Source organism: Oncorhynchus mykiss, chromosome 11 (assembly GCF_013265735.2).
Source record: "Oncorhynchus mykiss isolate Arlee chromosome 11, USDA_OmykA_1.1, whole genome shotgun sequence".
Classification (NCBI taxonomy): domain Eukaryota; kingdom Metazoa; phylum Chordata; class Actinopteri; order Salmoniformes; family Salmonidae; genus Oncorhynchus; species Oncorhynchus mykiss.
In genome coordinates, this window is record NC_048575.1 from 7,311,583 (window position 1) to 7,599,940 (window position 288,358).

The 288,358-nt window shown below is 44.5% G+C and overlaps 2 protein-coding genes across 3 annotated transcripts; both read left to right on the forward strand.

Annotated features, from left to right (window-relative positions):
• The first annotated feature begins 59,260 nt into the window (after positions 1 to 59,260).
• Positions 59,261 to 115,681, forward strand: LOC110535202 (serine/threonine-protein kinase 17A). Of its 2 annotated transcripts, XM_036934748.1 has the most exons (7): positions 59,267 to 59,883; positions 78,168 to 78,380; positions 101,129 to 101,273; positions 108,532 to 108,658; positions 108,776 to 108,824; positions 111,707 to 111,886; positions 113,881 to 115,681. In XM_036934748.1, the coding sequence occupies exons 1-7, from the start codon at positions 59,708 to 59,710 to the stop codon at positions 114,212 to 114,214; spliced, it is 1,224 nt and encodes a 407-aa protein (XP_036790643.1). In that variant the 5' UTR covers positions 59,267 to 59,707; the 3' UTR covers positions 114,215 to 115,681. The 2 variants fall into 2 exon arrangements, with proteins under 2 accessions (XP_036790644.1, XP_036790643.1); XM_036934749.1 differs by lacking the exon at positions 78,168 to 78,380 and having other exon boundaries at positions 59,261 to 59,883.
• Positions 115,682 to 135,831: 20,150 nt separating this feature from the next.
• LOC110535203 (vesicular, overexpressed in cancer, prosurvival protein 1) lies at positions 135,832 to 190,874 on the forward strand. The gene is made up of 5 exons (XM_036934750.1): positions 135,832 to 136,253; positions 146,807 to 146,865; positions 182,451 to 182,528; positions 186,300 to 186,433; positions 189,163 to 190,874. Exons 1-5 carry the CDS (start codon positions 136,203 to 136,205, stop codon positions 189,348 to 189,350), a joined length of 510 nt encoding a protein of 169 aa, XP_036790645.1. The 5' UTR covers positions 135,832 to 136,202; the 3' UTR covers positions 189,351 to 190,874.
• The last annotated feature ends 97,484 nt before the right edge of the window (positions 190,875 to 288,358 follow it).

A 288,358-nucleotide genomic window follows, 5' to 3' on the forward strand; every position in this document is an offset into this window, starting at 1 on the left:
TTTTAACCTGTCTCCTCCCCTTCATTTACACCAGGGGTTCCCAAACTGTTTTAGCCCACAACCTCATTTTGATATCTGAAAATTCTTGCGCACCCAACCATGTGAAAATATGTAATTAACAGCCAATGTTAACTTTTTTATTTCGGGATATGGCAGGCAATTGAAAAACAGTCTAACAGCATTTTTGATTCTCTTCTCAACTCACCATCACATACTTTTAATGTGGGGCTATGACAGTCAATTACAAATTAATCTGACATAATTTATCTTATCTCCCCACCACTAATGAGATGGGTGTGCTTGATGCATGTCGTGTGCACCTCACCTCTGCTGTCACATCCAATCTGGATCAATATTAGGTTTTAATGCAGACAAGAGCACTGAATCCAGCTTCAGATATGAGCTGGCGAAGAAGTACCATGAGTTATAATGCTCAGAGGGAGACGTAGTGAACCGTGAATGCGTTGTCCGCACCATTCGATCACATGACAGCGGTTCGATTTCACTTAAGGAGTTGGGAAGTAGGTCCCCAAAGTGCTCTTCCAAGCATTGGAGGTGAGCGGTCATCACTCATGTAGGACACTTACTGATGCTGTTATCTGTTAGAAACATGCACAGCCAAGGGAAGGTGGGCAAAGTTTGCTTTTGAAAGTGTCTCTCGAATAAGACATCTTTCCTCTGAATCCCCTGATTCGCTCATCTGTAGAATGTTTTTGCATTTCCCCTGCATGCTTGCGTTCAGTTCATTCAATTTCCCAAATATGTATGTTACATAGGCAAGCAGAGAGTATGTTTTCATTACACAGAAAGTCAACAGTCTTTTTTACATCCATTGCGAATGACAACAGTTCCTCTCTCACTGTGAAAAATCTTTCCAACACTCCCCCTCGATAACCGTCAAGCCTCCGGTGTGAATTAGAACATAGTCGTGCTCTGATCCCACATCTCCACATAGTTTTGCGAACAGGGCAGAGGATGTGGTTTGATGTATTTTACAATCTAAGTCATCTGCTGCAGTATATCTCTGAGTTCTGCGCTCAGCTCTTTTGCCACCAGTTGCTCTCTGTGTATCCATTCTAGCTCAGTGGGTGTATCAAACAATAGGTCTGTATGGCAGAGGGAGACACATTCATAACTAGAGTGTAGAGGCCTGCGCGCCGTCCTGCAATAGATGGATGGAGCCCTATCTATGCCAAAGCCCACCTTTTGATACCATGGAATCTGTTTTTCGTCAATATAGCCACGCAGCACACTGAACATCCCCTGTGCCGTTTCATGCTCGGGAATCGTGAGACAGAACAACATGTCCTCTTGAATAGCATACCACAACATGTAGCGAACCAAAGTCAATGCATCTCGGCCCTCGCAGCTAACGTCCATTTGGTGAGCATTCGGTGGGGAGTTTGAGTCGTTCAGTCAGTTTCCTCTTGATTGCTAGCTATAGCATCAATTCTTTGTTTATTAACAGGGTTATCTGACAAAGGTATTGTTGTGAGTTTCTGAGCCTCTGCCTCCCCACTGTTGTCACGCCTTGGTCGAGGTATTTTGTGTTTATCTTCATTTATTTGGTCAGGCCAGGGTGTGGCATGGGTTTCTGTATGTGGTGTGTTTTGTCCTGGGGTTTTGTTAGGTATTGGGTTTGTGGCTTAGTAGGGTTATCTAGCTTAGTCTATGGATGTCTAGAGTGGTTCTCAATCAGAGGCAGGTGTTTATCGTTGTCTCTGATTGGGAACCATATTTAGGCAGCCACACTCTTTGAGTGTTTCGTGGGTGATTGTCCTTAGTGTTCTGATGTCTGTGTTTATGTGCACGAGTAGTAGGCTGTTTCGGTTTTCGTTACGTTTATTGTTTTGTAGTGTTTGTATTGGATTCGTGTTGCTTCAGTTTAATAAACATGGATCGCAATCTACACGCCGCATTTTGGTCCGACTCTCCTTCTACCGAAGAAAGCCGTAACAACTGTTTTCCCCATATCAATTGCAGCCGGTAATATCAAAGTCTCTGCAATCGTTTTCATAGTGCAGCGGGCTTAGACATCCACCGTGGTAATGATTCAAATGCAACCTTTTCCCTTGATCTAAGGACGCTCTCTTGTTGAATTTTATCATTTAGATTTGAATACATTTCATTTAGATTTAAGGTTAACCACATTGCAATGATTTTGATATACAATGACGATATTATAATATATACAGTACCAGTCAAAAGTTTAGACACACCTATTCATTGCAGGGTTTTTCTTTATTTTTTACTATTTTCTACATTATAAAATAATAGTAAAGACATCAAAACGATGAAATAACACATATGGAATCATATGGTAACCTAAAAAGAGTTTAACAAATCAAAATATATTTTATAATTGAGATTCTTCAAAGTAACCACCCTTTGCCTTGATGACAGCTTTAGACACTCTTGGCATTCTCTCAACCAGCTTCCTGAGATATTCACCTGGAATGCATTTCAATTAACAGGTGTGCCTTGTAAAAAGTTAATATGTGGAATTTATTTTCTTCTTAATACGTTTGAGCCAATCAGTTGTGTTGTGACAAGGTAGGGGTGGTATACAGAAGATCGTCCTATTTGGAAAAAGATCAAGTCCATATTATGGCAAGAACAGCTCAAATTAGCAAAGAGAAACAACAGTCCATCATTACTGTAAGACATGAAGGTCGGTCAATGCGGAAGGCCCCAAAAATTGCCAAGGACTCCAGCCACTCTAGCCATAGACTTTTATCTCTGCTACAGCACGGCAAGCGGTACCCGAGCGCCAAGTCTAAGTCCAAAAGGCTTCTTAACAGCTTCTACCCCCCAAGTCATAAGACTCCTGAACGGTTAATTAAATGGTTTCCTGGACTATTTGCATTGTCCCCACCCCACCTCCCATTTTACACTTCTGCTACTCTCTGTTTATTATCCATGCGTATTCATTTTACCTCTACCTACATGTACATATTACCTCAATTACCTAGACTAACCAGTGCCCCCGCACATTGGCTCCGTAATTTATCTATGTATTTATTTTATATTTTTTTTCTTCTTAAAAACTGCATTGTTGATTAAGGGCTTGTAAGTAAGCATTTCACTGTAAGGTCTACAGCTGTTGAATTCAGAGCATGTGACAAATAACATTTTATGTGATTTTGAGGAGAGGGTAGGGCGCTGAGAGACAGAGGAGTAGAGGAGAGGAGGGAACTGGGAGACAGAGGAGGAGAGGAGAGGAGGGAGCTGGGAGACAGAGGGGAGGGGAGAAGAGGAGGGAGCTGGTATTCACCAGTGCATGCTGGACATTCTAGCCTGAAGTCCAGCATGCTATGGACTGTGCCCAAATGTACTAATTGAGGTTGTGGCCGATTGTAGCTAAAAACACTTTATAAATTGGAATCTTTAACGTGGAAAAGGTGTTATTATTCGTTTTTCACAAGCGTAGCAGGATGGGCATTTAGCAACAATAGACTATTCAACCTTTACTACAGAATTGTCTTATAGCCAGCTTAGCTAGGTGTGAACCCTCTTCCCCTCCCTAACTTGCAACAAATCATTTTCTGGACTGTCTAGAAAAAGCAGCAGCGATGCGCAATAGGTTTCTAAGAAGAGGCTGTTCTCCACAATGTGTGGATGAAGCTCTTCATTTGGCATTGTGGAAAACATGAGATGAACTGCTACAAAAAAAAAAGACCTGCTAAAGCTAAAGAACCCTCTGTAATGTTCACAACTACATATACTAAAGAACCCTCTGTAATGTTCACAACTACATATACTAAAGAACCCTCTGTAATGTTCACAACTACATATACTAAAGAACCCTCTGTAATGTTCACAACTACATATACTAAAGAACCCTCTGTAATGTTCACAACTACATATACTAAAGAACCCTCTGTAATGTTCACAACTACATATACTAAAGAACCCTCTGTCATGTTCACAACTACATATACTAAAGAACCCTCTGTAATGTTCACAACTACATATACTAAAGAACCCTCTGTAATGTTCACAACTACATATACTAAAGAACCCTCTGTAATGTTCACAACTACATATACTAAAGAACCCTCTGTCATGTTCACAACTACATATACTAAAGCTAAAGAACCCTCTGTAATGTTCACAACCACATATACTAAAGCTAAAGAACCCTCTGTAATGTTCACAACTACATATACTAAAGCTAAATAACCCTCTGTAATGTCCACAACTACATATACTAAAGCTAAAGAACCCTCTGTAATGTTCACAACCACATATACTAAAGCTAAAGAACCCTCTGTAATGTTCACAACTACATATACTAAAGCTAAAGAACCCTCTGTAATGTTCACAACTACATATACTAAAGCTAAAGAACCCTCTGTAATGTTCACAACTACATATACTAAAGCTAAAGAACCCTCTGTAATGTTCACAACTACATATACTAAAGCTAAAGAACCCTCTGTAATGTTCACAACTACATATACTAAAGCTAAAGAACCCTCTGTAATGTTCACAACCACATATACTTTGAACTCGCGAAAAGTGGGAGATGTGGTCAAGAAACACTGGCATGTGTTATTTACTTGATTAATTGGTGCATGCCAACTGCCAGCCACAAAAGACAATCAGCCAGGCCCTTTTACGCCCTCTACCAAATGGTAGCTATAAATGCAGAGGATGCGCACAGTGCAACAATATGATGAGGTGTGAATATTTCTGCCACCCACACACAAAAAAAAACGGTTCCAAATAAATGACATTATTACGTGTTGCACCACCCATGTTATCTACATTATTAAATGTCCACGCGAGCTCTGCTATGTCGGTGAAACCTGTCGTTCTCTCAAACATAAAATCTGTGAACATAAAAGTTCAATCAGGAGAAACGACAGGGATTATCCAGTCGCAGTACATTTTAATGCCCTGAAACATGACATTTCTACCTTTAGATTTTGTGGCATAGAGAAAGATAAGATATCAGACAGGGGGAGGTGATATCAATAATACTCTGAGTAAAAGATAGTGTTTTTTTCACACTCCAGACATTATTTCCTCAAGGTCTTAATGATGAAATGCCTATGTATGTTATGTTGTAAATGTGAATTATGCCCTTATTTCAGATTACTCTGACGTTTTTCTTGCACTGTACCCAATGATTTATGAAAACTTGCTTGGTAGGTCGATGTCCTCATTGTGATCTTACAGACGTGTTTAATAAGTTATATGTACACACTTCATTAGAATATTTATGAAATGCATAAATAGTTATTTGTTTTTCCTTCGCCTCCATCCCCTTTCGATGCGTGGAACGGATGTGCTAATTGTGCTAATCTACATAAGGGTGCTAATTAAAAAAATAAAAACCTCTCTGACGAAGGCCGTGAGGCCAATAAGTAAAGCTTATTAAAGATCAGTGATACGATCAAGAGCAGTGTGCGGGTTCCTTCTTCTTCATCTTATCCGGCTGTTGCCAATGACCTGCAAAAAAGATAGCTCAGTAGTGCAAGTGCCTTTTGCTTTTTGAATTTGACTTTACAAACAACAAGAGGGCTTAATTGGAGTCTATTTCTTCAGAGCCTAGACCTATATAAAATAACTTAACTGGTTGAGGTAGGCTGTGAGGCTTAACAGACTAATAGAAGTTTGTTTTTATTTACAATTCCAACTGGTCAAAAAGATAGCATCCTACATAAAACAATCATTTGAAGAAAATAAGTCTGCAATTTCGAACTAACTAAAACGAAAGTGCACATTTGTAATTCCCAAACTGTAAAAGTAATTGGAAAGGTACATACAAATTATGTGTTACATTGTGGTTACAATAAAGAATGTAGCCCATCATGCAAATGATTCCTATTAACAGGACAATAGACTTTTTATAGTCCGGCTACTGCTGTGAAAATCTCTCAACTTGCAATGTATTCGATGTTTAATTACTCTAAAGTGTTACTTTTCTAAAACAAAACAACATTTCTTCATCAACGTCTTTATGCTTCCATTAATCTTCTTGATCTTCTTCCTTTTTTCTGTAGCAATTTTGAAGCAAATTGCTCAAGGGCCACGGTTGATTAGTCTGTGAAGATGACATTATTGAATGTCTCGGCAGCATTGATCAATGCCTGGGTCTGCGGGACTCGAAGTTATTTGTTTGTCAGACGAATCATTGGGTAGAAACTACAGAACAGTACAAAACAAGCGAACACACATGGTTAATGTTCTGAGAGTAAAAAAATTAAAATAAATATTTACAAGGACAGCCTACTCCTTCCTCCCCAACGGATTTTTGAACCCCGGTCTCCCGCGTGCCGCACATTCTGTAGTACAGACATGGCCTGCTCTCCCTTATGTAAGGAATAAGGCACTTTCTCATGTTTACTACAGTATGTATTGTAGACTGCACAGTTGCCTAATACAGTGCCTTGCGAAAGTATTCGGCCCCCTTGAACTTTGCGACCTTTTGCCACATTTCAGGCTTCAAACATAAAGATATAAAACTGTATTTTTTTGTGAAGAATCAACAACAAGTGGGACACAATCATGAAGTGGAACGACATTTATTGGATATTTCAAACTTTTTTAACAAATCAAAAACTGAAAAATTGGGCGTGCAAAATTATTCAGCCTCTTTTACTTTCAGTGCAGCAAACTCTCTCCAGAAGTTCAGTGAGGATCTCTGAATGATCCAATGTTGACCTAAATGACTAATGATGATAAATACAATCCAACTGTGTGTAATCAAGTCTCCGTATAAATGCACCTGCACTGTGATAGTCTCAGAGGTCCGTTTAAAGCGCAGAGAGCATCATGAAGAACAAGGAACACACCAGGCAGGTCCGAGATACTGTTGTGAAGAAGTTTAAAGCCGGATTTGGATACAAAAAGATTTCCCAAGCTTTAAACATCCCAAGGAGCACTGTGCAAGCGATAATATTGAAATGGAAGGAGTATCAGACCACTGCAAATCTACCAAGACCTGGCCGTCCCTCTAAACTTTCAGCTCATACAAGGAGAAGACTGATCAGAGATGCAGCCAAGAAGCCCATGATCACTCTGGATGAACTGCAGAGATCTACAGCTGAGGTGGGAGACTCTGTCCATAGGACAACAATCAGTCGTATATTGCACAAATCTGGCCTTTATGGAAGAGTGGCAAGAAGAAAGCCATTTCTTAAAGATATCCATAAAAAGTGTTGTTTAAAGTTTGCCACAAGCCACGTGGGAGACACACCAAACATGTGGAAGAAGGTGCTCTGGTCAGATGAAACCAAAATTGAACTTTTTGGCAACAATGCAAAACGTTATGTTTGGCGTAAAAGCAACACAGCTGAACACACCATCCCCACTGTCAAACATGGTGGTGGCAGCATCATGGTTTGGGCCTGCTTTTCTTCAGCAGGGACAGGGAAGATGGTTAAGATTGATGGGAAGATGGATGGAGCCAAATACAGGACCATTCTGGAAGAAAACCTGATGGAGTCTGCAAAAGACCTGAGACTGGGACGGAGATTTGTCTTCCAACAAGACAATGATCCAAAACATAAAGCAAAATCTACAATGGAATGGTTCAAAAATAAACATATCCAGGTGTTAGAATGGCCAAGTCAAAGTCCAGACCTGAATCCAATCGAGAATCTGTGGAAAGAACTGAAAACTGCTGTTCACAAATGCTCTCCATCCAACCTCACTGAGCTCGAGCTGTTTTGCAAGGAGGAATGGGAAAAAATTCCAGTCTCTCGATGTGCAAAACTGATAGAGACATACCCCAAGCGACTTACAGCTGTAATCACAGTAAAAGGTGGCGCTACAAAGTATTAACTTAAGGGGGCTGAATAATTTTGCACGCCCAATTTTTCAGTTTTTGATTTGTTAAAAAAGTTTGAAATATCCAATAAATGTCGTTCCACTTCATGATTGTGTCCCACTTGTTGTTGATTCTTCACAAAAAAATACAGTTTTATATCTTTATGTTTGAAGCCTGAAATGTGGCAAAAGGTCGCAAAGTTCAAGGGGGCCGAATACTTTCGCAAGGCACTGTAATTAAACACATTTTGTTAATGAAATAACAGTAAAAAAGTATCTTTCCAAATGCAGATGTTGATTTAGTTATGGATCCATAATGAATTACTATGGGAATAAATATCACCAATTTATAGAAATATTGGAACAAAGTTGTCTAATGAAGGCAAACATTTTAGAATCCTCCAATCCTGTAACCTTGCTAACCGACCGTTACGTTGTACAGCATCATATTTTCCATTCCATGCTAACGGAAACACCTGAGGGTTTTGTTTTTCGTTATTCTATGAACAGAAACACCATAATATTAATCAAGTTAATTAAGCCAAATTTCTTAAAATCAATCCCATATTACAAAAGGTTTTAAGTTATGTTGTAATGCCAATATGGAATACTATCAAATGTTTCTCAAGGATGCCCTCTGGTGGTCAAACTAGCAACAACTTGCAGTAACAGAAAAAATGGCTGAGAATTGAATGACGTGCCACAGAATGCTGGGGAAGCACACAAGGTGTGCCGCAGTGTGAAGCAACTTTTAAAGGAGGAACCACTGTAACACAAACAATGCAGTCAAACTCATAGTAGCACAACACAAAAGCATGTGTTTAGGTTCCTGGCTGCCTGCCTGCCCAGACATATGGTACCTGGCTTCCTGCCTGCCCAGATATATGGTACCTGGCTGCTTGCCTGCCCAGATATATGGTACCTGGTTGCCTGCCTGCCCAGATATATGGTACCTGGCTGCCTGTCTGCCCAGATATATGGTACCTGGCTGCTTGCCCAGACATGCTGTACCTGGCTTCCTGCCCAGACATGCGGTACCTGGCTGCCTGCCCAGACATATGGTACCTGGCTGCCTGCCCAGACATATGGTACCTGGCTTCCTGCCCAGACATGCGGTACCTGGCTGCCTGCCCAGACATACAGTACCTCCCAGACATAAAGGTACCTCTTTATGGACAGAGTTACTGCACCGTTGAAGATACATTCTTTGTCATTTGTGCAGACACAGGCACACGCACACGCACACACACACACACACAGTACACTCACCACAACCCGTGCTAAATACTGAGAGAGGGAGTGGATGGGAGGCGTGCTGGTCCGTGCAGCTACAACGTACTCAGTACAAACCCAGGCTGGCAAAGCAGAACCAAGTCGGCCCCTACTGATCCACTACGCTCAGGCACTACTGCCGTTAGTGCTCAACACTGGGAGCTTCCACTGCCGTTTACCTGACATTCTAATTAGCAGAACCCACAATAACACACTCACATACACATACTCACGCACACACTCACATACTCACACACACATACTCACGCACACACTCACATACTCACACACACATACACATACTCACACACACTCACGCACACACTCACACACACATGCACACACACACACACATGTTCACACACACACACACACACACACACACACACACACACACGCACATTCACACACACACACACACACACACACACACACACACACACACACACACACACACACACACACACACACACACACACACACACACACACACATTCACACACACACACACACACACACAGTACACTCACCACAACCCGTGCTGAATACTGAGAGAGGGAGTGGATGGGAGGCGTGCGGGTCCCTGCAGCTACAACGTACTCAGTACAAACCCAGGCTGGCAAAGCAGAACCAAGTCGGCCCCTACTGATCCACTACGCTCAGGCACTACTGCCGTTAGTGCTCAACACTGGGAGCTTCCACTGCCGTTTACCTGACATTCTAATTAGCAGAACCCACAATAACACAATAACACACTCACATACACATACTCACGCACACACTCACATACTCACACACACATACTCACGCACACACTCACATACTCACACACACATACTCACGCACACACTCACATACTCACACACACATACTCACGCACACACTCACACATTCACACACACACACACACACACACACACACATTCACACACACATTCACACACACACACACACATTTACACACACATTCACACTCACACATTCACACACACACACACACACACACACACACACACACACACACACACACACACACACACACACACACACACACACACACACACACACACACACACACACACACACACACACACTCAATCACTCACTAAATTTTTCGCTGAGGAGATGGTAGGGGGGCCAGAACATAATTTCAATTCATTTGTAGACTGCAAATTGACTGCAAGAACAGATACAATTTTTGACTAAAAGATAATCATTTCAAACCTTGCTTACATTTGTGTACGATTACGTTCTCTATTATGCGTGGGAATACTTGGGAACAAATTCCTTAAATTAAAATCACTTTGAGCTGATTTCCTGGTGTTTTTACAGTCTTTTAGGACCAAAAATTAAACATTATATATATATTTATATACAATACATGTATTTTTTGGCTCTGAAAACTTGAGGAGCCAAATTAAACCACCCACTGGCCAAATTCAGCTCGCAGACCGCCAGTTGGGAAACCCTGATCAGTACAGGTTGATCTGTGGAGACGACAGTTAACACACAGCCGAGGAAGGAGAAAACGATAAAGGGAAAAGGAAGGAAAGAGAGTCAACCACCCCAACAATGTCTCTCTCTCTTTCTTTCACTCTCTCACTCTCTCCCTCGCTCTCTTGCTCTAAATATCTTATAATCTCTCTCTCTCTCTAGCTCTCTCTTTCTCTCTCCCTCGCTCTCTGGCTTTAAATATCTTATAATCTCTCTCTCTCTCTAGCTCTCTCTTTCTCTCTCCCTCGCTCTCTTGCTCTAAATATCTTATAATCTCTCTCTCTCTCTCTAGCTCTCTCTTTCTCTCTCCCTCGCTCTCTCGCTCTATATATCTTCTTTCTCTCGCTCTCTCTCAGGAAAAAAACAGCTAGCTGGAGCCGTCTGAGCGATTAGCTTCTGAGCCGTCACGCTACTGACTGAATGCTGATATACAGTTGAAGTCGGAAGTTTACAAACACTTAGGTTGGAGTTATTAAAACTCATTTTTCAACCACTCCACAAATGTCTTGTTAAACAAACTATAGTTTTGGCAAGTCGGTTAGGACATCTACTTTGTGCATGGCACAAGTAATTTTTCCAACAATAGTTTACAGACAGAATATTTAACTTAAAATTCACTGTATCATAATTCCAGTGGGTCAGAAGTTTACACTAAGTTGACTGTGCCTTTAAATAGCTTGGAAAAATCCAGAAAATGATGTCACGGCTTTAGAAGCTTCTGATAAAAGCTGAAATAAATCATTCTCTCTACTTGAATTCTGACATTTCACATTCTTAAAATAAAGTGGCGAGCCTAACTGATAGGGAATTTTTACTCTGATTAAATGTCAGGAATTGTGAAAAACTGAATTTAAATGTATGTTGGCTAAGTTGTATGTTAACTTCTGACTTCAACTGTATATGTGGTAGTGGTAGGGTAGGGGCCCTGAGGGCACACTGTCTGAATGTATTGTAATGTTTTTAAACACTGCCTTAATGTTGCTGGACCCCTTCCTCGGCAGCAGCTAATGGCGATCCATAATAAATACAAATACAAAAATCCCCTCCACCTTACCTGTCACCCTAGACACACAATTTGCTTACTTCCCCAATGGGTCCACAGACGATCCAATCGCCATCACACAACACACTGCCCTATCCCATCTGGACAAGAGGAATGCCTATGAAAGAATGTTGTTCATTGACTATAGCTCAGCATTCAACGCCATAGTACCCTCCAAGCTCATCATTAAGCTTGAGGTCCCTTGGTCTCAACCACGCCCTGTTCAGTTGTGTCCTGGACTTCCTGACGGGCCGCCCCCCCAGGTGGTGAAGGTAGGAAACATCTCCACTTCGCTGATCCTCAACACTGGGTGCATGACTGCGTGGCCGTGCACGCCTCCTACTCAATCATCAAGTTTGCAGACGACACAACAGTAGTAGGCTTGATCTCCAACAACGACGAGACAGTCTACAGGGAGGAGGTGAGGGCTGTCGGAGTGTGGTGTCAGGAAAATATCCTCTCACTCAATGACAACAAAACTTAGGAGATGATCTTGGACTTCAGAAAACAGCGGAGAACCCTCCTTTCGACATAGAAGGGACAGCAGTGGAGAAGGTGGAAAGTTTTATGTTCCTCGGCGTACATATCACTGACAAACTGAATTGGTCCACCCACACAGACAGTGTGTTGAAGAAGGCGCAACAGCACCTCTTCAACCTCAGGAGGCTGAAGAAATTTGGCTTGTCACCTAAAACCCTCACTAACCTTTACAGATGCACAATTGTGAGCATGCTGTCGGGCTGTATCCCCGTCTGGTACGGAAACTGCACCGCCCACAATCGCAGGGCTCTCCAGAGGGTTGTGCAGTCTGCACAACGCATCACCGGGGCAAACTACCTGCCATCCAGGACACCTACATCACCCGATGTCACAGGAAGGCCAAAAATATCATCAACGGACAACACCCACCCGAGCCACTGCCTGTTCACCCCGATATCATCCAGAAGGCAAGGTCAGTACAGGTGCATCAAAGCAGGGACCGAGAGACTGAAAAACAGCTTCTATCTCAAGACCATCAGACTGTTAAACAGCCGTCACTAACACAGAGAGGCTGCTGCCAACATACAGACTTGAACAAAATTGGCCACTTTAATAAATGTAACACTTGTCACTTTACTAAAGCCACTTTAATAATGTTTACATATCTTGCATTACTCATCTCACGTGTATATAGTGTGTTCTATACTATCTATTTATTGCATCTTAGCCTATGCAGCTCTGACATTGCTCATACACATATTTATAGATTCTTATTCCTTACTTAGATTTGTGTGTATCAGGTATTTGTTGTGGAATTGTTAGATATTACATGTTAGATATTGCCTGACTTTCAGAACTAGAAGCACAAGCATTTCGCTACACTCGCAATAACATCTGCTAACATTGTGTATGTGACCAATAACATCTGCTAACAATGTGTATGTGACCAATAACATCTGCTAACATTGTGTATGTGACCAATAACATCTGCTAACATTGTGTATGTGACCAATAACATCTGCTAACCATGTGTATGTGACCAATAACATCTGCTAACATTGTGTATGTGACCAATAACATCTGCTAACCATGTGTATGTGACCAATAACATCTGCTAACATTGTGTATGTGACCAATAACATCTGCTAACATTGTGTATGTGACCAATAACATCTGCTAACATTGTGTATGTGACCAATAACATCTGCTAACATTGTGTATGTGACCAATAACATCTGCTAACATTGTGTATGTGACCAATAACATCTGCTAACATTGTGTATGTGACCAATAACATCTGCTAACATTGTGTATGTGACCAATAACATCTGCTAACATTGTGTATGTGACCAATAACATCTGCTAACATTGTGTATGTGACCAATAACATCTGCTAACCATGTGTATGTGACCAATAACATCTGCTAACATTGTGTATGTGACCAATAACATCTGCTAACATTGTGTATGTGACCAATAACATCTGCTAACATTGTGTATGTGACCAATAACATCTGCTAACATTGTGTATGTGACCAATAACATCTGCTAACATTGTGTATGTGACCAATAACATCTGCTAACATTGTGTATGTGACCAATAACATCTGCTAACATTGTGTATGTGACCAATAACATCTGCTAACATTGTGTATGTGACCAATAACATCTGCTAACATTGTGTATGTGACCAATAACATCTGCTAACATTGTGTATGTGACCAATAACATCTGCTAACATTGTGTATGTGACCAATAACATCTGCTAACATTGTGTATGTGACCAATAACATCTGCTAACATTGTGTATGTGACCAATAACATCTGCTAACATTGTGTATGTGACCAATAACATCTGCTAACATTGTGTATGTGACCAATAACATCTGCTAACATTGTGTATGTGACCAATAACATTAGATTTGATTAGATACGCACACTATAGTATTCACACACACCCTCTATAGTATTCACACACACCCTCTATAGTATTCACACACACCCTCTATAGTATTCACACACACCCTCTATAGTATTCACACACACCCTCTATAGTATTCACACACACCCTCTATAGTATTCACCCACACACATTATAATATTCACACACACCCTCTATAGTATTCACACACACACACTATAATATTCACACACACCCTCTATAGTATTCACCCACACACACTATAATATTCACACACACCCTCTATAGTATTCACCCACACACACTATAATATTCACACACACCCTCTATAGTATTCACCCACACACACTATAATATTCACACACACCCTCTATAGTATTCACCCACACACACTATAATATTCACACACACCGTCTATTGTATTCACACACACCCTCTATAGTATTCACACACACCCTCTATAGTATTCACACACACCCTCTATAGTATTCACACACACCCTCTATAGTATTCACACACACACACTATAATATTCACACACACCCTCTATAGTATTCACCCACACACACTATAGTATTCACACACACCCTCTATAGTATTCACACACACCCTCTATAGTATTCACACACACACACTATAATATTCACACACACCCTCTATAGTACACACACACAAACGCTACAGTATTCACATACACTATAGTATTCACGCACACACTGTAGCATTCACACACACTATAGTATTCACACACACACACTATAATATTCACACACACCCTCTATAGTATTCACCCACACACACTATAATATTCACACACACCCTCTATAGTATTCACCCACACACACTATAATATTCACACACACCCTCTATAGTATTCACACACACACACTATAATATTCACACACACCCTCTATAGTATTCACCCACACACACTATAATATTCACACACACCCTCTATAGTATTCACCCACACACACTATAGTATTCACACACACCCTCTATAGTATTCACACACCCTCTATAGTATTCACCCACACACTATAGTATTCACACACACCCTCTATAGTATTCACCCACACACACTATAGTATTCACACACACCCTCTATAGTATTCACCCACACACACTATAATATTCACACACACCCTCTATAGTATTCACCCACACACTATAGTATTCACACACACCCTCTATAGTATTCACCCACACACACTATAGTATTCACACACACCCTCTATAGTATTCACCCACACACACTATAATATTCACACACACCCTCTATAGTATTCACCCACACACACTATAATATTCACACACACCCTCTATAGTATTCACCCACACACACTATAGTATTCACACACACCCTCTATAGTATTCACACACCCTCTATAGTATTCACCCACACACTATAGTATTCACACACACCCTCTATAGTATTCACACACACCCTCTATAGTATTCACACACACCCTCTATAGTATTCACACACACTATAGTATTCACGCACACACACTATAGTATACACACACACTATACTATTTTAAAAATCCACCTTTCCAGAAACAAGTCTCTCACCGTTGTCGCCTGCTATAGACCACCCTCTGCCCCCACCTGTGCCCTGGACACCACATGTGAACTGATTGCCCCCCATCTATCTTCAGAGCTCATGCTGCTAGGTGACCTAAACTGCGACATGCTTAACACCACGGCCATCCTACAATCTAAGCTTGATGCCCTCAATCTCACACAAATGATCAATGAACCCACCAGGTACAACCCCAGACAGTTAAGCCTATCTTTTTTTGCCTGCAGCATACCACCCTGCATACCACTGCTGGCTTGCTTCTGGAGCTAAGCAGGGTTGGTCCTGGTCAGTTCCTGGATGGGAGACCAGATGCTGCTGGAAGTGGTGTTGGAGGGCCAGTAGGAGGCACTCTTCCCTCTGGTCTAAAAAAAAATATCCCAATGCCCTGTGTAGGGTGCCGTCTTTCGGATGGGACGTTAAACGGGTGTCCTGACTCTCTGAGGTCTTTAAAGATCCCATGGCACTTATCGTAAGAGTAGGGGTGTTAACCCCAGTGTCCTGGCTAAATTTCCAATCTGGCCCTCGTACCATCACGGTCACCTAATAATCCCCAGTTTACAATTGGATCATTCATCCCCCTCCTCTCCCCTGTAACTATTCCCCAGGTCGTTGCTTCAAATGAGAACGTGTTCTCAGTCAACTTACCTGGTAAAATAACGGATAAATAAAAATAACATTTTCAAGCAGAAATTTGCATCCAGTTTCACAAACTCAAAAAAGTTCTGGGACGTAACGTCCATGGGGAATAATAGCACCTCCATAGCACCTCCTCCCAGCTGTATGTGACACTGTAACGTCCATGGGGAATAATAGCACCTCCTCCCAGCTGCACACTGCACTGAGGCTAGGAAACACTGTCACCACCAATAAATCCACTATAATTGAGAATTTCAATAAGCATTTTGCTACGGCTGGCCATGCTTTCCACCTGGCTACCCCTATCCTGGTCAACAGCCCAGCACTCCCCACAGCAACCTGCCCAAGCCTCCTCATTTCTCTTTCACCCAAATCCAGATAGCTGATGTTCTGAAAGATTTGTAAAATCTTGACCATTACAAATCAGCCGGGCTAGACAATCTGGACCCTCCCTTTCTAAAATGATCTGCCAAAATTGTTGCAACCCCTATCACTAGCCTGTTCAACGTCTCTTTCCTATTGCCTGAGATTCCCAAAGATTGGAAAGCTGCCGCGGTCATCCCCCTCTTCAAAGGGGGAGACACTCTAGACCCAAACTGCTATAGACCTATATCTATCCTACCCTGACTTTCTAAGGTCTTCGAAAACGAAGTTATCAAACAGATTACCAACCATTTAGAATCCCACGTACCTTCTCCGCTATGCAGTCTGGTTTCAGAGCTGGTCATGGGTGCACATCAGCCACGCTCAAGGTCCTAAATGAAATCATAACTGCCATTAATAAGAGACATTACTGTGATGCCGTGTTCATCGACCTGGCCAAGGCTTTCGACTCTGTCAATCACCACATTCTTATTGGCAAACTCAACAGTTTTAGTTTCTGAAATGATTGCCTCGCCTGGTTCACCAACTACTTCTCTGATAGAGTTCAGTGTGTCAAATCGGAGGGCCTGTTGTCCGGAACTCTGGCAGTTTCTATGGGGGTGCCACAGGGTTCAATTCTCGGGCTGACTCTCTTCTCTGTAAACACCAATGATGTCGCTCTTGCTGTTGGTGATTCTCTGATCCACCTCTACGCAGATGACAACATTCTGTATCCTTCTGGCCCTTCTTTGGACACTGTGTTGACTAACCTCCAGACGAGTTTCAATGTCATACAACTCTCCTTCCGTGGCCTCCAACTGCTCATAAATGCAAATAAAACTAAATGCATGCTCTTCAACCGATCACTGCCCGCACCTGCCCGCCCATCCAGCATCACTACTGCGGACGGTTCTGACTTCACCAATCCTAAATTAAATCTAGACTCGGCTTCCTATTTCTCAACAAAGTATCCTTCACTCATGCTGCAAATCATACCCTTGTAAAACTGTCCATCCTACCGATCCTCGACTTCGGCGATGTTATTTATAAAATAGCCTCCAATACTCAACAAATTGGATGCAGTCTATCACAGTGCCATCCGTTTTTTCACCAAAGCCCCATATACTACCCACCACTGTGACCTGTATGCTCTTGTTGGCTGGCCCTCGCTTCATACTTGTCGCCAAACCCACTGGCTCCAGGTCATCTACAAGTCTCTGCTAGGTAAAGCCCTGCCTTATCTCAGCTTACTGGTCACCATAGCAGCACCCACTCGTAGCACGCGCTCCAGCAGGTATATCTCACTGGTCATCCCCCAAAGCCAATTCCTCCTTTGGCCGCCTTTCCTTACAGTTCTCTGTTGCCAATGACTGGAACTAAATGCAAAATCACTGAAGCTGGAGACTCATATCTCCCTCACTAGCTTTAAGCGCCAGCAGTCAGAGCAGCTCACAGATCACTGCACCTGTACATAGCCCATCTGTAAACAGCCCATCTATCTACCTACCGCATCCCCATACTGTATTTATTTATTTATCTTGCTCCTTTGCACCCCAGTATCTCTACTTGCACATTCATCTTCTGCACATCTACTATTCCAGTGTTTAGTTGCTCTATTGTAATTTACTTCACCACCATGGCCTATTTATAGCCTTACCTCCCTTATCTTACCTCATTTGCACTCACTGTATATTGATTTTTGTTTTCTTTTGTGCAACTGTATTATTGACTGTATCTTTTGTTTATTCCATGTGTAACTCTGTGTTGTTGTCTGTGTCGAACTGCTTTGCTTTATCTTGGCCAGGTCACACTTGTAAATGAGAACTTGTTCTCAACTAGTCTACCTGGTTAAATAAAAAATAAATTAACACACACATATCTTCAGTTTACATGCACACAAACACACACTATATTATTCACACACACACACACACACACACACACACACACACACACACACACACACACACACACACACACACACACACACACACACACCAGTGGTGTGTGCCCAAGAGCTTGGAAGCTGTTTACCAGGTTTGCCATGTTCAGTGAACTGGTGTGGTAGAAAGTGTAGAGCTCACCGAGGAGGTCTTCTACTTTCTGAAACATCACGTTGAACCGGACGGCATCAGAAAAAGGTCAGTTCAAGGCGGTGTGCCATACAGGGGATGTCGATGATGTTGGGCCCTGTTCCCCTTCAGCCGGGTGACCACACCATTCTTGGCTTCGGTCGTCACAGCAGCTCCATCTGTTCCCAGAGCGACCAACTTGCTCCCCCACTCATCACACACTCCCTCCATGATGGCACTGATGGCGTTGCTTGTGTGTGCCGCGTCTGCCTTCTCCATCGACTTGATGCCAACAAACTTCAACTCGATCTTGCCCTTGTGACAGAATCTGACAAACTATCTCCTCCTCTTTCACTGAACTGTCTGTGGAGCCATCTGACACGATGGAGAGAAATTTGGTGTTTTTCAGATTTTCTCTGATGTTGCTTCTCTCCACCTCTGCAATATGGTGCATAAACTCTTCGGCCTGCTTCTCAATTCTATATGTTGAGCCCACAGCGAACTACAAAAATAATACATCAAATTAATTCAATAATAATTAAATATACAATCATGTTATCCAATATAGCTGGCAGTTGATTGTGATAAATTAGCCTTCTACCCTTTGATTACTTAAGGATCAACAATATAAGGCTGGTAAAGTCAATTGTGTCACAATGCTTTAAAATGTAAACAGCATCTGGAGACAAACATTGAAATAGAATGTTACAGAGCCATAGGAAAGCATGGAGATCCATGTCAGCATCAGTAGGCCTATAATGTTATGGTATTTTTACACTGTTTTGAGGTGAACCAAAGCTTATCAAGAGATGAGAAATAACCTCCAATACTGGACCACGTCTGTTAAGTAGACTTGAAAAGACTAGCTACAAAAGTACTAGTCTAGCTACAAGACTAACAACATTTAAATTTACTCACACATCCACTCCAAGTCAGAAAGTTGTCTCGCCTTCTTGCCAATGGCATGTACAGTCCTAAACAGTATGTTCCTCTTTGTGCTGGTCTGCTCTGACGTTGCCATTAGTGCCATCACAGAGGGTGTCAAGCGGAGAGGGTCCGATTGAGCCCGGAACACAGACACGCAAGCAATGTGACCCTTGCTCTGTTCATGGTCACAAATGTTCTCCAGCTTCGTTGTTTTATTTTTGATGACAAATGAGTTGTTTTTGCTTTTATCTTTAGCATACTGGCGACACACAGAACAACTCATCACCACAGCCTCAGCATCATACTGTATGTGATTCGTCCTCCTTTTCGTCAGTGGGTTTTCGTTTCAAAGTCTGGCTTACTCCAGGTGAATGTCACCACTTAACAGCTATTTAATGAACGGTAGCTAGCAGAAGACCTGTGGCAAGTGAGCTGTGTCGAGTAGCTGATATCCTGTGCAGTTAACAGTGCTGCGAAAAAAAGGAGCATGAGAGATGGTCTGTGGTAGGCTGGCAAACATGAGTAATTTCCTCGAGAATCTGGCCATCATGCCAGATTTCTATTTTACTATTTTGGTACAAACATTTACCCAGTCCTACCCATCCATTTGTCCGACTATCATTCCTACCAATCCATCTGTCCATCTCCCAGTCCTACCCATCCATCTGTCCGTCTCCCAGTCCTACCCATCCATCTGTCCGTCTATCATTCCTACCAATGCATCCGTCCATCTCCCAGTCCTACCAATTCATCTGTCCATCTCCCAGTCCTACCAATCCATCTGTCCGTCTCCCAGTCCTACCCATCCATCTGTCTGTCTATCATTCCTACCAATTCATTTGTCCATCTCCCAGTCCTACCCATCCATCTGTCCGTCTCCCAGTGCTACCCATCCATCTCTCCGTCTCTCACTCCTACCCATCCATCTGTCCGTCTCCCAGTCCTACCAATCCATGTCTGTCTCCCAGGCCTACCAATCCATCTGTCCATCTCCCAGTCCTACCCATCCATCTGTCCGTCTCCCAGTCCTACCAATCCATGTCTGTCTCCCAGTCCTACCCATCCATCTCTCCGTCTCCCAGTGCTACCCATTCATCTGTCCGTCTCCCAGTCCTACCAATCTATCTGTCCATCTCCCTGTCCTACCAATCCATCTGTCCATCTCCCAGTCCTACCAATCCATCTGTCCATCTCCCAGTCCTACCAATCCATCTCTCCGTCTCCCAGTGCTACCCATCCATCTCTCCGTCTCTCACTCCTACCCATCCATCTGTCTGTCTATCATTACATTGATTCATCCATGGCGTTTTCTGTTCGACCATTCACACCATAGTGGTTTGACCTTGTAGAAGTATTATTTCTTGTTCCACTGGTGTCACGATTGAGATGTGGCGTGTTTCATGTCCGACAAGGTTTTTTTTCCTCTACATGGGTTTTCAGGTAGGGTTTCTATGAACTACTATATGCTACGATGTGGCACCCTGGGTTACTGTTCATCTAACCATCTCACACATCAGGCACCACAGCCCTCACCACCGCCGTTTTCATAGTGACAGCACGTAAAGAGGCACAGAGGCAAAGGCAGCCTGTATTTATGTCAGCAGGGTGTCTGATACCTGTGGAGCGTAAAGGCTGAGGAGGGTCTGCAGGACTACAAGTTCCACGAAACCCTTGAGAAGAGATGAATGTGACGGCAACTGGAAAATGTAGTTTTCTCGCTAACATGGACGAGAGAGAGAGAGAGAGAGAGAGAGAGAGAGAGGGAGAGGCACACAGAGAGGCAGAGCGAGTGAGAGGCAGAGCGAGAGAGAGAAAGGTTGCAGAGCGAGAGAGGAAGAGAGAGTGAGAGGTTGCAGAGCGAGAGAGGAAGAGAGAGCGTGAGAAAGAGTGAGAGAGAGAGGGGTGGCAGGAGAGCGAGAGAGAGAGACAGAGGGGCAGAGCGAGAGAGAGGCAGTGAGAGAGAGAGGCAGAGAGAGAGAGAGGCAGAGAGAGAGAGAGGCAACGAGAGAGAGGCTGAGAGAGAGTGACAGAGAGAGAGAGAGTGGGAGAGAGAGAGAGGCAGAGAGAGAGAGAGGGGCAGAGCGAGAGAGAGAGAGAGAGCGAGAGAGATCGATCGATCGAAAGAACGAGAGAGAGAGAGATCGAAAGAACAAGAGAGAGGGTTGGTGGGAGAGAGCGAGAGGGAAGGAGAGAGAGAGTAGGGAGGGGGAGGGAGAAGGGTGGAGAGAGAGAGAGAGATAGTGAGAGAGGGAGAGCGAGGGGTGGAACGAGATTAAGAAGAAGAGAGAGGGAGAGAGAGAGAGAGAGACTGAGTGAGGGGTGGCAGGAAAGAGAGGAGGAAGAGAGAGCAACAGAGAGAGGGACAGAGAGTAGGGGTTGAGGGTGGGAGATGAAGAGAGAGAGGGAGAAGAAAGGAGGATGAAGAGGAGAGAGATTGAAAGATTTAAAGGGATGTGTTTGGAAGGTTTGGGGGTATAGGGTATTGGCACCCTCTGAAGATGACGAGAGGGAGGAAGGGGAGGGTTGATGAAAAAGAGAGTTTGGAGTTTGGCGGGGGTGAGGCACAGCTTCTGAACCCCCTGAGGGTTTAAAGAAGCGATAGCGGAAAGTCAGGGAAAATGAAATATGTGGAGAGAAAATATTTGGATTTTATTTAGGATCCCTTTTAACCGACGCCAACGGCAATAGCTAGTCTTACTGGGGTCTGACACATTACGAAAAATAGATAGACAATAATAATAATATTTACCTTCATCTTAAAACATTAACATGTGTGTGTGTGTGTGTGTGTGTGTGTGTGTGTGTGTCGATCAGTTCCACATACATGTCAGTACATAGACAACAGGTAGGTCACATGGGGAAGAGGCGTTGTGCTTTATTTGTTTTCTGAAACCAGGTTTACTGTTCACTTGCGTTAACAAGATAAACCATAAGAAAGTTTTGTTGGTGCTGAGAACGGAATGTATGTTTTTAAATAACATTCTTGGAACGTTCTCTGAACGTAACTAAAGTTTTCATGTTTTCATTAACGTTCTCGGGAACAATTTGAGAAAATTACTTTATAAAGAACCATTAGGAAACTTGTAGGAAACATTATGCTTGAAGGCCTGAAATTGCCACAGAGGAACGTTATTTCTTAATGTTCTCTAAACTATTTGAAAACATTCCCAGTGTCAAACCAGTTGGAGAACGTTTCTAGAACATTACCTAAATTGAAATGAAATGTAACCATGTTTGAACTTTTAGTAAACGTTGTGTTAAAGTAATGAAATATCAAGAAAATAATGTGTTTTTGTCCTTAAATGTGCTGAGAATGTTCCAAAACCAAGCAACTATCCTGCACCGTTCCCAGAACGTTGTGGGAAGGTTGTATGCAAAATAACCATGACAACCATGCTTTCACCAAGCTCCAGGAAACATATGGTTCTCAGAACGTTATGCGCTAGCTGGGATGTACAGTAGACTATGTGGTGAGAAGGAAGCTTAGTAAGGGAGGCACTTGTTCAGGATTTTCAATCTCAGTCTGGTTTGGGGAGTCCACTTGACATGCTGGCTCTTGACTACAACTCTTACCCTCCAATCAGTCGTTGATGTATTCATCATAGCTAGTCATCAGACCTGAACTCTCACATCACAACAGATGCAATTTGGTAGAATTTTCAACGTTTAAACACAATTGTATTATATATATATATATATATATTTAAAAAAAAATCTGTAACGACTCCTTATATTTTCACTTCCAGTTTGCAATTATCAACAGTATGTGTCAACATCAGGAACACTGGTGAAGTGTCACTTTAGCCAATGGCTCTTGATGACCTTCACTAATGTGTGAGAGTCTGTGGGCGAGGGTCCTCTGTTGCTATGGAGGTGTGTATGTATAAGTGATTTCTATAGGGACCACCAAAGCTTGACAAGGGTTACATTCCAAATGGCACCCTATTCCCTATTTAGTGCACTACTTTTGACCAGGGGCGCATGAGGTTCTGGTAAAAGTAGTGCACTATATAGGGAATAGGGTGCCATTTGGGGACGTAACAAAGACTATATAGGGTCATGTGATGGTCACCATTTACTGAGTCAGCACCGTAAATACTGTGGCGGGCGGGGGATGCCTCACTTGTGTGAGCAGAGAGGGGGTCCACTTCAGTGCATCAGATGGCCAGAATTGGTTGATTGAGCATCTCTTAGGATGCCTTGCCTTAGTCATACGATACGCTGGCCAGTTGGATTTCCAGTGATGAACTCTGTAACGAGTGTACGTGTGACTTCACCTCTGTGGTCAGCATCCTCTATGTGTGTTGTGCCGCCATCTAGTGGACATGCTAGGAAATGCAGCACCAACCTAACTGATATCACTGTGATGTGATTCTTCCTTCAAAAGTTGTCTCTCTCTCACAGTGGTGGATTTAGGTGTATGGGCAGCCACACAAATTTTTGGGGGGAATGGTTACATTGGCGCAACCGGTTTTCTATCGCTCATTTGCACACCACGTCAATGATATCATGTCACCTTTTTTAATTGTACCTTTATTTTACTAGGCAAGTCAGTTAAGAACAAATTCTTATTTTCAATGACGGCCTAGGAACAGTGGGTTAACTGGTCTAGGAACAGTGGGTTAACTGCCTGTTCAGGGGCAGAACGACAGATTTGTACCTTGTCAGCTCGGGGATTCGAACTTGCACTTTGCAGGTTACTAGTCCAACGCTCTAACCACTAGGCTACCCTGCCGCCCCACTCCTTATCGGAGTGGGCGCTCTGATTCAAGTTTGTGAGCTAGGCAGGCTACTGCCTGGGAAGGTCTCTCACTCAGAAGTATGTGATGGCGAGGGGGGTGGGGGTAGGTTGACCTCAGGTCTCCCCTCTGGAAGCCCGAGGTAGGGGGGGGCGGGGGTAGGTTGACCTCAGGTCTCCCCTCTGGAAGCCCGAGGTAGGGGGGCGGGGGTAGGTTGATCTCAGGTCTCCCCTCTGGAAGCCCGAGGTAGGGGGGGCGGGGTTAGGTTGACCTCAGGTCTCCCCTCTGGAAGCCCGAGGTAGGGGGGCGGGGGTAGGTTGACCTCAGGTCTCCCCACTGAAGCCCGAGGTAGGGGGGCGGGGGTAGGTTGACCTCAGGTCTCCCCACTGGAAGCCCGAGGTAGGGGGGCGGGGGTAGGTTGACCTCAGGTCTCCCCTCTGGAAGCCCGAGGTAGGGGGGCGGGGGTAGGTTGACCTCAGGTCTCCCCTCTGGAAGCCCGAGGTAGGGGGGCGGGGGTAGGTTGACCTCAGGTCTCCCCACTGGAAGCCCGAGGTAGGGGGGCGGGGGTAGGTTGACCTCAGGTCTCCCCACTGGAAGCCCGAGGTAGGGGGGCGGGGGTAGGTTGACCTCAGGTCTCCCCTCTGGAAGCCCGAGGTAGGGGGGCGGGGGTAGGTTGACCTCAGGTCTCCCCACTGGAAGCCCGAGGTAGGGGGGCGGGGGTAGGTTGACCTCAGGTCTCCCCTCTGGAAGCCCGAGGTAGGGGGGCGGGGGTAGGTTGACCTCAGGTCTCCCCACTGGAAGCCCGAGGTAGGGGGGGCGGGGGAATCTATCAAATAACACACCTCTAACTTTGTACAATACTAATGCAATTAGTAAAATCAGTCACACTAGGAAAGCTACCAAATCAACCACAATTCATTCATAATACTGTGAATATATAGTTTCACAGACATACTGTTGCATTTTATTCTGGTTTGTTTAAAGTCGTTAAGAATAGTAGAAAACCAGTCTGCACAGCACCGAGGAGAATTGGTTTAGTCTTTACTCTTGGTTGACAGTGTTGGGGGACCGGTAATGTATTGATGTCCGAGTGCCAAATCAACACAAATTTGGGTCCCTGGGAGCCATACAAGCTAGAACCGCCACTTCACACACACACACACACACACACACACACACAAGCACACGCACACACACACACACACACACACGCACACACACACACACACACACATTTAAATATGCGAATATGTGGTGAAGCATATTATGCATACTATGTCTCTCTGTCTCTATGTCTCTCTGTCTCTATGTCTCTTTGTCTCTTTGTCTCTATGTCTCTATGTCTCTATGTCTCTATGTCTCTTTGTCTCTTTGTCTCTTTGTCTCTATGTCTCTATGTCTCTATGTCTCTATGTCTCTTTGTCTCTATGTCTCTATGTCTCTATGTCTCTATGTCTCTTTGTCTCTATGTCTCTATGTCTCTATGTCTCTATGTCTCTATGTCTCTATGTCTCTTTGTCTCTATGTCTCTATGTCTCTATGTCTCTATGTCTCTTTGTCTCTATGTCTCTATGTCTCTTTGTCTCTATGTCTCTATGTCTCTATGTCTCTATGTCTCTTTGTCTCTTTGTCTCTATGTCTCTATGTCTCTTTGTCTCTTTGTCTCTATGTCTCTTTGTCTCTATGTCTCTATGTCTCTTTGTCTCTATGTCTCTTTGTCTCTATGTCTCTTTGTCTCTATGTCTCTATGTCTCTTTGTCTCTATGTCTCTATGTCTCTATGTCTCTTTGTCTCTTTGTCTCTATGTCTCTATGTCTCTTTGTCTCTTTGTCTCTATGTCTCTATGTCTCTTTGTCTCTATGTCTCTATGTCTCTATGTCTCTATGTCTCTATGTCTCTTTGTCTCTTTGTCTCTATGTCTCTATGTCTCTATGTCTCTTTGTCTCTATGTCTCTTTGTCTCTATGTCTCTATGTCTCTATGTCTCTATGTCTCTATGTCTCTTTGTCTCTATGTCTCTATGTCTCTATGTCTCTATGTCTCTTTGTCTCTTTGTCTCTTTGTCTCTATGTCTCTATGTCTCTATGTCTCTATGTCTCTATGTCTCTTTGTCTCTATGTCTCTATGTCTCTATGTCTCTTTGTCTCTATGTCTCTATGTCTCTATGTCTCTATGTCTCTATGTCTCTTTGTCTCTATGTCTCTATGTCTCTATGTCTCTTTGTCTCTATGTCTCTATGTCTCTTTGTCTCTATGTCTCTTTGTCTCTATGTCTCTATGTCTCTATGTCTCTATGTCTCTTTGTCTCTTTGTCTCTATGTCTCTATGTCTCTTTGTCTCTTTGTCTCTATGTCTCTTTGTCTCTATGTCTCTATGTCTCTTTGTCTCTATGTCTCTTTGTCTCTATGTCTCTTTGTCTCTATGTCTCTATGTCTCTTTGTCTCTATGTCTCTATGTCTCTATGTCTCTTTGTCTCTTTGTCTCTATGTCTCTATGTCTCTATGTCTCTTTGTCTCTGTGTCTCTGTGTCTCTATGTCTCTATGTCTCTTTGTCTCTGTGTCTCTGTGTCTCTATGTCTCTATGTCTCTATGTCTCTTTGTCTCTTTGTCTCTATGTCTCTATGTCTCTATGTCTCTTTGTCTCTATGTCTCTTTGTCTCTATGTCTCTATGTCTCTATGTCTCTATGTCTCTATGTCTCTTTGTCTCTTTGTCTCTATGTCTCTATGTCTCTTTGTCTCTATGTCTCTTTGTCTCTTTGTCTCTATGTCTCTATGTCTCTTTGTCTCTTTGTCTCTATGTCTCTATGTCTCTTTGTCTCTATGTCTCTATGTCTCTATGTCTCTATGTCTCTATGTCTCTTTGTCTCTTTGTCTCTATGTCTCTATGTCTCTATGTCTCTTTGTCTCTATGTCTCTTTGTCTCTATGTCTCTATGTCTCTATGTCTCTTTGTCTCTGTGTCTCTGTGTCTCTATGTCTCTATGTCTCTTTGTCTCTTTGTCTCTATGTCTCTATGTCTCTATGTCTCTTTGTCTCTGTGTCTCTGTGTCTCTATGTCTCTATGTCTCTATGTCTCTATGTCTCTTTGTCTCTGTGTCTCTATGTCTCTATGTCTCTTTGTCTCTTTGTCTCTGTGTCTCTATGTCTCTATGTCTCTTTGTCTCTTTGTCTCTGTGTCTCTGTGTCTCTGTGTCTCTGTGTCTCTATGTCTCTATGTCTCTATGTCTCTATGTCTCTTTGTCTCTATGTCTCTATGTCTCTATGTCTCTTTGTCTCTTTGTCTCTATGTCTCTATGTCTCTATGTCTCTTTGTCTCTTTGTCTCTATGTCTCTATGTCTCTATGTCTCTATGTCTCTTTGTCTCTATGTCTCTATGTCTCTTTGTCTCTTTGTCTCTATGTCTCTATGTCTCTATGTCTCTATGTCTCTTTGTCTCTATGTCTCTATGTCTCTATGTCTCTATGTCTCTTTGTCTCTATGTCTCTATGTCTCTTTGTCTCTATGTCTCTTTGTCTCTATGTCTCTATGTCTCTATGTCTCTATGTCTCTTTGTCTCTTTGTCTCTATGTCTCTATGTCTCTTTGTCTCTTTGTCTCTATGTCTCTTTGTCTCTATGTCTCTATGTCTCTTTGTCTCTATGTCTCTATGTCTCTTTGTCTCTTTGTCTCTATGTCTCTTTGTCTCTATGTCTCTATGTCTCTATGTCTCTATGTCTCTATGTCTCTTTGTCTCTGTGTCTCTGTGTCTCTATGTCTCTATGTCTCTATGTCTCTTTGTCTCTTTGTCTCTATGTCTCTATGTCTCTATGTCTCTTTGTCTCTATGTCTCTTTGTCTCTTTGTCTCTATGTCTCTATGTCTCTTTGTCTCTATGTCTCTATGTCTCTATGTCTCTTTGTCTCTTTGTCTCTATGTCTCTATGTCTCTATGTCTCTTTGTCTCTATGTCTCTTTGTCTCTTTGTCTCTATGTCTCTATGTCTCTTTGTCTCTTTGTCTCTATGTCTCTATGTCTCTTTGTCTCTATGTCTCTATGTCTCTATGTCTCTATGTCTCTTTGTCTCTATGTCTCTATGTCTCTATGTCTCTTTGTCTCTATGTCTCTTTGTCTCTATGTCTCTATGTCTCTATGTCTCTATGTCTCTTTGTCTCTGTGTCTCTGTGTCTCTATGTCTCTATGTCTCTTTGTCTCTATGTCTCTATGTCTCTATGTCTCTATGTCTCTTTGTCTCTGTGTCGCTGTGTCTCTATGTCTCTATGTCTCTATGTCTCTTTGTCTCTGTGTCTCTGTGTCTCTATGTCTCTATGTCTCTTTGTCTCTTTGTCTCTATGTCTCTATGTCTCTTTGTCTCTTTGTCTCTGTGTCTCTGTGTCTCTGTGTCTCTGTGTCTCTGTGTCTCTATGTCTCTATGTCTCTATGTCTCTATGTCTCTTTGTCTCTATGTCTCTATGTCTCTTTGTCTCTGTGTCTCTATGTCTCTTTGTCTCTATGTCTCTATGTCTCTATGTCTCTTTGTCTCTGTGTCTCTGTGTCTCTTTGTCTCTATGTCTCTTTGTCTCTTTGTCTCTTTGTCTCTATGTCTCTATGTCTCTATGTCTCTATGTCTCTTTGTCTCTATGTCTCTATGTCTCTATGTCTCTATGTCTCTTTGTCTCTGTGTCTCTATGTCTCTATGTCTCTTTGTCTCTGTGTCTCTATGTCTCTTTGTCTCTATGTCTCTATGTCTCTATGTCTCTTTGTCTCTGTGTCTCTGTGTCTCTATGTCTCTATGTCTCTATGTCTCTTTGTCTCTATGTCTCTATGTCTCTATGTCTCTATGTCTCTATGTCTCTTTGTCTCTGTGTCTCTGTGTCTCTGTGTCTCTTTGTCTCTTTGTCTCTTTGTCTCTATGTCTCTATGTCTCTATGTCTCTTTGTCTCTATGTCTCTATGTCTCTATGTCTCTATGTCTCTTTGTCTCTGTGTCTCTGTGTCTCTATGTCTCTATGTCTCTTTGTCTCTGTGTCTCTGTGTCTCTATGTCTCTATGTCTCTATGTATCTTTGTCTCTATGTCTCTATGTCTCTATGTCTCTGTGTCTCTATGTCTCTGTGTCTCTATGTCTCTGTATCTATGTCTCTATGTCTCTTTGTCTCTATGTCTCTATGAGCCCTCCTTGTATTTTAATGTTATAGAATACACACAATCAGATTCAGGACACACCTTCAGACATAAACTAATGTCTCCTTCCACACACAGACCTAATTCGACACTAAAAAGCGTGGATTTTCCTTGCCGTGGGTTACATCATCAAAGTATATTCTATTGTTTATTCATTTTTACTGCAGATTGAGTGTGAGCAGATCAAGTCAACAGTGTCAATGGTAGCAGATCAAGTCAACAGTGTGAACAGTAGCAGATCAAGTCAACAGTGTGAACAGTAGCAGATCAAGTCAACAGTGTCAATAGTAGCAGATCAAGTCAACAGTGTGAACAGTAGCAGATCAAATCAACATTGTGAACAGTAGCAGATCAAGTCAACAGTGTGAACAGTAGCAGATCAAGTCAACAGATCAAATCAACATGGTGAACAGTAGCAGATCAAGTCAACAGATCAAGTCAACAGTGTGAACAGTAGCAGATCAAGTCAACAGTGTGAACAGTAGCAGATCAAATCAACATTGTGAACAGTAGCAGATCAAGTCAACAGTGTGAACAGTAGCAGATCAAGTCAACAGTGTGAACAGTAGCAGATCAAGTCAACAGTGTGAACAGTAGCAGATCAAGTCAACATGGTGAACAGTAGCAGATCAAGTCAACAGTGTGAACAGTAGCAGATCAAGTCAACAGTGTGAACAGTAGCAGATCAAGTCAACATGGTGAACAGTAGCAGATCAAATCAACAGTGTGAACAGTAGCAGATCAAATCAACAGTGTGAACAGTTGCAGATCAAGTCAACAGTGTGAACAGTAGCAGATCAAGTCAACAGTGTCAATAGTAGCAGATCAAATCAACAGTGTGAACAGTAGCAGATCAAGTCAACAGATCAAATCAAGTGTGAACAGTAGCAGATCAAGTCAACAGTGTGAACAGTAGCAGATCAAGTCAACAGTGTGAACAGTAGCAGATCAAGTCAACAGTGTCAATAGTAGCAGATCAAATCAACAGTGTGAACAGTAGCAGATCAAGTCAACAGATCAAATCAAGTGTGAACAGTAGCAGATCAAGTCAACAGTGTGAACAGTAGCAGATCAAGTCAACAGTGTGAACAGTAGCAGATCAAGTCAACAGTGTGAACAGTAGCAGATCAAATCAACAGTGTGAACAGTAGCAGATCAAGTCAGCAGATCAAATCAAGTGTGAACAGTAGCAGATCAAGTCAGCAGATCAAATCAAGTGTGAACAGTAGCAGATCAAGTCAACAGTGTGAACAGTAGCAGATCAAATCAACATTGTGAACAGTAGCAGATCAAATCAACAGTGTGAACAGTAGCAGATCAAATCAACATTGTGAACAGTAGCAGATCAAGTCAACATTGTGAACAGTAGCAGATCAAATCAACAGTGTGAACAGTAGCAGATCAAGTCAACAGTGTCAACAGTAGCAGATCAAGTCAACAGTGTGAACAGTAGCAGATCAAGTCAACAGATCAAGTCAACAGTGTGAACAGTAGCAGATCAAGTCAACAGATCAAGTCAACAGTGTGAACAGTAGCAGATCAAGTCAACAGATCAAGTCAACAGTGTGAACAGTAGCAGATCAAGTCAACAGTGTGAACAGTAGCAGATCAAATCAACAGTGTGAACAGTAGCAGATCAAGTCAACAGTGTGAACAGTAGCAGATCAAATCAACAGTGTGAACAGTAGCAGATCAAGTCAACAGTGTGAACAGTAGCAGATCAAATCAACATTGTGAACAGTAGCAGATCAAGTCAACAGATCAAATCAACAGTGTGAACAGTAGCAGATCAAGTCAACAGTGTGAACAGTAGCAGATCAAATCAACATTGTGAACAGTAGCAGATCAAGTCAACAGATCAAGTCAACATTGTGAACAGTAGCAGATCAAATCAACATTGTGAACAGTAGCAGATCAAGTCAACAGATCAAGTCAACAGTGTGAACAGTAGCAGATCAAGTCAACAGTGTGAACAGTAGCAGATCAAGTCAACAGTGTGAACAGTAGCAGATCAAATCAACATTGTGAACAGTAGCAGATCAAGTCAACAGATCAAGTCAACAGTGTGAACAGTAGCAGATCAAGTCAACAGTGTGAACAGTAGCAGATCAAATCAACAGTGTGAACAGTAGCAGATCAAGTCAACAGTGTGAACAGTAGCAGATCAAGTCAACAGTGTGAACAGTAGCAGATCAAATCAACAGTGTGAACAGTAGCAGATCAAGTCAACAGTGTGAACAGTAGCAGATCAAGTCAACAGTGTGAACAGTAGCAGATCAAGTCAACAGTGTGAACAGTAGCAGATCAAGTCAACAGTGTGAACAGTAGCAGATCAAGTCAACAGTGTGAACAGTAGCAGATCAAGTCAACAGTGTGAACAGTAGCAGATCAAGTCAACAGTGTGAACAGTAGCAGATCAAGTCAACAGTGTGAACAGTAGCAGATCAAGTCAACAGTGTGAACAGTAGCAGATCAAGTCAACAGTGTGAACAGTAGCAGATCAAATCAACAGAGTTGACAATAAAGTGCCTCGAGGCAATAAGGGGTCTCATTGGTCCACTGACATACGGCGATGTCACGTCCTGTTCCTGTCCAGGTACCAGAACATCTATAGAACCATGGCGACGGAGGATGAGTGTTGCGGGCAGAGGTTGTGCCGAAGTGGCAGCACAGAAACAGACTCTTCACCACAGGCCAGTGGTGTGCATCTAACTCACCCTTGTATCACATCATCTAATCAATACCATGATTTTGACATAATCGTATCGTATTGTCAATGTACCGCAATACTGCATACGCTATTGTGTTTTATACAACATATGTGACCCAAATCAGGAAACTAGGCGCATGTCGCAGGTCACGACTTCACAGGAGAGACGTTTTGAACTTGAAACAAAATATGTTTTTATTGAAATGTTTTTTTTTTTACAGAAACGCCTTCTTGAACATGTGGACTTTCATGTGCCTTAATAACAACCTTGTAACCCTTCTGTAAATACAAATAAAATAGTTAATATTACGAGCCTTGTTGGTTAAGCCACAGAAAATATAAAAAGATAGCAACCTTTTATACGATACATATGTTGCTGTATATTTAACAAGGACTTTCTCTGTGTGCAGAGATGAGAAGAGACGGTCCCTCGTCCCCAGTCAGCCATCGGAAGGTCACCCTGCTCTTCCAGTGCCCCTCATGTTCATCACCCACCTCGAGTTCTTCACGGTCCTATACGCTAATTACGTAAGTGCTGTTCAGACGGGAATAGTCCTTTGCTAGCTTCGCTCTTTGGATGTAATGTTATGACTGTCAGATCAACCATTGTTTACCATCTCGTTCTACCTACTGGGGATTCCTTCCCCCTCTGAGTGAGTAAAAAACTGCCCCTTGATTCCTACAGTATGTTGGTCTCTGTTGAACTACACAGTTCACCTCTGTCTCACCCTCGATCCTACCAGTGTACCCGATGACACAGCATATGTTAATGCTGACCTTGTTGCCGTAGTAACATGGCCCTAGTGTTTCCCGTTCCCCTTCCTCCCTCAGAGCACAGCACAAGACAGGTCAATTTTCAGATGACGCTACACTGCTGTTGCCTTGGTAAACTATGTGTATTACTGACGACGGTCCTGGGACTTCACGCGACTCTCACGGGTCGTGACCTCATCAAGCTGAGCCCAGCTGTTACGGTCAGGTCGACAGGGCGGTCTTACATACCGATGGGCAGCAGTGAGAGAGAGAGAGAGAGAGAGAGAGAGAGAGAGAGAGAGAGAGAGAGAGAGAGAGAGAGAGCGAGAGAGAGAGAAAGAGAAAGAGAAAGAGAGAAAGAGAGAGAGAGAGAGAGAGAGAGAGAGAGAGAGAGAGAGAGAGACTTCCCCTGGGCTAAAAATGTGTTTATAGACAGTTGATCTGATGGAAAAGGTCAAATCGTGTTTAATACTTACAAGGTCACCCAGTCAGATAACTGGTTGTTTGTGTCTCTCGTTTTTCACATTCCGTGACATTTTATTTCAGGTTGTGTCTGACAGCATACTGTAAACCTAACCTTTCTGTGTAGACTGATATCGCTTTTCTAATGATGTCTAGAATGTTTGTGTGGAGAGGGCCTACTGTGTGCATTTCACATTGAATCCAATAGCATTCAGTAGCACTACAGGCCAATGGGACTTTTATCACACTATAGACACACCATGTTATGTCGCGTGTGCTTACCGGATATTCACCAACAGTACCTGTCTGAAACACATGATCCTGAAGGTCCGGGCAGAACGCACATAACTTTGAGAGCAACCAGCACAACAGGGGACCTGGTGACTTTCCTCAACACGTTTTCTGACACCCAGCTGAAGCTGCCCCGAGGATGGGAGATCAAGACAGACCCACAGGGCAAGGTAAAGAACCGGGCCTGTTTTCATAAAGCCTCTCAGAGTACTGGAGATGATCTAGGATCAGGTCCCACCCGGTCCATGTAATTTTATTCATTTTGATCTTTAAAGGCTAAACTAATTCTCGACCAGCTGTTTCCTTCTAGAAATGTTTTACGAATACAGGCCCAGCTCAAACATCTAGTCCGTAAAAATCTCCTAGTTCTGTTACATTGGACAGGTGGTGCTATATCTGAACTGGCCAATGATGGAGATTCAGTACATTCGACTTTCATTCCACAATTCCGCAGTTGAAGTCTAATAGAAGCTTGAGTTATCTGAAGATAGGATTCCACCTACACCACCGTGGAAGCTTGAGTTATCTGAAGATAAGCTTCCACTGCTTTGTAGGTGGAAGGTGAGGGTTGGTGAAAACTGATCCTGAAACTGACCATGAAAACTGATCCTGAATCAGCCAGGCCACAGACACAGCCCTAGCCAACACAGATGGCGCAGCGCTCAAAGACATGCTGGCATTCCACAACAATTCTCTTCACCCTCGTTCCCCTCGTATACAGTACCAGTCAAAAGTTTGGGCCCACCACTCATTCAAGGGTTTTTCTTTATTTTTTACTATTTTCTACATCATAGAATAATAGTGAAGACATCAAAACTATGAAATAACAACCGTGGAATCATGTAGTAACCAAAATTGTGATATATAAAATAGATTTTATATTTGAGATTCTTCAAAGTAGCCACCCTTTACCTGGATGACAGCATTGCACACTCCTGGCAGTTTCTCAACCTGCTTCATGAGGTAGTCACCTGGAATGCCTTTCAATTAACAGGTGTGCCTTGTTAAAAGTTCATTTGTGGTATTTCTTTCCTTCTTATTGCATTTGAGCCAATCAGTTGTGTTGTGACAAGGTAGGGGTGGTATACAGAAGATAGCCCTATTTGGTAAAAGACCAAGTCTATATTATGGCAAGAACAGCTCAAATAAGCAAAGAGAAATGACAGTCCATCAATACTAGACATGAAGGTTAGTCAATCCGGAAAATGTCAAGAACTTTGAAAGTTTCTTCAAGTGCAGTCACAAAAACCATCAAATGCTATGATGAAACGGTCTCTCATGAGGACCGCCACAGGAAAGGAAGACCCGGAGTTACCTCTGCTGCAGAGGATAAGTTCATTAGAGTTAACTGCACCTCAGATTGCCGCCCAAATAAATGCTTCACAGAGTTCAAGTAACAGACACATCTCAACATCAACTGTTCAGAGGAGTCAATCAGGCTTTCATGGTCGAATTTCTGTAAAGAAACCACTACTTACTAAAGGATGCCAATGAGAAGAAGAAGAGACTTGCTTAGGCCAAGAAACAAGAGCAATGGACATTAGACCGGTGGAAATATGTCCTTTGGTCTGATGAGTCAAAATTTGAGATTTTTGGTTCCAACCGCCGTGTCTTTGTGAGACGCAGAGTAGGTGAACGGATGATCTCCGCATGTGTGGTTCCCATCGTGAAGCTTGGAGGAGGAGGTGTTATGGTATGGGGCAGCTTTGCTGGTGACACTGTCAGTGATTTATTTAGAATTCAAGGCACACTTAACCAGCATGGCTACCACAGCATTCTGCAGCTATATGTCATCCCATCTGGTTTGCACTTCATTTGCATAATTTGTTTTTCAGCAGGACAACACACCTCCAGGCTGTGTAAGGGCTAAATGGGCAAGAAGGACAGTGATGGATTGCTGCATCAGATGACCTGTCCTCCACAAATCACCCAACCTCAGCCCAATTAAGATGGTTTGGGATGAGTCGGACTGCAGAGTGAAGGAAAATCAGCCAACAAGTGCTCAGCATATGTGGGAACTCTTTCAAGACTATTTGAAAAGCATTCCAGGTGAAGCTGGTTGAGAGAATGCCAACAGTGTCCAACGCTGTCATCAAGGCAATGGGTGGCTACTTTGAAGAATCTCAAATCTAAAATATATGTTGATTAGTTTAACACTTTCTTGGTTATTACGTGATTCCATATGTGTTATTTTATAGTTTTGATGTCTTCACTAATATTCTACAATGTAGAAAATAGTCAAAATATAGAAAAACCCTTGAATGAGTAGGATGTGTACAAACTTTTGACTGGTACTGTAAGTCTATGGTTCACTCACATCCTCCTGCCTCTGTAGCGAGCTGTGCGGCGCTGTCTGCAATTACAAAGCCCAGAGTGCCACAGAATGCCTCTCCTCTCCACAGTCAAGACAGGACTAGGACAGAGTGATGGGAAGTTTTATGATGACAACCATCTTCTGTCGGTAGTTGTGTTCACACAGACATAAATTATTCAGATTAATGTTTTGAGTGAAGACTGGGCGCCATTTTCTCTGAACATTTTCCTCATACGGAGGACAATATGTGCGACCTGTCACTTGCCCCAACTCTGTCAAACAGTGAAGACGTAGAATTCACGGCAGTAACATACAGATGACCAATGAATGTGGCATCTGTTTGGTTTTGAATAATTGGACGCAATATGTGGAATGAGTATCCTCTTTTGAAGTTCCCTGGACCATCTGGAGTTGCTAACACAACATCTATTTCTTACGTTTGTATCTACCGCATATGTTCTTTTTTTTATTTATTATTAATTAAGAGTATTCAGAAGAAAAAAAAGATTTTTAATGTTATTTTAATGGACAAAAAAGTGCTTTTCTTTCAAAACCAAGGACATTTCTAAGTGACTCCAAACTTTTGAACGTTAGTGTGTGTGTATATATATATATAAAATGGTGTGTGTATAGTGTCCATATACTGCCCATATACTGTCAATATATATATATATTATAATGGTGTGTACTGTATGTAGACATTCTGTTCAAACAGGTGCCATTAATACAGGTAACGAGTGGAGGACAGAGGAGCCTCTTAAAGAAGAAGTTGCAGGTCTGTGAGAACCAGAAATCTTGCTTGTTTGTAGGTGACCAAATACTTATTTTCCACCATAATTTGCAAATAAATTCATAAAAAATCCTACAATGTGATTTTCTGGAGAAAAAAAATCTAATTTTGTCTGTCATAGTTGAAGTGTACCTATGATGAAATGATGATGATTACAGGCCTCTCTCATCTTTTTAAGTGGGAGAACTTGCACAATTGGTGGCTGACTAAATACTTTTTTGCCCCACTGTATATAGGATGAGCCTTGACAAGAATACAGTATGTACACATGAAGTGGGTAAAACAGTATGTAAACATTATTAAAGTGACCAGTGTTCAATGACTATGTACATGTGGTAGTAGACTCTAAGGTGCAAGGTAGAGTACCGGGTGGTAGCCGGCTAGTAACAGTGACTAACTTCAGAGCAGGGCACTGTGTGGAAGCCGGCTAGTGGTGACTATTTAACAGTCTATAAAGGCCTGGAGATAGAAGCTGTTTTTCAGTCCCTCGGTCCCAGCTGTGATTCCAGCTGTGATTGTTAACAGTCCACAAACCAGCCAACAGCCGTAATTTGATGGGTTAAAAGTCCACCGACCCAGCCAGCAACTCTAACTTGATGGGTTTAAAGTCCACCGACCCAGCCAGCAACTCTAATTTGATGGGTTTAAAGTCCACCGACCCAGCCAGCAACTCTAATTTGATGGGTTTAAAGTCCACCGACCCAGCCAGCAACTCTAATTTGATGGGTTTAAAGTCCACCGACCCAGCCAGCAACTCTAATTTGATGGGTTTAAAGTCCACCGACCCAGCCAGCAACTCTAATTTGATGGGTTTAAAGTCCTCAGACCCAGCCAGCAACTCTAATTTGATGGGTTAAAAGTCCACCGACCCAGCCAGCAACTCTAATTTGATGGGTTTAAAGTCCACCGACCCAGCCAGCAACTCTAATTGATGGGTTTAAAGTCCACCGACCCAGCCAGCAACTCTAATTTGATGGGTTAAAAGTCCACCGACCCAGCCAGCAACTCTAATTTGATGGGTTTAAAGTCCACCGACCGAGCCAGCAACTCTAATTTGATGGGTTTAAAGTCCACCGACCCAGCCAGCAACTCTAATTTGATGGGTTTAAAGTCCTCAGACCCAGCCAGCAACTCTAATTTGATGGGTTTAAAGTCCTCAGACCCAGCCAGCAACTCTAATTTGATGGGTTTAAAGTCCTCAGACCCAGCCAGCAACTCTAATTTGATGGGTTTAAAGTCCTCAGACCCAGCCAGCAACTCTAATTTGATGGGTTAAAAGTCCACCGACCCAGCCAGCAACTCTAATTTGATGGGTTTAAAGTCCACCGACCCAGCCAGCAACTCTAATTTGATGGGTTTAAAGTCCACCGACCCAGCCAGCAACTCTAATTTGATGGGTTTAAAGTCCTCAGACCCAGCCGGACATTATTGGTGTTGATTACAGTCTGTCTACCATGTTTGTGAGGAGAGCAAACCCTGTAATCTGCATGACCCAAACTAACTACATTTGGTTGGGATAAAGTTGAAACACTTTGATAGCTATCTGTGGGTATTTCTGTATAGATTGTTCCATGAAATACAACGGAATAAAAACGTGATACCTAGATTAAGGCAGCCCTTTGCACCTCCCTGATTCAGAGGGGTTGTGTTAAATGCGGAAGACACATTTCAGTTGAATGCATTCAGTTGTTCGAATACCCATACTAACATAATGTATACTACAAACTGACTAGAGCTGTGTTCGAATACCAATACTAACATAATGTATACTACAAACTGACTAGAGCTGTATTTGAATACCCATACTAACATAATGTATACTACAAACTGACTAGGTATCCCACTTCCCCTTTTCCTTCCCTTACTTTCTAGGTATCCCCCTTTCCCTTTCCTTACATTCAAGTTATCCATAATATTTTGACTATTTGTGAACTACCCCTTTTAACCCTCTCTCTCCCTCTCTCTCTCCCCTCCCTCGCTCTCCAACCGCTCTCCAACCTCTCTCCAACCTCTCTCCAACCTCTCTCCAACCTCCCGCTCTCTTTCACTCTCTCTCTCTCTCTCTCTCCATCTCTCACCGCTATCCATCTCCCTCTCTCTCTCCATCTCTCACTGCTGTCCCTTTCTCTTGCTCTCTCTCTCTCTCTCTCTCACTCCAAATCTCACCGCTGTCCGTCTCTCACTCTCTCCCCATCTCTCACCACTGTCCCTCTCACTCTCTCCCCATCTCTCACCACTGTCCCTCTCTCTCTCCATCTCTCACTGCTGTCCATTTCTCTCTCTCACCCCATCTCTCACCACTGTTCTTTTCTCTCTCTCCATCTCTCACTGCTGTCCCTTTTTCTTGCTCTCTCTCTCTCCTTCTCCACCTTCTCTCTCTCTCTCTCTCTCTCTCTCTCTCTCTCTCCTTCTCCACCTTCTCTCTCTCGGAAACTGTCTCTTTCTCTCCCTCTCTTTTTCTCTCTCTCTCCATCTCGCACCGCTATCCATCTCCCTCTCCATCTCTCACTACTGTCCCTTTCTCTCGCTCTCTCTCTCTCACTCTCACTCTCTCCCCATCTCTCACCGCTGTCCCTCTCACTCTCACTCTCTCCCCATCTCTCACCGCTGTCCCTTTAACTCTCACTCTCTCCCCATCTCTCACCGCTGTCCCTCTCACTCTCTCCATCTCTCTCTCTCTCTCTCTTCTCTGCTGTCCCTTTTTCTCTCACTCTCTTTACATACACTCAATTAGTATTTGGTTGCATTGCTTTAAAATTGTTTAACTTTGGTCAAATGTTTTGGGTAGCCTTCCACAAGCTTCCCACAATAAGTTGGGTGAATTTTGGCCAATTCCTCCTGACAGAGCTGGTGTAACTGCCCACACATTTTCTATAGGATTGAGGTCAGGGCTTTGTGATGGCCACTCCAATACCTTGACTTTGTTGTCCTTAAGCTATTTTGCCACAACTTTGGAAGTATGCTTGGCCATTGTCCATATGGAAGACCCATTTGCGACCAAGCTTTAACTTCCTGACTGAAGTCTTGAGATGTTGCTTCAATATATCCACATAATTTCCCTCCCTCATGATGCCATCTATTTTGTGAAGTGCACCAGTCCCTCCTGCAGCAAAGCACCCCCACAACATGATGCTGCCACCCCCGTGCTTCATGGTTGGGAATGTTGTTCTTCTGTTTGCAAGCCTCCCCCTTTTTCCTCCAAAAATAACGATGGTCATTATGGCCAAACAGTTCTATTTTTGTTTCATCAGACCAGAGGACATTTCTCAAAAAAAGTACGATCTTTGTCCCCATGTGCAGTTGCAAACTGTAGTCTGGCTATTTTTATGGCGGTTTATAGCAGTGGCTTCGGAGCAGTGGCTTCTTCCTTGCTGAGCGGCCTTTCAGGTTATGTCGATATAGGACTTGTTTTTACTGTGGATATAGATACTTTTGTACCTGTTTCCTCCAACATCTTTACAAGGTCCTTTGCTTTTGTTCTGGGATTGATTTGCACTTTTTGCACCAAAATACGTTCATCTCTAAGAGAGAGAACGCGTCTCCTTCCTGAGCGGTATGACGGCTGCGTGGTCCTATGGTGTTTATACTTGCATACTATTTTTTGTACAGATGAACGTGATACCTTCAGGTGTTTGGAAATTGCTCCCAAGGATGTACCAGACTTGTGGAGGTCTACGATTTCTTTTGATTTTCCCATGATGTCAAGCAAAGAGGCACTGAGTATGAAGGTAGGCCTTGAAATACATCCACAGGTACACATCCAATTCACTCAAATTATTTCAATTAGCCTATCAGAAGCTTCTAAAGCCATAACATAATTTTCATGACTTTTCCAAGCTGTTTTTAGGCACAGTCAACTTAGTGTTTGTAAACTTCTGACCCACTGGAATTGTGATACAGTGAATTATAAGTGTATTAACTTGTCTGTAAACAATTGTTGGAAAAATGACTTGTGTTATGCACAAAGTAGATGTCCTAACCGACTTGCTAAAACTATACTTTGTTAACAAGAAATGTGTGGAGCGGTTGAAAAACGAGTTTTAATGACTCCAACGTAGGTGTATGTAAACTTCCGACTTCAACTTTATCTACAACAAAATCCATGTGTACGCATGTGTATAGTGCGTATGTTATTGTGTGTGTGTATGCATGTGTCTATGCCTGTTTGTTTTGCTTCACAGTCCCCGGTGTTCCATGAGGTGTATTTTTTGTTGTTGTTGTAATTTTTAATCTGATTCTACTGCTTACATCAGTTACCTGATGTGGAATAGAGTTCCATGTAGTCATGGATCTATGTAGTACTGTGTGCCTTCCATAGTCTGTTCTGGACTTGGGAACTGTGAAGAGACCTTCTGGTGACATGTCTTGTGGTGTATGCATGGGTGTCTGAGCTGTGTGCCAGTAGTTTAAACAGACAGCTCGGTGCTTTCCACATGTCAGTAACTCTCATAAATACAAGTAGTGATGAAGTCAACCTCTCCTCCACTTTGAGCCAGGAGAGATTGACGTGCATAATATTCATGTTATCTCTCTGTGTTCATCCAAGGGCCAGCCGTGCTGTCCTGTTCTGAGCCAATTGCAATTGCAATGTCCCTTTATGTGGCACCTGACCACATGACTGAACAGTAGTCCAGCTGTGACAAAACTAGAGCCTGTAGGACCTGCCTTGATGATAGTGCTGTTAAGAAGGTAGAGCAGCGCTATATTATGGACAGACTTCTTCCCATCTTAGCTACTGTTGTATCAATATGTTTTGACCATGACAGTTTACAGTCCAGGGTAACTCCAAGCAGTTGCTCAATTTCCACATTATTTATTACAATATTTAGTTGAGGTTAGTGATCAGTGAATGTTTTGTCCCAAATACAATGCATTAAGTTTTTTAAATATTTAGGACTAACTTATTCCTTGCCACCCATTTCTGAAACTAACTGCAGCTCTTTGTTAAGTGTTGCAGTCACTTCAGTCGCTGTAGTAGCTGATGTCTGTAGTGTTGATTCTTCCGCATACATAGACATTCTGGCTTTCCTCAAAGCCAGTGGCAATTCATTAGTAAAGATTGAAAAAAGTAATGGGCCTAGACAGCTTCCTTGGGGAATTCCTGATTCTACTTGGATTATGTTGGAGAGGCTTCTATATTAAAGAACACCCGGTGTTCTGTTAGACAGGTAACTCTTAATCCACAATAGAGCAGGAGATGTAAAGCCATAACACATGTTTTTACAGTAGAAAATCATGATTGATAATGTCAAAGGCCTCACTGAAGTCTAACAAAACAGCCCCTACAAAGAAACCAAATTCCATTTCCTCATTGAAGAGAATTCAAATTTTAATGACCTTACTGAATTAACTGGAATTGAAATGGAATAGACCCAAACCCTGGTGAGGACTGATAGCCTGGGATAGAATACCCAGGGTATCAGGGTTTTATATTTATTCTTGTAATTATTCCTTTTTTTATACAAAATGTAACCAGGGGAGTCTCATTGAGATATGAATCTCTTCTTCAAGTGAGCCCCGGCCAAGAGACTATTAATTCATAAAAAGAAGAAATTGAACCAGATGTTTTACATTTGGCCTCTGTAGATCTTTAACCACTTAGACCAAGTATTTTAAGAGCACCATGCAGCTGATGAAGGCCATAAAATTGCATATGGTTATTATCTCTCATTAGCATTTTATTTTGGGTCTAGGGGGGTCTAGGGTCTAGGGGGGGATCATGTAAAAACCGAGCATGGTTTAACCTCAATGTTTAACTTTCCCCAAGACATAATGATAATACTAAATATAATGAGGACATAATGATAATACTAAACATAATGAGGACATGATGATAATTCTAAATAATACTAAACATGGTATGCTGTATTCACTGTCTGTGTAAACCTTGAAGCAGTGGGGAATATCTAGTCCCCGTTTTACTGCTTGTGGAAATACAGCCTTGTCAGCTCAGTTCATTTGGCACCAGTATTGACAGCCTAGAGCAATTAAAGTTATTATCAGACATGAAATGGTTGCCATAGCATCCCTATTAGCCTGTCGCTTGAGGCTGGACTTGAAACAATGAGGGCAAGTTTTGTAGCTTGGCACCCTGCCGAGTCATTAATTACCAGACACACGTTGAAAGTAAATGAGTGTCTATTATACTGTTGCCTAACTGCATCCATTATATGCCCTGACAATAGACCCTTTCCTCAAATAGATGATTGCACTTTTATCTGTTTTCGCCGTTTGGAAGACTTTATTAAAAAAACTAATATTTAACCTGTTTATCCAGGCGAGTCAATTAAGAACGCATTTTTATTTACAATGAAGGCCTGAAAGACAAAGACAGGTTTATTTATGGCACTTGTCCTGTCCAAGTCCATGCCTGTCAATAGTCTTTCCTTTCTAGGTTCCCCTTCAGTGGGCGTATTCTAAGAGCCCTGATCCACTAGTATCTACTACAGATGCCTTCTTCACACTCTCCTTCCACAAGGAGGTCCTTCTTGGGGCGGCAGGGTAGCCTAGTGGTTAGAGCATTGGACTAGTAACCGGAAGGTTGCAAGTTCAAACCCCCGAGCTGACAAGGTGGAAAGGTGGAATCTGGTGGAATCTGGTGGAATCTGTCGTTCTGCCCTTGAACAGGCTGTTAACCCACTGTTCCTAGGCCGTCATTGAAAATAAGAATTTGTTCTTAACTGACTTGCCTAGTTAAATAAAGGTAAAATAAAAATAAACAAGGCCCTCCTCAGACCATGGTTGCATTTAGCTTTTATCTAGACTTCACACACAGGCACACACATAGACACACACACACATACACACACACATAGGTACACACACACATATGCACACAGGAACACACACACACTCACATGCGCACACACAGGCACATACACACACCTAAACCATAATCTGTCCTACACACTCTTACCTCTATACCACAGAAGCCCGCCTTGTGCCACAATCTACCCTACAGTCCCTATACCAGCGTTTCCCAAAGTAGGAGGTCGTGACCCCATGTGGAGTCGTCTGATTTCTGATTGGCTGATGATCTTCTGAATACCTTTCTGATGCATTTCAGTCACTTCAAACCAGTCACTTCTTCAGATTGAAATACTGTCAAAAATACTGTCGGACTGATTTGTAATAGACTATCAGCCCCAATTAATAAAGTAAACATTGGCCGTTGATTACATCACCTTTTTTTTATATATGTTGGGATCACTGAAGAAATGTTGATATCAAAATGGGGTCGCAGGCCCCCAAAAAGTTTGGTAACCCCTGCCCTACACACACGTCTTGTGTCACAATCTACCGCCCACGCCCCACACACCCCTCCCCCTGTACTATGTGTACTTACATGGCCGTGCTAAACGTCAACTAAAGTCCTACTGTTCCAGCATACCAATTAACCAATCAATCAATGTGTGTCAATCAATCAATGTTCCCACAGAGCCATAGACCTGAGTGATTCTGGAGTACCTGGATGAGGAGTCTCCAGTGGACGAAGGACATTGACATCACTGACATCCTGGACCTCACCTTCACCGTCAATGAGGTCTTTGGCCAGGTAGGTCAGTCTAAATTAGGGCAACGGTTCCCAACCTTTTCTGTTCCGGGGTTAGGGTTAGGGTTAGGGTTAGGGTTAGGGTTAGGGTTAGGGTTAGGGTCAGTGACCAAATCACTGTCAAAAAGCTCTTGAGGACCACCAAATCACTGTCAAAAAGCTCTTGAGGACCACTTAAATATCTTGCCGGTCAAATTTAGAGTCAATGTTATCAGTGAATGTGATTAAAATGCCAACAATTAATATTATAAAATACTGTATTGGGAAAATAACGTTAAATTGCATATAATGCCATTGAGAAATCGCAACCTTATCCTTTTTTGGAAGAAAATCAATCTATTAAAAAATAAATATAAAATTAAAAATTCTAAAATCATTTGCAGGCCACCTACTGGGATCAGTCTCATACACCCTTCTGATATCATTAAATGTCGAACAAAAATGTTCAATGCCGAAAAGTAAGTCTATTGTTTGTTTATCCCATCAATAAATCTATCAGATTTTGGCAGCAACAGAGTGCTTCTTTTTCGTTACTCTCCCCCAGTCACCAGTTGAAGTATCCTGGGGTAAGGAATGTTAATTTTCCGTGATAGGATGCAACCTTTCCAACAAGTCAGTTAGTCAACTTTCTGCCCTGGTTGAGCTGCTCCGGTCAACTGTAAGTGCTATTATTTTGAAATGGAAAGGTCTAGGAGCAACAGCGGCTCAGCCACGAATTGATAGGCCACACAAGCTCACAGAACGGGACCAACGAGTGCTGAAGCGCATGGCGTGTAAAAATTGTTTATCTTTGGTTGCAACACTCACTACTGAGTTCTAAACTGACTCTGGAAGCAACGTCATCACAATAACTGTTCGACTGGAGCTTCATGAAATGGGTTTCCATGGCCGAGCAGCTGCACACAAACCTAAGATCACCATGCACAATGCCAAGCGTCGGCTGGAGTGGTGTAAAGCTTGTGGCCATTGGACGTTGGATCAGTGGAAACTGACAAATCTGGGTTTGACAGATGCCAGGAGAACGCTACCTGCCCCAATGCATAGTGCCAACTGCAAAGTTTGGTGGAGGAGGAATAATGGTCTGGGGCTGTTTTTTATGGTTCGGGCTATGTCCCTTAGTTCCAGTGAAGGGAAATCTTAAGGCTAGAGCATAGAATGACATTCAGACAATTCTGTGCTTCCAACGTTCTGGCAACAGTTTGGGGAAGGCCCTTTCCTGTTTCAGCATGACAAAGCGAGGTCCATAAAGAAATGGTTTGTTGAGATAAGTGTGGAAGAACTTGACTAGCCTGCACAGAACCCTGACCTCAACCCCATTGAACACCTTTAGGATGAATTCGAACACCAGCTTTGAGCCAGGCCTAATTGCCCAACATCAGTGCCCGACCTCACTAATGCTCTTGTGTCTGAATGGAAGCAAGTCCCCACAGCAATGTTCCAACATCTAGTGGAAAGCCTTCCGAGAAGAGTGGAGCCTGTTATAGCAGCAAAGGGGAGGACCAACTCCATACAACTCCACAACTACTTAATGCCCATGATTTTGGAATGAGATGTTTGACTAGCAGGTGTCCACATACTTTTGGTCATGCAGTGTATAAGCAAGAAGCAACCCTCTCATTACCATGTTGCTTACACCTATCTAGTCTCTTCAGATTTGTCAACGCCAAAGTTAGGGTCTCTAGAGGGTTGGTGTCAGAGACATTACTCTATCCCACCATTAATAACAGATGAATTCCATTAGTTTGTGGAACAATCATCCATTGGCTTCCATAACTCCTACTCCAACCCTCCTCTTCCCACAGGTGGTAGACTCTTGCCTGGTCTCGCTGTTTGATGCCAGAGAGATGGAGCTGGTCATCGTAGGGACGGTTGAGATCGATCTCAACAACTGGAGGACCAACACAGAGTACAGAGGAGGTGAGACAGTACAGCTCTTTCTGTTCTGGGATAGCCATCTTGTGAAGTGTCCTAGGGAAATATGTATAAAAAGCACTATAGGCCTCATGTTCAAACTGAAAGTGACATGCCTTCAGAATAGAGGAGCGAGGAAAGCACAATATTAAAACACTAACAAAGACCAGGTAATGGACCAGGTAATGGACCAGATAAATGGCCAGGTAATGATCCAGGTCATGATCCAGGTAATGGACCGGGTAATGGACCGGGTAATGATCCAGGTCATGATCCAGGTAATGGACCAGGTAATGATGCAGGTAATTGACCAGGTAATGGACCAGGTAATGGACCAGATAAATGGCCAGGTAATGGACCAGGTAATGATCCAGGTAATGGACCGGGTAATGGACCGGGTAATGATCCAGGTCATGGACCGGGTAATGGACCGGGTAATGATCCAGGTCATGATCCAGGTAATGGACCGGGTAATGATCCAGGTAATGGACCGGGTAATGGACCGGGTAATGATCCAGGTCATGATCCAGGTAATGGACCAGGTAATGATCCAGGTAATGGACCAGATAATGGGCCGGGTAATGATCCAGGTAATTGACCGGGTAATGATCCAGGTCATGATCCAGGTAATGGGCCAGGTAATGATCCAGGTAATGGACCAGGTAATGGACCGGGTAATGATACAGGTCATGATCCAGGTAATGGACCAGGTAAGGGACCAGGTAATGGACCAGGTAATGATCCAGGTAATGGAACAGGTAATGATCCAAGTAATGATCCAGGTAATGGACCGGGTAATTTACCAGGTAATTGACCAGGTAATGATCCAGGTAATGGACCAGGTAATGATCCAGGTCATGGACCAGGTAATGATCCAGGTCATGGACCAGGTAATTGACCAGGTAATGATCCAGATAATGTTCCAAGAATCGGATCCAGGTAATGATCCAGGTAATGATCCAGGTCATGGACCAGGTAATGATCCAGGTAATGGGCCAGGTATTGACCAGGTCATGATCCAGGTAATGATCCAGGTCATGATCCAGGTAATGATCCAGGTCATGATCCAGGTAATGATCCAAGTAATGGACCAGGTAATGATCCAGGTAATGGACCAGGTCATGATCCAGGTCATGATCCAGGTAATGATCCAAGTAATGGACCAGGTAATGATCCAGGTAATGATCCAGGTCATGATCCAGGTCATGATCCAGGTAATGATCCAGGTCATGATCCAGGTAATGATCCAGGTAATGGACCAGGTCATGATCCAGGTAATGATCCAGGTCATGGTGGAAACGCTGTCAGTGTTGGTCATGCTCTGTTTAATGTAAAGTGTCACTTTCTGAAGGCATAAATCATCCTTTCTGCATTACAATGTACTACAGTCCATTTGTTCCAACTGACAGGGCTGCTACAGTACACTAATGACAGAGCATTCAACGGTAAGTAAAACACAACACAGCATCGATCTCACAGCCTCGTTAGCACACATGCCCCATGTCACCTGACCTAAGACTAAGAGAGAGTGTCTGCGACTGACTACGGATACGTCGTGTCTGTGACTGACTATGGCTACGTCGTGACTGTGACTGACTACGGCGTGACTGACTAAAGCTACATCGTTACTATGACTGACTATGACTACGTTGTGACTGTGACTGAATACTCCGTGACTGTGACTGACTATGGTTACAGCTTGAATGTGACTGACTACGGCTACGTCGTGACTGTGACTGACTTCGGCTAAGTCATGACTGTGACTGGCTCCGTCTTGACTGTCACTGACTATGGGGTGACTAAGGCTACATCGTGACTGTGACTGACTACGGCTACGTCTTGATTGTGACTGACTACGGCTACGTCGTGACTGACTGACTACGGCTACGTCGTGACTGTGACTGACTACGGCTACGTCGTGACTGACTATGGCTACGTTGTGACTGACTATGACTACGTTGTGACTGGCTACGTTGTGACTGACTATGGCTACGTCGTGACTGTGACTGACTATGGCTACATCGTGACTGTGACTGACTATGGCTACGTTGTGACTGACTGACTATGGCTACGTTGTGATTGTGACTGACTGCAGCTACGTCGTGACTGACTATGGCTACGTTGTGACTGACTATGACTACGTTGTGACTGGCTACGTTGTGACTGACTATGGCTACATCGTGACTGTGACTGACTATGGCTACATCGTGACTGTGACTGACTATGGCTACGTTGTGACTGACTGACTATGGCTACGTTGTGACTGTGACTGACTTCGGCTAAGTCATGACTGTGACTGGCTCCGTCTTGACTGTCACTGACTATGGGGTGACTAAAGCTACATTGTGACTGTGACTGACTACGGCTACGTCTTGATTGTGACTGACTACGGCTACGTCATGACTGACTGACTACGGCTACGTCGTGACTGTGACTGACTACGGCTACGTCGTGACTGACTGACTATGGCTACGTTGCGACTGACTATGGCTACGTTGTGACTGACTATGACTACGTTGTGACTGGCTACGTTGTGACTGACTATGGCTACGTCGTGACTGTGACTGACTATGGCTACATCGTGACTGTGACTGACTATGGCTACGTTGTGACTGACTGACTATGGCTACGTTGTGATTGTGACTGACTGCAGCTACGTCGTGACTGACTATGGCTACGTTGTGACTGACTATGACTACGTTGTGACTGGCTACGTTGTGACTGACTATGGCTACGTCGTGACTGTGACTGACTATGGCTACATCGTGACTGTGACTGACTATGGCTACGTTGTGACTGACTGACTATGGCTACGTTGTGATTGTGACTGACTGCAGCTACGTCGTGACTGACTATGGCTACGTTGTGACTGACTATGACTACGTTGTGACTGGCTACGTTGTGACTGACTATGGCTACGTCGTGACTGTGACTGACTATGGCTACATCGTGACTGTGACTGACTATGGCTACGTTGTGACTGACTGACTATGGCTACGTTGTGATTGTGACTGACTGCAGCTACGTCGTGACTGACTATGGCTACGTTGTGACTGACTATGACTACGTTGTGACTGGCTACGTTGTGACTGACTATGGCTACGTCGTGACTGTGACTGACTATGGCTACGTTGTGACTGACTGACTATGGCTACGTTGTGATTGTGACTGACTATGGCTACGTTGTGATTGTGACTGACTGCAGCTACGTCGTGACTGACTATGGCTACGTTGTGACTGACTATGGCTACGTCGTGACTGACTATGGCTACGTTGTGACTGACTGCAGCTACGTCGTGACTGACTGCAGCTACGTCGTGAGCACCATTGCAATATCTCTCAGCCTCTTTTGAACAGACAGATGTGGCGGAGAGGCCGGCGAAGCCTGAAATTCTCATGTCTGTAAATCATGAATCACCCAGAAGGGCGTGCTCCAGCTGCCAGGCCGCTCATCTGGTTCTCGTTACAGCTAAGTTCTTAATTGGACAAACTCATCATCTGTTCAATTGAATCCGTTTGACCCAGTTGTTTGGCCAAAACCTCAATCTGCTGTGGATGGATGGATTGGATCACGAGCAGGACTGGAAAGAGCCTCCAGTCGGCCACCTCCTTTTCACCACAGCCTCCAAAGCAAACAGCGCCCTGTTTACACTGCAGTTTGTCTTATAAAGTGGAAGCTTTACAAAGACAGAAGAAAGGGACGAGCATTACATTTGCCCTGAGAATGTAAGCTAGCGTTTCAGTCTTTCAGAATTAGTTTTTTTTTTTTATTGCTTAAGCATGATTTTCAAAACAAGGCCCGTGTTTTCATAACACTACACCCAATTAGCACAACCACACACCCAATTAGCAAAACACTACAGATCCTTTGCAAAATTAAACACTCTTGTAAAAACTATACACTTCTTTTTAAAAACCACACTTTGTTACCATATGAAACACACACGTTTCACATTACTATACTCTGTTCGCACGAGTTACACTCTGCTGTGATAAACCTAAAACACTTTTAGCACTTCTACTTCCCTATGACTAGAGTAGGCTACTATCAACAAAGTACAAATATAATGTGAATTCACCAAACACTACACAAGACCAATGTTGCAGACTGAAGAAACTCATTTATTTCTCAACACGCCCAAAAGGTTGACATGGAGATTCATAATACTGTAACCAAACGTCACTTTACATATTGTAAGTTCAAAAAAATAAAATAACTAGACATTGTCTCGTCGCCGAGCTGGATCTGGCCAGAGAATTTCATCAACATCGCAGGCAATGTTGTCATTAGCAAGACACCTTGGAAAGAAACGTCTTGAATGACAAATCCATCCTTGCATTGCTGCTACCTCCATCTGGTCACAGGTCTCGTCCATGGCTTGGATGAGGGGTACCTCAGCCTGGAGACCATATACCTTCTACAGCCATGCCGAGAAAAACTCTTCTATAGGGTTGAGGAATGGAGAGTATGGTGGAAGATATAAGACGGTGAAATGTGGATGTTGCTGAAACCAGTTCTGAATCAGAGCAGAGCGGTGGAAAGACACATTGTCCCAGACAACAATGTATTGCATATGATCAATTTGATTTGCTGCTGTTATGTTGTGCAATTGGTCCAAGAATGTAAGTATGAGTGTTGTGTTGTAAGGGCCCATATGGGCATGGCGGTGGAGGACACCATTCTGTGTAATGGCTGCACAGAGTGTTATATTACCCCCACGTTGCCCTGGGACATTGACTATAGCCCTGTGGCCAATGATGTTTCTTCCCCTCCTTCGTGTTCTCGTCAGGTTGAACCCAGCCTCATCTATGCAAATGAACTCATGCTGGATCTCCTCTCCATCCATTCGTAAAACTCTGAAAAACAGTGTCAGGCAAAATTGTGTCGTTCAGTGTAGATCTAGTATACATACAGTACAGTAAAAGATTGAGACAGTATGCAAGATCACACTGCTAAAGTGAATACATACCTCTGCATAATCATGCCGCAGTCGTTTCAACCTTTCGTAATTGCGCTCGAAAGGCACTCGATACATTTGCTTCATTTGAATATGTTTTTTTTTAGGATGCGTGGCAGTGTTGATGTTGAGACCTGATGGATATCGTGGAAAATGGTGTGGTTATTGACAATGTTAGCTTGGAGCTGCTTGAGTGTTATAGCATTGTTGGCCAAAACCATGTTTACTATCTCCCTCTCTTGCTGTTCTGTGAACATAGGAGGCCTTCCCCCCTGTCGTCCCTGACCCTCAATCCGAAAAAAAACAGTATACAATAGTACAGTAATTTCACAGGAAAAGGTAACAGAAGTGCTGATAGTCCATAGAATACAGTACTGTAAGCAGTAGATTTGGCTGTACTCGCAGTCCAGCCTCCCTCAGCGTCATGCCGTGGTTGAAAACGTGGTCAACCAGTGTTGCGCGGATCTCATTTGTCAGATTCGGTCCTCTTTGAGCACTTTCTTGTCTTCCTCCTTGTCTTCCTCCTCTTCCTCGTCGTCATCGTCTTACTCTTTCTCTGACTCTTTCCATTGTGCTTGAAGACCAATGAACTCACCTGCTGCTTTTTATAGTGCTTATACACCTTATTGGTGTGTCTACAATTAAGCAAACGGGTGTTTGCACACCTGATGACTGTGTTGAACCAATTGGCTGGACGGTGTGGTAATTTGACAGTCAGTGCTTTGGTATTGCAAGGACGTGACTTCGTGATAGATTTTTGTGTGTAATGTGTGTTTAGTGTTTTGCAAATCACTGTGTGTAGAGTTTTGCAAAAAGTGTGAGGTTGACAATGTGCTTATAGTTGTGCAAATATGGGCTGATGTTTTGCTTCTTGAGTGTAAGGTTTTGCTAATAGTGTACTACTGTTAATTTTAGTGTGTAAGCAATCCAAAAAAACTGTAATCATGACAATGACTTGCAGTTATGTACTGGAACACATTTCTCAAACACTAAGGCTGTGTTGAGAGGAAGCCCAATTCTGATCTTTTGGATAATTATTGGCCTTTTGTCCAATCAGGGGCTACTTTTTCTTTGTGTTCTGGAACGTAGCCCTGTTTCTTTGTGTTCTGGAACGTAGCCCTGTTTCTTTGTGTTCTGGAACGTAGCCCTGTTTCTTTGTGTTCTGGAACGTAGCCCTGTTTCTTTGTGTTCTGGAACGTAGCCCTGTTTCTTTGTGTTCTGGAACGTAGCCCTGTTTCTTTGTGTTCTGGAACGTAGCCCTGTTTCTTTGTGTTCTGGAACGTAGCCCTGTTTCTTTGTGTTCTGGAACGTAGCCCTGTTTCTTTGTGTTCTGGAACGTAGCCCTGTTTCTTTGTGTTCTGGAACTGTCTTTGTTTCTTTCATTTTTGTTCATTGATTTCACCTGTGTTGGTTTCTCACCTGGTCTCATCAGCTCCTTATTTAGTTCAGTTCTTTCTGTTTGTATGGTTGTGAGGTATTGTTTGTTTTTGACTGCCTGCCTGCCTTTGACCATTGCCTGCCTGCCTTTGACCATTGCCTGCCTGTGTTTGACCATTGCCTGCCTGTGTTTGACCATTGCCTGCCTGTGTTTGACCATTGCCTGCCTGTGTTTGACCATTGCCTGCCTGTGTTTGACCATTGCCTGCCTGTGTTTGACCATTGCCTGCCTGTGTTTGACCATTGCCTGCCTGTGTTTGACCATTGCCTGCCTGTGTCTGACCATTGCCTGCCTGTGTTTGACCATTGCCTGCCTGTGTTTGACCATTGCGTGCCTGTGTCTGACCATTGCCTGCCTGTGTTTGACCATTGCCTGCCTGTGACCACGATTCCTGACTTCTGCTAAGGCCTAATAAACATCTACCGTGCTCTGTGGGTGAATCTACACCTTTTTCTCCCAAAGTATTCATTACAAAACTGAAAAGTAGAAGGTATTATATATTTTTAATGTCATATTCAAATCACTTCCTGAATTGACTACCTTAAAAATGTGCCAGTCTATTGTCTATTTTTACTGGCTTTTAGAATAATTTTATCCATAGAATATCCTGGTCATCCCTTAGTAAAAGCATCTACTATGTTATTTAAGTACGATGCTATTGATTTTAAGTATTCAAATATTTAAGATCATAGCTTGATCAGAGCTTTCAAAATAAATGAGGCAGCGATAATTACGTATAGAGAGTCATGTAGCTGTACTGTAAGTTTGTTTATGAGGACCTTATTTGTGTGATTTTCTAAATAAAACTATTTGCATATATTCTTTTTAAATGTTACATCCCCTTGGAAACAAAGTAAAACAGTACTCTTTAATTCATTAGTTGAAAAGGTGTGATATACTGTATTTAGATTAGATGTGCATTCAAATTGCTAATTTACATTTATGAAATTACTTATATATTGCAAAAAGAGGGAGCCTATTGAGAAACTATTGGTCCTTTGTTCTCTCTTTCAACTACCCTTGTCCTGTATGACTTTGTCTTGCAGAATTTAGAAATTGTAAAATACATGTTTATGATGAAACCCAATATGCATTGGTTAGATACTTCAACTACTACTGCTACTACTACCACTACTACTGCTACTACTACTACTACTACTACTAATGCCAGTACTGCTATTGCTGCTGCTACAGCTACTACTACTACTGATACTACTACGACTGCTGCTGCTACTGCTACTACAACTGCCACAGCTACTACTACTACTACTACTGCTACTACTGCTACTGCTACTACTACTACTGCTACTACTACTAATGCCAGTACTGGTATTGCTTATGCTACTGCTACTACGACTACTGCTGCTACTGATACTTCTACTGCTATTACTACAAATACTAATACTACTACTACTAATGCTACTATTACTACAAATACTACCACTACTACTATTACTACCACTACTACTATTACTACCGCTACTGCTAAATCTTCTAATATTACTACTAATACTACTGCTACTACTACTACTGCTAATACCACTGCTACTACTACTACTACTGCTACTGATACTTCTACTGCTATTACTACAAATACTAATACTACTACTACTAATGCTACTATTACTACAAATACTACCACTACTACTATTACTACCACTACTACTATTACTACCGCTACTGCTAAATCTTCTAATATTACTACTAATACTACTGCTACCACTACTACTAGTACTTACATTACTACTATTACTACCTGTACTACCACTACTACTACCACTACTACTACTACTACTTCTACAACAACTACTACTTCTAATACTACTACAACTACTACTACTACTACTACTACTACCGCAACTACCACTACCACCACCTCTACCACTAACACTACTACTACTACTACTACTACTACTACCACCGTTACTACCACCACTTCTACTACCACTACCACTACAACTACCATTACTACTACTACTACTACTACTACTACTAGCAAAACCACTACTACCACTACTACGACTACCACCACATCTACGCCTCCTACTACTGCCACTACCACTACTAACACTAATACTACCACCACTACTACCACTACTACCACTTCTACCACTGCTACTACTGCTACTGCTACTACTACCACCGCTACTACCACGACTACTAGTACTTCTACTACCACTAACACTACCTCTACTACTACTACCGCTACTTCTACCACTACCGCCACTACCACTACTACCACTACCACTAACACTACTAAAACTACAATTACTAATACTACAACTACTAGCAATACTACTCCTGCTACTACAACTACTACCACCACCACTACCACTACCAATACTGCCACTACCACTACTACCACTACCACTAACACTACTAAAACTACAATTACTAATACTACAACTACTAGCAACACTACTACTACAACTACTACCACCACCACTACCAATACTACCACTACCACTACCAATACTACCGCTACCGCTACCACTACTACCACTACACCTACCATTACTACTACTACTACAAGTTATACTACTCCTACTACTACTACCACTAACAATACTACTACTACCACTACTACCACTACTACTGCTACGCCTGCTACTGCTGCTACTACTACTACTACCACCACTACTACCACTACTGCTACTACTTCTGCTACCACTATCACTACCACTATTACCACTACAACTACCATTACTTATCCTACTACTACTACCACCACCATTATTCTACTACTACTACTACCACTACCACTACCACCACTTATACTACTACCACTACCACTACTACTACTACTGCCACTACCAGTACCACCACTACCGCCACTACCACTTCCACTACTACCACCACTACCACTACCGCTACCACTACTACCACTACACCTACCATTACTACTTTTACTACTACTAATACCACCACCACTACTACTTACACTACCTCTACTACTGCTACTACTGCTTCTGCTACTACTACTATTACTACTGCTACTGCTACAATACTATTACTACTATTACTACCATTACCACTACTGCTGCTGACACTATTACTATTACTACTGCTATTACTACCACTACTTCCACTTCTACCAATACTACTACTTCTACAACCCCAACCACTAGTAGTAGTAGTAGCAGTACTACCACTACTACTACTACTACTACTACCACTATCATTACTACTAACACTACTACTACTACTACTATCATTACTGCTATCACTACTACTACTACTACTAACACTACTACCACTACTACTACTAACACTACTACCGCTACTACTACTAACACTACTACCACTACTACTACTACTACTACTACTACTACTACTAACACTACTACCACTACTACAACCAACACTAATTCTGCTACTATTTGTATTACTACCACTACTACTACTACTAATAATAATAATAATTATACGAATACTACTACTACTACTACTACTACCACTACTACTACTAACACTACTACCACTACTACAACCAACACTAATTCTGCTACTATTTGTATTAATACCACTCTTTACTACTAATAATAATAATAATAATACTACGAATACTCCTACTACTACTACTAGATCAACAGTAAAGAATGATATTGTATTCTACTCTTCTCTCTTCTATTTTGATGACTCTCGCTGGTTAACGTGTTCAGGTTTGTGCACATTGCCCAGATTTTACTATGCCAAAATACTATAAAAATGGATACAGGTTAGACAAGTGGAATGTATTGACAATCGATGGATTACATCTTCCTGGGAATTCTCCCAGTGACCTAATGGTTGTGCTGTGTCCGATTACCAGTTAGGATATTTAAAGCAAATTGAAGTTAATTGAATAAGACTGTTGGCACTGCACCCACTGTAAGCAGATCTAACTGGTATGGAGCAACGATTTATATATATATATACAATAGATGACTCATAGAGGGCGCTGTTTTGAAGCTTCCAGGCCTCAATCTTGTTACTCCCCCTCCATTGTAAAAAAATATGTTGGAAGCTATGGAAATGCATTTATTAATGTGTACATTTATTTTTGACACATTTATTCTACTACCTTAATACACATGTTTTTCTCATTTTTATTTCACCTTTATTGAACCAGATAGGCTAGTTGAGAACAAGTTCTCATTTACAACTGCGACCTGGCCAATATAAAGCAAAGCAGTGCAACACAAACAACAACACAGAGTTACACATGGGATAAACACACATACAGTCAATAATACAATAGAAAAAGTCTATATACAGCGTGTGCAAATAAGGTAGGATAAGGGCAATAAATAGGCCATAGTGGCGAAATAATTACGATATAGCAATTAAACACTGGAGTGATAGATGTACAGAAGGTGAGTGTGCAAGTAGAGATACTGGGGTGCAAGGAAGTCAAGGATCGGTAGGATAGTCCATTTTACGAGGGTATGTTTGGCAGCATGAGTGAAGGATGCCCTGTTGCGAAATAGGAAGCCGATTCTAGGTTTCGTTTTAGATTGGAGATGCTTAATGTGAGTCTGGAAGCAGAGTTTACAGTCTAGCCAGACACCTAGGTATTTGTAGTTGTCCACATACTCCAAGTCAGAACCGTCCAAGGTAGTGATGCTGGACGGGCGGGCAGATGTGGGCAGCGATCAGTTGAAAAACATGCATTTAGTTTTACTTGCATTTAAGAGCAGTTGGAGGCCTCGGAAGGAGAGTTGTGTGGCTTTGAAGCTCGTCTGGAGGTTAGTTAACACAGTGTCCAAAGAAGGGCCAGAAGAATACAGAATGGTGTCGTCTGCATAGAGGTGGATCAGAGAATCACCCGCAGCAAGAGCGACATCATTGATATACAGTGCCTTGCGAAAGTATTCGGCCCCCTTGAACTTTGCGACCTTTTGCCACATTTCAGGCTTCAAACATAAAGATATAAAACTGTATTTTTTTGTGAAGAATCAACAACAAGTGGGACACAATCATGAAGTGGCCATTCAAACACCTGGATATGTTTATTTTTGAACCATTCTATTGTAGATTTTGCTTTATGTTTTGGATCATAATCTCCGTCCCAGTCTCAGGTCTTTTGCAGACTCCATCAGGTTTTCTTCCAGAATGGTCCTGTATTTGGCTCCATCCATCTTCCCATCAATTTTAACCATCTTCCCTGTCCCTGCTGAAGAAAAGCAGGCCCAAACCATGATGCTGCCACCACCATGTTTGACAGTGGGGATGGTGTGTTCAGCTGTGTTGCTTTTACGCCAAACATAACGTTTTGCATTGTTGCCAAAAAGTTCAATTTTGGTTTCATCTGACCAGAGCACCTTCTTCCACATGTTTGGTGTGTCTCCCAGGTGGCTTGTGGCAAACTTTAAACGACACTTTTTATGGATATCTTTAAGAAATGGCTTTCTTCTTGCCACTCTTCCATAAAGGCCAGATTTGTGCAATATACGACTGATTGTTGTCCTATGGACAGAGTCCCCCACCTCAGCTGTAGATCTCTGCAGTTCATCCAGAGTGATCATGGGCCTCTTGGCTGCATCTCTGATCAGTCTTCTCCTTGTATGAGCTGAAAGTTTAGAGGGACGGCCAGGTCTTGGTAGATTTGCAGTGGTCTGATACTCCTTCCATTTCAATATTATCGCTTGCACAGTGCTCCTTGGGATGTTTAAAGCTTGGGAAATATTTTTGTATCCAAATCCGGCTTTAAACTTCTTCACAACAGTATCTCGGACCTGCCTGGTGTGTTCCTTGTTCTTCATGATGCTCTCTGCGCTTTTAACGGACCTCTGAGACTATCACTGTGCAGTTGCATTTTTACGGAGACTTGATTACACACAGGTGGATTGTATTTATCATCATTAGTCATTTAGGTCAACATTGGATCATTCAGAGATCCTCACTGAACTTCTGGAGAGAGTTTGCTGCACTGAAAGTAAAGGGGCTGAATAATTTTGCACGCCCAATTTTTCAGTTTTGAATTGTTAAAAAAGTTTGAAATATCCAATAAATGTCGTTCCACTTCATGATTGTGTCCCACTTGTTGTTGATTCTTCACAAAAAAATACAGTTTTATATCTTTATGTTTGAAGCCTGAAATGTGGCAAAAGGTCGCAAAGTTCAAGGGGGCCGAATACTTTCGCAAGGCACTGTATACAGAGAAAAGAGTCGGCCCGAGAATTGAACCCTGTGGCACCCCAATAGAGACTGCCAGAAATCCGGACAGCAGGCCCTCCGATTTGACACAATGAACTCTGTCTGAGAAGTAGTTGGTGAACCAGGCGAGGCAGTCATTTGAGAAACCAAGGCTGTTGAGTCTGCTGGTAAAAATATGGTGATTGACAGAGTCGAAAGCCTTGGCCAGATCGATGAATACAGCCCATATTATGTGAGCTAAACATAAACAATAAAAATGAAGTACCAATGTTAACAAAAAACACTTAAATACATGAATTTTGTCCTTGAAACATTTAAATTAAATGCTGTAGAATTCCATTCATTCTTATGGAGGACTGCGTTTCTGAGGAGGGACAATATGGCCGTCAAAATCCACTCATTGGCCAATGCATAACATACAGTCCAGGGTTTTTATACATTGTTGATGTGGAGAGCCCTCCCCCTGCCTGATGTGAAGAAGCATGCGCTGCCCTATTTGGTCAAATTGCTTGTCAATCAAGAGTGCTACCACGGTGACAGAGACAAAGTATCTGACTGTAAATGTGTAATATATTATTTCATCCGTTGTTCAGACAGATGAGAGAGCGAAATCAGATTAGACAGCCCGGTTACAAACAGTCAGTTGAGTTTAAAATATTGAAGCATTGTTGCACGCTTCGACATCATTTAATTACACATGAAAGTAACAGTTTTCTCCTCTGAAATATCCATGAGGGATGCGGTCTTATTTTATCACTCCTAAAGCTGTGAAGTACTGCTACTTTTGTGATCATATTGTAGCCAACGTCTACTACTAGTCTTCCAGCCTACTAGGGAAGTTGGGGTTGCTGTCGTTGTCTGTTTTGTTTTAAAGTGACAGGAAAGACAGCACGCTGTAAAACATTCAGCCCTGATCGAATCGACGCGATGATTCCTGAATGTCCCCGGAGCCGAGAGACAAGGAGCCGAACGCGGTGCCACTATGGCCAGGTAGCCGAACCAAACCAGAACTGTTTTGGGCTACTTTCCGAGATCAAAACTCTTATCAAGAATGAACCATTCACTGACCACTACACCATCATTCCGGGCAAAGAACTTGGCAGGTAACCAACGTTAATACGTTCTTAGTAAATAACGTTACTGTAGATCTGATGCTGAGCATCTATCCAGCTTGTCTCTCTGGGAATTGTCTGAAGAACTTCTGAGCTACTGTGTCTGTCTGTTTCCATACTTCTGATAATACTGAAGATGTAGTGCAAAAAAAATGTTGCCATTTCTTGAATAGTTGATATTCAAATATCCCCGTTTCTGGCTGTGGTAGTTAGATGTGGTAGCTACTAGCTATCTCTAGTTAGATGAGGTCTCCTTTCCTGCTGTCATTGTGTAGGTATTTGTCTGCACCGCAAGTTATTTGACATTATTTTATTTAACATTACGCCATGATATTCTGTCCAGCAGTTAATTAAGGGTTTTGCAACATAGATTTTTGATTGTAGACATCCGTGTAAATTGGGAATCCGTTGAAGGGACTTGCGTCAATGTCACCGCGCACTTGGAGACAAGCCATTCGTGCATTTAATGTTCACCCTTGAGTATAGGGTGCCAGCTGAAAAATCACGCCTCTTGTTTGAGAATGCTGGAGAAGGCTATGTATGGCAGGCTATAGCGGTGGGCTTGCGTTTTCTCCACAGCAAGGTCACTCGAGGCGTCATATCTTTGCTGAGTGTTTGAACTGCAATGTGAGCTGATGTGTCTGATAAATTGTAAAAACAAATATATAAAAAATAAGCATCACTGAAGCACATGAGTTATTTTCTGTAAGGAAAAATGCAATTCCCCTCAGTTTTCAGCCAGTCTTCACTAGGCCTTGTCTTGGGACAGATTCCTTTCCTTCCTAAATGCAGTTTACAAACACTTTGGCAATGGGCTGTATGTTATAATTTGCAGCAATGGGCTGTATGTTTCAAATTGCCTTTAGTTGCACCAGTGACTTAGCCTAAATGCAGCTCTCTCCATGTTATAAAGTATGATGAAGCACCTGGTAAATACTGCATAGCCGGCTGTATTGACTCTCAATTCAATGATGCCAAGGGAAATACTTCAAGACTATCTTGTCATTGGCACTTTCAAACTCCAAACTTCACCACTGAATAATGGCTTTAGTCCACTTCTTGGGAGCCAACTCTGTGGTTCTTTCTCTGCTTCACTGACAGAGAACGAATGGGGGATTCCAGTGTGGGTTTTTTTTAACGAGTGGAAATGTCTCAGCCTCCTCTTTCCACACAGCTCTCTTAACATGCTAGTTAAAGTCAGGGCATTGTGTCTTTTGCCCTGTGAGCATTGTAAAGAGCGCCACTTAGACTAGGCAATGCAAACACCACACTCAACCCTGTGAATGGCACCATGTTGACCCCAAGCAAAACCTACAGCAGGGTAATATATATATATATCTATATATATATATATATACTTTGGAACAGATTTCCAATATTTATATATATATATATATATATATATTTATTGTTTTACATAAAAGACTGTAAAATCTAATCAGCTCCATGTGATTTACATTTTGGAAATGTGTTCCAAAGTAATCCCACGCATAATAGAGAGTGATCTTGTGATCTTGGTAAGCAAAGTTTGAAATTATTATGTTTTAGTCATATGTTATATCTGTTTGGGTTTCTTGTGGTCAATTTGCAGTCTACAAATGATTTGTAATTATGTTCCGGCCCCCTGACCATCTACTCAATAAAATGAAAAAAAAAATCATCCCCATCGACTAGTTGATGATTCCTGACCTACGGTATATCTCCTCTGAATAGATTAAGCCGATAAGAAGTGCGTGAGTCCTGTTGGATGTCAAAGGCATTGTCCTTTTATAGAAGGCATTTGAGCTATGCATGTCTGTCTGACGTTTTAAGCCATTTATTTCATAAGAGGGACATTCAGAATGTGACTTTGCATCACATGACCTGCCGTTGGGTCTGAGATTAGCCAAAGGCACTCACTTCAAAGTGTTTGACTAAGCCACATCCGAATCAGATCATCGTTCCCTCTGCCCAGTGACCAGCTGCTAGGGAAGTACCCATCTGGTGACTGGTCACAAGCATCCTCTGGCCAAAGCCCCACAATCTCTAGCTGATGTTTGTTGCTATGTACGTACTCACTGTTAATTAATTTATCATGGAGCATCAAACTGTAGAAAAATATTTAAAAAAATGTGAACTCTGTCTGTAGGATCATTTCTTCATGGTATCTGATTGGCTGCCTCTGCTATGTGTGTGTTTGTTTGGCAGAATAGCATGGAAACGGCTATCTAGCCTGAGACTGAAGCTTAGTGCCTGCAAATGGGAACAGGAGTTACATTTTGCCATAGGAGAACTTCATGGAACATTGGCTAGAGTATTTTTTTAGAAAAGGCCCACAAGGAATCACTGTTCCCAGGTCTCAGATGAGTCCTGAAACCACCTCTGTTACTGTGACACTCAACATTTCACATTCAATTGAATTCGGCCGAGCCTACACACGTCTAATGTGTTTGTATGGATTGATTACAAATAGATTTTTCCTCCATAAGGCATGGATGTCATGAAGTTAGCTGGAGATGCATGATGGCTAACAATCTACAGTGGTCATACTGTACCAACTGATATTATGACCATTAGTCCTTTACCACCTCGATGAGAAACATTCAATTACGATGTCTGGACGCCTGAATTGAGGCAGTAGTGCGAGCCGTGTGTAAATATCATGTGTTTTGTTTTGGTTGGCTTTGTATGCTTATTTCTGTAAATCATTGTGATTAATGAAGGTATCTGTCTGTAAAGCTGAAGTAAGCACTTGACTAATAAATTACACTACTAAGCTGTTTCATTTGGTTGAGTTGTTTGTAAGTACGCCAGCTGCCAGGAGATTATGAACCTCGTTATTTAGCCTGGAACTCAATTTGAGCTGTGTGTTCTACTGTGCTCGTGTCACCTGTGTGTTCTACTGTGCTCGTGTCACCTGTGTGTTCTACTGTGCTCGTGTCACCTGTGTGTTCTACTGTGCTCGTGTCACCTGTGTGTTCTACTGTGCTCGTGTCACCTGTGTGTTCTACTGTGCTCGTGTCACCTGTGTGTTCGACTGTGTACGTGTCCCCTGTGTGTTCTACTGTGCTTGTGTCCCCTGTGTGTTCTACTGTGCTCGTGTCCCCTGTGTGTTCTACTGTGCTCGTGTCACCTGTGTGTTTTACTGTGCTCGTGTCCCCTGTGTGTTCTACTGTGCTCGTGTCACCTGTGTGTTCTACTGTGCTCGTGTCACCTGTGTGTTCTACTGTGCTCGTGTCACCTGTGTGTTCTACTGTGCTCGTGTCACCTGTGTGTTCGACTGTGCTCGTGTCACCTGTGTGTTCGACTGTGCTCGTGTCACCTGTGTGTTCTACTGTGCTCGTGTCACCTGTGTGTTCTACTGTGCTCGTGTCACCTGTGTGTTCTACTGTGCTCGTGTCACCTGTGTGTTCTACTGTGCTCGTGTCACCTGTGTGTTCGACTGTGCTCGTGTCACCTGTGTGTTCGACTGTGCTCGTGTCACCTGTGTGTTCTACTGTGCTCGTGTCACCTGTGTGTTCTACTGTGCTCGTGTCACCTGTGTGTTCGACTGTGCTCGTGTCACCTGTGTGTTCGACTGTGCTCGTGTCACCTGTGTGTTCTACTGTGCTCGTGTCACCTGTGTGTTCTACTGTGCTCGTGTCACCTGTGTGTTCGACTGTGCTTGTGTCCCCTGTGTGTTCTACTGTGCTCGTGTCCCCTGTGTGTTCTACTGTGCTCGTGTCCCCTGTGTGTTCGACTGTGCTCGTGTCACCTGTGTGTTCTACTGTGCTCGTGTCACCTGTGTGTTCTACTGTGCTCGTGTCACCTGTGTGTTCGACTGTGCTCGTGTCACCTGTGTTAGTCTTTTTTGTGTATTTTAAATAAAATGCGATTTTATTTGTCACATGCGCCGACTACAACGATGTAAAATTTATTGTGAAATTATTGCTTACAAGCCCTTCAATGATGCAGAATAAAAATAAAATAATGAAAATAGTAGAACGAGGAACAAAATACAAAATAATTGAGCTCTATACAGGAAGTACCAGTACCAGATCAATGTGGAGCTATATACAGGAAGTACCAGTACCATATCAATGTGGAGCTATATACAGGAAGTACCAGTACCATATCAATGTGGAGCTATATACAGGGAGTACCAGTACCAGATCAATGTGGAGCTCTATACAGGAAGTACCAGTACCAGATCAATGTGGAGCTATATACAGGAAGTACCAGTACCAGATCAATGTGGAGCTATATACAGGGAGTACCAGTACCAGATCAATGTGGAGCTATATACAGGGAGTACCAGATCAATGTGGAGCTATATACTGGGAGTACCAGATCAATGTGGAGCTCTATACAGGGAGTACCAGATCAATGTGGAGCTATATACAGGGAGTACCAGATCAATGTGGAGCAATATACTGGGAGTACCAGATCAATGTGGAGCTATATACAGGGAGTACCAGTACCAGATCAATGTGGAGCTATATACAGGGAGTACCAGATCAATGTGGAGCTCTATACAGGGAGTACCAGTACCAGATCAATGTGGAGCTATATACAGGGAATACCAGATCAATGTGGAGCTATATACACGGAGTACCAGATCAATGTGGAGCTCTATACAGGAAGTACCAGTACCAGATCAATGTGGAGCTATATACAGGGAGTACCAGATCAATGTGGAGCTATATACAGGGAGTACCAGATCAATGTGGAGCTATATACAGGGAGTACCAGTACCAGATCAATGTGGAGCTATATACAGGGAGTACCAGATCAATGTTGTGCTATATACAGGGAGTACCAGTACCAGATCAATGTGGAGGTATATACAGGAAGTACCAGTACCAGATCAATGTGGAGCTATATACAGGGAGTACCAGTACCAGATCAATGTGGAGCTATATACAGGGAGCACCAGATCAATGTGGAGCTCTATACAGGGAGTACCAGATCAATGTGGAGCTATATACAGGGAGTACCAGTACCAGATCAATGTGGAGCTATATACAGGGAGTACCAGATCAATGTGGAGCTATATACAGGGAGTACCAGATCACTATGGAGCTATATACAGGGTGTACAAGTACCAGATCAATGTGGAGTGCATTCCGAAAGTATTCAGACCACCTTGAAGTCGAAGGAATTGTCTGTAGGGCTCAGAGACAAGATTGTGTCGAGGCACAGATCTGGGATAGGGTACAAAAAAATTCTGCAGCATTGAAGGTCCCCAAGAACACAGTGGCCTCCATCATTCTTAAATGAAAGAAGTGTGGAACCACCAAGACTCTTCCTAACTGAGTGATCGGGGGAGAAGGGCCTTGGTCAGGGAGGTGACCAATAACCTGTTGGTCACTCTGACAGAGCTCCAGAGTTCCTCTGTGGAGATGCGAGAACCTTCTTGAAGGACAACCATCTCTGCAACACTCCACCAATCAGGCAAAAGGCATTTTCTCAAGCAATAATTTTGCTACGACTGTCTGTAAGTGTTTTGAACAAGGAGCCTAATGGGAAGGATATGTAACCTGCAAACTGTCTGTTATTGGCAGAGAGATTTGATTATTTGTTATTCGTCTATTAATTAACCTATACCGCCAGGTGACATTGTCAGGCAGGCCAATACTCCACCGTGCAAAACGAGCTGAAATTTTAGGCGGTCTTTTCAAACAGCTCTTACACTAAAATGGTATTGTCATTTTCACAATTTCACACAGTATTATTCCAACCTCATGGTGTGGAAATATCCATAAAACACAGGAAAATCACGTTTTTGACTGCACTGCCCCTTTAAGACTCTTCAGGCCTAAATTCCAAAGAATTCACTAGATAAATGAGTAGTTTAAAGGCTATACTCGTAGTTTAGTTCGTCAACCACTCGTAGTTTAGTTCGTCACCAAATGTCAAGGAATTAGGTTGGTAACAGGGCTAAAAGCGTCAGTCTTGCTGTAGTCTAAATATTTTGAGCTTTTTAAGTATTATTATTATTGTTTCAGTTAAAAACAACTCTATCACATGCCTCAGGCAGCATACAGATGAAACCAAGATAACCCAGGATTACATAGAGAGAGATTAGAGCACGTTAACCCAGGATTAAGTAGAGAGAGGCTAGAGCACGTTAACCCAGGATTAAGTAGAGAGAGGCTAGAGCACGTTAACCCAGGATTAAGTAGAGAGAGGCTAGAGCACATTAACCCAGGATTAAGTAGAGAGAGGCTAGAGCACGTTAACCCAGGATTAAGTAGAGAGAGGCTAGAGCACGTTAACCCAGGATTAAGTAGAGAGAGGCTAGAGCACATTAACCCAGGATTAAGTAGAGAGAGGCTAGAGCACGTTAACCCAGGATTAAGTAGAGAGAGGCTAGAGCACGTTAACCCAGGATTAAGTAGAGAGAGGCTAGAGCACGTTAACCCAGGATTACGTAGAGAGAGGCTAGAGCACGTTAACCCAGGATTACGTAGAGAGAGGCTAGAGCACGTTAACCCAGGATTACGTAGAGAGAGGCTAGAGCACGTTAACCCAGGATTACGTAGAGAGAGGCTAGAGCAGGTTAACCCAGGATTACGTAGAGAGAGGCTAGAGCACGTTAACCCAGGATTAAATAGAGCGAGGCTAGAGCACGTTCTACTGCTCTCTGGTGAAATCCATCACATTTATTTCCACTTTGCTTCATCTCTTTTGGATCTTGCCAGACTTGCTCTAATAAATTAAACTAGGTTTACGTCTTCAAACAATAGCCTTATGGGATATTCAGTTCTTCAAGTAGTTTCGTCTCTATGCCAAAATTAAAGCCTGTTCATATTGCTAAGGGCTGTATGACTGAAAGTAGTGCTAAAACTCTTCAAATAATCCTGTCATATCACCATTGAATGTTTTGAAGAAAAGTTGTGATGTTTTCCCCATAACATTCCAGTGGTCAGTGGATCTTTCAGTGTCTCGTCAGGGGAGGAAAAAAAAGCTCTGTCATCATGGATTAATAAGAGAGTGTGACGTTTTAGAATTGCTCTTTCCCCGAAGGGTTAGACTGCAGTTACAGCAGGCTGTGGGCAGGTGGTACGCGCCCTCCCATACTCCCCCAGCATCTAAAACATCAAGTCATCTGCACACACACACACACTCCTTGGGATAGCTCACGTCGTCGTGTGTGTGTGTGTGTGTGCGCGCCTGCCTGTCAGTGTGGTCCCGGTCCCAAACCCCCTTTACTAACCCCTATCATGTTTTGACCAAAACCTCCCCCTCTGTTTCTCACAGAAGGAACCTATGTGTCTTGACAGTCAGGCAGGATACCATGACATCATCGCCCAAGCTTTTCATGTTGTTTGAGTCTCGCGGCAGGGCCGGAGGCAACATTTGCTGAGCGCCGTGGAAACAGCCAACCGCGGAGAAATGAGGGGGGAGGACATGTGAAAGCCAAGTTGGTTATTGAACCCCATCCACGAGATCCCTCTGTACTCTCTTGTCTCAAGAGATGATGGGCAGGGCAGGGAGGGGTGTATGTCACTCTCTATTCTTCCTCCCTTCAAAGCAATTTAATGACGTTGATTTAACTTTCTGTCCTTCTACAGCTGTTACACGCCTCAGCAAGAAATCTCTCATTTCTGTCATCAACTGGGCCTAATCCGTTTTCTGTTGATTATTAACGCATGCCGTTGAGACCCTGTAGGATTAAAACGGTGCTACATGCTATGGTGTTACCTTTCTCCCTCAGCAAATTCAATTTGTCATGCCCTTTCACATGTACTGAGCCTGTGCCGAGAGAGAGAAATCCAGGCGAGGAAGTCTAACACGAGTATGGAAATTGTTCATCTCCACATAGGCGTGGCGAGTGAACCGCGTCTTTTATTGTGGCCGATTAACCACCATGTAACGGATCCTGAGCCGCACTGAAAAGACACGGTGGGATTTAGAAACGGACATCCCCAGGGGAGGGCGTCGAGGCAGCCCAGGGGAGGGCGTCGAGGAAGCCCAGGGGAGGGCGTCGAGGCAGCCCAGGGGAGGGCGTCGAGGCAGCCCAGGGGAGGGCGTCGAGGCAGCCCAGGGGAGGGCGTCGAGGCAGCCCAGGGGAGGGCGTCGAGGCAGCCCAGGGGAGGGCGACGAGGCAGCCCAGGGGAGGGCGTCGAGGCAGCCCAGGGGAGGGCGTCGAGGCAGCCCAGGGGAGGGCGTCGAGGCAGCCCAGGGGAGGGCGTCGAGGCAGCCCAGGGGAGGGCGTCGAGGCAGCCCAGGGGAGGGCGTCGAGGCAGCCCAGGGGAGGGCGACGAGGCAGCCCAGGGGAGGGCGACGAGGCAGCCCAGGGGAGGGCGACGAGGCAGCCCAGGGGAGGGCGACGAGGCAGCCCAGGGGAGGGCATCGAGGCAGCCCAGGGGAGGCCGACAAGGCAGCCCAGGGGAGGCCGACGAGGCAGCCCAGGGGAGGGCGATGAGGTAATGACCTTTCCCAAGGTATTCAGAAAATGTCCCTCTCTGTGCCCAAAGAACAAATGAATAGGCAACCCCTGTCTTCCTCTCTCTCTGTCCCACTCCTCTACACACAAGGGGTCACATAATGTCAGAGTTCATTAGACACGGAGTAAACAGGCCTCTGGTTTCAGTCCTGGCGTTGGTACAGAGCTCAAAGGCCCTTTTCTTAGTGAGGAAAATGAGCAGTCAGTAGGAGCTCTTTGCCCTGCCTTGCTGTTTGTTCTAAAGGTGATGAGGCCATTGCAGCCATTGCCTCATTTACTCCCAGGTTCACTCTCCGTGTGCCCGTTGATGATTAACGGAGCTCTTTGAGAAGATGGCCGCACCTACTCAGGACACTCGGGTGACACTGCAAACCTGTGAAAACAACACTAGAAGAAAAGTAGTTGATGACCGGGCTGCAAAAACAGTGACAGACGCAGGGAGCAGGCCGACAAACGCGGTAACCTCCCTTCTATGTGACTCTCCCCTCATACTGGCAGTGTGAAAGATTAGGATTTCAGCAACAGCCCCCCCCCCCCCCCATGTAAAGTGGTTGTGTTTGTAGTGAGTCTAGTGACCTATTGCCAAAACATACTTAAAACGCATTAAAAACATGGGCATTTGCTCCTATGGGCAACTGCTGGGGAAAGCAATTCTGCTGCCAGGACAGATCCCCAGGCTGAAAGCCCCCTCTCTCTCTCTCTCTGACATCTGAGGACACTGCTATAAGTGGCAGGTAGCCTAGCGGTTAAGAACGTTGGGCTGTTAACCTGAAAGGTAGCTGGCTCGAATACCCGAACTGACTTGGTAGAAAAATCCCAGTTGTAAATGAGAACTTGTTCTGAACTGGCCTAAAGGTGAATAAAGGTGACATAAAAATAGACAAATAAAAAAAACTCTAGTCTGCTCTTGTAAGTCAGTCTGGATAAAAGCATCTGCTGAATGACTATAATGTAGTCTGGCTTTTGGTATCCTGTCAACTCTCCTGTCAGCTGGAGACCTTGTCTGCATTCTATAGAACCTGCACTGTGATGCCAGCGTTTTTCATGCTATAGACTGACCACGAGATAGCCGAACACAAGCTTTTTACCGTATGCTCAGTAACTTGAGAGTTTGACACCTACCGGTTAGATGATCGGGCCGCTCCATCAGTCTATGGCTAACATAGAAACAACTTTAATGCCATGATGATACAGGTGGTAAGAGTCCTAAGAGTACTGGCCCCACTTTCTTAAGCATCGGTCTGTCAGAGCCAGATTTACAGACACCTGATGACCTCATCACTCTACCCATACCCACTGTGTGCAACTCTTCAATATTGGACCAATCATCTATGTAGAGGACATTTCTAAGGGGCCGATCCTGCCGATCCTCTAATTCAATAAAGTTAAGCTCTGTCAAAGACTTTGTCTCAAGTTCCCCCCCACCCCCCCCCCCACCCCCACCATAGTTTGGTGGAGAGATGTTATATTCCTAGAATTGCCACTCTTTTAACCTGGACGTTAACCTACATACTTACATTGAGGTGACTTTCCCCACTCAAGGGCTACCGTGTGGAATATTTTCAAAATAAAACGAGGGCAGCCATTCAGCTCTTGGCAAAACCTTATTATATTCATCTTGTTTTCTGCTTGGACGCCTGGCACTGCAAAAAAATATGTATGGATATGTATGGATGTCCATTTAATTTAAATAAAAGGTGTGATGAATTATTCTTTTTTTTAAATGGATCTTTAGCCCAAATGGTCCAAACGTGCAGTTTTACAGTTTTGGTCAAAAATAACATAACCTTACTTCCTCTTGATGTAGTCCACTGGTTTAGGGCCACAGCCATCTGTTCTGAATCGACCGTTCCTGGGGTCACAGTCAATGTGACTGTGATCCAGCAGTCACCCGCTCTCTGTGTACACATGACAGCCATCTCTTTCAGGGTGTTGTCCGTGTGAGGCCAGCGGCTTTTGGAAATGTGCTGACATGGCTACAGAAAAGGCTGTGGTCTGTTTTTTAAAAGTTTCTCCATGTACACAAGCCTTAAATCAAAAGGATTATGTGTGCCTGCTGAACTTGGAACATTTTGGTATAGTGTGCACTACTTGCATTGAGGGTACAGTCTGAGTTTTCTCCTCAGTAGCGTGCAGATAGTGGCCCAGCTATACGCAATATAAATAGGCTAGTTGTCTCTCCCCTGGAGCGAGCCTTAGAGCACCCCGTGTCCAGCACCCCGTGTCCAGTACTGTAAACATAGCACAGATTCATGGCCGACTTGATGAATGTCACACAGCATTGGATCGGAATCATCTGAAACGTTTTGGTATCAAAGCCTCATGACCTCCCAGTGGGTGAGAGTCCGGGCGGGACGAGGATGCAGTGGTGGGTGGGGCGTTGGATAGGCTAGGGCTGGGCGTTGGTTAGGCAGGGCGGGGTGTTGGTTAGGCTAGGGCTGGGCCGCTGGTTAGGCTAGGGCTGGGCGTTGGATAGGCAGGGCGGGGCGTTGGATAGGCTAGGGCTGGGCCGCTGGTTAGGCTAGGGCTGGGCCGCACCACTGCCACCACGCAAACCTCATCTAGGGCAGGGTTTATTTCTTTACATAAGACAATTAGGTGATACCTGCCTCTATACTAGGACTGGGAATTACCAGGGATCTCACCATACCATAGTATCACCATACCATATTATCACCATACCATATTATCACAATACTGAGAGACCTCACCATACCATATTATCACCATACTGAGAGACCTCACCATACCATATTATCACCATATTGAGGGACCTCACCATTCCATATCATCACCATACTGAGAGACCTCACATACCATATTATCACCATACCATATTATCACCATACTGAAACACCTCACCATACCATATTATCACCATACCATATCACCACCATACTGAGGGACCATACCATATCACCACCATACTGAGAGACCTCAACATACCATATTATCACCATACTGAGGGACCTCACCATACCATATTATCACCATACTGAGGACCATCAACACACCATATTATCACCATACTGAGGGACCTCACCATACCATATTATCACCATACTGAGGGACCTCACCATACTGAGGGACCTCACCATACCATATTATCACCATACTGAGAGACCTCACCATACCATATTATCACCATACCATATTATCACCATACCATATTATCACCATACTGAGAGACCTCACCATACCATATTATCACCATACCATATTATCACCATACCATATTATCACCATACTGAGAGACCTCACCATACCATATTATCACCATACCATATTATCACCATACTGAGACACCTCACCATACCATATTATCACCATACCATATTATCACCATACTGAGGGACCTCACCATACCATATTATCACCATACTGAGGGACCTCACCATACCATATTATCACCATACTGAGGGACCATACCATATTATCACCATACCATATTATCACCATACTGAGAGACCTCACCATACCATATTATCACCATACCATATTATCACCATACTGAGGGACCTCATCATACAATATTATCACCATACTGAGGGACCATACCATATTATCACCATACTGAGAGACCTCACCATACCATATTATCACCATATTGAGGGACCTCACCATACCATATTATCACCATACCATATTATTACCATACTGAGGAGCCTCACCATACCATACTGAGAGACCTCACCATACCATATTATCACCATATTGAGGGACCTCACGATACCATATTATCACCATACCATATGGCGGGATCTCACCATACCATATTATCACCATACTGAGGGACCATACCATATTATCACCATACTGAGAGACCTCACCATACCATATTATCACCATACTGAGGGACCTCATCATACCATATTATCACCATACCATATGGCGGGATCTCACCATACCATATTATCACCATACTGAGGGACCATACCATATTATCACCATACTGAGAGACCTCACCATACCATATTATCACCATATTGAGGGACCTCACCATACCATATTATCACCATACCATATTATCACCATACTGAGGGACCTCACCATACCATATTATCACCATACTGAGGGACCTCACCATACCATATTATCACCATACTGAGGGACCATACCATATTATCACCATACCATATTATCACCATACTGAGAGACCTCACCATACCATATTATCACCATACCATATTATCACCATACTGAGGGACCTCATCATACAATATTATCACCATACTGAGGGACCATACCATATTATCACCATACTGAGAGACCTCACCATACCATATTATCACCATATTGAGGGACCTCACCATACCATATTATCACCATACCATATTATTACCATACTGAGGAGCCTCACCATACCATACTGAGAGACCTCACCATACCATATTATCACCATATTGAGGGACCTCACGATACCATATTATCACCATACCATATGGCGGGATCTCACCATACCATATTATCACCATACTGAGGGACCATACCATATTATCACCATACTGAGAGACCTCACCATACCATATTATCACCATACTGAGGGACCTCATCATACCATATTATCACCATACCATATGGCGGGATCTCACCATACCATATTATCACCATACTGAGGGACCATACCATATTATCACCATACTGAGAGACCTCACCATACCATATTATCACCATATTGAGGGACCTCACCATACCATATTATCACCATACCATATTATCACCATACCATATGGCGGGATCTCACAATACCATATTATTACCATACTGAGGGACTTTACTATATTTAGGTGCGGATAAGTATTGCGATTCGATGCTGAGATGTTATTGTGATTTGATGTTCCAAGCATAATGCTCACAATATGTCTGCTACAGAGGGACAAGAGAGAGCCATGATAACTAGTTTTGATCATTCATAGAAAAGTGCTGAAAACCAATTGCAATATTGTCAAAACGATGCGATTACGATATGTCACTGTGTTATTCAGGTTTTAAGAAGCCTTGCGGCAGCAGGGACTTGGTTAGTGTATCAGTCGTGGAGGTACGAAGGATTGGCTCAGCCATGCCATCAGGTGAAAGCCTGTAAGACTCAGCCATGCAGTCGTCAGGTGAAAGTCTGTAAGACTCAGCCATGCCGTCAGGTGAATGCCTGTAAGACTCAGCCATGCCGTCAGGTGAAAGCCTGTAAGACTCAGCCATGCAGTCATCAGGTGAAAGCCTGTAAGACTCAGCCATGCAGTCATCAGGTGAAAGCCTGTAAAACTCAGCCATGCAGTCATCAGGTGAAAGCCTGTAAAACTCAGCCATGCAGTCATCAGGTGAAAGCCTGTAAAACTCAGCCATGCAGTCATCAGGTGAAAGCCTGTAAAACTCAGCCATGCAGTCGTCAGGTGAAAGCCTGTAAGACTCAGCCATGCAGTCATCAGGTGAAAGCCTGTAAGACTCAGCCATGCAGTCATCAGGTGAAAGCCTGTAAAACTCAGCCATGCAGTCATCAGGTGAAAGCCTGTAAGACTCAGCCATGCAGGCATCAGGTGAAAGCCTGTAAAACTCAGCCATGCAGTCATCAGGTGAAAGCCTGTAAGACTCAGCCATGCAGTCATCAGGTGAAAGCCTGTAAAACTCAGCCATGCAGTCATCAGGTGAAAGCCTGTAAAACTCAGCCATGCAGTCGTCAGGTGAAAGCCTGTAAGACTCAGCCATGCAGTCGTCAGGTGAAAGCCTGTAAGACTCAGCCATGCAGTCGTCAGGTGAAAGCCTGTAAGACTCAGCCATGCAGTCGTCAGGTGAAAGCCTGTAAGACTCAGCCATGCAGTCGTCAGGTGAAAGCCTGTAAAACTCAGCCATGCAGTCGTCATCAGAAAGCCTGTAAGAATCAGCCATGCCATCATGTGAAAGCCTGTAAAACTCAGCCATGCAGTCGTCAGGTGAAAGCCTGTAAAACTCAGCCATGCAGTCGTCAGGTGAAAGCCTGTAAGACTCAGCCATGCAGTCGTCAGGTGAAAGCCTGTAAAACTCAGCCATGCAGTCGTCAGGTGAAAGCCTGTAAGACTCAGCCATGCAGTCGTCAGGTGAAAGTCTATAAGACTCAGCCATGCCATCAGGTGAAAGCCTGTAAGACTCAGCCATGCAGTCGTCAGGTGAAAGCCTGTAAGACTCAGCCATGCAGTCGTCAGGTGAAAGTCTATAAGACTCAGCCATGCCAACAGGTGAAAGCCTGTAAAACTCAGCCATGCCGTCAGGTGAAAGCCTGTAAGACTCAGCCAGGCAGTCGTCAGGTGAAAGCCTGTAAAACTCAGCCATGCCGTCAGGTGAAAGCCTGTAAAACTCAGCCATGCCAACAGGTGAAAGCCTGTAAAACTCAGCCATGCAGTCAGGTGAAAGCCTGTAAGAATCAGCCATGCAGTCGTCAGGTGAAAGCCTGTAAGAATCAGCCATGCAGTCGTCAGGTGAAAGCCTGTAAGACTCAGCCATGCCATCAGGTGAAAGCCTGTAGACTCAGCCATGCAGTCGTCAGGTGAAAGCCTGTAAGACTCAGCCATGCAGTCATCAGGTGAAAGCCTGTAAGACTCAGCCATGCAGTCATCAGGTGAAAGCCTGTAAAACTCAGCCATGCAGTCGTCAGGTGAAAGCCTGTAAGACTCAGCCATGCAGTCGTCAGGTGAAAGCCTGTAAGACTCAGCCATGCAGTCGTCAGGTGGAAGCCTGTAAGACTCAGCCATGCAGTCGTCAGGTGAAAGCCTGTAAGACTCAGCCATGCAGTCGTCAGGTGAAAGCCTGTAAGACTCAGCCATGCAGTCGTCAGGTGAAAGCCTGTAAGACTCAGCCATGCAGTCGTCAGGTGAAAGCCTGTAAGACTCAGCCATGCAGTCGTCAGGTGAAAGCCTGTAAGACTCAGCCATGCAGTCGTCAGGTGAAAGCCTGTAAGACTCAGCCATGCAGTCGTCAGGTGAAAGCCTGTAAGACTCAGCCATGCAGTCGTCAGGTGAAAGCCTGTAAGACTCAGCCATGCAGTCGTCAGGTGAAAGCCTGTAAGACTCAGCCATGCAGTCGTCAGGTGAAAGCCTGTAAGACTCAGCCATGCAGTCGTCAGGTGAAAGCCTGTAAGACTCAGCCATGCAGTCGTCAGGTGAAAGCCTGTAAGACTCAGCCATGCAGTCGTCAGGTGAAAGCCTGTAAGACTCAGCCATGCAGTCGTCAGGTGAAAGCCTGTAAAACTCAGCCATGCAGTCGTCATCAGAAAGCCTGTAAAACTCAGCCATGCAGTCGTCATCAGAAAGCCTGTAAAACTCAGCCATGCAGTCGTCAGGTGAAAGCCTGTAAAACTCAGCCATGCAGTCGTCATCAGAAAAGCCTGTAAGAATCAGCCATGCCATCAGGTGAAAGCCTGTAAGACTCAGCCATGCAGTCATCATCAGAAAGCCTGTAAGACTCAGCCATGCCATCAGGTGAAAGCCTGTAAAACTCAGCCATGCAGTCGTCAGGTGAAAGCCTGTAACAATCTGCTAAACGTTTGGACAGACAAGCTGTCTTCATCAGGGTATAATGACAAACACTGCGGGATGACTCATTTACAGTGAGGGGGGAAAAAGTATTTGATCCCATGCTGATTTTGTACGTTTGCCACTGACAAAGAAATGATTGGTCTATAATTTTAATGGTAGGTTTATTTGAACAGTGAGAGACAGGATAACAACAAAAAAATCCAGAAAAACGCATGTACATTTTTTTTTTTAAAGAAACGGCTCTTTTTCAGGACCCTGTCTTTCAAAGATAATTTGTAAAGATCCAAATAACTTCACAGATCTTCATTGTAAAGGGTTTAAACACTCTTTGCAATGCTTGTTCAATTAACCATAAACAATTAATGAACATGCACCTGTGGATGTTCGGCTTACAGAAGGTTAGGAAATTAAGGTCACAGTTAGGCCAATTTAGGACACTAAAGAGGGCTTTCTACTGACTCTGAAAACACCAAAAGAAAGATGCCCAGGGTCCCTGCTCATCTGCGTGAACGTTCTTTAGGCATGTCGCAAGGAGGCATGAGGACTGCAGATGTGGCCAGGGCAATAAATTGCTATGTCTGTACTGTGAGACGCCTAAGACAGCGCTACAGGGAGAAAGGACAGACAGCTGATCGTCCTCGCAGTGGCAGACCACTTGTAACAACACCTGCACAGGATCGGTACATTCGAACATCACACCTGCGGGACAGGTACAGGATGGCAACAACAACTGCCCGAGTTACACCAGGAATGCACCATCCCTCCATCAGTGCTCAGACCTCATGTGGTACCCTTCCTGCGGGCTCATCCTGACATGACCCTACAGCATGACAATGCCACCAGCCATTCTGCTCGTTCTGTGTGTGATTTCCAGCAAGACAGGAATGTCAGTGTTGTGCCATGGCTAGCGAAGAGCCCGGATCTCAATCCCATTGAGCACGTCTGGGACCTGTTGGATCGGAGGGTGAGGGCTAGAGCCATTCCCCCCAGAAATGTCTGGGAACTTGCAGGTTCCTTGGTGGAAGAGTGGGGTAACATCTCACAGCAAGAACTGGCAAACCTGGTGCAGTCCATGAGGAGGTGATGCACTGCAGTACTTAATGCAGCTGGTGGCCACACCAGATACTGACTGTTACTTTTGATTTTGACCTCCCCCTCTGTTCAGGGACACGTTATTACATTTCTGTTAGTCACATGTCTGTGGAACTTGTTCAGTTTATGTCTCAGTTGTTGAATCTTGTCATGTTCATACAAATATTTACACATGTTAAATTTGCTGAAAACACACTTCTTGGACCTTGACTTGCTACTCTGCTACCGCTTGCCGTTTGGTAGCAGAGAGAACAGTCTATGACTAGGGTGGCTGGAGTCTGACAGTTGACAGCAGCCAAGGGGGGAGGGCTGATGTGGGCGTGTCATCTTGATGTGGGCGTGTCATCTTGATGTGGGCGTGTCATATTGATGTGGGCGTGTCATCTTGATGTGGGCGTGTCATCTTCATGCATTCCTTTCTCTCAGAGAGGACCCTCTATTCCCTATGGGTCCTGGTCAAAAGTAGTGCACTACATAGGGAATGGGTCACCATTTGGGACACAGCACACTCGCTGTGTGTTCTTCACACCAGACCAGGCCCCTGCACCTGCATCCTCCCAGTCCACATTCAAAGTGGGTCAGAGCCACAAAGCAGGCGGTTGTAACGGTGAGAAAGGGGCCAGCTCGGGTTCTGGGGACGAGGGGATGACTTCATCCTGTAGAAATGCCAAGGAGACAAAGGGATGTTCAGCTCCCAACGATAACAAGTGTGCCGGTTTCAGAATCACTAGAACACCCCTCTCTTTCTCTCTCTCATCCACGCCATCAGACACACACACACACACACACACACACACACACACACACAGCTCAAGTCTCTTCTCTCACTGAGATGAAAGGGTTTGACGGGGGGGGTGTAAATACGCTGCTTGTACGTTGGTCCCTTTTGATTTGTGACAGCATTCATCTCTAATGAGATGCACTGGGATCACTTCATTTAGTTTCACAAGATTTGAAATTCAACTGTTTGTTGCGACTTTGTGTCGTTCTTGTGAGTTGGTAGAAAGACAAGTATCGGCCTATTGGGTCAGCGAAACTAGGTCGTATAGTCAACTTGGCATTAACAAATGAAAGACTGCCTTCGGTTACCGTAGTCACAGTTACCATGGTTACAGTTATCACAGTTAAAAAGGCTTTATAATAACTTTGACGGTGAATAAATAAACCTACTCTACTGTGAATAGCATGAGGCTTTTCCAGGCTACCGTATTCTCTGAACCAGAATCTCTCAGTGAAACATTACTGTTAACGCAACATCCTCTTCTCCTCAGGGGGAAGTTCGCCGTGGTGAGGAAGTGTGTGGAGAAGTGCACGGGGCAGGAGTACGCCGCCAAGTTCATGAGGAAGAGGAGGAAGGGCCAGGACTGCAGGCTGGAGATCATCCACGAGGTGGCCGTTCTGGAGCTCGCCACGGCCAGCCAGCGGGTGGTCAACCTGCACCAGGTCTACGAGATGGCCTCCGAGATGGTGCTCGTCCTCCAGTTGTGAGTATAACACTATGCCAATATGTCGTGGGAACAATGCCACGTCCTCAGCGTTACGGTGCAGAGATGATGCAGACACGTGAAGAGGTCTGCCCCTCTTTCAGACATGGACAGCATCTGGTTATGTACGTACTGTACATTCACACAGCCTTGAGTGTCTCAATATGACTCCATCTCCTTCATCTACACTGATCTGAAGAAGCAGGATAGGGGATGGGAACTCATACCAAGTGTTATTCAGGTCATGGAAAAGGAAGCTCAACTCCTACGTATCACTTTTGACCGACAGAATGTATGAGACAGGCTCGCGGGCACAGCAGACTGATCTCCCAGCACAGCAGACTGATCTCCTAGCACAGCAGACTGATCTCCCAGCACAGCAGACTGATCTCCCAGCACAGCAGACTGATCTCCCAGCACAGCAGACTGATCTCCCAGCACAGCAGACTGATCTCCCAGCACAGCAGACTGATCTCCCAGCACAGCAGACTGATCTCCCAGCACAGCAGACTGATCTCCTAGCACAGCAGACTGATCTCCCAGCACAGCAGACTGATCTCCTAGCACAGCAGACTGATCTCCTAGCACAGCAGACTGATATCCTAGCACAGCAAACTGATCTCCCAGCACAGCAGACTGATCTCCCAGCACAGCAGACTGATCTCCCAGCACAGCAGACTGATCTCCCAGCACAGCAGACTGATCTCCCAGCACAGCAGACTGATCTCCCAGACTGATCTCCTAGCACAGCAGACTGATCTCCTAGCACAGCAGACTGATCTCCCAGCACAGCAGACTGATCTCCCAGCACAGCAGACTGATCTCCCAGCACAGCAGACTGATCTCCCAGCACAGCAGACTGATCTCCCAGCACAGCAGACTGATCTCCCAGCACAGCAGACTGATCTCCCAGCACAGCAGACTGATCTCCCAGCACAGCAGACTGATCTCCTAGCACAGCAGACTGATCTCCTAGCACAGCAGACTGATCTCCCAGCACAGCAGACTGATCTCCCAGCACAGCAGACTGATCTCCTAGCACAGCAGACTGATCTCCCAGCACAGCAGACTGATCTCCCAGCACAGCAGACTGATCTCCTAGCACAGCAGACTGATATCCTAGCACAGCAGACTGATCTCCCAGCACAGCAGACTGATCTCCCAGCACAGCAGACTGATCTCCCAGACTGATCTCCTAGCACAGCAGACTGATCTCCTAGCACAGCAGACTGATCTCCCAGCACAGCAGACTGATCTCCCAGCACAGCAGACTGATCTCCCAGCACAGCAGACTGATCTCCCAGCACAGCAGACTGATCTCCTAGCACAGCAGACTGAACTCCCAGCACAGCAGACTGATCTCCCAGCACAGCAGACTGATCTCCCAGACTGATCTCCTAGCACAGCAGACTGATCTCCTAGCACAGCAGACTGATCTCCTAGCACAGCAGACTGATCTCCCAGCACAGCAGACTGATCTCCCAGCACAGCAGACTGATCTCCCAGCACAGCAGACTGATCTCCCAGCACAGCAGACTGATCTCCCAGCACAGCAGACTGATCTCCTAGCACAGCAGACTGATCTCCCAGCACAGCAGACTGATCTCCCAGACTGATCTCCTAGCACAGCAGACTGATCTCCTAGCACAGCAGACTGATCTCCTAGCACAGCAGACTGATCTTCCAGCACAGCAGACTGATCTCCCAGACTGATCTCCTAGCACAGCAGACTGATCTCCCAGCACAGCAGACTGATCTCCCAGCACAGCAGACTGATCTCCCAGACTGATCTCCTAGAACAGCAGACTGATCTCCTAGCACAGCAGACTGATCTCCCAGCACAGCAGACTGATCTCCCAGACTGATCTCCTAGCACAGCAGACTGATCTCCCAGCACAGCAGACTGATCTCCCAGCACAGCAGACTGATCTCCTAGCACAGCAGACTGATCTCCCAGCACAGCAGACTGATCTCCCAGCACAGCAGACTGATCTCCCAGCACAGCAGACTGATCTCCCAGCACAGCAGACTGATCTCCCAGCACAGCAGACTGATCTCCCAGCACAGCAGACTGATCTCCCAGCACAGCAGACTGATCTCCCAGACTGATCTCCTAGCACAGCAGACTGATCTCCTAGCACAGCAGACTGATCTCCCAGCACAGCAGACTGATCTCCCAGCACAGCAGACTGATCTCCCAGCACAGCAGACTGATCTCCCAGCACAGCAGACTGATCTCCTAGCACAGCAGACTGATCTCCTAGCACAGCAGACTGATCTCCCAGCACAGCAGACTGATCTCCCAGCACAGCAGACTGATCTCCCAGACTGATCTCCTAGCACAGCAGACTGATCTCCTAGCACAGCAGACTGATCTCCTAGCACAGCAGACTGATCTCCCAGCATAGCAGACTGATCTCCCAGACTGATCTCCTAGCACAGCAGACTGATCTCCTAGCACAGCAGACTGATATCCTAGCACAGCAGACTGATCTCCTAGCACAGCAGACTGATCTCCCAGCACAGCAGACTGATCTCCCAGACTGATCTCCTAGCACAGCAGACTGATCTCCCAGCACAGCAGACTGATCTCCCAGCACAGCAGACTGATCTCCCATACTGATCTCCTAGAACAGCAGACTGATCTCCTAGCACAGCAGACTGATCTCCCAGCACAGCAGACTGATCTCCCAGACTGATCTCCTAGCACAGCAGACTGATCTCCCAGCACAGCAGACTGATCTCCCAGCACAGCAGACTGATCTCCTAGCACAGCAGACTGATCTCCCAGCACAGCAGACTGATCTCCCAGCACAGCAGACTGATCTCCCAGCACAGCAGACTGATCTCCCAGACTGATCTCCCAGCACAGCAGACTGATCTCCCAGCACAGCAGACTGATCTCCCAGACTGATCTCCCAGCACAGCAGACTGATCTCCCAGCACAGCAGACTGATCTCCTAGCACAGCAGACTGATCTCCCAGCACAGCAGACTGATCTCCCAGCACAGCAGACTGATCTCCCAGCACAGCAGACTGATCTCCCAGCACAGCAGACTGATCTCCCAGCACAGCAGACTGATCTCCCAGCACAGCAGACTGATCTCCCAGACTGATCTCCTAGCACAGCAGACTGATCTCCTAGCACAGCAGACTGATCTCCCAGCACAGCAGACTGATCTCCCAGCACAGCAGACTGATCTCCCAGCACAGCAGACTGATCTCCCAGCACAGCAGACTGATCTCCCAGCACAGCAGACCGATCTCCTAGCACAGCAGACTGATCTCCCAGCACAGCAGACTGATCTCCCAGACTGATCTCCTAGAACAGCAGACTGATCTCCTAGCACAGCAGACTGATCTCCCAGCACAGCAGACTGATCTCCCAGACTGATCTCCCAGCACAGCAGACTGATCTCCCAGCACAGCAGACTGATCTCCCAGCACAGCAGACTGATCTCCTAGCACAGCAGACTGATCTCCCAGCACAGCAGACTGATCTCCCAGCACAGCAGACTGATCTCCCAGCACAGCAGACTGATCTCCCAGACTGATCTCCCAGCACAGCAGACTGATCTCCCAGCACAGCAGACTGATCTCCCAGCACAGCAGACTGATCTCCCAGCACAGCAGACTGATCTCCCAGCACAGCAGACTGATCTCCCAGCACAGCAGACTGATCTCCCAGCACAGCAGACTGATCTCCCAGACTGATCTCCTAGCACAGCAGACTGATCTCCTAGCACAGCAGACTGATCTCCCAGCACAGCAGACTGATCTCCCAGCACAGCAGACTGATCTCCCAGCACAGCAGACTGATCTCCCAGCACAGCAGACTGATCTCCCAGCACAGAAGACTAATCTCCCAGCACAGCAGACTGATCTCCCAGACTGATCTCCTAGCACAGCAGACTGATCTCCTAGCACAGCAGACTGATCTCCCAGCACAGCAGACTGATCTCCCAGCACAGCAGACTGATCTCCCAGCACAGCAGACTGATCTCCCAGCACAGCAGACTGATCTCCCAGCACAGCAGACTGATCTCCCAGCACAGCAGACTGATCTCCCAGCACAGCAGACTGATCTCCCAGCACAGCAGACTGATCTCCCAGACTGATCTCCTAGCACAGCAGACTGATCTCCTAGCACAGCAGACTGATCTCCTAGCACAGCAGACTGATCTCCCAGCACAGCAGACTGATCTCCCAGCACAGCAGACTGATCTCCCAGCACAGCAGACTGATCTCCCAGCACAGCAGACTGATCTCCCAGCACAGCAGACTGATCTCCTAGCACAGCAGACTGATCTCCCAGCACAGCAGACTGATCTCCCAGACTGATCTCCTAGCACAGCAGACTGATCTCCTAGCACAGCAGACTGATCTCCCAGCACAGCAGACTGATCTCCCAGACTGATCTCCTAGCACAGCAGACTGATCTCCCAGCACAGCAGACTGATCTCCCAGCACAGCAGACTGATCTCCCAGACTGATCTCCTAGAACAGCAGACTGATCTCCTAGCACAGCAGACTGATCTCCCAGCACAGCAGACTGATCTCCCAGACTGATCTCCTAGCACAGCAGACTGATCTCCCAGCACAGCAGACTGATCTCCCAGCACAGCAGACTGATCTCCTAGCACAGCAGACTGATCTCCCAGCACAGCAGACTGATCTCCCAGCACAGCAGACTGATCTCCCAGACTGATCTCCCAGCACAGCAGACTGATCTCCCAGCACAGCAGACTGATCTCCCAGACTGATCTCCCAGCACAGCAGACTGATCTCCCAGCACAGCAGACTGATCTCCCAGACTGATCTCCCAGCACAGCAGACTGATCTCCCAGCACAGCAGACTGATCTCCCAGCACAGCAGACTGATCTCCCAGCACAGCAGACTGATCTCCCAGCACAGCAGACTGATCTCCCAGCACAGCAGACTGATCTCCCAGCACAGCAGACTGATCTCCCAGCACAGCAGACTGATCTCCCAGCACAGCAGACTGATCTCCCAGACTGATCTCCTAGCACAGCAGACTGATCTCCCAGCACAGCAGACTGATCTCCCAGCACAGCAGACTGATCTCCCAGCACAGCAGACTGATCTCCTAGCACAGCAGACTGATCTCCTAGCACAGCAGACTGATCTCCTAGCACAGCAGACTGATCTCCCAGCACAGCAGACTGATCTCCTAGCACAGCAGACTGATCTCCTAGCACAGCAGACTGATCTCCTAGCACAGCAGACTGATATCCCAGCACAGCAGACTGATCTCCTAGCACAGCAGACTGATCTCCTAGCACAGCAGACTGATCTCCCAGCACAGCAGACTGATCTCCTAGCACAGCAGACTGATCTTCCAGCACAGCAGACTGATCTCCTAGCTTCCTGCCTCCTCACCTGGCTGGTGAATAATAAAAAGCTCATGACCCAGATGGCTCATTGAAAGGCAGCAGGTCCACGGCAAGTCATTAAATATTGAGCATGCAGTGAAACCCTGTCCTCCATGACTATCCCTCTGTCCTGTACACAGAGACACAGAGAGAGAAGAGGACTGAGAGAAGGAGAATGACAGTACAGGAGAGGGGGGTTACTGTACATAGGCAAGGATAAATAATTGCAGGACTAGGATAAACACAAATAAAACATTAACGATTGTGTCAGTGACTTATGTGAGGTAGAGACATAGAACTAGAATTAAACCAGGGGGGGGGGGGGGGGAGGCCTCTCTGGATAGAGGGAGGGAGGGACAGAGAGGCCTCCCTGGATAGAGGGAGGGAGGGACAGAGAGGCCTCTCTGGATAGAGGGAGGGAGAGACAGAGGCCTCTCTGGATAGAGGGAGGGAGAGACAGAGGCCTCTCTGGATAGAGGGAGGGAGTGAGGGAGAGGCCTCCCTGGATAGAGGGAGGGAGGGACAGAGAGGCCTCCCTGGATAGAGAGAGGGAGGGACAGAGAGGCCTCCCTGGATAGAGAGAGGGAGGGACAGAGAGGCCTCCCTGGATAGAGGGAGGGAGAGAGAGGCCTCTCTGGATAGGGGGAGGCCTTCCTGGATAGAGAGAGGGACAGAGAGGCCTCCCTGGATAGAGAGAGGGAGTGAGGGAGAGGCCTCCCTGGATAGAGGGAGGGAGAGACAGAGGCCTCTCTGGATAGAGGGAGGGAGTGAGGGAGAGGCCTCCCTGGATAGAGGGAGGGAGAGACATAGGCCTTTCTGGATAGAAGGAGGGAGTGAGGGAGAGGCCTCCCTGGATAGAGGGAGGGGCAGAGAGGCCTCCCTGGATAGAGGGAGGGAGGGGCAGAGAGGCCTCCCTGGATAGAGGGAGGGAGGGGCAGAGAGGCCTCCCTGGATAGAGGGAGGGAGAGACAGAGGCCTCTCTGGATAGAGGGAGGGAGTGAGGGAGAGGCCTCCCTGGATAGAGGGAAGGAGAGACATAGGCCTCTCTGGATAGAGAGTTGGAGGGAGGGACAGAGAGGCCTCCCTGGATAGAGAGAGGGAGGGAGGGACAGAGAGGCCTCCCTGGATAGAGAGAGGGAGGGAGGGACAGAGAGGCCTCCCTGGATAGAGAGAGGGAGGGAGGGACAGAGAGGCCTCCCTGGATAGAGAGTTGGAGGGAGGGACAGAGGCCTCCCTGGATAGAGAGAGGGAGGGAGGGGCAGAGAGGCCTCCCTGGATAGAGGGAGGGAGGGGCAGAGAGGCCTCCCTGGATAGAGGGAGGGAGGGACAGAGGCCTCCCTGGATAGAGAGAGGGAGGGAGGGACAGAGAGGCCTCCCTGGATAGAGAGAGGGAGGGAGGGACCGAGAGGCCTCCCTGGATAGAGAGAGGGAGGGAGGGACAGAGAGGCCTCCCTGGATAGAGAGTGGGAGGGAGGGACAGAGAGGCCTCCCTGGATAGAGAGAGGGAGGGAGAGACAGAGAGGCCTCCCTGGATAGAGAGAGGGAGGGAGGGACAGAGAGGCCTCCCTGGATAGAGAGTGGGAGGGAGGGACAGAGGCCTCCCTGGATAGAGAGAGGGAGGGAGAGACAGAGAGGCCTCCCTGGATAGAGGGAGGGAGGGGCAGAGAGGCCTCCCTGGATAGAGAGAGGGAGGGAGGGACAGAGAGGCCTCCCTGGATAGAGAGAGGGAGGGAGGGACAGAGAGGCCTCCCTGGATAGAGAGAGGGAGGGAGGGACAGAGAGGCCTCCCTGGATAGAGAGTGGGAGGGAGGGACAGAGGCCTCCCTGGATAGAGAGAGGGAGGGAGAGACAGAGAGGCCTCCCTGGATAGAGGGAGGGAGGGGCAGAGAGGCCTCCCTGGATAGAGGGAGGGAGGGACAGAGGCCTCCCTGGATAGAGAGAGGGAGGGAGGGACAGAGAGGCCTCCCTGGATAGAGAGAGGGAGGGAGGGACCGAGAGGCCTCCCTGGATAGAGAGAGGGAGGGAGGGACAGAGAGGCCTCCCTGGATAGAGAGTGGGAGGGAGGGACAGAGGCCCCCCTATATAGAGAGAGGGAGGGAGAGACAGAGAGGCCTCCCTGGATAGAGAGAGGGAGGGAGGGACATAGAGGCCTCCCTGGATAGAGGGCGGGACAGAGGCCTCCCTGGATAGAGGGAGGGAGGGACAGAGAGGCCTCCCTGGATAGAGGGAGGGAGGGACAGAGAGGCCTCCCTGGATAGAGGGAGGGAGGGAGGGACAGAGGCCTCCCTGGATAGAGGGAGGGAGGGAGGGACAGAGGCCTCCCTGGATAGAGGGAGGGAGGGACAGAGGCCTACCTGGATAGAGGGAGGGAGGGACAGAGAGGCCTCCCTGGATAGAGAGAGGGAGGGACGGACAGAGGCCTCCCTGGATGGAGGGAGGGAGGGAGGGACAGAGGCCTCCCTGGATAGAGGGAGGGAGGGACAGAGAGGCCTCCCTGGATAGAGGGAGGGAGGAACAGAGGCCTCCCTGGATAGAGAGAGGGAGGAACAGAGGCCTCCCTGGATAGAGGGAGGGAGGGACATAGAGACCTCCCTGGATAGAGAGAGGGAGGGAGGGACAGAGAGGCCTCCCTGGATAGAGAGAGGGAGGGACAGAGAGGCCTCCCTGGATAGAGGGAGGGACAGAGAGGCCTCCCTGGATAGAGAGAGGGAGGGACAGAGTGGCCTCCCTGGATAGAGAGAGGGAGGGACAGAGTGGCCTCCCTGGATAGAGAGAGGGAGGAACAGAGGCCTCCCTGGATAGAGGGAGGGAGGGAGGGAGAGAGGCCTCCCTGGATAGAGGGAGGGAGGGAGGGACAGAGGCCTCCCTGGATAGAGGGAGGGAGGGAGAGAGAGTGAGGCCTCCTTGGATAGAGAGAGGGAGGGAGAGAGAGGCCTCCCTGGATAGAGGGAGGGAGGGAGAGAGAGTGAGGCCTCCTTGGATAGGGAGAGGGAGGACTCCCTGGATAGAGAGAGGGAGGGAGGGACAGAGAGGCCTCCCTGGATAGAGGGAGGGGAGGGACAGAGAGGCCTCCCTGGATAGAGGGAGGGAGGGACAGAGTGGCCTCCCTGGATAGAGAGAGGGAGGGACAGAGTGGCCTCCTTGGATAGAGAGAGGGAGACCTCCCTGGATAGAGCGAGGGAGGGAAAGCGGGAGAGACAGAGCGAGTAAAAAATCGTAGGCCATAGAGAGCAGTAATCCAGTCCCAAAGACCAGGGCAATACTCCCCATGCCTCAGTGAGCACTGGCTATTTCAACAACGTGCAATCCTCCCTCCTCTCGTTCCTCTCTGCTCATCTCTGCTCCACTGGATGGGGCACGCAGACACACAGACACAGACACACACAGGCATTGTGTTGGGGACTGGGTTTCTCCTGTGTCACATGCTGACATTGAACTTTGGGTTTGTTAGGGTGAGAGATTTGTCAGGGATCCATCACACTGATTGGCTGATTGGTTTCCCAGACAGGATCCATACTGGTCACCAGGCTCTTTGGGTTCAAACTCACTGTAGAAGAAAAACGATTAGCCCTCTGCACCTAACCAATAATAACATCTGAGTCATCAAGTCAAACTACTTGGCTTTTTTATAATACAATATTGGAATATTAAAATATGAACACACTTTAATTAAGAGCTTATCATTCTAAACAGTCCTTTCAATATATCAAAAACATGAGTTTATGAGTGGTAGAGAGATACCAGTGTTGTTGACCAATGAGACCTGACCTGGTTCTCATGTGACCCCTGTGTGTGTGTGAAAGACTTTCCTGTGGTGTGGAGAGATAGAGGGAGAGGACAGAACTTCCCTCTCTTCTCCCTGCCTGCCTGCCCGTGGAAACTACCCCTCCACTGCTGTTTCTACATGTGCATACACTCTTGAGTGTGTCCCTCCTTCCCTTGAGTCTATTCCCTTCTCCCACAGGGCAGTTTGAATGACTGCAGCAGCTCTCGCTTTTTCTCTTTCTCTCTCTTATATATATATATATATATATATATATACCATGGGAATGCCCTAACTCTGCCCTAAAGGATGCCCTAACTCTGCCCTAAAGGATGCCCTAACACTGCCCTAAAGGATGCCCTAAAGGATGCCCTAACTCTGCCCTAAAGAATGCCCTAAAGGATGCCCTAAAGGATGCCCTAAAGAATGCCCTAACTCTGCCCTAAAGAATGCCCTAAAGGATGCCCTAAAGGATGCCCTAAAGAATGCCCTAACTGCCCTAAAGGATGCCCTAAATCTGCCCTAAAGGATGCCCTAACTCTGCCCTAAAGGATGCCCTAACTCTGCCCTAAAGAATGCCCTAAAGAATGCCCTAAAGGATGCCCTAAAGGATGCCCTAAAGGATGCCCTAAAGGATGCCCTAACTCTGCCCTAAAGGATGCCCTAACTCTGCCCTAAAGGATGCCCTAACTCTGCCCTAAAGGATGCCCTAACTCTGCCCTAAAGGATGCCCTAACTCTGCCCTAAAGGATGCCCTAACTCTGCCCTAACGAATGCCCTAACTCTGCCCTAACGAATGCCCTAACTCTGCCCTAAAGAATGCCCTAACTCTGCCCTAAAGAATGCCCTAACTCTGCCCTAAAGAATGCCCTAACTCTGCCCTAAAGGATGCCCTAACTCTGCCCTAAAGAATGCCCTAACTCTGCCCTAAAGAATGCCCTAACTCTGCCCTAAAGAATGCCCTAACTCTGCCCTAAAGAATGCCCTAACTCTGCCCTAAAGAATGCCCTAACTCTGCCCTAAAGAATGCCCTAACTCTGCCCTAAAGAATGCCCTAACTCTGCCCTAAAGAATTCCCTAACTCTGCCCTAAAGGATGCCCTAACTCTGCCCTAAAGAATGCCTTAACTCTGCCCTAAAGACTGCCCTAACTCTGCCCTAAAGAATGCCCTAACTCTGCCCTAAAGAATGCCCTAACTCTGCCCTAAAGACTGCCCTAACTCTGCCCTAAAGAATGCCCTAACTCTGCCCTAAAGGATGGCCTAACGAATGCCCTAACTCTGCCCTAAAGAATGCCCTAACTCTGCCCTAAAGAATGCCCTAACTCTGCCCTAAAGAATGCCCTAACTCTGCCCTAAAGGATGCCCTAACTCTGCCCTAAAGAATGCCCTAACTCTGCCCTAAAGAATGCCCTAACTCTGCCCTAAAGCATGCCCTAACTCTGCCCTAAAGAATGCCCTAACTCTGCCCTAAAGAATGCCCTAACTCTGCCCTAAAGAATGCCCTAACTCTGCCCTAAAGGATGCCCTAACTCTGCCCTAAAGGATGCCCTAACTCTGCCCTAAAGAATGCCCTAACTCTGCCCTAAAGAATGCCCTAACTCTGCCCTAAAGAATGCCCTAACTCTGCCCTAAAGAATGCCCTAACTCTGCCCTAAAGAATGCCCTAACTCTGCCCTAAAGAATGCCCTAACTCTGCCCTAAAGAATTCCCTAACTCTGCCCTAAAGGATGCCCTAACTCTGCCCTAAAGAATGCCTTAACTCTGCCCTAAAGAATGCCCTAACTCTGCCCTAAAGAATGCCCTAACTCTGCCCTAAAGAATGCCCTAACTCTGCCCTAAAGACTGCCCTAACTCTGCCCTAAAGAATGCCCTAACTCTGCCCTAAAGGATGCCCTAACGAATGCCCTAACTCTGCCCTAAAGAATACCCTAACTCTGCCCTAAAGCATGCCCTAACCCTGCCCTAGAGTATGCCCTAAAGGATGCCCTAACTCTGCCCTAAAGGATGCCCTAACTCTGCCCTAACGAATGCCCTAACTCTGCCCTAAAGAATACCCTAACTCTGCCCTAAAGCATGCCCTAACTCTGCCCTAGAGTATGCCCTAAAGGATGCCCTAACTCTGCCCTAAAGGATGCCCTAACTCTGCCCTAACGAATGCCCTAACTCTGCCCTAAAGAATACCCTAACTCTGCCCTAAAGCATGCCCTAACTCTGCCCTAGAGTATGCCCTAAAGGATGCCCTAACTCTGCCCTAAAGGATGCCTTAACTCTGCCCTAACGAATGCCCTAACTCTGCCCTAAAGAATACCCTAACTCTGCCCTAAAGGATGCCCTAACTCTGCCCTAAAGGATGCCCTAACTCTGCCCTAAAGGATGCCCTAACTCTGCCCTAAAGGATGCCCTAACTCTGCCCTAAATGATGCCCTAACTCTGCCCTAAAGAATGCCCTAACTCTGCCCTAAAGGATGCCCCAATTGTGCCCTAAAGGATGCCCTAACTCTGCCCTAAAGGATGCCCTAAAGGATGCCCTAACTCTGCCCTAAAGAATGCCCTAACTCTGCCCTAAAGGATGCCCTAACTCTGCCCTAAAGGATGCCCTAACTCTGCCCTAAATGATGCCCTAACTCTGCCCTAAAGAATGCCCTAACTCTGCCCTAAAGGATGCCCCAATTGTGCCCTAAAGGATGCCCTAACTCTGCCCTAAAGGATGCCCTAAAGGATGCCCTAACTCTGCCCTAAATAATGCCCTAACTCTGCCCTAACTCTGCCCTAAAGATGCCCCAACTCTGCCTTAAAGAATTCCCTAAAGGATGCCCTAACTCTGCCCTAACTCTGCCCTAAAGAATGCCCTAAAGAATGCCCTAACTCTGCCTTAAAGAATGCCCCAATTGTGCCCTAAAGGATGCCCTAACTCTGCCCTAAAGGATGCCCTAAAGGATGCCCTAACTCTGCCCTAAAGAATGCCCTAACTCTGCCCTAACTCTGCCCTAAAGATGCCCCAACTCTGCCCTAAAGAATTCCCTAAAGGATGCCCTAACTCTGCCCTAACTCTGCCCTAAAGAATGCCCTAAAGAATGCCCTAACTCTGCCCTAAAGGATGCCCTAAAGGATGCCCTAACTCTGCCCTAAAGAATGCCCTAACTCTGCCCTAAAGGATGCCCTAACTCTGCCCTAAAGGATGCCCTAACTCTGCCCTAAAGGATGCCCTAACTCTGCCCTAAAGGATGCCCTAACTCTGCCCTAAATGATGCCCTAACTCTGCCCTAAAGAATGCCCTAACTCTGCCCTAAAGGATGCCCCAATTGTGCCCTAAAGGATGCCCTAACTCTGCCCTAAAGGATGCCCTAAAGGATGCCCTAACTCTGCCCTAAAGAATGCCCTAACTCTGCCCTAACTCTGCCCTAAAGATGCCCCAACTCTGCCTTAAAGAATTCCCTAAAGGATGCCCTAACTCTGCCCTAACTCTGCCCTAAAGAATGCCCTAAAGAATGCCCTAACTCTGCCTTAAAGAATGCCCCAATTGTGCCCTAAAGGATGCCCTAACTCTGCCCTAAAGGATGCCCTAAAGGATGCCCTAACTCTGCCCTAAAGAATGCCCTAACTCTGCCCTAACTCCGCCCTAAAGATGCCCCAACTCTGCCCTAAAGAATTCCCTAAAGGATGCCCTAACTCTGCCCTAACTCTGCCCTAAAGAATGCCCTAAAGAATGCCCTAACTCTGCCTTAAAGAATGCCCTAACTCTGCCCTAAAGAGCACATCATAGAATCGATGGGTTTTAATGGCCACAGAGACGATGCATCTTCCTTTCTCCACCACACCAAGCCCCTCCTTCAATACAACAACTAGTGTTGGCAAACCAAATGCATAGCCGGAGCCCTGAGCTAGAGACAATCATTGACTTTATCATTTTTGTGGGACAGTATCATCCCGTTAAAATAACCCGGTATACAGTATTTACAGTATTACACCTAAGCCTAATATATAGTACATCTTACACACAATGTGAAATGGCTTCTTGATTTCCCAACAAAGGTCCCAAACTCCCTGTACAGTGTAGTAGCCTACTGCGTTGGATGGTATCTGTGGCTGGCTTGGCGTCCCCAATGAATCAGACTAAAAAGGCTTTAAGGGAACCCCTGTGGTGTCCAAGCCTGCCCTGAACTAGCCTAGAGGGTAGGAGAGGGGTTAGCGTTAGCCGGGAGATCATTGGTTGGCCTGCTAGATTAGCATCCTAAACTAATGCCAAGGACACCACACTGCATGACCTCTGCATGACCTCTGCTAACAGTCACTCCAGTCCATATGGATCCCCTCTGTGACTCGACCGCTCACCTGAACAAGGCTAGAACATTCCGTGTGTGGGGGATGCTACTCCCTCAATGGGCCGCTACTGGAATGACCCCTATTTAGGACATTAGATTACTCTAGTTAACATTTGTTAATATTTCTCCATGTTTCTTTTTCTTTTACCTTTTATTTAACTAGGCAAGTCCGTTAAGAACAAATTCTTATTTTCACTGACGGCCTAGGAGACTCATACTTCAGCCTTACAGTGTTGTCACCATACCAGAATGTTGACTTCAATCCTGATACAAAGGTTCAATATTACGATAGTCGATACTCGATACCAAAATTATACCATGGTAAAATAAAAGGTGTATTAGCTAAAGTCCCAGAATGCAACTTGATCCAGACAAAAATCAACTCCGCTACTGCTCTGTTCAGAAGTTGGCTCTCTTTGGGTTCAATATGATTTATTTTTAAGTTGATAAGACAGTCATGCAAATTTAATGAAGCAATTATACAATCATACAATTAATTTGACTTTTGGTAAAAACAATCTAACTACATAAGGGTAATAATTTATTTGAATGGTAATTATCTATTGATAAACTGGGTAAATCAAGATTATAGCCTAAGCTTATCCACAATACAGCTGAATGCATATCCAATAGCAGTGTATGCATGCATTGAGTTATTGAGGTTGTTTTTCTAATCAAGTTTGTGGTAACAATAAGCTCTGATTTTGTTTTATGGTTTGCATATTATCACAAATAAAGAGTAGTGAATTGATGATAGCTTTAGCTGAAATGTTAGCCTGCAAAGCTGGAAGCTACCAGTATCTTCTTCCATTGTAAAGTGTTGTAACCTATATGGACATTGTTTTGCGAACAGTAATGAACAGTTTCATGCCGTGTTGCATTATTCAAGTGTTTTAACTTCTGTGCATCAGAGATCTAACATGATACAGTCCAGACTCCCTGTTCATCATGAGTAGAGATCTAACATGATACAGGCCAGACTCCCAGTTCATCATGAGTAGAGATCTAACACGATACAGTCCAGACTCCCTGTTCATCATGAGTAGAGATCTAACACGATACAGTCCAGACTCCCTGTTCATCATGAGTAGAGATCTAACACGATACAGTCCAGACTCCCTGTTCATCATGAGTAGAGATCTAACATGATACAGGCCAGACTCCCAGTTCATCATGAGTAGAGATCTAACACGATACAGTCCAGACTCCCTGTTCATCATGAGTAGAGATCTAACATGATACAGTGCAGACTCCCAGTTCATCATGAGTAGAGAGGTAACATGATACAGTCCAGACTCCCAGTTCATCATGAGTAGAGATCTAACATGATACAGTCCAGACTCCCAGTTCATCATGAGTAGAGATCTAACATGATACAGTCCAGACTCCCAGTTCATCATGAGTAGAGAGGTAACATGATACAGTCCAGATTCCCCGTTCATCCTGAGTAGAGATCTAACATGATACAGTCCAGACTCCCAGTTCATCATGAGTAGAGAACTAACATGATACAGTCCAGACTCCCTGTTCATCATGAGTAGAGATCTAACATGATACAGTCCAGACTCCCAGTTCATCATGAGTAGAGAGGTAACATGATACAGTCCAGATTCCCAGTTCATCATGAGTAGAGAGGTAACATGATACAGTCCGGACTCCCTGTTCATCATGAGTAGAGATCTAACATGATACAGTCCAGACTCCCAGTTCATCATGAGTAGAGAGGTAACATGATACAGTCCAGACTCCCAGTTCATCGTGAATAGAGAGGTAACATGATACAGTCCAGACTCCCTGTTCATCATGAGTAGAGAGGTAACATGATACAGTCCAGACTCTCAGTTCATCATGAGTAGAGATCTAACATGATACAGCCCAGACTCCCTGTTCATCATGAGTAGAGAGGGAACATGAAACAGTCCAGACTCCCAGTTCATCATGAGTAGAGAACTAACATGATACAGTCCAGACTCCCTGTTCATCATGAGTAGAGATCTAACATGATACAGTCCAGACTCCCAGTTCATCATGAGTAGAGATCTAACATGATACAGTCCAGACTCCCAGTTCATCATGAGTAGAGAGGTAACATGATACAGTCCAGACTCCCTGTTCATCATGAGTAGAGAGGTAACATGATACAGTCCAGACTCTCAGTTCATCATGAGTAGAGATCTAACATGATACAGTCCAGACTCCCTGTTCATCATGAGTAGAGAGGTAACATGATACAGTCCAGACTCCCAGTTCATCATGAGTAGAGGTAACATGATACAGTCCAGACTCCCTGTTCATCATGAGTAGAGATCTAACATGATACAGTCCAGACTCCCAGTTCATCATGAGTAGAGAACTAACATGATACAGTCCAGACTCCCAGTTCATCATGAGTAGAGAGGTAACATGATACAGTCCAGACTCCCTGTTCATCATGAGTAGAGAGGTAACATGATACAGTCCAGACTCCCTGTTCATCATGAGTAGAGGTAACATGATACAGTCCAGACTCCCAGTTCATCATGAGTAGAGCGGTAACATGATACAGTCCAGACTCCCTGTTCATCATGAGTAGAGGTAACATGATACAGTCCAGACTCCCTGTTCATCATGAGTAGAGATCTAACATGATACAGTCCAGACTCCCAGTTCATCATGAGTAGAGAACTAACATGATACAGTCCAGACTCCCTGTTCATCATGAGTAGAGATCTAACATGATACAGTCCAGACTCCCAGTTCATCATGAGTAGAGAGGTAACATGATACAGTCCAGACTCCCTGTTCATCATGAGTAGAGAGGTAACATGATACAGTCCAGACTCCCTGTTCATCATGAGTAGAGGTAACATGATACAGTCCAGACTCCCAGTTCATCATGAGTAGAGCGGTAACATGATACAGTCCAGACTCCCTGTTCATCATGAGTAGAGGTAACATGATACAGTCCAGACTCCCAGTTCATCATGAGTAGAGAACTAACATGATACAGTCCAGACTCCCTGTTCATCATGAGTAGAGAACTAACATGATACAGTCCAGACTCCCTGTTCATCATGAGTAGAGATCTAACATGATACAGTCCAGACTCCCAGTTCATCATGAGTAGAGATCTAAATGATACAGTCCAGACTCCCAGTGCAGGCTATGTGGAACAGTCAAGAGGCACGAAAGGTGCGCTCGCGCTGTATGGGGCTGTGGTTATAGAATTGATCCTATCATTTGCTTATATGACGTGAGACACATTACGTGGTATCAAAGTTTCAGGTATACCGTGCAACAATATAGCTTTATCTATTTCAGTTTGTGAAGAGCTGGATTGGTCAGTTGCATAGCTATAATAGAGCATAGCATTTGCAGTAGTCCATTTTGTTTGTTTGTTTGTATTAGAATGTCATCTTTTAGAATAGAATATCCCTTAATTGCTGCTGCACTCCCCCAGTCTTAATTCCATTGTTGACCTGCTGTTCATTCCTCAGTTTACTCTACCCATCCCCTGTCACAAGACAGACCACCTCTCTACTGTACCACAAGGAAGAAACCCAGGAAATCATTCATATTGTCAAAAAAGGAGGAGAGAGAGAGAGAGACGGCGGGAGAGGGACGGAGGGAGGGAGGGAGACGGAGATAGACGGAGGAGGGAGAGAGACGGACGGAGGGAGATGCAAGGAGACGGAGAGAGATGAGACAGAGGGAGATGAGAGATTTCTTTTTTTTCTTTTTTTTCTTTTTTTTTACAGCTGATTGGTATTTTGGGGCACTAGAGCAAACCCGGAGACATGAGGAGAGGGACCGGGAGTGGCATGGGCTACAGATGAGGGACCGGGAGTGGCATGGGCTACAGATGAGGGACCGGGAGTGGCATGGGCTACAGATGAGGGACCGGGAGTGGCATGGGCTACAGATGAGGGACCGGGAGGGGCATGGGCTACAGATGAGGGACCGGGAGTGGCATGGGCTACAGATGAGGGACCGGGAGTGGCATGGGCTACAGATGAGGGACCGGGAATGGCATGGGCTACAGATGAGGGACCGGGAGTGGCATGGGCTACAGATGAGGGACCGGGAGTGGCATGGGCTACAGATGAGGGACCGGGAGTGGCATGGGCTACAGATGAGGGAGTGGCATGGGCTACAGATGAGGGAGTGGCATGGGCTACAGATGAGGGAGTGGCATGGGCTACAGATGAGGGACCGGGAGTGGCATGGGCTACAGATGAGGGACCGGGAGGGGCATGGGCTACAGATGAGGGACCGGGAGGGGCATGGGCTACAGGTGAGGGACCAGGAGTGGCATGGGCTACAGATGAGGGACCGGGAGTGGCATGGGCTACAGATGAGGGACCGGGAGTGGCATGGGCTACAGATGAGGGAGTGGCATGGGCTACAGATGAGGGACCGGGAGTGGCATGGGCTACAGATGAGGGACCGGGAGTGGCATGGGCTTCAGATGAGGGACCGGGAGTGGCATGGGCTACAGATGAGGGACCGGGAGGGGCATGGGCTACAGATGAGGGACCGGGAGGGGCATGGGCTACAGATGAGGGACCGGGAGGTGCATGGGCTACAGATGAGGGACCGGGAGGTGTATGGGCTACAGATGAGGGACCGGGAGTGGCATGGGCTACAGATGAGGGACCGGGAGGGGCATGGGCTACAGATGAGGGAGTGGCATGGGCTACAGATGAGGGACCGGGAGTGGCATGGGCTACAGATGAGGGACCGGGAGGGGCATGGGCTACAGATGAGGGACCGGGAGGGGCATGGGCTACAGGTGAGGGACCAGGAGTGGCATGGGCTACAGATGAGGGACCGGGAGTGGCATGGGCTACAGATGAGGGACCGGGAGTGGCATGGGCTACAGATGAGGGAGTGGCATGGGCTACAGATGAGGGACCGGGAGTGGCATGGGCTACAGATGAGGGACCGGGAGTGGCATGGGCTTCAGATGAGGGACCGGGAGTGGCATGGGCTACAGATGAGGGACCGGGAGGGGCATGGGCTACAGATGAGGGACCGGGAGGGGCATGGGCTACAGATGAGGGACCGGGAGGTGCATGGGCTACAGATGAGGGACCGGGAGGTGTATGGGCTACAGATGAGGGACCGGGAGTGGCATGGGCTACAGATGAGGGGCGGCCTGAAAGTATAGAGTGCTAATCATGCAATTACAGTATGAGGCGGAAGTGGGGAGGGAAGTCGAATGGGGGGGGGGGGGGATTAGCGAGCCAGGGGAAGTGGGGAGGGAAGTCGAATGGGGGGGATTAGCGAGCCAGGGTCCAAAGTTCGCTTTTCCAAGCAGGATGGCGAGGGCAGGGGCTGGATGAGGGAGTGTGGCCTCATTGGGCTCTCCTCTCTGGGCCCCAGCTGGGAGTTCATTATCTCCGTAGTGCTCCACGGTGGCACGCGAGGTTCCGGGCCGTGGCTTCCAGCCCAGAGAAAGAGAGGGAGGATATGAACAATGAGGGAGGGTTAATCTCATCTCCGGACTGGAGCAAGGGGGATAGCCCCTCCCCAGTGAAGCTACACTGAGCTCTTTCTCTCCATTGATAGAGTGGCTAGTTTTTGTGTTGCTAGTTCGAGTGGCGAAACAAAACAGGTTACCAGAAATAGACCAGACGGATCCTGTGTTCAGTTTGGCTGAAATGGGTTAGTGATAAACGCTGGATCGATCTTTCCCGGCAGTGCATCATTGATTTAATGAATCCATGGCACATGGAAACATCCTCTCAGGGTTCTTGGCAAGGGGCCAATACAAATATACAGTAGTGCACGAGAGCACATAGCCTTTGACATGAAGTTTTCCAGGCCTTGTCTAACAAGTGGGGTTCCTTTTAGCAGGCAACATAATGAACATGAACGCTTGTAGAAACACAACTCATACCACTGACTGGGAGAAATGTTTCCATCCAGGAGGAAGAGAAGGATGGATCGATGACTTGTTCTCGAGATTTATCTCTCACTCAGCCTCTCACAGGAGCTTAAAGCTGGGACTTACCCACAGGTCACCTACTGACTGTCACCTACTGACTACCACCTAGTCACCTACTGACTACCACCTAGTCACCTACTGACTGCCACCTAGTCACCTACTGACTGCCACCAGGTCACCCACTGACTGTCACCTGGTGACCTACTGACTGTCACCTACTGACTGTCACCTGGTCATCTTACTGACGGTCACCAGGTCATCTTACTGACTCTCACCTGGTCACCTACTGACTGTCACCTGGTCACCTACTGACTGCCACCAGGTCACCTACTGACTGTCACCAGGTCACCTACTGACTGCCACCAGGTCACCTACTGACTGTCACCAGGTCACCTACTGACTGTCACCAGGTCACCTACTGACTGTCACCAGGTCCCCTACTGACTCTCACCTGGTCACCCACTGACTGTCACCACGTCACCCACTGAATGTCGCCACGTCACCTGGTCACCTACTGACTGTCACCTGGTCACCTACTGACTGTCACCTGGTCACCTACTGACTAACACCTACTGACTGTCACCTGGTCACCAGGTCACCTACTGGCTGTCACCTGGTCACCTACTGACTATCACCTACTGGCTGTCACCTGGTCACCTACTGACTGTCACCTGGTCACCTACTGACTGTCACCTGGTCACCTACTGACTGTCACCTTGTCACCTACTGACTGTCACCTGGTCGCCTACTGACTATCACCTACTGACTGTCACCTGGTCACCAGGTCACCTACTGGCTGTCACCAGGTCACCTACTGGCTGTCGCCCGGTCATAAAAGATAGGACAGATAAAAGTGGATCCCTGATACACTGTTAGACAAGGCAGAGCATCCTGTTCTCTGGACCCAGTTATTGAGTCCAACCTGCTGCACTGAGAGCTATTTCTAAATTGTAGAAATTCCAAGAAAATGTTTTTGCTCATGTGATGTTTGTGTGTGTGACATCTTGGCATTAACAGTTTGTGAGTGTGGCGCGTGTACGTGCCCTCAGATTAGATGGCCGTTGAACACTCGGCCCTACAGTACCACACCACAGTAGTATACCGACTGGCCAGACGTGCTCTCATCATCCCAAACAGCAATGACCTAGTTATGAATCTGCCAGATTTCTATTCCCGCTTGACCCTGGTGGACTCAGTGGTTAGAGGCCCAACTGGAAGCACTAGGCTATAATTACTGGCCCTGATAACAGAGGAACCATTTTGAGCCCTCAGTGTCTGTGGATAATACAGAAAGACGGCGAAATCTGAGAAACTGTCCCCAAAAGCTCCGGCCACCGGGAAGCGTTTTGGTTCTGTGTCGTATTGTCTAATTACTTTTTTCTGCCAGTTGGACTTGTCTGCTGTCCCACATTATACTGGTCTTCAGTTTAAACAGAATCAGCTCTGTTGTTTTGGTACCAAGTGGCTAACAACATTCAGATTTGTGTATTTTTAAAGCTTTAAAGTAGCTGGAGCAGTTTCTTTGCCCAAATGGTGGGTCAGGATTTTCAGGTCTCTCCAGAGATGTTCGATCGGGTTCAAGTCCGGGCTCTGGCTGGGCCACTCAAGGACATTCAGAGACTTGTCCCGAAGCCACTCCTGCATTGTCTTGGCTGTGTGCTTAGGGTCATTGTCCTGTTGGAAGGTGAACCTTCGCCCCAGTATGATGTCCTGAGCGCTCTGGAGCAGGTTTTTATCACGGATCTCTCTGTACTTTGCTCCATTCAACTTTGCCTCGATCCTGACTAGTCTCCCAGTTCCTTCTGCTGAAAAACATCCCCCCAACTTGATGCTGCCACCATGCTTCACTGTAGGGATGGTGCCAGGTTTCCTCCAGACTTGATGCTTGGCATTCAGGCCAAATAGTTCAATCTTGGTTTCATCAGACCAGAGAATCTTGTTTCTCATGGTCTGAGAGTCTTTAGGTGCATTTTGGCAAACTCCAAGCGGGCTGTCATGTGCCTTTTACTGAGGAGTGGCTTCAGTCTGGCCACTCTACCATAAAGGCCTGATTGGTGGAGAGCAGCAGAGATGGTTGTCCTTCTGGACAGTTCTCCCATCTCCACAGAAGAATTCTGGAGCTCTGTCAGAGTGACCATTGAGTTCTTGGTCACCTCCCTGACCAAAGCCCTTCTCCCCCAATTGCTCAGTTTTGCTGGGCGGACAGTTGTAGGAAGAGTATTGGTGGTTCCTAACTTCTCCCATTTAAGAAGGATGGAGGAAACTGTGTTCTTGGGGAGCTTAAATGCTGCAGACATTTTTTGTACCCTTCCCCAGATCTGTGCCTCGACACAATCCTGTCTCGGAGCTCTACGGACAATTCCTTCGACCTCATGGCTTGGTTTTTGCTCTGACATGCACTGTCAACTGTGGGACCTTATATAGACAGGTGTGTGCCTTTTACAAATCATGTCCAATCAGTTGAATTTACCACAGGTGGACTCCAATAAAGATGTAGAAACATCTCAAGGATGATCAATGGAAACAGGATGCACCTGAATTTAATTTAGAGTCTCATAGCAAAGGGTCTTAATACTTATGTAAATAAGCTATTTTTGTTTCTATTTAATTATTAATTTTTTATCTAAAAACCTGTTTTTGCCTTGTCATTATGGGGTATTGTGTGTAGACTGATGAGGAAAACATTTATTCAATCCATTATAGAATAAAGCTGTAACGTAACAAAAAGTGAAGGGGTCTGAATACTTTCTGAATGCTTTCTGAATGCTTTCTGAATGCTTTCTGAATGCACTATATATCATGCATCATTGTATACCTAAAGCTACTGTCCAGACCTAGTTTAACAGTAATGCTTCTGTTCCTCTCCTTGCCCCATCCTGGGCTCCAACCAGGGAACCTCTGAACACATCAGCAACGGCCTCCCACCAAGCATCGTTACCTATCGCTCCAGAGCAAGGGAAACAAGGTCTCAGAGCGAGTGACGTCACCGATTGAAACGCTACTAGCGCACACCGGTTACGCTAGCTTTAAGGCAGCATTAACCATAACCACCAGTCAGGAGAAACAAAGTCATCAATCAGGTTATCCAAGACTCCCACACAACACAGCAACCCACTGGTCAAGGTCCAGACACTATAGACCGAGACAGAGTAGCGAAATGCAAAATGAAAGGTTTGACTGTTTGTACATGTAAGATGTGTGTTTTGAGCTTGAGGTCTATGTGACTTCAACGCAGAGATGTGTTTTGTACTTGAGGTCTTCCAATGCACACCAGCAGACAGCAAGCCTGACAAATCAGACAAGATGAGATCTTTAACCAGTCTGTATGTGTGTCCACAGTGCGGCCGGAGGGGAGATCTTTAACCAGTGTGTAGCGGAGAGGGACGAGGCCTTCAAAGAGGAGGACGTTAAGAGGCTGTTGAGACAGATCCTAGAGGGAGTCTCCTTCCTCCACAGCAACAACGTGGTGCACCTGGACATCAAGGTCAGTCCCTGACCCCTGCTAGACGCTTGACCTTATTTTATTAGGATCCCCATTAGCTGTTACTCCTGTTACCCCATTAGCTGTTACAAAGGCAGAAGCTGCTCTTCCTGGGGTCCAACCTTTCATCAACGTACACCACGTCGCGAATAAAACATTCAGAGGAAGGCTGAATGGGGGGGGGGGGGGGGGGGTCGATTTCTTTGTCAAAATAAATCTGTGTAGCAGAAAAAGCCAGTTATCTGAACATATATACTGTACTTTCTATCTAGTTTTAGATGTTCAAGAGGTCCACATTTGAGTAATTAGTCAGATAAACTCATGGATACCATTGTGTTGTCTCTGCGTGCAGTTTGAAAGGAGTTGAAGGTAGTTTATGGAGCCATTGCTAAGTAGGCCAAAATATCTCTTTAAAGATGGAAGCAAGCTTTTATACCGTGGTTTAGATCCTCTACCAAACATGCATGTAGTTAGTCCCCATTAGACCTCCTCTCTAATGCTGCTGTCCAGTTAGTCCACACTAAACCTCCTCTCTAATTCTGCTGTCCAGTTAGTCCCCACTAGACCTCCTCTCTAATGCTGCTGTCCAGTTAGTCCCCACTAGACATACTCTCTAATGCTGCTGTCCAGTTAGTCCCCACTAGACATACTCTCTAATGCTGCTGTCCAGTTAGTCCCCACGAGACCTCCTCTGTAATGCTGCTGTCCAGTTAGTCCCACTAGACCTCCTCTGTAATGCTGCTATCCAGTTAGTCCCACTAGACCTCCTCTAATGCTGCTGTACAGTTAGTCCCCACTAGACCTACTCTCTAATGCTGCTGTCCAGTTAGTCCCCACTAGACCTCCTCTCTAATGCTGCTCAGTTAATCCCCACTAGACCTCCTCTCTAATTCTGCTGTCCAGTTAGTCCCCACTATACCTCCTCTCTAATGCTGCTGTCCAGTTAGTACTCACTAGACCTCCTCTCTAATGCTGCTGTCCAGTTAGTCCCCATTAGACCTCCTCTCTAATGCTGCTGTCCAGTTAATCCCCACTAGACCTCCTCTCTAATTCTGCTGTCCAGTTAGTCCCCACTAGACCTCCTCTCTAATGCTGCTGTACAGTTAGTCCCCACTAGACCTACTCTCTAATGCTGCTGTCCAGTTAGTCCCCACTAGACCTACTCTCTAATGCTGCTGTCCAGTTAGTCCCCACTAGACCTCCTCTCTAATTCTGCTGTCCAGTTAGTCCACACTAGACCTCCTCTCTAATGCTGCTGTCCAGTTAGTCCCCATTAGACCTCCTCTCTAATGCTGCTGTCCAGTTAATCCCCACTAGACCTCCTCTCTAATTCTGCTGTCCAGTTAGTCCCCACTAGACCTCCTCTCTAATGCTGCTGTCCAGTTAGTCCCCACTATACCTCCTCTAATGCTGCTGTCCAGTTAGTCCCCACTAGACCTACTCTCTAATGCTGCTGTCCAGTTAGTCCCCACTAGACCACCTCTCTAATGCTGCTGTCCAGTTAGTCCCCACTAGACCTCCTCTCTAATGCTGCTGTCCAGTTTGTCCCCACTAGACATCCTCTCTAATGCTGCTGTACAGTTAGTCCCCACTATACCTCTCTAATGCTGCTGTAGTTAGTCCCCACTTGACCTCCTCTCTAATGCTGCTGTAGTTAGTCCCCACTAGAACTCCTCTCTAATGCTGCTGTAGTTAATCCCCACTAGAACTCCCCTCTAATGCTGCTGTAGTTAGTCCCCACTAGACCACCTCTCTAATGCTGCTGTCCAGTTTGTCCCACTAGACCTCCTCTCTAATGCTGCTGTCCAGTTAGTCCCACTAGACCTCCTGTCTAATGCTGCTGTCCAGTTAGTCCCAACTAGACCTCCTGTCTAATGCTGCTGTAGTTAGTCCCCACTTGACCTCCTCTCTAATGCTGCTGTAGTTAGTCCCCACTAGACCTCCTCTCTAATGCTGCTGTCCAGTTAGTACTCATTAGACCTCCTCTCTAATGCTGCTGTCCAGTTAGTCCCCACTAGACCTCCTCTCTAATGCTGCTGTCCAGTTAGTCCCCACTAGACCTCCTCTCTAATGCTACTGTCCAGTTAGTCCCCACTAGACCTCCTCTCTAATGCTGCTGTCCAGTTTGTCCCCACTAGACATCCTCTCTAATGCTGCTGTACAGTTAGTCCCCACTATACCTCTCTAATGCTGCTGTAGTTAGTCCCCACTTGACCTCCTCTCTAATGCTGCTGTAGTTAGTCCCCACTAGAACTCCTCTCTAATGCTGCTGTAGTTAATCCCCACTAGAACTCCCCTCTAATGCTGCTGTAGTTAGTCCCCACTAGACCACCTCTCTAATGCTGCTGTCCAGTTTGTCCCACTAGACCTCCTCTCTAATGCTGCTGTCCAGTTAGTCCCACTAGACCTCCTGTCTAATGCTGCTGTCCAGTTAGTCCCAACTAGACCTCCTGTCTAATGCTGCTGTAGTTAGTCCCCACTTGACCTCCTCTCTAATGCTGCTGTAGTTAGTCCCCACTAGACCTCCTCTCTAATGCTGCTGTCCAGTTAGTACTCATTAGACCTCCTCTCTAATGCTGCTGTCCAGTTAGTCCCCACTAGACCTCCTCTCTAATGCTACTGTCCAGTTAGTCCCCACTAGACCTCCTCTCTAATGCTGCTGTCCAGTTAGTCCACACTAGACCTCCTCTCTAATGCTGCTGTCCAGTTAGTCTCCACTAGACCACGTCTCTAATGCTGCTGTCCAGTTTGTCCCCACTAGACCACCTCTCTAATGCTGCTGCCCAGTTAGTTCCACTAGACCTCCTCTCTAATGCTGCTGCCCAGTTAGTTCCACTAGACCTCCTCTCTAATTATGTTGTCCAGTTAATCCCCAGTAGATCTCCTCTCTAATGCTGTTGTCCAGTTAGTCCCCACTAGACCTACTCTCTAATGCTGCTGTCCAGTTAGTCCCCACTAAACCTACTCTCTAATGCTGCTGTCCAGTTAGTCCCCACTATACCTACTCTCTAATGCTGCTGTCCAGTTATTCCCCACTAGACCTCCTCTCTAATGCTGCTGTCCAGTTAGTCCCATTAGACCTCCTCTTTAATGCTGCTGTCAAGTTAGTCCCCACGAGACCTCCTCTCTAATGCTGCTGTAGTTAGTCCCCACTAGACCTCCTCTCTAATGCTGCTGTCCAGTTAGTCCCATTATACCTACTCTCTATTGCTGCTGTCCAGTTAGTCCCCACTAGACCTACTCTCTAATGCTGCTGTCCAGTTAGTCCCACTAGACCTCCTCTGTAATGCTGCTATCCAGTTAGTCCCACTAGACCTCCTCTAATGCTGCTGTCCAGTTAGTCCCCACTAGACCTACTCTCTAATGTTGCTGTACAGTTAGTCCCCACTAGACCTCCTCTCTAATGCTGCTGTCCAGTTAGTCCCATTAGACCTACTCTCTAATGCTGCTGTCCAGTTAGTCCCCACTAGACCTACTCTCTAATGCTGCTGTACAGTTAGTCCCACTAGACCTCCTCTCTAATGCTGCTGTCCAGTTAGTCCCCACTAGACCTCCTCTCTAATGCTGCTGTCCAGTTAGTCCCCACAGGACCTCCTCTCTAATGCTGCTGTCCAGTTAGTCCCCACTAGACCTCCTCTCTAATGCTGCTGTCCAGTTAGTCCCCACTAGACCTCCTCTCTAATGCTGCTGTCCATTTAGTCCCCACTAGACCTCCTCTCTAATGCTGCTGTACAGTTAATCCCCACTAGACCTATCTAATGCTGCTGTACAGTTAATCCCCACTAGACCTACTCTCTAATGCTGCTGTCCAGTTAGTCCCACTAGACCTCCTCTCTAATGCTGCTGTCCAGTTAGTCCCCACTAAACCTCCTCTCTAATGCTGCTGTCCAGTTAGTCCCCACTAAACCTCCTCTCTAATGCTGTTGTCCAGTTACTCCCCACTAGACCTCCTCTCTAATGCTGCTGTCCAGTTAGTCCCCACTAAACCTCATCTCTAATGCTGCTGTCCAGTTAGTCCCCGCTAGACATCCTCTCTAATGCTTCTGTCCAGTTAGTCCCCGCTAGACATCCTCTCTAATGCTGCTGTCCAGTTAGTCCCAACTAGACCTCCTCTCTAATGCTGCTGTAGTTAGTCCCCACTTGACCTCCTCTCTAATGCTGCTGTAGTTAGTCCACACTAGACCACCTCTCTAATGCTGCTGTCCAGTTTGTCCCCACTAGACCACCTCTCTAATGCTGCTGCCTAGTTAGTTCCACTAGACCTCCTCTCTAATGCTGCTGCCCAGTTAGTTCCACTAGACCTCCTCTCTAATTATGTTGTCCAGTTAATCCCCACTAGATCTCCTCTCTAATGCTGTTGTCCAGTTAGTCCCCACTAGACCTACTCTCTAATGCTGCTGTCCAGTTAGTCCCCACTAAACCTACTCTCTAATGCTGCTGTCCAGTTAGTCCCCACTATACCTACTCTCTAATGCTGCTGTCCAGTTAGTCCCCACTAGACCTCCTCTCTAATGCTGCTGTAGTTAGTCCCCACTAGACCTCCTCTCTAATGCTGCTGTCCAGTTAGTCCCATTATACCTACTCTCTATTGCTGCTGTCCAGTTAGTCCCCACTAGACCTACTCTCTAATGCTGCTGTCCAGTTAGTCCCACTAGACCTCCTCTGTAATGCTGCTATCCAGTTAGTCCCACTAGACCTCCTCTAATGCTGCTGTCCAGTTAGTCCCCACTAGACCTACTCTCTAATGTTGCTGTACAGTTAGTCCCCACTAGACCTCCTCTCTAATGCTGCTGTCCAGTTAGTCCCATTAGACCTACTCTCTAATGCTGCTGTCCAGTTAGTCCCCACTAGACCTACTCTCTAATGTTGCTGTACAGTTAGTCCCCACTAGACCTCCTCTCTAATGCTGCTGTCCAGTTAGTCCCATTAGACCTACTCTCTAATGCTGCTGTCCAGTTAGTCCCCACTAGACCTACTCTCTAATGTTGCTGTACAGTTAGTCCCCACTAGACCTCCTCTCTAATGCTGCTGTCCAGTTAGTCCCATTAGACCTACTCTCTAATGCTGCTGTACAGTTAGTCCCACTAGACCTCCTCTCTAATGCTGCTGTCCAGTTAGTCCCCACTAGACCTACTCTCTAATGCTGCTGTCCAGTTAGTCCCCACTAGACCTCCTCTCTAATGCTGCTGTCCAGTTAGTCCCCACAGGACCTCCTCTCTAATGCTGCTGTCCAGTTAATCCCCACTAGACCTCCTCTCTAATGCTGCTGTCCAGTTAGTCCCCACTAGACCTCCTCTAATGCTGCTGTCCAGTTAGTCCCCACTAGACCTCCTCTCTAATGCTGCTGTCCATTTAGTCCCCACTAGACCTCCTCTCTAATGCTGCTGTACAGTTAATCCCCACTAGACCTATCTAATGCTGCTGTACAGTTAATCCCCACTAGACCTACTCTCTAATGCTGCTGTCCAGTTAGTCCCACTAGACCTCCTCTCTAATGCTGCTGTCCAGTTAGTCCCCACTAAACCTCCTCTCTAATGCTGCTGTCCAGTTAGTCCCCACTAAACCTCCTCTCTAATGCTGTTGTCCAGTTACTCCCCACTAGACCTCCTCTCTAATGCTGCTGTCCAGTTAGTCCCCACTAAACCTCCTCTCTAATGCTGCTGTCCAGTTAGTCCCCGCTAGACCTCCTCTCTAATGCTGCTGTACAGTTAATCCCCACTAGACCTATCTAATGCTGCTGTACAGTTAATCCCCACTAGACCTACTCTCTAATGCTGCTGTCCAGTTAGTCCCACTAGACCTCCTCTCTAATGCTGCTGTCCAGTTAGTCCCCACTAAACCTCCTCTCTAATGCTGCTGTCCAGTTAGTCCCCACTAAACCTCCTCTCTAATGCTGTTGTCCAGTTACTCCCCACTAGACCTCCTCTCTAATGCTGCTGTCCAGTTAGTCCCCACTAAACCTCCTCTCTAATGCTGCTGTCCAGTTAGTCCCCGCTAGACATCCTCTCTAATGCTGCTGTACAGTTAGTCCCCGCTAGACATCCTCTCTAATGCTGCTGTACAGTTAGTCCCCACTAGACCTACTCTCTAATGCTGCTGTCCAGTTAGTCCCCACTAGACCTCCTCTCTAATGCTGCTGTCCAGTTAGTCCCCACTAGACCCCCTCTCTAATGCTGCTGTAGTTAGTCCCCACTAGACCCCCTCTCTAATGCTGCTGTAGTTAGTCCCCACTAGACCTCCTCTCTAATGCTACTGTCCAGTTAGTCCCCACTAGACCTCCTCTCTAATGCTGCTGTCCAGTTAGTCCCCGCTAGACCTATTCTCTAATGCTGCTGTCCAGTTAGTCCCACTAGATCTCCTCTCTAATGCTGTTGTACAGTTAGTCCCCAATAGACCTCCTCTCTAATGCTGCTGTCCAGTTAGTCCCCAATAGACCTCCTCTCTAATGCTGCTGTCCAGTTAGTCCCCACTTGACCTCCTCTCTAATGCTGCTGTCCAGTTAGTCCCCACTTGACCTCCTCTAATGCTGCTGTAGTTAGTCCCCACTAGACCTCCTCTCTAATGCTGCTGTCCAGTTAGTCCCCACTAGACCTCCTCTCTAATGATGCTGTCCATTTAGTCCCCACTATACCTCCTCTCTAATGCTGCTGTACAGTTAGTCCCCACTAGACCTCCTCTCTAATGCTGCTGTACAGTTAGTCCCCACTAGACCTCCTCTCTAATGCTGCTGTCCAGTTAGTCCCCACTAGACCTACTCTAATTTTGCTGTACAGTTAGTCCCCACTAGACCTCCTCTCTAATGCTGCTGTCCAGTTAGTCCCCACTAGACCTCCTCTCTAATGCTGCTGTCCAGTTAGTCCCCACTAGACCTCCTCTCTAATGCTGCTGTAGTTAGTCCCCACTAGACCTCCTCTCTAATGCTGCTGTCCAGTTAGTCCCCACTATACCTCTCTAATGCTGCTGTCCAGTTAGTCCCCACTAGACCTCCTCTCTAATGCTGCTGTCCAGTTAGTCCCCACTAGACCTCTCTAATGCTGCTGGCCAGTTAGTCCCCACTAGACCTCCTCTCTTATGCTGCTGTCCAGTTAGTCCCCACTAGACCTCCTCTCTGATGCTGCTTTCCAGTTAGTCCCCACTAGACCTCCTCTCTGATGCTGCTTTCCAGTTAGTCCCCACTAGACCTCCTCTCTAATGCTGCTGTCCAGTTAGTCCCCACTAGACCTCCTCTCTAATGCTGCTGTCACGCTGCTCTTCTCTCCAGCCCCAAAACATTCTGTTGACCTGCGATGCTCCTCTGGGGGACATCAAGATTGTGGACTTTGGTCTGTCCAGGATGGTGAGCAGCAGTCAGGAGCTCAGAGAGATCATGGGGACCCCGGAGTATGTGGGTGAGTAGAGCAGCGAACACACAACCCCTGACCTGACCGGCGGCCATGTTGTTATGACCATCATGGTCACTCCAAGTCTTCAGAGGGATAGTTAAAAAGTCATATTTTCTTTTGCAGCTCCAGAAATCCTTAATTACGAACCAATTAGCACAGCAACAGACATGTGGTAAGTGACCTTTCACAGTATCTTAGTGCAGTTGTTCTTAAACCTCTCCTCGGGACCTTCAGACATTCCAGGTACTTTATATATTCCAGAGCTAGCACACCTGATTCAACGGGTCAACTTGACTAGATCGATCAGGTGAGCTAGTTCAGAGCTACATCAAAATTGTGAAACGTTGAAGAGGTTTGAGAACCATTGTCTTTGTTCAACAGTATGTGGTATGGCTTGTGATTGTTTTATCCAATAGCTTCTTTGAGACAGAGAGATACAATGGAAAACTTCACGTGTAAGAAAACAGAACCATTCCCTAGATGGGCTTTTAAAATCATAAGTTTATCTTAGAGAGAAAATCTTCAGCTCATTTCTAGTGGCTGTATATACACTATATATACAAAACTATGTGGACAACGCTACAAATTTGTGGATTTGGCTATTATAGCCACACCCGTTGGTAACAGGTGTATAAAATCAAGCACACATCCATGCAATCTCCATAGACAAACATTGGCAGTAGAATGGCCGGTACTGAAGAGATCAGTGACTCTCAACGTGGCACCGTTATAGGATGCCACCTTTCCAACAAGTCAGTTTGTCAAATGTCTGCCCCGCTAGAGCTGTCCCGGCCAACTGTAAGTGATGTTCTAGTGAAGTGGAAATGTCTAGGAGCAACAACGGCTCAGCCATGAAGTGGTAGGCTACACAAGCTCACATAACGGGACCACCGAGTGTTGAAGTGCGTAGTAGAGGTCGACTGATTAATCGGAATAGCATGGTTGGTTGAGAGCCGATAAGACAGCAGCCCTCCCCTCCAGCGCCATCGTAATCAAGTTCTCTCTCTCTGGAGTAGAGGTCGACCGATTAATTAGGGCCGATTTCAAGTTTTCATAACAATTGATAATCGTCATTTTTGGACACCGTTCATGGCCGATTACATTGCACTCCACGAGGAGACTGCGTGGCAGGCTGACTACCTGTTATGCGAGTGCATGTAACAGGAATATTTAGATTCATGGATGCCACCCGTTAGATAAAATACGGAACGGTTCCGTATTTCACTGAAAGAATAAATGTTTTGTTTTCGAAATGATAGTTCCCGGATTTTACCATGTTATTAATGACCTAAGGCTTGTATTTCTGTGTGTTGTTATGTTATAATTAAGTCTATGATTTGATATTTGATAGAGCAGTATGACTGAGCGGTGGTAGGCAGCAGTAGGCTCGTAAGCATTCATTCAGCATTTTCGTGCATTTGCCAGCAGCTCTTTATGATAGGCTTGAAGCTGTTTATGACTTCAAGCCTATCAGCCTAATGGCTGGTGTAACCGATGTGAAATGGCTAGCTAGTTAGTGGGGTGCGTGCTAATAGCGTTTCAGTCGGTGATGTAACTCGCTCTGAGACCTTGATATAGTTGTCTAGGGCCGCGGCTTTTGTGGAGCGATGGATAACGATGCTTCGAGGGTGGCTGTTGTCGATGTGTTCCCTGTTCGAGCCCAGGTAGGGACGAGGAGAGGGACGGAAGCTATACTGTTACACTGGCAATACTAAAGTGCCTATAAGAACATCTAATAGTCAAAGGTATATGAAATACAAATGGTATCGAGAGAAATTGTCCTATAATTCCTATAATAACTACAACCTAAAACCTCTTAAGTGAGAATATTTAAGACTCATGTTAAAAGGAACCATCAGCTTTCATATGTTCTCATGTTCTTAGCAAGGAACTTAAACGTTAGCTTTATTACTTGGCACATATTGCACTTTTACTTTCTTCTCGAACACTTTGTTTTTGCATTATTTAAACCCAATTGAACATGTTTCATTCTTTATTTGAGGCATTATATTAAGTTAAAATAAAAGTGTTCATTCAGTATTGTTGTAATTGTCATTATTACAAATAAATAAATTGGCCGAATAATCGGTATCGGCTTTTTTGGTCCTTCAATAATCGGTATTGGTATCAGCGTTGAAAAATCATAATTGGTCGACCTCTAGTGCATAAAGTGTAAAAGCCGTCTGTCCTCGGTTGCAACACTCACTACAGAGTTCCAAATTGTCTCTGGAAGCAACGCCAGCACAAGAACTGTTAGTCAGGAGCTTCATGAAATGGGTTTTCATGGCCGAGCAGTCGTACACAAGCCTAGGATCACCGTGCACAATGCCAAGCATCGGCTGGAGTGGCGTAAAGCTCACCACCATTGGACTCTGGAGCAGTGGAAACACGTTCTCTGGAGTGATGAGTCACGCTTCACCATTTGGCAGTCCGACGGACGAATCTGGATTTGGCGGATGCCAGGAGAACGCTACCTGCCCAAAATTCCTAGTGCCAACTGTACATTTTGGTGGAGGAGGAATAATGGTCTGGGGCTGTTTTTCATGGTTCAGGTTAAGCCCGCTTAGTTCCAGTGAAGGGAAATCTTAACCCTACAGCATACAATGACATTCTAGATCATTCTGCTTCCAACTTTGTGGCAACAGTTTAGGGAAGGCCCTTTCCTGTTTCAGCATGACAATGGTTTGTCGAGATTGGTGTGGAAGAACTTGACTGGCCTGCACAAAGCCCTGACCTCAACCCCATCAAAAACCTTTCGGATGAATTGGAATTCCGACTGCGAGCCTGGCCTGGTCACCCAACATCAGTGCCCGACCTCACTAACGCTCTTGTGGCTGAATGGAAGCAAGTCCCCGCAGCAATGTTCCAACATCTAGTGGAAAGCCTTCCCAGAAGAGTAGAGGCTGTTACAGCAGCAACAGGGGACCAACTCCATATTAATGCCCATGATTCTGGAATGAGATGTTCTACGAGCATTGGGGTGTCCATATACTTTTGGTCATGTAGTGTATATATATATCTATCTAACTGTTTGTCACTGTATGTATCTGCCAGGAGTATTGGGGTGCTGACCTACGTGATGCTGACAGGTACCTCTCCCTTTCTGGGGGAGGACAAGCAGGAGACCTTCCTCAACATCTCCCAGATCAACGTCAGTTACCAGGAGGACGAGCTGGAGCATTTAGACCAGGCCGCCATCGCCTTCATCAAGCTCCTGCTCGTCAAAGAATCCCAGTGAGTAATGTGGAGGGGAGGGGGTTCTAAGCTGACATATGGAATTGTTTTAAGAAGGTCATACAATGGATCATTTAGCTATTTGATTTAGAATTCAGAATTGTAGGTATAAAAAAAAAATCTTTATTTAACAAGTATTTGATCAAATATTGAATTTGGCATTTACTACTGTAACCCAAAGAAACACATTGAATAACATTCATAAATGCAAAAAAATGCAGTCAAAAAAATGTCATAAGGAATAAGGTTTGGAAGTGTCTGTCCTATATCTAAGAGATACACATTCAACCCCTTATTTTTGTTAGCACAAAACGACCTCCATACTGCCATTCATGTGTACCTTTAGACGAGTCGTAGAGCAAAACAAAGAACAGTCTTGAAGGAGTTCCCACATATGCTTTGTTGGCTGCTATTCCTTCACTCTGCGGTCCAACTCATCCCAAACCATCTCAATTGAGTTACGTTCGGGTGATTGTGGAGGCCAGGTCATCTGATGCAGCACTCCATCACTCTCCTTCTTGGTCAAATAGCCCTTACACAGCCTGGAGGTGAGTTCGGTCATTGTACTGTTGAAAAACAAATGATAGTCCCACTAAGCCCAAACCAGATGGGATGGTGTATTGCTGTTGTAGCTATGCTGGTTAAGTGTGCCTTGAATTCTAAATAAATCACTGACAGTGTCACCAGCAAAGCATCACACCTCCTCCTCCATGCTTCACGGTGAGAACAACACATGCGGAGAGCATCCGTTCATCTAATATGCGTCTCACAAAGACATTTTATTTATTTATTTTATTTATCCGTTATTTTACCAGGTAAGTTGACTGAGAACACGTTCTCATTTGCAGCAACGACCTGGGGAATAGTTACAGGGGAGAGGAGGGGGATGAATGAGCCAATTGTAAATTGGAGATTATTAGGTGACCGTGATGGTTTGAGGGCCAGATTGGGAATTTAGCCAGGACACCGGGGTTAACACCCCTACTCTTACGATAAGTGCCATGGGATCATGGCGGTTGTAACCAAAAATCTCAAATTTGGACTCATCAGACCAAAGGACAGATTTCCACCGGTCTTCTTCTTGTTGGTGTCCTTTGGAGTGGTTTCTTTGCAGCAATTCAACCATGAAGGCCTGATTCACGCAGTCTCCTCTGAACAGTTGATGTTGAGATGTCGGAAATTGAACTCCATTAAGCATTTATTTGGTCTGCAATCTGAGGTGCAGTTAATTGCCGATATCTGAGGCTGGTCACTCGAATTAACTTATTCTCTGCAGCAGAGGTAACTCTGGGTCGTCCTTTCCTGTGGTGGTCCTCATGAGAGACAGTTTCATCACAGCTCTTGATGGTTTTTATGACTACACTTGAAGAAACGTTCAAAGTCCTTGAAATGTTCCGGATTGACTGACCTTCATGTCTTAAAGTAATGATGGACTGTAATTTCTCTTTGCGAGCGGTTCTTGACATAATATGGACTAGGTATTTTACCAAATAGGACTATATTCTGTATACCAGTCCTACCTTGTAACAACACAACTGATTGGCCCAAACGCATTAAGGAAAGAAATTCCACAAATTACCTTTTAACAAGGCACACCTGTTAATTGAAATGCATTCCAGGGGACTACCTCATAAAGGTGGTTGAGAGAATGCCAAGAGTGTGCAAAGCTGTAATCAAGGCGAAGGGTGGCTACTTTGAATAATCTCAAATATAAAATACATTTGATTTGTTTAACACTTTTTTGGTTACTACATTATTCCATATTTGTTATTTCATAGTTTTGATGTCTTCACTATTATTCTACAATGTAGACTTCCAGACCACAAACATCTATTCTATATACAGTAGGATAGGCCCCTTGGGGAATCAAATCCACATAATTTGTATTGAATGTGCCATACTCGGTCAAACCAACCAAGCCAGTGGAGAAGGTGAATATGGGGGTAAAGGTTTCCAATGATTCCCTGGCCTCACACAGTCCTTTCTCCCAACAGGAACCGTGCCACGGCAGAAGAGTGCCTGCAGCACCAGTGGCTCCAGCCAAAAGAGAAAAGGGAAGCCGAGGCGACAGTAGAGGTGAAAGAGACTATAAGCCCCACCAAGTGCACCTCTGAGCCAGCCAGCCCCGAGAGCCCCATCAGGGGGGAGGAGGAGGAAGGCCCCGAAACGGAGGAACTGATCGTGATGGCGGCCTACACACTGGGCCAGTGCCGCCAGTCAACAGACAAGGAGGTCATGACCCCCGACCAGAAGGCCATCTCCAAACGCTTCAAGTTCGAGGAGCCCTTCAGCGCCCTCCAAGAGGTTCCTGGAGAATTCATCTACTGAAGGACTCACACACACACACATCTCATCCTCTACACTAGGTGGTCCTGGAGAGCTAGTGGTGGTGTTGGGTCTCCCTTCTGCCCTTCACTGACACACCAGATAATTCAAATCGTCACGGCCCTGATTAGTTGCTTAGTAGAATCGGGTGCATTATTGATGGGTTGGAGCCAAAGCCTGCACCAACCAGTAGCTCACAAAGAACCTGGGTGGAAAAACTCCTGCTCTTACATCTAGGGAAAAGCAGTTAAAAACATTGCACTTACAAACCACAAGAAACATCTCACACTTTTCTAACCCACCTCACGGTCTGAATTCGTAAAGAAAAAACAGTTTTTTTTGTCCCTTTTTCATAAACATCCTGACGTTTCTCTAGACTAAGCCTTGTTGTGACGTTATTCCAGACTAAGCCTTGTTGTGACGTTATTCTAGACTAAGCCTTGTGGTGACGTTATTCCAGACTAAGCCTTGTTGTGATGTTACTCCAGACTGAGCCTTGTTGTGATGTTACTCCAGACTAAGCCTTGTTGTGATATTACTCCAGACTGAGCCTTGTTGTGACGTTATTCCAGACTAAGCCTTGTGGTGACGTTATTCCAGACTAAGCCTTGTTGTGACGTTATTCCAGACTGAGCCTTGTTGTGACATTACTCCAGACTAAGCCTTGTTGTGACGTTATTCCAGACTAATCCTTGTTGTGACGTTATTCCAGACTGAGCCTTGTTGTGACGTTATTCCAGACTAAGCCTTGTTGTGACGTTATTCCAGACTAAGCCTTGTTGTGACGTTATTCCAGACTGAGCCTTGTTGTAATGTTACTCCAGACTAAGCCTTGACGCTACTCCAGACTAAGCCTTGTTGTAATGTTACTCCAGACTAAGCCTTGTTTTGAAGTTACTCTAGACTAAGCCTTGTTGTGACGTTTCTCCAGACTGAGCCTTGTTGTGACGTTACTCCAGACTGAGCCTTGTTGTGACGTTTCTCCAGACTGAGCCTTGTTATGACGTTTCTCCAGACTGAGCCTTGTTGTGACGTTTCTCCAAACTAAGCCTTGTTGTGATGCTTTATTTACTTTTTCTTTGGTGCCTTGCTGGGAGAATTAGAGATGGAATTGAATCTTTTTTGTCCATGTTTTGTCTGCCTTGTATTTTCTTTATGTTTAAGGTTATAGATATCTTCTGTACGGGGAAAGGGGGGGTTAATTATATATATATATATACAAAACGTTATGTTGATTTAAGAGTACGTCTCGAAATAATTCTGTTGAAAAAGCCATTGCACACGTTTGACCCAGAACTGAAAACATCCCATGCATCTCATATATGCATCTCAAATAATTTACACTTGTATATGCAGAGAGCGCTTGGTTTTCTTTCCTAATTCCCAAATAATAGGCATAGTCTCCATCAAACAAGAAGCTTCTTATTATGGGATGTTCTACTGTAAATAAAGATATATCTCTTAAACCTTTTTCTGACTACCATTTGTTGGTGCCCCGCTCCCCCCTGAGTGCCCGCTCCCCCCTGAGTGCCCGCTCCCCCCTGAGTGCCCCGCTCCCCCCTGAGTGCCCCGCTCCCCCCTGAGTGCCCCGCTCCCCCCTGAGTGCCCCGCTCCCCCCTGAGTGCCCCGCTCCCCCCTGAGTGCCCCGCTCCCCCCTGAGTGCCCCGCTCCCCCCTGAGTGCCCCGCTCCCCCCTGAGTGCCCCGCTCCCCCCTGAGTGCCCCGCTCCCCCCTGAGTGCCCCGCTCCCCCCTGAGTGCCCCGCTCCCCCCTGAGTGCCCCGCTCCCCCCTGAGTGCCCCGCTCCCCCCTGAGTGCCCCGCTCCCCCCTGAGTGCCCCGCTCCCCCCTGAGTGCCCCGCTCCCCCCTGAGTGCCCCGCTCCCCCCTGAGTGCCCCGCTCCCCCCTGAGTGCCCCGCTCCCCCCTGAGTGCCCCGCTCCCCCCTGAGTGCCCCGCTCCCCCCTGAGTGCCCCGCTCCCCCCTGAGTGCCCCGCTCCCCCCTGAGTGCCCCGCTCCCCCCTGAGTGCCCCGCTCCCCCCTGAGTGCCCCGCTCCCCCCTGAGTGCCCCGCTCCCCCCTGAGTGCCCCGCTCCCCCCTGATCCCCCCTGAGTGCCCCGCTCCCCCCTGAGTGCCCCGCTCCCCCCTGAGTGCCCCGCTCCCCCCTGAGTGCCCCGCTCTCCCCTGAGTGCCCCGCTCTCCCCTGAGTGCCCCGCTCTCCCCTGAGTGCCCCGCTCTCCCCTGAGTGCCCCGCTCTCCCCTGAGTGCCCCGCTCTCCCCTGAGTGCCCCGCTCTCCCCTGAGTGCCCCGCTCTCCCCTGAGTGCCCCGCTCTCCCCTGAGTGCCCCGCTCTCCCCTGAGTGCCCCGCTCTCCCCTGAGTTCCCCGCTCTCCCCTGAGTTCCCCGCTCTCCCCTGAGTTCCCCGCTCTCCCCTGAGTTCCCCGCTCTCCCCTGAGTTCCCCGCTCTCCCCTGAGTTCCCCGCTCTCCCCTGAGTTCCCCGCTCTCCCCTGAGTTCCCCGCTCTCCCCTGAGTTCCCCGCTCTCCCCTGAGTTCCCCGCTCTCCCCTGAGTTCCCCGCTCTCCCCTGAGTTCCCCGCTCTCCCCTGAGTTCCCCGCTCTCCCCTGAGTTCCCCGCTCTCCCCTGAGTTCCCCGCTCTCCCCTGAGTTCCCCGCTCTCCCCTGAGTTCCCCGCTCTCCCCTGAGTTCCCCGCTCTCCCCTGAGTTCCCCGCTCCCCTGAGTGTCCCGCTCCCCTGAGTTCCCCGCTCTCCCCTGAGTTCCCCGCTCTCCCCTGAGTTCCCCGCTCTCCCCTGAGTTCCCCGCTCTCCCCTGAGTTCCCCGCTCTCCCCTGAGTTCCCCGCTCTCCCCTGAGTTCCCCGCTCTCCCCTGAGTGCCCCGCTCTCCCCTGAGTTCCCCGCTCTCCCCTGAGTTCCCCGCTCTCCCCTGAGTTCCCCGCTCTCCCCTGAGTTCCCCGCTCTCCCCTGAGTTCCCCGCTCTCCCCTGAGTTCCCCGCTCTCCCCTGAGTTCCCCGCTCTCCCCTGAGTGCCCCGCTCTCCCCTGAGTGCCCCGCTCTCCCCTGAGTGCCCCGCTCTCCCCTGAGTGCCCCGCTCTCCCCTGAGTGCCCCGCTCTCCCCTGAGTGCCCCGCTCTCCCCTGAGTTCCCCGCTCTCCCCTGGGTGAGGTGAAGCAAAGCATCAGTGATGCCCCATTAGCCATTCATATACAGCTGTTAAGAAGACTACTCTAGCCTTGCAGGTCCTCTCCTCCTCTGTCTCCTTGTCCATCTCTCACCATCCACATCTGATGTTAAGGCTTCTTTTAATAACACCCAATGATCATTAGGAAGAAGTTATTGAGTCAGCAATTTAGATTTAAAACATTTTCCAGTAGTCCATTGAGTAAGTAATGTCTTTGGTGCACCTAAAAGAACATACAGAATTGTGACATCCTTTACAATATATGGGTCTGGGTAGAGAATTATAAATTATATTTGTCAGGAACACAATAAGGATGTGGTCTACACATTGTTTTCTCCCAAATGACCACTAGATGGCACTGTTGGCTCTATTCTGGGACCTACACTTGAGTCATTAACGTTCCTTGAAAGTGCATCCGTTCTTCCTCACCGTCCTTGACGTAATTAATCACTGATTAGACGTGATCTAACAGGTGAGTGCAAGGCCTCCATCACATGGCTTTCACCTGTCAGGGTAATTTCTTATCAGTGATTACTTCAAGGAAGGTTGTAAATAAATAGTGCTTGTTTGACACAATTATAAACCTTGATTCATACAGACCTGTTTCTATATTCACTCCAACTTGATGTAGCCGGTTTGGGAGAGGTGAGGACAGCTATGGAACAGGGCTTTGTGGCAATGGAAGAATATATCCATATTTTATGAGTCATCTTATTTTGTCTGGCAGTAGTGTGGTATGTCATCTTATTTTGTCTGGCAGTAGTGTGGTATGTCATCTTAAAAAGATAAATGTATTATATATACAGTGGGGAAAATAAAGTATTTAGTCAGCCACCAATTGTGCAAGTTCTCCCACTTAAAAAGATGAGACGCCGGTAATTTTCAACTATGACAGACAAAATGAGAAAAGAAATCCAGATAATCACATTGCAGGATTTTTTTATGAATTTATTTGCAAATTATGGTGGAAAATAAGTATTTGGTCACCTACAAACAAGCAAGATTTCTGGCTCTCACAGACCTGTAACTTCTTCTTTAAGAGGCTCCTCTGTCCTCCACTCGCTAACTGTATTAATGGCACCTGTTTGAACTTGTTATCAGTATAAAAGACACCTGTCCACAACCTCAAACAGTCACACTCCAAACTCCACTATGGCCAAGACCAAAGAGCTGTCAAAGGACACCAGAAACAAAATGGTAGACCTGCACCAGGCTGGGAAGACTGAATCTGTAATAGGTAAGCAGCTTGGTTTGAAGAAATCAACTGTGGGAGCAATTATTAGGAAATGGAAGACATACAAGACCACTGATAATCTCCCTCGATCTGGGGCTCCACGCAAGATCTCACCCCGTGGGGTCAAAATGATCACAAGAACGGTGAGCAAAAATCCCAGAACCACACGGGGGGACCTAGTGAATCACCTGCAGAGAGCTGGGACCAAAGTAACAAAGCCTACCATCAGTAACACACTACGCCACCAGGGACTCGAATCCTGCAGTGCCAGACGTGTTCCCCTGCTTAAGCCAGTACATGTCCAGGCCCGTCTGAAGTGTGCTAGAGAGCATTTGGATGATCCATAAGAAGATTGGGAGAATGTCATATGGTCAGATGAAACCAAAATATATATTTTTGGTAAAAACTTAACTCGTTGTGTTTGGAGGACAAAGAATGCTGAGTTGCATCCAAAGAACACCGTACCTACTGTGAAGCATGGGGGTGGAAACATCATGCTTTGGGGCTGTGTTTCTGCAAAGGGACCAGGACGACTGATCCGTGTAAAGGAAAGAATGAATGGAGCCATGTATCCTGAGATTTTGAGTGAAAACCTCCTTCCATCAGCAATGGCATTGAAGATGAAACGTGGCTGGGTCTTTCAGCATGACAATGATCCCAAACACACCGCCCGGGCAATGAAGGAGTGGCTTCGTAAGAAGCATTTCAAGGTCCTGGAGTGGCCTAGCCAGTCTCCAGATCTCAACCTCATAGAAAATCTTTGGAGGGAGTTGAAAGTCCGTGTTGCCCAGCAACAGCCCCAAAACATCACTGCTCTAGAGGAGATCTGCATGGAGGAATGGGCCAAAATACCAGCAGCAGTGTGTGAAAACTTGTGAAGACTTACAGAAAACGTTTGACCTCTGTCATTGCCAACAAAGGGTATATAACAAAGTATTGAGATAAACTTTTGTTATTGACCAAATACTTATTTTCCACCATAATTTGCAAATAAATTCATTAAAAATCCTACAATGTGATTTTCTCAATTTTTTTCCCTCATTTTGTCTGTCATAGTTGAAGTGTACCTATGATAAAAATTACAGGTCTCTCATCTTTTTAAGTGGGAGAGCTTGCACAATTGGTGGCTGACTAAATACTTTTTTTGCCCCACTGTACATTAGATTGACATATCCAAAGGGACCCATTTAAGACAAACCTTAACATCAGATAAATATTGCAATTGATTTCCTGCTGTGGCGTTTAATTTACAATCTGAAATATTTAGATCTTATCTAAATTCACCCATTTGTTGAGCATTTTAGGAAATGAATTGTTTCTAGCGGCACATGCGTCCTGACTAATTGAAAAGCTTTGAAATACACAAATAAGTAACGTGCGTTGAATCATGTTGTTTTTTGTTGTTTTTTTTAAACATGAGCTGACGCACACCCAGAATGATGGTTTGTGTGGAGGTGCTGACTAACAGTGAACAAACTATCAAAAATAAAGTCACACACCATGTATAAACTCCCAGCAATTTATTGGGTATTTACCAACGCTTTGGGCATCACTGTGCCAGCTTCCTCAGGACCCTGTGGAAGTCCTTTGGATGCCCAAAGTGTTGGTAAAGACCCATTCAATTGCTGGGAGTTTATACATGGAGTTTATACATGGAGTGTGTGTGACTATAGTTTTAATATTTCAGTAGGGCGGTGCTGACTTAATTTAACACACTCGTTTTTAACAATGCCTGGTGGCTGGTACTTAGGCCTAACAAGACAATTTGTATCAAGGATACTTCTCAACTGTGAAGACCAGGAAAGATGCCATTAGCCTGCAGTGTAGGGTTACTGTGTATTGTTGCGAAATGCGTACCATCTTTTAATGTTCAATTCAAGGATCCGTTAATAAGTAAGTCTTTGTTGGAATTCAGTCTGGGATTTTTTTTTTTCTCATCATTACAGAGGAGTCTTTGTTATTGATGAAATGAATAAGTATCTCCCCAGTCCCATTAAAACTAACATACCGAGAGAAGTGGCGAGGGGAAATGCATATAGATACACCTCTCAGAACGCTGTCATAAATGAAGCATGGCACCAATTACAGGCTGAACATGGAACTCCAGAATAATGAATTGTTGTGACAGACCGTTTGACAAGGGGACATTTGTCATCTGCCCCCCCCCCCCCCCCCTCCCGACAGCTATAGTTTATATTAGAATACCCGCACACTCATATTAACTCCCCCGACAGCTATAGTCTACATTAAAAGACACCCACCTTCATATTTACTGTGTCTCTGGCAAACCATTCCAGTTTATTTTGAGTAACCGATGCATGTTGATAGGAGGAATTGCAGGGCCGTCAAGTCCTTCATATTCAGGGAAAGGGGTTGGGTGCTACATTCTGTCACTGATGTGGAAACCTATGGAAGAAAGCCTATTTGTAGCAGAGGTAGTTCACTGAGCTTGAACCTTTACTTTAGCTCAGTTGGCTAACACTGTCTTGTGTTGCAGACAGCCTCGGGTTCGAGTCCAGTTGGTCATAGTTCCACAGCTCTTTCACACTAGCGTGGTCGAAGGGAAGGAAACAAGGAGAGGAATCCTAGTCAGGCTACTGACGTTTGACTGTTTCTGAATGTGAATGACACTGATAATCGTGTCCTGTAGAGGGCAGCATGGCCTATCACAATGTTCAGACTGTCCTTTGTTTGCGATGTCTGTGGATGTTTGGCAGAGGCCAATAGCACAGACTTACAGAAGGATATTGGCAGTGAAATACAGTGACTTTCATTGGAAACTGATGGGAAAGGGTTTCATCACAAGGGTAAAGTCTGATGTGATTGCTGTGGAAAGAACTGACGAAGACACGGGTTCTACTAAATTGAATCCCATCTGTCCTTGTCCTTGGGCCTGAAAATGACTAGAAAATCCTATAGGACTACTATAGCAAGAAACTCTATAGGATTACTTCTAGGTTGAAATAATCAATTTTCATCCACCACTTCTTTTGGTCTTGATGCGTCATAACTTGACTATCATCGATTAGTCCCTGGTATGTGTTTCCCTGCTTTTCAGTTGAATCAGAATCCGTAATTTGTCTATGTGTCTGTGCCAGCTCTTTGTAGATTGTAGTATAGTGGATTGCAGTACATTGCAGTACATTGGATAACAACTTAAAGGGGAGGCAATGAAAGATCTCTCTCGTTATGGTTTACAAATGCAGCATAATTCTCCCATCACCAATACAACACCGTGACAGAGCCCTCTTAGTTAATTGGAATTAATTCCCTATCAATAACACGATTAAATGTGTCCCTGGCTGGTCCCTATGGCTGGTCCCTATGGCTGGTCCGCATGGCTGGTCCCTCTAGCTGGTCCTTCTGGCTGGTCCTTATGGCTGGTCCCTCTAGCTGGTCCCTCTGGCTGGTCCCTCTGGCTGGTCCCTCTCGCTGGTCCCTATGGCTGGTCCCTATGGCTGGTCCCTCTGGCTGGTCCCTATGGCTGGTCCCTCTGGCTGGTCCCTATGGCTGGTCCCTATGGCTGGTCCCTATGGCTGGTCCCTCTGGCTGGTCCCTCTGGCTGGTCCCTCTGGCTGGTCCCTCTGGCTGGTCCCTCTAGCTGGTCCCTATGGCTGGGCTCCAATTCCACTTTCATCTCCTCTTGATTGCAACAACAAATTACATGCCTGTATGCTTTCCTCTCACTTTCTCACTTCTTACCCATTGCCATGACAACTAGAGTTATTAATCTGAATCTCATTTCACCGGCTAGTCTACTCGCTTCCTCTTCCAAAGGAGTGAATTTTTGCCTCGTGCTCAAGTGCTAAATTCTGTTTAGTGTTGCGGTGGCTAACTCCACAGGCTGGAGAGTAACTGGTGGTGTACAATGGCGTGACTGCGGGAGGTCCCTGGTTGTACCCCACAGAGTTGACTACACAACTCAGCCTGTTGCCTTTGATAAAAGCAGTGGAGGGCTCGACACTTGCTCAATGGGAGGCTTATTGTAGCCTTTGAAGCTGACTGTCGGCAGTCAACACTGTAGCAAAGAGAACCAGAAGGCCACTGTGGCACAGGCTATCCCATACCCTCACCACGGCTGGTGTACTCACAATTTGCAACTCAGGTCACTAGCTGAGAGCCAATGTGCACCGTACCGTACCACGGTCCAGAAGACACACTAGAGATGTAATGGGATAAAGGAACATCACCTACGGTAGGATTTGGTGTGACACAGAGAATGTAGCGACCTGTACAAAGAGATGAGTGAGGCAAAGGACGTCTCCCCCAATTCTAGTGTGGAACATGAGGTTCCTCGCTGCTCCCTGTCTGAATGGATATCACTTGGAGGAAATGTAGACTGTAATTGAATTAGTAGATTGTCGCTGCGGACTCCTTGGTGAGCTTGACCTATTGTTGCAGGCTCAGTTCAAAGGTCACCTGGAGCTGTCCCATGGTTCCCTGATACTCACACCCACAACCTCCCCACATCAAATATGACCACACTGCTAAAAGTCTCTTACCTCTACTAAGGAAGAGACAGAACCACTCCTAGCTGGGCTAATCAACTGACCGGGCAAGGCCTTTACCCATGGTGCATTTCTGGAACGGATGGATGTTGGACTCCTTTAGAAATGTCTTTCTTACTCGTGAGGAGCATAGGAGCATCAACAAGGATCTAACTGCTCCAGTGAACTGAATTTTTGGGCCGTCTTTTGTATATCATTCCAGGAGAAGAAATGTATCTTTCTGTATGTAGACAATGTTTACTTGGTACATTTGGCCAATGTAGTGGAACAGCACGTGACGATCAACTGTACAGGGATAGTGTCTCCAGGTGGATCCAGGGCTAGGAGTGAGGAGATGGGTTACTGCTTGGATTTCTATTCTAACTAATAGGTTAAGGGTCAATGTACACAAGCAAGGCCCACCTCCAAGCAATGTCCAGGATCCCTGGTGTTAATCAGCGCTGAGTTTGGTGGTTGTTGTGTCCTGTTAAGCTTAGCCTTATTAGCGAAGACTGTACCTATGAGTGTCTGACACTCAACTTACTTGTCATACCTGCGTTAATCTCTTGTGAAAGACATTAAATATTTGGTTATGGATTCTGAGATTATACCCGTGCAAGCCCTGAAACTTTTTTTACATAAACCATGCATGCGTTGATGTCAGTAGGAGATCTGTGAAGGTTTGAGCTATGCACATCACGTTAGAACGCTTCCTTTTGTGAGGTTTTCTAGGGCGAGTTGGAGGTCTTGATGTCTATAATTGGTTGTATGACCGCAGGAGGACATCGTAGGAAGGCTGCTATCGCTCATCTACACCCCAATTGCTATCCCTGCAGGTAGTCCCCTGTTGCCTGGCAATATTGGAGAGAACAGCACACGCCTGACTTCCTGCTGTGGATGGATACACTGATACTAATCTAATGTGATGGGGCCACGTACATGGAATTATGCGTCAAACAGGATGATGAGAGGGTAACGCGGTGAGAGTGGATATCTAATCACTCCGCTACGCATTCCTCCCAGCAAACGCACATCTTCTCTATGCCCTGTATACTCCATTCTGATCCTATGCCATGTTCGTCAGCGCTATCGTAATGATGGCGATAGCCTTGGTGTGGTTGTTTCATGTTGAGAGCAGGACCGTGACACTGTAACCCAGCCCCATTATGTATCTCCATGGATCTGTAGGATTGTTTTGGCTAGTTTTCTGCTTGCTAATGTCCTCATACTTTCTGACCCTGCACCTCCACTGACCGTTCCTGGTCAACAACACAACTCCCATCAACAAATCTGATTTCGCCACGTTGTACAGAGCAGGTTTTGCTTTGTGTATCTCATGGGATTTATTGAGAGCGTACGTCCAACCGTGTTTTTTTTTTATCGATTTTGATGGATCATCCTTATTAGTGCGGTTCAAACGCTTCTGTACAACAAGCCTTTAAGGAAACGCTTTCATCAAAGGGAAACATGTACAGCAGATCTCTCGCTCTTTACCTATTGTCCTCCCTGGCAACACAGCATCCCCCCCCAACCACGTATAAATACCAACTCTTTCATTATGGAACGAGACTTGAGGCCAAAAACACTCTCTCCTTTGAACCACCTCTCCATGGCAATGGTTGATAGGCAAATACACTTTTCTCCTTCGCTGTGATTTCCTCCTGCTGAAGGGAGGAGGCTCAGATCACAGGGAGGCAGCAGGAGTGCTGGATATGAGCACGGTTTACTCTCCCCGCCTGCAGGGAGAGAAAGGACTGTCTCCTCCTGTAGATCAGCCCAGATGAATGGAGATAAATTACTGTCTCTTCCTGTAGATCAGCTCCGATGCAGGGAGAGAAAGGACTTTTCTCCTCCTGTAGATCAGCGCCGATGCATGGAGATAAAGGATGGTCTCCTCCTGTAGATCAGCGCCGATGCATGGAGATAAAGGATGGTCTCCTCCTGAAGATCAGCGCCGATGCATGGAGTGCTGGATATGGCAAAAGCTCTGGTGGACATTACTGCATTCAGCATGCCAATTGCACACTTCCTCAACTTGAGACATCTGTGGCATTGTGTTGTCACAAAACTGCACATTTTAGTGGCTTTTTGTTGCCCCCAGCACAAGGTGCACCTGTGTAATGATCATGCTGTTTAATCAGCTTCTTGACATGCCACACCTGTCAGGTGGATGGACTATGTTGGCAAAGGAGAAATGCTCCCTAACAAGGATGTAATAAATTTGTGCACAACATTGGAGAGAAATAAGCTTTGTGCATATAGAAAATGTATATATTTTATTTTAGCTCATGAAACATGGGACGAACACTTTACATGTTGTGTTTATATATTTGTTCAGTATAGTTAGATTTATTTCATTTCATAATTCAAAGGTTATAGAATTTTCAAGCACTGGATTTAAGTACATTTTATTCTGACCTTAGTCTGGCTTTGAACTGGTATAGTGAGAATTGGATGTTGTGATGCCGACAGTAGGTGTAGCGTGTATAATTCAGTGAGAATTGGATGTTGTGATGCCGACAGTAGGTGTAGCGTGTATAATTCAGGGAGAATTGGATGTGGTGATGCCGACAGTAGGTGTAGCGTGTATAATTCAGTGAGAATTGGATGTGGTGATGCCGACAGTAGGTGTAGCGTGTATAATTCAGTGAGAATTGGATGTTGTGATGCCGACAGTAGGTGTAGCGTGTATAATTCAGGGAGAATTGGATGTGGTGATGCCGACAGTAGGTGTAGCGTGTATAATTCAGTGAGAATTGGATGTGGTGATGCCGACAGTAGGTGTAGCGTGTATAATTCAGTGAGAATTGGATGTGGTGATGCCGACAGTAGGTGTAGCGTGTATAATTCAGGGAGAATTGGATGTGGTGATGCCGACAGTAGGTGTAGCGTGTATAATTCAGTGAGAATTGGATGTTGTGATGCCGACAGTAGGTGTAGCGTGTATAATTCAGTGAGAATTGGATGTGGTGATGCCGACAGTAGGTGTAGCGTGTATAATTCAGTGAGAATTGGATGTGGTGATGCCGACAGTAGGTGTAGCGTGTATAATTCAGTGAGAATTGGATGTGGTGATGCCGACAGTAGGTGTAGCGTGTATAATTCAGTGAGAATTGGATGTGGTGATGCCGACAGTAGGTGTAGCGTGTATAATTCAGGGAGAATTGGATGTGGTGATGCCGACAGTAGGTGTAGCATGTATAATTCAGGGAGAATTGGATGTGGTGATGCCGACAGTAGGTGTAGCGTGTATAATTCAGTGAGAATTGGATGTTGTGATGCCGACAGTAGGTGCAGCGTGTATAATTCAGTGAGAATTGGATGTTGTGATGCCGACAGTAGGTGCAGCGTGTATAATTCAGTGAGAATTGGATGCGGTGATGCCGACAGTAGGTGTAGCGTGTATAATTCAGTGAGAATTGGATGCGGTGATGCCGACAGTAGGTGTAGCGTGTATAATTCAGTGAGAATCGGATGCACTGACCCGCCACAGGAGAAAACTTGGAAAACATTTGCACGAAAGCGGCATCTGTAAGAACTGACAGTAGGTGCAGCGTGTATAATTCAGTGAGAATCGGATGCGGTGATGCCGACAGTAGGTGTAGCATCTACAATTCAGTAAGACCAGACCGACACTAGTGTTCTCAAAATAGCTCAACTGAAGAAAAAAAAAAAGCTCATTATGAGACTAAATCGCTCTCTTGTATTGGAGGTCACCAACACTTTCCACTTAAGATCACAACTAAGTTGATGCCGATGGGTTGTTCGGCTAGTTTAGCTAATATGCGTTACCATGTTTTTTTTTAGGTTAAATTGATGGACGATTCTTTCTGAATTGCTTCTTGAATAGATCCCAGGAGCATGGGAGTCACTCACTACCTAACGTAGATGGGTCATTCAGTTTGTAGAACTACTTAACCCATTTTTTAAGAAGACCTTAAATCTATTCGTTGTAAAAATGCAGATATTATTGTCTACATATTATGTGAAAACACATCTACTAACGTAACGGATTATCCTGTATTTTGCCAAATCTCTCCATAGTCCTGGCAGCAAATATGATACAAGACCTCATTCATGATATCCACTCAGACTGTTTGGGAAGACATGAACACAATTTTTAATATTGTCTATTTGGGGTGGAGAAACCCTCCATTATGTGTCCATGCTAAGGAAAGCACCTTACTCCCCCTCAGGAATATAGCAGCATATATGCTGCAAATGGCTGCAGAGAGATGCCACTTACTCAAATCATTGTATTTGACATGATTTGTTAAACAGGTGTAAAATAATAATACAATGAGTAACGATAACTTTTCTATATACACGGGATACCAGTACTGAATTGCTGTGCAGGGTTACGAGGTAATTGAGGTAGACATGTACACATAACTAGGACCAAAGTGACAGCAAATGAACAGTAGCTTCAGCATATGTGATGAGTCAGTTAGTGTAGAAACAGGCAATGCAGACATTCCGGATAGCTATTTGGTTAACTACAGTATTTTACTAACTACACAGAACAATTATAAACGCAACATGTAAAGTGTTGGTTTCATGAGCTGAAATAAAACATCCCAGACTTGATTTATCTCATTCTGTGTACAAATTTGTTTACATCCCTTGTTAGTGAGCATTTCTCCTTTGCGAAAGATAATCCATCCACCTGACAAGTGTGGCATATCAAGAAGCTGATTAAACAGCATGATCATTACACAGGTGCCCCATGTCCTGGAGACATAAAAAGGACACCAAAAAATGAGGGAGTGTGCAATTGGCATGCTGACTGCAGGAATGTCCACCAGAGATCGTGACAGAGAATTTAAAGTTAAGTTCTCTACCATGAGCCACCTCCGTTGTTTTTAGAGCATTTGGCAGTACGTCAAACTGTCCTCAACCACAGACCGTGTATGGCGTCGTGTAGGCAGGCAGTTTGCTGATGCCCCATGGTGAGGTGATGATATGGGCAGGCATAAGCTACGGCCAACGAAAACAATTGCATTTTATTGATTGTAATATGAATCCACAGATATACCATGAAGAAAATCTGTGGCTCATTGTCGTGCCATTCATCCCCCGTCATCCCTTTATGTTTCAGCACGTGAATGCCACAAGGATCTCTACACAATTCCTAGAAGCTGAAAATGTCCCAGTTCTTCCATGGCCTGCATACTCAGACATGTCACCCGTTGAGCATGTTTGGGATGCTCTGGATCGACGTGTATGACAGCGTGTTCCAGTTCCCGCCAATATCCAGCAACTTTGTACGGCCATTGAAGAGGAGTGGGACAACATTCCACAGGACACAATCAACAGCCTGATCAACTCTATGAGAAGGAGATGTTGTGCTGCATGAGGCAAACAGTGGTCACACCACATTTCTGATTCACGTCCCTGTGACCAGTAGATGCTTATCTGTATTCCCAGTCATGTGAAATGCATAGATTAGGGCCTAATGAATTCATTTCAATTGACTGATTTCATTATATGAACTGTAACACAGTAAAATCTTTGAAATTGCATCGTTTTAATAAGATTTTTGTTCAGTGTACATTGAAGTAGTGGCAGTAACTTAGTCCTAAGTGTCATTACTGAAGCCTGATAGCAAAATAGTCCAATAAGTAACCATTACCACATGACCGTATAACGAGAAGGAAATGGATGTGGGAAGACTGTTGGAGATGTATGTGATCTAACTACTTTGATAGAGAATCTTTAGCTTGATTTTGCAGGTCCCCTGTTTTTCCCATTACATTCCCCTGTTTTCCCCATTACATTCCCCTGTTTTCCCCATTACATTCCCCTGTTTTCCCCATGACATTCCCCTGTTTTCCCCATTACATTCCCTTGTTTTTCCCATTACATTTTCTAAATGAGCTGGTTGTCCTGATGGTTGGTTTGTAATGTGTCTGTATTACAAGGCTTTTATGGTTGACTGCATTTCATACACTCATTCTGATTGGCTGGCCCTGGCTTCCCAGTGGGTGGACCTGGCTGGCGAGAGGGTGGGCCTATGACCTCCCAGGCCCACACAGGGCTGCGCTCCTGCTCAGTCATGTGAAATCCATAGATTAGGGCCTAATGAATTTATTTCAATTGACTGATTTCCTTCTATGAACTGTAACTCAGTAAAATAAAGCTGATCCTCAACCCTGGGGCCCCTCGAGGGTGCGTGCTTAGTCCCCTCCTGTACTCCCTCTTCACCCACTACTGCATCGCCAAGCACAACTCCAACACCATCATTAAGATTGCTGACAACACATCAGTGGTAGTCCTGATCACCGAACAACATCCTCTCCCTCAACGTGAGCTAGACAAAGGAGCTGATCGTGGACTATAAGAAAAGGAGGGCCGAACAGGCCCCCATTAACATCAACAGGGCTGAATTGGAGCGGTTCGAGAGTTTCAAGTTTCCCAGTGTCCATATCACCAACAAACTATCATTGTCCAAACACACCAAGAAAGGCATGAGGGCACGACAATGCTTTTTCCCTCTCAGTAGACTGAAAAGATTTGGCATGGGTCCCCAGATCCTCAAAGTTCTACAGCTGCACCATCCTGACCAGTTGCATCCCCGCTCGACATCCGACCGTAAGGCGCTACAGAGGGTAGTGCGTACAGCTCATTACGTCACTGGGGCTAAGCTTCCTGCCATCCAGGACCTATATACTAGGTGGTGTCATTGGAAGGCCAAAAAAGTCTCTAGTCGAAGTCTCTAGTCACCCAATTCATAGTCTGTTCTCTGCTACCGCACGGCAAGCGGTACCGGAGAGCCAAGTATTGGTCCAAGCAATTTCTACCCTCAAGCCATAAGACTGCTGAATAATTATACAAATGGCCACCCGGACTATTTATACCCCCCCCCCCCCCCCCCCCCCCACACTGCTGCTACATGCTGTTTATCTATGCACTGTCACTTTACCCCTACATACGTGTACAAATTACCTTGACTAATCTGTAACCCCGGAACATCGACTCTGTACCAGTACCCCCCGTATATAGCCTCGTTATTGTTACTTTTTAATGTCATTTCTTACTTTAGTTTATTTAGTAAATATTTTCTTAACTCTATTTCTTTAAATGCACGGTTGGTTAAGCGCTTGTCAGTAAGCATTTCATTGTTGGTTAGGGGCCTGTAAGTAAGCATTTCACGGTAAGGTTGTATTCGGCGCATGTGACAATTTTTTTTGATACACTGCTTATGAGCAATAGCCTTGTCCTAAAAAAGTTAGCACACCACACGTAGTCAGGTTTCTTCCTTGCACTGAATGGGTTACCTCAAGTCATCCCAATTACAAAGGCACTGTCAAGATGACTAAGTGGTTGAAGGTAAGTTGGGATCCATTTATCACAGCCAATCATCCTCCGTCATTACAAAGACATGCCAATTAAACACAAGAGGTGTGTGTTGAGAAAAGGCATTGTCGCCACACCTCTTCTCTTTGTTAAGATGATAGCACTGCTACCATGACAACAGACACTGGTGAATACACCTGTGTGACAGAAACCTCTGCTTTCGCCGGTTTGTTTTTGTACTTTTAGGTTGCTAGATTTTGCCTGCTTATGTTAGGGACAATAAAATACTTGTTATGTTCTGTGGTTCTATTGTTGTAGAATGTTCTGTGGAATGTTCTATGAATGTTCTATGTTCTGTGGTTCTATTGTTGTAGAATGTTCTATGAATGTTCTATGTTCTGTGGTTCTATTGTTGTAGAATGTTCTGTGGAATGTTCTATGAATGTTCTATGTTCTGTGGTTCTATTGTTGTAGAATGTTCTATGAATGTTCTATGTTCTGTGGTTCTATTGTTGTAGAATGTTCTGTGGAATGTTCTATGAATGTTCAATGTTCTGTGGTTCTATTGTTGTAGAATGTTATGTGGAATGTTCTATGAATGTTCTATGTTCTGTGGTTCTATTGTTGTAGAATGTTATGTGGAATGTTCTATGAATGTTCTATGTTCTGTGGTTCTATTGTTGTATAATATAAGGGTCCCTTGGATAAAGTGGCACTAAAACCAAAAGTAGGTAGTCTACTTACAATGTTTACACATTTAGGCTAAATTATAACTGTTCAATGTTTACACTAGGCTAAATTACAACTGTTCAATGTTTACACATTTAGGCTAAATTACAACTGTTCAATGTTTACACTAGGCTAAATTATAACTGTTCAATGTTTACACTAGGCTAAATTACAACTGTTCAATGTTTACACATTTAGGCTAAATTATAACTGTTCAATGTTTACACTAGGCTAAATTATAACTGTTCAATGTTTACACTAGGCTAAATTATAACTGTTCAATGTTTACACATTTAGGCTAAATTATAACTGTTCAATGTTTACACTAGGCTAAATTACAACTGTTCAATGTTTACACATTTAGGCTAAATTATAACTGTTCAATGTTTACACTAGGCTAAATTATAACTGTTCAATGTTTACACTAGGCTAAATTATAACTGTTCAATGTTTACACTAGGCTAAATTATAACTGTTCAATGTTTACACTAGGCTAAATTATAACTGTTCAATGTTTACACATTTAGGCTAAATTATAACTGTTCAATGTTTACACTAGGCTAAATTATAACTGTTCAATGTTTACACTAGGCTAAATTATAACTGTTCAATGTTTACACTAGGCTAAATTATAACTGTTCAATGTTTACACTAGGCTAAATTATAACTGTTCAATGTTTACACTAGGCTAAATTACAACTGTTCAATGTTTACACTAGGCTAAATTATAACTGTTCAATGTTTACACTAGGCTAAATTATAACTGTTCAATGTTTACACTAGGCTAAATTACAACTGTTCAATGTTTACACTAGGCTAAATTACAACTGTTCAATGTTTACACTAGGCTAAATTATAACTGTTCAATGTTTACACTAGGCTAAATTACAACTGTTCAATGTTTACACATTTAGGCTAAATTATAACTGTTCAATGTTTACACTAGGCTAAATTATAACTGTTCAATGTTTACACTAGGCTAAATTATAACTGTTCAATGTTTACACCAGGCTAAATTACAACTGTTCAATGTTTACACTAGGCTAAATTACAACTGTTCAATGTTTACACTAGGCTAAATTATAACTGTTCAATGTTTACACTAGGCTAAATTACAACTGTTCAATGTTTACACTAGGCTAAATTACAACTGTTCAATGTTTACACTAGGCTAAATTATAACTGTTCAATGTTTACACTAGGCTAAATTACAACTGTTCAATGTTTACACATTTAGGCTAAATTATAACTGTTCAATGTTTACACTAGGCTAAATTATAACTGTTCAATGTTTACACTAGGCTAAATTATAACTGTTCAATGTTTACACCAGGCTAAATTACAACTGTTCAATGTTTACACTAGGCTAAATTACAACTGTTCAATGTTTACACTAGGCTAAATTATAACTGTTCAATGTTTACACTAGGCTAAATTACAACTGTTCAATGTTTACACTAGGCTAAATTACAACTGTTCAATGTTTACACTAGGCTAAATTATAACTGTTCAATGTTTACACTAGGCTAAATTATAACTGTTCAATGTTTACACTAGGCTAAATTACAACTGTTCAATGTTTACACTAGGCTAAATTACAACTGTTCAATGTTTACACATTTAGGCTAAATTATAACTGTTCAATGTTTACACTAGGCTAAATTATAACTGTTCAATGTTTACACTAGGCTAAATTACAACTGTTCAATGTTTACACTAGGCTAAATTACAACGGTTCAATGTTTACACTAGGCTAAATTACAACGGTTCAATGTTTACACTAGGCTAAATTACAACTGTTCAATGTTTACACTAGGCTAAATTATAACTGTTCAATGTTTACACTAGGCTAAATTACAACTGTTCAATGTTTACACTAGGCTAAATTACAACTGTTCAATGTTTTCAGGGGCAGGGACTGGGAGACTTGTCAGGATTCAGGGAAAGATGAACGGAGCAAAGTACAGAGAGATCCTTGATGAAAACTTACTCCAGGGCGCTTAGGAAGTCAGACTGGGTCGATGGTTCACCTTCCAACAGGACAACGACCCTAAGCACACAGCCAAGACAATGCAGGACAGGCTACGGGACAAGTGTCTGAACGTCCTTGAGTGGCCCAGCCAGAGGGTGGCCCACCCGGACTTAAACCCGATCGAACATCTCTAGAGAGAGCTGAAAATAGCTGTGCAGCGACGCTCCCCATCCAACATGAAAGAGCTTCAGAGGATCTGCAGAGTAGAATGGGAAAAACTTCCCAAATACAGGTGTGCCAGGCTTGTCGTGTCATACCCAAGAAGACTCAAGGCTGTATTCCCTGCCAAAAGTGCCTGAATACTTATGTAAATGTGATATTTCAGTTACAGTTGAAGTCGGAAGTTTACTTACACTTAGGTTGGAGTTATTAAAACTCATTTTTCAACCACTCCACAAATGTCTTGTTAACAAACTATAGTTTTGGCAAGTCGGTTAGGACATCCACTTTGTGCATGACACAAGTAATTTTTCCAACAATTTTTTACAGAAAGATTATTTAACTTATAATTCACTGTATCACAATTCCAGTGGGTCAGAAGTTAACATACACTAAGTTGACTGTGCCTTTAAACAGCCTTGAAGATTCCAGAAAATGATGTCATGGCTTTAGAAGCTTCTGATAGGCTAATTGACATCAATTTAGTCAATTGGGGGTGTACCCGTGGATGTATTTCAAGGCCTACCTTCAAACTCAGTGCCTCTTTGCCTGGCATAATGGGAAAATCAAAAGAAATCTTCCAAGACTGACTAGACAAAAATAATTGTAGACCTCCATAAGTCTGGTTCATCCTTGGTTGCAATTTCCATATGCCTGAATCTACCACGTTCATCTGTACAAACAACAGTACGCAAGTATAAACACCATGGGACCACGCAGCCGTCATACCGCTCAGGAGGAGTTGCGTTCTGTCTCCTAGAGATGAATGTACTTTGGTGCGAAAAGTGCAAATCAATCCTAGAACAACAGCAAAGGACCTTGTGAAGATGCTGGAGGAAACGGGTACAAAAGTATCTATATCCACAGTAAAACGAGTCCTATATCGACATAACCTGAAAGGCCGCTCAGCAAGGAAGATGTCACTGCTCCAAAACCGCCATTAAAAAAGCCAGACTACGGTTTGCAACTGCACAACCAATCTGTAAATAGCACACCCAACTTCCTCATCCCCATATTATTACTTACCCTCTTGCTCTTTTGCACCCCAGTATCTCTACTTGCACATCATAATCTGCACATCTATCTCTCCAGTATTAATGCTAAATTGTAATTATTTTGCCTTTATGGCCTATTTATTGCCTACCTCCATACTCTTCTACATTTGCACACACTGTATATAGATTGTTTTATTTCTTTCTATTGTGTTATTGATTGTACGTTTGTTTGTGTTGTTGTTTGTGTCGCACTGCTTTGCTTTATCTTGGCCAGGTTGCAGTTGTAAATGAGAACTTGTTCTCAACTGGCCAGCTGGTTATTAAATAAAGGTGAAATAAATAAAAAAATAAAACATGAGGGAGGAGGATGTCTTCCCTGTAACCCACAGCGTTGAGATTGCCAGGCAATGACAACAAGCTCAGTCCGATGATGCTGTGACACACCGCCCCAGACCATGACGGACCCTTCACCTCCAAATCGAGTACAGGCCTCGGTGTAACGCTCATTCCTTTGACGATAAACGAGAATCCGACCATCACACCTGGTGAGACAAAACCGCGACTCGTCAGTGAAGACCACTTTTTGCCAGTCCTGTCTGGTCCAGCGACGGTGGGTTTGTGCCCATAGGTGATGTTATTGCCGGTGATGTCTGGTGAGGACCTGCCTTACAACAGGCCTACAAGCACTCAGTCCAGCCTCTTTCAGTGTATTGCGGACAGTCTGAGCACTGATGGAGGGATTGTGCATTCCTGGTGTAACTGGCTGTTGTTGTTGCCATCCTCTACCTGTCCCGCAGGTGTGATGTTTGGATGTACCGATCCTGTGCAGGTGTTGTTACACGTGGTCTGCCACTGCGAGGACGATCAGCTTTCCGTCCTGTCTCCCTGTAGCGCTGTCTTAGGAGTCTCACAGTACGGACATTGCAATTTATTTATTGCCCTGGCCACATCTGCAGTCCTTATGCCTCCTTGCAGCATGCCTAAGGCACGTTCACGCAGATGAGCAGGGACCCTGGGCATCTTTCTTTTGGTGTTTTTCGAAGTCCTAAGTCCTAAGTTTTCATAACTCTGACCTTAATTGCCTACCGTCTGTAAGGTGTTAGTGTCTTAATGACCATTCCACGGGTGCATGTTCATTCATTGTTTATGGTTCATTGAACAAGCATGGGAAACAGTGTTTAATAAACCCTATACAATGAAGATCTGTGAAGTTATTTGGATTTTTACGAATTATCTTTGAAGAACAGGGTCCTGAAAAAGGGATTTTTTTTGTTGTTGTTGCCGAGTTTAGAATAGCATACTGCACCTAGATGAAATGTCAGAGAATCTCATTGCATATAAAATCACGAGGTGTCTTCACTCCCTCTGTGATTATACATATTCCAGTTATCATATTTCACATTTTCAGAACCAAGAATTCCTCAATTGCATTATGGGGAGGTTACAGGAGTAGACAACCTTTTGATTCACCTTATCTGATTTACCTAAACAGGAGTGTCTTCCGGGCTGTTTTGTTAGCGAAAGGGGGCGTCGATTACAGTAAATCCTAATGTAATGCAGCTGTTAGGATAGCCTGCATAATGCCATTGAATACCTTATTTTTTATCTTTCTTTGGAGCAGTTTTGCTTCAAAATGATATGATCTAATCGCGGAAACAATGCCACTAGACCAACAGGAACTCGAGCTAACATTGGCGCTGTCACTGCTCCTATCCCGCATTGACAGCTGGGTTACGCGGAGGCTCGTCGGTCGTATGCTTTGTGTGATGCGGGAAGCTGCTGAACGTTTTGTTGTGGAATGAAATCGACATTGTGATAAAGTCTTTGTTCATCTTTTCATTCAAAACGGAGTTTGAAATTCGGCAAGGAGAGATGAAGAATCTACTCCCTGGGATAGTCCTGACGTTTTTGATATTTTTAGAGGTGAGCAGCCCTTAGACAACATCGGCTATTGCCAACTATATAACGGGCGTTTATGGGATTACGCTGTACCTTTTTGATCAAATTAGAATTTTAATTATGTTGGTAAAGAAAATATTATGACGTGAATGATGCTTTACTGTTAATTTGTCATGGTGGATATATTTAACAGTATTTTCAAAGAACGAAGCATCTGCCCCCATCAGATGATATACAGTGTAGGCTACAGTATGATGCAATTTGGCTAACCCTTTGTCTTTCTGTCCGTTCCTCCGTAACAAAACGGAACTCTTCATGTAGGTAATATTGACCAAATCGAGTGCGAAAATGGTTACAAGGAAATTATGTTTTATTTCTGTACAACCGTAAGTGATACTGTCTGGGTTCCTAACTTTATCATGGCCCTTTTCAATATCTCTCTTCTGTAACATTTGGAGACGGTACAGACTTACTAACTCATTCACGAGCCACACATTTGTATGAGAAACATTACATGTGGAAGGAATTGCCCTCTTGAACCACTGAAAATCACAATGTAAAAGATTGTTGGACTTTTTGACAATTTCACTACTTAAAAAAAAAAAAAAAAAATCTTCAGAAATTAACAATTCTAAATGGTTTTCTAATTTGCCATGCCCTAGGAAAACCTCTGTGCTTGGACTATCATAACACTGCAACAAGACTGTTTTGGTTTCTGTCAAGTCCATTTTCATTACACTAGATCTTTTATCTTTTCAATTATGTATTAAGTCAGTTGAACCTTACTCTGTGCAGGATATCATGCTGTCCAATGTACTTGGCTCCTATTTTTTATTTAACCTTTTGTTTAACTAGCCAAGTCAGTTAAAAGCCAAAGCCTCCCCTAACCCGGACGATGCTGGGCCAATTGTGCGCCGATCACGAGGGATCGAACCAGGGTCTGTAGTGAGGCCTCTAGCAATGAGGTGCAGTGCCTTAGACCGCTGCGCCACTTGGGAGCAGCATCCTGTGGATGCTCATGCTCATGCCCTATAATATTTAATTTCGGTTATGTTATTAAAGTAACTAATGTACAAGGTTAATCCATGCTTAGGCAATAACAGACCGTTTAGCACGCATGCAAATTGACACTACCGTTCACTCTGCAAACACGCGCTGAAGTTCAAGCAATATCTTAAGTTCTGCCATGTCTGCCAATCTACTTTCAACAACCACCAACCAACTTCACAAGAAGTGTAAAATCGCAGCATAAGAAATGTATGATTACCACTGAAATTGAAATGCTGTCTGTTTTTATTGAATAAAGTGAGTAAGTCAAGTAGGGAAAAGGTCTAGGTGCAGGTTGTAGGGAACAAGTCTAGGTGCAGGTTGTAGAGGAAGTCTAGGTGCAGGCTGTAGGGAAAAAGTCTAGGTGCAGGCTGTAGGGGAAAAGTCTAGGTGCAGGCTGTAGGGGAAAAGTCTAGGTGCAGGTTGTAGGGGAAAAGTCTAGGTGCAGGTTGTAGGGAACAAGTCTAGGTGCAGGTTGTAGGGAACAAGTCTAGGTGCAGGTTGTAGGGAACAAGTCTAGGTGCAGGTTGTAGGGGAAGTCTAGGTGCAGGCTGTAGGGTAAAAGTCTAGGTGCAGGCTGTAGGGGAAAAGTCTAGGTGCAGGTTGTAGGGAACAAGTCTAGGTGCAGGTTGTAGGGAACAAGTCTAGGTGCAGGTTGTAGGGAACAAGTCTAGGTGCAGGCTGTAGGGGAAAAGTCTAGGTGCAGGCTGTAGGGGAAAAGTCTAGGTGCAGGTTGTAGGGGAAAAGTCTAGGTGCAGGTTGTAGGGAACAAGTCTAGGTGCAGGCTGTAGGGAACAAGTCTAGGTGCAGGCTGTAGGGAACAAGTCTAGGTGCAGGCTGTAGGGAACAAGTCTAGGTGCAGGTTGTAGGGAACAAGTCTAGGTGCAGGTTGTAGGGAACAAGTCTAGGTGCAGGTTGTAGGGAACAAGTCTAGGTGCAGGCTGTAGGGAAAAAATCTAGGGGCAGGCTGTAGGGAAAAAGTCTAGATAATGTCTAGGTGCAGGCTATAGGGAAAAAGTCTAGGTGCAGGCTGTAGAGAAAAAGTCTAGGTGCAGGTTGTAGGGAAAAAGTCTAGGTGCAGGCTGCAATAACTAAGCTTTGCTTGGTCATGAATCCAGAATTGGTGTGCTCAACTCAATTGTCAAATGTCTTTGGGTGCTTAGTTGGAAAGGCATATCAGTTGATGTGCTTGGTCATGGACAGCTTTTCGAGAGGGGGGGAGAAAGAGACTGGCTATACATTTTTAAAGTGGCAGGTTAGTTTTGAGATTAACCTTGCCTGGCCAGCTCACTATGGCAGTGGAAAGCTCCCTGGCAGGAATGTGACCAGAAGCTTCTGTGGTGCTGGAGGTGTCAGGTTCTGTGGAGATTGGAGGGTTTGCGGTTCAGCGACCCTATGAGACGAGTCAGCCTCTCCATGCAGGAAGGTCACCCCCACCCCTCTCGTGCCAGGGTGGGGCTGCATTAACGTCCCTAACACTCTCTGGCACTAAGATAGCAGCTCTGTGACTGGGAGGGAGCTGGATAGAAGCTTTAGCGTGGACTGTCTTCCTCACGGGCTCCTCTTTGTAGAAGGCGCTATTATGGTTTTGTGAGCTTTTGACTCGGCAGAAATCGAGTGTACATGTTTTGATGTGTCCAGTATGACGTTTGTATCTTATAGCCAAAAAAAGCATAGCCTACAGTTTTGTGCTCTTTGTTACTTTGGATTCCAATAGATAGGCGCTACTCTATATCTTCACAACTCGACTACCAGAATGGCATTAGAGGGAGGAGACTGCACCAGATCTTATTTCAACAATGGGTGTTCCTTGAGGGGATTGTACCTCATCTTGTACTATAGTTCTACACTGACTAAAAGTATTAGGATAAATTCTGGGTTATCACCACCGCTTCAGCCTGCTTCCACTGTCACATTACCAAACTATCTTCTGCTCTTTGAATAGTCTGTCAATCACATGAGGACTCTACTATCCATAGGGGAAAACCTCAATGGGGAATGCATTAGAGATGTCTTGAAACGTGGAGGGACAGTTTTGTTATATGTTTACTTACCGATTCGGTTGACGAATTGTTTTGTTGGCAGTATGACAGCAAAGAGGGGGTTCGGTCCGGGCTTGGTCGGTCTGGGCAAGGTCATGCTTGGCCACATTTTAAAATGTATATTATCACAAACTAAGCGCAACCCATGAGGTTTGGTTGCAGTGAGCCAAACAGTATCTCATCAACTTGACCATTTTTATAATCTAGTAACTGTAATAGTAGTCTTGCCATTATGACTCAACCTCCATTGTCTATGATTTATGACCCAGGTTACAGTACAGTGACATGATATGACTAATGAATGACTGGTCGGATTAATGCAGTAGTTTTAGAATAATGTAGTAATCCTATATCCTTTTGGATGTAAATTAGCTTTGTGATCCTCTTTTTGATGGATTTCTCCACTTGACTTTACATTAAACCAGCCGTAAAAATGTCCGACGGTGTCAACTGTGAGTGAATAAAATCTCTGGAGTAGTTTTATCACTTTATCAAGGCTTCAAATGGCTGAGGCTGAAATTTAAAAAAAAAAAGAGCCAGTTCTACTCCTAAACCAATAACACGTGTCCTCCCAAAATCACGGCCCATCTGGGACAAAACCAAGCAGGATGCCGCAGTTTGCTGTTGTATAAACGGTCACTCGCTCGGTTGTCCCCTTTCTGCTACAGAGACAAGACGACAGCCGACCAAGCAACTGACGCTCTGCAGGTCTTCAGATACTACATTTGAGGGATAATTTAACATACTTGCAAACTCCCCTGCTTTAACTAAGCGTGTGCAGTGGGAGTGTTGTGGTCTTTGTGGTTGGCCTGGGTATCTGGGGGGGGGGGGGGGGTCTCAGCTCCTGAGCTACTACATAGCTGTGGACCCTGCTGTTTGGCAGTGCCACAGTGGGGAGTTTGGTCCCACAAACAGGCAGTTTGTTCCAACCATGGCGGCCCTCTTCCTGCCAGGACTTCACTGCCAGGGTGTCCCCGTATTGTCCATTCTTCCCAACAGCCAACCCCTTCCAAATGCTCAATTGTATCGCCCTAGTCCCAACCTTCATTGACTGTCCCCCTTCTCTGGTGGTGAGAGCTAGGAAACATCCTAGAGTCGTTAAGCGGTAGAACCAGTGATCTACTCTGAACGCAACACGTAAAGTGTTTGTCCCATGTTTTATGAGCTGAAATAAAAGATCCTGAAAATGTTCCCTACGCAGAAAAGGCAGGATGGATTCTCCATTTGCATTTTAGGTATCGAATTGACGTTTGGCGGCGCCTAATCAGTCAGTTGTGTACCCGCCTGGCTAGGGCTGGGCAATATGGCCAACCATAATAAAATGTAATTGGTCAAATGTACTTAAGTATAAATAATTTCAAATTCCTTATTAATCAAACCAGATGGCACCATTTTCTTGATTATTTTTATTTACGGATAACCAGGGGCACACTCCAACACTCAAGACAATTTACAAACAAAGCATTTGTGTTTAGTGAGTCTGTCAGATCAGAGGCGGTAGATGACCAGGGATGTTCTCTTGGTGAATTGGAACATTTTCCTGCCCTGCTAAGCATTCAAAATGTAATGAGTACTTTTGGGTGTCAGGGAAAATGTATGGAGTAAAAAGTACAGTATTTTATTTAGGAATGTAGTGAAGTAATGGTTGTCAAAAATATAAAATAAATAGTAAAGTACAGATACCAAAAAAATATGACTTAAGTAGTACTTGAAAGTAATTTTACTTAAGTACTTTACACCACTGCTCAGTAGAGATAATGTCCACACTGCCACATCGGGCTGCACGATATGGGCACATAATATAGGACTTATTTTTAACCAAATGTTACAATTGTGATTTGACTCTCAAATTATGGCAAAACTGTTGGAATCATGGAAATATAATGACTATTCTAATTCTATAGTTGGAATATAATAGTGGGCACTTTGAATACAGTGTTTGAGAATACAATTAATTAAAATGCCAGGGGAGGAGTTATTGTGACAGGGTAGGAACTAAAGTGTTGATAAGTGTTTCCTAGGGGACCCTATAAGCTTTGACTACATTGCATGTTTTCTCTTATCTACTTCATGTAGCTAACATATTCTTGCTTTGCATATTCCTCTTTGATTTAGAAGATACTGTTGCACAACCAACATGCTGATTTTAGGTCAAAGCCATCACTGCTTTATCAGGCAGTATTAACTAGCTACATTTGCTCTTACTCAGTACATTTTATGAGCTAGCTAGCTATTAGCATTAGCGGCTAACAATTAGCATCTCACAAGATTTAGGGCAACATGCTAAGAAAAGACAAACCTAGCTGATGTAAGAAACACAAACTAATAGTGTCATTATAGAACGCTAGTGGATTTATATTACGAATCAAAGTGAAAACAGCATTGTTGTCATCAGCATTGTTGCATGTGCTAGATTGACCATGCAGACTGAACGCAAGTGTCTCGTGGTTGAGGAGCATCAAATGTGCTCTTTGAGTGACAGGGGGCGTGGCTAGGTCTTTGTGGAAAGTGTCACGGGGAGAAAGAGTAGAGAGCGATGACTCAAGTAGCGAAGTAAACAATAAATATCGACATTACACATGGTGTATCACATTTAACAAACCAAACATTCAAATACAGGTATAAAATGGAAAGTAAAACCCAAACCGGTCACCTGCATCATCAAACACGGTATACCGCCCAGCCCTACGCCTGGCTGAGTGGGAGTGTGGGTGGAATGGGCGAGCTCGCCTGGCAAGCAGAGCGCGAAACTCGTGGGGGAAAATGGAACTTGGTTGTCTGCCTGGAAATTAATTTTCTAATATTTTTCATGAACATATTTGAGAGTGCCAAATTCAAGTAGTTTAAGCACCTTAAGCTTGGGTAGGGATGTGTAGTGTGGTTGTGTGGGTTAGTGTAGTGTTCGCTCAAGTTTTGAACACGAATTTGTTGATATCAAATCAAATTTCAAATCAAATTTATTTATATAGCCCTTATTACATCAGCTGATATCTCACAGTGCTGTACAGAAACCCAGCCTAAAACCCCAAACAGCAAGCAATGCAGGTGTAGAAGTACGGTGGCTAGGAAAAACTCCCTAGAAAGGCCAAAACCTAGGAAGAAACCTAGAGAGGAACCAGGCTATGAGGGGTGGCCAGTCCTCTTCTGGCTGTGCCGGGTGGAGATTATAACAGAACATGGCCAAGATGTTCAAATGTTCATAAATGACCAGCATGGTCAAATAATAATAATCACAGTAGTTGTCGAGGGTGCAGCAAGTCAGCACCTCAGGGGTAAATGTCAGTTGGTTTTTCATAGCCGATCATTAAGAGTATCTCTACCACTCCTGCTGTCTCTAGAGAGTTGAAAACAGCAGGTCTGGGACAGGTAGCACGTCCGGTGAACAGGTCAGGGTTCCATAGCAGCAAGGAGTCATCATGCCAGGTAGTCCTGAGGCATGGTCCTAGGGCTCAGGTCCTCCGAGAGAGCGAAAGAGAGAATTAGAGAGAGCATACTTAAATTCACACAGGACACCGGATAAGACAGGAGAAGTACTCCAGATATAACAAACTGACCCTAGCCCCCGACACAAACTACTGCAGCATAAATACTGGAGGCTGAGACAGGAGGGGTCAGGAGACACTGTGGCCCCATCCGATGATACCCCCGGACAGGGCCAAACAGGAAGGATATAACCCCACCCACTTTGCCAAAGCACAGCCCCCACACCACTAGAGGGATATCTTCAACCACCAACTTACCATCCTGAGACAAGGCTGAGTATAGCCCACAAAGATCTCCGCCATGGCACAACCCAAGGGGGGGGGGGGGGGCGCCAACCCAGACAGGAAGATCACATCAGTGACTCAACCCACTCAAGTGACGCACCCTTCCAGGGACGGTATGAGATAACCCCAGTAAGCCAGTGACTCAGCCCCTGTAATAGGGTTAGAGGCAGAGAATCCCAGTGGAGAGGGAAACCGGCCTGGCAGAGACAGCAAGGGTGGTTTGTTGCTCCAGAGCCTTTCCGTTCACCTTCACACTCCTGGGCCAGACTACACTCAATCATATGACCCACTGAAGAGATGAGTCTTCAGTAAAGACTTAAAGGTTGAGACTGAGTCTGCGTCTCGCACATGGGTAGGCAGAACATTCCATAAAAATGGAGCTCTATAGGAGAAAGCCCTGCCTCCAGCTGTTTACTTCGAAATAATATCCCTGTTAGTGAGCATTTTTCCTTTGCCAAGATAATCCATCCACCTGACAGGTGTGGCAGATCAAGAAGATGATTAAACAGCATGATCATTACACAGGTGCACCTTGTGCTGGGGACAATAAAAGGCCACTAAAATGTCTAGTTCTGTCTCTCAACACACTGCTATAGATGTTTTGAGGGAGCGTGCAATTGGCATGCTGACTGCAGGAATGTCCACTGGAGCTGTTTTCCAGATAATTGAATGTTAATTTCTCTACCATAAGCCGCATCCAATGTCGTTTTAGAGAATTTGGTATGTATGTCCAACCCGGCCTGGCAACCAAAGACCACGTATAACCATGCCAGCCCAGGACCTCCACGTCCACCTTCTTCACCTGTGGGATCATCTGATGATACCAGCTGCCCATACAAACTGATGAAACTGTGGGATCATCTGATGATACCAGCTGCCCGTACAAACTGATGAAACTGTGGGATCATCTGATGATCCCAGCTGCCCATACAAACTGATGAAACTGTGGGATCATCTGATGATACCAGCTGCCCATACCAGCTGATGAAACTGTGGGATCATCTGAAGATACCAGCTGCCCATACCAGCTGATGAAACTGTGGGATTGCACAACCAAATAATTTCTGAACAAATTGTCAAACCGTCTTAAGGAAGCTCATGGGCGTGTTCGTCGTCATCACCAGGGTCTTGACCTGACTGCAGTTCAGTGGGCAAATGCTCACCTTCGATGGCCACTGGCACGCTGGAGAAGTGTGCTCTTCACAGATAAGTCCTGGTTTCAACTGTTGGCAGACAGTGTGTATGGCGTAGTGTGGGCAAGCGGGTTGCTGATGGCAACGTTTTGAACAGTGACCAGTGGTGAGGTGATGGTATGGGCAGGCATAAGCTATGGACACCGAACACAATTGCATTTTATTGACGGCAATTTGAATGCATAGAGGTACCGTGACGAGGTCCTGAGGGCCATTGTTGTGCCATTCATCCACTGCCTTCAAATCATGTTTCAGCATGATAATGCTGTCGCAAGGATCTTTACACAATTCCTGGAAGCTGAAAATGTCCCAGTTCTTCCATGGCCTGCATACACGCCAGACATGTCTCCCATTGAGCATGTTTGGGATGCTCTGGATCAATGTGTACAACAGCGTGTTCCAGTTTCCTCCAATATCCAACAACTTCTCACAGCCATTGAAGAGGAGTTGGACAACATTCCACATGTCACAATCAACAGCCTGATCAACTCTATGTGAAGGAGATGTGTCCAGCTACACGAGACAGATGTTGGTCCCACCAGATACTGACTGGTATTCTGATCCACGCCCCTACCTTTTTAAAGGTATCTGTGACCAACAGATGCATATCTGTATTCCCAGTCATGTGAAATCCATAGTTTTGGGCCTATTTAATGAATTTAAATTGACTGATTTTCTTATGAGCTGTAACTCAGTAAAATTGTTGAAATTGCGTTTGTATTATTTTTGGTGTGTGTGTGTGTGTTTGTATAAAACCCTGTATTGCCGACACTATGCATTGGCCATTGAGAGGCTTTGAAGCCACCACTCAGAAGAAGCAGTCTTCCATAGGAAGGAATAGAATCCTACAGTATTTAAAATTTTAAAAAATTAAAATGAAATGTTTCAAGGACTATATTGGCTCATAATAAAACATATGTGCATTAAGGTGTCTAATAGAATAAACATGGCAAAAACAAATGTATGATGGGGTGTACCAAAAGGGAGGCACGGTGGCTTCAAAACAGAGCCCCTCGTCACTCATCTTGTGTGTGGGTATAACTCATTGGGTAGAACCCACGTCCGTTGTGCGCTCAGTGGCCACACATTGTGGGGGGGGAAACACATGGCACAAACCACAAAGGGGATTCCTGGATGCTCCTGGGATGAAATGCCACCTCAGCCTGCCATCCATCCAGCCAGTCCTTTGGCGGCCATTTTCACGTCTCTATAAAAGCCTCTCCACCCACAGCTCTCCAAAGATGAGCCAGGCTTCACTGTCTTCTATAGTTAATCTCTCATCTCGTTGAGAGATGTATGTGGGTGCACCTCAACTGTCTGACTTTTTTCCACAACTGGGCAGGTGAGAGCAGTAGGGCATCATGGTCACCTATTCTGAGCCAGCCACAGACTACTAAGATGCAGCCCATGTCTGACTTTATAGCCTTTATGTTGGAGGCCAGTGGATTTCAGTTACATTGAAGAGCAAAGGGGCATCCTGTTGTTTTTATTTAGAGAACACTGTATGCTCCACTATGCTGTTAACACTACATCTGTCATATCACTGAGTCGGCAGTGAGGCTTTGGCGGAGGACTGTATTGTGTGTTGCATAAAGCCAGGGCTGCCAGAGAGAATCTGTATGTATGATTTAAAACAGCAATAATGTTTGCATGGGTTAACAGATCCATAAAGGTTGTTCATTCGCTCGTAGGCAAACGGATCATCTTGACACTGCAAACCATACCAGTTTCAGCGCTGTATTATAACCAACGTGTTTTTCATATGTGAACAGAGCGGTTTCATTTATCTTTCAAAGCTTCAACATGGTACCTAATTTTTTAATGAAAAGCATTACTTGCGCATAAAGCCCTGGAGGTTATGCCTGGCCTTGTGCATAACACTCCCAGGACAGATCCTCCTTTTCCTCATCTTGCCTATTTTTTTTTATCGCTCCTTGCTTTGTGTAGAAAGGATGGAGAGCGCACTACTAAGCTACAAAGCACATCTTATGAGGGCTATAAAACTGAAATATGCCTTACGCTTTACAGAGACTGCCTCAGTCAGCATTTTGATAGAGGGCGGTTGGAGGCAGCTGCGTAGTGTTGCCGCGAGGCGTATTGATTAAGAAACAACTCCTGCCCGGGATGAACGAATCCTGGCGTAATGGGATGCAGGCAGATGGCATGCCGCTCTGAAATGGTTTGTTGGTACGCTCTTTATCGCAAGACTGTCTCAAATTCTTATCCAATTCTCCGTAGGTGGAGAAAATTATCTCTTCAACAGTGAAGCCCAGAGCATATGCCGATTCGTCTAGCGCTAACTTGACGGAGAATGGAGGTTATTAAACAACCTGGTTGAAGCCTGAAATAACGAGACTTAGTAAATGTAGGCCTGAAGCCGATGTCAGGTCATACAGTCTGCACTGTGGGAGAGATGGTCTGTCCAATGTCAGGTCATAGTATTTACTGTGGGTGGGGCAGGAGGGACTATTTGTTTTATTTCATTATGTAAAGAGCATGGACTTACTTTCTTCCTCTCCCTCTTGCAGTGCATAGAGGCCAAAAAGTACTGCTGGTATTTTGAAGGCGGATACCCCATCTACTTTATGTAAGTACCATCTGCCACAGTATGTATTTTACTGTACATGGCCGATTTTATGATATTGTGATCGGTAACAAGCTACATACCGCCAAATGGTGGGGTCATATGAATAACAGTCATTTTGTTTGATTTAACATTTCTATTCAGAGGAACCATAGTGTCTGAGACAATCCATCTCATCTGAGTCAACACAAATATATTTTGTCAAGGCTTTCCATACATATGTGTGAGACTGTGGCCATTTCACCTGTTAATGTCACAGTCCAGCAGTCATTTTGTCACGGTCCCAAGGCATATGAATTAACAGGTTGGCGAGCAAACAATGTGATTGTCACAACACATAAATTGTAAATTGTAATGTGGCTTTTTGGGGGGGGGGGGGGGGACTTGGCTTCCCCAATGATTTTTCCCACACACCTCTACTGTTATAACTACATATATTTTCTATGTGAATTTGATCGCCCCAAAAAAGTTACATGTTGCAGCTTTAAGCTTCCCATCCATTCTCCCTCGCTGGTAACTACCGGTGTCGGCCATTGTTCAATAAAATGAGAGTGTGCGCCTCTGAAGAGATATGTCATGTAGGTAATGGAATGAGTGTGTGCCTCTGAAGAGATATGTCATGTAGGTAATGGAATGAGTGTGTGCCTCTGAAGAGATATGTCATGTAGGTAATGGAATGAGTGTGCGCCTCTGAAGAGATATGTCATGTAGGTAATGGAATGAGTGTGCGCCTCTGAAGAGATATGTCATGTAGGTAATGGAATGAGTGTGTGCCTCTGAAGAGATATGTCATGTAGGTAATGGAATGAGTGCACCTCTGAAGATAAATGTAATGTAGGTAATGGAATGAGTGTGCACCTCTGAAGATAAATGTAATGTAGGTAATGGAATGAGTGTGCGCCTCTGAAGAGATATGTCATGTAGGTAATGGGATGAGTGTGCGCCTCTGAAGAGATATGTCATGTAGGTAATGGGATGAGTGTGCGCCTCTGAAGAGATATGTCATGTAGGTAATGGAATGAGTGTGCGCCTCTGAAGAGATATGTCATGTAGGTAATGGAATGAGTGTGCGCCTCTGACGAGATATGTCATGTAGGTAATGGAATGAGTGTGTGCCTCTGAAGAGATATGTCATGTAGGTAATGGAATGAGTGTGCGCCTCTGAAGAGATATGTCATGTAGGTAATGGAATGAGTGTGCGCCTCTGAAGAGATATGTCATGTAGGTAATGGAAGAGATCAACATTTGTCCTCTTCCTCTTGCCTTTAAGCTCCTGACTGTGGACCACATATGTCCCCTGGTGACATGCCACCCTCTGTCTATGCCCCTACTGTCTCCCTCTCTGTTTCCAGCTGTACTGTCAAAAATGATAACAATCTTACATTTTTTTTTTTTTTAAGAGTATGTATATAGCTGCTGTGCTATCAGAGTGAAACAACCCATCATATACAGACCAGAGAACTATGTCTACTGGAAGCACCGGTGTTCAGTCTTTACATGAAGACACAATGGGTGAATCAGATCATACCTCCAAGTTGTTTGCTGTCCAATGGTGTCTATGGGCAAGGGGGGGTAGTCGTAAAGTCCCAGCCCTGGTTAGAGGGCAGATCATCAGGAGGCTCCTGATTAATGCACAGGCCTCTGACTGCATGCTCCAGAAGGGATTCCCCTCGCCCACAGCCAAACGCCAGAGCTTTGTGCTTGGGGGTTTAAAAAGATTCAGGTTCTCCCTAAGGGGCCAGGCAAGAGTTCACTGAGCAGGAACCAATTATAGATAGTGCAGCGCATTTCTGAGGCCTGGAATAAGTGTTGGATTTGCATTTGCATCCACCCCGGCGTAGCGCTAATCATTCTACCCATCTGGATTTAATGCCTCCAGCCACGCCGAGTGTTCGGGGACGTATCGCGCCATAACCGCGGCAGCGAATGATGAAGTGGCGGATAGAATGCGGCTGGGTTATGTACAGTGGTAACGCAATGAAGGGCTTTTGAGGCATTTGAGGAAACGTGGCCATCAGTTGGAGAGGAGCAAAGGCAGAAGTGTTGGTCTGACACTGATCCCGTTCCCAATCACTCTCACACCTTCATATATACACACACGTGCCTGGTCCATTGCTCAGCCCTACTGAAGGCTAAACTTTGTTGTGAACGTTCAGGGGATGATATGGCGGCTCCCTGTTGCTCCCTGATATCAACCCTAATGTCCCGATCACTGTCCTTTCTCTCCCACTGTCAGGGAAATTGCTCGTCGCCAAATTGTGTGTGTGTGTGTGTGACTTTTGCAGATACCCAAATCGCTGCTTCTTCTCTCAAGTCATCAGTGTTTTTATAGTAGGTGTGTTGCCATGTCTCTCACATGTTTACTGGAGACATTATTACAACATACGGTCCCCGCAAGTGGCCACCGTCCGCTGATGGTACACACTAGAGTCAACTGTCACATCAGTGTGATTCTGTTCTATGATTCAGCATTAGTTCTGCTCCCTTCCTCTTGCTCTTCTGTCTCCTTTTCTCCCCCTCTTGTCGCTCTCGCTCGCTCTTCTTCCTTCCCTCCTTCTCTCCTTCCTGCCTTCCCTCATTCAGATGAAACATTTGTGTTAGGGTAAAATCCAGGGTTTCATGATTAGAGGACCTTGGCTCGGGCCGTACCAGCTCGTAAATCACTTCCATCTCCCTCTCTCGTTTCTCTTATCAATGTACTGAAGAGTGGGCCTATTCTGAATCATATCTGTCCAAAGGCAGCAGCGGGAGGCAACAAAGTGAACCTAGTTTTTTGTTTACACAGCAGGTGTGCCTCAGAGAGGGGCATGAAGAATACAGGTGAGGCTGAGTTTTATTTTCTTTCAGAATGCGAGTCTGCTGGAGCGGCTATATGGGTCCAGAATGGGAGTCTGTTAGACAGCTAACTCTTTATCCTCAATATAGCAGGGGGTATAAAGTCATAACTCAGCTCACACATATGTAGAGCTGTTTGGGGTATTCAGTATTTTCTTTTATATAACTATACTTAGGTATTCACAGCCACATCCACTCCGTGTGCATCTGTGCACCGTGTGTATCTTCAACAGTTATATCCTCCCAGAGACAGTGGTCCCAGACCACATAGACAATTCAAAAATGCCTATAGATTGCTACTTCCTATATATGGATATATATGAAACACCCTGTGTTCAATAACACTCATATTATTATTATTATTAGTACTCCCGGACTAACATGGGTGGTGGTGGACGGAACCCCTAGATAACGTTATAGATGGGGGGGGGGCTCTGCTTATACAGAACTGGACAACTCAACTCACATTCACTCCACATTCACACTGGAGATAGTCCTCATTCACTCAGTACGTCATATCTAAATTTGAATCAGCTTAATATGTCATATCACACAACTTTCACATCCACATTCACTTAGTACTATTCCCAAACATACTTGGTAATCTCCCGTGTTACCCCATGTGCATCTTCAACGATTCTCATGTCGTTACTTCCTATGCACCTTATGGATCTTCATCTTATACATATAGAATCGTTGAATAGCACCTTTGCTATTATCAATGGCTACAGACCTCATAGACATTTCTCTTATAAATGCCTACAGACAGCTGTCAGCGGGGCATGGCAACATTTCTTGTCTCTAATAATGTATTTGTTTTATTTAACTAAGACTAGCTGTAGCCCTTTTTCTGTCATACAGTAAAAAAAGTATTTAGTCAGCCACCAATTGTGCAAGTTCTCCCACTTAAAAAGATCAGAGAGGCCTGTAATTTTTATCATAGGTACACTTCAACTATGACAGACAAAATGAGAATTTTTTTCTCTCCAGAAAATCACATTGTAGGATTTTTAATGAATTTATTTGCAAAGTATGGTGGAAAATAAATATTGATGAAAATTACAGGCCTCTGTCTGGGGCAAACCCAACACTTCTCACATTCACTTTGTGCTATTACTTGATTTGGTACTAGCAGTACCCTCCGTTTTAATGTTTTATTGGGTAATTATTTTTTCAATTTTTATACTTTTTTCCATTTAATTTGACTTACTGAAATGAGTTGCCGTCCCTCAATTGTTTGCGGATGTCTCCTCCTAGGCAGATCACAGTAAGGGCCTGGTCTGGGCGTGTCTCGTCAATTTAGGTCAGATGGGAAATGATCCTTTATAAATAGGGTTGGTTCGGCATGTCTGGCACCATTTCCTATCTTATAGAACATATTCTGGGCGTTCTGCCAGATGGTCCTAAGGAGGAGGTCATGCCCCCCCCCCCCCCCCCCCCCCCCCCGTTCCATGCCTTTACCAAGCACAGGCAGGAACCAAGGATTATTTATGACACTAAGACCAAGATTAACATTTTCAAGGCTGCCTCTTCACATGATAAAAATGTCCATCACAGCTCAGTCTATGGTTTTGCATAAGGAAAAGTGAAGATATTCTTCTGTTATTTATTAGTGTTTTATTTTGGAAATGCTGATGACTGTAGTATGCTGAAGTCTTGACGAACCATTTCTGTATGGACCACCGCATACAATGTTAAACCATGCATACTTTTGTGTGTAGATGTAGTGTACCAACTCAGTGCCCTTGTGGTCATTGTCTGCACAGAGATTGGGAGTTCGATATTCGGCCGAGTTACACGAGAGAGCCCTTTTGGTGCACTCCTCTGCCAGAGATGATCATTACACAGTTGCATCTTATTCTGGGAACAATAAAAGGCCACTTTCAAATGTGCAGTTTTGTCACACAACACAATGCCACAGATGTCTCAAGTTTTGCAATTGGCATGCTGACTGCAGGAAAGTCCAGCAGAGCTGTTGCCATATGATTGAATGTTAATTTCTCTACCATAAGCCGCCTCCAATGTTGCTTTAGAGAATTTGGCAATATATCCAAACGGCCTCACAACCGCAGACCACATGTAACCATGCCAGCCCCGGACCTCCACATCCGGCTTCTTCACCTGTGGGATTGTCTGAGACCGGCCACCCGGACAGCTGATGAAACTGTGGGTTTGCACATCCGAAGAATTTCTGCACAAACTGTCTCAGGGAAAACTTCAGCTGCCTGCACTTCGATCTCACCAGGGTTTGACCTGACTGCAGTTCAGCGTCAAACAGACTTCAATGGTCAAATATTTACCTTCGATGGCCACTGGCATGCTTGCACGTGTGCTCTTCGCGGATGAATCCAGATTTCAACAGTACCGGGCAGATGGCATGCAGCGTGTATGGCGTTGTGTGGGCGAGCAGTTTGCTGATGTCAACGTTGTGAACAGCGTGCCCCGTGGTGGTGAGTTTATGGTTTGAGGCGGGCCTACTATACGGACAACGAACACAATTGCATTTTATCTATAGCAATTTTGAATATACAGAGATGCCAGGGAAAAAAACTGTTCAGGTGGTGGGAGGTTTTGGTCACGCTTGACCTGAACAGTTTGCGAGAGGGGAATCTTTGGAAGAGAGTGGCCGACCCCTTCCACACCATCTTTCCAGCACGCTTCCTTGCCCTGGAGCCGTGCAGGACCCTCTTAGCAGCCCGGACAATCCGTTGCAGTGATGGACCCTCTTAGCAGCCCGGACAATCCGTTGCAGTGATGGACCCTCTTAGCAGCCCGGACAATCCGTTGCAGTGATGGAGGAGGATAGACTCTGATGGGTGTTTTAGAACTTAATCAGTACACACTCAAAAGGAGGACTGAGGATCAAAACACCAAACATTTCACTGAGGGAAAACAGATTTAAATAAATATTATAGTGATTGTCTGATTTGGGAGCTACCATAGTCTACATTGTCTTGTTTATCATTTTACATGGGAAGTTTTATTAAATAGAGTCAGTAATAGAGGAGTCAAATCACGTACAGAGTCTCATCTGATCAGATGTTGTCAGCAAGCCAGAGCCATCTGTGGAAAGAGCACAAGAGTAAAAATATAAGTGCCAACAGAATAAATGTATCATTCAACATCCGATTCCACCTAAAACAATGACATGAGCCCTGTCCCAATTCATCTCTGCTCAACTCCTCACTTCCTCTCGCATCCTTCTTAAAACCCATTTGGAGGTCTTCGGCGAGGAACCTTGGGTTGTCTCCTCCCAATGGGGTTTTATAGCTCTGTCTATGAATTTGAATGGTTACATTTTCTCCAGCCACGTCCCTCAGATTTTTACGAAACGAGCTAGGAGAACGCTTTTGTTTCAACTGCTGATTGGCGCTTTAAGAGAAACCTAAATGAGCATACATGTATGTTTTAATCCCTTTACAATGAAGATCTGTGAAGTTATTTGGAATTTTACGAATTATCTGTAAAAAACAGGTCCTGAGAAAGGGATGGTTTTTTTTTGCTGAGTTTATATCTGTGAGAATATCCAAAAGGGCTTTTATATAATTCTAAATTAATAATAATTGCTTTGTTTAAAAAATATAAATATTTTGGAGATTTTGTTTTCAAATAATGTAAAATTAGCCATTCTTGAACATGGGTGAGACATTGTTACTAACTTGTAAATAAAGCCTGTTTGTTATTTATTTATGTTTTTAGAGGGAGAGAAACCAAAAACCTACAGCCATCCCTACAGGCCGGCACGGTTATTGAACCAGCATCTGTAGCAACACAGCTTGACACTGTTTTAGACCGTTGCGCCACCCAGGCTCTGTACAGCTTGACCGGTTGGGAGTGGGCTACAGTACTACTGTAAGAGCAAAATAATCCTAATAAAATAATAAAAGCCTTGGTGTAACAACAGTTTTAGTAAGTATTACTGAAGTCGTGCACAATTACCAGTTTCTATTTAGGTTTATGTCGCCCGTTCATTATCAGTTAGAGACACAGTAGGACCCAAAAGCATAATCTGTGCTCTTAACTCCCCCTGGTGGTGGTCTGGAGCATTGAAGTGGTGACGCAGGGTACCGTACTAAACCACAAAGTATCTCTAAGTAATAATCACACAACTTTTAGTGGAGCGACCACTGTATGTCCACTTCATCTCTATTGTTTAGCAGTGACTATCACATTCAGTATAGAACCATCTTTCTAACCAATAATAGAAACAGCTTTGGATAAACTACATAGATAAACAATAGTTAGCTAGCATTAGCTTCCTAGCTCACCTAGCTTGCCTCATCAATATCCTGCTTTAATAACAGAAGACCAAATAACTACGTACTTCATGAAATCATAGTTGATTAGCTAGCTAGTTGGTTAGCTAGTTTCTCTACTGAAACTATCGAACATACCTCTTTTCTTTCAGCCATCATTCACCTTTCACAGTCCCTTTTCATTTCCATGGTCAAAAATCCGGTTAGAGAGCATTCAAGTCGTGATTGGTCCAAAAACCTGACCAATTGCGTTTCAGTAGACTGCTACAGGCTATGTTCATTGGCTAGAATTTCCCCGTTATGCAATTATAGTAAGCAGTTGTGAGAGCAAAATGGCTTTTGGTGTGGGGGGGGGCAAAAGACACCCGGAAGTGGCATACTTGTGAGTGCAGTGATTTGAGACTTGACATGTCGTAAGGATTTCTTCAGGCGAACTGTCTGCCCTCAAAGTTATTTACTGCTGAAATGCAGTTCTGCTCGCTCAGTCACAAGTTTGATTTGCGCTCGGCCACATTTCTTCTCTCTCTACACGAGTGTTAGCTCACGGATTGATGTTTCATCTTGCTCGCTCACGCCATCTAGTGCTCGTTCGACTTTTCCCACATGCTTCAAGAGGGCCACCATTATTCCTGTTCCCAAGAAAGCTAAGGTAACTGAGCTAAATGACTATCGCCCCGTAGCACTCACTTCTGTCATCATGAAGTGCTTTGAGAGACTAGTCAAGCACCATATCACCTCCACCCTACCTGACACACTAGACCCACTCCAATTTGTTAACCTCTCCAAAAGGTCCATAGACGATGCAATCGCAATCACACTGTACACTGCCCTAACCCATCTGGACAAGAGGAATACCTATGTAAGAATGCTGATCATCGACTACAGCTCAGCATTTAACACCATAGTACCCTCCAAACTCGAGACCCTGGGTCTCGACCCCGCCCTGTGCAACTGGGTCCTGGACTTCCTGACGGGCCGCCCACAGGTGGTGAGGGTAGGCAACAACATCTCCACCCCGCCGATCCTTAACACTGGGGCCCCACAAGGGTGCGTTCTCAGCCCTCTCCTGTACTCCCTGTTGACCCATGACTGCGTGGCTATGCACGCCTCCAACTCAATCATCAAGTTTGCAGACAACACTACAGTGGTAGGCTTGATTACCAACAACGACAAGACGGCCTACAGGGAGGAGGTGAGGGCCCTTATCTCAATTGTTTTGTTGACATTGAGTGTGAGGTTATTTTCCTGGTGTGAGGAAAATAACCTCACACTCAATGTCAACAAAACAAAGGAGATGATTGTGGACTTCAGGAAACAGCAGAGGGAGCAGCCCCCTATCCACATCAACGGGACAGTAGTGGAAAGTTTTAAGTTCCTTGGCGTACACATCACGGACAAACTGAAATTGTCCACCCACACAGACGGTGTGGTGAAGAAGGCGCAGCAACGCCTCTTCAACCTCAGGAGGCTGAAGAAATTTGGCTTGTCACCAAATACACTCACAAACTTTTACAGATGCACAATCGAGAGCATCCTGTCGGGCTGTATCACCGCCTGGAACGGCAACTGCTCCGCCCACAACCGTAAGGCTCTCCAGAGGGTAGTGAGGTCTGCCCAACGCATCACCAGGGGCAAACTACCTGCCCTCCAGGACACCTACACCACCCGATGTCACAGGAAGGCCATAAAGCTAATCAAGGACGACAACCACCCGAGCCACTGCCTGTTCACCCCGCTATCATCCAGAAGGCGAGGTCAGTACAGGTGCATCAAAGCAGGGACCGAGAGACTGAAAAACAGCTTCTATCTCAAGGACATCAGACTGTTAAACAGCCATCACTAACATTGAGTGGCTGCTGCCAACATACTGACTCATCTCTAGCCACTTTAATAATGAAAAATTGATGTAATAAATGTATCACTAGCCACTTTAAACAATGCCACTTTATATAATGTTTACATACCCTACATTAGTCATCTCATATGTATATACTGTACTCAATACCATCTAATGCATCTTGCCTATGCCGTTCGGCCATCGCTCATTCATTTATTTTTATGTACATATTCTTATTCAATTCTTTACACTTGTGTGTGTATAAGGTAGTTGTTGTGACATTGTTAGGTTAGATTACTTGTTAGATATTACGGCATGGTCGGAACTAGAAGCACAAGGATTTCACTACACTCTCATTTAACATCTGCTAACCATGTGTATGTGACAAATAAAATTTGATTTTGATCATCAAAACCTCTTTCTTTCACTTACTTGCTGTTTCGTTCAGTTGTTTCATTCTTAACCAGGATTTCTATGAAACGCCGTTTGGGTCTTTGCGTGTCAAAAAAGATACACGTCAAATAACACTATTAGACATGTCAGATAAGCTTGTTGACCAATCAGAACCTGAATATGACTGCATGTCACATAATTTAACTCATTCATACATTTTTACACATTGATTACACTATCACTCGTATTTTATATGTCACAACGATTCGTCGATACATATGCTATGATGCTGGTAAAGTAGTCTCGAGCACCTACAGTGCTGGACATTAAAAACATGTTTTTTAAACCTAGGTAGCTCATGGATGCAAACAATGTTCTTCCCCATAAACATAGCAAAATGACATCTGTTTCAGTAGCAATAGTTACCTAGCTAACTATATAGCTAGGTGTCATCATCTAAAATAACACAAATTTATAAGACCGTTCTTATTTGATTAATGGTGGTCGGACCCATCTATGTGAAGCTAGCCACAATAGTGGACTTTGCAGTTAGCCTTCAAAATAAAAGTATGGCATAATTCTATTTGTATTCATTTGCATCAGTCAATGACATACTTTTATTTTGAAGGCAAACAGCAAATTACACTATTATTCCTAATCCTTATTGTGGCAACACATAAGCCGGTCCGGTCGAGCGTCACAAAACAGATGAAGCTAGCTGGCTGCCTATAACTTTAGCTTTAAGGGTTAAGCAGCTGGCTAGCTATTTGTTTTCATGAACTTAAGCTCAATTTCAATAGTCTAACAACAAGTGGCAACCTAGCTAATACTTACTCACAAGGATTACTAAATCATTGCTAAGAACTATGAAAATGACTGCAGTTTCTTCTTCTGGTCATTTTCAGGCTGGTTGTATTGGTGCTAGCTACGTACCAAGCTAATGCTAGCTACCCCAGAAGTTGCGGTCGAACAAATAATGCTTCATTACCAACGCGGTATTGTAAACACATCGTAAATCTTTGGCAAGACTTAGAAATTGCTGTCTCGCATTGATCAACAACCAACTTGACAGAGCTTGAAGAGTTTAAAAAATTTGCATAATATTGTACAATCCTGGTGTGCAAAGCTCTAATCGTTGCCAAATGTGAATACATACAGTTAAAGTCGGAAGTTTGCATACACCTTAGCCAAATACATTAAACTCTGTTTTTCACAATTCCTGACATTTAATCCTAGTAAAGATTCCCTGTCTTAGGTCAGTTAGGATCACCACTTTATTTTAAGAATGTGAAATGGCAGAATAATAGTAGAGAGAATGATTTATTACAGCCTTTATTTCTTTCATTACATTCCCAGTGGGTCAGAAGTTTACATACACTCAATTAGTATTTTGTAGCATTGTTTATCTTGGGTCAAACGCTTCAGGTAGCCTTCCACAAGCTTTCCACAATAAGTTAGGTGAATTTTGACCCATTCCTCCTGACAGAGCTGGTGTAACTGAGTCAGGTTTGTAGGCCTCCTTGCTCGCACACGCCTTTTCAGTTCTACCCACAAATGTTATATTGGATTGAGGTCAGGGCTTTGTGATGGCCACTCCAATACCTTGACTTTGTTGTCCTTAAGCTATTTTGCCACAACTTGTCTGGAGATGTTGCTTCAATATATCCACATAATTGTCCTTCCTCATGAAGCCATCTATTTTGTGAAGTGCACCAGTCCCTCCTGCAGCAAAGCGAAAAGACGCACTGAGTTTGAAGGTTGGCCTTGAAATACAGCCACAGGTACACCTCCTCCAATAGACTCAAATTATGTCAATTAGCCTATCAGAAGCTTCTAAAGCCATGACATAATTTTCTGACATTTTCCAAGCTGTTTAAAGGCATAGTGTATGTAAACTTCTGAACCACTGGAATTGTGATACAGTGAATTATAACTGAAATAACTTCCCAAAACTATAGTTTGTTAACAAGAAATTTGTGGAGTGGTTGAAAAACGAGTTTTAATAACTCCAACCTAAGTGAGTGTAAACTTCCGACTTCAACTGTATTTTAAATGAGATTACAGGCTGTATCACGACACCAAAATGTGGAAGAAGTGGGTAAGGAATACTTTCTGAATGCACTGTCGGCCTATCTGTGAATATGTCAAGTGAGCATGGGCAGCTAATAGCCATCAATGCATAGACAATTTAGTGGAAGATGCTGTGCTAGGGCCTGCAGTATACTCGGATGAAGTACCAGTATTTTAACAAGCTCTAAAATGTTACCCACAGGAGTTTTGCACAAGAAGGATATCATACATTATTCATGCGTTCCCTCCATCTCCGTAAATTAGTTTATTTTTGATCCTGTGTAACTGAGGCTTAACAAACAAACCCAGTTTCCCCACATCTCCGTAAACATGTCATGGGCCTGCGTCGCATCAATTACAAGGCCACTCGTCTGTCATGATAGAGACAAGACCGTACAGTGTCTCACTCAAATCCAAGGACACAATTTTAACATGTTAAATCTGCACTGGACTATATCATTCCTATAACCTATTATTATAGATTTGATTCTTAAACAAATACACTGTGAAAAAACAATTCAATTCTTAAAATGTCTGTACTTTGATACTGTATTGACACTGATTTTCGTATAAGTGCACAGTTCACTATCCAGAGCCTATGCTGTAAATGGAACGAAGTACGCAGCATCTTTGGGAAAAAAGGTTTGATGGGCACAAGGCCAGTTTGAAGAATTCCTCCAGAGGTTTCTCAACAAAAGCCTTTGACATCTCAACACTTTGCTCAAAGTACCAAGCTGTTGTTACAGATCAAGACTCTCCATGCCCTGGCCTTTTAAAAAGGCTTCCGGTCAAAACAGAGATCACTCTTGCTGAGTAAGAACATTGGCCTGTTCTATTCAGACTTTGTTTGAAACCCCCAAAGGGTGTTCATTGCCTTAGGTTGGTCAGAAATGTGTGTATGGTGCTTGTTGAGTATAAAAAATAGGGTTGACAGTATAGTATGTGCCACAGCTCTTTTCAGGGATTGCTGGAAACGTTGTCTGACTCTTCAAATCAAACAGGTCCTCAAACTTATTTAAATTTCAACCACCCAACACACTTGACGGATCCTACTAAAATAACCATGGCAGAACTTCATTTTGCCTGAGGAGCTCCTTCGAATATCAATTTTGACAGTTAGGGAGGGTACATTGACGAAGGCGTGAAGGGTTCAGTGCTGCTCTGGTAGATGTTATTGGCGCTATCTCTGAGTGGACAGCAGAGGAAGGTAACCGCTCATGGACTCATCCAGCCTAACCTTGCCACACTGCAGGTTGATTGAGTCTTACTCAGTGGATGATTACTCAGTGGATGATGTGCCTGTTTAAAGCTGAGATCCATGATTTGAGGAATTTAGCAACCAGCCAACAGCAGAGTATTTACTATCGTATGTGCAGTGATGTCCATGTGAAAAATTGTGTTTGTTGTTTGAAGTAAAATCTTTGTTGTAATATAGCAAACAGAAGTGGCAGTTTCACTATGTGAAATGCAGCTTGTAAAGGGACATTACACTCTAAAAATAAGCTGTGTCTCAGGCCATCGGTTGTGTAGATCCAGCTGAATGGCTCAACCCCAAATTAAATAAAAAGATGAGCACTGCAAATTTGGAAATAACATGGTGTTCAGAATTGCGGTATAACTGGAGCTGTATACAGATGCCTGGGACGTGGATTCATTTTGACATTTAAACTAGTCTTGCTGTGGTCTTGTTGAAAGCTTCCATCTCTGTGCAAAATCATTCCATTTGGCTCTGGTAATGTCCTTGTCAGTGGCTCTCATTGACTATGTTAGTGTCCTTGTCAGTGGCTCTCATTGACTATGTTAGTGTCCTTGGACATTTATCCCACTGGTCCTTAATGTCCTTTTTTTTATGTGTTGAAATTAACTGGACAATATTGTTCTTAGACTGGTTAAGGACAGGTTACGAATGTCAAAGCTCATTTGGCAATGTTAGATAATGTACTGTAGTATACTTGCCATAAAATGTCAACATATTTTCTTTCTGACTTGTTTTGTAAACAAGTTGTTTACCACAGGTAAGATTTTTAGGTTCCCTAGCAACAGGGCTTTATTGTGCTCTCTCTACTCCTGCCTTTACTTTGACTGACTGAGGCTCAAATGGCAGGCTCTATAGTGCTAGGGCTGTGGTGGTCACGATAGTTTCAGCCAGTGATTGTCAAGCAAATAACTGTCGGTCTCACGGTAAATGACAGTTAATTAAGAAAACACATTTAGCCATCTCCTGGCTTTCACACAGCCTACAAGCCACTGATGCTGACCTTTGGAACATTTAAAACTAAATAAATCCATGTAATATAGCCTACACCTTCACAATAAATCCATGTAATATAGCCTACACCATCACAATAAATCCATGTAATATAGCCTACACCATCACAATAAATCCATGTAATATAGCCTACACCTTCACAATAAATCCATGTAATATAGTCTACCTACACCATCACAATAAATCCATGTAATATAGCCTACACCTTCACAATAAATCCATGTAATATAGTCTACCTACACCATCACAATAAATCCATGTAATATAGCCTACACCTTCACAATAAATCCATGTAATATAGTCTACCTACACCATCACAATAAATCCATGTAATATAGCCTACACCTTCACAATAAATCCATGTAATATAGTCTACCTACACCATCACAATAAATCCATGTAATATAGCCTACACCTTCACAATAAATCCATGTAATATAGCCTACACCTTCACAATAAATCCATGTAATATAGCCTACACCTTCACAATAAATCCATGTAATATAGCCTACACCATCACAATAAATCCATGTAATATAGCCTACACCTTCACAATAAATCCATGTAATATAGCCTACACCTTCACAATAAATCCATGTAATATAGCCTACACCTTCACAATAAATCCATGTAATATAGCCTACACCTTCACAATAAATCCATGTAATATAGCCTACACCTTCACAATAAATCCATGTAATATAGCCTACACCTTCACAATAAATCCATGTAATATAGCCCACACCTTCACAATAAATCCATGTAATATAGCCTACACCTTCACAATAAATCCATGTAATATAGCCTACACCTTCACAATAAATCTATGATTTATTTTAGACAGGTCTAAAGAAACATGTTATGAAGAAAATGTAGTCTGTCTGAAGAACATAATAGAGCACTGAGTTGTCATGATGTGGCTATGCCAAATGGCTGTGGGCTACACTAGTTCATTTAACAGACAAGTTTTGCTTCCAATTCCATGGCATTTAAAATATATATTTAATAGTATGAAGAATACAATTGAAAAAAAAAATATATATATATATATATATATATATATATATATTCTCCAAACGATTTGAGGGAGTGTGCACATGGGGCTTCTGTGTTGAGCTGTCAAATAAATAGGTACTCTATGCTTAGTTATGAATGTAGCTTTTTAGTTGTTCTACAAGTGTTGGGCTACATGTTTAGATTTTTAATACATGCTAAGGCTGAGACTAATGATGATTTATTAAAAAAAAGCTATGTTTTGTGTTTTTGCGCAGGCTGTACACACCAATAGTCTCTCATTCACAATTTTGACAAGCACTCGAATTTCACAGCGCAATCCCCTTTGTGACCGTAATGCATCCTAAACACAATCCATGTTTTTTGCGGCCCGATGCGCTGCACTCGCGTGGCTCTCCGTCACGTGATCGAGTCTTTCTCACTGGCTACAAGGGAAGACGGACAGGTCGGGACGCAACTGCGCGCGCCCTTATCCAATTCCGAGGTGCATATTGAAGATATTTGAAGAACTGTCCACATTTACTTTTCGTCAGCCAACAAAATGAGTACACCGAACAAAAGCACTAGCTTATGTCCATAGTACAAAATGTTGACCTGTTCTGTGGATAAATAAATATTACAAACTAGTATGGGACAGTTGTGGGGTACAGTAAATCCCAAATTAATACAACCACTAGCATTCAAAAACCTTTTTAATCAATGTGGCTGACGCAACAGATCTGATTGTTTAGCTTAAAATGTTGATAAACTATTAGTCTATTTCTTCACATTATCAGAGCAGCAAAGAGCACATGGCAGTAGGCTATAAGCACCAATATTCCATTAGCTGGAAGACACCATTATCAAAAGTGACCACAAATGTGATTATGAATGTAATGCTTTTATTAGGAAGGTGCATTTTTTATGGTTAAAATGATCTTCCCCAAACTTGAAACTCACACACTGCTTATGCATGTAGTTAGGCTCTACACCCCTTGTAAAGCAGATTAATGTGCTTAATTTTAAGATATTAAGACTTTATTTGGCCATATAAACCTTATCAAAACATATAGGCCTATGGGCAAGACTACTTGAGGTGTGAGATTGATTCGAACAAGTCACAAAAAAAAGGCAGTTTCTTATGCTGGGCATCATTCTCAGGCAATAATATAAGTCACAAGTGATAGGCTACTATTGACAGCCATCAGACTATTCTTGATTCAATCTTTACATATACTAAATAATGAAATTGGTTTTGATTTAGAATGGACCTTAATCGTGCACCTGTCCTGAAACGGGCAGCGGGGAAAAAAATGTGTGTCATCTATGCGCTTAAATAGTGAATGGAGGACGCTTTTGCCCATGGTTGATTTTCATACCAGCCAGGTAGGCTATACTCCTGTTGTAAATATAAGCAATGTGCTTAATATTAGGAAAGTTGAGAAATAAATATAGTAGGTCTAGCCTATAGAAAGCTGATGGGATCCTCCTCTTTTTATTAGCGGCCATCACTCCATTCTCCCGCAATTTAAAAACATATAGAAATGTTGCGCAATATGGGCTCTCATAAAGTGTTTGATAAAATTTTCGATCACATTTGCATTGATGTCAGAGTGATTAGAGGGACAATAGAGTGCTGAGTACCAGGCAGTTAGAATGTTCAGTAGGCTACTAATGACTACCAGCAGCATCAGAGCTTGGAGAGGCCTAATTACCGTGACTAAACGGTCACGTGGAATTTGACTGCCTTCATGACTCGTGATCACCGGTGTGGCAGTAATATGGTCACCCCAACAGCCCTATATAGTGCACTACTTTTGGTCAAGGCTCTATTCAAAACCAGTGCACTATATAGGGAATAGGGTGCCATTTCAGACACAGGCAATGTCACCAGCATTATATACCTACTGGTGAAGTAAACCTTTTTAAAACAAATTGGCCTTTTGATAGAAGCGGCTTGTCATTTTGTAAAGTTCATGAACCCACCTGGAGGGAAGCAACTGTTGATCCCTGCTTCATCACAGGGTACTGAGCTTCATTGGTGATAAATCATCTCTCCAAACCAAAACAGATTGAGTTGGGATTGTGTGTTGTTGCCATGGGAACCCACAGCTGTGGAGCAACAAGAACACACATACACATTCTGCCTAGGTTAGACATCACATTGCTTGCTTAGCCAGTACCACTTCCACCTGATACCTGGCTGGAACTCAGGACCTTTGTTAACACACATGACCGCCCTCCTTGACAACGTTCCAACAAATAATTAGACTAATAAATAGACAATTAAACACTGGGGTGATAGACGTGCAGAAGATGAGTGCGCAGGTAGAGATAATGGGGTGTAAAGAAGCAAAATAAATAACAGTATGGGGGATGAGGTAGTTGGATGGGCTATTTAAAGATGGGCTATGTACATGTGCAGTGATCTGTGAGCTCCTCTGACAGCTGTGCTTAAAGTTAGTGAGGGAGATATGAGTCTCCAGCTTCAGTGATTTTTGCAGTTCGTTCCAGTCATTGGCAGCAGAGTACTGGAAGGAAAGGCAGCCAAAGCAGAAATTGGCTTTGGGGGTGACCAGTGAGATATACCTGCTGGAGCGTGTGCTATGGGTGCGTGTTGCTATGGTGACCAGTGAACTGCGATAAGGCGGGGCTTTGCCTAACAAAGACTTATAGATGACCTGGAGTCAGTGGGTTTGGCGACGAATATAAAGCAGGTCCAGCCAACGAGAGCATACAGGTCGCAGTGGTGGGTACTATATTGGGCTTTGGTAACAAAACGGATGGCATTGTGATAGACTGCATACAATTTGCTTAGTAGAGTGTTGGAGGCTATTTTGTAAATGACATCGCGGAAGTCAAGGATCGGTAGGATAGTCAGTTTTACGAGGGTATGTTTGGCAGCATGAGTGAAGGATGCTTTGTTGTGAAATAGGAAGCTGATTCTAGATTTAATTTTGGATTTATGTGAGTTAATGTGAGTCTGGAAGGAGAGTTTACAGTCTAACCAGACACCTAGGTATTTATAGTTGTCCACATATTCTAAGTCAGAACCGTCCAGAGTAGTGATGCTGGATGGGTGGGCAGGTGTGGGCAGCGATCGGTTGAAGCATTTAGTTTTACTTACATTTAAGAGCAGTTGGAGGCCACGGATGGAGTGTTGTATGGCATTGAAGCTCGTCTGGAGGTTAGTTAACACAGTGTCCAAAGAAGGGCCAGAAGTATACAGAATGGTGTCGTCTGTGTAGAGGTGGATCAGAGAATCACCCGCAGCAAGAGCGACATCATTGATGTTTACAGAGAAAAGAGTCGGCCCGAGAATTGAACCTTGTGGCACCCCCATAGAGAATGCCAGAGGTCCCGGACAACAGGCCCTCCGATTTGACACACTGAACTCTGTTTGAGAAGTAGTTGGTGAACCAGGCGAGGCAGTCATTAGAGAAACCAAGGCTGTTGAGTCTGTCGATAAGAATGTGGTGATTGACAGAGTCGAAAGCCTTGGACAGGTCGATGAAAACAGCTGCACAGTGTTGTTTCTTATCGATGGCGGTTACGATATCGTTTAGGACCTTGAGCGTGGCTGAGGTGCACCCATAACCAGCTCGGAAACCAGATATTCCCTTGATAAATGCTGGAATTTGGACCAACTTTTGGTATTTTCTCTGGTGAAGTAAAAGTTGTCAAAAACATAAATAGTAAAGTACAGATACCCTCCAAAAATACTTTTAAAGTTATTTTTACACCGTTGCCAAAAGGTACCAATTGGATGCCTCCGTCCACGACATTTCAAATTAGCTGTGGCATGAGTTTACGTTATATTCTTAACTCTGTTACATACCAGTGTGTGTGCTACAGTGAGCAGCAATAGTATTGGGACAATGACCATTTTTTGGGGGGCTCTGTACTCCAACACTTTGGAGTTGAAATGGTACAACGACTGAGGTTAAAGTTCAGACATTCTGTTCTTTATTTACAACCAAAGTGACTCCAATGACAATACATTATTTACCATTCATTTGTGTTGGGCACAAAATAATCTGAAAACACAACCAAAACAAACCGCAAATGCATCCAAGTTCGTACAGTCAAAAGCTTGAAGTAATCATTAAGTGCTAGGAATATGGAGCCAAATACAAAACTTTTGACTAAATTAATACAAGTACATTTGTCCCAATACTTTCGGTCCCCTAAATATGGGGGACTATGTACAAAAAGTGCTGTAATTTCTAAACGGTTCACCCGATATGATTGAAAATACCCTCAAATAAAAGCGGACAGGCCGAACTTTAACCTCCTAGTCATAGTATCATTTCAAAGCCAAAGCGCTGGAGTACAGAGCTGAAACCACAACAAATGGGTTACTGTCCCAATACTTTGGAGCTCAATGAATTGTCACTTGATTATCTTAATGACTGTCTTATCTGTTTAAGGGCTTTAGATAAGTATATAGAGCCGTAGTTAGTGTTCTGGTGACGAGGATGGCAGGGAAAGAGAGCAGGTTCTTCCAATCAGATCCAGGCTGTATCTCCTGACCTTGCCCTGGGGAGGTGTGTTTTTGTCTTGTCTAGGGTTTTTGTAATTCCATGGGGTTTTGGTATGTCTAGGTATATATAGGTCTATGGTGGCCTGAATTGGTTCCCAACAGAGACAGCTGTTTACCGTTGTCTCTGATTGGGGGATCCTACAGTGCCTTGCGAAAGTATTCGGCCCCCTTGAACTTTGCGACCTTTTGCCACATTTCAGGCTTCAAACATAAAGATATAAAACTGTATTTTTTTGTGAAGAATCAACAACAAATGGGACACAATCATGAAGTGGAACAACATTTATTGGATATTTCAAACTTTTTTAACAAATCATAAACTGAAAAATTGGGCGTGCAAAATTATTCAGCCCCTTTACTTTCAGTGCAGCAAACTCTCTCCAGAAGTTCAGTGAGGATCTCTGAATGATCCAATGTTGACCTAAATGACTAATGATGATAAATACAATCCACCTGTGTGTAATCAAGTCTCCGTATAAATGCACCTGCACTGTGATAGTCTCAGAGGTCCGTTAAAAGCACAGAGAGCATCATGAAGAACAAGGAACACACCAGGCAGGTCCGAGATACTGTTGTGAAGAAGTTTAAAGCCGGATTTGGATACAAAAAGATTTCCCAAGCTTTAAACATCCCAAGGAGCACTGTGCAAGCGATAATATTGAAATGGAAGGAGTATCAGACCACTGCAAATCTACCAAGACCTGGCCGTCCCTCTAAACTTTCAGCTCATACAAGGAGAAGACTGATCAGAGATGCAGCCAAGAGGCCCATGATCACTCTGGATGAACTGCAGAGATCTACAGCTGAGGTGGGAGACTCTGTCCATAGGACAACAATCAGTCGTATATTGCACAAATCTGGCCTTTATGGAAGAGTGGCAAGAAGAAAGCCATTTCTTAAAGATATCCATAAAAAGTGTCGTTTAAAGTTTGCTACAAGCCACCTGGGAGACACACCAAACATGTGGAAGAAGGTGCTCTGGTCAGATGAAACCAAAATTGAACTTTTGGCAACAATGCAAAACGTTATGTTTGGCGTAAAAGCAACACAGCTGAACACACCATCCCCACTGTCAAACATGGTGGTGGCAGCATCATGGTTTGGGCCTGCTTTTCTTCAGCAGGGACAGGGAAGATGGTTAAAATTGATGGGAAGATGGATGGAGCCAAATACAGGACCATTCTGGAAGAAAACCTGATGGAGTCTGCAAAAGACCTGAGACTGGGACGGAGATTTGTCTTCCAACAAGACAATGATCCAAAACATAAAGCAAAATCTACAATGGAATGGTTCAAAAATAAACATATCCAGGTGTTAGAATGGCCAAGTCAAAGTCCAGACCTGAATCCAATCGAGAATCTGTGGAAAGAACTGAAAACTGCTGTTCACAAATGCTCTCCATCCAACCTCACTGAGCTCGAGCTGTTTTGCAAGGAGGAATGGGAAAAAATGTCAGTCTCTCGATGTGCAAAACTGATAGAGACATACCCCAAGCGACTTACAGCTGTAATCGCAGCAAAAGGTGGCGCTACAAAGTATTAACTTAAGGGGGCTGAATAATTTTGCACGCCCAATTTTTCAGTTTTTGATTTGTTAAAAAAGTTTGAAATATCCAATAAATGTCGTTCCACTTCATGATTGTGTCCCACTTGTTGTTGATTCTTCACAAAAAAATACAGTTTTATATCTTTATGTTTGAAGCCTGAAATGTGGCAAAAGGTCACAAAGTTCAAGGGGGCCGAATACTTTCGCAAGGCACTGTATTTAGGTTGCCATTTTCCATGTTGGTTTTGTGGGTTGTTGTCTATGTGTAGTTGCCTGTCAGCACTCGCGTTATAAAGCGTCACGTTAGTTTGTTTTTAGTGTTCTTCGTTGAATTAAAGAAGAATGTATGCTTATCACGCTGCGCCTTGGTCTCATCATTACGACGAACGTGACATAAGTAAAATAATAATAAACATCTTCCCACGGCCATGGCAGAGGGAGATCGGAGGGGGGGGGGGGGGGGGGGTGATGGATGGGTGTTGAATAAAGATTGTGTGCTCTCTCCTGACATATCTATTGATCCGCCCTGCTTCTGACTGACCCTCTCTTCCCCCTGTCAGCGAGAACCAAACCAAGCACGACAGCGGTAAGAGACCGGTCGTAAGGAGTAAAGGAAAAAAAAAACACCATTGGCTGACTGTGTTGATATAGTTCTGCTTGTTGCCATGACTTATTTGGAAGGCATGTAGCAGGATTCTAGAACAGCTGGAACAGAATCACTGCCCAAATCTTTCATTTTGAGGAACACTGAATAATTCAGACATGCAGTATTGGCAGCTCCCATCTCCTACTTTCAGCCAAGTAGTATCAAAGGGCAACAGAATGTATAATTGACATTACTTAGTAATGAAGAATCCTTTTTTTCGGTCCAGCATCAGAGGTTCAAACGCTGTGTTGTAAAAAAAATAAAAAATAAATGTGTTAGTTTATTTATAGGAAGCATGGCATTGGCAGACATCCAGGGTCCTCATGCCGCTGCACAGAGATTTCAGGCTTCTGCATTATCTAAGACCCTGTCTGTGCCTGGTATTGAAACTATGTTTTTAGCTCTAATCACAAATAATTTGGACATGGCTTTTGCAGCCAGGAGGTGTTCAAAAGTTCCTCTTGCACCTAATGAACTTTTTGCACACAATGTATATAGACTCACTTTTTTTTCTACTGTGTTATTGACTTGTTGATTGTTTACTCCATGTGTAACTCTGTGATGTCTGTTCACACTGCTATGCTTTATCTTGGCCAGGTCACAGTTGTAACTGAGAACTTGTTCTCAACTAGCCTACCTGGTTAAATAAAGGTGTTCTCAACTAGCCTACCTGGTTAAATAAAGGTGTTCTCAACTAGCCTACCTGGTTAAATAAAGGTGTTCTCAACTAGCCTACCTGGTTAAATAAAGGTGTTCTCAACTAGCCTACCTGGTTAAATAAAGGTGTTCTCAACTAGCCTACCTGGTTAAATAAAGGTGTTCTCAACTAGCCTACCTGGTTAAATAAAGGTAAAATAAATAAAAACATTATAAAGTGGGCTCATTCTCAAAATACAAAACTTCTAAAAACCAAATCAGTAACTTATTCTTTTAGACTTTTCATTACACTAAAACAGAAATCCGATTTTAAAGAAGCCAGTTGCAAAAGTTACTTTCAAATAATCTGTCACCACATAAACCCCGCAGAGCACCAGACCCACCAGGCTCTTGTTGAATCGATGGTGAAATATGTCCCTGTACTGACCCTTCACACGTGACCTTTTACCTCCTCATCTCCTTTGTTGTCAATCAGCTGTGGGGACATCGTGGCGTAGTCCCTCGCCGCAGTACTTTTGTTGCCAGCTCTTTCCCCAGACAGCCGTGACATTGTAAAACGCCATCCACGGTCAGCAGGGCTAATTGGGTGGAGTGTAGAAGTTTAGCATCAGGAGACTGTGCTGACTGTGCTGCCGCCTCGCTGTCTGACTCCATTACATGCTGCTGTGTGGAGGAATCGACACCGGGCCTGGGGGGGTTAGTTAACACAAACGAATCTCAGAATGATAATGCAAAAAAATACAAGATGTTTATGCAGCCCCTGTCTAATGCATTACATGAGCTGTATGCAGAACCTTGTCTGTAATTCTGAGGTGCGACACTGAACCTGCCTGGTCAAAATAGAGATGAAATGGAAATAAGAAATTACAATAATGATTTGGGTACACCGTACATTGAAGGGCGGTTTTGCACTTGAACTGAAATGTCATTTTCCAGACATGGTTTAATATAGTCTCAGACTTGCACTAGTCTGGATTATAAATCTGAATTCTAGTCTAGAGCTAAGTGAAGGTTTTAAATTAAATCTGGCCAAAGGCGGGTTTAATTTCAGATGAATGGATGTTTGCCCCCAGGTTGACCTTGACAATGAGAGAAACTGGATTACCTGGACTATTTCAATGATGATCTCAGAGCACCACCGAGACCAGACAGAAGGACGGTTAGAGACCGGAGCAACCCACCAAATCATTTTTGATGAAATCAAATTTCCTTGACCGTTTTTTTCCATGCAATGAAAATGGAGCTGACGTAATTTGTTTGCTTTTGAGCCAAGGCTTTCGTCTGACTCTGTCTTAGGGGGAGGTCCCATCCCTTCTTCCCGACATGTTCTGATCACCTGACTCTGTTTTAGGGGGAAGTCCCATCCCTTCTTCCCGACATGTTCTGATCACCTGACTCTGTCTTAGGGGGAAGTCCCATCCCTTCTTCCCGACATGTTCTGATCACCTGACTCTGTTTTAGGGGGAGGTCCCATCCCTTCTTCCCGACATTCTGATCACCTGACTCTGTCTTAGGGGGAAGTCCCATGCCTTCTTCCTGACATTCTGATCACCTGACTCTGTCTTAGGGGGAAGTCCCATCCCTTCTTCCCCAACATGTTCTGATCACCTGACTCTGTTTTAGGGGGAAGTCCCATCCCTTCTTCCCGACATGTACTGATCACCTGACTCTGTCTTAGGGGGAAGTCCCATCCCTTCTTCCCGACATGTTCTGATCACCTGACTCTGTCTTAGGGGGAAGTCCCATCCCTTCTTCCCAACATGTACTGATCACCTGACTCTGTCTTAGGGGGAAGTCCCATCCCTTCTTCCCCACAATGTACTGATCACCTGACTCTGTTTTAGGGGGAAGTCCCATCCCTTCTTCCCAACATATTCTGATCACCTGACTCTGTTTTAGGGGGAAGTCCCATCCCTTCTTCCCAACATGTTCTGATCACCTGACTCTGTTTTAGGGGGAGGTCCCATCCCTTCTTCCCAACATGTTCTGATCACCTGACTCTGTCTTAGGGGGAGGTACCATCCCTTCTTCCCAACATGTTCTGATCACCTGACTCTGTCTTAGGGGGAAGTCCCATCCCTTCTTCCCGACATGTACTGATCACCTGACTCTGTCTTAGGGGGAAGTCCCATCCCTTCTTCCCGACATGTTCTGATCACCTGACTCTGTCTTAGGGGGAAGTCCCATCCCTTCTTCCCGACATGTACTGATCACCTGACTCTGTCTTAGGGGGAAGTCCCATCCCTTCTTCCCAACATGTACTGATCACCTGACTCTGTCTTAGGGGGAAGTCCCATCCCTTCTTCCCGACATGTTCTGATCACCTGACTCTGTCTTAGGGGGAAGTCCCATCCCTTCTTCCCGACATGTTCTGATCACCTGACTCTGTCTTAGGGGGAAGTCCCATCCCTTCTTCCCAACATGTACTGATCACCTGACTCTGTCCTTAGGGGAAGTCCCATCCCTTCTTCTTCCCGACATTCTGATCACCTGACTCTGTCTTAGGGGGAAGTCCCATCCCTTCTTCCCGACATTCTGATCACCTGGAACCTTCCATCATGAAACAGGAGATGTGTTATTATTATTATTTGTTATTTATAATTTAACCAACCTGTATGCAGAATAGTCCACAAAGAGTTACAGTTCATTTAAGGAAATCAAGTCAGTTGAAATGACATTTAGGCCCTAATCTGTGGATTCCACATGACTAGGAATACAGATATGCATCTGTTTAGTCACAGATACATTTAAAAAAGGTAGGGGCGTGGATCAGAAAACCAGTCAGTATCTGGTGTGAACACCGTTTGCCTCATGCAGCGCGACACATCTCCTTCGCATAGAGTTGATCAGACTGTTGATTGTTGAATGTTGTCCCACTCCTCTTCAATATCTGTTTGAAGTTGCTCGATATTGGCGATAACTAGAACACGCTGTTGTACACATCAATCCAGAGCATCCCAAACATGTTCAATGGGTGACATGTCCGAGTTTGCAGACCATGGAAGAACTGAGTGATTGTTCAGCTTCCATGAATTGAGTCAGTTCGTGACACAAACTACAGTCAGGTCAAGACCCTGGTGGAGACGACAAGACTGTTTCTGACAGTTTGTGCAGAAATTCTTTGTTTGTGCAAACCCAGTTTCATTATTTTTCACGCAGGTGAAGCCGGATGTGGAGGTTCTGGGCTGGCGTGGTTACGTGTGTTCTACAGTTGTGAGGCCAGTTGGATGTACTGACAAATACTCAAAAGAGTGACGTGAACTGTCAATTCTCTGGCAACAGCTATGGTGGACATTCCTGCAGTCAGCATTGTAATTGCACGCTCCCTCAACTTGAGACGTGGCATTGTGTTGTTTGACAAAACTGCACATTTTTAGTGGCCTTTTATTGTCCCCAGCACAAGGCACACCTCTGTAATGATCAGGCTGTTTAATCAGCTACTTGATATGCCACACCTGTCAGGTGGATGGATTGTTGTGCACAAATGATGTGCACAAAATTTGAGCGAATGGAAAATGTCTGGGATCTTTTTTTTGATTTCGGCTCCTGAAACATGGGACCAAGATTTTCACATATTGCGTTTTTTATATTTTTGTTCAGTGTACATCAAGTTCCTGATGCTGCCCAAGCCAACTACAAGGTAGAGTTCGATGACTATGAGAACGTCCCTGGAGTTACTGGCTGTCATAGTCCCATCAAGTGTCCTTCTACAGCAGATTGAAGGAGGACAACATAGTGGAATCATACTTGGTGATGGTGGTTATAGGGCTTTCAACCAAGGACATGCTGCGTTGACCTCAAACAGCATGGCTTTACATTGACCTCAAACAGCATGGCTTCACATTGACTTCAAACAGCATGTCTTCACATTGACCTCAAACAGCATGGCTTCACATTGACCTCACACAGCATGGCTTCACATTGACCTCAAACAGCATGTCTTCACATTGACCTCAAACAGCATGGCTTCACATTGACCTCAAACAGCATGGCTTCACATTGACCTCAAACAGCATGGCTTCACATTGACCTCAAACAGCATGGCTTCACATTGACCTCAAACAGCATGTCTTCACATTGACCTCAAACAGCATGTCTTCACATTGACCTCAAACAGCATGGCTTCACATTGACCTCAAACAGCATGGCTTCACATTGACCTCAAACAGCATGGCTGTACATATGGATGTCATAGTCCCATCAAGTGTCCTTCTACAGCAGATGCTGTAAACATCTGGTTCTCAAATGTACAAAGTGTATGCCCTACCAGTGTTCAGTTCTCCAACGTTGTTTCATGTTGGAAAGGTGCAAATCATGACTCAAGGATTTTCTAAAACTCTTTGTATGCTCAGCTTGAAGGAGGACAACATAGTGGAATCATACTTGGTGATGGTGGTAATAGGGCTTTCAACCAAGGACATGCTGCGTTGACCTCAAACAGCATGGCTTCACATTGACCTCAAACAGCATGGCTGCTGAGACAGACAATGACAAAATGGACTAGCCAGCAGAGATGCAGTACTTCTCACAACAGATGGTTCAAGTGATTGAAGCAATGAATAGCCATGGATTGGTAACAAGGTTTTTAATTGACAAATGGAAATATGGGGACCCCCGGACTGGTGCTAGTTTGAGAAGCACATTGGTACTACTGCTGCTGCTTCTTCATGTTTCTCTCCTCCTTCATAGCCAACTTAACATGAAGAACATTGGTACTGCTTTTTCATTTGAGTTGAATGCATTACAAAATGGTGGTCCAGGCATTAATTTTCTTGTTTTCTGTTGAGGAATCATGCTGTTTGTTCTATTTATTTAACCTTTATTTAACCTTTTATTTAACTAGGCAAGTCAGTTAAGAACAGATTCTTATTTATAATGATGGCCTACCAAAAGGCAAAAGGCCTCCTGCGCGGATAGGGACTGGGATTCACTTAAAATCTATATATATATATATATATATATATATATATATATATATATATATATATATATATATATATATATAAGAACAGACAAGAGAGCCAACAACACTACATAAAGAGCGACCTAAGACGACAACACAGCATGGTAGCAACACAACATGACAGCATGGTAGCAACACAACATGGTAGCAGCACAAAACATGGTACAAACATTATTGGGCACAGACAACAGCACAAAGGGCAAGAAGGTAGAGACAACAATACATGATGCAAAGCAGCCAGCATATCCAATACCGGAGGAAAACAACAAGGAGCGCGCTCTCATTCACGCGCACCAAAAGACTAGAGTCCACCTGAGTGACACTTAGAAAGAATACGACTACTTCTTTGTTTAAAAAAAAAATGGAACAATTTCAAAAGACTGTTGACATCTAGTGGAAGCCATAGGAACTGCAATCTGGGTCCTAATAATTTGGCTTCCCCATAGAAAAGCATTGGAAAATTCAATGACATCAAAAATTTAATGGATGTATTTTCCTCTGGGTTTCGCCTGCCAAATCAGTTCTGTTATATTCACAGACATTATTTTAACAGTTTTAGAAACTTTAGAGTGTTTTATATCCAATACTAGCATGCATATGCATATCCTATCTTCTGGGCCTGAGTAAACTACTTTGAGCACCTAAGTCATCCAAACTTCTGGATACTGCCCCCTAGCCTTAAGAAGTTTTAAGAGAGTTTTATAAATTAACATCCACCAGTGTGTCTTGCGCTGGGTATACATAGATGACCATTTTACAGAGGAGTAAAGAGTGCAGTGATGTGTCCTATAAGGAGTATTGGTAGCAAATCTGATGGGCAAATGGTAAAGAACATCAGGCCGCTCGAGAGCACCCTTACCTGCCAATCTATAAATGATGTCTCCGTAATCTAGCATGGGTAGGATGGTCATCTGAATCAAGGTTATTTTGGCAGCTGCGGGGAAAGAGGAGCGATTTTGATAGAGGAAACCAAGTCTCTAGATTTAATTTAACCTGCAGCTTTGATATGTGCTGAGAGAAGGACAGTATACCGTCTAGCCATACTCCCAAGTAATTGTATGGGGTGACTCAAGCTCTAAATCCACAGGGGTAGTAATCACACCTGTGCGAAGTGGGGCATTATTCTCACGAAACCACATTACCTTTGTTTTGGAGGTGTTCAGAACAAGGTTAAGGGCAGAGAAAGCTTTTTGGACACAAAGAAAGCTTTGTTGTAGAGCATTTAACACAACATCCGTGGAGGGGCCAGCAGGGTATGACTGTATCATCTGCATATACTGAACAGTTGAAGATGGAAGCTTATATACACCTTAGCCAAATACAGTACAGTGCGAAAGTATTCGGCCCCCTTGAACTTTGCGACCTTTTGCCACATTTCAGGCTTCAAACATAAAGATATAAAACTGTATTTTTTTGTGAATAATCAACAACAAGTGGGACACAATCATGAAGTGGAACGACATTTATTGGATATTTAAAACTTTTTTAACAAATCAAAAACTGAAAAATTGGGCGTGCAAAATTATTCAGCCCCCTTAAGTTAATACTTTGTAGCGCCACCTTTTTCTGCGATTACAGCTGTAAGTCGCTTGGGGTATGTCTCTATCAGTTTTGCACATCGAGAGACTGTTCCTCCTTGCAAAACAGCTCAAGCTCAGTGAGGTTGGATGGAGAGCATTTGTGAACAGCAGTTTTCAGTTCTTTCCACAGATTCTCGATTGGATTCAGGTCTGGACTTTGACTTGGCCATTCTAACACCTGGATATGTTTATTTTTTAACCATTCCATTGTAGATTTTGCTTTATGTTTTGGATCATTGTCTTGTTGGAAGACAAATCTCCGTCCCAGTCTCAGGTCTTTTGCAGACTCCATCAGGTTCTCTTCCAGAATGGTCCTGTATTTGGCTCCATCCATCTTCCCATCAATTTTAACCATCTTCCCTGTCCCTGCTGAAGAAAAGCAGGCCCAAACCATGATGCTGCCACCACCATGTTTGACAGTGGGGATGGTGTGTTCAGCTGTGTTGCTTTTACGCCAAACATAACGTTTTGCATTGTTGCCAAAAAGTTCAATTTTGGTTTCATCTGACCAGAGCACCTTCTTCCACATGTTTGGTGTGTCTCCCAGGTGGCTTGTGGCAAACTTTAAACAACACTTTTTATGGATATCTTTAAGAAATGGCTTTCTTCTTGCCACTCTTCCATAAAGGCCAGATTTGTGCAATATACGACTGATTGTTGTCCTATGGACAGAGTCTCCCACCTCAGCTGTAGATCTCTGTTCATCCAGAGTGATCATGGGCCTCTTGGCTGCATCTCTGATCAGTCTTCTCCTTGTATGAGCTGAAAGTTTAGAGGGACGGCCAGGTCTTGGTAGATTTGCAGTGGTCTGATACTCCTTCCATTTCAATATTATCGCTTGCACAGTGCTCCTTGGGATGTTTAAAGCTTGGGAAATATTTTTGTATCCAAATCCGGCTTTAAACTTCTTCACAACAGTATCTCGGACCTGCCTGGTGCGTTCCTTGTTCTTCGTGATGCTCTCTGCGCTTTTAACGGACCTCTGAGAATATCACAGTGCAGATGCATTTATACGGAGACTTGATTACACACAGGTGGATTGTATTTATCATCATTAGTCATTTAGGTCAACATTGGATCATTCAGAGATCCTCACTGAACTTCTGGAGAGAGTTTGCTGCACTGAAAGTAAAGGGGCTGAATAATTTTGCACGCCCAATTTTTCAGTTTTTGATTTGTTAAAAAAGTTTGAAATATCCAATAAATGTCGTTCCACTTCATGATTGTGTCCCACTTGTTGTTGATTCTTCACAAAAAAATACAGTTTTATATCTTTATGTTTGAAGCCTGAAATGTGGCAAAAGATCGCAAAGTTCAAGGGGGCCGAATACTTTCGCAAGGCACTGTATATTAAAACTCAGTTTTTCACAATTCCTGACATTTAATCAGAGTAAAAATTATTCGTCTTAGGTCAGTTAGGATCACCACTTTATTTTAATACTGTGAAATGTCAGAATAATAGTAGAGAGAATGATTTCTTTCTTTCATCACATTCCCAGTGGGTCAGAGGTTTACATTCACTCAATTAGTATTTGGTAGCATTGTCTTTAAATTGTTTAACTTGGGTCAATCGTTTTGGGTAGCCTTCTACAAGTTGGGTGAATTTTGGCCCATTCCTCCTGACAGAGCTGGTGTAACTGAGTCAGGTTTTTAGGCCTCCCTGCTTGCACATGCTTTTTCAGTTCTGCCCACACATTTTCTACAGGATTTAGGTCTGGGCTTTGTGATGGCCACTCCAAACATTCCCAAACCAGAAACCGTGGATTGATGGCAGCATTGATGGCAGCATTTGCGTGAAACTGAAAGTGCGAACCACTGCTTTTAATCAGGGCAAGGTGACCGGAAACATGACCAAATACAAACAGTGTAGCTATTCCCTCCGCAAGGCAATCAAACAAGCTAAGCGTCAATATAGAGACAAAGTAGAATCTCAATTCAACGGCTACAGTCAATCACGGATTACAAAAAGAAAACTAGCCCAGTCATGGACCAGGATGCCTTGCTCCCAGGCAGACTAAATCACTTTTTTGCCCGCTTTGAGGACAATACAGTGCCACTGACACGGCCCGCAACCAAAACATGCGGACTCTCCTTCACTGCAGCCGAGGTGAGTAAAACATTTAAACGTGTCAACCCTCGCAAGGCTGCAGGCCCAGACGGCATCCCCAGCCGTGCCCTCAGAGCATGCGCAAACCAGCTGGCTGGTGTGTTTACGGACATATTCAATCAATCCCTATCCCAGTCTGCTGTTCCCAACTGCTTCAAGAGGGCCACCATTATTCCTGTTCCCAAGAAAGCTAAGGTTTTCTGAGCTAAACGACTACCGCCCCGTAGCACTCACTTCCGTCATCATGAAGTGCTTTGAGAGACTAGTCAAGGACCATATCACCTCCACCCTACCTGACACCCTAGACCCACTCCAATTTGCTTACTGCCCAAATAGGTTCACAGACGATGCAATCTCAACCACACTGCACACTGCCCTAACCCATCTGGACAAGAGGAATACCTATGTGAGAATGCTGTTCATCGACTACAGCTCAGCATTTAACACCATAGTACCATCCAAACTCGTCATCAAGCTCGAGACCCTGGGTCTCGACCCCGCCCTGTGCAACTGGATACTGGACTTCCTGACGGGCCGCCCCCAGGTGGTGAGGGTAGGTAACAACATCTCCACCCCGCTGATCCTCAACACTGGGGCCCCACAAGGGTGCGTTCTGAACCCTCTCCTGTACTCCCTGTTCACCCACGACTGCGTGGCTACGCACGCCTCCAACTCAATCATCAAGTTTGCGGACGACACAAAAGTGGTAGGCTTGATTACCAACAACGACGAGACGGCCTACAGGGAGGAGGTGAGGGCCCTCGGAGTGTGGTGTCAGGAAAATAACCTCACACTCAACGTCAACAAAACTAAGGAGATGATTGTGGACTTCAGGAAACAGCAGAGGGAACACCCCCCTATCCACATCGATGGAACAGCAGTGGAGAGGGTAGTAAGTTTAAAGTTCCTCGGCGTACACATCACAGACAAACTGAATTGGTCCACCCACACAGACAGCATCGTGAAGAAGGCGCAGCAGCGCCTCTTCAACCTCAGGAGGCTGAAGAAATTTGGCTTGTCACCAAAAGCACTCACAAACTTCTACAGATGCACAATCGAGAGCATCCTGTCGGGCTGTATCACCGCCTGGTACGGCAACTGCTCCGCCCACAACCGTAAGGCTCTCCAGAGGGTAGTGAGGTCTGCACAACGCATCACCTGGGGCAAACTACCTGCCCTCCAGGACACCTACACCACCCGATGTCACAGGAAGGCCATAAAGATCATCAAGGACAACAACCACCCGAGCCACTGCCTGTTCACCCCGCTATCATCCAGAAGGCGAGGTCAGTACAGGTGCATCAAAGCTGGGACCGAGAGACTGAAAAACAGCTTCTATCTCAAGGCCATCAGACTGTTAAACAGCCACCACTAACATTGAGTGGCTGCTGCCAACACACTGACTCAACTCCAGCCACTTTAATAATGGGAATTGATGTAAAATATATCACTAGCCACTTTAAACAATGCTACTTAATATAATGTTTACATACCCTACATTATTCATCTCATATGTCTACGTATATACTGTACTCTATATCATCTACTGCATCTTTATGTAATACATGCATCACTAGCCACTTTAAACTATGCCACTTTGTTTACATACTCATCTCATATGTATATACTGTACTCGATACCATCTACTGCATCTTGCCTATGCCGTTCTGTACCATCACTCATTCACATATCTTTATGTACATATTCTTTATCCCTTTACACTTGTGTGTATAAGGTAGTAGTTTTGGAATTGTTAGTTAGATTACTCGTTGGTTATTACTGCATTGTCGGAACTAGAAGCACAGGCATTTCGCTACACTCACATTAACATCTGCTAACCATGTGAATGTGACAAATAAAATTTGATTTGATTTGACTTTGTTGTCCTTAAGCCATTTTGCCACAACTTTGGAAGTATGCTTGGGGTCATTGTCCATTTGGAAGACCCATTTGCGACCAAGCTTTAACTTCCTGACTAATGTCTGGAGATGTTGCTTCAATATATCCGCATAATTGTCCTACCTCATGATGCCATCTATTTTGTGAAGTGCACCAGCCCCTCCTGAGGCAAGGCACAACCCACAACATGATGTTGCCACCCCCGTGCTTCACGGTTGGGATGGTGTTCTTCAGCTTGCAAGCCTCCCTCTTTTTCCTCAAAACATAACGATGGTCATTTTGGCCAAACAGTTCTATTTTTGTTTTATCAGACCAGAGGACATTTCTCCAAAAAGTACGATCTTTGTCCCCATGTGCAGTTGTAAACCATAGTCTGGTTTTTTTATGGCGGTTTTGGAGCAGTTGCTCCTTCCTTGCTCAGTGGCCTTTCAAGTAATGTTGATATCGGACTCGTTTTACTGTGGATATAGATACTTTTGTACCTTTTTCCTCCAGCATCTTCACAAGGTCCTTTGCTGTTGTTCTTGGATTGATTTGCACTTTCCACACCAAAGTACGTTCAAATCAAATCTATTTTTATTTGTCACATACACATGGTTAGCAGAAGTTAATGCAAGTGTAGCGAAATGCTTGTGCTTCTAGTTCCGACAATGCAGTAATAACCAACGAGTAATCTAACCTAACAATTCCACAACTACTACCTTATACACACAAGTGTAAAGGGATAAAGAATATGTACATAAAGATAAATGAATGCGTGATGGTACAGAACGGCATAGGCAAGATGCAGTAGATGGTATCGAGTACAGTATATACATATGAGATGAGTAATGTAGGGTATGTAAACAAAGTGGCATAGTTTAAAGTGGCTAGTGATACATGTATTACATAAAGATGGCAAGATGCAGTAGATGATATAGAGTACAGTATATACATTGGGGCAAAAAAGTATTTAGTCAGCCACCAATTGTGCAAGTTCTCCCACTTAAAAAGATGAGAGAGGCCTGTAATTTTCATCATAGGTACACTTCAACTATGACAGACAAAATGAGAAAAAAAATCCAGAAAATCACATTGTAGGATTTTTAATGAATTTATTTGCAAATTGTGGTGGAAAATAAGTATGTACATATACATATGAGATGAGTAATGTAGGCTATGTAAACATTATATCAAGTGGCATTGTTTAAAGTGGCTAGTGATATATTTTACATACATTTCAATCAATTTCCATTATTAAAGTGGCTGGAGTTGAGTCAGTATGTTGGCAGCAGCCACTCAATGTTAGTGGTGTCTGTTTAACAGTCTGATTGCCTTGAGATAGAAGCTTTTTTGCAGTCTCTCAGTCCCTGCTTTGATCCACCTGTACTGACCTCGCCTTCTGGATGATAGCGGGGTAAACAGGCAGTGGCTCGGGTGGTTGTTGTCCTTGATGATCTTTTTGGCCTTCCTGTGACATCGGGTGGTGTAGGTGTCCTGGAGGGCAGGTAGTTTGCCCCCGGTGATGCGTTGTGCAGACCTCACTACTCTCTGGAGAGCCTTACGGTTGTGGGCGGAGCAGTTGCCGTACCAGGCTGTGATACAGCCCGACAGGATGCTCTCGATTGTGCATCTGTAGAAGTTTGTGAGTGCTTTTGGTGACAAGCCAAATTTCTTCAGCCTCCTGGGGTTAGTCAACAAAGCATAGTCAACAAAGCAAGCAGTTGTCATGAGGCAAATAGCAAAATGCATATATACATAATGTCCTGGGGCCATTGTAAGTTCAGAGTCACTTGCCCCAGTGCGTGTGTGTGGTGGGGGGGGAGGGGGTACTTGTACCAGACTGGGAGATGGGCTAGGGCAGACGGTGAACAGATCGCCAGGTGGTATCCAAGCAGCAGGAGAAGGTGTCACACCCACTTGGGAGAAGCTTTTATTTCTGGAGGCAGATTTCTTGTAGAAAATGCCAATGGATGGTCTTTGAACAGCAAGAGGGGACTTCAAAGACTCTTGCCACTTGTTGGGCCCAAAGGCCTCCACACTTCACACCTCCGTTCTAATTGAAATTGTATCTGGTCTGTCCTAGAAAGCCTGGCAGACTTAAGCATTCAGTCCCCATAAACTTTATTTATTTATTATAAAGTACTTTATTATTTCAAAATGTTTCGATAATTGGATGCTTCGGCACACTTCTCTTTTAGGAGTTTTTTTTTTTTTCAAAGCCACTGACATTTTTTAACGTTTTTATTTTTTGGTTTAGGTGATTTCCTCCAATTCCACACAATGCTATGTATTAGTTTCCCGTCCCTGGTTTCTGAAATATCCTCAGGTCTGCACTAAGGGCACATTATTATCTAGTTAGGCTTCACAAAGATTAACTGGTTAGTCCTTACATACCTTAGTCTGGGACTCCCTAGTCTAGAACTAATTCATCTAAATAATTAAGTTAAGCAATTTTTTTTATTCTGGATTCATTTAAGTAGAATTTAAACTCTGTCCGGGAAACCCATGGGACTCTACAAGGTACTGAAAGCGTTCCACAGGGATGCTGGCCCATGTTGACTCTAACGCTTTCCACAGTTTTGTCAAGTTAGCTGGATGTGCTTTGGGTGGTGGACCATTTTTGATACACGTGGGAAACTGTTGAGCGTGAAAAACCCAGCAGCATTGCAATTCTTGACACACTCAAACCGGTGCGCCTGGCACCTACTACCATACCCCGCATACAAAGGTACTTAAATCTTTTGTCTTGCCCATTCACCCTCTGAATGGCACACATACACAATGCATGTTTTAAAGCTTACAAATCTTTCTTTAACCTGACTCCTCCACCTTCATCTACACTGATTTTGAATTGGATTCAACAGGTGACATCAATAAGGGATCATGTCTTTCACCTGGTCAGTCTGTCATGGAAAGAGCAGGTGTTCTTAATGTTTGGTACATTCAGTGTATATAACTCACTCCACTCTGTTTCTAGATGTGACTAGACAAAGTGTTTGCGTTCTCATTTCAGATGCCGCTCGTACGAGGACTGTTGTGGGACCCGATGCTGTGTCCGAGCCCTCTCCATCCAGCGGCTATGGTACTTCTGGTGAGTCCATCTTAACTCTGACTATAAATGGACTGGACAAGAGTTTTTTTTTTTTTTTTTTTTTTTTTCAGTGTTATTTGTTTGGTCCAATCAAAAAGCATGCATGACATTAGTTGAATTGTAAGGCTTTCTCATTGCAATGTTCCAATGCTGTTATTGGGAAAATAAATCCCATGCCCAGGTCATTCACGAGTCACCTCTGACTGGCAACCGTTCCTCATTCTGGTTGGTAAACAAATCATTGATGCAAATAAGGCTGCTCTCCTGGTGGTACGCGCTCAGTTGAAAATGACGTTTGGTGCCGCTTTACTTACTGTTGAAGGGGTGGAGACAGGTTAAATAATCGTTATCAAATCAAATTTAATTTGTCACATACACATGGTTAGCAGATGTTAATGCGAGTGTAGCGAAATGCCAACAAGTAATCTAGCTAACAATTCCAAAATACTACCTTATACACACAAGTGTAAGGGGATAAAGAATATGTACATAAAGATATATGAGTGAGTGATGGCACAGAGCGGCATAGGCAAGATACAGTAGATGGTATCGAGTACAGTATATACATATGAGATGAGTATGTAAACAAAGTGGCATAGTTAAAGTGGCTAGTGATACATGTATTACATAAGGATACAGTAGATGATATAGAGTACAGTATATACGTATGCATATGAGATGAATAGTGTAGGGTATGTAAACATTATATTAGGTAGCATTGTTTAAAGTGGCTAGTGATATATTTTACATCATTTCCCATCAATTCCCATTATTAAAGTGGCTAGTGATACATGTATTACATAAAGATGCAGTAGATGATATAGAGTACAGTATATACGTATGCATATGAGATGAATAGTGTAGGGTATGTAAACATTATATTAGGTAGCATTGTTTAAAGTGGCTAGTGATATATTTTACATCATTTCATAAGAGACAAACTGCAACGTTTCCACTGGATAAGACAGTATTTGCACCTGCAAGTTGCTGGGGGAAAAATACTACCCAACTTCAAGACATCAAAGCACATCATCCCAATATATACTGTGTACAAAACATTAGGAACACCTTCCTAATATTGAGTTGTACTCCCTTTTGACCTCAATTTGTTGAGACTCGGGACTCTACAAGGTGTCGTATTCTACAGGGATGCTGGCCCATGTTGACTCCAATGCTTCCCATGCTTGTTCAATGAACCATAAACAACTAATGAACCTGTGGAACGGTTGTTAAGACACTAACAGCTTACAGACGGTAGGCAATTAAGGTCACAGTTATGAAAACTTAGGCCACTAAAGAGGGCTTTCTTCTACCTCTGAAAAACACCAAAAGAAAGATGCCCAGGGTCCCTGCTCATCTGCGTAAACGTGCCTTAGGCGTACTGTGAGACGCCTATGACAGCTGTAACACATGATTATCATCTGTTGCTGTTTACCCTTGTTTCACTCTCCTCGGTCAACAACATGATTAGGACTGGCTGTGTGGTATCAGTCAACATGATTAGGACTGGCTGTGTGGTATCACTCTCCTCGGTCAACAACATGATTAGGACTGCCTGTGTGTCATCAGTCAACATGATTAGGACTGCCTGTGTGGTATCAGTCAACATGATTAGGACTGCCTGTGTGGTATCAGTCAACATGATTAGGACTGGCTGTGTGGTATCACTCTCCTCGGTCAACAACATGATTAGGACTGCCTGTGCGGTATCAGTCAACATGATTAGGACTGCCTGTGTGGTATCAATCAACATGATTAGGACTGCCTGTGTGGTATCACTCTCCTCGGTCAACAACATGATTAGGACTGCCTGTATGTCATCAGTCAACATGATTAGGACTGCCTGTATGTCATCAGTCAACATGATTAGGACTGCCTGTGTTGTATCAGTCAACATGATTAGGACTGCCTGTGTGGTATCAGTCAACATGATTAGGACTGCCTGTACGGTATCAGTCAACATGATTAGGACTGCCTGTGTGGTATCAGTCAACATGATTAGGACTGGCTGTGTGTTATCAGTCAACATGATTAGGACTGCCTGTGTGGTATCAGTCAACATGATTAGGACTGGCTGTGTGGTATCACTCTCCTCGGTCAACAACATGATTAGGACTGCCTGTGCGGTATCAGTCAACATGATTAGGACTGCCTGTGTGGTATCAATCAACATGATTAGGACTGCCTGTGTGGTATCACTCTCCTCGGTCAACAACATGATTAGGACTGCCTGTATGTCATCAGTCAACATGATTAGGACTGCCTGTATGTCATCAGTCAACATGATTAGGACTGCCTGTGTTGTATCAGTCAACATGATTAGGACTGCCTGTGTGGTATCAGTCAACATGATTAGGACTGCCTGTACGGTATCAGTCAACATGATTAGGACTGCCTGTGTGGTATCAGTCAACATGATTAGGACTGCCTGTGTGTCATCAGTCAACATGATTAGGACTGCCTGTGTGGTATCAGTCAACATGATTAGGACTGGCTGTGTGGTATCAGTCAACATGATTAGGACTGGCTGTGTGGTATCACTCTCCTCGGTCAACAACATGATTAGGACTGCCTGTGCGGTATCAGTCAACATGATTAGGACTGCCTGTGTGGTATCAGTCAACATGATTAGGACTGGCTGTGTGGTATCAGTCAACATGATTAGGACTGGCTGTGTGGTATCAGTCAACATGATTAGGACTGGCTGTGTGGTATCACTCTCCTCGGTCAACAACATGATTAGGACTGGCTGTGCGGTATCAGTCAACATGATTAGGACTGCCTGTGTGGTATCAGTCAACATGATTAGGACTGCCTGTGTGGTATCAGTCAACATGATTAGGACTGGCTGTGTTGTATCACTCTCCTCGGTCAACAACATGATTAGGACTGCCTGTGTAGGTTCAGTCAACATGTGTTCTCATGACATTTTGATTTGGGAAGTTTTAATGTTTTTTCTTGGAAACTATATAATTTAACAAAATACCTGCATCACTAGTCCAGTGCAGTCTGTGGAACGGATCGTTTTAGTCAGATATATACTACAGTTCAGAACTTTGAGGTCACTTAGAAATGAAAAGCTTTTTTTTTTTTTTTTTTCCATTCAAATTGATCAGAAATACAGTATAGACATTGTTAACGTTGTAAATGACTATTGTAGCTGGAAACGGCTGATTTATTTATATTTTTAATGGAATATCTACGAAGGCGTACAGAGGCCCGTTATCAGCAACCATCACTCCTGTGTTCCAATGACACGCTGTGTTAGTTAATCCAAGTTGATCATTTTAAAAGGCTAGTTGATCATTAGAAAACTCTTTTGCAATTATGTTAGCACAGCTGAAAACTGTTCTGATTAAATAAGCAATACACCTGACCTTCTTTAGACTATTTGAATACATTTTAGAATAAGGTTGTAACTTAACAAAATGTGGAAAAAGTCAAGTGGTCTGAATGCTTTCCGAATGCACCGTAAAGTATGAAAAAGCTTTATTTTTTATTTTTTATTATTATACTTTTATTGTGTACTAGATCGTATGGGTTGAAAAGTATATTTTTTTCTCAGACATAAATAAACAATTCCATGTGAAAGCCAAAGGTCATAGCTTTCTTGAGGTTGGAAACACTACTACTACATTAATAAAATATTCTCGTCTTACTACACTGACCAAAGCCATAGCAAAACAGTGCAAAATGGCTGCCAGTTTAACTGTATACTTCAATTCATGTCCCACTGTGACTGCTCTCTTTCTCTCCTCCCTCTTTCTCCAGGTTGATGCTGATGATGGGGGTGCTATTCTGCTGCGGAGCGGGCTTCTTCTTCCGCAGGTGCATGCACCCCTCGCCCCTCAGCGACGAGCATGCCTTCAACGTCTCCTTCACCAGGCAGCCTGTATCCACGCCAGGTCAGTGGGAGTATACGGCATAGACGAGCGTTCCAGGAAGTGGATTCTCAATTCTTTTTTAACCCGTTGTGATAAACGTTAGCGATATAGACATTGCTGAAGGAGACCAAATCACAGTTTTTTTTTTGATTCAAAGTGCCAATTTACCCCACTGTGTTATCAGCAGTGACAGCTTTACTGGCCTCCACAGTGTTGCAGGAGATAAGATACCCAGCGGGTGGGGGGGGTTTAAATCAATGTTCATTCCAGGTGCAGTGAGATAATTAAAATGGCTGCTGATGATATTCACACGCAGAGCCAGGCAGACACTCTTAGTCCAAATCATATATTTTTAGGCAGTGGTGTGAAAATACATAAAATAAAGTACTACCAAAGTAGTTTTTTTAAGGGGTATCTGTACTTTACTATTTTTTGATCACTTTTACTTCACTTACATTCCTAAAGAAAATGAAGTACTTTTTACTCCAAAGGGTATTTGTTGCATTTCGAATGCTTAGCACGACAGGAAAATTGTTTTAATTTACAATCCTTATCAAGAGCTCATCTCTACTGCCTCTGATTTGGCAGACTCACTAAACACACATGATTTACACATTCATTTGTAAATCATGTTGGTGTGCCCCTGGGAATATCCGTAAATTTAAAAAACAAGAACATGGTGCCGTTGTGGTTTGCTTAATATAAGGAATTTGAAACGATGAATACTTTTGATACTTAAGTATATTTTAAAAACTAAATACTTTTACTCAAGTATATTTTTACTGGGTGACTTTTACTTGAGTAATTTTCTATGAAGATACCTTTTTTACTTTTACTCAAATATGATAATTGGGCACTTTTTCCCCACCACTGTATTAGGGCTTTTCCCAACCACTGTATTAGGGCTTTTCCCCACCACTGTATTAGGGCTTTTCCCCCCAACCACTGTATTAGGGCTTTTTCCCAACCACTGCATTAGGGCTTTTCCCCCCAACCACTGTATTAGGGCTTTTTCCCAACCACTGTATTAGGGCTTTTCCCCACCACTGCATTAGGGCTTTTTCCCAACCACTGTATCAGGGCTTTTTCCCAACCACTGTATTAGGGCTTTTTCCCAACCACTGCATTAGGGCTTTTTCCCAACCACTGTATTAGGGCTTTTTCCCAACCACTGTATTAGGGCTTTTCCCCCAACCACTGTATTAGGGCTTTCCCCCCAACCACTGTTTTAGGGCTTTCCCCCCAACCACTGTATTAGGGCTTTTCCCCCCAACCACTGTATTAGGGCTTTTCCCCCCAACCACTGTATTAGGGCTTTTCCCCCCAACCACTGTATTAGGGCTTTCCCCCCAACCACTGTATTAGGGCTTTTCCCCCCAACCACTGTATTAGGGCTTTTCCCCCCAACCACTGCATTATGGCTTTTTCCCACCACTGCATTAGGGCTTTTTCCCATCACTGCATTAGGGCTTTTCCCCCCAACCACTGTATTAGGGCTTTTCCCCCCAACCACTGTATTAGGGCTTTCCCCCCCAACCACTGCATTAGGGCTTTTTCCCATCACTGCATTAGGGCTTTTCCCCACCACTGCATTAGGGCTTTTTCCCATCACTGCATTAGGGCTTTTTCCCATCACTGCATTAGGGCTTTTCCCCACCACTGCATTAGGGCTTTTTCCCACCACTGCATTATGGCTTTTCCCCACCACTGCATTAGGGCTTTCCCCCCAACCACTGTATTAGGGCTTTTCCCCCCAACCACTGTATTAGGGCTTTTCCCCCCAACCACTGCATTATGGCTTTTTCCCACCACTGCATTAGGGCTTTTTCCCATCACTGCATTAGGGCTTTTCCCCCCAACCACTGTATTAGGGCTTTTCCCCCCAACCACTGTATTAGGGCTTTTCCCCCCAACCACTGCATTAGGGCTTTTTCCCATCACTGCATTAGGGCTTTTCCCCACCACTGCATTAGGGCTTTTTCCCATCACTGCATTAGGGCTTTTTCCCATCACTGCATTAGGGCTTTTTCCCATCACTGCATTAGGGCTTTTCCCCACCACTGCATTAGGGCTTTTCCCCACCACTGCATTAGGGCTTTCCCCCACCACTGCATTAGGGCTTTTCCCCACCACTGCATTAGGGCTTTTCCCCACCACTGCATTAGGGCTTTTCCCCACCACTGCATTAGGGCTTTTCCCCACCACTGCATTATGGCTTTTCCCCACCACTGCATTAGGGCTTTTTCCCATCACTGCATTAGGGCTTTTCCCCACCACTGCATTGGGGCTAAAAGAGTGTATGGTTTTGGTTTCCAAGGCAGCTGAGACTTTGAAACTGGCACAGTTCAAGGTCTTGTTTTGATTTACATTTTGTTGAGTTGTCAATAATTCAACGTGAAATCAACAAAATGTGACTTTTTATTAAATCCAATCCGTTTTCCATGTTGATTCAACGTCGTCACATTGGTTTTTTTGTTGTTGTTGTTGTTGTTGAAATAACATTGGCAACACAGCGTTGACAGCTAAGCATGTTGGTAGTTGTGGGAACAGTATGTGGGATGTTTGTCATGAATATTTGATGTTGCATCCAGTGTCACTACACTTAACAGGGGGCTTTGAGCTGTTGAGAAGAGGGCGGAAAGAGGAACATTTTTAAATACTTTATTTGAATCCACAAATCACATTACTCACACAGACCTGAATTTGCACTCTGATTAACAGTGACAATTTCTCTGTCCTCCCCCATGCAGTATCCCAGCAGCCTGGCATGGTAGGCTATGGCGACCCCGGCGGCGTCATGACTTCCCCCCTCACCCCCGTCTACCCCATCCAGCCCGGCCCCGCCCATATGATGAACGACTACCCTCCACCACCCTCGTACTGCAACCACCCACCCCCGCCTTATGAACAGATTTTCCGGACACCAGAGAAGAAGTAAGTCTCAGTAGCGTTTCCCTCCGTTCCTTCTCCTTCGCTGTGACATCACCAGCAGAACGGACAAGGACATGAGGGGACAGCCACAGTGTCTGTCCACTGTTATACCGTCAGCCCAAGTGCTCACCCAGGTCACAGGGACAAGAAACTGAGAACCACCTAGAGGAACAAACTGTCCTTCCTGAGGACCTGGATACAGACCGGCTCAATATGTCTCCATGGTTTATATTTTCAAAATCATTCATTCTTTCTAATTTACACAAAAGCATATATATATATATATATATATATATATATATATATATATATATATATATATACACACACCCGTCTTTTTCTGCTGACAGTGCCATCTTGATGAGCATGGTCTGTGACTGATCTGTAGTGAGGCACTCGGACTCCTGTAAATGACACAACTGAGGAATTTCAATGGAGAATGCTGACCCAAGATCAGCACATTGCTTCTAGATGAACAGATTAATGTTAGCATTATGGTAGAGTAAGCTGACCTAGGACCAGGGCATAAGAACAGACACTGTCTAAAACTGTACACGAGTGACAGCAAATTGGAGTTGAAAGCCACCTTGGAGAAGTTACTACACAAGGTGTTTTAAATAGCTGAAAGGGGTAAAGACTCTGTTAGGATGCGTCCACACTAATTGGGCTGCTTGTCTCGTCCTGAATCCTGTGACTATAAACACTCCGGGCAGGAAGTCTGATCGCTGTGAAGGAGGGGAAACGGATCTGGATTTATCAGACCTATTATGTGCGTTGGGGAGAGCGGTAATTTGGAGAGGCAGATTTTTTTTTTTAATTTTTTTTTTAATTCACACTATGTATTCCTACTGTGCTGACTGTGGCGATTCATCCCTCTGGATCGGGACAACAAACTGCCACAAACTGGCAAGAAATCCACTCAACCAGACGGACTCCAAATTGAGACCAAGTCATGTGGTTGTCCATTGTGACAATTTCAGTCAGTTTTTTGGAACTATCACCACAGAGGTTCAGTAATGGTTTTTCAGAGATCTGGACTTCAGTTTGTATAGTAAGGAGCTCGACCAGAATGAGGATTAACTCAGATCAATGCGTTTGTTCCAGACACGCATGCATGCAGGTTGCAACTGGATCACTTTTCACCGAGGAGCTCAAGGACTTTGTTTGCTGTACCTTCGAAGTATTCACGTCCCTTATCTTTTTCCACATGTAGTTGTTACAAAGTGCGATTTAAAATGTTTTTTGTTGTCGTTGTTTTTGTCAACGATCTACACAAAATACTTGAATGTCAAAGTGTGGGAAATATCCTACAGCCACCACTAGGCTTGATAATATGGAGAGTGGTACTCAGTAATGCATTGGATTGGATTTGCCCCAAACATGACACTTTGTTGTCAGGACAAAATGTTCAAGGCTTTGCCACATTTTTTGCTGTATTATTTTATTTATTTTAGTGCCTTGTTGCAAACAGGATGCATGTTTTGGAATATTTTTTTTTCTATACAGGCTTCCTTCTTTTCACTCTGTCATTTAGGTTAGTATTATGGAGTAACTACAATGTTATTGATCCATATTCAGTTTTCTCCTATCACAGCCATTAAACGCTGTAACTGTTTTAAAGTCACCATGGTGAAATCCCTGAGAGGTTTCCTTCCTCTCCGGCAACTGAGTTAGGAAGGAAGCCTGTATCTTTGTAGTGACTGGGTGTATTGATACACCATCCAAAGCCTAATTAATAACTTGACCATGCTGAAAGGGATATTCAATGGTCTTTGTGGTTGAAATTCACTGCTTGACTAAAGGACCTTATACAGATAATTTTGTGTGGGGTACAGAGATAATTACGTTATATACGTACTGCAGAGTGTCCATGCAACTTATGTGACTTACGCACATTTTGACTCCTGAACTTATTTAGGCTTGCCATAACAAAGGGGTTGAATACTTATTGACTGAAGACATGACATATTTTCATTTTGAATGAATTTGTAAAATAAATTCTTAACCTAAATTCCACTTTGACACAATGGGATTGTTGTGTGTAGACCAGGGACAAATCTCAATTTAAGCAATTTTAAATGCAGGCTGTAACACACAATTTTGAAAAAGTCCAGGGGTGTGAATACTTTTCTGAAGACACTGTATGGGAAGCTTCGACTAATGACATACTCTGGTAGAACTGACAGATTCTCCATTTCTGTGCTGCAATAAATCTCTAGAAAATGTAGTGGTAGTCACAAACGGAACTCTTCAAATCATATTTTATTGGTCACATACACATATTTAGCAGATGTTATTGCGGGTGTAGCGAAATGCTTGTCAAAGTTGCTTAGGGCAGCTCCGCTTCTAGCTCCTATCTTACTACTTTCAGTAGCCTAGTTGTTCAAACAAGCAGAATGTTATTGGTCAACTGGTCCAACTCAGTAAATTTGGTTAAAAATGATTTCATTTATATAACACATTTCACAAGACAACTATTCTACATGTGTACAGTAAAGACTCTATGTGACTGACAATTGGTTGAGTAGTTCCTAGACCCTGGTATGGACTCACAATTTGAGGGGAAAGTACCAGGATGTTGACATCTAGTGTGAAACAGGAACCCAACCCTCAAGGAACACGATCATGTGAAAATGTCCTAAGAGAGGTGACTATTGTCTTTGCAGGATATGAGACCATACGATCTGTTGACCAGATCCAACTAACCAACCATTTACTGTCATAGAGCAACATCCTCGTGGACATTTCAAGTCTATTTGTAGATGTTTTGTGTAGATAGCTGGCAAACTGTGTACATGGAAACTATTAGAGCCAAGAAGGGTAATCTACAGTAGGATACGTGTTTAGTATTGGATGTTGTGCAGACATTTTGGCTAATCTGACTTTATTTATTTGATCATTTTAACTATGCAACAGAGGTTTAAATCGTGGAGGATTTTATTTTACTGTTGTAGCGGTCGGTTGGTTTTTGACATTTTATGTTACTTCAAAAAAAGGTAATTATCCATCCATGAGATGTGGATAATAAAGTTTCCTTCTGATCAAACTTGGTGTTGATTTATTCACTTTGAAGTTGTCCGTGACTGCCGTCTCACTCCAGTCCTGCTTTGAGATGACATTTTCTTACGTTTTATTTACTGGGTCACATTTGTTTTAAATATTCTCAGGATGGAAAACTGTTTAGTATTTTAATTCATTCCTATTCTGACAAAGATTTGACTCCCTAAACATTTTATAAAATGGTATCCATGTCTTTTGCTTATTGCATTACATTTGCTAGAAGCCACATTTCTACTCATTAACCTTTTTAGATGTGGGGACCTGCGTGGTTCTGGTACCGGTTCTGACTGACAATTTCGCTTATAACTTGATCTGTGGACACGGTAGACCGAAATGGCTCGCACTGAGCGATAGCCCTGGTTCCGACGGACACTTCTCTCAGCCTGTCTGACATGTAAACTCAAAGCGCTGGGATTCCCCTCCTACCATTTTGATTTGCTCTTCAGACTCTCCAACTCCTGGCTGAACAACCTGGTCACAGAGCATTTTGTATTATTCTGTATGTAAATCCTACACACTCCATTTAGTATGCTATGTTTCGTATGGTTACTTAAAGAAAAAAGTAGGGTGGTAGGTTATATGTACAACGCTAACATCTAGCAACCCAAAGGTTGAGATACAGTCAATAGAAGGAAACCAGTCAATTGAAATAAATTCATTAGCCCTTATGGATTTCACATGACTGGGCAGGACCAGGGCCTGGGAGGTCCACATACTTGGGTGCCAGGCCCAGCCAATCACAATGAGTTTTCCCCCACAAAGGGGCTTTAATACAGACAGAAATACTCATCAGCACCCCCTTCAGATGATCCCGCAGGTGAAGAAGCCGGACGTGGAGGTCCTGTGCTGGCGTGGTTGTACGTGGTCTGCGGTTGTGAGGCAGGTTGGAATTGCTGCCAAATTCTCGAAAACAACATTTGAGGCAGCTTATGGTACAAAAATTAACATTCAATTCTCTGGCAACAGCTCTGGTGGACATTCCTGCAGTCAGCATGCTAATTACACACTCCCTCAAAACATCTGTGGCTGAACAAACTGAACATTTTCGTGGCCTTTTATTGTCCCCAGTACAAGGTGCACCTGTGTAATGTTCATGCTGTTTGATCAGCTTCTTGATATGCCACACCTGTCAGGTGGATGGGTTATCTTGGCAAACGAGAAATTCTCACTAACAGAGATGTAAACAAAATTGTGCACAAAATGTGAGGAAAAATACGCTTTTTGTGCCCACTCCCTTGACTGAGAAGCAACCCCACACATGAATGGTATCAGGATGCTTTACTGTTGGCCTGACACAGGACTGATGGTAGCGTAATGTGTCTTCTCCGGACAAGCTTTTTTCCGGATGCCCCAAAACAATCGGAATGTGGATACCTCAGAGAAAATGACTTTACCCCAGTCCTCAGCAGTCCAATCCCTGTACCTTTTGCAGAATATCAGTCTGTCCCTGATGTTTTTCCTGGAGAGAAGTGGCTTCTTTGCTGCCCTTTTTGACACCAGGACATCCTCCAAAATTCTTCGCCTCACTGTGCGTGCAGATGCACTCACACCTGCCTGCTGCCATTCCTGAGCATGCTCTGTACTGGTGGTGCCCCGATCGTGCAGCTGAATCAACTTTAGGAGACGGTCCTGGCGCTTGCTGGACTTTCTTGGGCGCCCTGAAGCCTTCTTCACAACAATTGAACCGCTCTCCTTGAAGTTCTTGATAATCCGATAAAATGGTTGATTTAGGTGCAATCTTACTGGCAGCAATATCCTTGCCTGTAAAGCCCTTTTTGTGCAAAGCAATGATGACGGCACGTGTTTCCTTGCAGGTAACCATTGTTGACAGAGGAAGAACAATAATTCCAAGCACCACCCTCCTTTTGAAGCTTCCAGTCTATTATTCAAACTCAATCAGCATGACAGAGTGATCTTCAGCCTTGTCCTCGTCAACACTCACACCTGTGTTAACCAGAGAATCACTGACATGATGTCAGATGGTCCTTTTGTGGCATGGCTGAAATGCAGTGGGAATGTTTTTTGGTGGGGGATTCAGTTCATTTGTATGGCAAAGAGGGACTTTGCAATTAATTGCAATACATCTGATCACTCTTCATAACATTCTGGAGTATATGCAAATTGCCATCATACAAACTGAGGCAGCAGACTATCAAAATTCTCAAAACTTTTGGCCACGGGTGTACTTTTGGGAGTTACATTTGATTATTTAGTAAACCAGTTAAATGTATCACGCACGGAGTCCCACAGAGCAATACCGCCATGGATTGTATAACACCAAGTTATAACAGAATGTTAGTTCATTGTACAACATTCATAATGTAACTGTTCGCCTGAGGGAAACGATATCCACTGGAGAAGGTCAACGTGGTATTTAACACACAGAGTATTCTCTTCAGCGCATTAACCAAAACGGGAGAAAAACACAGTGGCATACAAACGAGAACAACCACACCGTTTAGACATTGACCTGACAGACGCACGCGGGCACATTCCAAGGCTGACGTCCCCATGCAAAGACGACAATGACAGACTCTCTAGGGAAGAGGGGGAAACCCCAGCGTCACACTGAAACATTGTGTGGGGGACAAGGATTAGGAATCACATTGAAAGAAAGGAGGGTCTAGATAGGCATGCAGCGGCAAAGACCCCACAAATTAACAAAAATGCATCGTCTTTCCTTTCACAACGAAACCCAACATTGTGTCAGAGGCTCCAGGCAAGAACGCATACTGTAAACACAGCATTTACAGAGTTAATGGGCTGTTTCCTCTCTGTCCATGTGTCTACAGAGCAGCAAGGTCAACGTGGTAGTTAACAGTCTTCAGCACATTTTTCTGTGACAGTCTTCACATGACATATCGCTCCTCAGACTGCAGTTTGGAGGTTCTGGTCTGAAGGTTCCATGTCTGACCCAATCTCCAGACCGCAAGGTTCAGACTGCCCACCCCTACCCCCTCATCTAAGAACCCTGCTCATCTCTCACAATGTTCCACAATGTTCAGAATGGGAGGGGGATGAGGTCACAGTCTATGCCTCCAGAGGCCCAGGTCAAAGTTCAAATGCTGGGAAGCAGGAAGACTCTGGCTGGGCCAGTTCTGACAGGTAGTGGGATAGCCCCTGCCATACCTGGATGGAGCAACAAAAAAATCAGGTTGACAATACAAGCAAAAACAACAACAGTATAACCACATATCAGGGGAGAACGACTGCCCCCTCTCATTGAAGCCACGGAAGTTCAAGGCTGACCGTGGCACTGCAGGCATTGTTTGCCGGAGACAATCATGGAACGGATAGTTGCTTCTAACACACCAGATGTATTATGATCCTTGAACTGATTCTTAAAAAAATCGTACACAGAAGTTGTTAAGGGTAGTTTAGTCGCTAATGGCAGCCTGCAGTACCCTGGTCAGCCTTCTAATTAAGTTACTCAATGAGAGGGGTGCAGCATTGAGCTACCCTACGTCATTTCCTGGACTAACTTTAACTGCGCATGTTACATCTCCATGAGACGCCAATTTATCAGACTTAATTTGGCTTCAATACGGTATTGCGCTATTCACATAGGAATGAATGGTGTCACGTGATCGATGGATATGTCCATCCATATACAGTCATAGCCCACATGTACAGGTAACTGCCAAAATAAAGGAAACACCAACATATAGTGTCTTAATAGGTTGTTGGCCCACCACTAGTCAGAACAGCTTCAATGCACCTTGTCATAGATTCTAAGTGTCTGGATCTCTACAGGAGGGATGTGACACCATTTCTTCCGGGAACAAATTCCATCATTTGGTGTTTTGTTGATGGTGGTGGAAAACGCCGTCTCAGCTGCTCCAGAATCTCCCATAAGTGTTCAGTTGGGTTGAGATCTGGTGACTGAGACAGCCATGGCATATGGTTTACATGCTCATCAAACCATACAGTGACCACTCATGTCCTGTGGATGAGGGCATTGTCATCCTATGGGGGCATAGCCAGGGTAGTCAAAATAATGGCCTGCCCAGCATTTTTATACATGACCCTAAGCATGATAATTAAGATATCAACTCAGGAACCACACCTGTGTGGAAGCACCTGCTTTCAATATACGTTGTATTCCTCATTTACTCAAGTGTTTCCATTATTTTGGCAGTTACCTGTACATGAACGCTTGTCATGCAAATCACTCAACCACTCTACTTTATACAATGGCTGAAGACATGGTTTTGATCACGCACATTTTACACAGATACATAAGTCTCAATCTCTGAAATAGTTCACAGAGCTAAACATTCCCCCACAACACTGTGGGAAGACCTGTAATGTGAAATATTCCAGCATGTATTAGGTAACTTCAAAATGTGAGGGGAATAATTTTGCACGCCCAATTTTTCAGTTTTTGATTTGTTAAAAAAGTTTTAAATATCCAATAAATGTTGTTCCACTTCATGATTGTGTCCCACTTGTTGTTGATTCTTCACAAAAAATACAGTTTTATATCTTTATGTTTGAAGCCTGAAATGTGGCAAAAGGTCGCAAAGTTCAAGGGGGCCGAATACTTTCGCAAGGCACTGTAGCATCCCTGCCAAACAGAAGGTAGCATCACTGCCAAACAGAAGGTAGCATCACTGCCAAACAGAAGATAGCATCACTGCCAAACAGAAGGTATTATCCTTTCCAAACAGAAGGTGACATCCTTTCCAAACAGAAGGTGACATCCTTTCCAAACGGAAGGTAGCATTACTGCCAAACAGAAGGTAGCATCACTGCCAAACAGAAGGTAGCATCACTGCCCAACAGAACGTAGCATCACTGCCAAACAGTAGGTGACATCCTTGCCAAACAGTAGGTATCACCATTGCCAAACAGAAGGTAGAATCACTGCCAAACAGAAGGTATAATCACTGCCAAACAGAAGGTAGCATCATTGCCAAACAGTAGGTGACATCCTTGCCAAACAGTAGGTGACATCCTTGCCAAACAGTAGGTGACATCCTTGCCAAACAGTAGGTGACATCCTTGCCAAACAGTAGGTGACATCCTTGCCAAACAGTAGGTGACATCCTTGCCAAACAGAAGGTACAATCACTGCCAAACAGAAGGTAACATCCCTGCCAAACAGTAGGTATCACTACTGCCAAACAGAAGGTAGCATCGTTGCCAAACAGAAGGTAGAATCACTGCCAAACAGAAGGTAGCATCACTGCCAAACAGAAGGTAGCATCACTGGCAAACAGAAGGTAGCATCCTTTCCAAACAGAAGGTCGCATCCTTTCCAAACAGAAGGTGACATCCTTTCCAAACAGAAGGTGACATCCTTTCCAAACAGAAGGTGACATCCTTTCCAAACAGAAGGTGACATCCTTTCCAAACAGAAGGTAGCATCCTTGCCAAACAGAAGGTAGCATCACTGCCAAAAAGAAGGTAGCATCACTGCCCAACAGAAGGTAGCATCACTGCCAAACAGTAGGTGACATCCTTGCCAAACAGTAGGTATCACCATTGCCAAACAGAAGGTAACATCCTTGCCAAACAGAAGGTAGAATCACTGCCAAACAGAAGGTAGCATCATTGCCAAACAGTAGGTGACATCCTTGCCAAACAGTAGGTGACATCCTTGCCAAACAGTAGGTGACATCCTTGCCAAACAGTAGGTGACATCCTTGCCAAACAGGAGGTAACATCCTTGACAAACAGAAGTTAACATCCTTGACAAACAGAAGGTAACATCCTTTCCAAACAGAAGGTATTGTCCTTTCCAAACAGAAGGTAGCATCATTGCCAAACAGAAGGTGACATCCTTGCCAAACAGTAGGTGACATCCTTGCCAAACAGAAGGTAGCATCACTGCCAAACAGAAGGTGACATCCTTGCCAAACAGTAGGTATCACCACTGCCAAACAGTAGGTAACATCCTTGACAAACAGTAGGTAACATCCTTGACAAACAGTAGGTAACATCCTTTCCAAACAGAAGGTGACATCCTTGCCAAACAGTAGGTGACATCCTTGCCAAACAGTAGGTGACATCCTTGCCAAACAGTATGTGACATCCTTGCAAAAACAGAAGGTACAATCACTGCCAAACAGAAGGTATCACTACTGCCAAACAGAAGGTATCAGCACTACCAAATAGAAGGTAACATCCTTGCCAAACAGAAGGTACAATCACTGCCAAACAGAAGGTATCACTACTGCCAAACAGAAGGTATCAGCACTACCAAATAGAAGGTAACATCCTTGACAAACAGAAGGTAACATCCTTGACAAACAGAAAGTAACATCCTTTCCAAACAGAAGGTCGCATCCTTTCCAAACAGAAGATGACATCCTTTCCAAACAGAAGGTGACATCCTTTCCAAACAGAAGGTGACATCCTTTCCAAACAGAAGGTAGCATCCTTGCCAAAGAGAAGGTAGCATCACTGCCAAACAGAAGGTGACATCCTTGCCAAACAGAAGGTGACATCCTTGCCAAACAGAAGGTGACATCATGCCAAACAGTAGGTAGCATCCTTGCCAAACAGTAGGTATCACCACTGCCAAACAGTAGGTAACATCCTTGCCAAACAGTAGGTGACATCCTTGCCAAACAGAAGGTTTCACCATTGCCAAACAGAAGGTATCACCACTGCCAAACAGAAGGTAGCATCCCTGCCAAACAGAAGGTAGAATCACTGCCAAACAGAAGGTAGCATCACTGCCAAACAGAAGGTGACATCCTTGCCAAACAGAAGGTGACATCCTTGCCAAACAGAAGGTTTTTCCATTGCCAAACAGAAGGTATCACCACTGCCAAACAGAAGGTAGCATCCCTGCCAAACAGAAGGTATCACTACTGCCAAACATAAGGTATCAGCACTACCAAACAGAAGGTAACATCCTTGCCAAACAATGTTACACATTGGTAGAGAATGAGGCGAGTTTCTCACCAGACAATGTAAAGAGCTTTGAGCATCTAGCAGATATGCATTAGTTTTAGATCATTCCAATTCTTGATTTCAACACGTTAAAGTACGTTAGGAGTTCTCCACAATAAGAAAATCAGGTGTCTCAGCAGACATTCTCTTTTACCAGAGAGACAGTCTCCTCTCCTCTCCTCCCTCTTTTACCAGAGAGACAGTCTCCTCTCCTCTCCTCCCTCTTTTACCAGAGAGACAGGCTCCTCTTTTACCAGAGACAGTCTCCTCTCCTCTGCCTCCCTCTTTGACCGGAGAGACAATCTCCCCTCCACTCTCTTTTACCAGAGAGACAGTCTCCTCTAATCCCTCTTTTACCAGAGAGACAGTCTCCTCTCCTCTCCTCCCTCTTTTACCAGAGAGACAGGCTCCTCTTTTACCAGAGACAGTCTCCTCTCCTCTGCCTCCCTCTTTGACCAGAGAGACAATCTCCCCTCCACTCTCTTTTACCAGAGAGACAGTCTCCTCTAATCCCTCTTTTACCAGAGAGACAGTCTCCTCTCCTCTGCCTCCCTCTTTGACCAGAGAGACAATCTCCCCTCCACTCTCTTTTACCAGAGAGACAGTCTCCTCATCTACCTCCCTCTTTTACTACACTGAAAGAGGGATGAGTAGGTCATTCACTCTATTTATTAATGCGCTTCTACTGCCCTCTGATACGTTCTCTCCCTCCCACATTGCACCTCCCGTCTTCTCTCCCTCACAAAGATAACCTGTCGTTAGCATAGCTGAACAAGCTCACCACTCCCGCTTATTTTGTTGTTAACGCTGCTTTGATTGGCCATTGAACGAGACTGTCATTTCTGAGGGACGGAATTGTGTGGAGCGTCGGCGGGGTCCTTTTCATAATTGGACCTTGTCCAAGAGCGGCCAAACATGTTTAAAGCAAATTCGCTGTGAGTTTTTCCCCCAGAAATGACAGAGAGATTATTACATTGATTACACGGCGAGGAGGAGAAAATACGAAAAATGTCACGTAATTCAAGGATGTTTTTCAGTGCTGGAATAAACAGAGAGTTTTGTCTGTCTGGAATGTTGCAGCAATGGGTTCTGTAGTCTAGACACCACCCAGCAAACTGGGAAAAATGAGGTCCAAAACACACAGGGATACTGTAGTGTACCGTAGTCTACTGTACTGTAGTCTAGACACCACCCAGCAAACTGGGAAAAATGAGGCCCAAAACACACAGGGATACAGTACAGTAGTGAAGTTTACTGTACTTTAGGTTACTGTAGTGTAATGCCGTGTAGTTTACTGTAGTGTACTGTAGTTTACTGTACTATAGTGTAGTCTACTGTAGTTTACTGTACTGTAGTGTATTGTAGTCTACTGTAGTTTACTGTAGTGTACTGTAATGTAGTTTACTGCAGTGTACTGTAGTTTAGTCTACTGTAGCATAGTTTACTGTAGTGTAGCATACTGTAGTTTACTGTAGTTTACTGTAATGTAGTTTACTGCAGTGTACTGTAGTTTACTGTACTATACTGTAGTGTAGTCTACTGTAGCGTACTGTTTACTGTACTGTAGTTTACTGTAGTGTACTGTAGTTTACTGTACTATACTGTAGTGTAGTCTACTGTAGCGTACTGTTGTTTACTGTACTGTAGTTTACTGTAGTGTAGTATACTGTAGTTTACTGTAGTGTAGTTTCCTGTAATGTAGTTTACTTCACTGCAGTATACTGTAGTTTACTGTACTGTAGTTTACTGTGGTTTATTATACCGTAGTGTAGTTTACAGTAGTTTACAGTAGTGTAGTTTACATTAGTTTACTGTTGTGTCGTTCACTGTGGCGTAGTTTACTGTACTGTAGTGTAGTCTACTGTAGTTTACTGTACTGTAATGTAGTCTACTGTAGTTTAGTGTGGTGTACTGTCGTGTACCCTACTGTATTTTACCCTACTGTAGTAGTGTAGTGTACTGTAGTGTACCGTAATCTACTGTACTGTAGTGTTGTGTACTGTTTATAGTGTACTGTACTGTAGTGTAGCGTAGTGTAGTGTACTGTAGTGTAGTCTACTGTAGTGTAGTCTACTGTAGTGTACTGTAGTGTAGTCTACTGTAGTGTAGTCTACTGTAGTGTAGTGTAGTGTAGTGTAGCATACTGTATGTAGTGTAGCGTAGTGTACTATACTGTAGTGTAGTGTAGTTTGTGTGTAGTGTAGTCTACTGTAGTGTAGGATACTGTACTGTAGTGTACTGTATTGTAGCGTACTGTATTGTACTGCAGTGTACTGTAGTCTACTGTAGTGTAGCGTACTGTATTGTACTGCAGTGTAGTGTAGTGTACTGTAGTCTACTGTACTGTAGTATATTGTAGTTTGTGTGTTGTGTAGGCTGCTGTAGCGTAGTGTACTGTAGTGTAGTGTACTGTAGTCTACTGTAGTGTACTGTAGTGTAGTGTACTGTAGTCTACTGTAGTGTAGTGTACTGTAGTGTAGTCTACTGTAGTGTACTCTACTGTAGTCTACTGTAGTGTAGTGTACTGTAGCGTACTGTACTGTAGTGTAGTGTATGTTAGTGTAGTGTAGTGTAGTGTTGTGTAGTGTACTGTGGTGTAGTTTGTGTGTTGTGTAGGCTGCTGTAGTGTAGTGTACTGTAGTGTACTGTAGTGTAATTTACTGTAGTGTGTGTAGTCTACTGTAGTGTAATGTAGTGTAGTGTAGTTTGTGTGTTGTGTAGTCTACTGTAGTGTAGTGTAGTGTACTGTAGTGTACGTTAGTGTAGCGTACTGTAGTGCACTGTAGTCTACTGTACTGTACTGTAGTGTAGTGTAGTTTGTGTGTTGTGTAGTCTACTATAGTGTATTGTACTGTACTGTAGCGTCCTGTAGTGTAGCGTACTGTAGTGTACTGTAGTGTACTGTACTGTAGTGTACTGTATTGTAGTGTTGTCTACTGTACTGTACTGCAGTGTACTGTAGTGTAGTGTACGTTAGTGTTGCGTACTGTAGTCTACTGTACTGTACTGCAGTGTAGTGTAGTGTACTGTAGTGTAGCGTAGCGTACTGTTGTGTAGCGTAGTGTACTGTAGTCTACTGTACTGTACTGCAGTGTAGTGTAGTGTAGTGTACTGTAGTGTAGTGTAGTGTACTGTAGTGTACGTTAGTGTAGCGTACTGTAGTGTAGCGTACTGTAGTGTAGCGTAGCGTACTGTTGTGTAGCGTAGCGTACTGTAGTGTAGTCTACTGTAGTGTAGTCTACTGTAATGTAGCGTACTGTAGTGTAGCGTACTGTAGTGTAGCGTACTGTAGTGTAGCGTACTGTAGTGTAGCGTACTGTAGTGTAGCGTAGCGTACTGTAGTGTAGCGTAGCGTACTGTAGTGTAGTCTACTGTAGTGTAGTCTACTGTAGTGTAGTGTAGTCTACTGTAGCGTACTGTAGTGTAGCGTACTGTAGTGTTGTGTACTGTTTATAGTGTACTGTACTGTAGTGTAGTGTAGCTTAGCGTACTGTAGTGTAGTCTACTGTAGTGTAGTCTACTGTAGTGTAGTCTACTGTAGTGTAGTGTAGTCTACTGTAGCGTACTGTAGTGTAGCGTACTGTAGTGTACTGTAGTGTTGTCTACTGTAGTGTAGTTTGTGTGGGTGCATCTTTCCCCCATCATTCACACAGAGGAATCAGATCTGAAGGAGGACACTACTGCTGTAGCAACTAGGAGCTCATGAGCCCTGCATCTCACACACTGTCACTCTCCCACACACACACGCTGTCACTCTCACACACACACGCTGTCACTCTCACACACACACGCTGTCACTCTCACACACACACGCTGTCACTCTCACACACACACGCTGTCACTCTCACACACACACACTGTCACTCTCACACACACACACTGTCACTCTCACACACACACACTGTCACTCTCACACACACACGCTGTCACTCTCACACACACACGCTGTCACTCTCACACGCTGTCACTCTCACACGCTGTCACTCTCACACACACACGCTGTCACTCTCACACACACACACTGTCACTCTCACACACACACGCTGTCACTCTCACACACACACACTGTCACTCTCACACGCTGTCACTCTCACACACACACGCTGTCACTCTCACACACACACGCTGTCACTCTCACACACACACACTGTCACACACTGTCACTCTCGAACACACACACTGTCACTCTCACACACACACGCTGTCACTCTCACACACACACGCTGTCACTCTCACACACACACGCTGTCACTCACACACACACACGCTGTCACTCTCACACACACACGCTGTCACTCTCACACGCTGTCACTCTCACACACACACACTGTCACTCTCACACACACACACGCTGTCACTCTCACACACACACACTGTCACTCTCACACACACACGCTGTCACTCTCACACACACACGCTGTCACTCTCACACGCTGTCACTCTCACACGCTGTCACTCTCACACACACACGCTGTCACTCTCACACACACACACTGTCACTCTCACACACACACACGCTGTCACTCTCACACACACACACTGTCACTCTCACACGCTGTCACTCTCACACACACACGCTGTCACTCTCACACACACACGCTGTCACTCTCACACACACACACTGTCACACACTGTCACTCTCACACACACACGCTGCCACTCTCACACACACACACTGTCACACACTGTCACTCTCACACACACACGCTGTCACTCTCACACACACACGCTGTCACTCTCACACACACACACTGTCACACACTGTCACTCTCACACACACACGCTGTCACTCTCTCACACACACTGTCACTCTCACACACACACGCTGTCACTCTCACACACACACGCTGTCACTCTCACACACACACACTGTCACACACTGTCACTCTCACACACACACGCTGTCACTCTCACACACACACACTGTCACACACTGTCACTCTCACACACACACACTGTCACACACTGTCACTCTCACACACACACGCTGTCACTCTCACACACACACACTGTCACACACTGTCACTCTCACACACACACACTGTCACACACTGTCACTCTCACACACACACACTGTCACACACTGTCACTCTCACACACACACGCTGTCACTCTCACACACACACGCTGTCACTCTCTCACACACACTGTCACTCTCACACACACACTGTCACTCTCACACACACACGCTGTCACTCTCACACACACACACTGTCACACACTGTCACTCTCACACACACACGCTGTCACTCTCACACACACACACTGTCACACACTGTCACTCTCACACACACACACTGTCACACACTGCCACTCTCACACACACACGCTGTCACTCTCACACGCTGTCACTCTCACACGCTGTCACTCTCACACACACACGCTGTCACTCTCACACACACACACTGTCACTCTCACACACACACGCTGTCACTCTCACACACACATACTGTCACTCTCACACGCTGTCACTCTCACACACACACGCTGTCACTCTCACACACACACGCTGTCACTCTCACACACACACACTGTCACACACTGTCACTCTCACACACACACGCTGTCACTCTCACACACACACACTGTCACTCTCACACACACACACGCTGTCACTCTCACACACACACACTGTCACTCTCACACGCTGTCACTCTCACACACACACGCTGTCACTCTCACACACACACGCTGTCACTCTCACACACACACACTGTCACACACTGTCACTCTCACACACACACGCTGCCACTCTCACACACACACACTGTCACACACTGTCACTCTCACACACACACGCTGTCACTCTCACACACACACGCTGTCACTCTCACACACACACACTGTCACACACTGTCACTCTCACACACACACGCTGTCACTCTCTCACACACACTGTCACTCTCACACACACACGCTGTCACTCTCACACACACACGCTGTCACTCTCACACACACACACTGTCACACACTGTCACTCTCACACACACACGCTGTCACTCTCACACACACACACTGTCACACACTGTCACTCTCACACACACACACTGTCACACACTGTCACTCTCACACACACACGCTGTCACTCTCACACACACACACTGTCACACACTGTCACTCTCACACACACACACTGTCACACACTGTCACTCTCACACACACACGCTGTCACTCTCACACACACACGCTGTCACTCTCACACACACACGCTGTCACTCTCACACACACACACTGTCACTCTCACACACACACACTGTCACTCTCACACACACACACTGTCACTCTCACACACACACGCTGTCACTCTCACACACACACGCTGTCACTCTCACACGCTGTCACTCTCACACGCTGTCACTCTCACACACACACGCTGTCACTCTCACACACACACACTGTCACTCTCACACACACACGCTGTCACTCTCACACACACACACTGTCACTCTCACACGCTGTCACTCTCACACACACACGCTGTCACTCTCACACACACACACTGTCACTCTCACACACACACGCTGTCACTCTCACACACACATACTGTCACTCTCACACGCTGTCACTCTCACACACACACGCTGTCACTCTCACACACACACGCTGTCACTCTCACACACACACACTGTCACACACTGTCACTCTCACACACACACGCTGTCACTCTCACACACACACACTGTCACTCTCACACACACACACGCTGTCACTCTCACACACACACACTGTCACTCTCACACGCTGTCACTCTCACACACACACGCTGTCACTCTCACACACACACGCTGTCACTCTCACACACACACACTGTCACACACTGTCACTCTCACACACACACGCTGCCACTCTCACACACACACACTGTCACACACTGTCACTCTCACACACACACGCTGTCACTCTCACACACACACGCTGTCACTCTCACACACACACACTGTCACACACTGTCACTCTCACACACACACGCTGTCACTCTCTCACACACACTGTCACTCTCACACACACACGCTGTCACTCTCACACACACACGCTGTCACTCTCACACACACACACTGTCACACACTGTCACTCTCACACACACACGCTGTCACTCTCACACACACACACTGTCACACACTGTCACTCTCACACACACACACTGTCACACACTGTCACTCTCACACACACACGCTGTCACTCTCACACACACACACTGTCACACACTGTCACTCTCACACACACACGCTGTCACTCTCTCACACACACTGTCACTCTCACACACACACGCTGTCACTCTCACACACACACGCTGTCACTCTCACACACACACACTGTCACACACTGTCACTCTCACACACACACGCTGTCACTCTCACACACACACACTGTCACACACTGTCACTCTCACACACACACACTGTCACACACTGTCACTCTCTCTCACACTGTCACTCTCTCTCACACACACTGTCACTCTCTCTCACACACACTGTCACTCTCTCTCTCACACACACTGTCACTCTCTCTCTCACACACACTGTCACTCTCTCTCTCACACACACTGTCACTCTCTCTCTCACACACTCTGTCACTCTCTCTCTCACGCACACTGTCACTCTCTCTCTCACACACACTGTCACTCTCTCTCTCACACACACTGTCACTCTCTCTCTCACACACACTGTCACTCTCTCTCTCTCACACACACTGTCACTCTCTCTCACACACACTGTCACTCTCTCTCTCACACACACTGTCACTCTCTCACACACACACACACTGTCACTCTCTCTCTCACACACACACTGTCACTCTCTCTCTCTCACACACTCTGTCACTCTCTCTCTCACACACACTGTCACTCTCTCTCTCACACACACTGTCACTCTCTCTCTCTCACACACACTGTCACTCTCTCTCTCTCACACACACTGTCACTCTCTCTCTCACACACACAGTCACTCTCTCTCTCACACACACTGTCACTCTCTCTCTCACACACACACTGTCACTCTCTCTCTCACACACACTGTCACTTTCTCTCTCACACACACTGTCACTCTCTCTCTCACACACACTGTCACTCTCTCTCTCACACACACTGTCACTCTCTCTCACACACACTGTCACTCTCTCACACACACACTGTCACTCTCTCTCACACACACTGTCACTCTCTCTCACACACACACTGTCACTCTCTCTCACACACACTGTCACTCTCACACACACACGCTGTCACTCTCACACACACACACTGTCACACACTGTCACTCTCACACACACACGCTGTCACTCTCTCACACACACTGTCACTCTCACACACACACGCTGTCACTCTCACACACACACGCTGTCACTCTCACACACACACACTGTCACACACTGTCACTCTCACACACACACGCTGTCACTCTCACACACACACACTGTCACACACTGTCACTCTCACACACACACACTGTCACACACTGTCACTCTCACACACACACGCTCTCACTCTCACACACACACACTGTCACACACTGTCACTCTCACACACACACACTGTCACACACTGTCACTCTCACACACACACACTGTCACACACTGTCACTCTCACACACACACGCTGTCACTCTCACACACACACGCTGTCACTCTCTCACACACACTGTCACTCTCACACACACACTGTCACTCTCACACACACACGCTGTCACTCTCACACACACACACTGTCACACACTGTCACTCTCACACACACACGCTGTCACTCTCACACACACACACTGTCACACACTGTCACTCTCACACACACACACTGTCACACACTGCCACTCTCACACACACACGCTGTCACTCTCACACGCTGTCACTCTCACACGCTGTCACTCTCACACACACACGCTGTCACTCTCACACACACACACTGTCACTCTCACACACACACGCTGTCACTCTCACACACACATACTGTCACTCTCACACGCTGTCACTCTCACACACACACGCTGTCACTCTCACACACACACGCTGTCACTCTCACACACACACACTGTCACACACTGTCACTCTCACACACACACGCTGTCACTCTCACACACACACACTGTCACACACTGTCACTCTCACACACACACGCTGTCACTCTCACACACACACGCTGTCACTCTCACACACACACACTGTCACACACTGTCACTCTCACACACACACGCTGTCACTCTCTCACACACACTGTCACTCTCACACACACACGCTGTCACTCTCACACACACACGCTGTCACTCTCACACACACACACTGTCACACACTGTCACTCTCACACACACACGCTGTCACTCTCACACACACACACTGTCACACACTGTCACTCTCACACACACACACTGTCACACACTGTCACTCTCACACACACACACTGTCACACACTGTCACTCTCACACACACACGCTGTCACTCTCACACACGCACACTGTCACACACACTGTCACTCTCACACACACACACTGTCACACACTGTCACTCTCACACACACACACTGTCACACACTGTCACTCTCACACACACACGCTGTCACTCTCACACACACACGCTGTCACTCTCTCACACACACACTGTCACTCTCACACACACACGCTGTCACTCTCACACACACACGCTGTCACTCTCACACACTGTCACTCTCACACACTGTCACACACACACACACACACACACACACACACACACACACACACACACACACTGTCACTCACACACACACACACTGTCACTCACACACACACACACACTGTCACTCTCACACACACACACACAGTCACACACACTGTCACACACTGTCACACACACTGTCACTCACACACACACTGTCACTCACACACACACACACACTGTCACTCACACACACACACCCTGTCACTCTCTCTCTCACACACACTGTCACTCTCTCTCTCACACACACTGTCACTCTCTCTCTCACACACACTGTCACTCTCTCTCTCACACACACTGTCACTCTCTCTCTCACACACTGTCACTCTCTCACACAGTCACTCTCCCTCTCACACTGTCACTCTCTCTCTCACACTGTCACTCTCTCTCACACTGTCATTCTCTCTCTCACACACACTGTCACTCTCTCTCTCACACACACTGTCACTCTCTCTCTCTCACACACACTGTCACTCTCTCTCTCACACACTGTCACTCTCTCACACAGTCACTCTCCCTCTCACACTGTCACTCTCTCTCTCACACTGTCACTCTCTCTCACACTGTCATTCTCTCTCTCACACACACTGTCACTCTCTCTCTCACACACACTGTCACTCTCTCTCTCACACACACTGTCACTCTCTCTCTCTCACACACATTGTCACTCTCTCTCTCACACACACACTGTCACTCTCTCTCTCTCACACACACTGCCACTCTCTCTCTCACACACACTGTCACACTCTCTCTCACACACACTGTCACTCTCTCACACACTGTCACTCTCTCTCACACTGTCACTCTCTCTCACACACACTGTCACTCTCTCTCACACACACTGTCACTCTCTCTCTCACACACACTGTCACTCTCTCTCTCACACACACTGTCACTCTCTCTCTCACACACACTGTCACTCTCTCTCTCACACACTCTGTCACTCTCTCTCTCACGCACACTGTCACTCTCTCTCTCACACACACTGTCACTCTCTCTCTCACACACACTGTCACTCTCTCTCTCACACACACTGTCACTCTCTCTCTCTCACACACACTGTCACTCTCTCTCACACACACTGTCACTCTCTCTCTCACACACACTGTCACTCTCTCACACACACACACACTGTCACTCTCTCTCTCACACACACACTGTCACTCTCTCTCTCTCACACACTCTGTCACTCTCTCTCTCACACACACTGTCACTCTCTCTCTCACACACACTGTCACTCTCTCTCTCTCACACACACTGTCACTCTCTCTCTCTCACACACACTGTCACTCTCTCTCTCACACACACAGTCACTCTCTCTCTCACACACACTGTCACTCTCTCTCTCACACACACACTGTCACTCTCTCTCTCACACACACTGTCACTTTCTCTCTCACACACACTGTCACTCTCTCTCTCACACACACTGTCACTCTCTCTCTCACACACACTGTCACTCTCTCTCACACACACTGTCACTCTCTCACACACACACTGTCACTCTCTCTCACACACACTGTCACTCTCTCTCACACACACACTGTCACTCTCTCTCACACACACTGTCACTCTCACACACACACACTGTCACTCTCACACACACACGCTGTCACTCTCACACACACACACTGTCACTCTCACACGCTGTCACTCTCACACACACACGCTGTCACTCTCACACACACACGCTGTCACTCTCACACACACACACTGTCACACACTGTCACTCTCACACACACACGCTGCCACTCTCACACACACACACTGTCACACACTGTCACTCTCACACACACACGCTGTCACTCTCACACACACACGCTGTCACTCTCACACACACACACTGTCACACACTGTCACTCTCACACACACACGCTGTCACTCTCTCACACACACTGTCACTCTCACACACACACGCTGTCACTCTCACACACACACGCTGTCACTCTCACACACACACACTGTCACACACTGTCACTCTCACACACACACGCTGTCACTCTCACACACACACACAGTCACACACTGTCACTCTCACACACACACACTGTCACACACTGTCACTCTCACACACACACGCTGTCACTCTCACACACACACACTGTCACACACTGTCACTCTCACACACACACACTGTCACACACTGTCACTCTCACACACACACGCTGTCACTCTCACACACACACGCTGTCACTCTCTCACACACACTGTCACTCTCACACACACACGCTGTCACTCTCACACACACACGCTGTCACTCTCACACACACACACTGTCACACACTGTCACTCTCACACACACACGCTGTCACTCTCACACACACACACTGTCACACACTGTCACTCTCACACACACACACTGTCACACACTGCCACTCTCACACACACACGCTGTCACTCTCACACGCTGTCACTCTCACACGCTGTCACTCTCACACACACACGCTGTCACTCTCACACACACACACTGTCACTCTCACACACACACGCTGTCACTCTCACACACACACACTGTCACTCTCACACGCTGTCACTCTCACACACACACGCTGTCACTCTCACACACACACGCTGTCACTCTCACACACACACACTGTCACACACTGTCACTCTCACACACACACGCTGTCACTCTCACACACACACACACTGTCACACACTGTCACTCTCACACACACACGCTGTCACACTCACACACACACGCTGTCACTCTCACACACACACACTGTCACACACTGTCACTCTCACACACACACGCTGTCACTCTCTCACACACACTGTCACTCTCACACACACACGCTGTCACTCTCACACACACACGCTGTCACTCTCACACACACACACTGTCACACACTGTCACTCTCACACACACACGCTGTCACTCTCACACACGCACACTGTCACACACTGTCACTCTCACACACACACACTGTCACACACTGTCACTCTCACACACACACACTGTCACACACTGTCACTCTCACACACACACGCTGTCACTCTCACACACACACGCTGTCACTCTCACACACACACACTGTCACTCTCACACACACACGCTGTCACTCTCACACACACACGCTGTCACTCTCACACACTGTCACTCTCACACACTGTCACACACACACACACACACACACACACACACACACACACACACACACACACACACACACACACACACACTGTCACTCACACACACACACACACTGTCACTCACACACACACACACACACTGTCACTCTCACACACACACACACAGTCACACACACTGTCACACACACTGTCACTCACACACACACTGTCACTCACACACACACACACACTGTCACTCACACACACACACCCTGTCACTCTCTCTCTCACACACACTGTCACTCTCTCTCTCACACACACTGTCACTCTCTCTCTCACACACACTGTCACTCTCTCTCTCACACACACTGTCACTCTCTCTCTCACACACTGTCACTCTCTCACACAGTCACTCTCCCTCTCACACTGTCACTCTCTCTCTCACACTGTCACTCTCTCTCACACTGTCATTCTCTCTCTCACACACACTGTCACTCTCTCTCTCACACACACTGTCACTCTCTCTCTCTCACACACACTGTCACTCTCTCTCTCACACACTGTCACTCTCTCACACAGTCACTCTCCCTCTCACACTGTCACTCTCTCTCTCACACTGTCACTCTCTCTCACACTGTCATTCTCTCTCTCACACACACTGTCACTCTCTCTCTCACACACACTGTCACTCTCTCTCTCACACACACTGTCACTCTCTCTCTCTCACACACATTGTCACTCTCTCTCTCACACACACACTGTCACTCTCTCTCTCTCACACACACTGCCACTCTCTCTCTCACACACACTGTCACACTCTCTCTCACACACACTGTCACTCTCTCACACACTGTCACTCTCTCTCACACTGTCACTCTCTCTCACACACACTGTCACTCTCTCTCACACACACTGTCACTCTCTCTCTCACACACACTGTCACTCTCTCTCTCACACACACTGTCACTCTCTCTCTCACACACACTGTCACTCTCTCTCTCACACACTCTGTCACTCTCTCTCTCACGCACACTGTCACTCTCTCTCTCACACACACTGTCACTCTCTCTCTCACACACACTGTCACTCTCTCTCTCACACACACTGTCACTCTCTCTCTCACACACACTGTCACTCTCTCTCACACACACTGTCACTCTCTCTCTCACACACACTGTCACTCTCTCACACACACACACACTGTCACTCTCTCTCTCACACACACACTGTCACTCTCTCTCTCTCACACACACTGTCACTCTCTCTCTCTCACACACTCTGTCACTCTCTCTCTCACACACACTGTCACTCTCTCTCTCACACACACTGTCACTCTCTCTCTCTCACACACACTGTCACTCTCTCTCTCTCACACACACTGTCACTCTCTCTCTCACACACACAGTCACTCTCTCTCACACACACTGTCACTCTCTCTCTCACACACAAACTGTCACTCTCTCTCTCACACACACTGTCACTCTCTCTCTCACACACACTGTCACTCTCTCTCTCACACACACTGTCACTCTCTCTCTCACACACACTGTCACTCTCTCTCTCACACACACTGTCACTCTCTCTCTCACACACACAGTCAATCTCTCTCACACACACTGTCACTCTCTCTCTCACACACACACTGTCACTCTCTCTCTCACACACACTGTCACTCTCTCTCTCACACACACTGTCACTCTCTCTCTCACACACTGTCACTCTCTCACACAGTCACTCTCCCTCTCACACTGTCACTCTCTCTCTCACACACACTGTCACTCTCTCTCTCACACACACTGTCACTCTCTCTCTCTCACACACATTGTCACTCTCTCTCTCACACACACACTGTCACTCTCTCTCTCTCACACACACTGCCACTCTCTCTCTCACACACACTGTCACACTCTCTCTCACACACACTGTCACTCTCACACACACTGTCACTCTCTCTCTCACACACACTGTCACTCTCTCTCTCACACACACTGTCACTCTCTCTCTCACACACACTGTCACTCTCTCTCTCACACACTCTGTCACTCTCTCTCTCACGCACACTGTCACTCTCTCTCTCACACACACTGTCACTCTCTCTCTCACACACACTGTCACTCTCTCTCTCACACACACTGTCACTCTCTCTCTCACACACACTGTCACTCTCTCTCACACACACTGTCACTCTCTCTCTCACACACACTGTCACTCTCTCACACACACACACACTGTCACTCTCTCTCTCACACACACACTGTCACTCTCTCTCTCTCACACACACTGTCACTCTCTCTCTCTCACACACTCTGTCACTCTCTCTCTCACACACACTGTCACTCTCTCTCTCACACACACTGTCACTCTCTCTCTCTCACACACACTGTCACTCTCTCTCTCACACACACACTGTCACTCTCTCTCTCACACACACAGTCACTCTCTCTCACACACACTGTCACTCTCTCTCTCACACACAAACTGTCACTCTCTCTCTCACACACACTGTCACTCTCTCTCTCACACACACTGTCACTCTCTCTCTCACACACACTGTCACTCTCTCTCTCACACACACTGTCACTCTCTCTCTCACACACACTGTCACTCTCTCTCTCACACACACAGTCACTCTCTCTCACACACACTGTCACTCTCTCTCTCACACACACACTGTCACTCTCTCTCTCACACACACTGTCACTCTCTCTCTCACACACACTGTCACTCTCTCTCTCACACACTGTCACTCTCTCACACAGTCACTCTCCCTCTCACACTGTCACTCTCTCTCTCACACTGTCACTCTCTCTCACACTGTCATTCTCTCTCTCACACACACTGTCACTCTCTCTCTCACACACACTGTCACTCTCTCTCTCACACACACTGTCACTCTCTCTCTCTCACACACATTGTCACTCTCTCTCTCACACACACACTGTCACTCTCTCTCTCTCACACACACTGCCACTCTCTCTCTCACACACACTGTCACACTCTCTCTCACACACACTGTCACTCTCTCACACACTGTCACTCTCTCTCACACTGTCACTCTCTCTCACACACACTGTCACTCTCTCTCACACACACTGTCACTCTCTCTCTCACACACACTGTCACTCTCTCTCTCACACACACTGTCACTCTCTCTCTCACACACACTGTCACTCTCTCTCACACACTCTGTCACTCTCTCTCTCACGCACACTGTCACTCTCTCTCTCACGCACACTGTCACTCTCTCTCTCACACACACTGTCACTCTCTCTCTCACACACACTGTCACTCTCTCTCTCACACACACTGTCACTCTCTCTCTCACACACACTGTCACTCTCTCTCTCTCACACACACTGTCACTCTCTCTCACACACACTGTCACTCTCTCTCTCACACACACTGTCACTCTCTCACACACACACACACTGTCACTCTCTCTCTCACACACACACTGTCACTCTCTCTCTCTCACACACACTGTCACTCTCTCTCTCTCACACACTCTGTCACTCTCTCTCTCACACACACTGTCACTCTCTCTCTCACACACACTGTCACTCTCTCTCTCTCACACACACTGTCACTCTCTCTCTCTCACACACACTGTCACTCTCTCTCTCACACACACAGTCACTCTCTCTCACACACACTGTCACTCTCTCTCTCACACACACACTGTCACTCTCTCTCTCACACACACTGTCACTCTCTCTCTCACACACACTGTCACTCTCTCTCTCACACACACTGTCACTCTCTCTCTCACACACACTGTCACTCTCTCTCTCACACACACTGTCACTCTCTCTCACACACACTGTCACTCTCTCACACACACACTGTCACTCTCTCTCACACACACTGTCACTCTCTCTCACACACACACTGTCACTCTCTCTCACACACACTGTCACTCTCTCTCACACACACTGTCACTCTCTCTCTCACACACACTGTCACTCTCTCACACACACACTGTCACTCTCTCTCACACACACTCGCTCGCTCGCTCTCTCACACACACTCTCTCTCGCTCTCTCACACACACTCTCTCGCTCTCTCACACACACTCTCTCTCGCTCTCTCACACACACTCTCTCTCGCTCTCTCACACACACTCTCTCTCGCTCTCTCACACACACCTTTATTTCCATGACAATAACAAGGAAAGTGAGATTTATGCATCTATTGAAGACGGGGTAGAGGCTCAAAAGGAAAATATTAAATTATACACACTCAGTCGCACCACACACACACACACTCATTGTGCTACCTTGCATGCACGGTAGAGGTACTTCTTCTCCTGGGTGACCTGGTAGAGGCTGAGGAAGGAGTCGGCATTGCCCACCGTGCCGTGACAGATACCTGGAGGGACAGGGGACGGGGAGGGAGGGAGGGAAGGAAGGAAGGGGGAGGGGGGGGGGGATGGAAGGAAGGGGGAGGGGGGGGCGGGGAGGGATAGAGGGAAGGGGGAGGGAGGGAAGGAAGGGAGGGAGGGGGAGGGAGGGGGGGGCGGGCAGTGAGGGAAAGAAGGGGGAGGGAGGGAAGGGCGAGGATGGTAAGTTGGTGGTTGAAGATATCCCTCTAGTGGTGTGGGGGCTGTGCTTTGGCAAAGTGGGTGGGGTTATATCCTTCCTGTTTGGCCCTGTCCGGGGGTGTCATCGGATGGGGCCACAGTGTCTCCTGACCCCTCCTGTCTCAGCCTCCAGTATTTATGCTGCAGTAGTTTATGTGTCGGGGAGCTAGGGTCAGTTTGTTATATCTGCAGTACTTCTCCTGTCCTATCCGGTGTCCTGTGTGAATTTAAGTATGCTCTCTCTAATTATCTCTTTCTTTCTCTCTCTCGGAGGACCTGAGCCCTAGGACCATGCTTCAGGACTACCTGACATGATGACTCCTTGCTGTCCCCAGTCCACCTGGCCGTGCTGCTGCTCCAGTTTCTCCTGTTCTGCCTGTGATTATTATTATTTGACCATGCTGGTCATTTATGAACATTTGAACATCTTGGTCATGTTCTGTTATAATCTCCACCCGGCACAGCCAGAAGAGGACTGGCCACCCCACATAGCCTGGTTCCACTCTAGGTTTCTTCCTAGGTTTTGGCCTTTCTAGGGAGATTTTCCTAGCCAAGAGGGAGGGGAGGAAGAGGGAAGGAAGGAAGGCAGGGAGGGGAGGGAGGGGAGGGAGGGAGGGAGGGAGGGAGGGAGGGAGAGAGGATAAGAGGGAGATAACATGAGGCTCATGTTATCAATGTCAACTCCTAACTTCCCATGCACTTGTGGGAATCTGAGATGATTTTCTGTAAGAAACATGGTAGAGTACTATAATTTATAAGGCAGTTTCTAAACATACACCTATTCAGTACGCCCTTACGTTACACGGTAAGTCCTTTTTACATCAGTTGTCACAGAAGCCCATTGGCTAGGAAAAACTTGACAGAAGGTGTAACAGGGTTATATTTGTGACTCCCTTGCCACTTTATTGATAAGCCAATGGGTTTTTGGTTTTAGTTATGTCTTGCCTTCACCTACTCAACATGGCATCTTATTGGCTGGTTTGCGTAGCTTGCTTACGAGGGGGGATGTTCCAGTTAGAATCGTCCCAGTGAACAAGCACCAAACCAGCGGTAAGTTGTTGGTTACAAAGCACTGTACGTCAAAAGTGATTTATATACTCCTAAGTGATGATTTAAAATGTACAATTTATATCAATTTGTTTGCAAATGTTATGAGAACACCACACATAAGATTTAGCGTTTTTTGGTACATATTTGTTGTGCATTTTGTTGTAGAGAATTGCAGCTAATACTAGCTAGCAGCTTACTGTGTCTGGTGGGGGAGGGTTCGTATATTTTGTACAGTGCGTGAGTGCAGAGTTGGGCGGTGAGCCGTGCATTGCATGACGTGCAATTTTGTGCTGTTTCTATCAGAATAAAGCTCCGTGACTGTTGCTACAAGTTGGAGTTCATGTCGATGATTGATTGTACACAACGCAAGAAGAGTTACTGTTACAAAAGGCAGGAACCTGAATAGTAGCAGTAGACTTTTTCAAAGAGACAAAATGACGCTGCACTCTGGTGTATGTGTTCCGTCCCTCCTTCCATCAGTCATCGCAAATGAAGAGAGTGGGTTCAGGGCTTCTGTGAGTCAGCTTGTAAGAGGCCATGCTGAGAACAGCAGAACAACCCACCTATTCCTCAACAAGACCTCTTGAAATTGACTGTGATTATATATATATATATATATATATATATACACACACTGTAGCATTTCAAAGCTAGTATGTACTGTAGTGCTTCATTAAATTCAGTCCGTTATCAAAATGTGACACCAGGGCCAGTATTCATAAAGCCTCTCAGAGTACGAGTGCTGGTCTAGGATCAGATCCCCCCCATGTCCATGTAATCTTATTCATTATGATCTAACAGGATAAACTGGTCCTAGATCAGCACTCCTACTTTGACTCTTTGTGAATAGGGGCCATGGTCCTGCAGTACGCTTAATATCCACTAGGTGACACTGTGGATTGTGGATTTATCCTGTGAGGCGCCACAGAGCCATTGAGATGCAGCAGGAGCTGTTAGGTTCATTACCTCTGGCTATAGATTTAATTCTCTTTCCTCTGGGTGATTCCATGCAATTATGTAACAGTGGTAGAGCTGGAGAAAGCCTGGTTCACTACCGTTCTCCTCCGTATGGATGAGTAGCTAAGTGATGTCAACTGGTGGGGTTAGAGGGATACTGATATAAGGAAAATTAATGAGCCCTAATATTGAGTGAGTGTACTCGTGAGGGTAACAGTGTACACGTGAGGGTAACAGAGTACTCGTGAGTGTAACAGAGTACTCGTGAGGGTAACAGAGTACTCGTGAGGGTAATAGTGTACTCGGGAGGTTAATAGCATACTCTTGGGGGTAATAGTGTACCCGTGGGGGTAATAGTGTACCCGTGGGGGTAATAGTGTACTCGTGGGGGTAATCGTGTATTCGTGGGGGTAATGTGAGATGTGGTGTGGGTTTCTGGGGAAGGGGGGGGAGCACACCTCTCTATCATTAAATGTGAAGGCTGTATATTATCAATTATCTAGGTTTAATTATTACGTGATTAAACTAATAAAGTAAACATGAATTAACTAGGAAGTCGGGGCACCATGGGAAAATGTATAGAGTTATAATTTCCCATAATTTTTTTACTGAACACGGAGAGAGCTGAATTAGAGGCAAATGTCAGAGAGAATATATGAACAGGCCAATCTTTTGATTTGGCTCTGTGGCGAAAGAGACCATGGCCTACTGAGGAGAAGTCTGCCGTTAGAGAATATTACGAGACAGACAGAAAGAGAACTACATAGCTACATAGAGAGAGAGAGCCACAGGCAGAGTGAGAGAGACAGAGAGAGCTACAGAGAGCAAGAGAGACAGAGCAATAGACAGAGCAAGAGAGAGAGAGCTACAGAGAGAGAGAGAGCTACAGAGAGAGAGAGCAGGAGAGAGAGCTACAGAGAGCTGCAGAGAGCGAGTGCGAGAGCTACTGTTAGAGAACATTACACCCAGACAGAGAGAGAGCTACTGTTAGAGAACTTTACACCCAGACAGAGAGAGAGAGAGCTACTGTTAGAGAACATTACACCCAGACAGAGAGAGAGAGAGAGCTACTGTTAGAGAACATTACACCCAGACAGAGAGAGAGAGAGAGCTGCTGTTAGAGAACATTACACCCAGACAGAGAGAGAGAGAGCTACTGTTAGAGAACTTTACACCCAGACAGAGAGAGAGCTACTGTTAGAGAACATTACACCCAGACAGAGAGAGAGAGAGAGCTACTGTTAGAGAACTTTACACCCAGACAGAGAGAGAGAGCTACTGTTAGAGAACATTTACACCCAGACAGAGAGAGCGAGAGCTACTGTTAGAGAACATTACACCCAGACAGAGAGAGAGAGAGAGCTGCTGTTAGAGAACATTACACCCAGACAGAGAGAGAGAGAGAGCTACTGTTAGAGAACATTACACCCAGACAGAGAGAGAGCTACTGTTAGAGAACATTACACCCAGACAGAGAGAGAGAGAGCTACTGTTAGAGAACATTACACCCAGACAGAGAGAGCTACTGTTCGAGAACATTACACCCAGACAGAGAGAGAGAGAGAGCTGCTGTTAGAGAACATTACACCCAGACAGAGAGAGAGAGAGCTACTGTTAGAGAACATTACACCCAGACAGAGAGAGAGGAGGAGGGAGGATGAAGGGAAGATGGTGTGCATATGTTTGTCCTTGTAGAGGTGTAGCAGAGCATGTCCACCTGCATCACACTGACACTACCACACTCATACAGGCCTACACACACACACACACACACACACACACACACACACACACACACACACACACACACACACACACAGGTAGTTTAGCTGGTGGCAGTCCTCCCTGGGCGGTTGTATGGGTCTGTAACATTAGCTGTAAATGCCTACGGTGTGTGTTAGGGGTGTGAATGTTTAAAACAATGTTGGGATCCTTAATGATAATAAAAAATCCTTGTGTTTTTTCCATCCCACATAATTGAAATCCCAGTGCAGTTATCACAGAACATCATGTTCCGTGTCATAGCGTAACAAGACGACAGGCTATAAAGGCCTGGGGAAAGCTGCGTCATTTAAATTAAACCAGAGAGGAAGAAGCCAACTTTAGGCTACTGTGGTGAATTTCAGAGTTGAATTGCAAGACAAGACATTGCGAGATGCATATTAACAAGACATAGGCCCCATGTGCACGGTTCTACCTGCCCCTCATCTCTCTCCTTCACACTGGCCTTTGGGCCAGTCTTGTGAGCATGGGGTACTCTTTGTTGCTGATTGACTGGGGGTGTTTTTGTCTAATAATATGAAATGACAGTAGGCTACCGGTAGCCTGTATTGATTACCCCTTTCTAGACGTAAAGGAATGTGACCCCTTGAAAGCGCTACGCCGTGTGTTTGTCTAGGTAGGCTACACTACGGCTGTTTAAATGCAGACACACATCCTTCTCTGGAGATACGAACATACATTTTACTACTCTGTAAAGGAATGAGGCTTCTGAAGCAGGACTGACGTCCATCACTAGGTCACCGGAACGGTCAATCAAATCATAATCTCGGGCGGCTGTACGCAGCCTGTCTGGCGGCAGACCAGTCTCTCCTAAAAAAACAGTACTTTCAGGTTTGTTAAACACCGTGACTTACCAAGACATTTAGTAGAAAGAAAACACATCTAGCTACCCTACCATAAAAACCACATCTAGCTACCCTACCATAAAAAAACACATCTAGCTACCCTACCGTAAAAACCACATCTAGCTACCCTACCATAAAAAACCACATCTAGCTACCCTACCATAAAAAAACACATCAAGCTACCCTAGCATAAAAAACACATCAAGCTACCCTAGCATAAAAAACACATCTAGCTACCCTAGCATAAAAAACACATCTAGCTACCCTAGCATAAAAAACACATCTAGCTACCCTAGCATAAAAAACACATCTAGCTACCCTAGCATAAAAAACACATCTAGCTACCCTAGCATAAAAAACACATCTAGCTACCCTAGCATAAAAAACACATCTAGCTACCCTAGCATAAAAAACACATCTAGCTACCCTAGCATAAAAAACACATCTAGCTACCCTAGCATAAAAACACATCTAGCTACCCTAGCATAAAAAACACATCTAGCTACCCTACCATAAAAAAACACATCTAGCTACCCTAGCATAAAAAACACATCTAGCTACCCTAGCATAAAAAACACATCAAGCTACCCTAGCATAAAAAACACATCAAGCTACCCTAGCATAAAAAACACATCTAGCTACCCTAGCATAAAAAACACATCTAGCTACCCTAGCATAAAAAACACATCTAGCTACCCTAGCATAAAAACACATCTAGCTACCCTAGCATAAAAAACACATCTAGCTACCCTAGCATAAAAAACACATCTAGCTACCCTAGCATAAAAAACACATCTAGCTACCCTAGCATTAAAACACATCTAGCTACCCTAGTATTAAAACACATCCAGCTACCCTAGCATTAAAACACATCCAGCTACCCTAGTATTAAACCACATCCAGCTACACTAGCATAAAAAACACATCTAGCTACCCTAGCATAAAAAACACATCTAGCTACCCTAGCATAAAAAACACATCTAGCTACCCTAGCATAAAAAACACATCTAGCTACCCTAGCATAAAAAACACATCTAGCTACCCTAGCATAAAAAACACATCTAGCTACCCTAGCATAAAAAACACATCTAGCTACCCTAGCATAAAAACACATCTAGCTACCCTAGCATAAAAAACACATCTAGCTACCCTACCATAAAAAAACACATCTAGCTACCCTAGCATAAAAAACACATCTAGCTACCCTAGCATAAAAAACACATCAAGCTACCCTAGCATAAAAAACACATCAAGCTACCCTAGCATAAAAAACACATCTAGCTACCCTAGCATAAAAAACACATCTAGCTACCCTAGCATAAAAAACACATCTAGCTACCCTAGCATAAAAACACATCTAGCTACCCTAGCATAAAAAACACATCTAGCTACCCTAGCATAAAAAACACATCTAGCTACCCTAGCATAAAAAACACATCTAGCTACCCTAGCATTAAAACACATCTAGCTACCCTAGTATTAAAACACATCCAGCTACCCTAGCATTAAAACACATCCAGCTACCCTAGTATTAAACCACATCCAGCTACCCTAGCATTAAAACACATCCAGCTACCCTAGTATTAAACCACATCCAGCTACCCTAGCATAAAACACATCTAGCTACCCTAGCATTAAAACCACATCAAGCTACCCTAGCATTAAAAACAATATCTAGCTACCCTAGCATTAAAACACATCTAGCTACCCTAGCATTAAACCACATCTAGCTACCCTAGCATTAAAACACATCCAGCTACCCTAGCATTAAAACCACATCCAGCTACCCTAGCATTAAAACACATCCAGCTACCCTAGCATTAAAACATGTCTAGCTACCCTAGTATTAAAACACATCCAGCTACCCTAGCATTAAAACACATCCAGCTACCCTAGTATTAAACCACATCCAGCTACACTAGCATAAAAAACACATCTAGCTACCCTAGCATAAAAAACACATCTAGCTACCCTAGCATAAAAAACACGTCTAGCTACCATAGCATTAAAACCACATCAAGCCACCATAGCATTAAAACCACATCAAGCTACCATAGCATTAAAACACGTCTAGCTACCATAGCATTAAAACACATCTAACTACCCTAGCATTAAAACACATCTAACAGCAACAAAAAAAACAACACAGCAGAACATCAATCGGCAACGTTTATTGTTGTCAGGGAAACAATAGAACATTCTATGCCAGAGCAAAATTCTACTGTCTGATAAAGGTCTCTTCAGACACGGCACCTTTTTTTTTAAATGGTCTGAAAAGTTAGCAACTGTAGCTATCTGCATGTTACTGTAGCTGTGTTGTGTCTGTAAAGGGTCAGCGCAGATATAACTTCATTACCCACCCGAGTCCCGTGTGGCTAGTTGGTAGAGTGTGGGGCTTGCACCTCCAGGGTTTGTGGGTTCGATTCCAATGGGGGGCCAGTACAAACAAGTCTCTCTGGATAAGAGTGTCTGCTAAACGAATGAAATGTAATAGGAACATTATTGTGAATTGACATGGAATTTTGTTTTTTTCTCCTTATCATTTTAAAAGGGAAACTTGTAGTTTAAACGTATTGTCCATTTATTACATCTCTAGTGTGTGTACCTGCCCCCTAGCCTCATTGTGCTTAGAGAAGTCCTGGCACCTTGTCAGCATGTTGCCCCTGGGACTGAGTTTGAAAGGGGGAAGAGGTGGGGTTCAGAAAACATGTGCTTCTACTGAGGATTGGAGAGGACAGGGTAGGTGAAAGCAACATGCCAGGTCTGGTGCGTTAATACAGTATAATAATAAGTTAATACAGTATATATATATATATATACACACACACACACACACACACCAGTAGAGGAGCCTACCAACCAGCTTTGAACAAGGTCCACAGTGCACCCTCGAAACTGGTTGTGGGTGGCATCATTACACCCAATCATCGCCCTGTTCCCCAGAGACACATGATGAATGGGCAGCCAATCAGAGAGGATATATACACACACACGATACGAGGCACGATGTTACTGTCACAAGAGGAGCATTTACAAAGGAGAATAAAACTCAAGTGCTCTAACTGCTCTCCGCTGGGGCATAAAGGTCTAAGCTACTTCCTTTACACTCAGAGAACAAATGAATAGTTTGCATATCCAACACATGGTCTCTGGAAGCCTCCAACACTAAAGGGTGAAGACGGAGATTAGGACAAGATGGCTTCCATAGGTGGCTGGAGTCTTAATGGAATCTATGGTGGCTTGTAAGGCCGCCTTGCCTTACTTTTTGTCATTGATACCGTGTGATTACATGGACGCTGTAATTATTGGTTGTGGGTGATTACATTGGAAATACTCAGTAACTAGGCTACGTTGGGTCATCATTTTAATTGTACAGCCCGAAATAATGATATTCTAGTCACAAAATAACTGCAGAGAAACTATGTTAAAAAGTTAGGCTAAGATAAAGTGTTGCCTTAGGCCTCTGTTTTTTTTTATATTTTTTATAAGCGTATCCCATGATCCACCTGGACTCCACATCCATCACAAAACCTTCTCCGCCCTGACTGATAGAACTAATGAGACAAGTCCGTAAAGCAAGCACCACGGGAAAACAAAACAACTCAAAACGACCCCCCCCCCCCCCCCCCCCCCCCCTCTATATATATATTAAAATCTGAGGCCACACCACACACCTGCCATTAAATCCAAGAACAGTGATCATTAAAAAGCTAATTAAAGCATGTTTAATTCACCATGGCGATGGAGGTGTAGGAGGATGATGCCTCTAGGATCTCATTACGGAATGTTGTTTAGATGAGATAAAAATATATTTTATTTTATTTCCTGTGATAAATTATTCATCCCACTCAGACGAGGGCTAATCCATCTCCTGGGTGAATTAAGATTACACACCAAGATTAATAAATGGTATCTCACTGAAGCAAAACATGGATATAAACCAACCAGGAACCAGCCCTTTGACATGGATTATTTTATTCTGAATCTGGCCAAGATTCTTACTACACTGCTATTCTGTCTATATCCTCATGCTGTTACTGTGAATACCTGTAATATGCATCAATGAGGTATCAGTCCCATTTCCACATTTCCATATTTAGTGATCGATAACTCACACTAAATATAATGTGATGTCTGGGAGAGAGTTAAATTAACCTGCACACACACACACACACACACACACACACACACACACACACACACACACACACACACACACACACACACACACACACACACACACACACACACACACACACACACACACACACACACACACACACACGGAAGAGCGTTAAGCTCCCATGCAGTAGATGCCTGCTAGGGAGTGGTATGATATACAGTGGGGAGAACAAGTATTTGATACACTGCCGATTTTTCAGGTTTTTACTTACAAAGCATGTAGAGGTCTGTAATTTTTATCATAGGTACACTTCAACTGTGAGAGACGGAATCTAAAACAAAAATCCAGAAAATGACTTTGTATGATTTTTAAGTAATTAACTTGCATTTTATTGCACAAGATAAGTATTTGAGACGTCAGAAAAGCAGAACTTAATATTTGGTACAGAAACCTTTGTTTGCAATTACAGAGATCATATCTTTCCTGTAGTTTTTGACCAGGTTTGCACACACTGCAGCAGGGATTTTGGCCCACTCCTCCATACAGACCTTCTCCAGATCCTTCAGGTTTCGGGGCTGTCTCTGGGCAATACGGACTTTCAGCTCCCTCCAAAGATTTTCTATTGGGTTCAGGTCTGGAGACTGGCTAGGCCACTCCAGGACCTTGAGATGCTTCTTACAGAGCCACTCCTTAGTTGCCCTGGCTGTGTGTTTCGGGTCGTTGTCATGCTGGAAGACCCAGCCACGACCCATCTTCAATGCTCTTACTGAGGGAAGGAGGTTGTTGGCCAAGATCTCGCGATACATGGCCTCATCCATCCTCCGCTCAATACGGTGCAGTCGTCCTGTCCCCTTTGCAGAAAAGCATCTCCAAAGAATGATGTTTCCACCTCCATGCTTCTGCCGTGTAGTTCTGGGCTGATCTCTCACCTTCCTCATGATCGATGATGCCCCACGAGGTGAGATCTTGCATGGATACCCAGACCTAGGGTGACTGACCGTCATCTTGAACTTCTTCCATTTTCTAATAATTGCGCCAACAGTTGTTGCCTTCTCACCAAGCTGCTTGCCTATTGTCCTGTAGCCCATCCCAGCCCTGTGCAGGTCTACAATTTTATCCCTGATGTCCTTACACAGCTCTCTGGTCTTGGCCATTGTGGAGAGGTTGGAGTCTGTTTGATTGAGTGTGTGGACAGGTGTCTTTTACACAGGTAACAAGTTCAAACAGGTGCAGTTTATACAGGTATTGAGTGGAGAACAGGAGGGCTTCTTAAAGAAAAACTAACAGGTCTGTGAGAGCTGGAATTCTTAACGGTTGGTAGGTGATCAAATACTTATGTCATGCAAATTAATGACTTAATCATACAATGTGATTTTCTAGACTTTTTTAAAATTTAGATTCCATTTCTCACAGTTGAAGTGTAACCTATGATAAAAATTACAGACCTCTACATGCTTTGTAAGTAGGAAAACCTGCAAAATTGGCAGTGTATCAAATACTTGTTCTCCCCACTGTATATAGTAAGATATATATTGTACATAGTAAAGGTAAGATATATAAACAGGTAACTGTCAAAATAAAGGAAACACCAACATATAGTGTCTTAATAGGTTGTTGGCCCACCACTAGTCAGAACAGCTTCAATGCACCTTGTCATAGATTCTAAGTGTCTGGATCTCTACAGGAGGGATGTGACACCATTTCTTCCGGGAACAAATTCCATCATTTGGTGTTTTGTTGATGGTGGTGGAAAACGCCGTCTCAGCTGCTCCAGAATCTCCCATAAGGGTTCAATTGGGTTGAGATCTGGTGACTGACACACACACACACACACACACACACAGTGGGCAGGCAGCAAGCAGCGGGCAGCAAGCAAGTAGGCAGCAAGCAGGTAGGCAGCAAGCAGGTAGGCAGCAAGCAGGTAGGCAGCAAGCAGACAGGCTCCTAATGGACTCCATACTGAACAGGCAGGACAGAAGTTCATCACTTCTGACTTATGATTGTAGAGCAGATTAAAAACCTGGCTTTGCATAATAACTGTGATTGATATTAGTAGGCTATAGGTTTTACGAACCTCCAGCTGCAGTATTTTACTCCATTTGACAAGTGTCTTGGAGTAATTAGACACTTTACTGACAGGAAAGCGCTCACTGAATTCAATGCACTGTAAAATTCCTCAGATGGGGTTCTGTTAAAGCAGAAGGTAGCTTTTAGTTTACATAAGCATGTTAAATTCAGTTTTCGGGCTGATGTGGATTTCCTTTAAATTCAGTGGTTCCCAAACATTTTATAGTCCCGTACCCCTTCAAACATTCAACCTCTGCGTACCAGTGTCAGCGCACTCTCAAATGTTGTTTTTTGCCATCGTTGTAAGCCTGCCACACACACTATACAATACAAAATTATCCACCGTCATCATTGTTGCAACCCCTATTACTAGTCTGTTCAACCTCTCTTTCGTATCGTCTGAGATTCCTAAAGATTGGAAAGCGGCCGCGGTCATCCCCCTCTTCAAAGGGGGAGACACTCATCCCAAACTGTTACAGACCTACAGTATATCCATCCTGCCCTGCCTTTCTAAAGTCTTCGAAAGCCAAGTGAACAAACAGATCACCGACCATTTCGAAACCCACCGTACCTTCTCTGCTATGCAATCTGGTTTCTGAGCTGTTCACGGGTGCACCTCAGCCACACTCAAGGTCCTAAACAATATCAGAACCGCCATTGATAAAAGACAGTACTGTGCAGCAGTCTTCATCGACCTGGCCAAGGCTTTTGACTGTCAATCACCGTATTCTTATTGGCAGACTCAACAGCCTTGGTTTCTCTAATGATTGCTTCGCCTGGTTCACCAACTACTTCTCTGATAGAGTTCAGTGTCTCAAATCGGAGGGCCTGTTGTCCGGACCTCTTGCAGTCTCTATGGGGGTGCCACAGAGTTCAATTCTCGGGCCGACTCTTTTCTCTGTATTTATCAATGATGTCGCTCTTGCTGCGGGCGATTCCCTGATCCACCTCTACGCAGACGACACCATTCTGTATACATCTGGGCCTTCTTTGGACACTGTGTTAACAAACCTCCAGACGGGCTTCAACGCCATACAACACTCCTTCCGTGGCCTCCAACTGCTCTTAAAATGCTAGTAAAACGAAATGCATGCTCTTCAACCGATTGATGCACCCTCCCACCCGCCCGACTAGCATCACTACTCTGGACAGTTCTGACTTAAAATATGTGGACAACTAGAAATACCTAGGTGTCTGACTAGAGTGTAAACTCTCCTTCCAGACTCACATTAAGCATCTCCAATCCAAAGTTAAATTTAGAATTGGCTTCCTATTTCGCAGCAAAGCATCCTTCACTCATGCTGCCAAACATACCCTCGTAAAACTGACCATCCTACCTATCATATCCTACCGATACTGGACTTCGGCGATGTCATTTACAAAATAGCCTCCAACACTACTCAGAACATTGGATGCAGTCTATCACACTGCCAACCGTTTTGTCACCAAAGCTCCATATACTACCCACCACTGCGACCTGTATGCTCTCATTGGCTGGTCCTCACTACATATTCGTCGCCAAACCCACTGGCTCCAGGTCATCTATAAGCCTTTGCTAGGTAAAGCCCTGCCTTATTTTAGCTCCAGCAGGTATATTTCACTGGTTATCCCCAAAGCCAACACCCCTTTGGCCGCCTTTCCTTCCAGTTCTCTGCTGCCAATGACTGGAACGAATTGCAAAAGTCACTGAAGTTGGAGACATATCTCCCTCACTAACTTTAAGCGTCAGCTGTCAGAGCAGCTTACCGATCGCTGCAGCTGTACACATGAGAAGGGTGTGCTTGAAAGGACGCACATAACTCTGCAATACAGGCGCTGAGGCCCAGCAGTAGCAATGTTGGGTTGTATTGGAGAGTCTTAAATAATTTTCCACACACAGTCTGTGCCTGTATTTCGTTTTCATGCTAGTGAGGGCCAAAAATCCGCTCTCACATAGGTACGTGGTTGCAAAGGGCATCAGTGTCTTAACAGCGCGATTTGCCAAGGCAAGTAACTCTAGCGCAGCCCAATACAGAAATCTGGCAGTGGCTTCCGAGTAATTTCAATTTTCACAGAACCGCTTGTTGCAATTTGAGGCTCTCTTGTTCAGATATTGGTAAGTGGACTGGAGGCAGGGCATGAAAGGGATAACAAATCCAGTTTGTGTTGTCCGTTTAGGGAAAGTACCTGTGTAAATTGCGCACCCAGCTCACTCAGGTGCTTTACTACATCACATTTGACATTGTCCGTAAGCTTGAGTTAATTTGCACACAAGAAATCATACAAATGATGGAAAGACCTGTGTGTTGTCCGTGTTAATGCAGACAGAAAAGAGCTCCAACTTCTTAATCATGGCCTCAATTTTGTCCCGCACGTTTAATATAGTTGCGGAGAGTCCCTGTAATCCTAGATTCAGATCATTCAGGCGAGAAAAAACATCACCCAGATAGGCCTTTGTGTGAGAAACTCATCATCATGCAAGCGGTCAGACAAGTGGAAATTATGGTCAGTAAAGAAAACTTCGAGCTCTTCTCGCAATTCAAAAACAAAAGTCAACACTTTTCCCCTTGATAACCAGCACACTTCTGTATGTTGTAAAAGCGTTACATGGTCTCTGCCCATATCATTGCATTGTGCAGAAAATAAACTGGAGTTCAGGGGCCTTGCTTTAACAAAGTTAACCATTTTCACTGTAGTGTACAAAACATCTTTCAAACTGTCAGGCATTCCCTTGGCAGCAAGAGCCTCTCGGTGGATGCTGCAGTGGACCCAAGTGGTGTCGGGAGCAACTGCTTGTACGTGCGTTACCACTCCACTATGTCTCCCTGTCATGGCTTTTGCGCCATAAGTACAGATACCAACACATCTTGACCACCAAAGTCCATTTGATGTCACAAAGCTGTCAAGTACAAAATATCCTCTCTTGGTGGCCTGGTTTCCAGTGCTTTGCAGAAGAGGATGTCTTCCTCAATTGACCCCCCCATAATTGTAACGGACATATACCAAGAGCTGTGCCAGGCCACCACGTCTGTTGACTCATCCAGCTGTAACGCAGAGAATTCACTGGCTTGTATGAGAAGCAGTAATTATCTCCTGCCACGTCACTGATGCGTTGTGAAACAGTGCTGTTTGATGAAGGCTTTTCCCCCCAGCATTGTCACAGCCATATCCACAGCAGCAGGAAGAATTAAGTGCTCCACTATAGTTTGGGGGTTGCCTGTCCTAGCCACCTGGTAGCTCACCATATAAGACTCTTCTAGACCCTTCTTATTAATGGTATCTGTTGCTAATATACATTTCTTACTACTCAAAAGTCGTCTTTATTCTCATTTATTCCCGTGGTTTATTTTTCAAAGTGTCCTGTTTCATTTCTAAATGTCTGAGCAAGAGTGAAGGTTTCCTGTGAGAGAGTAACGGTTAATGTGATTGGATGTTCATTATTTGACTCGCTGAACACTAGATGGTTTAATTTCAATGTTATTTTTGGCAGTGAAACGAGGCTACTCGGGCAAGAAAAAAACCTCACCCAAATGTATAATGTTGGAAAATATATACTGTTTGAAAATGTGAAGAATAAAAAAACGTGAATCACATTTTTATTTGGCATACCCCCATCGCCATTGCACCAGTTTAGGAGATACCTGATTTAATTGAACTTGAGCTCTCGGCCATGGATGCTGTATAGAGCTGTCTCTAGGGAGGGGAGGGGAGGGGAGGGGAGGGGAGGGGAGGGAGGGAGCACTGTGGGGGCAGAATTGATCTGTGAGAGCGAGCGAGTGTGCATGTGTGTGTGTGTACACGTGTGCAAGTTAGTTGTAAATCCTCATTGTTATAAAAGGGAGGGGCTGTTGCAGCACTCTCTTTACTTCCTCCCTCCCTCCCTCCCTCCCTCCCTCCCCTGGAGAAGGTGAACTGGGGGCTGCACAGGGTCAAACTGCCGAACTCAGGGCCTTCCTGCTCACAGGGATGGAAGCATGGCTGTGGGATGGCTGTGTCAATGAGGCAAGATGGAAGCAGGCAGGGCCACACTGGAGTGGATGAACCCATAGTTCAATGGTCCTCACTGACCAAGCTAAAAAAAAATACACATTAGGACTTGTAATGCAGTATTACACTGGCCAATAGTTACAGTATGGTCATAGAGCTCCCGCACTATCAGATTGTATCAACATAGAGCAGTATGGATAGGTCTGATCCGGTCTGATCCCAAGAATGGCCAGAGTGACAGGTGCCGTGCACAGCTTCCGAGAATCACAATCATGACATTACCGTGAACCATACAGTGTCTCAACCAACCTCCATCCATTCACATCTCTTCTAATACTCATCCATTCACATCTCTTCTAATACTCATCCATTCACATCTCTTCTAATACTCATCCATTCACATCTCTTCTAATACTCATCCATTCACATCTCTTCTAATACTCATCCATTCACATCTCTACTAATACTCCTCCCTCTTCAAATCTCTCTCCTTAAAACACATTCATTCACAGGGACTCGTTCGTAACATCAATCATTTCACCCCACAGGGAAGGATATGTAATTTAGCGGCAATTCATTTGTTTACAAAGCTAATTTAATCACAGACTTGCACGGTAAACAAACCATCACAGCTGTTAGGGAAGAGGGGAGATGGTGACGGGGTGGAGGATGACGACAACTGAACATATCAAAACAATTTTTTTGTAGTTGGATGGAAATGAGCCAACCATTACGTAGAAATGACGTTGAATATAATAATAACCTACACTTATCAATCCGACTCCATTATTATGTGAATAAATGCAGCCACCCCTGTGCTTCTCTAGGGGATGTAGTCAAGGCCGTACATCACCTCTCAATATGACTAGAATCAACGTGTCTAAACTCGCACCATATGTAGTTATTAAGAGACTTCAGTGGGGCAAAAAAGTATTTAGTCAGCCACCAATTGTGCAAGTTCTCCCACTTAAAAAGATGAGAGAGGCCTGTAATTATCATCATAGGTACACTTCAACTATGACAGACAAAATGAGAAAAAAAAATCCAGAAAATCACATTGTAAGATTTTTAATTTATTTATTTGGACATCAGCAAGAAATAGGTTCACTGTTCCTACCATCAAGGCCGTGCTTATTGTGAAGACAAACTTCAACCTCCCCTGCCAGGAGTTCATTGAGAAGCTGGCCAAAGACAGAGCAATCCTGAAGAAAATACATTCTTCTGAGAAATATCCAGATTAGGTTGGTGTAAATATATTATGTAGTTACGAATCTCATCATCCTATTCCTTTATTATGTTAAGTATTTCACATAGACTATTGTCTGTTTTTTCTTCTTCAATTTTGCTCATGTTCTCGTCTGCTCATATTCTACCCAGACTACCAGGACCACTGAATGGCTGTTCAGATCGGACAGTTCTGTCTTGTCTGTAGTGGTTCTGTAGTATAGTTGTTTTCTCTATCACAGTGTGCCTGTTACACTAAATACATGAACCTGGGACTTGTCCCCCATTTTTCTTTCAGGAATCTGGTCACCTTACCTCTATCCCTCTACAGATCTGGGCCCAGATTCACAAAACACTTCTTATGCAAACACTTATTAAGACTCTTCTAAAGAAAACATAGTTCGTAAGTGCAATTCCTCAACAATATCTTAAGCTTTAATGATTTTCCTTAGAAACTTCTCAAATATCTTCTTTACAAATCTAATTAAGATGTGTTGCTAGGCAACTGTTTTAGCTAGCTATCTAGCTAGCAATGGTAATCATGTTAGCATATGTCCTACTTCATCATAGGTACACTACAACTATGACAGACAAAATGAGGGGAAAAAAATCCAGAAAATCACAAAATAGGATTTTTAATGAATTTATTTGCAAATTATGGTGGAAAATAAGTATTTGGTCACCTACAAACAAGCAAGATTTCTGGCTCTCACAGACCTGTAACTTCTTCTTTAAGAGGCTCCTCTGTCCTCCACTCGTTACCTGTATTAATGGCACCTGTTTGAACTTGTTATCAGAATAAAAGACACCTGTCCACAACCTCAAACAGTCACACTCCAAACCACACTATGGCCAAGACCAAAGAGCTGTCAAAGGACACCAGAAACAAAATTGTAGACCTGCACCAGGCTGGGAAGACTGAATCTGCAATAGGTAAGCAGCTTGGTTTGAAGAAATCAACTGTGGGAGCAATTATTAGGAAATGGAAGACATACAAGACCACTGATAATCTCCCTTGATCTGGGGCTCCATGCAAGATCTCACCCCGTGGGGTCAAAATGATCACAAGAACGGTGAGCAAAAATCCCAGAACCACACGGGGGGACCTAGTGAATGACCTGCAGAGAGCTGGGACCAAAGTAACAAAGCCTACCATCAGTAACACACTACGCCGCCAGGGACTCAAATCCTGCAGTGCCAGACGTGTTACCCTGCTTAAGCCAGTACATGTCCAGGCCCGTCTGAAGTTTGCTAGAGAGCATTTGGATGATCCAGAAGAAGATTGGGAGAATGTCATATGGTCAGATGAAACCAAAATAGAACTCTTTGGTAAAAACTCAACTCGTCGTGTTTGGAGGACAAAGAATGCTGAGTTGCATCCAAAGAACACCATACCTACTGTGAATCTTGGGGGTGGAAACATCATGCTTTGGGGCTGTTTTTCTGCAAAGGGACCAGGACGACTGATCCGTGTAAAGGAAAGAATGAATGGGACCATGTATAGTGAGATTTTGAGTGAAAACCTCCTTCCATCAGCAAGAGCATTGAAGATGAAACGTGGCTGGGTCTTTCAGCATGACAATGATCCCAAACACACCGCCCGGGCAACGAAGGAGTGGCTTCGTAAGAAGCATTTCAAGGTCCTGGAGTGGCTTAGCCAGTCTCCAGATCTCAACCCCATAGAAAATCTTTGGAGGGAGTTGAAAGTCCTTGTTGCCCAGCAACAGCCCCAAAACATCACTGCTTTAGAGGAGATCTGCATGGAGGAATGGGCCAAAATACCAGCAACAGTGTGTGAAAACCTTGTGAAGACTTACAGAAAACGTTTGACCTCTGTCATTGCCAACAAGGGGTATATAACAACGTATTGAGATAAACTTTTGTTATTGACCAAATACTCATTTTCCACCATAATGTGCAAATAAATTCATTAAAAATCCTACAAAATGATTTTCTGAATTTTTTTCCCTCATTTTGTCTGTCATAGTTGAAGTGTACCTATGATGAAAATTACAGGACTCTCATTTTTTTAAGTGGGAGAACTTGCACAATAAATTAGTGGCTGACTAAATACTTTTTTTCCCCACTGTATACACAAAATGATCCTGGCAACCAATGTTCTAGAATTCAATTGTTGAGGTTAGCAGATCAGAGATGTCACAGTGGAACCCAAGCATTGGCTATGTGTATAGTATATAAAATAGCTATCAATAGACCTACTAAATTATAAATGTATTGTCAGATAATTACTCTGTAGAAAGAGGAATGCATTTACTCAATTCAACTAATAGAATTTATGGTCACGAAATAATTAACACTCAAACAATTACAGTTAACGAAATACACTAGAGACTAGTCAGAGTACATGACAATCACCAATAGGCTAAGACTTAACATGGTTACATATGTCTTCAGTTCAGAATACTGTGTTTGATACGTAGCTTGCTAACAAGTTCTGAAAGTATGAACACATTTTTGGTCTTTTTAACCAAATCTCAAGAAGAAACTCACCCCCAACCTGAATTAGCATTTCTTTGCACTTTGCTAGTTAAAACTAAAGACAGGAAAACACACCCAGACTGTAATCTAATCAACTCAATTTAAATGATAGCAGCGCACCCGTGTCGTTCCTCTTTGAACGACTCGCCGTCCGATGAACAAAATAACAGTTTCCCCGTAACAATACATACATAGCACTTACAATACTATGAAACATATACAAATTCATTCCTGTTTATGAACTCTTGAAACAATCCAAACATGACAATTTAATTCACACAGAAACATTCATTTAGTAGATTTCACGTTTCATCCAACTGTGTCCATGCTCCCAGGGTTCTGTGGCAACATCCCTCCCTGGAGAAAGCCACAGATGGTCAGCCATCCAAACAATGTATGGAGTCGCCAGCCTATCGAGTCCTACTGCTGGGCCTCAGCGCCTGCAAGTCGCCAGCCTATCGAGTCCTACTGCTGGGCCTCAGCGCCTGCAAGCCGCCAGCCAATCTAGTCCTCCTGCTGGGACACCTTCTCTCATTCTTCCACTACACGCTTCTCTTTACGAAGGGATGGTGCTTGGGAAGCCACGGACATTGTTCACTTTTTTTTCCTCATTCTGATGTTCACTTTTTTCCTCATTCTGATGTTTTGCCTAAATGGATCTGTCACAAGAGTAGGTCTTAAGCTATATGTACAAATTGAGGAATAAAACAAACATTTTGAAAAACACAAAACGCTGTTCTTTCTGGTTTGAATGCTAACCCCTTGAAGCTCGAGCTCCCTTGACACAAAACTGTCAGCTGAGAATGAACAGAAGAAAGAAGAACCGGAGAGAAAACAAGAAAGGAGGAGTGGAGAACAGCCGTCAGAAAACCTATTTCTGCTAATTATACAACATAAGACTGCAACTTAAAACATCAGTATTTTATGAGAGTAATGAGGAACCCAATGTTAAAAAAAGGTGGGAAAAAGCAGCAAAGCTACACAGCTATCAAAGTCAGTTTTGTGACCCCTCGAGGGTATGTGTCGGTATATAAACACACAAAAAACCTCGTTGACAGGCACCTCATCTAACCCCATGATGCTGTGATGAATTGCAGGGCTGTGCCTGCCCAAAATCTCAAAATGGATGTTTGAAAGACAACTTTATTCATATATTTATCTTAGTAATATACATGTCCGATTGACCCCCAGAAAATTGACCCCCAGAAAAACACAGGACATTTGTCAACGGTGTACTGTTACTGTAGCATTGCTAAGTTTCCCAGCTGGATATGACAAGTGGGGTAGTTAGTAAATGAATTAATTTTCTCAGTGGGGATTCAGCTCCTGTACTATGTGGTGGGGATTCAGCTCCTGTACTATACGGTGGGGATTCAGCTCCTGTACTATACGGTAGGGATTCAGCTCCTGTACTATACGGTGGGGATTCAGCTCCTGTACTATACGGTGGGGATTCAGCTCCTGTACTATACGGTAGGGATTCAGCTCCTGTACTATACGGTGGGGATTCAGCTCCTGTGCTATACGGTGGGGATTCAACTCCTGTACTGCACTATACAGTGGGGATTCAGCTCCTGTACTGCACTATACAGTGGAGATTCAGCTCCTGTACTGCACTATACAGTGGGGATTCAGCTACTGCACTGCACTATACAGTGGGGATTCAGCTACTGCACTGCACTATACAGTGGAGATTCAGCTCCTGTACTGCACTATACAGTGGAGATTCAGCTCCTGTACTGCACTATACAGTGGGGATTCAGCTACTGCACTGCACTATACAATGGGGATTCAGCTACTGCACTGCACTATACAGTGGGGATTCAGCTACTGCACTGCACTATACAGTGGGGATTCAGCTACTGCACTGCACTATACAGTGGGGATTCAGCTACTGCACTGCACTATACAGTGGGGATTCAGCTACTGCACTGCACTATACAGTGGGGATTCAGCTACTGCACTGCACTATACAGTGGGGATTCAGCTACTGCACTGCACTATACAGTGGGGATTCAGCTCCTGTACTATACGGTGGGGATTCAGCTCCTGTACTATACAGTGGGGATTCAGCTACTGCACTGCACTATACAGTGGGGATTCAGCTACTGCACTGCACTATACAGTGGGGATTCAGCTCCTGCACTGCACTATACAGTGGGGATTCAGCTACTGCACTGCACTATACAGTGGGGATTCAGCTACTGCACTGCACTATATAATCCTGGAGGAAATCCATCTTCATTTGGAAGATGCAAGGAAACCAACCGTAAGACCAAGGACAGGGGTGTGTGTGTGTATTAAGGATAACAAATCAAATGAAAACATTATGTTCAGCTCATGTACAGGGGTAGATATTCTGAAATCTGTCTCCATTGGCCAACTCCGAGGGTCCAGAATATTTTCTACCAGCGGGCTGCAATGTTTAAATTTGTTGGCTTTATGTATGTCTACTTTTACATAATGACAATAGAAGTTACTTTTAAATTTGTATCATTTTTATTTCGATAGACTTTTGACTAACCACATGTCATTTGTTTTGAGATATGAAAACCTTCCACCAGAATTGTCACACCCGGACCATAGAGAGCCTTTGTTTCTCTATGGTAGGTAGGTCATGGCGTGACTGGGGGGTGTTCTAGTTTATATTTTCTATGTGGGGTTCTAGTTTAGTATTTCTATGTTGGTGATTTGCATGATTCCCAATTAGAGGCAGCTGGTAATCGTTGTCTCTAATTGGGGATCATATTTAAGTAGCATTTTTCCCCTCATGTATTTGTGGGATGTTGTTTATGTGTAGTTGCATGGTAGCACTCCATTGTCGTTTAGTTTATTCTTTGTTTTGTTGTTCACTTACTTTACATAAAGAAAAGATGTGGAACACAGATCACGCTGCACGTTGGTCCGAGTGTGCGTCCAACGATTGTGACAAAAATCTGCATATGAAAATCATAACTGGCACGCAGATCAGTAGAAATGGTAGGATAACTTCACATTCCAAATGGAAAAAGGTTACCGACTGCTAGTGTAGCATATTACCGGCAACTTCAGGAGCGTAAGAATGGAAAATCTGTCAGACGGCATGAGAGCTGCAAATAAATAGGTAACGGAAGGCAGACTTCATCAGCGCGTCACACACCACTTTGATGTGAGCTGGAGGCAGTATGCATTTGGAAAACATATACTTAAAATTGTTTGAAATCTGATTGTTTTACGACATATGAGGCATGTCTTACCTTGCTTCAAAGTAGCCTAGCCAAAATCAGATCTTATCCGTGCAGGCAATTATTTTATATCAGCATTCTTTCATTGTTCAGTATCCAAAAGCACAATGTAGTGAAACTAGCAAGCCATGCTAGTTGTTGCATATTAGATCTCCCCTCCTTTCTAAATATCAAACAGATGTTCATCTTGGTCACAGGAAACGGTTAACATGTGTGTTATGCTTCTGGTAAAAGGTGTTTTCCTGCTAATTGCATCACGGAAGTAACATTCACTCAGTCTACTGCCTTGTGTGCATTGCTATTCTTATGATATGAAGAAACAAGTTTAAAATCAACATTTTGAGCTAAAAAAAAATTATAATTGTTGTATGAATTTTGGATCTATCGTCCCACAACTGTCCCAGAGTCTGCTAGGAATATGACATTTATTTTCCTCGAAAAGCTGAACTCAAATGTTCTACTATGGGGGGGGGGGGGGGGGGGATAGTAGATTGACATAGGATAGTGATACTGCTGTTCCTTACTCATCTTGCGGGAAAGTAAACGTAGGACAACTGATCTAGCATCTTCAAAGTCCACATCAGAATTCGTTAAGAAAGACTGCACAAAGTTGCATGATCGACTTGCATGTCCTGTTAATGTGAATGACCATCATCCAAATGTGATTGTCATTATGGTAGACGCCAGCGGAACATGCAACGTTGTGCTTTAGGACCATGCGGACGCCTCCGAGCGGTCGGGTAATCAAATCATATTTATTTATATAGCCCTTCGTACATCAGCTGATATCTCAAAGCGCTGTACAGAAACCCAGCCTAAAACCCCAAACAGCAAGCAATGCAGGTGTAGAAGAACGGTGGCTAGGAAAAACTCCCTAGAAAGGCCAAAACCTAGAGAGGAACCAGGCTATGTGGGGTGGCCAATCCTCTTCTTGCTGTGCCGGGTGGAGATTATAACAGAACATGGCCAAGTAGGCTGTTTGGAGTGTTTATCAAACTGGATTAAAAAATATAAGTTAAGTCCCCACCCACCACTTCTAAAACCAAAGTAATATCTCAGACTGGTTAATAAAATGTTCTAAAAAAGATAAAGATGGGCAAAAGAACACAGCTACTGGACAGAGGAACTCTGCCTAGAAGGACAGCGGAATCGACTCTTCACTGCTGACGTTGAGACTGGTGTTTTGTGGGTACTTTTTAAATTAAGCTGCCAGTTGAGGACTTGTGTTTAGTTTGAGAAACTGACGCCTCACTCTGATGTACTTGTCCTCTTGCTCAGATGTGCACTGTGGCCTCCCACTCCTCTTTCTATTCTGGTTAGAGACAGTTTGCGCTGTTCTGTGAAGGGAGTAGTACACAGCGTTGTATGAGATTTAAAGTTTTTTGGCAATGTCTTGCATGGAATAGCCTTCATTTCTCAGAATAAGAATAGACTGACGAGTTTCAGAAGAAAGTTCTTTGTTTCTGGCCATTTTGAGGCTGTAATCGAACCCACAAATGCTGATGATCCAGATACTCAACTAGCCTAAAAGCCAGTTTTATTGCTTCTTTAAATCAGCACAACAGTTTTCAGCTGTGATAACATAATTTCAAAAGGGTTTTCTAATGATAAACTTGGATTAGGTAACACAACGTGCCATTGGAACAAAAGAGTGATGTTTGCTGATAATGGGCCTCTGTACGCCTATGTAGATATTCCATTAAAAATCAGCAATTTCCAGCTACAATAGTAATTTACAACATTAACAATGTCTACACTGTCTTTCTGAACAATTTGATGTTATTTTAATGGTGAAAAAAATGTATTTAGTTCAAAAACAAGGACATTCCAAGTGACCCCAAACTTCTGAACGGTAGTAGATAGATAGATAGATAGATAGATAGATAGATAGATAGATAGCTAAGATATACACACAGTATATCCACATAGAATCCCTGTAGACACACACACTATACACACTCCAGGCAATCAGGAGCTGCGGGACCAGAGAGAAAGTAGGAGAAAAACACAGTTGTGACTATAGAGACGGATTAGGTAACAGATAACTGCCAAAATAATGGAAACACAAGTAAATGAGGGATACAAAGTATATTGAAAGCAGGTGCTTCCTGAGTTAATTAAGCAATTAACATCCCATCATGCTTAGGGTCATGTATAAAATGCTGGGCAGGACATTATTTTGGCTACCCTGGCTATGCCCCTATAAGATGACAATGGCCCTATCCACAGGGCATGAATGGTCACTGTATGGTTTTATGAGCATGAAAACGATGTAATCCATATGCCATGGCTGTCTCAATTTGGTTGAGATCTGCTGACTGAACACTTATGGGAGATTCTGGAGCAGCTGAGACGGCATTTTCCACCACCATCAACAAAACACCAAATGATGGAATTTGTCCTGGAAGAAATGGTGTCACATCCCTCCTGTAGAGATCCAGACACTTAGAATCTATGACAAGGTGCATTGAAGCTCTTCTGACTAGTGGTGGGCCAACAACCTATTAAGACACTATATGTTGGTGTTTCCTTTATTCTGGCACTTACCTATATGTGTTGCTATAGGTTTGGCAATGGTGGTCCATGGTGTGTGTGTGTGTGTATTTCTGAAACCCTGGCATTAGTGGTGTCGTCCAGTGTCTGGTCCTATATCTCCTTGTTGACTGAGAGCAGGGCGTACAGGTAGCCGTCCGGCCCACCCGTACAGCAGCTCATCTGGCATCTCAGAGTCCGCAGACAGATGGACCAACCTGGGTTAGGTGATAAATGTTTTTTTTAACACACACACACTTATTTCAGTAATAAATGCACCACTGAAAATTCTACAGAAACAAAGGAGGGTAAAAACAGCCCCCCTCCCTTCTGCTTTATTAGATTACATCCCTCACACAACCCAACATTAAACCAGCCTCAGACCATGGGAAAGACATTTGACATATTAAGAGTCGATTTAGGGACAATTGACATGTTGGATAGTGTTGGGATTAACTGAATGGTGATTCAGAACGCAGTTCAGCTGATGAAGAGAGAGAAAAGCTAGAGACAGTATTGGAGAGAGAAAGTTAAGAGGTAAATCAGATTAATGTCAGCAACAAATCCAGTTTTAGAGAAGGAGCTTGACAAGAACAAAGGAGGACAGTTTTAGAAAAGGATCGTTTCTACTGCAGTTCCAGAGAAAGTTATTAAGTTGCCTAGTTGTTGAGACTCTGTTCTTGAGACGGTAGTGGACCACGGCAGCCATGGCCAACGGCCCCGCACAGGACGGTCACCTTGCGGAGAGTAGAGTGTAGCCTGTTGGCCAGATAGCCAGTGGAGACTAGAGTCTAGCCTGTTGACCAGTGGAGACTAGCCAGTTGACCAGTGGAGACTAGCCAGTTGACCAGTGGAGACTAGAGTCTAGCCTGTTGACCAGTGGAGACTAGCCAGTTGACCAGTGGAGACTAGAGTCTAGCCTGTTGACCAGTGGAGACTAGCCAGTTGACCAGTGGAGACTAGCCAGTTGACCAGTGGAGACTAGCCAGTTGACCAGTGGAGATTAGTGTCTAGCCTGTTGACCAGTGGAGACTAGCCAGTTGACCAGTGGAGACTAGAGTCTAGCCTGTTGACCAGTGGAGACTAGCCAGTTGACCAGTGTAGACTAGCCAGTTGATCAGTGGAGACTAGCCAGTCAATCAGTGGAGACTAGCCAGTTGACCAGTGGAGACTAGCCAGTTGACCAGTGGAGACTAGCCAGTTGATCAGTGGAGACTAGCCAGTTGATCAGTGGAGACTAGCCAGTTGACCAGTGGAGACTAGCCAGTTGATCAGTGGAGACTAGAGTCTAGCCTGTTGGCCAGATAGCCAGTGGAGACTAGAGTCTAGCCTGTTGACCAGTGGAGACTAGCCAGTTGACCAGTGGAGACTAGCCAGTTGACCAGTGGAGACTAGAGTCTAGCCTGTTGACCAGTGGAGACTAGCCAGTTGACCAGTGGCGACTAGCCAGTTGACCAGTGGAGACTAGCCAGTTGACCAGTGGAGACTAGCCAGTTGATCAGTGGAGACTAGCCAGTTGATCAGTGGAGACTAGCCAGTTGACCAGTGGAGACTAGTCAGTTGACCAGTGGAGACTAGCCAGTTGATCAGTGGAGACTAGCCAGTTGATCAGTGGAGACTAGCCAGTTGACCAGTGGAGACTAGCCAGTTGATCAGTGGAGACTAGCCAGTTGATCAGTGGAGACTAGAGTCTAGCCTGTTGACCAGTGGAGACTAGCCAGTTAACCAGTGGAGACTAGCATCTAGCCTGTTGGTGTATTAATATTAATATAATACATAAATAACATCTATTTAGTCTCAAATAAATAATGAAACATGTTCAATTTGGTTAAAATAATGCAAAAACACAGTGTTGGAGAAGAAAGTAAAAGTGCAATATAAAAGTTAATAATCAATAAAATTGATCACGGGGCGATCTGTATTCGATAGCAGCAAGTCTTGAAATCATTGTCCATATTTTCCCTTTCATAACTTCCTTCGGTGGACCCCAAGACAGGAAGTGCCTATTCGTCATCACACCAAGGATAAACTGCCAGTACTGGCGACATCGTGTGGAAGCTGTAGGCATTGTAAACGGGTCTCTATCTATTTTCCCTTGCCGTAGACAATACATAGACTGGCGGACGGATATTTTTTTTGTGTTTTTGTGAACAGTTTTCCTCTGGATTTTTACTCCTAAACACGTTCTGTTAAAGCCACAGACATGATGTAACCAGTTTCAGAGACTTCAGAGTGTTTTCTATCCACACATACTAATCATATGCATATACTATATTCCTGCCATGAGTAGCAGGACGTTGAAATTTTGCGCGATTTTTAACAAAAAACTGGTTAAATCATCCCCCGTTTGGCAAAGTTGAAGTAGGCTGTGATTCAATGATAAATTAACAGCTAGTTAACCTAGTAATATCATCAACCATGTGTAGTTAACTAGTGATTATGTGAAGATTGATCGTTTTTATATGATAAGTTTAATGCTAGCTAGCAATTTATCTTGTCTCCTTGCAGCCACAGGGTCCTTTTGACGCTGCACTCGCGTAACAGGTGGTCAGCCTGCCACGCAGTTTTCTCGTGGGATTGCAATGTAATCAGCGTCCAAAAATGCAGATTACCGAATGTTATGAAATTTGAAATCAGCCCTGACAATTAAATCGGTCGACCTGTAGTTGCTACTACTACATGCGAAAAATGACAGGAGTGGTCCCAAAAGATTACATCCACGACCTAGAGCGGTAACACCGGCGATCGACTTAAACACTTCAACAACTAAGCACGCTGAAAATAAACAAAGACTTTTGCAGAGTTGCACTCACTGTCAAACTGACGCGCCAACCGAGAGCCGGAAGAGCTGTCTTTACCTCCTCCTTCCTCACTACCGATGAGCTAATAAAGTGGCAGCGCACAGTGAAGGCTCCGTACAGGATTTCTCCACAACCTGACCTGGGCCTCCATCACTCACTAATCCACAGCTATCCACCCTTATCAGCGACCTCCCTTACTCAGTAACATTCCAAGCCCCTGGGTCATATCCAACCTTAACTGACTCCACTATTAACTTCTGGTGTATAAACCAGACTGTGGCCCTTCTCCTTTCCATAAGATACCTGATGTCTAAGAATAACATGTTCTGACAGAACATAAACGTTCTACTTTACTTTACTGACTTTACTGTCCACATGGGGACAATTTTGTTGCAGTGTCATGTACACATTTAAAGTGGAGTTTAAATACAAAACTAAATTGACAATACAACTTTCATAACAGTTACATACCAATAAAAATAGACTAGCCTGCTGGCCTTACTGGGTCAATAGGAACATTAGCCAGAGCTATTTAGCAGGGATATCATACCTAGCACAAATTATTGTCTAGTTTTGTTTTTCCTGCTGAGGGGTGCCCTACACCTGTGCCCAGAGGGGAGTAGTTCAAAGTCCGGCTACAGGGGGTGCCTTGGGTCTAAAATGATTTTGTGAGCCTTGCAGAGGGCCCTGACCTTAAAGATCTCATCCAGGCCTGTCTGTTTGACTCCAAGTACCTTGTTTGCTGTGGTGATAATCCTTCTCAGCATGTTTCTCTGGCTGACAGTTGCATTGCCAAACCAACAAACAATACAAAAGGTTAAAATACTCTCAATGAACGATTTGTAAAACACTGTCAGTATAGTACGGTCTACATTAAAAGATCCCAGCTTTTTGAGAAAGTACACTTTTTGTAGATCAGATCTGCACATTTACACCACTGAAGCTTATTGTCCAAGAGGACACACAGATATTGGTATTCCTCTACACTCTCTATGTTCTGACCTTGCAGAGGTAGGTGTTGTACGCTTCCTGAAGTCTATGCACATCTCTTTGGTCTTGTTGGTATTGAGGACCAAGTGTGATTCCTCACACCACTCTACAAAGTCATCTAGGACGGGGCCATGATGTTCCTCGTCATCATGCAACAGGTTGATCAAGGCAGTGTCATCAGCGAACTTAACGAGGTGTCTGTCAGGATGGGAACTAGTACAACTATTAGTGGACAGGAGTGGGGACAAGACACATCCCTGAGGAGCGCCTGTGTTGGTGTTGCGTATGTCCGACACGTGGGGACCTATTTTGACTCGCTGTGAGCGTTGGCTCAGTAAGTCCGACAGCCACAAAACCAGCCCCCCATCTAAGGAGAAGTCCCGAATGAGTCTCTGTGCCAGAATGTAAGGCTGGATTGTGTTGAAGGCAGAAGAAAAGTCAACAAACAGAACCCTGACATGGGATTTGGCACCTTCTAGATGTCTATAGACCATGTTAAAGGAGGTTAAGAATGGCATCATCAACTCCTCTGCTAGGCAAACTGAAATGGGCCGAGCTTCTGGGTGACTGAGAATATGACTTTTCACAATTTTCTCAAGGCATTTCATTACTAAGGATGTCAAGGCAACAGGGCGGTAGTCATTCAGCACAGAGGGATTAGATGCTTCAGGAATTGGTATAATTATTGAGTTTTTCCACAATACTGACACGTGTTGCTGGTCGAGCGAGGATTGGAAAATGTCTGTTAAAACACCAGCCAATTGTTCAGCACAGTGCATTAACACATGTACACTTATTGTCTGGGCCTGGGCTTTTGTATAAGCTGCATATTCTGAACAACTTCAAAATATCACCCTCGGAAACATTTGTAATGATGCTTCAAATTTTGAGAAGAAAATATTCCGCTCATTAGCCATGTTCTGGCCCTCATATCTCCCAAGGTCAGCACTGGTTTTTGATAGTTGTTTTGATACCCAAGGCTTATTGTTAAAGAAGATTGTACAGGTTTTATTAGGCACGGACTCAACACAAAAGCTTACATGGTCTGAAACAACATCTGTGAGTTCATCAAGATCAGAGCTGCTGTCCTCAAATACCTCCTACATAGTACAGTCAAAACACCCCTGGAGACCAAATACCTCCCACATAGTACAGTCAACACACCCCGGAAGACCAAATACCTCCCACATAGTACAGTCAAAACACCCCTGGAGACCAAATACCTCCCACATAGTACAGTCAAAACACCCCTGAAGACCAAATACCTCCCACATAGTACAGTCAAAACACCCCGGAAGACCAAATACCTCCCACATAGTACAGTTAAAACACCCCTGAAGACCAAAATACCTCCCACATAGTACAGTCAAAACACCCCTGAAGACCAAATACCTCCCACATAGTACAGTCAAAACACCCCTGAAGACCAAATACCTCCCACATAGTACAGTCAAAACACCCCTGGAGACCAAATACCTCCCACATAGTACAGTCAAAACACCCCAGAAGACCAAATACCTCCCACATAGTACAGTCAAAACACCCCTGAAGACCAAATACCTCCCACATAGTACAGTCAAAACACCCCTGGAGACCAAATACCTCCCACATAGTACAGTCAAAACACCCCGGAAGACCAAATACCTCCCACATAGTACAGTCAAAACACCCCTGAAGACCAAATACCTCCCACATAGTACAGTCAAAACACCCCTGAAGACCAAATACCTCCCACATAGTACAGTCAAAACACCCCTGAAGACCAAATACCTCCCACATAGTACAGTCAAAACACCCCTGGAGACCAAATACCTCCAACATAGTACAGTCAAAACACCCCTGGAGACCAAATACCTCACAAATAGGTCAGTCAAAACACCCCTGGACACCAAATACCTCCCACATAGTACAGTCAAAACACCCCTGGAGACCAAATACCTCCCACATAGTACAGTCAAAACACCCCTGGAGACCATTATTATGGACCAGAACCCAGCTTGTATCACAGGGATATCATTATGGACCAGAACCCAGCTAGTATCACAGGGATATCATTATGGACCAGAACCCAGCTAGTATCACAGGGATGTCATTATGGACCAGAACCCAGCCAGTATCACAGGGATGTCATTATGGACCAGAACCCAGCTAGTATCACAGGGATATCATTATGGACCAGAACCCAGCCAGTATCACAGGGATATCATTATGGACCAGAACCCAGCTAGTATCACAGGGATGTCATTATGGACCAGAACCCAGCTAGATTCACAGGGATGTCATTATGGACCAGAACCCAGCTAGTATCACAAGGATGTCATTATGGACCAGAATCCAGCTAGTATCACAGGGATGTCATTATGGACCAGAACCCAGCCAGTATCACAGGGATATCATTATGGACCAGGACCCAGCTAGTATCACAGGGATATCATTATGGACCAGAACCCAGCCAGTATCACAGGGATATCATTATGGACCAGAACCCAGCTAGTATCACAGAGATGTCATTATGGACCAGAACCCAGCTAGTATCACAGATATGTCATTATGGACCAGAACCCAGACAGTATCACAGGGATGTCATTATGGACCAGAACCCAGCTAGTATCACAGAGATGTCATTATGGACCAGAACCCAGCCAGTATCACAGGGATGTCATTATGGACCAGAACCCAGCTAGTATCACATGGATGTCATTATGGACCAGAACCCAGCTAGTATCACAGGGATATCATTATGGACCAGAACCCAGCCAGTATCACAGGGATATCATTATGGACCAGAACCCAGCTAGTATCACAGGGATGTCATTATGGACCAGAACCCAGCTAGATTCACAGGGATGTCATTATGGACCAGAACCCAGCTAGTATCACAAGGATGTCATTATGGACCAGAATCCAGCTAGTATCACAGGGATGTCATTATGGACCAGAACCCAGCCAGTATCACAGGGATATCATTATGGACCAGAACCCAGCTAGTATCACAGGGATATCATTATGGACCAGAACCCAGCCAGTATCACAGGGATATCATTATGGACCAGAACCCAGCTAGTATCACAGAGATGTCATTATGGACCAGAACCCAGCTAGTATCACAGATATGTCATTATGGACCAGAACCCAGACAGTATCACAGGGATGTCATTATGGACCAGAACCCAGCTAGTATCACAGAGATGTCATTATGGACCAGAACCCAGCCAGTATCACAGGGATGTCATTATGGACCAGAACCCAGCTAGTATCACAGGGATGTCATTATGGACCAGAACCCAGCTAGTATCACAGGGATGTCATTATGGACCAGAACCCAGCTAGTATCACAGGGATGTCATTATGGACCAGAACCCAGCTAGTATCACAGGGATGTCATTATGGACCAGAACCCAGCCAGTATCACAGGGATATCATTATGGACCAGAACCCAGCTAGTATCACAAGGATGTCATTATGGACCAGAACCCAGCTAGTATCACAGGGATGTCATTATGGACCAGAACCCAGCCAGTATCACAGGGATGTCATTATGGACCAGAACCCAGCCAGTATCACAGGGATATCATTATGGACCAGAACCCAGCTAGTATCACAGGGATGTCATTATGGACCAGAACCCAGCCAGTATCACTTCCCCTGGACCTAAGGCTTACATAACACAGTCACATCAAGTCACCAACCATCACATCGGTCTTTCATCATTACTACAACATAACATTACATAACAAAACATAAAAAGACATTTAAGTTTCTATTCCTCAAAAAGGTTATTGGAAATTATTTTGCGATATTTCTTCTGTTTCTCCTTAAGCAAAAAGTTAAGAAGAAATCGGATTCTTTCAAATAAATTTAATGGAAAGTTTGTTAATTTCAAGATTGTTAAACCCTCATCTTAAACTCAGGGCAGAGTAAACAGCTCATGAATGAAATTGAACATGTTTAAATTTACTCAAACTTCCTCTGAAAGTTTCAGTATTTATTATTTGAAACCCAAGAATATGTTGTAGAACAGTCATCTCAGTAGGAAATATGCTAACATGATTACCATTGCTAGCTAGATAGCTAGCTAAAACAGTTGCCTAGCAACACATCTTAATTAGATTTGTAAAGAAGATATTTGAGAAGTTTGTAAGGAAAATCATTCAAGCTTAAGATATTGTTGAGGAATTGCACTTACGAACTATGTTTTCTTTAGAAGAGTCTTAATAAGTGTTTGCATAAGAAGTGTTTTGTGAATCTGGGCCCAGATCTGTAGAGGGATATAGGTAAGGTGACCAGATTTCTGAAAGAAAAATGGGGGACAAGTCCCAGGTTCATGTATTTAGTGTAACAGGCACACTGTGATAGAGAAAACAACTATACTACAGAAACCCTTCAGACAAGACAGAACTGTCCGATCTGAACAGCCATTCAGTGGTCCTGCTAGTCTGGGTAGAACTGATCTGAACAGCCATTCAGTGGTCCTGCTAGTCTGGGTAGAACTGATCTGAACAGCCATTCAGTGGTCCTGCTAGTCTGGGTAGAACTGATCTGAACAGCCATTCAGGGGTCCTGGTAGTCTGGGTAGAATATGAGCAGACGAGAACATTGAACAAAATTGAAGAAGAAAAAACAGACTATGTAGTCTATAATAGTCTATGTGAAATACTTAACATAATAAAGGAATAGGATGATGAGTTTGGTAACTACATAATATATTTATACCAACCTAATCTGGATATTTCTCAGAAGAATGTATTTTCTTCAGGATTGCTCTGTCTTTGGCCAGCTTCTCCATGAACTCCTGGCAGGGGAGGCTGAAGTTTGTCTTCACAATAAGCACGGCCTTGATGGTAGGAACAGTGAACCTCTTTCTTGCTGATGTCCAAATTAATTAATTAAAAATCTTACAATGTGATTTTCTGGATTTCTTTTTCTCATTTTGTCTGTCATAGTTGAAGTGTACCTATGATGAGAATTACAGGCCTCTCTCATCTTTTTAAGTGGGAGAACTTGAACAATTGGTGGCTGACTAAATACTTTTTTGCCCCACTGTGTATATATATATATATATATAGAGAGAGAGAGAGAGAGATGGAGATGGAGCATGGTGGTTACCCACTTCAAAGAGAATATATATATATATATATCATTCATTTGGGTAACCACATTACAACAGACGCTAATCTAGCCAGGTTAGAGTGTGGGATGTCGTTCTCTTTGAAGTGGGTAACCACCATGCTCCATCTCTGACTAAGCGGTGTCTCAAATGTTTTCCATTGTTCAAGCGATCCCCCCTTTATGGAACTCTTGCAGGCCAGTAACCTCGTCAAACAATGCATCCTCATTGATGGTCACATTGGGGCATTTTTCCTGCAGTGTGCCTGCTGCCTTCTGGATCTCTTCCCGCTGAGGTTGCCTTTTTAAAAAGGAGACAATGTAAATATTTTTGATTATCTGTGTGCTTTCCCCATGCTTGCAAGTAGTTCACAGCCGTAGTGAAGAATGATTGGGATGTTTTGAGAAAGCTCTCTTTAGACATGGCTCCAGCTCTCCCAGAAGTCCTCTGACCAAAACTGGAATGAAGTTGTCAACACGCCTTGCAGTCAATTTTGCCTCAAAGTTTCTCAGAATTGCAGCGGACTCCACAGCACAGTGGTCCTGGCCTCCAAGCATCTTGATCGTGTCACTGAATACAGTCAGGTTTCCGTGGACAAAGGCCAGCCAAAGTCCAGTCAGTGGATCTTCAAACATTGTTCGCAGGACAACAGGGCATTTGTCTTCAGAAAGAAAAAAAGATTTCAATGGCACATACATTTTCAGCACTCTTTCTAGAGCAGGGAGCATGGACAGCCAGCGAACATTGCTGTGTCCTAAAATGTTATGGTCCTACTGGCCAACAAACTCACAAAAACTCTTCAGTCTTTCTACTCTGATGGCGAAAATATGAAAATATCTATGTGAGCAGGTCCTCCACATCATGGGGAATCATATCCAAAGCTGTTCTGGCCGTGTTATGAATGATGTGGGCAGGACAACCTAAGCCAATCACATATACATTTTTTTTCATATACATTTTTTACATTTGGTATAGACATTGACTCTCCCCAGCCAGTCCTCCAAAGTTGGTATTTGTGTTGTCGGCAGAGAATGACACGACTTTGTTTTGCAGGTTACATTTTTGGATGACCACCAGGACCTCGGCAGCAATCTCCTCTGCTGTTTCTCCATTCAATTCAACAAAATCAAGCAGTTTTGTTTCCACAGACGTGCTGACATCAATATCTGACTAGTATTGGCAGCAGCTTTACATGTCCATGACTGGACACATCAATGGACAGGGACACAAATTCAACCTGGTCTAGGTCCTGTGTTACCAAAGTAGTTGCCCATGGTGCTAACACGTTACTCACTATGGCTTCACATTTTGTCCTAGCACATGTAAACTTCGGCTCATAAAGCTTCCGTGTCAGTTGTGCTGTGCAGTCCATAGATCTGTAACTATGACTGTGTCGCATAGTGTGGTATGCAAAGACACCCTCCTGTACAGCTAAACCATATTATTCTTGGGAAGGCTCTACCTTCTTGAAGAATGTGGTGACAGAGGACATACCAACACGGCCAATCAGAGAGGCTTTATGCCTTTTCGTCTGTTGATGTTCTACCACTGCCATTCTTCTCCCGCTGCCAATTGATAAAGAGGAACTATGAAGGGTGCAGTGAACCATTCTATCGTCTTGACCTGAGCGTTCGTGGTGCATTCACAGCCATATAAGGAGACAATGGAAAACAGAGCTTCAGAAATTCTGCTCATTTCCTGTTTGAAGTTTCATCTTGGTTTCGCCTGTAGCATGAGTTCTGTAGCACTCACAGATAATATCTTTGCAGTTTTGGAAACGTCAGACTGTTTTCTTTCCAAAGCTGTCAATTATATGCATAGTCGAGCATCTTTTCGTGACAAAATATTGCGCTTTAAACGGGCACGTTTTTTTATCCAATAATGAAATAGCGCCCCCATAGACTCAACTAGTTTTAAACACCATGGGACCACGCAGCCGTCCTACCGCTCAGGAAGGAGACACGCTCTATCTCCTAGAGATGAACGTATTTTGGTGCGAAAAGTGCAAATAAATCCCAGAACAACAGCAAAGGACCTTGTGAAGATGCTGGAGGAAACAGGTACAGAAGTATCTTTACTTGTGGGGGTGCTTTGCTGCAGGAGGGACACTTCACAAAATAGATAGCATCATGAGGCTGGAAAATGATGACCCCAAGCATACTTCCAAAGTTGTGGCAAGTAAGGACAAAAGTCAAGGTATTGGAGTGGCCATTACAAAGCCCTGACCTCAATCCCATAGAAAATGTGTGGGCTGAACTGAAAAAGCGTGTGCGAGCAAGGAGGCCTACAAACCCGACTCACTTACACCAGCTTTGTCAGGAGGAATGGGCCAAAATTCACCCAACTTATTGTGGGATCTTGTGGGAGACTATCCAAAACATTTGACCCAAGTTAAACAATTTAAAGAACAATGCTACCAAATACTAATTGAGTGTATCTAAACTTCTGACCCACTGGGAATGTGATGAAATAAATAAAATAAATCATTCTCTCTACTATTATTCTGACATTTCACATTCTTAAAATAAAGTGGTGAACCTAACTCATTTTTACTAGGATTAAATGTCTGGAATTGTGAAAAACTGAGTTTAAATATATTTGGCTGAGGTGTATGTAAACGTCTGACTTCAACTGTACATAGTACACGATTAGATAAAAAACTTTGGTTGACAGATTCCCATTGCTTGCCTCATTTTTGTATTTTAGAGGAGAAAGGTAACATAACTGCTCTGTAGAAGGATAGAGGTAGAGGAGGAAGGTAAGAGAACGAAGCAGAATCATACCATATCTTGTGTATTTCAGCTCCAGTCTCTGAAACCGTGTACAAGGGGAACACAATGGTACAGAGACATCCCTTTGATAAACATACCTCTCTCAGACAGAGCTCTGACAGCCTCGGTACACTCTGAAAGCAGACTAGGCTATGAAAGTCCTGACTTAAAGCTCTCACCTAAATCCAGGTAGACCTACACTAATCACAGCCCCCGCTAGGGTTAGAAAAGGGGTTTAAGGTCAAACTGGAGTTTTGAAAAGAGCTTGCAAGCCAGAGCCAGTCTTGAAAGGGAATTGTGAAAAGATATGCACTTTGCACGTACAGCTTGGCTTTCCACAAGTGGTCCCCAATACAAAGCACTCAAGTTGGGTAGTGGCTGTGAAGAGATAAGTAGGTGAAGTCTAACTGAGTGACATTCTGCAGCTCCTGAAAATGGCAGAGCCAGAGAGAGACGGGCAGAGACAGAGAGAGAGCCACAGACAGAGAGAGCCAGACAGAGACAGACAGAGACAGAGAGAGACAGAGAGAGAGCCACAGACAGAGAGAGCCAGAGACAGAGAGAGAGCCACAGACAGAGAGAGAGCCAGAGACAGAGAGGGAGCCAGAGACAGAGAGAGAGCCACAGACAGAGAGAGAGCCAGAGACAGAGAGAGAGCCACAGACAGAGAGAGAGCCAGAGACAGAGAGAGAGCCAGAGACAGAGAGAGAGCCACAGACAGAGAGAGAGCCAGAGACAGAGAGAGAGCCACAGACAGAGAGAGAGCCAGAGACAGAGAGAGAGCCAGAGACAGAGAGAGAGCCAGAGACAGAGAGAGAGCCAGAGACAGAGAGAGAGCCACAGACAGAGAGAGAGCCAGAGACAGAGAGAGAGCCAGAGACAGAGAGAGAGCCACAGACAGAGAGAGAGCCAGAGACAGAGAGAGAGCCAGAGACAGAGAGAGAGCCAGAGACAGAGAGAGAGCCAGAGACAGAGAGAGAGCCACAGACAGAGAGAGAGCCAGAGACAGAGAGAGAGCCACAGACAGAGAGAGAGCCAGAGACAGAGAGAGAGCCAGAGACAGAGAGAGAGCCAGAGACAGAGAGAGAGCCAGAGACAGAGAGAGAGCCACAGACAGAGAGAGAGATCCACAGACAGAAAGAGAGCCACAGACAGAGAGAGAGCCACAAACACAGAGAGAGCCACAGAGAGACAGTCAAAGACAGACAGAGACCGAGCACATATGGTCACCCCACCAGTAGGGTATAAAATATAAAATCTGCATTGCAGAAAACTCGGGACGGAATCACGGAATCCAGACATGATAAACGGAATTCAACATTATAGTTAATCATAAGTTTATCATAAGACATTGGTATTTTCCTGACACTTGTCGAGTCTACACTTTGTGTTGCCTTTAGCGATGATGCTAACGATAACCGTCTGTTGGTAGATGGAAAGGCTCTCTCAAAAACCTTCTCAAATAAATGTTAACTACAAAGTAGCCTCTTGCTCACCTGGTAGAATGGCATCAGGATTATTTGCATCAATCCAGTGGCCATTCGTTTTGCACACTCTGCAATCACATGAGCGCTACACAAACATAGCTAACCAAATAGCAGTGTCTGGCTGGTGCCCAGTTGAATTAAAAGGGTAACTACACACAAAAATCTAAATTTCTTAGATTTTATCCCAGACCTCAAAAATGGTCTCCTGATGTTGTTTTTCAATTATTATAAAAATCAAAAAATGTAAGTGTGATTTTGAGAGCGAAATAATTAAAAAACTAGGAAAAACAAAAAACGGAGTTTGGGAAAGAACTAAATGGAAAATGGCAAAAAATACATCTTATCAACAAAAAAAATACAGATTTTATAGAGGTCAAAGTATAGAGCAGCCCTGTGAGAAGACTGGATTCAGACAGGAGTCACAGCAGTGGGATCCTACAGGCATTAGGGGAGGAGGGGCCCTGCCATAGGGATTCTCATCTTCTGCGGCAGCTGTGCTGTGTGTATGCTGTGTGTGTGTGTTCTGATGAGACGCACACCTCTGCTTTGATCGACGCGCGCACACACACACACACACACACACACACACACACACACACACACACACACACACACACACACACACACACACACACACACACACACACACACACACACACACACACACACACACACACACACACACACACACACACACACACACACACACACACACACACACACACACACACACACACACACACACACACACACACACACACACACACACACACACAGCTCTGTTCTGCTCTACTGAACGGGGGCTTAGGATGGGAGTCGTGCACACAAACGCAGACACCTTCACGATGGTATTAAACATTTTGTATTGTAGATATGTGGTAGTGTAATAATGTTAAATGATGTACTGTTCTATATTTAGTTTTATATGTAATGTAAGTGCCTTAATGTGTTTGGACCCCATGAAGAGTAGCTGCTGCCTTGGCAGGAACTAATGGTGATCCCTAATAAATACAAATATCAACTATTAAATGATTGGGAAGCACAGAGAACTGAGAGGAGGTTGCCTGCTCCACCTCACTGACAAACAGTCTAATGACTCACACTGTGGCCCTCCCCAAAGCCCACTAAACTGATAACTCAACAGGAGATACAGAGATACACTCTTATCCAGAGAGTCATTAAACAGACTCTCTTATCCAGAGACACTACAGTAGTGAGTCATTTAACAGACTCTCTTATCCAGAGACACTACAGTAGTGAGTCATTTAACAGACACTCTTATCCAGAGACACTACAGTAGTGAGTCATTTAGCAGACTCTCTGATCCACAGACACTACAGTAGTGAGTCATTTAACAGACTCTCTGATCCAGAGACACTACAGTAGTGAGTCATTTAACAGACTCTCTTATCCAGAGACACTACAGTAGTGAGTCATTTAACAGACTCTCTGATCCAGAGACACTACAGTAGTTTTTCATACTGGTCCCCCGTGAGAATCGAACCCACAACCCTGGCGTTGCAAGCACCACACTCTACCAACCGATCCACACAGGACTTTTGGGAAACAAACAGGCTTAGTAGGCATCACTTAGAAACATCTCCTGGATTACAGCTTTACATTATATTCTATTAGCAGGCGCTCTTATCCAGACTCGTTTAGGATACAATAAGTGCATTCAAACAACTTCCTGATATTAGTATTCTACGTGAACCCTTTATTAAAAACAAACACAGAGTCAAGGATGACATGACATCTTTGGTATGAAACTGCTCTGTCAGTGTAAGAAATACATCTGGGATAAAAACAAGCGATCGCATCATAGATGGGTCTAATCTGTGCAATGCAAACAGAGAAAATGCCTTTTAGAGAATTTAGGTCCATTTAAAAATGTAGCCTATTTATTTTGCAGGAGGAAATAGCTATTTCACAGGAGACTTCACCCAATGTAGGGCTATACAGCCGTTCCCTCCCTATTCAGCCTCCATTGATATAATTTGGGTTTAGCGTTTTGCCTAAACCTCTATAAAAAAGGTTTTAAACTGATAAGAAATCAGGATCAGACTCTTAATCTTGTGTTTATTCAGGAGCGTTTCTGTTTTACTTTGACTCAAGGGCATCAACAATGCTAACGCCTCAAATAACATATCCCGCATATCAGACACTTAACCATAGAAACAAATGGGGGGTCCCGGGAATCGAACCCACTATGCTGGCATTGCAAGAGCTCGCCTATGCTCTAGTAACTGAGCTATAGAGGACCACACAGCCTTCACAGTTTGACATGCTTGGCTATGTGCAAGATGCTGTAATAAATGGCCTCTCTCTTAACTAAGCTCATTATATTAATTATCATTATTTTGGATGTCAAATTAGATGGATTTTAATGGACTTACGGTATAAAAATAACCCTAACTCTGCGTTTGCACTAGGAAGCGGCATCGAGCCATTCACTTTCAATGGAAGGAAATCGAGAGAAGCCGAGTGGGCGTGGGGAGCATTGAGCGACGGCGAGCATGGGCGAGGGAACTGAACAGGGCGGGGTCTAGAGACGTGGGTCTAGAAGCAGACAAGACGGCGTGAGAGCTGGCTCCGTCTCTGAGAGGAGAGATCCAGGGAGAATCAGAGGGAGGGAAGGGGAGGCCTCGGAGGAAACACAGAAGCCAGGAGGCCTGAGCCAGAGAGGGACAGACTGGCACACAGACACCAGACACACCACCAGACACAGCCAAGAACCAAGGAGCCAAGAACCACCACAACATTTACTGCATCAGCACCTTTAGAGATGGTATCTTATTCAGTGGCAATACCACAGAGAGCCAAAACCAATACAAGAGTAATCGGACTGTGTGGTTATAGCCTCGGTCTACATATTATAGCCCAATGCTGTTAGTACCATGGACAGAGTCATAACAATGACTAGGTCTACATAAACTATATATACAAAAGTAAGCGGACACCCCTTCAAATTAGTAGACTCGGCTATTTCAGTCAAACCAGTCGCTGACAGGTGTATAAAATTGAGCACACAGCCATGCAATCTCCATAGACAAACATTGGCAGTAGAATGGCCTTACTGAAGAGCTCAGTGACTTTCAACGTGGCACCTTCATAGGATGCCTCCTTTCCAATAAGTCAGTTCATCAAATTTCTGCCCTGCTAGAGTCCTGGTCAACTGTAAGTGCTGTTATTGTGAAGTGGAAATGCCAAGGAGCAACAACGGCTCAGCAGCGAAGTGGTGGGCCACACAAGCTCACAGAACGGGTCCGTGGAGTGCTGAAGCGGGAGAGCGTGTCCTCAGTTGCAACACTCACTACCAAGTTCCAAACTGCCTCTGGAAGCAACATCAGCACAAGAACTCGTCGAGAGCGTCATGAAATGAGTTTCCACGGCCGAGCAGCCTCAGCCTAAGATCAACATGCGCAATGCCAAGCGTCAGCTGGAGTGAAGCTCACCGCCAATGGCTCTCGTTCAGAGAGGAAACGCAATCTCTGGAGTGATGAATCATGCTTCACCATCTGGCAGTCCGAGAGATGAATCTGGGTTTGGCGAATGCCGGGAGAATGCTACCTGCCCCAATGCGTAGAAAGAGTGAAAGAGGCACAGACAGAGAGAGTGAGAGAGAGACAGAGACATAGAAAGAGAGAGAGCGAGAGAGCGAGAGAGACAGAGAGAGCGACAGAGAGAGAGAGAGAGCACAAGAGACACAGGGAGAGAGAGAGAGCAAGTGAGAGAGCGAGAGAGAGAGACACAGAGACAACACTGAGTGTACAGTTAAAGTCAGAAGTTTACATACACTTAGGTTGGAGTCATTAAAACTCATTTATCAACCACTCCACAAAGTTCCTGTTAACAAACTATTGTTTTGGCAAATCGGTTAGGACATCTACTTTGTGCATGACACAAGTCATTTTTCCAACAGTTCTTTACAGATTATTTCACTTATAATTCACTGTATCACAATTCCAGTGGGTCAGAAGTTTACATACACTAAGTTGACTACGCCTTTAAACAGCTTGGAAAATTCCAGAAAATTATGTCATGGCTTTAGAAGCTTCTGATAGGCTAATTGACATAATTTGAGTCAATTGGAGGTGAACCTGTGGATGTATTTCAAGTCCTACCTTCAAACTCAATGCCTCTTTGCTTGAGATCTTGGGAAAATCAAAAGAAATCAGCCAATTGTAGACCTCCACAAGTCTGGTTCATCCTTGGGTGCAATTTACAAACTCCTGAAGGTACCACGTTCATCTGTACAAACAATAGTCCGCGAGTTTAAACGCCATGGGACCATGCAGCCATCATACCGCTCAGGAAGGAGACACGTTCTGTCTCCTAGAGATGAACGTAGTTTGGTGCGAAAAGTGCAAATCAATCCCAGAACAACAGCAAAGGACCCTGTGAAGATGCTGGAGGAAACAGGTACAAAAGTATCTATATCCACAGTAAAACGAGTCCTACATTGATATAACCTGATGGGCCGCTCAGCAAGGAAGAAGCCACTGCTCCAAACCCTCATAAAAAAAGCCAGACTACGGTTTGCAACTGCACAGAAATGTCCTCTGGTCTAATGAAACAAAAATATAACATTTTGGCCATAATGACCATTGTTGTGTTCGGAGGAAAAAGGGGAAGGCTTGCAAGCCGAAAAACACCCTCCCAACCGTGAAGCACAGGGGTGGCAGCATCATGTTGTGAGGGTGCTTTGCTGCAGGAGGGAGTGGTGCACTTCGCAAAATAGATGGCTGCAAGAGGAAGGAAAATTGTGTGGATATATTGAAGCAACATCTCAAGACATCAGTCAGGAAGTTAAAGCTTGGTCGCAAATGGGTCTTCCAAATGGACAATGGCCCCAAGCATACTTCCAAAGTTGTGACAAAATGGCTTAAAGACAACAAAGTCAAGGTATTGGAGTGGCCATCACAAAGCCCTGACCTCAATCCTATAGAAAATGTGTGGGCAGAACTGAAAAAGCGTGTGCGAGCAAGGAGGCCTACAAACCTGACTCAGTTTCAACAGCTCTGTCAGGAGGAATGGGCCAAAATTCACACAACTTATTGTGGGAAGCTTGTGGAAGACTATCCGAAACATTTGACCCAAGATAAACAATTTAAAGGCAATGATACGAAATACTAATTGAGTGTATGTAAACTTATGAACCACTGAGAATGTGATGAAAGAAATAAAAGCTCAAATAAATTACTCTCTCTACTATTATTCTGACATTTCACATTCTTAAAAATAAAGTGGCGATCCTAACTGACCTAAGATGGGGGAATTTTTATTAGGATTAAATGTCAGGAATTGTGAAAAACTGAGTTTAAATGTATTTATCTAAACTTCCAACTTCAACTGTATGTACATGCTAAAGGGATAGTTTACTTCTAGTAAGGAGATGTTGAAGTGAACTATCCCTTTAAGGAGATGTTGAAGTGAACTATCCCTTTAAGGAGATGTTGAAGTGAACTATCCCTTTAAGTAGATGTTGAAGTGAACTATCCCTTTAAGTAGATGTTGAAGTGAACTATCCCTTTAAGGAGATGTTGAAGTGAACTATCCCTTTAAGGAGATGTTGAAGTGAACTATCCCTTTAAGGAGATGTTGAAGTGAACTATCCCTTTAAGTAGATGTTGAAGTGAACTATCCCTTTAAGTAGATGTTGAAGTGAACTATCCCTTTAAGGAGATGTTGAAGTAAAGGTTATTGTAATTTCAGTGACTATCTGCAACTAGGCCTAGATTCAGAATGATACAGCCCCACAAAACATTCGAGGTCATCAATACATCAATAGATGTACTATATACATATATTTATATACATAAATACTTTATGAAGGAGGGGAACATAAAACTAAAGGAGAACTATTTAGTCAAATTCTCAAAAAGACATATAAGAGGCAAGTAAGTTGCCCAGAAATGTTTTGAATCTTCTCCGGAAGATTGATAGTAGGAGGGCGTTTGGTCACAAATCACGGCTTAAGATCTTTGCGTTTGGAAGCGGTTCACTTTTATAGCAAAACAAAACACATCTTTCTTTCCAGCCCTGCATCCTTTCTCAATGCGACGACTGACACTAAAAATCTGTAGCAACTCTCTCTGAGGCACCGAACAGCCATAAAGAGTTTATCAAACTCAGTTTATAATGCAGACATTACTTTTTCAAAGATACCATGTTAGCGACAATGTTTCCATGACATTTAGGCTATACCTTTATTACTAAATAAAAACTGAGTTCTCTATGGCAGTGGGAGCTTCCATCGCTCCCTGGGTGCCCCCTCAATATGATCCAAATCTCAACCCACAAGTCAGATTCCACAGCCACAAATTCAAAATTAGCTCAAAAAAATGTATTTAAGGTTAGCAGTGTGGTTAAGGTTAAGGATAGGTTTAAAATCCGATTTTAGTAGAGGAATTGTAAAGATGGGTGGAGTTGAGCCATAATTCTAACTTTGTGGCTGTGTTAACTAGTGATTCTGGATTATTGGGTTATTCGGCCGTTTACTCCCACAGGGGTTCTGTAGTACTGCTGCTGAAGAAACACTCGACACCAACTCACAAATTCAATTGACAACATAACTTGACCCCCCTCTCCGTTTGACGGATGTAGCCAGACTACATTTTTTTTACCAGCCTAGCCAAGCAGCTCAGGAGCATGAAAACAAAGATATTGTGTCAGGCCTAGCCTAAGTATATTCAGGGCAAGCTATCCACTCAAGGTGCAAAAGCTATTTTTCAATCGCCATAACAGCATCAAGGTTGAGAGGTAAGGACTCAACCAGTATTAATGTAATGTATTGTATGAGTGTTCAGAAAGATGACAAAGACTCATAAATCTTGCATAGGATGACGTCACTCGTCCCTCAACCAATCAGTGCAGGCGGAATGCGAGGTGGGAGTGAGCAGTCAGTCAGACAACTTCGGGATGAAAATATGTGCGCAGATTATTTGCTTTGTATGCGTTAGCCTAGCCCTACCTGTATTAAAAAAAGGACATCTTTGGTCGAATTATTCACACACTCAGAATTCACTGCTTCAACTTCAGCAGCCTACCTTTTTCCTAGTTGGGCATGTGAGATCAAGTGTGCCTCATATGTGTGTATGGTCTCATTGATATAGAGTAGGCTGCCTATGCTGAGAATCACTGGCAGTTATTTACTTCCTAAATATGGATATAGTTTACTACATTGCCTAGAAATAAATAAATATTGATCACCCCTATTTGTCTCCGTCTGAAAATTGTCCCACTCCTGAAAAGGTAGTCTATAAAAAATAGCTCAAGAGAAAGAGAAATTCTCTCCAACTCTGTTCCCTTCAAACTACATCTAACATATTGTCTGATATAACCCAGTAATACAGATAACTGAATGCAAGGGGCCACGTGAGAAACGTTGGTAATTTAACCTAGGCTATTTCTGCACATTTTGATATTGCCTATAGGGCGCAACATTTCTGGAACCATGGTTGGCAAGAGAGTTGCATCACATGCACCTAAAATAACATTGAAGGGCCTGCGGTTGGGTTTGGGATCAGTTTTTGTAGCTGCGGGTGGGAGTCAGACAGAAAGCCAGCAGGATGAAAAGCTGTAGGTGCGGGATGAAGAAATGAAACCCGGGCAGACCTCGACTGGTCTAGACTAGCAGCAGCCTGAAGACCATGTCATGAGACGGGTAGGTTTGAGGCAGTCCGCTATCTACATCATGCCTTCAGATTACATCTATGGACTAGGCCAGTTTCTCTAAATTCATTGCGGTGGTCATGGCTTATGACTGGATGGCTGTGACAGGATACATTGTAGAAGATGGCTGACAGACATGGCAGATCTGCTTCTAGCTCCTAAGCATATTTGCAGTATATATCTATGTTATTTCTTACATTATTAGCCCAGAACGTTTGTGTTATTACATACAGCTGGAAATAACTTTTGGATATCAGAGTGGCGGTAACTCACCAGCATTACAACCAGAAATACAACTTTCCCAAATTGGATCCTTTGTTCATAACCCCCGGGCAATTGAACTTATCCCAAAGGCTGCTCCAAGACGGCGCTGGCAGAGAAGAGGTATTTGGAGTGGGATTCTAGTCCGACTCAGGAGGCGTGCACACCATCCACCGCTTCCGCGCATATTACTTGCTAATGTTCAGTCCCTGGACAATAAAGTTGATTAGCTCAGGGCGAGGATCTCATTACAGAGAGACATCAGGGACTGTAACATACTCTGTTTCACGGAATCATGGCTCTCTCGGGATACACTGTCCCCGTCCATACTGCCAGCTGTGTTCTCAGTACATGACACAGACAGGAATAAAGAACTTTGGATATACTGTCCCCATCCATACAGCCAGCTGGGTTCTCAGTACATGACACAGACAGGAATAAAGAAGTCTGGATATGCTGTCCCCGTCCATACAGCCAGCTGGGTTCTCAGTACATTAATCAGACAGGAATAAAGATCTCTGGATATACTGTCCCCATCCATACAGCCAGCTGGGTTCTCAGTACATGACACAGACAGGAATAAAGAACTCTCTGAGAAGAAGAAAAGCAGTGGTGCATGTTTCATGATTAACAACTCATGGTGTGATTGTGACAACATACAGAAACTCAAGTCCTTTCATTCATCCGACCTAGAATACCTCACAATCAAATGCCGACTACACCGACGTCTTGCTGCCCAACAAGCTAAACGCCTTCTTTGCCCGCTTTGAGGATAACGCAGTGCCACCACAATGGTCCGCTACCAAGGGCTGTGGGCTCTCATTCTCCGTGGCCGAAGTGAGTAAGACATTTAAGCGTATTAACCCTCTCAAGGCTGCCGACCCCCTTAGCCGCATTCTCAGAGCATGCACAGACCAGCTGGCTAGAGTGTTTACAGACATATTCAATCTCTCCCTATCCCGGGCTGCTGTTCCGACTTGCTTCAAGATGTCCACCATAGTTCCTGTACCCAAGAAAGCTAAGGTAACTGAGCTAAATGACTATAGCCCCGTAGTACTCACTTCTGTCATCATGAAGAGCTTTCAGAGGCTAGTTAAGGATCATATCACCTCTACCTTACCTGACACCCTAGACCCACTTCAATTTGCTTACCGCCCCAATAGATCCACAGACGATGCAATCACCATTGCACTGCACACTGCCCTATCCCATCTGGACAAGAGGAATACCTATGTAAGAATGCTGTTCATTGACTATAGCTCAGCCTTCAACACCATAGTCCCCTCCAAGTTCATCATTAAACTCGGGGCCCTGGGTCTGAACCTGCCCTGTGAAACTGGGTCCTGGACTTCCCGACGGACCACCCGCAGGTGGTGAAGATAGGAAACAACACCTCCACTACGCTGATCCTCAACACAGGGGCCCCACAAGGGTGCATGCTCAGCCCCCTCCTGTATGCCCTGTTAACCCATGACTGCGTGGCCACACACACCTCCAACTCAATCATCAGGTTTGCAGATGACAACAGTAGTAGGCCTTATTACCATCAATGACGAGACAGCCTACAGGGAGGAGGTGAGGGCCCTGGGAGAGTGGTGCCAGGAAAATAACCTCTCCCTCAACAAAACTAAGGAGCTGATTGTGGACTTCAGAGGGAGCACGCACCTATCCACATTGACGAAACCACAGTGGAGAAGGTGAAGTTTCAAGTTCCTCAGAGTACAGTTCCCTGACAATCTGAAATGGTCCACCCACACAGACAGTGTGGTGAAGAAGGCGCAACAGTTCCGATTCAACCTCAGGAGGCTGAAGAAGTTTGTATTGGCCCCTAAGACCCTCACAAACTTTAACAGATGCACAATTGAAAGCATGCTGTCGGGCTGTACGGCAACTAGCCCACAGCCGCAGGGCTCTCCAGAGGGTGGTGAGGTCTGCCCAACTCATCACCGGAGGCACACTGCCTGCCGTCCAGGACACCTACAGCACCCGATGTCACAGGAAGGCCAAAAGATCATGAAGGACATCAACCACCAGAGCCACTGCCTGTTCACCCCGCTATCATCCAGAAAGCGAGGTCAGTACAGGTGCATCAAAGCTGGGACCGAGAGACTGAAAAACAGCTTCTATCTCAAGGCCATCAGACTGCTAAATAGCCATCACTGGTCGGCTACCACACGGTTACTCAACCCTGCACCTTAGAGGCTGCTGCCCTATGTACATAGACATCACTGGCTACTTTAATAATGGAACACTAGTCACTTTAATGTTTACATACTGCTTTACTAATTCCATATGTATGTACTGTATTTTAGTCAATGCCACTCCTAATATTTATATATTTCTTAATTCCATTCTATTTATTTGAGATTGGTGTATTATTTAGATATTACTCCAAATTTGGAGCTAAGAACACAACTATTTCGCTACACCCGCAAAAACATCTGATAAATACGTGTATGTGACTAATAGCATTTGATTTGATTTGTTTACAGGGGCCCACAGGGAAATCTAAAAGGCTTTAAGGGGAGGGGTCACAACACAACATGGTTCTGGAACCCACTGGTCTGGGTATTGATTAAAGTACCAAGGAGATCAAATGGCATGCAGTCTCAGGAGGAGGGTCAGCAATTGTAGTCTCGAAGGCAATGTCACGTGACTGCATAATGTGTGATGACCATCATGTCATAGCTTTGGGGAGAGAGCGTATGTGTAGCCCTATAATAAAGGCTGAGAGGGCATTAAATGATTACACGATGCTGGCGAGACTGTTTGGAGCTGGCCATTACTACAGTTTCTTGATTCATAATTGTGCCCCAGTGCCATTAGCGAAAACATGGCAAGACCGACTCACACGAAAGAACCTTATTAGCAGCTAGATTCAATGACTTTTCCTAGGGGGACCTGCAGTTTCAAATGTCACAATTCAATCCCACACTGAATAAAAACCATTGTCCTTGCAGCAGCCTTGCTAATCGTCTTGACAGTCTCCAAAAACATGTTTTCTCCAGACCACTCTCTCCACTATGAGGCCAGGGACAAATGTGCTGCACTGGTGTCAGAAGTAGGATGGCGCTACCATGAGGCCATCTGTTATATGGGAAAGGCTGCAGATAAAAATAAAGACACCCGAAGGAACCTGCGACTGAACCACGGACAGCACCACGGTCAGCGAGGTCAACAGTTTCAGCACCATGGCCACTGAACAGCACCAAACCCACCTCCGAGCTGGATATGAGAAGATTCAGCACACCTGTGTCAGTCTAGTTGTGTAGGCTCTGTTCAGGAATGGCTGCTATTACTAAGTAAGAGTGAGAGTCTACTTTGGGGATAAACTGTGCTTTGTCAGAGATGGAGATCTTTAAAATTACAAAAATAAGACTATGGCATGTGCAAGTGAATCACAACAGTGCGGCGTGTCAAAGTTATGTCAATGTTAAAAGCACAAGTCAAGGCTCTTACTTCTCCATTTCCACCGATCGGCTCGTTGCAGTCACTGTCCGTTCCTGAGTTGGAAAATGTGAAGACTGCATTGGTCCCAGTCGGGGAAGGTGTTGATAAAATATCTTTCCTCCATCCCCGCTTCAGTTGCCGACACCAATCTCATTACTTTGGACACGTCGTCTCCCATTTCAACCTCGATAAAACAAAGAAGATCCACTTCTATCTGGAATTTTATTCCTCATCATGTCGTCTCTACTTTTGGTGGCCTTAACTTCATGTTGTTTTGCAATGATAATATTGACAAAGTTCCAGTGAAACTTTCTGCTTTTCATCGGCAGGTTTTCTTGTCATGGTCCTTGGGGCGGCAGGGTAGCCTAGTGGTTAGCGCGTTGGACTAGCGTTGGACTAGTAACCAGAAGGTTGCAAGTTCAAACCCCCGAGCTGTCATTCTGCCCCTGAACAGGCAGTTAACCCGCCGTCATTGAATATAAGAATTTGTTCTTAACTGACTTGCCGAGTTAAATAAAGGTAAAATAAAAAGTCCTTGTGTAATTGTAATGTGATATTGTACCCCCTAGCTCAAGTGTCCATTGTTTGTAATCTATGTGTGCTTTATGTATTGATTTGTTGTTAATAAAAAAATTACAATTTTTTTTTTAAAAGTCTCCCATTTCAACCGCAGCTCGTCAAGGTCAAAATGTGTACGGACCTGTTGGTATACAGGAAAGCGCGTTTTAAAATGAGGAAATAGATTACCAATATATACTCGAAGTCTTCAACACATCCAGGTTGAATCACATGCATTATGCAGCCCTCTTTGTGCCGATCTTGTGAGACCAAATTTGAGTCCGAGCATCGGAGGAAACAGATGAGGTTTCTGCTGTGTACCGATTTCCCGCACCCGCATGGATTATGACCTTTAACTCTCGGCATTACTTTTCATTGACAGGGTCAAGTGATTCTGCTGGAGAAATAACAATGCCATTCTATTCTCTTCTGCACACTCTGTGCATTTCTCAACCAAAAGAGATTAGGCCTGCTTTGTTTATGCATTTTCTATCAGGCTTTACAAAAACGAGTCAGGTTCTTCTATAGGCTCGGATTCAGGTCTTTCATTTATTATATCAGCATCAAAGCTATTCCTCACCAAAGCCATTGCAGAAAGGGTTAACATAAAAGGAATTAAGAGTGAACACACTAAAGACATTTTATTTCACTATGTTTATTTCACCTTGCTCGTACCTCTGCAATATTACTTACTGAGAACATTAATAACAGAGTGAAATACAATTTCAGCAATTTGTCCACTCACACCCAAAAAAGCTATCAGTCAGCTTGTCCCTAGATATCAGGTACTCCATATCTCCACCAGCTAATGGTTTTTCCCCCTTGGCATAGCTATCAACCAGCAAAGGGATTGGTTTAGGCTGGAAACAGACCTACACATACTGTAAATACTAGAAGTGTAGGGATGTAGGTTAACAAGTATTCATCCCAAGGGCTTATGCTTAAAGTATATAATACAATTAATTCAAACTCCTTCCCCTTTTCCAAATTTTTTTACTTTACAGACATATTGTAAAATTGATTCAATTAATTTGTTTCCTCATCAATCTACACACAGCCAAGACAATGCAGGAGTGGCTTCGGGACAAGTCTCTGAATGTCCTTGAGTGGCCCAGCCAGAGACCGGACTTGAACACGATCTAACATCTCTGGAGAGACATGAAAACAGCTGTGCAGCAACACTCCCCATCCACCCTGAGAGGATCTGCAGAAAAGAATGTGGAAAAACTCCCCAAATACAGGTGTGCCAGGCTTGTAGCGTCATACCCAGGAAGACTCGAGGCTGTAATCGACGCCAAAGGTGCGTCAACAAAGTACTGAGTAAAAGGTCTGAATAGTTATGTAAATGTGATATTTCAGTTTTTACATTTGTATAAATTAGTTTTAAAAAAATCAAAAATCCTGTTTTTGCTTGTCATTATGGGATATTGTGTCTAGATTGATGAGGGAATTTAAAGTATATATAATTTTAGAATAAGGCTGTAACCTATCAACATTTTAAAAAGGTCAAGGGGTCTGAATACTTTTCGAAGGAACTGTAGATGTGAGAATAATGAACATGGTACAGTTGGTCTGTGTAGGTGGGTGTCTTATATGTCAATGAAAATGTCATATTTGTCTACCAGAAAAAAAAACATTTCTGGATTAAAAGGGGCAACACAAGACAACTTGAAACTGAGAATTCAATGCCAATCAGGTCAACATGTTGGTTTAGACAGCCATTCTAGGGAATAATAACAACTAAAGAACAATCTAGACCTGTTCCTTTAAGAGCACCAAGATGTGTCTTTTTGCTTTAATAACTGATGCAACAACAAAGATGCTAATAGCAGCAATTCAGCATCGCTGAAGCGGACAGTGACATCCTGTTGGAGTTCAGCAACTGGATATTGGACAGCGACATCCTTTTGAAGTTCAGCACCTGGGTACTGGACAGCGACATCCTTTTGAAGTTCAGCACCTGGGTACTGGACAGCGACATCACACCATTGTGGGAATCTCTGAAGATAAATGAGAATAGGCCTATTCCACGACTGGTCTATCGACGTCACCGCACGAAGAGGCAAAAATAGACTTACCCCCATCGCGACGTCCCCCATAGTCTAACTTGCTAGCCCCGGTCTGCTAACTGCTAGCTTGCCTGCCCCGGTCTGCTAACTGCTAGCTTGCCTGCCCCGTTCTGCTAACTGCTAGCTTGCCTGCCCCGGTCTGCTAACTGCTAGCCCCTACTAACAGCTTGCTCGCTAACCCGGTCTGCTAACTGCTAGCTTGTTTAGCCCCGGCCTACTAACTGTTAGCATGTTAGCATTGGCCTGCTAACTGTCTGAATCGCCGTGTCCCCAGTCAGCCCAACCACTCACTGGACCCATTTGTTCACTTGTCTACGCATGCCTCTCTCTAATATCAATATGCCTCGTCCATTACTGTCCTGGTTAGTGATTACTGTCTTATTTCACTGTAGAGCCTCTAACCCTGCTCAATATGCCTTAACCAACCATGTTGTCCCACCTTCTACATATGCGATGACATCACCTGGTTTAAACGCCTCTAGAGACTATATCTCTCTCATCATTACTAAATGCCTAGATTTACCTACAATGTACTCACATCCTACCTTACCTTTGTCTGTACGCTATGCCTTGAATCTATGCTATCGTGCCCAGAAACCTGCTCATTTTACTCTCTGTTCCGAACGTGCTAGACGGCCAGTTCATATAGCATTTAGCCGTACCCTTATCCTACTTCTCCTCTGTTCCTCTGGTGATGTAAAGGTTAATCCAGGTCCTGCAGTGCCTAGCTCCACTCCCACTCACCAGGTGCTCTCATTTGTAACAGTAAAAGCCTTGGTTTCATGCATGTTAACATTAGAAGCCTACTCCCTAAGTTTGTTTTACTCACTGCTTTAGCACACTCTGCCAATCCGGATGTCTTAGACGTGTCTGAATCCTGGCTTAGGAAAACCGCCAAAAACCCTTTAACATTTTCCGCAAAGATAGAACTGCCAAAGGGGGCGGTGTTGCAATCTACTGCAAAGATAGCCTGCAGAGTTCTGTCCTACTATCCAGGTCTGTACCCAAACAATTTGAGCTTCTACTTCTAAAAATTAAACTTTCCAGAAACAAGTCTCTCACTGTTGCCGCTTGCTATAGACCTCCCTCTGCCCCCAGCTGTGCCCTCGATACCATATGTGAATTGATTGCCCCCATCTATCGTCTGAGTTCGTGCTACTAGATGACCTAAACTGGTACATGCTTAACACCCTGGCCATCCTACAATCCAAGCTTGATGCCCTCAATCTCACACAAATTATCAATGTACCTACAACTCCAAATCCGTAAACACGGGCACCCTCATAGATGTCATCCTAACGAACTCGCCCTCCAAATACACCTCTGCTGTTTTCAATCAAGATCTCAGCGATCACTGCCTCATTGCCTGCATCCGTAATGGGTCTGCGACCAAACGACCACCCCTCATCACTATCAAACGTTCCCTAAAACACTTCTGCGAGCAGGCCTTTCTAATCGACCTTGCCGGGATATCCTGGAATGACACTGACCTCATCCCGTCAGTAGATGATGCCTGGCTATTGTTTAAAAGTGCCATCCTCACCATCTTAAATTATCATGCCCCATTCAAAAAATGTACAACCAGGAATAGATATAGTCCTTGGTTCACTCCAGACCTGTCTGCCCTTGACCAGCACAAAAACATCCTGTGGCGTTCTGCATTAGCATCTAATAGCCCTGCGATATGCAACTTTTCAGGGAAGTTAGGAACAAATATACACAGGCAGTTAGGACAGCTAAGGTTAACTTTCTCAAACAGAAATTTGCGTCCTGTAGTACTACCTCAAAAAAGTTCTGGGACACTGTAAAATCCATGGAGAATAAGAGCACCTCCTCCCAGCTGCCCACTGCTCTGAGGCTAGGAAACACTGTCACCACCGATAAATCGTCTATAATTGAGAATTTCAATAAGCATTTCTCTACGGCTGGCCATGGTTTCCACCTGGCTACCCCTACCCCGGTCAACTGCCCGGCACCCTCCACAGCAATCCGCCAAAGCCCCCACCATTTCTCCTTTACTCAAATCCAGATAGCTGATGTTCTGAAAGAGCTGCAAAATCTGGACCCCTACAAATCAGCCGGGCTAGACAATCTGGACCCTCTCTTTCTAAAAATTATCTGCCGAAATTGTTGCCACCCCTATTACTAGCCTGTTCAACCTCTCTTTCATATCGTCTGAGATTCCCAAAGATTGGAGGGCTGCTGCGGTCATCCCCCTCTTCAAATGGGGTGACACTCTAGACCCAAACTGCTACAGACCTATATCTATCCTACCCTGGCTTTCTAAGGTCTTCGAAAGTCAAGTTAACAAAACAGATTACCGTCCATTTCGAATCCCACCGTACCTTCTCCGCTATGCAATCTGGTTTCAGAGCTGGTCATGGTTGCACCTCAGCCATGCTCAAGGTCCTAAATGATATTATAACCGTCATCAATAAGATAAATTACTGTGCTGCCGTATTCACGACCTGGCCAAGGTTTTTGACTCTGTCAATCACCACATTCTTATTGTGTTGCTAACATTTACAATAGCAAATTTCAAATTACAAAAAAAGAAATGACGTTTTTGTCTTTTGAGCTTCTAGTCATGAAATCTATGCAGCCTACTCAATCACTTTTTATAGCTACTGTTTCCAGGCCTCCTGGGCCATATACAGCGTTCCTCACTGAGTTCCCTGAATTCCTATCGGGCCTTGTAGTCATAGCAGATAATATTCTAATTTTTGGTGATTTTAATATTCACATGGAAAAGTCCACAGACCCACTCCAAAAGGCTTTCGGAGCCATCATCGACTCAGTGGGTTTTGTCCAACATGTCTCTGGACCTCTTCCGACTAGCTTGGAAAGACAGTACCGTGCAGTATCGAAGAGCTCTCACTGCTGCTCGATCATCCTATTTTTCCAACTTAATCGAGGAAAATAAGAACAATCCAACATTTATTTTTGATACTGTCGCAAAGCTAACTAAAAAGCAGCATTCCCCAAGTGAGGATGGCTTTCACTTCAGCAGTAAAAAAATCATGAACTTCTTTGAGGAAAAGATCATGATTAGTAGAAAGCAAATTACGGACTCCTCTTTAAATCTGCATATTCCTCCAAAGCCCAATTGTCCTGAGTCTGCACAACTCTGCCAGGACCTAGGATTAAGAGAGACACTCAAGTGTTTTAATACTATATCTGTTGACACAATGATGAAAATAATCATGGCCTCTAAACCTTCAAGCTGCCTACTGGACCCTATTCCAACTAAACTACTGAAAGAGCTACTTCCTGTGCTTGGCCCTCCTATGTTGAACATAATAAACGGCTCTCTATCCACCGGATGTGTACCAAACTCACTAAAAGTGGCAGTAATAAAGCCTCTCTTGAAAAAGCCAAACCTTGACCCAGAAAATATAAATAACTATCGGCCTATATCGAATCTTCCATTCCTCTCAAAAATGTTAGAAAAAGCTGTTGCACAGCAACTCACTGCCTTCCTGAAGACAAACAATGCATACGAAATGCTTCAGTCTGGTTTTAGACCCCATCATAGCACTGAGACTGCACTTGTGAAGATGGTAAATTACCTTTTAATGGCGTCAGACCGAGGCTCTGCATCTGTCCTCGTGCTCCTAGACCTTAGTGCTGCTTTTGATACCATCAATCACCACATTATTTTGGAGAGATTGGAAACCCAAATTGGTCTACACAGACAAGTTCTGGCATGGTTTAGATCTTATCTGTCGGAAAGATATCAGTTTGTCTCTGTGAATGGTTTGTCCTCTGACAAATCAACTGTAAATGTCGGTGTTCCTCAAGGTTCTGGTTTAGGACCACTATTGTTTTCACTATATATTTTACCTCGTGGGGATGTCATTCGAAAACATAATGTTAACTTTCACTGCTTTGCGGATGACACAGAGCTGTAAATTTCAATGAAACAATGTGAAGCCCCAAAATTTGCCCTCGCTAGAAACCTGTGTTTCAGACATAAGGAAGTGGATGGCTGCAAACGTTCTACTTTTAAACTCGGACAAAACAGAGATGCTTGTTCTAGGTCTCAAGAAACAAAGAAATCTTCTGTTGAATCTGACAATTAATCTTGATGGTTGTACAATTGTCTCAAATAAAACTGTGAAGGACCTCGGCGTTACTCTGGACCCTGATCTCTCTTTTGACGAACATGTCAAGACTGTTTCAAGGACAGCTTTTTTCCATCTACGTAACATTGCAAAAATCAGAAACTTTCTGTCCAAAAATGATGCAGAAAAATTAATCCATGCTTTTGTTACTTCTCGGTTAGACTACTGCAATGCTCTACTTTCCGGCTACCTAGATAAAGCATTAAATAAACTTTAGTTAGTGCTAAATACGACTGCTAGAATCCTGACGAGAACCAAAAATTATCATATTACTCCCGTGCTAGCCTCCCTACACTGGCTTCCTGTTAAGGCAAGGGCTGATTTCAAGGTTTTACTGCTAACCTACAAAGCATTACATGGGCTTGCTCCTACCTATCATTCAGATTTGGTCCTGCTGTACATACCTACGCGTATGCTACGGTCACAAGGTGCAGGCCTCCTAATTGTCCCTAGAATTTCGAAGCAAACAGCTGGAGGCAGGGCTTTCTCCTATAGAGCTCCCATTTTATGGAATGGTCTGCCTACCCATGTGAGGGACGCAGACTCGGTCTCAACCTTTAAGTCTTTACTGAAGACTCGTCTCTTCAGTCGGTCATATGACTGAGTGTAGTCTGGCCCAGGAGTGTGAAGGTGAACGAACCACGCTCTGGAGCAACGAACCACCCTTGCTGTCTCTGCCTGGCCGGTTCCCCTCTCTCCACTGGGATTCTCTGCCTCTAACCCTATTACAGGGGCTGAGTCACTGGCTTACTGGGGCTCTTTCATGCCGTCCCCATGAGGGGTGCGTCACTTGATTGGGTTGAGTCACTGACGTGATCTTAATGTCTGAGTTGGCGCCCCCCCCTTGGGTTGTGCCGTGGCGGAGATCTTGGTGGGCTATACTCGGCCTTGTCTCAGGATGGTAAGTTGGTGGTTGAAGATATCCCTCTAGTGGTGTGGGGGCTGTGCTTTGGCAAAGTGGGTGGGGTTATATCCTTCCTGTTTGGCCCTGTCCGGGGGTATCATCATATGGTGCCACAGTGTCTCCTGACCCCTCCTGTCTCAGCCTCTAGTATTTATGCTGCAGTAGTTTATGTGTTGGAGGGCTAAGGTCAGTTTGTTATATCTGGAGTACTCCTCTTGTCTTATTCTGTGTCCTGTGTGAATTTAGGTATGCTCTCTCTAATTCTCTCTTTCTCTCTTTCATTGTCTCTCTCAGAGGACCTGAGCACTAGGACCATGACTCAGGACTACCTGGCATGATGGCTCCTTGCTGTCCCCAGTCCACCTGGCCGTGCTGCTGCTCCAGTTTCAACTGTTCTGCCTGCGGCTATGGAACCCTGACCTGTTCACTGGACATGCTACCTGTCCCAGACCTGCTGTTTTCAACTCTCTAGAGACAGCAGGAGTGGTAGAGATACTATTAATGATCGGCTATGAAAAGCCAACTGGCATTTACTCCTGAGGTGCTGACTTGCTGCACCCTCGACAACTACTGTGATTATTTTTATTTGACCATGCTGGTCATTTATGAACATTTGAACATCTTGGCCATGTTCTGTTATAATCTCCGCCCGGCACAGCCAGAAGAGGACTGGCCACCCCTCATAGCCTGGTCCCTCTCTAGGTTTCTTCCTAGGTTTTGGCCTTTCTAGGGAGTTTTTCCTAGCCACCATGCTTCTACACCTGCATTGCTTGCTGTTTGGGGTTTTAGGCTGGGTTTCTGTACAGCACTTTGAGATATCAGCTGATGTAAGAAGGGCTATATAAATATATTTGATTTGATTTGATTTATTGGCAGACTCGACAGCCTTGGTTTCTCAAATGATTGCCTCGCCTGGTTTACCAACTACTTCTCAGACAGAGTTCAGTGTGCCAAATCGGAGGGCCTGTTGTCCAGACCTCTGGCAGTCTCTATGGGGGTGCCACAGGGTTCAATCCTCGGGCCGACTCTCTTCTCTGTATACATCAATGATGTTGCTCTTGCTGCTGGGGATTCTCTGATACACCTCTACGCAGATGACACCATTCTGTATACTTCCTGCCGCTCTTTGGACACTGTGTTAACTAACCTCCAGATGAGCTTCAATGCCATACAACTCTCCTTCCGTGGCCTCCAACTGCTCTTAAATGCAAGTAAAACTAAATGCATGCTCTTCAACCGATCGCTGCCCACACCTGCCCGCCCGTCCAGAATCCCTACTCTGGACGGTTCTGACTTAGAATATGTGGACAACTACAAATACCTAGGTGTCTGGTTAGACTGTAAACTCTTCTTCCAAACTCACATTAAGCATCTCCAATCCAAAATTAAATCTAGAATCGGCTTCCTATATCTATATCGCAACAAAGCATCCTTCACTCATGCTGCCAAACGTACCCTCGTAAAACTGACCATCCTACCGATCCTCGACTTCGGTGATGTCATTTACAAAATAACCTCCAACACTCTACTCAACAAACTGGATGCAGTCTATCACAGTGTCATCCGTTTTGTCACCAAAGCCCCATACACTACCCACCATTGCGACCTGTACACTCTCGTTGGCTGGCCCTCGCTTCATACTCGTCGCCAAACCCACTGGCTCCAGGTCATCTATAAGTCTCTGCCAGGTAAATCCACACCTTATCTCAGCTCACTGGTCACCATAGCAGCACCCACTCGTAGCACGGGCTCCAGCAGGTCTATCTCACTGGTCACCCCCAAAGCCAATTCATCCTTTGATCGTCTTTCCTTCCGGTTCTCTGCTGCCAATGACTGGAACGAACTGCAAAAATCTCTGAAGCTGGAGACTCACATCTCCCTCACTAGCTTTAAGCGCCAGCTGTCAGAGCAGCTCACAGATCACTGCAACTGTACATAGCCCATCTCTAAACAGCTCATCTATCTACCTACCTCATCCCCATACCGTATTTATTTATCTAGCTCCTTTGCACCCCAGTATCTCTACTTGCACATTCATCTTCTGCACATCTACCATTCCAGTGTTTAATTGCTCTATTGTAATTACTTCGCCACCATGGCCTATTTATTGCCTTAACTCCCTTATCTTATCTCATTTGCACTCACTGTATATAGACTTTTTGTTTTCTTTTGTTCTACTCTATTATTGACTATGTTTTGTTTATTCCATGTGTAACTCTGTATTGTTGTATGTGTCAAACTGCTTTGCTTTATTCTTGGCCAGGTCGCAGTTGCAAATGAGAACTTGTTCTCAACTAGCCTACCTGGTTAAATAAAGGTGTTCTCAACTAGCCTACCTGGTTAAATAAAGGTGAAATTCTAAAAATACAGGAAGCAGGAAGTCTGGAAAGGGAAGGCACAAACACTCCCCTACTAACTGTTGATACATTAAGTATATAGCTCATATGGTCCAGAGGCAAACGTCCATACGGCATGTTACAGTAGGCCTATTCCATTTCTCTCAAGAACTCTTATTGTGCTTCAAGCCCCACATACCGACTGGCACACTTCGCCAACACCACAAGGGATCACAGGGATGAGCCCACTGCTGCCACCGTTGTAGCAAGAGAGAGAAGGGGAGATGCAACAGGGAATCGAATCATAGCTCCTACAGTGTAGAGGCGAGCACCAAAGGGACTGTACAATGAAAATACAACGTTTAACAACTCTGTTACGATAGAGCAGAGTTTCTGTCGTCTGTACCTTGGCCATGTAGGGACTAGTACTGGTTTGTGTGTTGTGGTGACTAGTAGTACTGGTTCGTGTGTTGTGGTGAATAGTAGTACTGGTTCGTGTGTTGTGGTGACTAGTCGTACTGGTTCGTGTGTTGTGGTGACTAGTCGTACTGGTTCCTGTGTTGTGGTGACTAGTAGTACTGGTTCGTGTGTTGTGGTTACTAGTAGTACTGGTTTGTGTGTTGTGGTGACTAGTAGTACTGGTGCATGTGTTGTGGTGACTAGTAGTACTGGTCCCACAATCTTTTTTATCATACATTTCTCTCAGCCAATCATCAGTCATTTGTGTAAGTGCTGTGCTGTGCTTGTTGAATGTCCTTCCCTATAAGCGTGTTGAAAGTCTGTAGTCCATTTGTTTACATTAAAATAGCATTGAATCTGGTCAAACGCAATGTTTTCCAAAAGTTTACTAAGGGTTGGTAGCAGGCTGACAGCTATTTGAGCCAATAAAGGGGGCTTTACTATTATTGTGTAGCGGAATGAATTTAGCTTCCCTCCCGGCCTGAGGGCACACACTTTCTAGCAGGCTTAGATTGAAGATATGGCAAATAGGAGTGGTAATGTCGTCTGCTATTATCCTCAGTAATTGTCCATCCTAGTTGTCAGACCTCAGTGGCTTGTCATTGTTGATAGACAACAATCGTTCTTTCACACTCACTTTCCAGAATTCAAAATTACAATTCTTGTCTTTCATAATTTGATCAGTTATACTTGGATGTGCAGTGTCAGTGTTTGTTGCTAGCATGTCATGCCTAAGTTTGCCAATTAAAAAATAATTAAAGTTGTTGGCAATATCAGTGGGTTATGTGATGAATGAACCATCGGATTCAATGAATGATGGAGCCGAGTTGGCCTTTTTGTTCTAAATGTTATTTAAGGAGCTCCAAAGTTTTTTACTATCATTCTTTATATCATTTATCTTTGTTTCATAGTGTAATTTCTTCTTTTTATTCAGTTTAGTCACATGATTTCTCAATTTGCAGTACGTGTGCCAATCGGTTGTGCAGCCAGACTTATTTATCATTCATTTTACCTAATCCCTCTCAACCATACAATTTTTCAATTACTCATCAATCCACAGGGATTTAACTGTTTTTACAGTGATTTTCTTAATGGGTGCATGCTTATTAGTAACTGGAATAAGCAATTTCATAAAAGTAGTACTGCAGTTTCAAGTATGTGTTGTGGTGACTAGTAGTACTGGTTCCTGTGTTGTGGTGACTAGAAGTACTGGTTCCTGTGTTGTGGTGACTATTAGTACTGGTTCATGTGTTGTGGTGACTAGTAGTACCGGTTCATGTGTTGTGGTGACTAGTTGTACTGGTTCCTGTGTTGTGGTGACTAGTAGTACCGGTCCATGTGTTGTGGTGACTAGTAGTACCGGTCCATGTGTTGTGGTGACTAGTTATACTGGTTCCTGTGTTGTGGTGACTAGAAGTACCGGTCCATGTGTTGTGGTGACTAGTAGAACTGGTCCATGTGTTGTGGTGACTAGTTGTACTGGTCCATGTGTTGTGGTGACTAGTAGTACTGGTTCCTGTGTTGTGGTGACTAGTTGTACTGGTCCATGTGTTGTGGTGACTAGAAGTACTGGTTCATGTGTTGTGGTGACTAGTAGTACTGGTTCCTGTGTTGTGGTGACTAGAAGTACTGGTTCATGTGTTGTGGTGACTAGTAGTACTGGTCCATGTGTTGTGGTGACTAGTAGTACTGGTCCATGTGTTGTGGTGACTAGTAGTACTGGTTCCTGTGTTGTGGTGACTAGTAGTACTGATTCCTGTGTTGTGGTGACTATTGGTACTGGTTTATTTTCTGTGTCAGCATCTCCCATTCATGGTCTTGGTCGGTCTCAGCCCTCAGGGGTGTTAATCTTCCATTTCCATTTTCCCTATTCTCCACCCTGTGGGCCTGAGGGGTGTTAATCTTCCATTTTCCCTGTTCTCCACCCTGTGGGCCTGAGGGGTGCTTGGTTATAGTAGCTTTGATTACCTTTGAGTGGTTTTTATTTTCTGCTCAATCTCCTGCTCGCTCGGTGCAATGCGACGTTGTTGAATCAATCATGACAGGCAGCTCTGGCACGAGTCTATTCTCTTGGCAGACCGCTCGCTCAGAAGTGTAAAAATTATTGTCGTTACGATGACAATATGACGTGTGTCAGCTGGAATGCCAACTTGGTCATGAGTCATGTGGATTACGTAGCACATGGCTCCCTGACATTAATGACATTGCATTTAGCCTTTTTCTGTTTAGCTATTGGTCCTACTCAACATAAAACATGTTGATGTCTTTGCAGTGCGGAACAATAAAAAACAGAAAATGAAATAATAACGGCAAGCCTCTCTCTCCAACCCATGGCAAAATGTGTAGAATTGCAGCAAATTTGCTTTAAAACAGCAAGACGTTCTCTACACCCCATGGCAAAATGTGTAGAATTTAACTCTGGCGGTACAACTGCAGCCCCTTATGAGGAGTTAAGGTTGTTGGTGGCTCCCACCCACATCAATGTTGCTCATTCCTGATCTTAGCCTTTAAAATGTACCTATTGCATAAATGACAGAGTAACAGAGTACGATTTCTAGGACGGAAAATTCTACTTTCCAAGAAGACGAGTATTTGCATAAATCTAAATATTTCCTCTTCCTCTGTCAGGAACTAAAACTGACAAATAAAAATGGTGAGTTAAACCGCTGGCTGTTCATCATATATGTATAGTCAATTTAACCATATGTACATACTACCTCAAATCAGCCAGACTAACAGGTGTCTCTGTCTGTATGTAGCCTCGCTGCTTTTATAGCCTCGCTACTGTATATAGCCTCGCTACTTTTATAGCCTCGCTACTGTTATAGCCTCTCTGCTGTATATAGCCTCTCTACTGTATATAGCCTCGCTACTGTATATAGCCTCTACTGTATATAGCCTGTCTACTGTATATAGCCTCGCTACTGTATATAGCCTCTACTGTATATAGCCTGTCTACTGTATATAGCCTCGCTACTGTATATAGCCTCTCTACTGTATATAGCCTGTCTACTGTATATAGCCTCTCTACTGTATATAGCCTGTCTACTGTATGTAGCCTGTCTACTGTATATAACCTCTATACTGTATATAGCCTCTCTACTGTATATAACCTCTCTACTGTATATAGCCTGTCTACTGTATATAGCCTGTCTACTGTATATAGCCTCTCTACTGTATATAGCCTGTCTACTGTATATAGCCTGTCTACTGTATATAGCCCCTCTACTGTATATAGCCTCTCTACTGTATATAGCCTGTCTACTGTATATAGCCTCTCTACTGTATATAGCCTCTCTACTGTATAGAGCCTCTCTACTGCATATAACCTCTCTACTGTATATAGCCTCTCTACTGTATAGAGCCTCTCTACTGTATATAGCATGTCTACTGTATATAGCCTGTCTTTTACTGTTGTTTAATTTATTTACCTACCTATTGTTCATCTAATACCTTCTTTGCACTACTGGTTAGAGGCTGTAAGTAAACATTTCACTGTAAGGTCTAATACACCTGTTGTATTCAGCATTTCACTGTAAGGTCTACTACACCTGTTGTATTCAGCAATTCACTGTAAGGTCTAATACACCTGTTGTATTCAGCATTTCACTGTAAGGTCTACTACACCTGTTGTATTCAGCATTTCACTGTAAGGTCTACTACACCTGTTGTATTCAGCATTTCACTATGAGGTCTACTACACCTGTTGTATTCAGCATTTCACTGTGAGGTCTACTACACCTGTTGTATTCAGCATTTCACTGTACGGTCTACTACACCTGTTGTATTCAGCATTTCACTGTAAGGTCTACTACACCTGTTGTATTCAGCATTTCACTGTGAGGTCTAATACACCTGTTGTATTCAGCAATTCACTGTAAGGTCTAATACACCTGTTGTATTCAGCATTTTACTGTGAGGTCTACTACACCTGTTGTATTCAGCATTTCACTGTGAGGTCTACTACACCTGTTGTATTCAGCATTTCACTGTGAGGTCTACTACACCTGTTGTATTCAGCATTTCACTGTGAGGTCTACTACACCTGTTGTATTCAGCATTTCACTGTGAGGTCTACTACACCTGTTGTATTCAGCATTTCACTGTGAGGTCTACTACACCTGTTGTATTCAGCATTTCACTGTGAGGTCTACTACACCTGTTGTATTCAGCATTTCACTGTGAGGTCTACTACACCTGTTGTATTCAGCATTTCACTGTGAGGTCTACTACACCTGTTGTATTCAGCATTTCACTGTGAGGTCTACTACACCTGTTGTATTCAGCATTTCACTGTGAGGTCTACTACACCTGTTGTATTCAGCATTTCACTGTGAGGTCTACTACACCTGTTGTATTCAGCATTTCACTGTGAGGTCTACTACACCTGTTGTATTCAGCATTTCACTGTGAGGTCTACTACACCTGTTGTATTCAGCATTTCACTGTAAGGTCTACTACACCTGTTGTATTCAGCATTTCACTGTGAGGTCTACTACACCTGTTGTATTCAGCATTTCACTGTAAGGTCTACTACACCTGTTGTATTCAGCATTTCACTGTGAGGTCTACTACACCTGTTGTATTAAGCATTTCACTGTAAGGTCTACTACACCTGTTGTATTCAGCATTTCACTGTGAGGTCTACTACACCTGTTGTATTCAGCATTTCACTGTAAGGTCTACTACACCTGTTGTATTCAGCATTTCACTGTGAGGTCTACTACACCTGTTGTATTCAGCATTTCACTGTGAGGTCTACTACACCTGTTGTATTCAGCATTTCACTGTGAGGTCTACTACACCTGTTGTATTCAGCATTTCACTGTAAGGTCTACTACACCTGTTGTATTCAGCATTTCACTGTGAGGTCTACTACACCTGTTGTATTCAGCATTTCACTGTAAGGTCTACTACACCTGTTGTATTCAGCATTTCACTGTGAGGTCTACTACACCTGTTGTATTCAGCATTTCACTGTAAGGTCTACTACACCTGTTGTATTCAGCATTTCACTGTGAGGTCTACTACACCTGTTGTATTCAGCATTTCACTGTAAGGTCTACTACACCTGTTGTAGTCAGCATTTCACTGTGAGGTCTACTACACCTGTTGTATTCGGCGCACTTATTCAGCGCACAAATAAACTTTGATTTGATGTGACAAACACACAGAATGCTCATATCACACCGTGCCAGCTCCTTCACAATTTATTTTTTATTTATTGAACCTTTATTTAACTAGGCAAATCAGTTATTAACAAGTTCTTATTTATACAATGACGGTCTACCAAAAGGCAAAAATGGCTCCTGCGGGGACGGGGGATTAAAAATAAAATACAATTTTTTATAATTATAGGACAAAACACACTGCTCGACATGAGACAACATGGCAAGGCAGCACCACATGACAACACAGCATGGTAGAAACACAACACGATAAGAACATGGTAGCAACACAACATGGTAGCAGCAAACTGAAAAGAGGAGTGACCCGGGGATGTGTGCGCTTTGGGGACCTTTAACAGAATGTGACTGGCAGAACGGGTGTTGTACGTGGAGGATGAGGGCCGCAGTAGATATCTCAGATAAGGGGGAATGAAGGGGTGTTGTACGTGGAGGATGAGGGCCGCAGTAGATATCTCAGATAAGGGGGAATGAAGGGGTGCTGTACGTGGAGGATGAGGGCCGCAGTAGATATCTCAGATAAGGGGGAATGAAGGGGTGCTGTACGTGGAGGATGAGGGCTGCAGTAGATATCTCAGATAAGGGGGGAGTGAGGCCTAAGAGGGTTTTATAAATAAGCATCAACCAGTGGGTCTAGCGACATGTATACAGAGATGACCAGTTTACAGAGGAGTATAGAGTGCAGTGATGTGTCCTATAATGAGCGTTGGTGGCAAATCTGATAGCCAAATGGTAAAGAACATCTAGCCGTTCGAGGACATCCTTACCCGCCCATCTATAAATGATGTCTCCGTAAATCTAGCATGGGTAGGATGGTCATCTGCATCAGGGTTAGTTTGGCAGCTGGGGTGATGAGGAGTGATTACGATAGAGGAAACCAAGTCTAGATTTAATTTAGCCTGCAGCTTTGATATGTACAGTGTATCGTCTAGCCATACTCCCAAGTACTTGTATGAGGTGACTACCTCAAGCTCTAAACCCTCAGAGGTAGTAATAACACCTTTGGGAAGAGGGGCATTCTTCTTACCAAACCACATTACCTTTGTTTTGGAGGTGTTCAGAACAAGGTTAAGGGTAGAGAGAGCTTTTTGGACACTAAGAAAGCTTTGTTGTAGAGCGTTTAACACAAAGTCCAGGGAGGGGCTAGCTGAGTATAAGACTGTCTCATCTACATATAAATGGACGAGAGAGCTTCCTACTGCCTGAGAAGTGGCTGAGACAGCATATTTTCTGACTTTATACACTGCACTCTTTGAGAGAGGTAGTTAGCAAACCAGGCCAAAGACCCCTCAGAGACACCAATATACCAATGGAATGGTCTACCGTATCAAAAGCTTTGGCCAAGGCAATAAAAATCACAGCACAACATTGCTTAGAATCAAGGGAAATGGTGACATCATTGAGGACCTTTAATATTTCAGTGACACATGCATAACCTGAGCGGAAACCAGATTGCACACCAGAGAGAATACTATTGTAACATTCGTCGTTAGAATGACCAAGGTGCAGCGTGGTAAGTGTACACATTTTTATTTATTCAAAATGACACCGAAAAAGGAAACAAAATAAGAAAACGAACACTTAAAGCTATATGCAGTGCAAAAAGCAACTACACACAAACAAGATCCCACAACTGAAGGTGGGAAAAAAGGCTGCCTAAGTATGATTCCCAATCAGAGACAACGATAGACAGCTGCCTCTGATTGGGAACCATACCCGGCCAATAAAGAAATAGACAAACTAGAATGCCCACCCAAATCACACTCTGACCTAACCAAATAGAGAAATAAAAAGGCTTGCTAAGGTCAGTTGATTATTGACAAGTTTTCCTGTTGATAAACAGGGCAAAAAAAAGGGGTGAGGGTGTCACCCACTTGGGGAGAAGCTTTTTTTTTCTGGAGGCAGATTTCTTGTAGAAAATGCCGGTCTCTGAACAGCAGGAGGGGGCTTCAAGGCCTCTGGGTTTGGGTGGGGCAACATGCCATTTGTTGTGCTCAAAGACTTCGAGACCTCTCACTTCACACGTCAGTGCTCATTGAAGTTGTATCTCTTTGTCCTAGCAAGCTTGGTAGCTTTCAGTCCATATAAAGTCAAATATATCATTGCAATGTATTTCTCTTGGCTTTTGAAAGTAAATAATAGCTTCAGACTAAGCATTACTCACTTAGTTCCAGGTTGGATGGTGTTTTCAGATTTCTGTTTGTTTCCCAGAGCATTTGATGTATCGTTTGGGAATAACAATCCTTGGGTGTAGGAAGCATTCCAGGTAATTCCGTCAAAGAACAGGTTGTAGGTTTGTAGTTTTGATTTGGAGTGAAGGTTATGTTGTTTAGGGTAGCATCAAATCAAATCAGGACATCCTGTATATGTCCTGGTGACATAGTGAAGGGTATGTTGTAGAGGGTAGCATCCTGTATATGTCCCTGCCAAAAAAAATCCAAGGTTGTCCAAGGTTGTCTAACTCTAAATCTATCTATTTTGTCAAAACACATGCTGAAAGAATGCGGGAGCTCCTCTGCTCATGACCTCCCTCTCTCATACACTATCCATACACTAGTAAAGGGAGGTGTACTCTACAGACCTAGCCTGGAATACAAACGGAGTGTTTCAGTTTGGATTGTAGTCTAGCACAGACCCATAACCAAAAAATGTCAGGGTTTTTATTCTAATAATAACAATAATATGATATGTTATTTAGCAGAAGCTTTTATCCTAGCGTTGCAAGCGCCAAAGCTGGGGAACAATATGATGTTAAGAGAGGGGGGGACAGGGAAAATGTTGAAAAACAGAGGAAAATTTAAAAAACGTAGGATACTTCTTCATAATACAATGAATTCAGAATGTATTCAGACCCCCTTTTTTACCAGGCAAGTCAGTTCAGAACAAAATTCTTATTTTCAATGACTGCCTGTTCAGGGGCAGAACGACAGATTTGTACCTTGTCAGCTCGGGGGTTTGAACTTGCAACCTTCCGGTTACTAGTCCAACGCTCTAGGCTACCCTGCCACCCCTTGACTTTTTCCATATTAAGTTACGTTACAGCCTTATTCTAAAATTCATGAAATTGTTTTTTTCTCTCCCCCCATCAATCTACACACAATACCCAATTATGGCAAAGTGAAAACAGGTTTTTAAATGTAACTCTTTGGGGGGGGGGGGGGGGGGGGGGGGGGGGGGGGGGGGGGGGGGGGGGGGGGGGGGGGTAATAACATGCTATTTTTTTCTATGATTCCTGCAAGAAATTAGTATGTCAATTCTCTACCACGCCAAAGTTCAAAGTTGTCAACTCAGATGGAGCGTTGGGACGTCACTATTTTTAATGGACTGAATTTGCCTTAGACCTACAGTACCAGTCAAAAGTTTAGACACACCTACTCATTCAAGCAAGTCTCTTCTTCTTGTTGGTATCCATTAGTAGTGGTTTCTTTTCAGCAATTTGACCATGAAAGCCTGATTCACGCAGTCGTCTCTGAACAGTTGATGTTGAGATGTGTCTGTTACTTGAACTCTGTAAAGCATTTATTTGGGCTATAATTTCTGAGGCTGGTAATTCTAATGAACTTATCCTCTGCAGCAGAGGTAACTCTGGGTGTTCCAGAGGCGGTCCTCATGAGAGACAGTTCCATCATAGCTCTTGATGGTTTTTGCGACTGCACTTGAAGAAACTTTCAAAGTTCTTGAAATGTTCCAGATTGACTGACATTCATGTCTTAAAGTAATGGTGGACTGTCATTTCTCTTTGCTTATTTGAGCTGTTCTTGACATAATATGGACTTGGTCTTTTACCAAATAGGGCTATCTTCTGTATACCCCCCTACCATGTCACATCACAACTGATTGGCTCAAACGCATTAAAAAGCAAATTAACTTAACAAGGCACACCTGCTAATTGAAATGCATTCCAGGTGACTACCTCATGAAGCTGGTTGAGAGAATGCCAAGAGTGTGCAAAGCTGTCATCAAGGCAAAAGGTGGCTAATTTGAATAATCTTTTTTTTGGTTACTACATGATTCCATATGTGTTATTTCATAGTTTTGATGTCATCACTATTATTCTACAATGTAGAAAATAGTACAAATAAAGAAAAACCCTGGAATGAGTCGATGTGTCCAAACTTTTGACTGGTACTGTACATGACAATGGAGAAACGTTTCCGCGGGGGGAATGCTATTAATTCAAGCTATCTCGCCACTTTCAAATAAACCATGTTCTCATATTTCAGGGTGAAGCTGATATTGCACTGCATAGAAAAGTGCTCTGTCAGTTATTATTGTTCTTTGTGAGCCGGGCACAAATTGATAATTTGATCGACCAATCGTGCCCTGTGCAATTTGCCAATCAATGGCAGCCGCCAAACAAACATGGTTGCTCTTAAATTTGTTCATTTCAGACTTATTTCTTTGAGCCTCATTATGCAGGCACAGCACAACCTTGTCCGACCTCTTAGTCACACACATAGTGGAATTGCGTCTTTCGTATTTGGAGTCCCATCTTATCAAGATTCTGTGGAGCTCTGGGGGGCCAATGTCAGCGGCCTTCAATGACGCACCACACAGAGCACAAAATTAGAAAACTGTGAACTCTCTCCTGCCTCCTAACCAACATTAGGGTAGCCTAGCAGGGTAGCCTAGTGGTTAGAGCGTTGGACTAGTAACCGGAAGGTTGCAAGTTCAAACCCCCGAGCTGACAAGGTACAAATCTGTCGTTCTGCCCCTGAACAGGCAGTTAACCCACTGTTCCCAGGCCGTCATTGAAAATAAGAATTTGTTCTTAACTGACTTGCCTAGTTAAATAAAGGTAAAATAATAGAAATTAAACCTCAAAGGAGCCCTCTTTCTAAAACAATGTCGCTTGGAGTGTTGTGGTAAACTCAACAGATTTGTAACACTGAAGAGTCGGTCTCCATCGGCGACTGCAGTTGTATAAATCCAATATGGCGTCTAATTGTTTCCCATAAACAACCAGGGGCATCCTGTGGTTGCCAGAGACATTATTGAATGAAGTGTTATTAAAGATCTAGGCCAGGGCCATAAATCAAAATACATCTGGTTAGAGAATGGGGATGCAGCCTGACGCCACAGTTGAAGGTCCCAAGGTGCCACGACTCTCACTGACAAGTTTAGACATTGTGAGCTACTGCTACCACCACCAGCCACCCCTGCTAGCCTCGGTCAATCTTAGCACAAGACAAGACTACCCTTTCCAATGCACCCCTTAAACACAAACATCAGGTCACCAACTCATCGCTCCCTAATGGTGTATCAGTCTCGCATATGGGATAATTCTGCCATTCTGCCATGGTCCAGTGGTTCCAGTCCTCCAGTACCCCCAACAGTCCAACTCCTCTCCTCCAGTACCCCTAACACCAAAACTCTAGCCCAACACCAAAACTCTAGTCCTCCAGTACCTCCACCTGCACACATTTTTGTTGGGGAGGACTGCTCTACAGGACAGTATCTGCAACACTGCCCTGTTGAATTGTGGTGTCCATAGACCAAAGGGAAGAGTGCCCCTTTACTGGCCCAACAGAACATTTTGTAGCAGCATTCAATACAAGGATCAACCAGACCCAACCTTGCTTAGCTTCAGAGGCAGATGAGCAGTGGGTGCAGGGTGGTATGGCTGGAGCATGCCTCCTGCCACAGCCCTTATCAACAGCCAATAGGGTAATGTGACTCCCACCACAGCCTTTATCAACAGCCAATAGGGTAATCTGACTCCCACCACAGCCTTTATCAACAGCCAATAGGGTAATCTGACTCCCACCACAGCCTTTATCAACAGCCAATAGGGTAATCTGACTCCCACCACAGCCGTTATCAACAGCCAATAGGGTAATCTGACTCCCACCACAGCCTTTATCAACAGCCAATAGGGTAATCTGACTCCCACCACAGCCTTTATCAACAGCCAATAGGGTAATCTGACTCCCACCACAGCCTTTATCAACAGCCAATAGGGTAATCTGACTCCCACCACAGCCTTTATCAACAGCCAATAGGGTAATCTGACTCCCACCACAGCCTTTATCAACAGCCAATAGGGTAATCTGACTCCCACCACAGCCTTTATCAACAGCCAATAGGGTAATCTGACTCCCACCACAGCCTTTATCAACAGCCAATAGGGTAATCTGACTCCCACCACAGCCTTTATCAACAGCCAATAGGGTAATCTGACTCCCACCACAGCCTTTATCAACAGCCAATAGGGTAATCTGACTCCCACCACAGCCTTTATCAACAGCCAATAGGGTAATCTGACTCCCACCACAGCCTTTATCAACAGCCAATAGGGTAATGTGACTCCCACCACAGCTTTTATCAACAGCCCCACAGTTTAATCTGACTCCGCTACAAACGGACAGTCATGCTGTGCAGCACCACACATCACTCTGGCATCAGAGGATTACCAACAGTTTTTCACAGTGCTCCACATCTGATTCTGTGATTTCCTGCCTGGCAACACCCCAACACTCCGTGGTAACACGCCTACCATGGCAATGCAGCGCTCCGTGAGGAAATGTAGGAAATGTACTAGCAGATTGAACAGCTAAACATCACACACACACACACACACACACACACACACACACACACACACACACACACACACACACACACACACACACACACACAATTAATCAGAGAGAGGGGATGGAATATAGGTCACATAAAGACAAACGCCTGGATCTGCTCCAGGGTCACTTACAGTGCCTTGCGAAAGTATTCGGCCCCCTTGAACTTTGCAACCTTTTGCCACATTTCAGGCTTCATAAACATTTCCATGGTAGGCGTGTTACCACGGAGTTAATCTCTCCCATCTCTCGCCTCCTGGGCTGGGTGTTGCCAGGCAGGAAATCACAGAATCAGATGTAAACATAAAGATATAAAACTGTATTTTTTTGTGAAGAATCAACAACAAGTGGGACACAATCATGAAGTGGAACGACATTTATTGGATATTTCAAACCTTTTTAACAAATCAAAAACTGAAAAATTGGGCGTGCAAAATTATTCAGCCCCTTTACTTTCAGTGCAGCAAACTCTCTCCAGAAGTTCAGTGAGGATCTCTGAATGATCCAATGTTGACCTAAATGACCAATGATGATAAATACAATCCACCTGTGTGTAATCAAGTCTCCGTATAAATGCACCTGCACTGTGATAGTCTCAGAGGTCCGTCAAAAGCGCAGAGAGCATCATGAAGAACAAGGAACACACCAGGCAGGTCCGAGATACTGTTGTGAAGAAGTTTAAAGCCGGATTTGGAT

Excerpts from the sequence above, each read along its gene's own strand:
- LOC110535202 (XM_036934748.1), top strand. The coding sequence starts at position 59,708 with ATGATTCCTGAATGTCCCCGGAGCCGAGAGACAAGGAGCCGAACGCGG. Across the intron at positions 108,659-108,775 it reads GGGGACCCCGGAGTATGTGG|CTCCAGAAATCCTTAATTAC; the intron begins GTGAGTAGAGCA and ends TTTCTTTTGCAG. Across the intron at positions 111,887-113,880 it reads CTGCTCGTCAAAGAATCCCA|GAACCGTGCCACGGCAGAAG; the intron begins GTGAGTAATGTG and ends TTCTCCCAACAG.
- LOC110535203 (XM_036934750.1), top strand. The coding sequence starts at position 136,203 with ATGAAGAATCTACTCCCTGGGATAGTCCTGACGTTTTTGATATTTTTA. Across the intron at positions 136,254-146,806 it reads CGTTTTTGATATTTTTAGAG|TGCATAGAGGCCAAAAAGTA; the intron begins GTGAGCAGCCCT and ends TCCCTCTTGCAG. Across the intron at positions 182,529-186,299 it reads CAGCGGCTATGGTACTTCTG|GTTGATGCTGATGATGGGGG; the intron begins GTGAGTCCATCT and ends CTCTTTCTCCAG.